This window comes from Carettochelys insculpta, chromosome 7 (genome assembly GCF_033958435.1).
Source record: "Carettochelys insculpta isolate YL-2023 chromosome 7, ASM3395843v1, whole genome shotgun sequence".
Taxonomy (NCBI): Eukaryota; Metazoa; Chordata; order Testudines; family Carettochelyidae; genus Carettochelys; species Carettochelys insculpta.
This window is the reverse complement of record NC_134143.1, coordinates 16929136-17186762: the sequence shown is the minus strand read 5'-3', so window position 1 is coordinate 17186762 and position 257627 is coordinate 16929136. Positions and strand designations below refer to the sequence as shown.

The 257627-nt window shown below is 42.3% G+C and overlaps 2 protein-coding genes across 8 annotated transcripts; both read right to left on the bottom strand.

Moving 5' to 3' along the window:
* Positions 1–19540: 19540 nt before the first annotated feature.
* On the bottom strand, positions 19541–65071 carry CSGALNACT2 (chondroitin sulfate N-acetylgalactosaminyltransferase 2). 7 transcript variants are annotated; one of them, XM_074999427.1, is made up of 10 exons: positions 64932–65071; positions 39134–39221; positions 38524–38647; positions 36681–37953; positions 30915–31131; positions 30265–30366; positions 28259–28437; positions 24844–24938; positions 22381–22462; positions 19541–21013 (listed from the first exon to the last, which is right to left on the bottom strand). In XM_074999427.1, exons 4-10 carry the CDS (start codon positions 37333–37335, stop codon positions 20721–20723), a joined length of 1623 nt encoding a protein of 540 aa, XP_074855528.1. In that variant the 5' UTR covers positions 37336–37953; positions 38524–38647; positions 39134–39221; positions 64932–65071; the 3' UTR covers positions 19541–20720. The 7 variants fall into 7 exon arrangements, with proteins under 7 accessions (XP_074855528.1, XP_074855529.1, XP_074855527.1 ...); XM_074999428.1 differs by lacking the exon at positions 64932–65071 and adding an exon at positions 43409–43520; XM_074999426.1 differs by lacking the exon at positions 64932–65071 and adding an exon at positions 41134–41177.
* Positions 65072–87807: 22736 nt separating this feature from the next.
* RET (ret proto-oncogene) lies at positions 87808–217133 on the bottom strand. The gene is made up of 20 exons (XM_075000075.1): positions 216859–217133; positions 144513–144764; positions 143169–143462; positions 142593–142834; positions 138403–138604; positions 136983–137182; positions 128111–128369; positions 124799–124924; positions 123719–123829; positions 118195–118308; positions 116476–116732; positions 113531–113678; positions 108613–108720; positions 101870–102084; positions 101625–101747; positions 98085–98155; positions 95561–95698; positions 92668–92767; positions 91513–91660; positions 87808–89612 (listed from the first exon to the last, which is right to left on the bottom strand). The coding sequence occupies exons 1-20, from the start codon at positions 216902–216904 to the stop codon at positions 89455–89457; spliced, it is 3312 nt and encodes a 1103-aa protein (XP_074856176.1). The 5' UTR covers positions 216905–217133; the 3' UTR covers positions 87808–89454.
* Positions 217134–257627: the final 40494 nt, after the last annotated feature.

The following is a 257627-nucleotide window of genomic DNA, read 5'->3' as shown; positions in this document are numbered from 1 at the left end:
GGAGTGAATCAGGAGCTGGCTGAAATTTCAGCCTGAGCCTATAGCTATATGATCATAGTTTATGCCCCACTGAAGAGGTCAACACACTCAAGGAAAAGCTACTGCAACACTAGACTTAGGGTATGCTTTTGCAGACACGTTGCACTGCACATTCATAGGGACATGCTGTACAAAAGGACACACTTCTGCTCCAACATAAGCAGGAAGATAGAACTGTATTTCACATAACTGGAATGTGAAGTTCCAAAATGCCTCCCCTCACTCATATTGTTTGTCTTATTCATATGGCAGCTGTGAAAGGTGCCCACTAGCTTTGGCAGGCTAAAAATTTCTCTCTGGAGAAATCCCTATCCCTCAGTCCTTCCTAGATATTGCTTTTGAGCAACAGAATAATAAAGCCCTAGAGGTGGAAGGGACCTCAAGAGGTGCTCTAGTCCAGTCTTCTGCACTTAAGGCAAGACTAAATATTAGCTAAACTATCCCTGACAGCAGTGTTCCCTCTAATTTTTTTTCCCAGCTATCTGCAAAATAGATTTTGTCACATGCACGGAGGCATATGCAGATGTACACCACCAGCACAAGAAAGACATTGCCAGCAGTGGGCACTATGCTAATCAGCTGGGTGGCATTTGAGTCTCTCTGCCCAAGTGCTCAGCATACAGGGAACACTGCTTGACAGTTGGTTGTCTAACCTGATCTTAAACATCTCTGATGACGGAGATTCCACTACCCCTCTAGCCAATTTATTCCAGTGCTTAACCACCCTGTCAGTTAGGAAGTTTGTCCCAACATCCATTCTAAACCTCCTATGCTACAATTTAAGCCCATTGCTTCTTGTCCAATCCGCAGAGGTTATACAGGATAATTTTTCTCCCCCCTCCTTATAAACTTTCAGCTATTTTAACTGTTATCCTGTCCACTCTCAGTCATCTCTTTACCCTATTTTTTTTTTTTGCAGTCTTCCCTCAGAGATCAGGTGTTCTTGCACCTTTAAATCGCTTTCCTCCAATTTGTCCACCTCTTTCCTGAAATGTGGTGCCCATAACTGGGCACAGTTGAGGCCTAATCAAAAAGGAAGAATTGCTTCTTGTGTCTTGCTTACAACACTGCTGTAATACATTCCAGAACAATGCTTGCCTTTTCTGGAGCAGCTGACTTATTTAACTTGTGGTACACTATGACTCCCAGATGTGTTCTGCAGTGGATGCCTTGGAAGGAGTTGTCTCCATGCTGTATGTGGCCAGTTGATTGTTCCTTTCTAAGCAGAATACTGTGCATTTGTCCATATCAGATTTCCTATTTACCTCTCCAGTTTGTGCAGATCTTTCTGATTTCTCTCTCTCCCAGTTTGGTTTCCACTACAAACGTAGTGCGTGTGCTTTGTCATTATGTGCATCATCGATGCAGATATTGAACCAAAACAGAACGGATCCTCGAGGAACGCTCCTTGACATACTCTTCCATCTTGTCTGTGAACCACTGATGATTACTCTAGAGGAATGCTTCCCCCTGCCCCCAACTAGTTATGTATAAGATGACTAGCGCCGTGTCTACACTTTCTCAAAACTTCAAAATGGCCATGCAAATGGCCATTTCGAAGTTTACTAATGAAGTGCTGAAATACATATTCAGTGCCTCATTAGAATGCCGGAGGCCACAGCACTTCAAAATTCCCACACCTCGTCACCGTGCAGTTCGTCCAGACGGGGGTCCTTTTCGAAAGGACCCCACCAACTTTGAAATCCCCTTATTCCTACCTGCTGGCCATTCTGAAGTTTTGCAACAGTGTAGACGTAGCCTAGATGTTCCATTTTTAAAAGGGACAGTCCCATACATAAGCCATCCTGCATCCTACTATTCCTTTAAAAAAAAAGGGAGGGGACAAATTGTAGCATATTTTCTGTCTCTTCCCTCCCATCAGTACTGGTGGGTCCCATTGCTGACCTGAACTCTGCTTGCCAGCTTCCCAAACACCAGCAGTGAGCGCGGGGGGATTCAGTGGCTGGTGATGAGGGCAAGTGTGCAAGGCTGGTGGTTGGAGGGAGCCACAGCCTAGGGTGTTGGCTACTCCCCCTGCTGGTCCCTGCTCTTCGCCAGCTCTTTTCCAGCAGGCTTCTCCCTTCCCTCCACCCTGTTTCCAGTCAGCAACGGCTGCTTGCTACAGTAGCTGCTGAGTGTGGGCAGGCAGCGTCCGGGTAGGTGTTCACTCTGCTGCCCACCCATCAGCCCTTTATATGCTTCCCCTCCCTTGTTCTCTCCCTGTTGCCCCGGTAATGTTCCTGCTGCCCCTCCATATCCCCTCAAGTGAGGGGCACCCGCCTCCCAGCACTGCGAGGAGACCCGGGCCCTGGTTGGATCAGTCAGCTCACCAACACCGTGGCTGGCAGGCCCCTTCCCTCCCTCTCTGCCTGGGCTGTCCCACACGGAAAGCTCAAGACCTTCTAGTCTGGGACACTGGCCAGGAGGAACCAAGCCCTGCATGTGCCAAAGTCCCACACAGCCCAGGCAGAGGGAAGCTTCTCTGCCCCTCAGCTAGGCTCTGCTGTGGCAGGGAGAAAGCTATTTCCAGCCTGTTTGTGACTGGACCCTGCAGGTCCCCAGGCAGGTACTCGAAGCACCCTCTTCATATGCTGCCTCCCTAACCCCCGCCCTAGGTCCTGCTCCCAGGGAATGCAGGGCTGCTGTCCCCTAGGCACACTCTACTAGTGTGCCTTCTCTCTGGCCAACTTCACGGAAGCTCCTACAGTTAGGTTCCTTGAGTCCTGATGATGAGTTCATCCTGCCCATGTTGTAGCCAGGGTACAGAAGGCAGCTGGGATATGCTGGTGACCAGCAGCAGTCCGTGAGCATTAGCTGCCTTTCTACACTGTACAGGTTGAAAGGAACAAACTGCTTCTAACTGCAGGTGAGCGGAGAATGGGAGAGAAGAGACTACTGGGGAAACATGAGCAAGGGCATCCCTACCACTATCCCCACCCCATTTTGGCTGGCAGCAATTCCCGTCCCTTCTCTCCTGCATAGTTCCAAAAGGCTCTTGCTTGCCAAATTCTGATGTGAACCCCAACAGAAGTCTGGGGGTGGGGAGCTTCCACCCTACATGACCGCCGCACGTTGCCTTGAGAGTATGCCACACCAGGTACCAGGAAATGTGGGTCTGTCACAGCGGCCAGGCATGGAGGGTGGAAAGCACTGGTCAGGAAAGGCTAGGCTAGGTCAGTCAGTCAATCATCCCCACCTGTGTGAGAGAGGTGCACAGGAATGTGTGTATCACCTTGTCCCATGCAAACCTTAAAGATAAGAAGGTAAGTAAAGACTTCCGCTACACAGTATTGCTTTTTAACAGCAGCTTAGCTCGATGTTAATTTGAACGTTTGTACTGCCTAGTTCTGATTGATTACCCTGGAACTCACTTGAACAAGAAGAATTTTACCAGGTGTCCCATATTCAACTTAAGGAAATATGCTCAACCTAGTCATGTATCCACTTTCTAGTAGTTCCACTGGGGTTACATTTCCCTAGATTGTTTAGGAGAAAGTCCAAGGAGATAGTTACAAAAACATTACTAACATCAAGTACTCACACATATTTTGGTCCCCCCATCCATAAGGCTTGTTACCCTGTCAAAGAAAGCTATCACATTGGTCTGAAATGATTTGTACTTGACAAATCCATGCTGTTACTGATCAACTTATTATCTTCTAGATGTTTGCGAACTGATTGCTTAATTATGTACTTACTTCATTATCTTTCCTGGCACAGAAGCTAAGTTGACTGGTCTGTAATTCCCTGGGTTGCCCTTATTCACCTTTTTATAGGCTGGCACTATATTTTCCCATTCCAGTCCTCTGGGATCAATCCCATCTTCCATAACTTTCCAAAGAAAACAGCTAAATGGGTCAGCCAGCACCCTGAGTATTCGAGGATGCATTTCATCAGGCTCTGGTGGCTTAAATACATCTGACTTTCCTAAATCATTTTTATACTTGCTCTTTCCCTATTTTCACCAGCATTTGCTATGGTAGGTGTCCAATGGCTACTAATGTTTTTGATGAAAACCAAAACAAAAAGTCATTTAGCATTTCTGACTTTTCTGCATTGTCTATTCTTTTTTTCCCCCTTCGTTGAGTAATGGACTGACTCTCAGGGTCAGTCCTAGAGGCGGCGGGATTTGGTGATCACAGGAATGACCTTGCCCATGTTTATCTCACACCATGAGGCAGCACAGGGGTGCCCACTGCTGATGTAGGTCCAGGCACGGCTCCCTGGGGAAGAGGAATGGGGTGCCCAGATTTCTCCCTGCTTCCCTCTGGCCGAGGAATAGATGTTGGGTGGGGTGGGGAGGGCAGCAGTGAGGCACAGCTACTGTTTAATGCCACCACTCCCCCACCCCAACAATATTTCTCTGCGCAACCCAGGGCCTGTGAGACCGGGATCAAGAAGCAGCATCAGGGTTGTCTGCAGCCAGGCCACTTTCCACCCCCACACCCGAGCTGCACTGGGAGACATCTGGACCTTCTGCTCTCCTGCCCTCCACTTATGCAGCCCTGGTAGGGAAAGTGACGTGGAGGCAGGGAGCTGTGACATCACTCCTCGTTCTCTCTCTCACAGCCCCCTGGGGGGTATGCAGCAAGGCCAGCTGCTTCGTGCATCTAGGTCAGTTCCCCATGTGGGTGCCAGGAAAGAGGCAGGAGAAGGGCAGTGTTAGAAGCACAGAGGGCACAGTGCAGGGGTTAGGGTGCAGGACAGAGGTGCAGAGGGGTTTGCAGGGGTTGGGGCAAAGGGAGTATGGTGCGTATTCTGGGGGGCACAAGAGAGGACTGGGAAGCCTATGGCACTGGGCAGGGCCACACCGTGTGGATTCAGAACAGTTCCTTGTTATCCAGAGTGCTTTGGCCATCGCTTCTCTCTTTACCATGTGCAAAATGACACAGAGATGCAACCTGCCCAAAGTCACACGACAAATCAAGCAATTTGAATCCAAGTCTCCTCATCCATCCAAGCCCCATTCACACTGCCTTGTTATGCAAGAGCACAAGCCAGTCACCAATCTTACCATCCCACAGTTCCACCCTGGAAGAAAGAGCTGGCTGACAGCTGGAACTGATCTGTGGCAACCTCAGACACGGGGAGTGGAGTGTATTGGCAGTGAAGCTTTCATAGTAGATTTACAGAGCAGAGCAATACAACTTTCAGAGATTAAGCATCACTACAGACAATTCTCATTATAGCTGGTTGGAGAAGATAATGTTTATGAGAAATAAGAGGAACCATCTAGCAAGTATTTTCCTGATGGTCAGTTCATCCTCAGATTATATATTGATTACACAGTTCCAGGTACGCCCCTTCGCGTCATTAACAGCAAATTATCTAGTTTATTTGACACAGGCATTGACAAACAATAGAACTACCTTCCAAGCCACTTACTCTCATTAAATGCAATGTGAATATGCCAACAAATAATACAAACGACAGGATGATGTTTTTGATCTATACAAGTAATCATCTCCCTGGAACAAAATTGCATAGCAAGCAACCCTCAAGCAGCAGAATAGCTAGTCAACTAGCCCATCTGATACTCATGTCCTCCTCATGAGAGGAAGCAACAATTGTTTAGACAAGACCAAGACAAAGACACTTCCTTTCAGCATTTGAAATGCAGCTGAGCTTCTCAGTTTTTCAAGACTGTCTGTTCTTGAGATCCTCAGATAAGCAGAAAAGCCTGTGCACAGAACAGAGAAACCTACTGGGCTCAAGGCAGCAGAGAGCCATATAACAGGACTGTGTGGACAGCAAGATAATCACCCCCATAAGATGAAAGTGCAGAAATAGTTCATCTAAAACCCCTAGTGCAGGCTAGCTAGGAAGAATTTCTAGCTCAGTGAGCAGCTGGACTTCCACAATGGTTGTTATTAAATTCTCCCTCCCACATGCATCACTGCAAAGGTAGAGATAACTGGCTATGTGGAAACCTCAAAAGCATATCTCAATAGACCTCCTATACTGTTACCCTGACAATGCATCACACTGGGAAAAAGCAATTCACAAAATTTTCCAAGTTGAAAGCCTCTTCTCTTGACACTGTATTCACATAACTGCTCAGAGATAGGCCTAGAGGCTCAGAACAGTTAGAAATAAAATTTCTAAATACCATTCTGCAAAGGTTTTGAAGGACACAGAGAGGTAGCTATGTCAGTCCGTATCTTCACAAAACCAAGCAAGCAGTCCTATAGCACCTTAAAGATTAACAATTTTATTCATTAGGGAATGAGTATACAAAGTGAGTCTTACCCATGAAAGCTCATTATCTAATAAATAAAATTGCTAGTCTTTGAGGGGCTACAGAACTGCTTGCTTTGTTCTGAGGACACAGTTTGAAACCTAATTATCTCAGGGGGAGTGCTTCAGGTCCATAAAAAGGAAGGAAACTTGTCCAATTTCGTATAAGCATTTCTAACATCAGCCATCACAGATTCAACTTCTGAACATGGGAAGGTCAACAAATAAATTTGACTATTTTCCTCAACATGGCTTAGTGCAATGCAGCATAGTCTACTCTCATATCTTTTCATAAGAGCAGGAAACATGCGAGTTAATTGTAACATACAAATTCTAGTTAGGAAGGAAGAAAGAAATTCACAAGGCTAGAGAAATGCTCTACATTTGACATGCATTGCTGATTTCCAAATGCTAAATCACTTGTCTGATCTGCCAGAATGTTCGTAAGGTGCTCACCAGATACTGATAAGAACCAGTTCCTTTACTTGTGTTACTAACATAAAAAAAAAAAAAAAAAAAAAAAAAAAAAAAATCAAAAGCACAACTCTATAGATCTAACATGTTGTAAAAAGTTGTTCACAAGACAAATACAGGAAGATTCAAAACCACTTCCTGGGGTCCATTTAACCTCAAATTTGTCAATACATAATGTCAAAACACCAAAAATAAATCCTGTCATGATTCTACAATCTTACTGATTTAGAAGGCAATATTCCAGCATAATAAATAGATTAAAAGCCAGACCAAAACTCTGATCCAAATGACTCTTACCTACATGTGCATCTGAGAGAGAATGAAGAGGTGAGATCTGAATTTAGCTATGGGCTGTACCAGTAAGAACCAATATTTCCAAACTGGCCATATTAACAGACTAAATCAAGATGCCCTAGGAAGTCAGAGTTGATATTCAGATATGAATCTATTTTTATTTAGGTTTAGAACTTTCATTAACTGTTAGATTTATCAGAAATTTCCTGTTACATATTATGATCTTCCTTCAAGTAACCATTTCAGTATGTGCCAGAAGTCAGTGGGACGTACATAGGTTCTGAAGTGGTTTTTCTGAATCTGTGCTTAGTCCTGGAGAGCAGTAGGAGTAAAAATAAACTCATACAAATCTGATCATCTCTTGGTTTTATATGACTGATAAGTATGTGTTTGTTTAGCACTGCCTGAGCATTTAAGAAACACCGTGCCTCATGAGAAGAATCCACTTGTTTCCTTAGTAATTGCTCAAGTATTCTCCCAAAAGCAAGAAAAAAAAAATCTTACAGCTAGCTTATCAGATTCCAGAAACATTTCTTCAGCAGCCACTGTGTCACAAGTGGGCAGGACTAGAAAACTGTGTGTTACAATGTACCAGCCATGAACTTCAGTAAGAACATTGAAACTTACATAGAATGTAGTTTAGCCCATAAGAACACAAGGAGACATGATTAACGCTTTACTAAGTAAAGTCACACACTATATAAAGCATCTATGCAGGAAACTGAACTTCCTCTACCATGGATGTTTTAATGAAAGGACAGCATTCTCTCTCAGGAGCTAATACACGGAATAGGAGCTGCACAGAAAGGGTCTACTCCCATTTAATTCTATTTTTATACCACGGTTTTCAAATAAAGCAATATGAATGACTAAAGAGAGACACCACTTTCTCTGTTTCAACAGCATTGTTGTCCCTAGCTCTTTCGATCCATTCTCGGCACAAACCCATGACTTACGCTAGGTAATATATTCACATCAGTCTGGGAAACCATGAATTGGATCTGAGTTTTCAGTGTGGGAGGGCAGCAAATTATGGCATTCCAGGGGTTTTCTATGAGTCTATAGATTATTTCTTATAGTGGAAAATGGAAGGAGCTTTTGTACTCAGATGAACCTTTTTCAGAGAAGGTTAAGACACGTACCTTGTCTACAGCTACTGCAGTTCCAGGCTTAGCCCTAAATTTCCCAGCTCCTATCAGCTTTTCTAGACATTTTTGCACATGTATTTCCAGCAATATTTCACTGCCATGTTTTTATTTGCATAGTTATCAGAGTTAATAGAGCAAGCATTTGGCCAAGCTTTAAACTGCATATTAGTTCTCCTAAAATATGCATCATTCCCTCACAGTATCCCATTAGGCATAATAAAAATCCATAATTGCCTGACAGATGGTAAAATTCCTTGGGCTTCACTCTCTTCTGTCCTGCCAATGCACTTACCCTACTCAGGTTGATCCAAACAATAAAAATCCTTACAAAGGAAGTGAGTTGGTTGTAACAGATGGGTGCCCACTGAACAATCATGGACATTACAAAGCCAGCCCCACACTTAGTACCTTGTTGTCAGCCAAGGAGCAAAGTGTGAAGCAGATTGTGGGACAGAGGTACAATTCATGCTTCTGGTTCTACACCCACTGAAGCTGGTAGATGCTGATTTCACTATCAGTCAGGTCCTAGAAGAGTTTTGTAGCTGTACCAGCAGCATTAGGTACCCACACACTCACTGGGCCACAGATTCTGAGGGAAAAGGAAGCTTATTCAGACATTCACGGCTAAGAGCTGGAAAGCTGTGAAGGAAGTAGGAGATGTCTGCACTAATCAGGGCACCACCAGGGGGCCTCCCCACCAGGCCCAACACATTCAGTAAAATTACATCCCTTTCATGGTAGTGCTGCTGCTGGTACAGCAAAGGAAGCGTGAGATGAAGCCAGTGAGGCTCTCCCTCCTGCCTATAGAGAATGGCAGCAGCTAACAAACTCCAGTGGCACTGCTGTCAACTGGCAGGGCTGGTGCAGTCTCTTCAGAGCTGCCCATGCTTACTCTGTAGGGCAAGAGGAATGCTGAGGAACTAGCTCTGGGGGTCCTAGTCTGGGGAGGGGGCAGTGGTGGCTTGGGGAACAGGACTGCACCCCCCAGGTCTTGTTTACTATGCAGGTCCTTTCCAGGAGCCCGAACTCCATCCCTGGAGCCAATATTATTTGGTACAATTTGGAAAATGTTCAGTACATTGGTTAGATTTCACCCACCATTCTCACTAGCAAGCCTAAGAGGCAGCCCTGTCTGTGACAGGAGACTCAAGTCCCAGCAGTTAAAACGGTTTCCATGAGCACCAGAGTCATTAAAGCTCTGTTGAAGTCACTGGGTGCTTCTCTTCCCTACACAAAAGACCATCAGGTTTATACCAAAAAGCCAAGCCAGGCCAGACTTCAACAGCTGGCAACATCATGGGAAAAACTGAAGCCATTTTTGAATTTCAAGATCGCAAAGAAAACCACATCTATCAGTATCTTTTTTTGCCCCCTTTATCACTGACACACACAGGCTGTGTCTAGATTGCCAAGAACTGTTGGCAAAAGACATGCAAATTGTGCAACACATTTGCTATCTCCTGTGGACAGTTCTGTTGGGAGAGGTTTTTCTGACATTTGGCCTGTCCACACAGGGCCCAATGTTGGGAAAACCTCCCTCTGCCGAGACATCCCCTCTTCCTCATGGAATAAGGATGACCAGGATGTTGGTAGACCACTCCCGAAGTGGCAGACTTCCGTCCGGAGACCTCCGGGCTCTTGTCAGAAGCTTTCAATTAAGATATAGCCACAGAGAGATACTGTGGTTAGATCATAGGGAAGTGAAAGGAAAACACATGTGGAAGATAATCTTTATGCCTGGAACATTGTGGTAGCATTTTGTTTGTCTGCTTTTCAATAGCTAGGCTGCAAAACTTCTGAAAAGGAGAGAGGCTATTTTTCATGTTTAGTAGAAGTGGATTTAGTGACAAATAACACTGGCTGAGGCAGACTGTACAATTTTCCCCAACAGTAGGAACATGATTCATTTCTGCCTGGTGCATATTAACTTAGTCAAGCAGGTTCTGACTACTGCAAGGTGCTTTTGGGATGAGAACAAGCTGAGAATAACATTGCTATTCATTGATAGCCTGAATTTTAATAGCCAGCACGTAACCTTTGGACCCCAGAGTTCCGAGGCTAGTTTGTGTGTTAGCTTACTGAATCAGTTCTTGCCCTACCACACTAAAAACCATGATAATGGAATAGGTGAAAGCCAATAGTATACTTGACTATTGTAGTCTATGGATGCCCTCATTCAGCTTTCAAGGATTTGTCTGGAACAATCAGAAAATGGTTCCTGAAGTTTTTCAGAACCCACAGACACCCAAACAAGAAGAGCTGTGTGATGTACCTGTTGTCTTCTGGCTTTATTCTTCCTGTAGGTTCCCAATATCCTCAATGTCACATTTATAGACTACTCCAGATGAGTGTCACAGGAATCCAACATCCATTACACCATCCTAGAATCATTAAACAGAATAACTCACTGCTATGGGCTACCACAATAATCAGAGGATTTATACATCAAGCTGTCTCCCCCAAAGACCCATGCCCTTTCTCATCCCCCAAGATTTTGAGGTATTGCCTAACTTGGCATTTTGCTGATGGTAGCTTAGGCTCTGATTTATTACCTGAGTATCTATGTGCCTATCTTCACAACTCCCCTGTGAGGTAAGACAAGACCATTATTCCCATTGCATATGTGGGCAAAACTGAGTCCCAGAGAGACTGGGTGATGTGCCCAGGATGACACATGGAGTCTGTGTCAAAGCAAATTGTTGAACCCAGCTCTTCCTATCCCCAGGCTACAGCCTGAACCACTGAATCTTGTGTCTACTGCTCTGTGGACCCTTCTGTTCTTGTTAATGACTTCAGCAAAGCTCCACATAAGTGTAGGTGTTCCCCTACATGCTGCACTTTGCAGGTTAGGGTCCTCAGTTTACTTCCTATGTTTAGAGTCCTGTGTGGATACAAAATTGTTATCTGCATCTTCAAAAGTGGCCCTCTAGATGCAGATACCCATGAGTATAATGCAGCTATTCGCACACTTGCAGGGTTCAAGACTCAAAATTTGTACCCCCATGTGCAAAAATGAGCCAGGGATATCTGCATACATATCTGTGGATGCAGATACCTGCAGATATCTGTGGACATGCAGGGCTCTACCTATGTTCTCCGCTTTCAGGTACAGAACCGTAATAAACAGAAGAACCCATTTCAGTTGAAGTCAGAATGACCTGGTTTCAGTGAGTGCAAGCAGGATTGCATACCTGATACCTCAGAATCATTGTATGGGAGTTAAGTTATTTCTCTCTCCCTATCCACATGTAACAAGAGGCATATATTACAAGCAAAAGCACAAGACATCCCATCAAGTAGGAAAGAACAAATATGCCACCATGTGGGGGTGTGGAATAGTAATACAACCAGAACAGCGATCAGCAGTTACAAAGAAGCCAGAATATTAAAATATCTGGTGTCCCTGCAACAACAAGCAAGAAGATTGTTTCTAAAGACAGGGTGAATTAACACCCCTCTTTTCAGACAAAGCCTTTGGATCTGACTGTAAAGGGAGACAGGTATTATAGGAGGATCCAAAAATATCTACAAAATATTTCTTCACAAGTTTTAAACAAGCTTGCTACACTGAGACCTTTCACAGGAATCAAAATAAAAGTTTAAAGGAAACTGATGGCCCTAGCATCACTTATATCAAAGAGCAGCATAGATATTTCTTGGGTTAAAAAAAAAACACCATTCACTTTGAAAACAGTTCCATATTTTCAGTCCATAGCTTTGTCTCCACATAAGTTTGTAAACTGGTTTAACTTGAAAGGCTTAAAAAACCTTACATAAACACATTTGAACCGAGAGCAGCTTATTTCAGTGTAGCATAAGCCTGTTCCTGAATGATTAAAGGTAAACTAACGTAGGTTTAAATAGGTCTGGAAATGTCCACACAGTCTTTTGCAGTAAAGCTAATTCAATTTAAAAATCACACCTTAAATTAAACTGGTGCACTTACGCTCACCCTAGACAAGCTAAACACAGGATTATGGTTTTTAAGTAAATAAAAGGCACCCCCTTACATTGCTTGAGACCAATGCCTCATAAAAAGCTTTCAAAAACACCTCCTTGTTTTACTTAAGTACTCCCCATGATATAAGTAAATATTTGTGCAGGGTATTTAACTTTACCTAAAAGGAACAGACCAGTCTTACCTGATGAAGACATGGCTTGTTTTTGCCAACTTCATCCAGAAGAGAAGCTGGATGTAGAAGCAATCAACAACTGCCACACAGCAGCTGTGCTCAGAAGCCAGCCAGCTCAAGCCTCATTAATGCAAATAGTTAACAGGTGTGGCCATAAGCAGTCAGCAGAAGTGGGCCAAAACCGGGGCCCATGAAATGCACCCTTGTCCCAGCCCTAGCCTCACACAAGCATGTCATTAGCAAGGCTTCTGCTTCCCAAAAGGGAGGTCCAACTACAAAGAAGTAGACCAACTTGCCATGAGGCACCCTTTTAATGCTGAGAGAAGAAGATCTAGGTTATGCCTGCACTCAAGAGACCAGATACTGAGCTGCTATAAATTAGTGCAAAACCACTAAGCTGCTTTATACTAGCTGAAGATCTACCTCAGCACCCTAGAAAGTTTAAATCTGTGCTTATTTTATTTCTTTTTATTGCTAAAAAAGGTTTTATTTAGGCTCCTGAAATCAATCTCTCTTCTCTATTTACCTTGCTTATTGGTGACAAGGGGCTTGGGACCTTAAGACAAAATTCTGTGTTATGGACCTCACCCCGTGGAAAACTGTGCAGCCTACTACAATACATACTGGTTTGTTCACAAAAAGAAGCTCTTTACCCTAATATCAAATGTAATATTTTAGCAACTTAATTAGATCAGATTCCTTAAATCATGACATATAATTTGGGAATGGTCAGGCCTGGCTATTTAGCAGTTTAAACTACTGAAGTGTGAGGTTATCAGCTTCGATTGAAGCTAGTTTGGGAGATTTTTTTCCCTAGTGTATCATATCATTTTCTTAAGAGATCATAATAAAGTATCCAGGGTTGTTTTTAATAGTTACCAGGATTCTGATGCTAAAATTGGGAGACTTCAGGCCAATTCTGGAGACCTGGTGGACCTAACATGGTTTCATGATTAATCTTTGCTGTGTTTTATCCCTGACTTTCTTCTCCAATGAGTGGAATTATTCTACTAGCTAATCTCTACTTAAAAGCTGAGAATTGATCCAGGAATACGATTTCCTTTTTACCAACACCACCTCAAGCAATGATCACTAAAATAGCATTTACTAGACATGGGCGTTTTCTCATCCTCAGAGAAGGTAGCATTGGATGAGTGGCTGCATTTATGCTAAATCATTCTATTTGAAGTGGTTCTCTTTTTTTTTCTGCCCTGCTCACAAAATACAAAGTTGTTTGCAGTGTTGCTGTAGTTGTGCTCGTCTCAGCATACTAGGGCGACAAGCTGAGTGAGATAATGTCTTTTCATTGGACCGACTTTGGTGAAAGAAAACAGCTTCGGAGGTACACAGAATTCTTTTCCAGGTCTCAGGAGGAAGAGTTCTGCGGTGCTCAAAAGATAGGCTCCTTCAATAAGCAAAGTTACTAAAAGGACACTGCCTTCTTAATTTTACTAACTTTGCTTATTGAAGGAGCCTATCTTTTGAGCACCGCAGAACTCTTCCTCCTGAGACCTGGAAAAGAATTCTGTGTACCTCCGAAGCTGTTTTCTTTCACCAAAGTCGGTCCAATGAAAAGACATTATCTCACTCAGCTTGTCGCCCTAGTATGCTGAGACGAGCACAACTACAGCAACACTGCAAACAACTTTGCATTTTGTGAGCAGGGCAGAAAAAAAAAAGAACCACTTCAGTTCAGTTTAATTGTCAGTGCAAATTAAATAATACAGTAAGGGGACTGAGGAATCAGAATTTAGATTTTTGTCAATGTAGGCAGGATCTCAGGATATTTTAATATATGTATTTGTTCAGGGCTTCTTCAACCTCCCTTTCTAAGTCCATGTTAATTTAAAAGCAACAACTCACATACCCCATTTGTTGAATACAGAGAAATAGAAATATTGGAGAGGAATATCCTTTTTAAGCAGGATAAACCTGGGGTGGAACAAACTGCACACATTAGCAATACCTGTTAGTGCTAGGTTCTCTCGTTATGATTATATTAGTCATAAGAGGCACAGAACTCTCATCAGGGCAATATAACATGACAATTATGTTAAAATGCTTCAGCAGGAATTGCATGTGTGAATAGCTACAGGATCATGTGGCAACTGCAGATAAGAAAAGATCAGAAGAGGAGAGTCTCTGCAAACTAGAGTTTAGCAAGCTATAAAAAGCATATGGAAACAAGTTGGAATTTGTAAATTAGTAAATTTGATGTGTTTACACTACTTGCATGTTTGTTTTCCATACAGTCGTCAGCAGTTTTAACATCAGCTCCCTCACAGACAAATTTCAAATTTTCATATTCAAATGCTCCCTGAAATCAATTTTGTAACTTGCTTCATGTTTGAAACGTGCTGAATAACGCTCTTCCCTTCAAGGAGCAGAAACAATATCATGTCCTTCATATGACCAGTTGCAACAAAATACCAGAGCTTTCTGGAGCGTTCCAGAGCCAGCCAGTCGAAATTTGCTTGTGGGCACTCTCAAAATGGAAAGAGCATAACATATTGAATTGTCACTTTTTTCATGCAGCTTTAATGTCATAGGAGTCTGAACAGTCTTGGAAGAAGAAGTTATGTTAGCTTATTAAATGTTAGTAAAACTTTATTCAGTAGTGATGAGTTTTACTACATAACTCGTACTGTATTTTAAAAGCATCAGAGAAACTGCTTTGCTGGACGCTGAAGAATACATGCTGTTCCTCTTCATGCTGCCTCTAGCCTCTGCGTGCAGTACACAACTAAGGCAAGACACATCACGAGGTAATTAGGCTGTTTTAGGTGAGTGGGACTGCTGATAGGCTTAACCACTTTCCTTCCTTCTATACTCTTCATGTAGATTTTACACTGCTGATCTGACTCCACTTGTCTCTTCTCAAGTGAAGGACTACCCAGTTAGGGAGAAAAGAGAATAAACTATGGTAAAAACAGGACTTTAATACACATCTGGAAAGCATTACTTTCATTTGCTAGCTACGACCTCTAATTTCCATAGATTAGTCAATGAGACATTATAGTGCTAGATCAGAGATGTACCGACATGCTATATTCTTTAAAGTCACTTGAAAATAAAAATGGGAAAACATTCCAACCCCTATTTTTAAAATCTTTGCCACAGACAAGAATATTTAAAATAAGTTGTATCTATTGATGCATTTGTGAGGACATATAACTGATGTTATTGACAAAACTGAAATTTCTGCTACCTGGATTCTCACACTACAAATCTTAATTGCCACCATAATTGAAAGTATATTTCTGTGAGGGTGTGTCTACACTTCTGGGAAGATCAACCTATCAGGACTGATCTTCCAGGTTCAATTTTGCATGTCTAGCAGAGACGTGGGAGATCAGAGTGTCTGGGATCAGCAATCAACCCCTGTACTCCTTGCTGTTGCTCAAGTTCCCTTCTAGCCCTACATCTTTATGATTCTATCAATGTATTCTGGTCATTTCCTGCTTTTCTTTTTGCCAGAAGTTGTGCAGTCAGTGTGAGGAAAGCCTTTCATTACAATCCAGCACTGTTAATTCTGCATCCCAAGCCTATGAGGTTTGCCAAGTGAGAGAAATTTGTTCTTATTTTCAAGGAGCTAGGCCCAGCTTTTTAAAGATATTTCAGAGGCAGTTAGATGCCTTAAATACTTTTAAAAAATTAGGTCCATATCTTTTTCAGTAGCCCTGAAAGCTCTGAGGAGTCAAGGTCAAAATGGCATCATTAGATCACAATAACCTGTGCTGAATTAAGTCTCAGATGTGCAGCCATGTTAGTCTAACTTCAAAAATAGCATGTAGTCCTGGGGTACTTCAGAGACTTACTCAGATGGGATTTGGAGTGGAAATACAGAATCCAGAGTTTGTATAGGAGGACTTCTAGTGGAAATATGGTATCCAGGGTTTATATAGCAGGAAGCCATGTGTGTGTGAGGGGAAGAGTTACCCATTGCTAATTGGAGTAGTTAATGAAGCAAATTAAGGTGAGGTTTCTCATTACAAAAGCAATATCCCTACTTGTGATATTTTCAGGAATGAGAAGCACCTAGTTTAATTTGCTTCATTAACAGATCCTACCAGTGTCAGGTAACACCTCCCCTCTCCATATCCCCGCTGCCTCCAAACTCCCTGCTATGTGAACTCTGGATACTCTATTTCCACTACAAATCCCATCCAATTAAGCAGGTTTTACCCAAAAGAGCTCATCACTTAATAAATGTTAGTCTCTAAAGTTCCACAGGATTGCTTGCTATTAATGCTGCTTTAATAAGCAGGTCATAAGAATGGCCCTACTGGATCAGACCAAGGTCCATCTAGTCCAGTAAATATCCTGTCTTCCAACAGTGGCCAATACCAGATGCCCCAGAGGGAGTGAACAGAATAATCGTCAGTGATCCCTCTTCTCTCATCCATTTTCCGGGGCTAGTGACTAGGTCAAACAAAAACATCAAGAGGATAGATGGTCACAGTTGTCAAGGCACTAGGCTGACACTGAAGAGATTTTGGTTCAATCCCTAGCTTTGCTGCAAACTTTCTAAGTGATCCTGGGCAAGTCACTTAGCCTCATTGTGCTTCATTGTCTCTAGGCCAGCTGTAAAATGGGACTAGTAGTACCTATCTTACCAGAATGTTGTCAGAGTAAATCCATTCATGCCTGTGAGGTACAACCACACAATGTACCAGCTTTTGCTATGCAGTCCTCTTAGTAGGACACAACATCCTACATAGTCTACAGGCCAACTCAAGGGGAGCATGTACAAGTAAGACCAGGAGCAGCCAAAGCAGAGATTGGATGGGAAGGGGATAAAAACAACAGATGATATCAGCCATTGCCTCTACTGCCTACTATCCCTTAGACAGAGCTGTGCACAGTAGATTCTCTGTGACACACACGTGTGCCTTCTCACCCCTACAATTTGTCTTTGAGGAGACCTGCAGAGAACAGCCCTCTAGAGGGGGAATCTCTAGACAGTCGTGTAAAAAAAAAAAAACTGTAGTCTGTAGCTTATTTCAAAATGACAGCTACACACAAAAATGGAGACAGCTATTTCAAAACACATAATGCCTGTTTTGAAATATTGCCATTGGATGCCATTATAGATATTTTGAAACAGTGCTGTCTTTAGTGCCTATTTCAAAATAGACATTGTTCCTCCTACAATAAGCTTTATCAATTACAAAACAACACACCAGCTATTTTGATTTTATTTCAAAACAGCATGTGCATAGTTTAGACACTCAGTTATTTTGAAATAACTGTGTAGTGTAGACATAGCCCAAGGTCACAGATTTCCTGACCTTGGGCAATATGCTGCCACCAGCCAAGTGCAAAAAACCCTTTGATAACCCAGGAAGACACACTTTGGATCTCTGCCCATGTGGGTAAAGCCCAAGCTCTGAATCCTCCCTCAGGAGAGAGCGTGAAAACAACTGCAATTTCTTAATAGATCTTTTTAGTCACTGGCACGTGGACGCAGAACCTCATGTCTTCTGGGATAGTGTTTCTCAATTTTTTTTTTTTAAATAAAGCACCCCTTTCTTTAAAAAATGTACAAGTACCCCAGACTTCTCTTGTGTACCCCTAAAGGTATGCATACCACCAGTTGAGAAACATGGTCCAAAGGTAATCTAAGGTCTTGAAAAAAATGCCCTTCAATCTTTCCACATTACAATATCATTTTCAGGAGTCAGATTTGTTTTGCATACCACCAAGTTACACCTCACTTAAAAACTACTTACAGAAATATGCAAAAATATCACAGAAAACTATGACTGAAAACTTGAAAACTGACTTTCTACCATCTCAGAATCAAATAAATGAACTGGAATAGAAATATTGAGTTCACATATTTCAGCATAAGGCATATGAAGCAGTAGAAACAAGTCACTGTCTGTATGACCTTTTAGAGTGTACTGACTTTACTAGTGGATTTTTTTATGTAACCAGTTGAAAAAATTCCTGAATATCTAGATGAGTTGATGTACCCCATAGAAGACTTCAGTGTACCCCCCCAAAGGTAGTTGTACCCTGAGGTGAGAAACTGTTCTAGGACACAGAATCAGATCATTGTTTTGTTGATAAAAATCACCTTTTTACAACTAAGACTAAACACTTGGTATCACATTGATAGGCCCTGACTGCTCAGCCTCAGTGCTCCAGCACCGATCCTCCACACACAGGGGACCAGAGCCATCATTTGAAGGCCTTGTGCTGCTTGAAACACCTCTGGCATTGAGGGCAATTCCAGTGCCTGAAGGCTCCTGCTCTGCACCAGCTTCAACATATGCACCTTCTGCTCTATGACAGTGTGAGCTAAGGCCTTGGATTTATCGCCGCCCCACTTGGACATCAGCGATCGATGTCTATCATGCCTCCTCTTCTTTTTCAGCATCGGACTGACTCCTGTGGTGCCAAGAAGGTGACAGTACTGTGGTAGACAGTGCTGGTTCACTTTGCACTGAGTCGTCTCCACTCTCCGCACCTGCTGGAGACTACTGAGGTTTAAGAGCTGCCTCCATTAGCAGAACTTTAAGGATCCTGTCTTTCAAAGTTCTGGGCTTACAGGCCTTACAAATTGAGTAGTGGTCATGCAAGTGTCCTTCCCCCAGGCAAATCAGACAAGCTGAATGGGGGTCACTCTTCGGCATACGTTTGCCACATTTGGCGTAAGTCCTAAAGCTTGGGGAGCCAGGCATTCCTCAGCACCAAGGGGGATAGACAGCCCCGCCTCAGCTATTAGTTAAGACACTAAGGACTAACTATCAAACATTAAAACTATTTACACTTCTTTGAAAACTATTTAGTCTACAATAGGCTACTAGCTAATAAATTCATTGGCTGCATGGCAAGAAGGAACTGAGCTGGGGGGATGTCAGGTGGTGCATATATTGGTTGCTGTATCGGTGCCACTCCGGGGGGCACCACACTGACCCTATGGCTGCTGGCTAGGGCCAAAAGTGTCCAATGACTGGGCGTGCACCAGTGCACACCCAACTTGGAATGCACATAAGCAATTACTCAAAGAACTACTTTCGGTTCTTATGTTGGTGGGATCAGCACTTGTCCAACATTAACATTAAGTTCAACTTTTTCTGAACAGATTATTTTGTAAATCTAGCATGTCAACATAAGTACCAATAAGACTACTACCCATCATGCCATACATTTCTTCCCTTTCATAACAACTTACTTTCAATAAAGTAGCTTGTAAAGGTTCTAAAATGCAGAAATATTCATTTATTCATCCATCACAGAGGGAATACCAACTGTAAGACATCTTGCATTACGTTCTCTCCCCTCTTTAAAACACAATACAGTACACTGTTTTCCACAATAAGTTACATAAAGGCAAATTTTATGTACATGTAAAAAAAGGATCAGTGAATAGAAATATTTTACACAGCACATTTTGCATCCAGAAGTCACATATTTTAAAATCTACTTGCCCTTAATTTTGAAACTAAAATGGATTTTAAAGAACAGATCCAGAATTAGCTGATTTAGAGACTGATTTTCAAATAATTTCTGAATTTATGGAGATTGCACATGCAAATCTCCCATCCTTCCCACTAAATAAATGACTCAACATTTATCTGAAAATAAAGGATATTAAAAATGATGTATCTAGTCAGACCATACGAAGCAACAGAAGACATGTGACCTGCTTTTATTTAAACGGCTTATCTTTGTACGTCCTGAAATATGCAGAAGGATTTTTTTTTGGCTCGTAGCTAGGATAAACAAATGGTACATGTCCAGCTTACTTTTGCATTGATATTAAACAATATTAACTCTTCTAGAATTTCCATTTAAGAGATTTCATATGTCCATTTTTCCTATAAATTATTCTCTAATGGGAATTACATGAATGGCTATTAATACAGTGAATTCCACTAGCAAATTATTGCCATGAAATCAACTTAATATACTAAGCTCTTGTGTACATTTTTCCGATGAGTTTTGTGGTCATGTGTGTGCAGCTATTATCCTGGAATGTGTAAGTACAATACCTTTCTAAAATTACACTGCAATGAGCAAAACAGTGTGTAACAATACTCAACCCACAAGACAGTATTGTCCACTTAATGCAATCCCTACTTACAATAATGCAAATATGAAAAAAAAATATTAAACAAGAGGTGAAGAAGTATTAGGACATACATTCTGCTGCTATATTTTCCATAATGTTCATACTGTAGAAACTTTATTGAAATAATTAATTTCAAAGCTCTTATCTCAGGTGCCTGAACCGGTGAGATATGTAGGTAACAGAATACCAAAGAAGTAAAATTCTTCACTGAAAGAGAGAGGCACTGAATTTGTACGCTGAATTAAGGCTGTAGAACAACGCTGGTTCATTTATGAGTTTAAAAAGTCTTCAGTCTTGCAATTAGATATCCTTTCAATCTATTGCTTCACTATTAGTCCTATAGGCCTGTTTACGCAGATGGGTCTCAATCTCCCCCCTGAAGACCAGCATTCCAAGGTGCGAGTGAGATGCTTCATTCATGGCTTTAGACTGGATGCACATGCGATATTGCTCTGGAGTCAGCTCATCAGCACAATGCTTCTCATGCCAGAGGTGAAACAGGCCTGGCACCGGGGTCCGGACCACAATAAGGTCTCCATGCAAGTACTTCCTGTATAGGTGAACATCCTCTCCACCCCAGCCTTTCACTTCCAAGTCAAACCCACCTGTAACAGCACAGACAGAGACATCTAAAAGTTTTATAGAATGAAACACAAGCATAACCCCCACTGTAGATATTTACCACATGAAATGTCACTTAATGACACGTCTACAGCCAATACCAATAGCACATTTCATATTTGTGGAGAAAAGCAAAGCAATTTTGCAGCAGAAACTGGCTTTCATCATGGAACACGGATTCCTGGCATCATGTAGGTTACAGCAATTACTTCACACTGACATAATGTGTTCCACTCACTTTGCATGTAACATATGTAATATCTGTGATACCTACCACCATTGTTCTCATGAAAATCAATAGGTAAGCCTTGCCTAATCTCAGCAACTGCAAATAAGGTGATCAAGCATTGTGTGACCAGCCAACTCAAGGGACCATAAACAAGTGGAAATAGCTCAGTGGTTAGGCACTGACCTTGTAACCCAGGACTGGAGTTCAATCACTAGGGGGGCTTTCAACGGTCTGGGGCAAGTTAGATTTAAAAAAAAAAAAATCTGTCAGGTATCTGATAGGTGAGGGTAGGGTACTAGATTTGATGACCTCTCAAGGTCCTTTCCAGTTCTATGACATATATTAGAATAAGTATCTCATGCATCACAGTTTGAGAAACTCTTGATTAAAAGAAGTCCTTTCAGCCAAAAGTGTACTACTATACTGATATGCAGATGCAAAAAGGTAAAATTATACATGTATAATTTAACATACCGTAAATATACAGCAATTGCATTGCTATTAGAAGTCAGTTTGGCACTTCTAACATTGAGCCACAAGAGGGTGCCAGAGTATATTTCAAACTAAGTAATCAGACAATTCATGTATTGGAGGGGTAGCCGTGTTAGTCTGGATCTGTAACAGCAACGAAGGGTCCTGTGGCACCTTATAGACTAACAGAAAAGTTTTGAGCATGAGCTTTCGTGAGCACAGACTCACTTCATCAGATGCTGGTCCACGGGACCCTTCGTTGCTGTTACAGACTATTCACGTCAACATTTAATACTTACAAAAGTGTAAAGAACCATTTTTAAACACATTAATATACACCACAAACTTCAAATGCTTGGTGATTGACTGTACGTGTATTAGTCTGACTAGAAAGATATTTTACTTTATGGTCTTCAATGCAATTAATGTAATGTTATTCATACGTAAATTGTTAAACGATTATATGAACAACAGTCCAAAACCAGTCAAACCAAAGCAGAACGTTTGATGGGGGAGTTCAGGAAATGCAAGAAGATAAACGAACATTTAACCTTCTTGAAAATCACAAAAGGAAGTAGAGAGTACTGGAGGAGCTTGGGAACTCCCCTCCGCAAAGTTAACAAAAAACCCACTGACGTAATGCCATCTTACCTACTGTCAGGAAATCTGTCCTATATTGACAAGTCATTCCAAAGCCAAAATCTCGCCAGAAGCCAGAATCCTTCTTGTGTACCTACAATTTTAAAATACGTATTTTAGTTGTTCCTCCATTGTGATATAAGACAAATTGAAGCAAATGTTGTGGGTATGCTTAATTTCAGGAGAATCTGTATTTATCTGATTATTTGCTTGACACTATATAACATTTGATATTTTTGTTTCACAGTGTACATGCATGCTGTTGTTCCAATTACTGGTCATCCTCCTCTAACATAAGGACCTCACAAAGAATGAGGGACCAATACTGTAATTTAGATTACTCAGAAAGCAGTCAGTCTCTTCATGCCTTCACCCTCAGACACATTCCTTTTGCAACCTCCAGCACGGCTTCCACCTGTTGATGCCAAGGTGTAACTGTCATATTCACCTATTCTGCAGCTAGCTCCCTCTGCTCTCCATATCTAATTCCAACATGGCCTTTCCTGACACACTGGCTTCCTCCTTCCCTGATCTTTTTCTGTTTCTCCAGAAATGCTGAAGTCTGACAGGCAGATTTGTCATAGTTTAAAGTTCATTCTTTACTCAACTAGAGCCAATTTTTTTTTTAAAAAAGAGAAAAGACAACCACATTCGTCACTCCCACCAAATCTTGTGGGCTCTCTTCACCAAGCTGTGTGGGTCCTGCTTCTTTCATGTCTCAAACCCCCAGCTCCTTTACTCCCAGTCCTCATTAGTCAATCTCGTCTGCACTCTAGTGTCCAGACATACTGTTTCCTGCTATTCCTCCCCTTCCCCAGCCGGGCTAGAGTACTGTTAGTAAGCACCCCTATTTCTAAGTCTCTCCACTGACTTCCAACCTCTGAGCACATCAGTTCGGGCTCTCTGTACTTTGCTCTGGGGCCTACATAAACCTGTCACCACCTACATTTTGGTCTCTCTTGCCATCAGTAACATCCCATTTTTGTTCTCTCTTTGGCTTTACTTCTGTGTTTCAAATATGCCAGCTCTTATTCTGAACACAGCTTCATTATCCATCTCCAACAGGATCCCTGGTCTTCCCTAGAACTGCAGCACCTGTCTTTCAAATGATTGCCCTACACTTGTTTTATTTAGAGTGCAAGCTCTTCAGAGAGGCAGTACTTCCTGTTTGCAAAGCACTATGTAACTTAATAAGTACTAAACATGCAGTTCTAATGGGATTCTTGCTACTGTTGGGTTAGGGGGCAGGGATAAGGCTGCCCTGCACAGAGGGCAGCCAGAATCCCAGTGCTCGTTTTCATGTGTTAGGTGGGGAGGCAGACAGCAAAGCTAGAGATGCAGTACATCTTCCTCTTCTCCTCTGCTGAACTGCGAGGGCAGACAGGATCACACACCTGATCACTCAGTAGCTAGCATGGCCAGGCCAGTGATGAACGATGCCAATGTGCCACTATCCCAAGAGGAGGGGAAGTAGCTGCTACTCCTTTTAATTGCACAAAAATAGCCAGAGCCATTCTGCATGCTGCATTACTCAAGGAGATTACATCCTGCAACTGCCGCTTAGTGTGGTAAGGTTCTGCTCTCATCACACTGTGGCAACAGCGTTAAAAAACACATTACAGCCCTGCAATTAAAACTGCTGTGCTAGTTTCACAATCCTTTGTGTTCTGTGTAGAAACTATATGTTTCCAGAATGAGTGGAGTTTGGGCACTTTACATTACAACATCCATCTCCCAAGCTCCAATTCTTTTATGTCTAATTATAGGAAGAGTTCTATTTTATCATCGTCAATGTCTCCGTTAAGTATCTAGGACACTGTTTCTCAACCAGAGGTACACGTACCCCTGGGGGTACAGCGAGAGTCTTCCAGGAGGTACATCAACTCATCCACATATTTGGCCAGTTTTACAACAGGCTACATTTAGAGAAAAAAAAAAAAAAAAGCACACTACTAAAAAGATACTACAAACTAAAAGTTCATTCAGACAAGGACTTGTTTCTACTGCTTCATATGCTTTACGCTGAAATATAAATACAATATTTCTATTCGAATTCATTTACTTGATGATAAGATGGTAGAGAGTCAGCAAGTTTTCACTAGTAGTCTTCTGTGATATTTTGGCATGTTTTTGTCAGTAAGTAGTTTTTAAGTGAGGTGTAACTAGGTGGTATGCAAAACAAATCTGACTCCTGAAAAGGGTACTGTAATCTGGACAGGTTGAATGGCACTTGTTTCAAGACCTCAAATTACCTTTGGACCATGTTTCTCAACCAGTGGTGTGTGTACCCTTAGGGGTATGCAAGAGAAGTCTGGGGGTACTCAGATATATATTTTTCTTTTAAAAGGGCGTACTTTCTTTTAAAAAAGAATTGAGAAACACTGATCTAGGTTATTTAGGATATCCTGCTGCACCAAGCTGATTCATTCAGATATAACACAAGGCTCTGAATGTCCTAAGAATCAGGCCACTTACCAATTGCTGCTCCACGGGAGGTGGTACATCTTGGTTGGCATAGACAATGGCAGGATTATAAAGGCTGAAAACCACAGGATAAAAGACTTTCTTGCCTACAAAGTTAGAAGAACATTGTTACTCACAGTAGGCCACCTGTCAGAGTGAAAAAGCAGCTTCTGAGTTTTACTTTTATGAAGAATATTCAATATTAATATATTTAATGGAAAAAAGCACAGACCTATGGCTTGCCTCCCATGATTTCCAGAGAGCCCCATACCATCTATCAAGAGAGATGTATACAAGAGCAACTGTTTACAGACTCCAACATGATGCAGTGCTAAGGTGGACATGAGTTTTTAGAGGAGCCCTAAAGTAAAGAGGCATGAATGCTAAGGAGGACAGGAAGACCATCAAGATCAGTCATCCAAGATAAAGTTTATGTAGACAGAGTATTAGAACCACTTCTTGGCTCTGTTAATTTGGGTGGTTAATTTCTACCTCAGCACTTGCAGTGACAGTTATACTTATTTCTGATATTTTGGCATACCAGTCTGCAGCTGACCAGTACTCCTCCTACTACAGACTGGCAGGTGAGGTAGTGAAGGCTGTCCAACATTCCACAGTGCAAGCCATGGAGTACTGGCTGGCAAAGAGGAAAGCCCTTGCATTATGCTGGGAGTTTGCATACATTGCTTCTCAAGAGCCCATGATCTACGTTGGGAGGACTTAAGTACTCCTCTCGTGCTGCTGCAGGGGCTCAGAGGCATGTATTCACCTAAGCTTTGTCTTCCCTGTAGGCTGAATTTGAGAGGGCATTAATAGCAGGATCCAAAGCCACAATGAAGGCACTTGTGACCCTCACTGCTGTTTGTCTCACCAATGTTCCACTTTCTTGAGCAGTACCCTTTCCTTCCCTCAGGAACAGAGCAAAGAAGCAGTGTGACTATATCCAGACTCAGGTGCCATACTCTCGGCAGCCATATGCAGAGTATCAGTTATTCCTACTCCAAGGAAATCTGACGTGTCACTTCCATTAAGTACAGAGATCAACTCCAAGGTTGACTTTATTGTGCGTCATTTCAACCATGCTAGTTCACAAAGAATTCCTGTGCTGTAACTGCTTTCAAGCGACTTAAATATTTAAACGGCCTTCCATCCACCTAGTATAAAAACATGGTGGCATAGAGGAATAAGAGACAGTGAGTTCAAGCCAAACGGGCTTGCAATTGTCTATCGCCTTTCTTAACAAAAGCCATCTTAGGACATACAAAAAAAAAGCAAAAATAAAAATAGCCTGCATACAACAAATTTGTAATGAGTAAAAGTTTTAAAAGTTCTGTTGGACCATCCACTAGGTAGCTTGCATATTAGCTCACAGAAGTCCTGAACTTTTCTACAAGATTTTATAACAAAGAGAGACATAAGCTTCATATGGTAGTGACAGCAGAGACTGGAACCCTGAGTTTAAGAAAAGACAGGAACTCCCAACTGCACTAAAATGGTGATAATGATTATGCTTTGTAAGATGTGGTGCTCAGTTTATAGGCTCAGTAATATACCAGTACAGTAAACGCTTGCTTTACGCAGTTTCATGTTGCACGAAACTGGCTTTAATGCAACTTTCACACTGTGAAGCTGTGGGCTCTCAGCCTGCCTAGCTTCCCTCAGCTGCAGGCAGCTAGGCAGACTAAGAGCCCCTTCCCCGGGGCAATGCTAGGCACCCCTCTGGGAAGGTGGGGAAGGCTTTTAGCCTGCCAAGCTGCCTACCCCTGCAGGCAGCCAGGTGGACTAAAACCCCTTCCCCCTGCTTCCCAGAGCAGCACCGCTTGACAGCCATGTTGATTCATGCCATTAAACCCACCCCCTCCCCCGCCAGCTCAACCCCTCCCAACTGCCCCACGGCACCAGCTCAACCCCTCCCCCCCAACCACCACACCTCAGCTCACTTCCCCCAGCAGGAGGCTCCAGGCACATGCCGGGGGGAAGGGGAGGCTCCCCTCCCACCCCTGGGACCCAACCCCCGTGCAGCCCTGACCCAGCCTGTGCATGTGAGGCTCCGCTCCCCTGCAAACGCCCTGCCGCAGTGCACCACTATTCAACCCCTCCCCCATCCGGCTGAACCCCCTTTCCCCAACTTGCAGCCCCAACTCACCCCCCCCAGCATGCTGTGCGGAGCTCACAGCCCCCCGCCCTGCTGCACCCCTGTTCAACCCCCACCCCTGCAGCCCCAGATCACCTCACATCCCCCCTGCCCCCACAAGGCTTCGCTGTCAGCCACCGCCAGCATGCACAGGGGCTCTAACCTCCCCTGTCAGCTCAACCCACCCCCACGTGCTGATTCGCTCCATTCAATCCCCCTTCCACCTGGCTCAACCCATTTCCCCCCCACCCCCAAGCACACTGGGGTGTCAGCTGCTGCAGACACGAGGCTTTACCCCCACCACCCAATTAACTCCCCCGCCCCCATTCAACACACCCCCGCCCCAGCATGCACATGTTTGGGGCTCCAGCTCCGGCCCCCCTACCCACCACCCCTGATTCCTGGGTCCAGTGCCCAGCATGCCCCAGCTCAACTGCACCCTCACACAACCCCTGCAGCCCTAACCTACCCCAGGCTTAACTCCCTGCCCCCACACAGGACCCCAACCCATCCCCCCAAGCCCAGCCTGATTTACACAGAATTCAAGATACCCACGCAACCCTTGCATACCTTGGTGGATTACTGTATATATGACCAACAAGGCTAAACTCCATTCCTTTTTAGCATTGCTCTTGGCTTTGTCAAACTAAGTCTTTTCAAGAAGAGTATTTCCCACACTTAGTCTCTGCTCTGAAGTGACTTTTTATTTTTAAACCAATGTACAACTATTAAAGCCACTGGAAGACTTTTTTTTGTTTTTTGTTTTTTTTTTTAAAGTGACTTTTTGTAGGATTCTCACCTATAAAAACTCTTTTGTATGAAATTATAGTATATATTTTAAAATCAACTGCTTGTTGTTTATAGTATATATTTTAAAATCAACTGCTTGTTGTTTATAGTGATATAAGACAAGACCTGTTGGAAGGTAAAAACAGAATTAGGATATGGGTCCAAACTCAGCTTCCTAGTTGAGTTCTACAATTTCTCAGAGTTCACAGAATCACAGAATGCTAGGACTGGAAGGGACCTTGAGAGGTCATTGAGTTCAGCCCCCTGCCCTCATGGCAGGACCAAGTACTGTCTAGACCATCCCTGATAGGCATTTATCTGATATTAATATTAGAGTTAATATTGCACTAGTTATATTGTGCACAGAGTTTATTTTTCCTTCCAACAGCTCTATACTATCACAATCACTATTATTTGCATTAATCCTCAGTGTTCTCATCAGGTTCTTGTACAGCCAAATTCAGAAGGCAAATCCCCCATTTCAGTTACTTAGCAGGAGCTCACCTGGTTCAGCATTCAAACGGCAACTGTTAAGGAACTCAGCTGTGAAATAGATATCAACATCACAGAAGAACATTAACACTTCGCCTTTCTCCCAGGCTCTGGCACCCATGTCTAGTCCTCGTCCCCGATTAAATTCCTCATTCAGAGAGACGAGGGTATAATTGTGAAAATTAGTTTCTCTATAATGGAAAAAATGAAAATGTAAATACAGATGTGTGGATAGAAGGGTGGCATTTCTGGTGCTCTAAATTAGCTCTGGATGGTTATTTAAAATATCTATTGGTACCAATCGTACTATTTTTCTAACTCATCTGTCGGGAAAATACACCTGGAGAATTAAGCACTCTTAATATTTAATAATCCAATCCCCAAGTTGCAGTGTCAGCTCGGAACCTTGCTACCACAATACATGCAGTAGCATTTCAAATAGGAAATCTGAGCTATTAATGCCACCATTTCCTGAAGCAGATGGGGATCGAAAGGCACTTCGCAATTGTCACAAATGGAGCATTCTGTGGGTGTGACTTGAAGTCAAGAGCAGAGTACCCTGGGAAATCAAAGCTACAGCACTGACTGCTGCAAGTGAGGCAATAAGCTGCAAGTTGTTCATCTCTTCATGTCATCACTTCCCACCAGCCTCACTCACACATTGAGCAGCAGGGAACATTGGAAAAGAGTCATGCAGAAGCACATAAACATATCCATAGGGAAAAGAGCAGAGCCCTCAAGTTCCGTCTGGAATCTCTCAGAAAGGGAATGAGGGAAACATCTGAAAACAGTACTAACCTAGCCTAATTAGGAACCCACTGAGCCAACAAAACCTAACCTGAAACAGTCATCCATAAAGAAAGCGGAAGGGCCTCAACAGGGGTGTGTGTGTGACAGTTTCCAAACACAGAAATCAGGTGAATAGTAACAGAGAGGAAGCCATGCTAGTTTATACACTATCAAAACAAAAAGCAGTCAAGTAGCACTTTAAAAGACTAGTAAAATAGTTTATCAGGTGAGCTTTCGTGGGACAGACCCACTTCTTCAGACCATAGCCAGACCAGAACAGACTCGATATTTAAGGCACAGAGAACCAAAAACAGTAAGCGAGGAGGACAAATCAGAAAAAGATAATCAAGGTGAGCAAATCAGAGAGTGGAGGGGTGGTGGGGGGGGGAAGGTCAAGAATTAGATTGAGCCAAGTACGCAGACGAGCCCCTATAGTGACTCAGGAAGTTCCCATCACGATTTAAACCATGTGTTAATGTGCCGAATTATTCAGTGTTCATGCTGACAGCCTCTTAATACAATTCTGCTGGGAAGCTTTGAAGATGAAGCAGTGGATAAAAACAAACTCTGATTAACCTATTGAGCATCGAGCAACTGAAACCCATATCTCGCTATCTGCACTATTACGTCCGCCCAGTATGTTTCGTTATTTGCAAACAAAGTGATCCACAGAAAGTTACGAGAAAGAAGGGGACATCTGGGGTCATATTGAAAGCTGAGAGCAACAGACGAATTGCTCAAGCTGAGAAAGATTCAGTGGCCCTCTGATAGCCAAGTGTCCAGCCATTTCTACTCACTATCACTAAAGGAAATCGCTGTTACTGTTATTTGGGACATCTAAGTAGCATATTGCATCCATAATTCTAGCTTCTGCATTTAGATTTCCAGTCAGCATCGATTCACTCCATACTTATGACAAAACATACCATTGTATTTCACAGTATCTAATGCCAAACATTAGCGAACCACTCCTAACCTCTCAGTTATGTGTTCTTTCAGAAGAGTCAAAGCATCACCTCATACAAATATTGACATTAGAGACTAACAGCCACATACCATGCTAAGAAGAATTAAAATGATGAACATACTGCAAGAAAGTAAAGTGAATTTTCTAGTTGGCTGCGATTGGCTCACTCACAAATTCCTCCTCACTCTTTGGGAGTTTTGTTTTCTTGATCAAAAAACAGCATGTGTATTCCTGAGCCTTCTATTCAGGCTCACTAACTTACCGAGCTACTGATTCTAGGATACTCCTCACTTCAGTTAGCCCATCTTGGCCAAAGTATACCACAGTGAGGTGAATCTGCTTGTCCTGATGAATACACACATCCCTATAATCAAGATGAGTTAGTATGAATTATTATATTCTAGCAAATGGCTCTCAAGCATTCCAAAGTTAACATATTAAATGTACATGCAAATTGTTTTGCAACAAAATTTTTCACTCTGACCACCCTACATAAAGCAATTTTGTGTCACACGCAGCTTAAGTATATGGCATATTGTTTTACAAATCACCTCTTGCTACTAAAAATTAATTCTGCGAAGTCATTCAACACTGTAATTCACTACAGTGCAATAGGTTACAAGCTGAAAAAAGTTTTCAAAGACTTCAAAGTATTCTGCATCTTCTAAAAAGACAGAAAAATAAATTTTTCTGACCTTTGCTTTTCTGATTCAAACAGGTCTTCCAAGCCTACAGCTTATTCCTGATAATGTAGAACTAAAGCGAAGACATTGACCAAAAAATCATATAATTAAGCACCAGATCTTCAGTGGATCAGCCATTCTTTTATTTATTCTGGAGTCCTAGCCTTTGGAGTATTTGGTTCATGTTTTAGTGTAAGGAAGAGTTACACAGTTTAGCTGATGTACTTACCTAAAGTTTTGCATAAATTGTGCAAATGCCTCAGTTCTTCCAGCAAGAGGGACAATAATGTTAATAACTGATCTGGAAATGTCAACTGTTTCACTCTTCACTTTCATGAGGGGTCCAAATGGTCGGAATAGCGTGACATGCCTGTACTCCATAACATCTGTCTTCTTATAATATAATTCATATTGAGTTCCCTTATCTCTCTCTGTGCGATAATAACCTGAAAACCACAGAAGGAATTTATCAAGTCAAGTTTCACTTCAACATTAGCTATTAATTTTAGAGGCACCACTTGATTTTACATCCAATATGAATCAGTACAGAAAAAATTAAGCTATTGGGGAAATGCTTTTTAAGTCACACAAAAAGAGATAAGCCTTTTGGGTTTTCAGCCAAAAGAAAAAAAAATCCAGGAAAAACTAAAAAAAAGATATGAAGAACAAATATTTCCCAAAGAAACATCTGTTTTGACAAAAATCATTTTCAATGGGAGAATGCAGATTTCAAACAGTAAAAGGCGATTAGTAAAAAAGCAGTCAAGTAGCACTTTAAAGACTTACAAAATAATTTATTAAGTGAGTTTTTTGTGGGACAGACCCACTTCTTCAGACCATTGCCATACCAGAACAGACTCAATATTTAAGGCACAGAGAACCAAAAACAGTAATCAAGGAGGACAAATCAGAAAAAAAAAAAACGATCAAGGTGAGCAAATCAGAGAGTAGAGGGGTACAAGTGGGGGGGGAGGTCAAGAATTAGATTAATCCAAGTGTGCAAACGAGCCCCTATAGTGACTAAGAAAATTCCCATCCCGATTCAAACCACGTGTTAATGTGCCAAATTTGAATATAAAAGACAGTTTGTCTGTCTCCCTTTCAAGAGTGGTGTGAAAATTTTTCTTCACTAACACGTAAACTCTTAAGTCATTAACAGAATAGCCCACTCCATTAAAATGTTGACTAACCAGTTTCTGGATCTGGAGTGTTTTTATGTCTGTTTTAGGCCCATTAACTCTTTGTCTAAGGGAGTTTGAAGTTTGTCCAACGTACAAAGCATCTGGGCATTGTTGGCACGTGATAGTATATATAATGTTAGCTGAGGAACGTGAGAATGTGCCCGTGATTCTGTGAATAACCTTGTTAGGTCCAGGGATGATAGTTCCAGAAAAGATACATGGACAAAGCTGGCAGTAGGCTTTGTTGCAAGGAAAGGTTCCAGGGCTGGTATTCCTGGTGGTCCTGGGATGGGAATTTTCTGCTTTTTTGTTTTGATAGTATATAGACTAACACGGCTCCCTCTCTGTTACTAGTAAAAAAAGCTGAGTGGTTTCTCTGACTCAGCTGTGAAAAGCAATTTGTAGCTTCCGGTTACAGGCAAATCAAATGAAGTTTTGGCATCACTGATGAAGCATACAGTGGCTCTGAGAAGAAATGAAACCATCATGGTTGAAAAGAATAGTTTGATTCAGTCACAAGAGACCAATGGACCACTGAAATTTTAGTCAGAGTAATGAGGGAGCTGAGACTAGTGGCAGGCTGACTAAACGGAAGGAGGATACTGAAAAAAAAAAAAAAACAAAAAACTTCATCTGAGAGGGAAGCCATACTTAATCAGATTAAATAAGAGCAAATCGGGTCACAGGGGAGGGGACAAATCTCCCATCAAGAACATTAAAGGAACTGGCACCTGAAATTGCAAGTCCTATAAGCAAGGGTTTTTAATTAATCTGTACACCTGGGAGTCATATATGATTGGAAGACTCCAAATTCAGTACTTAAATATAAGAAAAAGGAGCAAAAGGTAAAATATGGAATCTAAACACCTGGTACTTTGATCTCAATCATATGCAAATCTCACAAGATCTTACAACACATTTTGAAAGAGTAATTAAAAACCAGAGTTTAATAACCAGGCTAAGGTACAATTTAGCACAGGAGACTGAAAAAGTTAAGCTGTTCCAATCTCATTCCCATGCAGAGACAGGGCCCGCTCCTAAGGGTGGGGACAAAAAGGGGAAGCGACAATTTGAAAGGGCATGGGGCACCTACTAGAGCAGCCGGAGGGCTGGCCAGAGCCCTAGGCCCTTTAAATCGATGCTGGAAAGCGAGGCAGCTCTGAAGGGCTGGCTGGAGAGGTTAGCCCCATCTCCAGCCCTTCTGCCTGAGGTCCCGCCCCTTTGGTGGTCCAAAAAATGCTCTCCTCCCAGCAATTCTATTTGCAGTGCTATGCTCAGGAGCTGAGTGATCACCATGTTTGAGATTTGGAAGGCATTCTCCTCTCCACCCCAGACTCCCATCAGATTGGCACCCCATTTTTGTGGACCTCTCTCCCCAGAGTGGGGGCCTGGGAACACAGTTTGGACTAAAGTATATGGCAGATTCCCTGGAACTTAAGTGATCTTCATCAAAATTTGTGGACTTTGGTAACTCAGTCAGATAGTACTGACTTATTACAAGAGTAGGCAGGAAGGCTCTGGAGCCTGTAAAGTGCAGGTCAGACTATACGATATCAAAGGTCCATTCTTGCCTTCAAAAATTATGACTAAGTAGCATAAATTGTGCTGAAATATTTTGATACAAGCATTCTATGGTCTCAGAAATTCACTATTCCTGGGAATGGTCTCCATTAATGCTCCATCACTTGGTCTCCATTAATGATCCATACATGCTGCATTTGGGAGTATGTTGCATGCACTCTATATATATATATATATATATATATATATATATATATATATATATATATGCAGGACACAAAATATACTCTTCTAGATCAAGGAGGTCAATCTAAAGAGGATACTTCAAAACCACAGGTTTCCTTGAAACCAACATTGTCACATAGTGGTCTAAACAGTAGATCATCAGCTCCTGGTAGACCTTGTGACACTGCAGGGTGCCCAAGTTTGCAAAGACAACTCACAACCACTTGCCCTTAGCATGAGGAAGTCTCGCCTGTGCTCACTGTGGGGCAGCTTCCAGAAACTACCAGTCTCTGGCAACACAAGATATCAAAAAGTATTGGTGTCTACTATTTTCTGAAATGAGTCCCACACTGAGGAACAATCAAAGTAACTTTTGCTATTTTGTGTTAGTAGTTTTGACTTTGTACAATTCGTTTTAAGAGATTAATATTTTAAATAATTTTACTTACTTCCTAGAATTTGCTCTTATACCACAACAAGCCTAACAGTTTTGATTTAATTAGCCAGTTTCCAAATATTCATTCTGGAAAATTGTGTTCCTTTTTTAACTACTGAAAGAGCAAGTACTGGTATTGTTTGAAGGAGCTGACATTTTCACTATGTAGAACCTTCAGTGCATATCAACAACATTGGAATTCTTTGCAAAAAAGAACAATTAGTAATTTTGTTACTCTTGATTAACTGGATGAGAATAATGAAAGCTGATTAATTTAAAAGACACATGGTAAACCCATTTCTAAAATGAGTTCCAGTGGTCATGCTTGCACACCCATTATACAAGTTTAGAGAGGGACAGCTGCATGAAAGAGCGCTGTATGTGGAAGCATCAGAGGGTTTCTGGTCTGATTAATTCTCTTCCTAAAGTTATTTGGAGCATTCAACATGAAATTTTAGTTTCAATGTATATACATGATCTGCATTTTTCTCCTACCTTACTATTTTCTTGATCTGCCCAGGTCAATAACATATATGCCATAAACTATTGCTGAGCAAGCACAAGTGCACACTCACCAACATGACTTGATACCAGATTGGCTATCAGACCCCTAAAAGCTATTTACCTTGCTTCAGATTAGAAGATGGATTTCAAGCTAACTGCTCCATTGCACACAATGCTTGAATCTGACGTGGAAGGCATGGCAATAAGGAGAGCATGAAATGCTAGAACACACCAACAAAAGGGCACTAAAGAGTTGAATAAATAGTGAAATGCAGAAAACAGGAATTGGAAGAGGACCCAGGTCAGCCTGTGTCATATCTGGCAAGTAATAGGGTTTCTCAGAGAAAGCTTTTATGACCATACGGTCAGCTCCACTGAGAATCCACGCTACATACAAATTTCATTACTTACAATACGACATCATTACAAAGTGTATTTGAAAATGCCAGATTCTCTTTCACACATATGCATGTGTGCAAGAACACCCTAGTGAGGAGAAAAATATTTACATGGGACACTTGAGAAAGTTACACTGAACTAACTGAAGAGTTGAATTTAAAATGTATTTTTAAAGTGGACTACACTTGTATGGATGAGCTGATTCAGAAAATGTGGCCTTCGCTTAAATTCCCTCTGGAAGTTAATTAAACTTCACCTTACCTCAGAATGATAACAGTCACAAGACTTTAATTTGTGTTTAGCTAAAGCATTGTAAGCTAGTGGGAGAGGAAGATACGCTGGAGGTCCAGACTGACTTAGACAAATTGGAAGGCTGGGCTGCAAGAAATCTGATGAGGTTCAATAAGGGCACGTCCAGAGTCCTGCACTTGGGCCGGAAGAATCCCAAGCATCCTTACAGGCTGGGGTCTGTCTGGCTCGGTAGTAGTTTTACAGAAAAGGATCTGGGAGTTGTAGTGGATGAGAAGCTGGACATGAGTCAACAGTGTGCTGTTGTAGCCAAGAAAGCTAATGGCATATTAGGTTGCATCAAGAGGAGCGTTGCCAGTAGATCCAGAGAAGTGATTATTCCTCTTTATACAGCTTTGGTGAGGCTGCATCTGGAGTAGTGTGTCCAGTTCTTGGCCCCCATTTATAGCAAGGATGTGGATACACTGGAGAGGGTCCAGCGGAGGGCGACCAAAATAATTAGGTGGCTCGAGCATATGACCTATGAAGAAAGGTTGATGGAATTGGGACTATTTAGTATGCAAAAGAGAAGACTGAGGGGGGACTTGATAACAGCCTTCAACTTACTGAAGGGAGGCTGCAAAGAGGCTGGAGAGAGGCTGTTCACAGTGGTCACGGATGGCAGAACACGGAGCAATTGTCTCAAGTTGGAAAGGTCCAGGTTGAATGTTAGGAAAAATTTTTTCACTAGGAGGGTGGTGAAGTATTGGAATGGTCTACCCAGGGAAGTAGTGGAGTCTCTATCCCTGGAGGTGTTTAAGTCTCGCCTCGACAAAGTCCTGGCGGGGCTGATCTGATGGGTTTGGTCCTGCTTAGAGCAGGGGGCTGGACTCGATGGCATTTTTAGGTCTCTTCCAGCTCTATTGTTCTATGATTCTGTGATTAATATTACTGGTCTTGAATGTCCCCTTGTAGATATACCCCAAGGTACAATATCAAATTTCATGGTAGTGTGCAATATTGGGAGAGGGTTAGCACAGTGGTAGAGCATTGAGCTAATAAGTCCAAGGTTGTGAGTGCAGCCCTTGAGGGGGCCTTTCAAGGGCCTCAGGGTAAGTTAGATATAAAAAAAAAAAAAAAAAAAAAAAAAAAAAAATCAGGGATGGTAATAGGTCCTGCTGTGAGTGCAGGGGATTATTCTTGATGACCTCTTTAGGTTCCTTTCAGCTCTATGAGATGCATATATCTCCCTGTTTTAATATTCTGAAGCAACTGATTTTACAAGAGGCATATCAGGTCTAAGGTTTCTTTTTTTTGTTTTGTTTTGTTTTTTAAGTGGTGGAGAAATACTACATAGGAAAGTAGATATAAAAATTAAAGACATGAATAAGCGATCATCAATTTTGTTTTACAACCATGAACTCCTTTGCAATTCTTCATGGCGTATTATGACATGAGTTACAGCTCATCAAGAAATTCTGTTAATAAACTTTTACACTACCTTCTATGAAGTCATTTTCGCTATAGAGCTGTTTCTCTCCTATGCCATCATCATCATCTGATCTGTCGTCATCTGGATTATTGATTACCTCTAGACCAGCCTCAATAACTTCTACCAACTCATCTCGCTTGTCCTTTCTAACAGGTTTTTCTTCTGGGTGTCGAGTGAGCCCCATCTCCAACTGGAACACTTTCATGGAGGTAAAGCTTTCAAATGGAATGACACCATATTCACTAGGAAGCTTGGCTCCGATGCTCACTTCAGCCTTGTCTATTTGGGAATGAAGAAACTCTAGGAGATCATTGGATGTTTCTTCTTTGGTGCCCTGGTAGCCCACGCTATTAACTTTTGGATTCTTTTTTTCCTGCAGCACTTTTAACTTATCACTCATTTCTTGGAGCTCTTGCTTTAGCTGAGCAATCTGACGTTTCAAACTAGCAGCCCGGGTTTGATAGTGCTCCTCTTGTTCCTGTAGGAGAGCTTGGTAATATTCTTTACCCAAGTTCTCCCCTACAATGCCAGGCAGAGATCCATTGCCATCTGTTTGTGGAGCACACTCAAGCAGGTATGTGAACAACATCAAACTGAATAGTAAGGCAAGACCCACCAACAGCCAACGGGTCTTGGCTTGAAAGATTATACCTCTTCTGGGCATTCTTGTAAGATTTCAGGTTCCCCACCAAAAAGCTGATTTTCTTTTTCATACCTTTCCTGGAGCATCCACACAAAAAGACTTTTGGGGGAAAAAAAAAAAGCAGGGCCAGAGGGAGGAAATTAAGCCATAATTTTCTTAATAGTCACATTAAGATCTGTCATAGTCAAAAAGGGTAACTTTCAACTTGTGTCGTAATCATGTGATATTGGAGAAACAAAGTCTAAAGTTACTGTAACTTCCATGGCGAAAAGGAGCAAATGTAGCCTATGCCATCAGGGGCAAGTCTCATAATATTCTGGTGACTTGTCCAAAACAAACATCATGAATCCTTGATGACTTTTCCTGTTTTTTATTTCTTAAAAGCAATAGTTATTGTTTTCAGTCTGAAGTTCTTCACAGTGAAGAAACCTAGCAAACACTGGAATAACTAGACTTTTGGTGCACAACTGTTTTGCTTGTGCTCATTTATACACCACAGGACGAATCTACAGCTTAGTAACAGTAGTTTTCATTGAACAGTTTGACATTTTCCTCTGGCACTTGAGAATCGAGTGTTTTATTCCACTTTCTCCCTTCTTTGGGCTCCTATGGTTTAAATCAGCAATACCAAGGCAGAACCTAAAATTAAAGGAAAGGTGCACATTAGAACTACAAAGCAGTCAGGCAGCTGGAAAACACATGAAGGAAACAGTGTCCAAATATGTAGACATGATGGATTTTTTATTTTTTTTTTTTTTTAAGAGTTGTAAAATCTCATAGTTCTTTCCACTGTTACACATGAATGATTTTTTTCCTTACGGAATTGTCTGGGGCATGTTAATGAGAACAGCTAAATGAAATGTAATTTTTTCAATCAGATAATTTATATTATAATAATTCTCTTCCAACCTACTGGGGCATGTCTGAAGACCCTCTTCTAGTCACCATAACTGTTTTCTTCAAAATGTGTTGCTTATGTCCATCAAGACCCCTCCTACTCCTCTCCTCCCCTCCACCTAGTTGGAGTATCTGGGATCTATATACATTGCCATTAAGGTGCAAAGCCAGAGGGCTCTGGAGCTGATTCGATGAGTGCCACTAGGAGAAAAACCTTCCTACAAACAGGCACATGACACACACACCTAACTGAAATCAACATGAGCAACATCTCAAAGAACAAAGGTTACTAAAGATAGGTAACCAGTTTACCTTCAAGCTCTTCCTCATGTCAATTCCACGTAGGTGACTCCCAAAGAAGTCCCCCAGAGCAGAAATCAGTGTTCAAAGAGTTGCAGATTGAAGCACAGTTCTACGAGATGGCATCATTTCTAGCCTGTTGAGTAATGGCAAAATGCACTGTAAAAGTGTGAACAAATTGTCTCGCTGCTGCCCTGCAGATATGCAGAATGGGGGCTGGTGGCAGGAATGCTGCAGATGAAGCTTGCACTCCTGCAGAGTGCACTATCAATGGAGACACTGGTACTGTCAGCAGGTCATAACGTGTCCTGATACAGGCCATGATCCAAGAAAGAAATTCTTTGGGATGAAACTGGAAGAACTTTCAACTTCTCTCCAATGGCACCCAGACTTTCTAAATGGCTTTAATATAAAGAATTAGTGTGCACTTAACGTCCGGGGAATGAGCATGCACTCCTTATATTTATTTATATTTATTTATTCTCTCTCTCCATATATATTTATAAACATCTACAAAAAATAGTTTCAGATAATTAAACCCATTTAAGTTCTTAAGGGAAAATTAATGAACAGTGTCTAGAACATTTTACTATTAAAATATTACACAAATACAGTAACTTGCCTACAAAACTGATTAATCCCAGATGTGTCCTCAAACTATTGACCAGGCTCCAGATGTGGTCAGACTCAAAGTCAGAAAGTCAATCAGTCTGCAGCACAAAACCAGGACATGGAATGATGTAACACTCACATTCAACCTTTCTTAAGCAGAAAATTATATTAAATTTTATAAACGCTCTGTTTCCATTTCCTTCTGAATTTTGCAGGAAAGCAAGCATTGGAAGCATCATTTGCTAGCTGCTGAATGTTAGGTTTCCTTAAAACAGAAGTATTTAAAACAAAGCAGCTAAGTATTATACAGAGAAAGGCGTTAGTTCTGTGGAAGCTAAAAACACTAGACTCTGGGTTAGGCAAAACTGGTACTCACAGGCTTAATCTATTTACAACAAATAAAGATCGGACTGTAGCTGAGTCAAGACAGATTCAGCAATGTCTCCCCCTAAATCTACTTCACTATATTAGCTGGCTTTTCTGTCCAGTACAATTTATTAAGAGACCGTGACTATCACGCCAGTGGCAGCATTTCATATTTTTTTTTTTTTAGTTACAGGCAAAGCACTGTTAATTCACTCAACATACCAATCTATTTTTGAGGACTGAAAAGAGCCGCAGGGACAATTTTTTAAAAAGACTCAGTTCCATTGGGGCACAGAGGTTGTATTTGAACTTTTGTTTTCTGAGCCATTTAACTTTAGTGTGTATGTGAGGAAAGAAAATGATACTATGAACATTAAACACCATTTTCAATCTACAAGAAAACTTTAGTTATTAAAAGGAAAGCCATGAGTATGTCTAGGTTATGGTTATACCTACTGGAAAAAATGAGGCAGTTTTGTCAACAAATCTGGGCTCATCCACACTACAAAGGCATTCTGTTGACAGCACATCTCTTTTACATGTAGATGTGATCTGTTGAGAACAGTTTTGTAAGAATAGCTCAATGGTTTGAGCATTTGCCTGCTAAACTTAGGGTTGTGAGCTCAATGCTGGAGGGAGCCATTTGGGGATCCGGGCAAAACTGATTAAGGGGGAGAAGATGGTGTTTGGTGCTGCCAAGAGGGCAGGGGACTAGAGTTGACAAATCTCCCGAGGTCCCTTCCAGTTCTATGACGTGTATTTCCATATTTTCACATCTCTTCCGAGAGTAACTTCTGTACACAGGAGCTTTTAGTGTAGACATAGCCCTTGAGAACTCATTAAACTTTGGATTTAACAACATTTACTTTGTATATTTTCCCATGTGTTTTGACAAATGGTGTTTTAACAGTTAACTCAAAAGCATTAGCTTTCTGAAACTGAAAAAGTGTCAGTTTGTCAGATGCCCCTCTATAATTTCCTACAACTATGAAAATTATAAAGAGGACAACATGTTTCATAATAAACATCTCTAGGACCCATCAAATTATTTAAAAAAAAAAAAACACAAGAACTACTCTGCTAAGCTATCCTTAAGATAGATTCTAAACTCACAGTAGTGAACTCACTATTGCTAAGTATGAAAGGATGGCCCAGGAACTAGTGTCCTGTTCTGCCCCGACTCTGCCTGATCTTGGAGCAAGTCTCTCTGTGCTTCAGTTTGCCCATTTCTAAGTTGGGTAGCAATACTTCCCTAGCTAACAGAGAGGAAAAAAATACAGTAGAAAGACAGATGTACAGATAGGACAGTAACGGGTGCCACAAAAGTACAACTGATAGACTGAACGAGTAGTGAAGGAAACGCTTATCTATTATCGCCATATATATCAGACAATGGTCATCACTGTTAAGATCTTTATGTGAAGAGCTAACAAAGCAACATGCAGTGAACAAGTACAAATGCTGCATATCTCTGAGCCACATCAGCTAGCTTCTCGATGTAGTGTACATAACAGACATCTGTTTTATGAAGCACTCTGTTGAAAAGTACTGCTGCAGCTACAGTCATGCACCTCTTACCTACTGCTAATGCAATGCATTAAGATTCTATAAGACAACTATATTAGCCTACACAGGCCACCTCACCTGCATTTCTTTAGTCAGATGCCTCCACTCAATTCCTTTCCCTCTCATCTGTTTCCCATTCCCTCCTCAATGACACCTGACCAGAAGAAACAATATTGATTTGTACAGGCTTTTGCCAAGAGACAGGTCTTGCATCCATCACATTTTGCTGCCACGCAAATGCATCCTTACTCTATTTACAGGAGGCATGAAAAAAGTCACATTTAATTAAAAAGTCCCTATAAATGCCATCATTAACAGGCAACTTTTCTCTCACTATTGCCCCATCCTGAAAAAAGGGACACTACATGCAACATGTCAATATATCATTAAGGCTGCACAGTTAAAGTGAAAAAGCAGAAGATGTAAAGGTTTCAGTTTCTACAGCAGTGCCAACTCAATTGGACATTCAGTACCTTTTAAATGGCATACATTTAAACCTGCAGATGTAACAGATCCACAAATACCAGCTAGGTACCATGGCCAAACTAACATTAATTGAGAATCTCACCTTTGACACAGACTTTTTAAAGAAAGAAACATGTACCGGATAAAAGACTTGAAAGGTTTGCTAGATACCTATTAGGCAAAAAGCCAGAAATCCAGAGTTCCTGCATCACATCTTCTCACTCTACCGCTTCTTTAAGAAAAAACTGTCCTGCATCAGGGACTGAAAGAGGCTGGAGGTTTTTTTCCCCCCGTCACTTCCCTAAAGGGGGTAAAGATTGACTTTTTATCCCTCCTGCTTCTCACACTATTTCCCAGTAGCAACAGAAGAAGCAAGCTTATTAGCCACCTTGGTTCCCTCCCACCAAAAAGGAGAAAGGAGATCAATAAGTGGGAACCTTTGAGTCCTATACCACCCAAGTACAAAGATGTGAAGAATTCTCTCACCCAGGGAGATGGGAGAACAAAGTTACATATATCTGCTAGTCACACCAATATGCAATGCAAATTCCTCATACTGGATGCAGGACCAGCTAGTCTTTAAAGTGCTACTTGACTGCTTTTTGTTTTGATAGTGTATAGACTAGCATGGCTTCCTCTCTGTTACTATTCAGCATCCTGATGGATACTCAAATCCTGCTTCCCTGAGAAACTGGGGATGATGAGATGCTCAGGAAGGCACTGCTCCTGGATCCGGTTAGTGGTCAGAAATATTTCATATCAGCTTCAGACTTGAAGATAGTTTCCCCAAGCCCTGTTCTTTAAGATGGCTGAAGGTGCAGCGAGCATCACAACACTGGTAAATTAAGTTCCTGCCCTTGAAAATGGCATGCATTTGCACATGACTGAGAGATAACAAAGATTATCTGGAAAGCAGGGTATTTGTTTAAAGGCCAACTTTCTACATCCTAGAATTTTCCATGCTGAAAATTCACATAGGAAAATACTTTTATTCTGGTTGACAGAAAACCTGCTGACTTACAATGAGCATCATGCCTCTGAAAAGATGACATCTGAAGTACACACAAGGTTATCAAAATATGTAATGGTACAAAGAAAACTGGTTGTTCCTACAAAGAGCCCATTTATTCTCTAAGCACAAGAAAACAAACTCAAATGCTAATTCAAAACACTTATTTATGTTACATTAGCATTCCAGTTTGATCCCTTGTGAAGTATAAAAAAGTGTCTTTCCTGAAGAGGACACTTTTTATGCTTAGAATAATGACTTAACTCTTATATATTCTTGTTCTATTTTGAGTGGTGTCTACATAAGCGTATTTTTCACATGTTCCACTACAGAATTTTCCTTTTCTCTCAGCTATAGATGGTCCTGTGCTTTTGTGGTTCTCTGACTCAGTCTAAAGGCAAATTTGCAGTAATTTCACATCCAAGGATCTTAATAATTCTACCCAAAAAGAGACCACAACATTGACATTTCATTTTACAGCAATTTTCCTTGGCAATTCATATACAAAGGATACAAATCTTGGTAACATCCCTTGAACATGTTACCCTATTTCCCACCAACTTCAAACTGCTAGGAATGCTTGCTGAACACTGATTGAAATTTATAGTTTCTCTATAGTCATATCTTCCAGATGGTTTGTGACTCATTGAAATTGTTTTCTTAAGTGTGCTGATTTCTTCAGCTACAGATAAGCGACACACACACACACACACACACACAGGAGGGAAGGAAGACAGAGAGGGAAGCTACCTTATCTATAGATAAGGTTATAGCTTATTTCCCCCCATAGGGATTGCCAACACGCCAGACAGGTTGTATGTACAGGAATTTAAGAGCTGATCCAGAGCCTTTTAAAGTTAATAGAAAGGCTCCTGTTACCTTCAGTGTGTTTTGTATAAGTCCTTTAATTTGGGTCAAAGCTTCTGTTTGGCCAGCAAATTTAAGCAATCCACCCACAGAAGAGCACAACAGGAAAATAAGGAGGACTGCTTGCGACCTGTTATAGAACAGATAACAGTGAATTTTAGTTCTACTGTGAAGAGAAACATTCTTAGATAAAAATTGCAGTTATTAGTGTAGCTAAGGATACAGTTGCAACTACTGAAAATTATAGTGACTGTAGGACCACTACAAGGGTTAAAAACACAAACAAAAAAACAAAAACGAAAAACAAAACAACTGGCAGCCTAGTCCTGAAATCTATCTTTAGCTTGATTGATAAGCATAGAAATATGCTAACTCTCAGGCTTCATCTAGCTTGCCAAGAATTGTCGGTAAAAGAGAGACAAATTGCACAATGCATTTGCATATCTTTTGCCAACAGTTCTGTTGGGAGAGGCCAAATGCCAGAAAAACCCCTTCTGTGGAGACATCCCTTCTGTATCATGGAACAAGGCATACAGGGATGTCAACAGAACACTCCTGACCAGCAGATCTCTGCCGAAAGATCTGCAGTCCGGATGCACGCTCTGTGGACAAAAGCCTGCTGTCTAGACATAGCCTCAGAGAAGAGTGAGTCAGAGTAAGCTAGACTGATTTTGGTTTCATAAAGGTCCAGTCAATTTCCTTTTGAAATCAGTTGAAATGGACAGGGAAAGAATAGAAAAAGGACAGAAAAAGTGTAGAAAGTGGAGGCCACACGGCCAACTAAGGGGAGCCGGGGGTGTGGGGAGTGGAGATTTGGTAGCGGCCTTCAACTACCCAAAGAGGGGTTACAAAAAGGATGAAGAAAAGCTGTTTTCAGTAGCGACAGATGACCAAACAAGGAGCGCTGGTCTCAAGTTGCATGGCAACAAGAAGTCCCATGGTACCTTATAGATGAGCAGATTTTTTGGAACATGAGCTTTCGTGGGCAAAGACCCAGTTCCTCAGATGCCACATGACTTCTTGTTTTTGCAGATAAAGATGAACACCTCTCTGTTAAGTTGCAGTGTGGGAGGTCTAGGCTGGATAGCAGGATAAAGTTATTTCAGTAGATGGGTGGTGAAGTACTGGAGTAGGTTACGTAGAGAGGAGGTAGGATGTCCCGCCCCTTGAGGCTTTGACGTCCCGGCTTCACAAAGCTCTAACAGGGATGATATACTTCAGTTTGGTCTTGCTTTGAGCAGCAGGTGGTTGGACTTGATGAGCTGCTGAGGACTCTTCTAATTCCTAACTTCTAACACCTATCCCAAGATCCTATGTACTTAGGCCTGAAGTACCACAATTTCATTTTGTCACTGCATTACTGATCACTAACACTGGACAGTTTTAAACCTGTGTATCTTTCATCAGAAGCCAAATCACAGGTACAAAGATTCATTTTACTTGCACGCATAGTCCCACTTCTCACAAACTCATTGTCCTACAAATTCTTGAGCCAGGTGACCAGGGGAGTGTGGGGGGAAAAGGGGGCTCTTTGTTCAGGGAAGAAAATATGATAGTCACAGGAAGATTAAACAAAGTTACAGAGTCACAATTCTGGTAAAACAGGAAAGTCACAAGAAAGACTTTAATCAAGATATGCTTCTTGAAGCAGAAAAGGGTCACATGAATTGCATTTATAATGACAATCACAGCTAATTAAAAACAACAAATGAAAGCAGCAATTTAAAGGTCAAAGAAGTTTAAAAAAATTGGAATCATTACTATCCAATATACTATGTTTCTGCATTCCTAACTTACAAATGGAGATCTCAAATGCAACATGCCTGGTGTGAATTAGAAAGGGTTTTCTTCCAATATGTTGATAACTGTCAAAATAACAAACAAGGACAGTAGATCAACCTGCAGCCAGGAAGCGGTCCGATCAGCACATAGCTGAGGCTCATGTGACATACTCAGGGCTACACAGACAATATCCATATTAGGGTTACCATATCTGACCTCTCCAGAAACAGGACATCCCTGAGAGGCAGTGCATCTCTATCTGCATCAACCAACTTGCATTGTATTCATGTACTATATACTCAGGAGTGTCCTCTTTTTGCACACCCCTGAGTGTATGGGTGTGTATACTGCATGTGGGTAATGCCCACATAACACACAGAGGCCTTGTCTATACTATCTCCCTACTTCAAAGAGAGGATGGTAAGTAGGGTGTTGGGAGTTCGTTAATGAAGTGCTGCACTGTATATGCAGTGCTTCATTAAGCAAATTCCCCCCCAACAGCAACTTCGAAGTGCCAGCTCGCATTTAGCTGTGGCTCACCCGCCAGTACTTTGAAGTGCCCAGGGTACTTCAAAGTCCCTTTACTCTCTCAAAACAGCCAGAGAGTTGCACATGAAGCACACAAGGCTCAAATACCACTGCCTTAAGCCCTTTTTACAGTGACCCTTAGAACCACCATCCCAAATCTCCCATAGTAGCTGCTCATATCTACCACCATGTGGCTGGCACGACCAGGAATATCCACCTGGGATACATTTCAGAGAACAGAAAAAAAACCAAACAAAAACAAACAAAAAAACCACCACCACACACAGGCCAAATATGTTCATATTCTTCATAAATATAATAGGACAGTTACTACAAAGACTCCTCTCCGGGGGCACTGCAAAGATATGGAAGAGACAGCAACATGAAATCCGACAAAGAAGCAGCGACCTTGAAAACTGAGACTTCCAGGGAGGCTCAAGCTGCAGGGATAATCAGTTCCTTGCTATGCCAACATCTAGTGGAACGCTAACTGGGCTCCTTCTAACATCCTTCCCAGGCTCACCGAGTATGCACTCATGTCACATTTGCTAATATCCCTCAAGCATACTACTGACGCCCCTCCATCCCTTATTAAAGTACTGTAATAGTCATGGATTCCTTAACCATCTGCAGCAGCATGGCCAACAACAAAAGTTTTACCCATGATGATCTAACAGCCCAGGCTATAAAGAACTTCTGTCTCCAGGGCTGTCAGTCTGGCATCTTTCGTAAGTTCTAAACTGACTTAAAAAGACTTTGCTCATTTCCACCCTAGTCATATGCCCTATGAGAGAGCTGAGACTGACGCACTGATGGTCAGCAGGGGGAAAGCTGACATGAGGAGGTTAATATGTTTTCACACTATGACTATAGAAGACAAGTCACATTTCGTTTTTAACTGGAAACATGTTAAGAGCCACAAGACACAAGATGCGGAAGTCCAACTGTATTTCTCATGAAGAGTTCTGAATGCAATATGAAGTGCCCATGCATATCTGAAACACATAACTACTGAAAAAGTACTTACCAATGCTGGATATTAAATAGATCAGAAAAAAAAAAGCATTTGCTTGTAAAAATAAAGGCTAATAAATAATCCAATCATAAAAGTTAGTGGAAAGAATGCTACATTTTCATGAAACAGCTCAGCATTCTGTGGGTTTACCTCACTTTGTACAGCAGGCCAGACTCCAGACACAAAACAAAACCACAATAATTACCAAAAAATATTTCCCCAGTACATATTTTCTCATTGCAAACAGTGACAATTTTACAGGCGATTCATACTGTAAAATTCTACCATGTGCACAACAAAAAGCTGTATTTTTGCCAAAAATAAAACTGATATTTTACACAAGTATCAGGTTTCATCTTTAAACATTCAAACCAGCACTTCTACATAATGCTCCTGAAATCAGGGGGTTACGCTGACATTCTATTTTCTGACATAGCAAAAAGAATAGTTGTCACTTGTCCTATCTGTTTCATCTCCTGGAGGAAATCTGTACCAGGTTTCCTACAATGCCACACTACTTTTTTCACACCTTGCTGTTGATAGATTTTCTGCTGATAGTCTGTCACGTTTACAGGGTCATCTGCACTTCTTTCTCTCATCTGGACTGTGAATCCACCTCCTTATTGCTCCTGGGGTTGGGGGAAATATGTAGTTTTACCTTTCAAGCCAGACCCAAGGCTACAGCACTCTGTCAACTATGTTCACCAGCATGTCCCATGGAATTCAGCACTTGCTGTTTTGTTCAGAAGTATGGTCATTTACTGATCACAGACAGCCTTCTTAAAAATGAAAGCACTGTTTAACAGTAGAATCAACATAAACACAAGAAAAAAAAGGAAGTTTAAAGTGGAAGTGTGTAAACACGCATACACCCTTATCTTCCTAAAGTTCAATCATCCTATGCTGGCAGGCACCTCAGTACCACCATCTCTCCAACAAGTGCTATAGTCAGTTTGATCTTCCCATTCCCTCCATTGGATTTGTGGTGCAAACAAGTAAAGAGGACAGCAGCAAAGCAGAGAAAGCAGCAAATGCAAAGGAACAGAATGGTGCTTTAACCAAAGAGTATCCTTCCAACTGCCCCTGCGAAACTCAGCAGCAGTAATAGCTAATGGCAAAATCGCTGTAACTCCTGCATGTATCATATTCCCAGTAGAAGCAAAGTAATGTTAACTCCAGGCTTGTCTACACTACAGGTAATGTTGGCATATCTTCTCTTCTGTCACTCAGGAGAGTGAATATGTCACCCCATTAGCAACATAAGTGACCGCAACACCAGAGTGGACAATGCTATGTCAGCAGAAGAACTTCTCTCTTTTTATCCTCCCCGCCTCAGCACAGAGCATCTTCACCAGATGCACTAACGTGCCATCACTAGTGTAGAGCTTCTGGTGCACATGAGCCCTCAGAGGGCAGACAGGCGTTGCTCACACATATGGTGTAGCTCTTAGGGCTCTGCCCATCAGTCACATAGCAATGGGTAAATCATGCTTGTAACAAAGGCCTAGAATCAGAACGGGGCTCAGACACCGTGATGCTCTGTAGAGCCTAGGAAAACACAGAAACAACACCGATTCACAAAACCCGAGTTAGGTGCCCAGACTCCCTATAAAATGAATGGGGAGAGACAGGGGCTCAAAATGCAATTCACAGAAAGTCAGCATGTTTGGCAGGGAGCCACGTCAGCTAACTAATAAGGGATGTCAACAAGAATGGGGCACATTAAGCCCGCCCCAGCTTCACCCTCTCCTAGAAACAGCTACCTAAATCCAGAGTATGAGGTGCCTACCTCCATTATTAATTCATAGTCAGAATGCCACCATGGACTTTGGGCAGTTTTGGGAAGGTGTTTTTGTTAGAACGACTTGGATAGGCCCTTAACACCACCCAAAGAGCCCCCAAAACATTTAGTGCAGTAGTTAGAATGCTCACCTTGGTTTTGGGAGTTCCAGATTGAATTCCACCCCCTCCCCCAGCAGAGGTGGAGAAAGTATCTGAACAGGGGTCTCCCACTATTCAGGAAAGTGTGCTGACCACAGGGACTCACTCCCTCTCTCCTGGTGAAACTGTTCTATTGAGGATAAATATAGTTATTGGGCCAGAGAGAGAGAGTTACTCAGTAGATGGTGATTAGAGCACCTCTTTGGAAGGTGGAAGATTCAGGGTGCATCTACACTAGCCAGCTACTTCAAACTAGCCGGCACAACATCGAAATAGCATGCATTGTGTCTACACGCGCCGTGTGCTATTTCGACGCTGAAATCAACGTTAGGCAGCTAGACATTGAAATCGCTATTCCCATCCGAAGATGGGAATAGTGCCCTACTTCAACACTGAACGTCGAAGTAGGGCGTGTGTAGATTATCTGTGTCCCGCTACTTCAAAACAGCGGGGTCCTCCATGGTGGCCATCAGCTGAAGGGTTGAGAGACGCTCTGTCCAGCCCCTGCGGGGCTCTATGGTCACCGCACACAGCAGCCCTTAGCCCAGGGCTTCTGGCTGCTGCTGCAGCTGGGGGTCCATTCTGCGTGCACAGGGTCTGCAACTGGTTGTCGGCTCTGTGGATCTTGTGCTGTGCAAGTCAAGTGTGTCTGGGAGTGGCCCTTTAAGGAAGCAGCTTGGGGCTTTGCTGGCCCCTTATTTCGACAGGGAGCACTTGTGTGTGTGGATGCTCCGCATTGCCTTCCAGGGTGGCTCCTTTCGACGTTCTCCGTCGCTACTTCGACATTGAATGTCGACAGCACCAGCCCTGGAGCACATGGAGACAATACGTGTCTAAGTAGCCTATTTCGATATCCTTACGTCGAAATAGGCTACTTCAATGTAGTGTGCTAGTGTAGACATAGCCTCAGAGTCCAGTATTCTGCTCCAATGAGTTCTTATTTATCCACAATGGAATACCTTCAGCAGGAGAGACTGAAGGGATCTCACATCAGATTATCCCATAGCTCAGTAGTTAAGAGAGCCCACATGGGGGGACAGACCCCACTGAATTTCTTCCCTTCTGCCTGTGGTGACAATTGAGCCTGGTATCCCGCATCTCAGGTGAATGCACTAACTTCTGGTCTAAAACTTAAGGTAGATACTTCCACCACAACATCCAGTAGACTTATTTGGAATAAGACCCAACCAGTAGATAAATTCAGAGGCAGACTACTCCATCAGACCTCCCATGTGACTCTCAAGCCTGAGTGCCTCCTTCCAAGTTCATGAATTGCTTTTAGAGTTTGGCAGAAGATAAGTGTCCAGATGCCTAGAGTGGGGCAAGAGTGTGTGATCAAAGTCAAAAGCTTAGGCACTGAGTGAACTTCTACTGTGAAAATATAGGTACAGAGTGAGTTTAGGAACAAGTTTTGTGAATCATAGTGCAGCCTGAATATGGGACTTGAGTGCCTAAGCCTAATTCAACTCACATTGAAATCAATAGAACCCCTTCCACAGGACTTCAGTAGTGGTTGGATCAGACCTCAGGAGAAACTCAACCAACAAGTACACCAACACCTACAATTTTATAGTTACCCTCATTTCAAAGAAAGGTATAAAAAGCATAAAGGTCAAAAGTAGTATGTAAAATGTAGATTCCACTGCCATTTTTCTAAAGACAGACAACTGCCTATCATATTTTCCCATTATAAGAGGTCATGTAAAACAAGCTCTTCCTCAGCATGTTGTGTTAATGCTAATCCGTTTTCCACTGGGATTTACTACATTCTTTGCACTACTACAGAGCAGTTTTACTTGCTGTTTTTCATTGTACAGCAAAGTTACATGTTTATAAAAGTAAAAACCCATGAAACTTTCCAATATTTATTTGTTGAATCAGTATTCATTTAACTTAACGTAAAACAAAGCCAACTCAAAATTTGGAAGGGGCATTTTCTTAATCCTATTGTAAAAGCTGGTGATGGAAGAGCAGCACCATCTGGTTGCAATTATTCTGCCTACCAATACAGTCCATACAGTACAAAGAGTATAAACCACAAATGGGAACAATATACGTTTACTAGTCCTTGGAAGGAAGGGACATGAACTAAAAGGATTGTGTCAGTATATCGCATCTGACCTGAGGTCTTCGAAACAGATGCTTATGGATGAAAAGCCATCAATTTACTTGCAGGACACTTGGCAAAGTAAGTCAATCTAACAGTAAGACACTCAAGCTGTCTCCCCATTACCAAGTTTTATCTACAGAAGAGGCCTTCTGTTGACAAAACAAGGGAGCATTCACACTACAAATGTGTTCTGTCTAGTATCTGACTACAGAACACAGCTTTTCCCCAGCAGAGTTATGTCTTGAAAGTTTGAGGCATGGCACCTCTGTGGTCACTCGGGGGGGTGGGGGGGGGGAAATGATGACACGACACCATCGAGAGAGAGAGTGTGTGTCCGGCTAGCTGTTCTGGCAAAGGGCTGGGCAATCTGGCTACTGTCGACAGAGGGAGCCCCTATTAGGGGTGGACATATTCTGTAGACAAATGTTCTGTTGGCAAAACTCTGTCAACAGTGACTTCTTTAGGCAGAAAATTGTTGCGTAGACCCAGCTTCACTGAGAAAGGCTATGCAGACTATGCTACCTGTGACACACCATCACTATCAAAACAGTGCAGAGTTCTCATTTACTCCATACTCACAGGGATGCATACCTCTTATTCCTAACCTCGTAACCAACCTGAGCGCTCAGAGTCAGGCAAGAAGATTGCTGCTTTCTGAAAGAATCCTTCTTGTTCACTTCTTGAGCAGCTTTTTAGAAAACTATTTTCCTGACTTCATTCAAAACATTCAAGGAGATGAGTGAAATGAGGAACAAATATAACCACTGATCAGACTTACAGCCCCAAAGGTCATACGTACTACACCCTGACACACTCCATCCTTCAGTGTCCTTTCACAAATGTTAGTTATCAATTTATGCTATTTGCCTAAAATGTGCTCCATAAAGATTACACTAAACATTTTCCTCCTGACAGACACATATTTGACTTTATTCATATGATTAGTCACACTGAAGTAAGCAGGACTGCTTACATGCTTCAAAATCCTAGTTGCACATAATTAACTTGAAACTAGAGTGAATAATAAACACAAGGCATACTGTAAAACAAGCAGTAGGAGAAGGAAAAATTTAAACTGAAGAGTTATATTACAATCTCCTTACTACTACATTTCCCTGGGGCTTGTATATTACAATGTAAATAGAATGGGTAGTATGGGATGATCAAATTTTCCCGATATTCCTGGAATGCTGCTCAGCTATTGAGAAAGTAATCATCCTCCATAATCACCACAAAACAATCCAGTTAACCTGACACTGAGTTTCTTTTACATTCAATGGACACACACAGTCAGTGCTGTAACATGTCTGATAGTTTACTATAAATCAGGTAAAGTTATAGCTCTTCCAAAAACTGTCATTTATTCACATCATGCATGCAACATTGAATATATGCTGTAAGAGGTATGCACCAATACACATGTACAACATGGCAGATTTACAGCTGCTGTGGGATGCACAACTAAGTTTCCTGACTTGTCTGGTTAATATTTCAACCATACGTTTCCATATATTTAATATTTCAACCATAATACTACAATAATGGATTGTTTTTGTGCCGAATTTTCAAGGCATTCTTAAAAAGGTGAGCTGTATTTTTTGCTTTTCTCTGTTTATAATGAGGAAATTATATCAAACATAATGAAGTTAAAACATTCTACAGGTATGTTACAATACTTTGAAGATACAAGTAGTAAAGAAAAGCAATACATGAGACAGTAAATATTCCAAGACCATATGCAAAACATATATAACTAATTTTTATTATTCTCATTACTGTGTATCTAAAACCCAAACTTATGTGCCTCAAGATTTACTATGATCAAATCCATCCATTCTCCCACACGAGAGTAGATTTTTGTCTTTATTTCCACTGCCTCTTCTTGTTATGGAAAAACTAATTGCAGTCATGAGATGCACATTTGATTCTGGACTTTTTAAAATTTGTGAGACTGTGTACTGCTATAGCTAAAACAAATACTGTGGTACTACAAAAAAATGAGCATAACAGCACTGAAATTCAAAAAAATGCTATATAGAATGCAAAAGCCTATACTGGGGCGGGGGGGGAGATTCAGGCATGCGTCACCCATTTCCTGCCACAAAAGTAATTCAATGCACAAAATAAAGAAGGAAAACATTATTATTCATATGTAGCTGAATGTTTAGATCTGAAGCTCTTTTAAGGTCTAAAAGTCAGTTCTCAACTATACTTCTAAAGTAGCAGTAGCAACACTTGAAGCATCCCCCATCTTTCTAGCACTAAACATCCAACAATCCTACATTTGTCAAATTTTAGCAAACTAAACTCCACTTCAGCAAAGTGAAGCCAATCATATATCCCTCCTAAACCCCTATATGCACAACATCTAATTCTCTTTCCTTCACATGTTGGTGAAAGCCTACTTGGGGGGAAAAAAAAGTCTCACAGAGTAGAATGCATATATAGATCTCCTGATTATATTTCCTCAGGGCTTGTCTACATGAGAAAGTTACACCTTTGTAAGTTAAGGGATGCATTTAAACCAGTACTGGTCATTCTTGTATACCTCTTAGGACAAGTCTAGACTACAAAATTAAGTTGAAGTAATTTACACTGACATATAGCCTCTGCAGAAATTAAATCACTTTTTTTTTTTTTGGTACACACTGCATTCCTTGTGTCAGCAGTGTGCATCCTGCTCAGGAACGTTTGCACCAATTTACCTAAATGTGGGGCATTGAGGGATGACTTCTGAAAGGCAGCAACCGCCCATGTAAGCAAAAGTGTCTACATTGAGCTAATTAACAGAAGTATTGAGTCTCTTGCAAAGGGAGAAATAAGTCAGTGTACTGGATGAAATACAGCACTGCAAGACATATTTTAGTGTAGACACATATTGAGGTCATCAAAGCAGCTTATTTTATGCTATTTGTCTAACTCAGTACACAGACCAGGCCTTATTTTGACATAAGAATCTCTTTTTCCAGGTTAAGTTAAAACTTTTCCAAAGCCACATAAGTGTAAAAAAGCCACTCTTATTCTGGAATAACTGTGTCCACAAATAAGTATACCACTATAATTACAGTTGTTTAATTACACCAGCTTAGCTGTACAGGCATAACTAGCAAAACTTTCCACTGTAGACAAGATCTGAAGTGCTTTAAAGTTACTTTCAACATTTAAAGTACCATCATTGTTACAGCTGGCACCCACCGAGGTAAAAATGGAGTAGTTCAGACGCAAGAGCTATTGTTACAGACTCTCTGCAAATTCATATCACTACATATTATATTCTCATATTTTCAATATCTTCCATGCAACCAGCCCTCTTTTTTATATGAAGTTCAGACTCTCCTGCACAGTTATGATGCCCACTGATGTCTGTGACTACCACAAAAGGCCCTGAAATATGCAAGAATCTTCCTTATCTCACTAGTGGGGAAATGCACATTCATACTCAAAACATCTAGCATTAGAACTAACAAGTTTGAGTCCTAGTTCTTTGGGCTCATCCTTCTGCAGTATCTACCTAGGGTACAAGCAGACAAGAACCCAACACACACCAAAAATTCACAACAATGAAAGTACAGTTTTATGAAAAGATAAAGTTGCACCTAAGACTCTCTGTTAACCATCCTGGACGAAGTCTGTAATTTTATTACTTAAGGCATTCAAGCCACCTATTTAACTAAGTCTTACAAGCAACAATTTCAGCATTTCCACGAAATAAAACAATTCATATTACAAAAAAATTCCAGTATTCTAAACACAAATTTGAATGACAAACTACTAAAAATGATCATAGCAATATCCTCTTTGGTGTTGTAATTTAATACTAACATTTCACCAATTAATGTATTCAAATAGTTGTTTACAATAAGCGTGAGGAAGACTAAAACAGCCACATTTTCCATTTCCAATTTTCTCCTAATTATTTGTTCTTACTTAATCCATGTGGTAAGCTGTTTGGAAGGCTATGAAGAGCCTCAACCAGTTTGACAATGCAGCTAACATTTAATATGCAAATTCTAAAAAAAACAAAAAAAAACCACACTTATTTTAAACACAATACGATTATAAATCAAATAGCCACGATCAGTTCACGTATCCTACCTCCAAGAGATCCTCATCACTTGAGAATATTTAGTTAATATTTAATTAACCATTCCTCAGTTCACAGCTATGAATTTACAGCCTCCCCCCACCTTCCTTCTGCTCCATTATCTTCATAGTAATGTATAATTTTAGCAAACAGCTACAGGTTCATGCACCCGTCTAGTTGGCATAAGTTACTTGTGTCAATTCCAGTATGAAATGTACCTGAAAGTAGGATGCCAAAAATGATTTTAACATTGATATAATGCATTTCAGAACTATCATAAGGGTAGCATTTATCACAGCAAAAAAACCCTTCCATTTTATATTTGAAGAACTGCAGTACCATTCTCAGATCACATAACTAAGTGGAAAATGGCCCTGTTAAAGGCTCATTATCCTTCACCTACAGCTAAGATTATGGCCGCGTCTACACGTGCACGCTACTTCAAAGTAGCGGCGCCAACTTCAAAATAGCGCCCGTCACGGCTACATGTGTTGGGCGCTATTTCGAAGTTGAAATCGATGTTAGGCGGCGAGACGTCGAAGTCGCTAACGCCATGAAGGGATGGGAATAGCGCCCTACTTCGAAGTTGAACGTCGAAGTAGGGAACGTGTAGACGACCCACATCCTGCACCATCGAAATAGCAGGGTCCGCCATGGCGGCCATCAGCTGAGGGGTTGAGAGACGCTCTCTCTCCAGCCCCTGTGGGGCTCTATGGTCACCGTGTGCAGCAGCCCTTAGCCCAGGGCTTCTGGCTGCTGCTGCCGCAGCTGGGAATCCATGCTGCATGCACAGGGTCTGCAACCAGTTGTCGGCTCTGTGGATCTTGTGTTGTTTAGTGCAACTGTGTCTGGGAGGGGCCCTTTAAGGGAGCGACTTGCTGTTGAGTCCGCCCTGTGACCCTGTCTGCAGCTGTTCCTAGCACCCTTATTTCGATGTGTGCTACTTTGGCGTGTAGACGTTCCCTCGCCTCGCCTATTTTGATGTGGTGCTGCCCAACGTTGAAGTTGAGCGTCGACATTGCCAGCCCTGAAGGACGTGTAGACGTTATTCATCGAAATAAGCTATTTCGATGTAGCGTGCACGTGTAGACATAGCCTGTGTCTTCTACTGTACTTCTGTTGTTGCATTTGACCATCGGGAATGTGAAAAAAAAGCATCTCTCTGATCAACAAAAGTTTTAGCAAAAAGCACCAGTGTGCACAGTGTTTTGTCAGTGTAAGATCTCCTGGCAACAAAGCTACCACACCTTGTTGGGGGTGGTTTTATTGTGCTAACAGGAGAGTTTTCTTTCATCAGCAAAGACTGGCTTCATTGCATATCTTATAAAAGCAGGGTACACAACATACAAACAGAAAGAAGAGACCTGATCCTCTGAGAAAGTGTCTGCATTTGTACTCACCAGCTGAGAGCTGAATGATAGTTTTCCTCCCTTCCACCCTATGCAGAAGTTAAAACCTTAAAACACCTTTTTAATCAATGGCAACTGCAGGGGCTCAACACTTCTAAAGTGATACCACAATCTCCATATTATTTGATCAACGCCAAACTCCTTCCCTGCCCTCCTTTGACTGGGAACTGGGTTCTCTCACCATGGTAATTTTTTGGAACTCTTGGTGGAAGCATTCCCCCTCCTCCAGTTTTTGTGTGAGCTGTGAAAATCCAAGCCTTGCTAAATATTTTTACCACTTGTTAGCCGATGCAAGCTCCTGGGCCTTGTCCATAGCATAACCTCACTTGATGTTGCCGCTGTGATGAAAGAAGAAATAACCCATGAGAATCTTCCCTGCCATAGCACAGAAGGGGGAAGAACAAAACCTGAACAATATTAACACTGTGCAACTTAAGTGATTGCCATTCCCACCCGTTAAGCCAAAAAGAAATCTAACAGTATGCACCACCTGTCTGGAGGATCAGAGGGTCATGACTGCTCTGCTTTTTCCCCTCTTGCTAAATGGGGGGCGGGCACGCCTAAGAAAGATGGCATAAAGCTGGAGAACTACTGAGTTTGGTGATGATCAAATAATATGTAGATTGTGGCATAATTTTAGAAGTGTTGAGCTCCTGCAATTTCTTCTACTTTTTAAATTCCTCCCCACTTCTAAGTCCAGATCTCTCCTCTGTTTCCAAAGCACACAAGTGGCAAAAACTTATGCAAGCCAATTTCACTGCTGTCCACAGGATTCTAGATAGGATTAGTGAAACCAACAAGCAACATATTAGTCTAGTGCAGGGATCAACAATCCGCAGCATGAGTGCCAAGAGTGGCACACGAGCCTATTTTCATCAGTACAAGAGGCAGGAGCTCAATCCCACCCTTCCTATCCCTTGCAGCCCAGAGCTTGCTCCAAGCCATGCTGCCTGTGAGTTAACAAGAGATCAGCTAATGCTACCAACCTTCACCTAAACTGTAAGGCTTTCCATCTTAATGTATTTATTAATGAAGCTGTTGTAAAAAGTATCACTGGCATTTAGACCATACATAGAGGTCAAGAGTTGAAATTTCAGCACTCTGCCTCAGAAAGGTTGCTGAGCCCTGCTGTAGTGAAAAGCACAGAAGAATTCCAAACCTCTTTGTCGGACAACAGTGAATTTGAAGGTTCTCTTTTCAAAACAGCTTGAACTCTCTGATGGTTTATGTCTCCCTAGGAAATTTACCTGTCAACATGAAGAAGTAGGACAGTAGATTTTTAAAGTCCTAATATTTTTCACTGAGAACCTTGCATTTTCAGTTTACTCTGCCATTATGGATGAGATCTCACTCTTTAAGGTGAAGCACACAATTCAGGAAGCCCCTTTTCCTGACCACCACAAGTGAGAATACCGTACAGTTTAAAAAAAAAAAAAAAACACCTTGTGAAACCAAAATGTACTTGCAGAGCAGATATGCCAGTAATGAGTGAACACTAGAACAGAGTGGATCAGAAACAGAAAAATAGCCATTCGCTAAAGAGGGAAGACTCTCAGATTGTCTAGTTAGTTACATTGTTACCAACTGACAATACTGCTAATGGACGCCTTCTGTGGGCATGAATCAAACAGAAGAACTACTTGTCGCACTGGATACAACTCAGGAATTACTTGAATAATTTTGCATGATTTCACTGAAATTCAAGAGCAAGAGATTAGGAACAAGGCAGAATTCTAAACCACCAATACTAAAATGGGTTCCAGTGCATAAGAATGGCCATACTGGGTCAGATTAAGGTGCAGCTAAGCTCAGTATCCCCTCTTCTAACAGTGCACTATGTCAGGTGCCCCAGAAGAATACATGGTTTGTGTTATGGAGCAAGGATATCAATCAAATAATAATTTGGATACAATTTTGAATTTTTCTAAAAAAAATTACATTTATACAAATGTAATAAATTAGCTGCTAAAATTCTTGGCACACTGCATACTCTAACCATCTTTTTATAGCCTTCCGAACTTCATTGTCCCCTTTCCTGAAGGCCTTTCAGAACCAATGACTTAAAATGTGCCTATTCCTCCATTACGTTTTTGCTATTTCACCAGGCTGGTCCATTATATGCCTGTTCTGAAACTCACAGACCTCATCAAAATAAAGCTATTTTCTTCATTAGAAAATTGCAAAAAGCATCCATCAATTCATGGCTAGTTGATCGCTTTTTCATTCAGATCCAACCAACTTAGGTCAGATACAAAAGACAATTGAGAGGTGAGGCTTCACAATTGCGAAGACGTCTTTTAAAACATCTGGTCAATGCCTGAATGCATCTCTAGCCATATACAACATAACGTTTGAAGTTTCTCATTATACATTTTAACCAACGTGACAGAATGTAGAAGTGCCCCAACTTCTCAGCATGGAACCAAACATTTTTTTTTTTTTAAAAGAGTCAAGGGGCCACAAGCAATGTTCTGATCCCGTTGCACCAGAAGCCACAGGTCCACCTTCTACAACATTCAAGCTCTAACATGCTGCATGCGAAGTACAGTCATACACCGAGATATGCCCATTCAGGTTACGAGAATTTGACTTTACAAGGGGTTTCATTTAATACTCCTGCTTCGACTTATGCATTTACAAAGACTGATTTAGATTTCGCATGCCTCAGCGGGATGCAGCCACACTGCAGTGGGAGAAAGGCCACGGCTCCAGGCAACGGCTGCCCAAAGCTGCTGCCCACCTGGCGCATCTCTCCGCAGCGCCCGGCAGCAGTTTCCCAGAGCCCCCGGCCAGCCACAGCAGGCGCCCACCTCCAGAGCCAGGAGAGGAGGGGACAGCACCCATCCACAGAGCCGCCGCCCTGGGCACCTCAGCCCACCCCTGCCTTTACCTTGACACTGCTGTGGCTGGTCTGGGTCTCTGCCTCAGCGCTGCAGCAGCTGTGCACCCTGGCCCAGCCAGTGGCTGCAGGCTCCCTGCACTCCTGGCAAAGTGGGCCAGGGCCAGGTGGAGGCTGGCAGCTCTGGCAGACAAGCACTGAGGGGATGGAGTCGGCCGTGTCGGTCTTGAGGAAGAGGCCACGCAGGGGGTGGCAACGCGGTACGGGGCAGTAGACTTGTCTGAGTCCCAGCAGTAGATCACGACACACTGCGACATGTGGATGCTGGGCATGCAGCCCATCCTGGCCCCGCTGCTGCCCCTCGTCCCCCCAGCTGGCTAGGGGGCCGTCGCCACCCCCCCACGCAGCTGTGTCTTGGGTGCCGCTCACCACCTGCGACATTCCGTCCAATTTAGCACCTGGCTCACCTGCCGCTGCTGCCTCAGCCACCGCCAGCGGGGTCTCTCCGCCGCAGAGCTCCATACGAACGAGGTATCACCCCTCGCCAGCTAGGGGCCCCTTGTGCCTGCATAGCTCCCCACGTGGCCAGCTCCTGGCACTGCCCCCTCCCTGTTTAACCTAAGCTGTGCTCAGGCCGGGCTGTCTCCCTGTGCCCTGTTCTGCCCTGCCCACCCCCTTGCACCGGCCCCGCTTCTGCAGCTGTGGACAACTACCCAGCTTTGCGCCCCCCTCCCAGGCACTCTTCAATTTCCGTTCCCCTCACAGCCCTGTCTCTGCACCCGGGACAGCCCCCCAAAAGCAGGTAAACAGCCATATTAGAGAGAAATTAATGAGGGGAAAATGCCTTTTTAGGTTGTGTTATGATAACTAATGTTAACTATTGAAGTAATTGTGTTCATTTTAATGGGATTTGGTGTTGTTTTAGCATAAATGGGTGTAAATTTGGGGGCTCAGGAATGCATAAATTTTTTTCACATTGAAATTAATGGTAATTACTTTTTCAACTTACAAGAATTTGCCCTAAGAGGGGTTTTTCAGTAACGAATTACCCTCATAAGGCGAGGGAAGAATCTCCCAAAACCACCTCCCTTCCCCGACATACCCACTTTCACTTAAAAATAGGAGATCTGGAATTCAGAACTTGTAGGAAGTGAATTTTTATTGCCAAGCATCTTTCAGCAGCTATTCTAATTATAAAATAATTACAGTTAGCTGACTTGGTTACCAGTTTCTTCTGCATGTTTTCTTGTGGCGGGAAGACATGACTAGGATCAGGAGTAACAATTTAGCCTCTCTCTACTACAAACTACGTGACTCTGGAAAAATCACCTGACTTCAGTGCCTTTGTTTCTCCATCTGTGGAGTAGGGGTAATATTTCCCAACACTACAAATCATAGAAGCATGATGTAATGAGGTCTGTAAAGCACCCCAGAAATACCAGAATAAAAGGTATAAATAATGTAAGTGAAACATTCTTGGTGCCTACCCAAAAGAGAGCTTGGTGCATCTTGGTTGGGAGCCTGGGTCAACCTCACCTAGAGCAGCTTCATTTTTACAGCACTAGGAGCAGCAGCAAGGTTCACACCTTACCTTCTCACAGTTTTGCAGCTCAGAGCTTTTCCACTGAGGGTCTGGCAAAAGACATGTTAAGATGAAGCAGGTAAGTCAAACCTTCTTTCCCATTCAGCTAGGATCTAAGGGCAGCAGAGAGCAATTCAGAAGATACTGTTCCTCTATTACATCAAAATTTCAGTCACAGCATAATGATTCTCTGCCTGACAGCACAGAGTTTCAAGGGCAAGTGTAATTCTATGCAATCTCTACTATCGCCCAGCAAACTTAGTGACGTGAAATACTCTTTCTTCTCAAGGTATTGAAGCAAGCTCAGGAGAAAGGCATTCCCTCGAATTACAAATCATAAATGTTTAAGAGTTTCTGTTGCATTATTGGTTTCAGCTGTTTGTGGGCTGGAGGAGGGGAGCTTGGGATGCATGGGGTCATTATCTCTACTAAAGAAAAGACATCATTGAATGCTGCCCACGTTTGACCTAGAAATAGACAGCTTGCACAGTTTCTTTTTAGTGGATGATATCCCATACATCAAACACCTGAAGGCTACTACGTTCCTAACTCAGTCCTCCAGTTATTGACAGGCTGGCACAATGGTGCTGGACTGTCTCCCAAGAGAAATAAGGAAGATCTGCCCAATGGACCACCACCACCAGGATGATGAGTGATTTGGGACCTCAAGTAAGGGGAAGAGGCAAGTACTCTGTTGACAAGTGCTGGAATTTCTACCAGGTTGCTTTTCTTAAACAATGCTTGGGGGACGACATTTTTCATATTACTATCTGGCTAACAGATGTCTGGCAAAGAAAAAAAAAACCAAGAAGCCCTGTGGCCTTTGCCTACAAAAGTTTATGCTCCAAAAAAAAATCTGTTAGTCCATAAGGTGCCACAGGGCCTCTCATTTGCGCAGATACAGACTAACACAACTACCCCTCTGATAGATGTCCGACAAATAAGTTCTCTCACCCTGTGGCTTCTGGAAAAGAGGAAAAGCTAGTAGCTAATGGTGCTGTTTGGGGTGAAGAAGTTAATATGACTCCCAACCTTCAGCATTTGGAGTGTCTCCCCTCTACGCCTTTCATTTTTCAGAGACTCCTCTGACAGAAGCCGCAGGGCCTCACTGCAGTTTTCCAGGGCATTCTCAGGCAGCAACAGATTGAAATTTACGGGATTTTTATTATAATCACCGCAGACAACAGGGATTTTTAATAGCTACAAGGAAACTAACCAGAGTCTTGTAAATTTCACATAGCTGCTGGATAAATCTACTAACACATTTTTCCATATCCTAAAAAAACCCAAAAACAAATTACCCTAAACTGACACTGGAGTAAACATTTCAGGAAGGTAGTTTCTAGAAATTATTCTTTGAAAATAGAGATGCCAATCAGTTTCAGTGCACTTTAGTGCTTTTAATAAGTCTTATCTTGTAGGTTTGAGGTTTGTTTTTTTTTTGGCGCATGCTGCAGAACTGATCTGGACATATCATACATCAATTGAAACCACATGGTGAACAGATATTAGGAATAGGATTAAGTTAATTGGTGACAGACTGGTAGGTAAGGTTCCTACTTAAAAACCTTCATTTACCTGGCACAATTTACATGAGCATCAGTTTACTTAACAAAAAAAAAAAAACAAAACCCAGGGAGAACAGATACAGTTTGTATTTTCTTGCAATTCTTATGAACGAGAAGTAAATCTGATGCATGACTACAAGACGGAGTGGAATTAAAATGCAAATCAGCAGCACTGAAATGGAAAAATGTAATTGCAAATAATACCTTGCACGGTTTATTGATTATGGAGGCATGACCAACTAACGGTGCTGAGCTTTTTGCAGAGGCATTTAAACCCACATGACTCCAGTCCCCTATTGCAACGTGTTCAGTGATCATACAGAATCAAGCTACCAAAAGTGTGCTTTTTAACATATAAGATTAAGAAGTGAACTGGGAAGGGGCGTGTGATGAGGAAGAGAACTCATTTCTCCCCCCATCATGCCCCAGAAATAAAACTTAATTGTGAATACAAGGCGTCCACCTGGAATAAGAGGGCTTTTTCAAGGCTCTGCCTAAATGACAGATGGAAAAAAAGACTTTGTTCTAACATAGCTATTCTTTGACCCACTTACAACAAGGTTTCAACTGTAAAGAGAAAAGGACGGACGGACACACAGTTTTCCGATGGGAACACTCTGTCCCCCAAGCTACCAATTTTAATTGAGCTAAAGCCAGCTCCCCTGATTTGGTGACAACTGTACCAAAAATGGGATCTCAAAAAGAGGAACTGAAATGGAGTAGACTCAAATACAGTGGAGCTAAAGTCACAAGGAAGCTGCAGAGAGCCCTGAATTGGTTTAATACCATGCCAGTTACAATTCTGGATAGCATGAGGCTGCTCTTGTGGGTGGGAGAGGTGAAATCCTTACTGTAAATGAAGTTCTTAGTTGGATACAGTCTTCTGTAACTTGACATTAAAAATAACATGACAATCTCTTCCATTTAAACAGACACTCCTTAAATGTGGCGCAATATCTTGCACCATCCACATTGGTGACTCTTCTTTCTGCCGTCCTTCACCTCACTCTGCTCCTAAATACTTGGCAAACTTGGAAGTACAAGAAAAACAATCTACCTAATCAAGGCTTATTTCATTGCTGAAACAACAGTATATGAGCCACGAAGAGGCTGTCCCAGTTGAAACACAAACATTGCCAACATAGGCTAATGCTGTGGAGGGGGACCAACAGACTTGCCCGACTGCTGGGCAAGGCCGGGGAAGGAGGGACAGCTCCATGCTCCCAGAGGCCATCAGCACTGCCTGGAGCCCACCACACTGGGAGGCCTTTTAAAAATCACCTTTGCCTCCACTCCAACCACTAAGTATCACACAGAGTAGACATGAAGAGCCATCACTCACGTGACAGGCAAAGCTACAGTACCAAGGAGCCCGATCCCTGCCTTCATTTATGACTAATTCTAAGAAAACATCCTGAGGCACCTCAATCTTACAAAGCTATCCTAACATAGAACCATAGAGCACTAGAACTGGAAGGGACCTCAAGAGGTCATTGAGTCATTTCCTGCCCTCTTGGCAGGACCAAACACCATCTAGATCTACAAAAACAAGAAGTAGTCCTGTGGCACCTTACAGACTAACAGATATTTTGGAGCATAAGCTTTCGTAGACAAAGTGGGTCTTTGCCCACAAAAGTTTACTCTCCAAAATAACCATTAGTCTATAAAGTGCCACAGGACTTCTTGTTTTTGAAGATACAAACTAACACGGCTACCTCTCCGATACCGGCCATCTAGACCCAGGCATTTTTCATCTCAGGCTTCTTTGTTTCCCTTCACTTCCAACTCCTCAGTGCTCTCGCTGAAGTCTGCATCGGGCTGACACAGAACAGCTAAGGCTACAGCAGCTTTTCATAAAGGAAAAACACAGCTCACCTACAGGAAGACAGTGCAGAAACCCAGCTGTTGCAGAGAAGAGGGTGGTGGGAGAGAAGAGAAAGGGGACTAGGGATAGAGAATGAAAGTGACAGGCAGATGGCAATAGGGGGGGGAAAAAAGAAATAGAAGGGACGCACAGGAAGAGGGGAAAGGGGTAATAAACGGTATGAAGAGGAATCGGAGGGTGGGAATAAGTGCTGAGCGTGCTAACCCCCCTGCAGAAAAGCCAGGGATTGGATCCTCAAGTTAATTTCGGAGAGGGAGCTGGGAGGAGAGAAAATAAAAGTCTCCAAAGGACCAGGGAAGTGCGTTAGAAAAAACACAAAGCGCCACAGCGTTGAGAATTGGCAGGAAATGCAGAAGGGACGCGGGGTAAATAAACAGGAGGAGGAGGACGGGGAGGTAACTGCGGGCAGCCGGGAGACGAAGGGAGTTAAACGACAGAGCTCCCGGGGGAAAGGGGAGAGGAGGGGAAAAGAGATCTGCGGGGGCGGGATGGGGACTAACGGCACAAAGGGGGGCGCAGGGAGCCCCACGGGGGCATCACGCAGGGAGAGCTGGGCCGGGGCAGCTGCACAAGGGGCGCTACGGAGGAGTGGGGCAGCCGCGCCGGGGGCTATGGGGGGAGGAGAGTCACAGGGAGCCGCCGCACAAGCGGAGCGATGGAGAAAGGGGGAAGCCGCGGCGGGGGCTGCGGGGGAGACGAGGGGGGCTGCGGGGGCGAGGCGGGAGCAGGGCCCCGGAGCAGCGGCCCTACAGGCAGGGCCCGGCAAGGCCCGCGGGGCTCCGCGCTACTCACCGGCCTGTCCCGCCGCTTCCCGGCTCGGCTCGGCGCAGCGACCCCGCCTCCTGCGAGCCCGGAACCGGCCAGAGGCAGCGGCGGTAACCGCATCCCCTTAAAGGGGCAGGCCGCGGCCCCGCGAGACGGGCAGGGGGCGGGGCCGGCCGGCCGCCCCACCCCTTCAACCCGCCGCTCGCGGAGCGCCAGCGGTTGAGGGGGTTCCGCCCTCACCGTCACGTTCTGCGGCATCCAGGGGCTGTACCCGCCCCATTGTGTCCCCGGGGGGAACGGCTGTTGGCGCGCGCCGCGGGGGGCTGATGTGTCACAGTAGGAGAGTTTCCCCACAGGGCCAGCAAGGGCGGGGCTCAGGGCTGGGGGAGGAGGGGATCAGGGTGCAGGACTAGGGGTGCAGGGGAGGAGAGGGTCAGGGTGCAGGACTAGGGGTGCAGGGGAGGAGGGAATCAGGATGGAGGACTCGGGGTGCAGGGGAGGAGGGGATCAGGGTGCAGGACTGGAGGTGCAGGGGAGGAGGGGATCAGGGTGCAGGACTGGGGGTGCCAGGGATGCAGGGGAGGAGGGGTCAGGGTGCAGGACTGGGGGTGCAGGGGAGGAGGGGATCAGGGTGCAGGACTTGGGGTGCAGGGGAGGAGAGGGTCAGGGTGCAGAGCTGGGAGTGCCAGGGATGCAGGGGAGGAGGGGATCAGGGTGCAGGACTGGGGGTGCAGGGGAGGAGAGGGTCAGGGTGCAGAGCTGGGAGTGCCAGGGATGCGGGGGAGGAGGAGTCAGGGTGCAGGGCTGGGGATGAGGGTTTAGCTCAGGGCACCGGTTGTGGGTGGAGGATCTGGAGATGAGGAGTTCCGGGTACAGGAGGGAGGCTCAGGACTGGGACTGGGGGGCAGAACACAGGAGGGGAGCTCAGGGCAGGGGCACAAGGTTCAGGTGAGGGCTCTGGCTGTGGGTGCGGGATGTGGAGATGAAGGTTTAGTTAAGGGCTTTGGCTGGGGATGTAGGCTCTGTACTGGGGGTAGGAAAGAGGGGTTTGGTATGCAGGCTGCCCCACAGAGAGAGGACTGCCACAGCCCCCTCTCACCACAGTACTTTGGGGCCAGGTGAGAGTTGCCTCTCCATGGCTGCCACAGTGCCAGCAGGCATAGGTGGAAGAAGGGTGCCTGTCCCCCAGCCAGGGCAGAGCTGGGCTAGGCAAGGCAAGGCAAAGGCCAGGGAATGGATGCATACCTACCCAACACAGCACTGGTGCAGAGAAGCGATCCTCAGCATGGAGCTGCTATGGCTAGTGGAGAGGTGCCCTTCCCCACCAGCCCTAACATGGAGGCATCGCTCTGTGTTGTAGCTCTGAGCCTCTGTGCAGGGCTTGTTAGGCAGTTGCACAGCTGAGAGAGATCTTAGGTTCTCACTCCACACAAACGTAAGAATGTGGGGTGGTCTAGCACCTTCACTACCCCCTCCACACAGATCACTGAAGGTCCTAGCCCATGCACAACCCTGAACTAAACATGCCATTGATATCCTGGGGCAGGGCGGGGGTGGGGGCACCTCTCAGATGTATATGGCTGGCTGGCAATCCCATTGCACACACAGACAACCCCACACATACAGCCAACTCTCAGGGCTTTAACTCCATACACACCCTTGTGCACAAATCAGGCAAAGGTCCTGGTAGCCCACCTATAGAGCCCCTGTGAGGTCATCAGAAGTTTTCTACCCCAGTGCCCTAAAATAAACTTTATTTCTGAGGGGATTTCACAAAAGCTGTGCACTGTACCAGCCAGAGCAAGATAACCTTCAGAAACATGAACCTGAGAATGTTGCACCATAGTGAAATCCACCACACCGCAATGCTGGGCAGGAGTTTTGCTTGCACCATTGGACAAACTGAATACAGAATGACTACTCATTTCTTGGAGCTGCCAATCATATTGCAAGTGGTTGCTTGCCTACATGCCTTGGAGTTTTGTATGGCCACAGTAATAAGCCTTTCGACATACCGAGTAGTTTAAACTTTGTTCTGCCAATTTATTTTTAAATGTTTGTGGTGAATACAATAACAGAACTCTGAAATTTCAACCTGAACTGAAACCTAGAGAATAACAGATCTCTGCTAGAAAGGAGGACAACCACTATTAAGTATACTAGCTTATTCAAAGCCATTCATTTATGCCTTGTCTATCCAGGGCCTTTACTTACCAACTTAGTTGTGTCACAAGGTTTCAGACTATATACATAGTCCCTGTTCTCTGATCTACCAGACAAGAACCAAGAAGTTGAACTTTAATTAGCACATCCAGTCTAAGCACACCTGACATCCCTCCACCCAATGACAATGTATTTCTAATGCTCCTATTGGGATAACCAAAGGAGTGGGCAGGTGCAGCCCACGCACAACTAAAAGGTCCCCCAAAAGAAGGGGATCCATTAAAATAACAAGTTTCCCAAATGAATATGGGGGACAACTAAAGAGAGAATAGGAACAAGGGACTAAAATGAGGGAGCCAGAGGGGGATACTGAGCAGAGAGCCCTGCACACTGCCCACTGCTCCTCGAAGGTGTCGAGGGAGCCAGTGGATGCTGCTCAGAAGATCTTTGCCCAGATTCATGGGCAGATGGCAGAACTGAAGCAGGCACCACAATCTCAGTCCTCTCCCTCGGCCAGCCTGCTCTCCCTGGCCTTATAGATGACCACCTTGGCCGTGGCCAGGAAGAGACTGACAAGGAGGTCCCGCAACTTCGTGGGGCCACAGATGGGGTGTGCCAGGATCAGAAGGTGTGGGGAGAAGTGCAGCCAGAACCTCAGCAGGAGGTTCTGGAGGAGCCGGAAGAGGGGCTGCAACCTGGCACACTCGAGGAAGATGTGTGCCAGGATCTCTGTCATGCCACAGAAGGGGCAGGTGTCTGGGATAGGGGTGAACCACGCCAAGTACTTGGCAGGAGATGTTTGAGTCCCAGTGGCTGGGCTTGAACAGCTCACTAGTGAATGGGACCAGCAGCAGCTGTCAGAAGGCCTTTCCCTCCGGTCAGTCACTCTACCGCCCGACAATATATTTCTAATGCTTGGAGGAAGCAAGCCAAGCTTCCTGGCAATTATAGCTGTAGACCCAAACCCCCTGGAAAAGGTTGTATTAGTAATGGTTCTGTAGCACTTCATTCCGTACGGTACTCTTGTAGTGGCTTTACCTTCTGGATTGTAAATACTCATTCAAGGAAGAGATTTATTATTCTTTGGCATAACACACCTGTTCTGTGTATTCTGTAAAGAATAGCAATAACAGCCAATATATAAGAAGCCTAACGTCATCCAAACAAAAGTATGGTCTTCTGTTAAACATTACATTCTAACTTACCTTTTATTATCAGCTAAGTGTTATTTGCCTTTCTGGAAAAGCATTTATTTGTTGTTTCTAGTCTTTTCTACATGGAGGGTTTGACCTAGGAAGGTGCTGAGGCCTCTCAGCTCTGAAATTTCTTTGCTGTAGACATCAGAAATGGTAATATACAAAAACCCGCAGGAGAGCACTTCAATCTCCCAGGCCACACAGTAGCAGACTTAAAAGTAGCTATCCTACAGCAAAGAAATTTCAGGACCAGACTCCAAAGAGAAATTTCTGAGCTACAATTCATCTGCAAATTTGACGCCCTCAGCTCTGGCTTAAAAAAAGACTGCGAATGGCTGGCTAAATACAGAAGCAGCTTCCCCTCCCTTGGTGTTCACACCTCCAGATCAACTACTGGTAGTAAGCCTCACCCTTGCTGACTGAGCTAACCTTGTTATCCCCACCCTTGCTCTAGTTTATTTATACCTGGCCCTGCAGATTTCCAAGACCAGCATCTGATGAAGTGAGTCTGTGCTCACGAAAGCTCATGCTCAAAACTTTTCTGTTAGTCTATAATGTGCCACAGGACCCTTCGTTGCTTGAAAGGTCAATACCACTACACATTAACCGTTAAATCTCCCCTCCCAGCACCTCTGTCTGATGCCATTTGGTGGATGTAGACATTATTGTATCGTGCTGGTTTTTTACATGGCTGACAATTTACACTTTCAATTACTTTCGATGAACAGATTCAGAAATGACAAAAATAACTAAGACCCCGATCCTGCATATACGCACATCTGCTAACACATCAGTAGTGTGGTATCACTGATATCAACACTTAATCAATGTTGAAGCAGGGATATTGTTTTACTTTTCACGCAGCAGAGTTGTCCTACTGCAGTAAGCAAAGAATTATGTGTACCCTTATACATATATACCACACAGTTTTGTGGACAAAAGTCAGCTTTCATTAATGAAGCAGTGTAGGTGTACAACCTAAAAAGCTGGTTTGGAACACATAAGTCCATTGCTATATCAACATAATCAACCCATCACAACTAGAGGCAGAGGCCCTATGTCCATGTATTTAGGGTAATGCAGTAACTGTAAAAGCTGAATTCCTTACATCAGCTGTTGAATGTCACTCTTGTCAATTTCTGAGTTCTTCTATCTTAGAGCAAGCTAGCTCTTGAGCACCACCACACAACAGAAGATTGCTCTACAAGCAGCTTAGCCCATTTTGTACTCTCTCTTGAAATAAATCTGACACAGCAACTTTTCATCCTCCCCCCTCCTCCCCAGCTCTCCTAAATCTGTCCATTTTGCTCCTGAACACATCACTCATAGGCATTTTTTCATGCCCCAAGTTCCAGGTTTCTTTACTGAAACCTTCTCACACCCAGTAGCTTTCATATTCCATATTCTTTTTGGAGTGACCCACTGCTGTTCATAGGAGAATCAGTGAAGCCTTGCCCAGATGGGTCACCTTAATATTTAGACTGGTCTCAGGCCTCTAGCTGAGAAAGGGACAATTTGCAATATTAGGATCTCCATGTGGGGTGATAGCATGTTTGCTCCTAGTTGTCTGTTTTAATCTGCCTAATTAGAAAGAATAAATGAAAAACACATCAAAATCCTATATAAGACATAAGGATATACACTTGTAGCAGCTTTACCTTCTAGATTGTAAATACTCATTAAATAAATAATCTTCTATTCCCCTGCTTTGTTCCACTCACAGTTGGTTAGCTAAAGACAAGAGCATATAGGGAAAATCTACCTGAAGTTGTCTGTCTTCAGGAGGAAAGTTCAGCAGATAGGTAACTAAGATGGGTGCCCCCCTGATTTACAAATGCTTTTTCCTTATGATGAGACTTAAGAAAATTTCATTCATTCCCTGCCTATCATTACACTGTACTAAGCCTAAACAAGTACAGGTTCAACCGCTCTAGTCAGCACTCTCTGGTCCAGCAACATCCATGGTCTGGCTTGATTTTAGTCAGCTGGATTCCACTTATCATGGGTGTGGCTGAGTTTCCTGGGGCCCAATGAAGTGTGTTTACAGCCACCAGTCCTGGCTCTCAGTGTTCTGTGCTGTTATTTAGCTTTAATTTATCTTTAAATGTCTTGTAAGCACCCAGTGTCTTGTGACTGGATTTTTATATTGGATATGGAAGCCATTTTATGTGTCCATTGTATCTATTGGCATCAAATATTGTGTCGGGTGTGGGGGGGCAGCGGCTGAGGGATGCATGAGGTAGCTAATGAAAGCTGAGGATGTCCTGGATCTATGTATGCTACTTATATGTCTGTGCCATGTTTGTATGTAAAGTTATAGATTTTAGCTGTGTAGTTGTATTAGGAATGTTTTAATGCTAAGAATACCCAATGGGAGGCGGGGTGGCCTATCGGAACAGGATAATGGACTGTAAACAAAGGCTCAGACAGCCAGTACACATATCAGGAATGTGGGACTTCTCTTGCATCCAATGGCAATGGGCCACAATAGCCCACCCGGATCAGGTGGCTTTGGGGTAAGCAATGGGATGGAAATCAGATGCCCAGACATCCATTCCACACATTATCTGTATGGACTGGGGTGTGCTCACAAACTCAACAACCAATGGCAATGAACCATAACAGCCTGCCCAAGTCAGGTAATTCTGACTTTCCAGTGCCTGATGGGAAGGAAAAAGGGTTTTTTTCCCCTCCACAGGAGAAAACTATAAAATGGGTCCAGCAGCATCCATCTTGGTCTCTTGTCTTTGTTCTTTTCCCTTTTCCAAGGATCCATGTTCCAGGATGCTGGCTCCAGCTTGCCAAATCTCCAATTTCTCCAGTAACTAAGACTATGTAACCTAGAATCATACCCCTTTTGGGGTGAACTTTCAGATACATTCCAGAATCAACATAGAACATTGCTGGCCTGTTATCATAACTGTGATTGATGTATGTAAAGTATCAGTTTACTATTTTTCTCTCTAGCCTTGTTTTTCTATCTTTGTTAATAAACATTTAGATTCTTAGACCAGAACAATTGGAAAGCATGTTGTTTTGGGTAAGATCCAAGAATATATTGACTGGGGACTGTGACTGGACCCTTTGGGGCCCAGAAGAATCTGTGTGGTGTTGGTGAAATAGGTTTTAAGGAACTGCTTTCCTGAGTTGGGGGTTGTTGATCTGGGCTGGTGTAGCAGCTGGGGTGTGGCTTCTGGCTGGCCAGTGGGACTGGCAGAGGTGCTTTTGTGGCTGGTTGGATTTGCCTTAGTGAGAAAGAAATCCCATCCTGGGGCTGTAAGTACCCCCGTGTTAAGCAAACATACCCTGGATTGATCTCCTTCGCTGTGCCAAGAAACCCTGTTGTATTACACCAAGTAAACAGTAGAAGTGTTGAGTATACTGCTAGAAAATACTGACCTCCTGTGGTTCTGCAAATTCTCTGGTTTGCACCAGGCAGGGTCTGAGGGTGCCAGATGAAAGAGGTTCGTCCTGTTCATGCAGGAAAGAGCCATCTGTTTTCAGAGAATGTGGTTTTGGTTTAGATTAAAGACAGGTTTCTGCATGTTTTCTTTGTAAGACTCACCTGAGATCAGTAAGGTGTAGGCTGTATTTCCCTTGAAAATAATATATGATTTTCCTATTGTATCGGGTCAGACCAGCCAAATGCCTCTTCTTCCCCCACATGCTGTGTGCTAGCTCTCTGTTTCTCTCTCTCCCCTTCAGCAGAGTACTTTGTATGTCTGTTCCCGGTATTAAAGAATAGGAGTCACTATTGACCCACATGTTTGTTTTGTGTCAGACCTTTATAAATCCTTTAGATATCGCACAATATATAACCGCCAGGAGGCCTGGCAGTGGTAGGTGCTGCTGCACCAAAGCCGGTGCCCATAACCAGTGTAATGATGGAGTGCAGCAGTTCTCAACATTCCACGCTGGTGGGAATATAGAGAGACAGCTAGTCACATTGCACGGTCTCATTAGGTTCCGTTCCACATGCTACTTTTATATTTAAGCTGTAGCTGCCACAGGGATGTGACAACCTAGGCAGTGTCTTTACTTCCTCATAACACTCCAAGTAAAATTTTACATTAAGATGTGAACTGCCCTAAATAAAATATGGAGAGCCCCTACAATAAAAATATCATTATGGCTTGTATAGGATTTTGATTTGTTTTTCATCTATCCTTCTTTATTAGGCAGCCAAGCCACATCACTCTTTCTGTGTCTATTTCCTCTGTTTCTAGAGAATACTCCCTCTCTCAAAGGAGCTTTTCTTTCCAAACTGGGAGATGAAAAAATGTTACAGGTTTCTAACTCTTAAAAAAATAAGAGTTTACATATCTTAGTCTTTCCAGCTGAGTGAAGAGCTGGTGTTTTGTTTGTAAAGGCACAATGGAGCAACATTCAGAAAACTTACTGATATTGAAGTATAATTCATTTCAGCCTCAGAATTTTATGTATAGAAGTTGTTGCAGTCCTTCCAACATCTGAAAGCCATAAATTTGGTGAAGAAATATGGATACACCTTTAAATTCTATTGAAAAATTGGTGTAGAAGAGCTATTTTAGAGGCAGACAGGAAGACTGGAAAACTAAAATATTTTGCTAAAAATACAGGCATTGCTCCTCCTAAATCAGTACAGTTGTGGGACAGGATGTGGTGGTGATGTCTGGAATCTAAAGAAAAGAGGAATTCCCCAGGAAAGCATTAGCTTGGGGTGTTTGTCTCTATTGTTTTTGTTTGTTTCTTTGTTCATCACTGGTGTGGGATGGTGTGAGTGAAGTGGTAACTCAAAGGGAGAAAATAGAACTGATATAAAAGCAGGACCCAGACCTGATAAAGTAAAATGAATTAGATCACAGAACGGAGAGAGAGGAAAAAAGCAACCTTGCAGAACCCAAATATTTTTGTTCTAGTCTCTCAAGCCAGGCTAAAATAAATGTCTGTGAAATACAAACACGAAGTCTGATTAGGTTTAATTTTTTCTTAGCATTCAAAAATAAACTCACAAATAATCATCAGTTTGTCTAGCTATGGGACTTTTGGTGAAGTACTACAGCTGTCTAATGGTTACCTAATTCCAATGAGTCCAGTTGTTCCCCTCCACCACTACCTCCATTATTATGGCTATAAATTATTTATAGCAGTCATATTGAACCAGGCAGTTGAAGAGACAGACAATTTTCAACAACCTAAAGGAAAACTTCCCACAACATTTTAGGTTTCCTGACATTTTTTCTTTAAGTCCCCGACTTCGGCTTTTTATTTCATATTATATTGTATAACCTCTTGGCTACTACTCCTTTTCAGAGGTCTTGCTGGCATGGGCTTTTAAATATTCCATAGCAATCTCCCTATGAGGTCACAGAAGCAGTAGTATGTTATGGTAGAATCAGCATATATGGCCTATGGCAATGCCTGAATCCTAGTTCTGTGTAACCTTTGTCAAAGTCATGGAAATTTTTACTTGCTCTCCACATCCTGGTTTCCCCATTTGAAAACAGTGGTTAACATTACTTACCTTCCTCCGGGACAATTGTGAAGATTATTCATGTTTTGAAGCATTATGAAGCACTGAAAACTTTATCTTAGCTCCAGGGAGACTGAAATTCTTTAACCACAGAACGGATACAGCACAGACAGTGCTTGTGTAAGATTGGCTATGCTGAGCCACTGCTGGACCTATTACAGATTGTTTTAGGATTCCTACACTATAAGGTAGATCAAAAACCTTTTTTAAGACAAAAACCTCAAAAACCTTTTTAAAGACAAGCAATTGTGAAGCATCACAGCATGTTAGGAAAGAAGGTGAAATGAATATCAAAGAAGAGTAACTTTTAGATGCCTGATTTCTTTTTATTTCTTTCATTAAATCTATCTTTACGGTAACAGCACATAATAAATTAAATTCATCCCTGATGAAATGTCATTAGAGTTAATGCCTTTGATCTTTTGACTTGACTGCTTGGACTACCTCCACTAACATTTGATGGAGTGACTCTCCATTTCCACTGACCTAACAGAAGCAAATCATTTCCCATGGTACTGAAGGTATAGTCTATACTGCAGTTCCCATGGTATTAAAGGTATGTATGGTCTATACTACAGATCTCTATCGGTATAACCTCATTGCTCCTGGGTGAGAAAATCTTCCCCTTTGAGTGACAAAATTATACTGATTTATCCCTCCCCCCCGAGGGTAGAGAGAGCTTTCCTGTTGACATAGCTACCACTTCTTGGGGAGGTGGTTTAATTATGCTGATGGGAGCACGCTATCATGGTGGTTTAGACCATTTTCATTAAAGCGCTATGGCAACACAGCTGTGCAGATGCAGCAGTTTAAGAATGGCTGTGTCCTTTAAGTAAAATAGCAACTTTTTCTGTGTGGCCATCATTCAAGTTATATACTTTTTCACCAGTTAAATTTTATGGAGGGGCAGGAATTTTAGAAGTCTGAGTCCATCAGCACAATTCTCTCTGATTATGAGATACGCCTACTATTTTATAGAACTGGAAGGGACCTTCAGAGATCATAGAGTCCAGTCCCCTGCCCTCTCAGCAGGACTTATCATCATCATCATCACTGATCATTTTTTTTTAAATGTGTTTGCCTTAAATCCCACCCCCACCAAGGACTGACCTAACAGCCCTGGGTCTAGCAGGCCAATGCTGTCTTTGAGAGGTGTGTGGTGTTACTCTCATGCTTTTCTGACAGCTTTATGTACCCCCATCCTTGGCATGCAGAACATTGGTAGACATCTTTTTGTAAGTCAACATTATAAGTACTGAATTCACTGGGATTTTCCAATCGCTGATTTCATACAAACTGCTGCTTAGCCTGCATACACCATTGCAGGAAGTGACTGAGCACACTACTTTTCCTTTCTTTTAAAATACACTTTCTTATGCAGCAATACCAGACACTTTTAAAGTGAAGCAGCAAACAGCACCAAATGGATTTGTTGCTTTCATCTACTACACTGGATTCTAAATATGTCTCAAAATTATCTTTAAAAAGAGAAATTCAAGTACCAAACCTAAAGTATTAGTTACAAAAATTATGGTTCCATAGTACACACATGCAGCAGCTCTAGCACAACATTGCTCCCTTTCCTGTACAATATGGATTTATTTATGAAAGGCAGGCATAAACACAAAAAAAGTCCTTGCTTAAACAGTTCACTAAAACGGAATGGAAAGGCCACACAATGACTCGGCATCATTCAACTGCTGAAACTACACATGCAATCCATGACAATATTGTTGGAACTCAGGGGTTTAAATCGCCCACAAAACTTCTGCAGTTTGACTTCAAAGTTCAGTTAATTCACTGATAAACTAAGCATCATGCTTGAGGAATGTAAATAATAAAAAAAAAATGTGACATAACTTTTAAAAAAAATTGGCCTATGATAAATACATATAGTTTCAATATTCTTAAGCTAACATTTCCATGAACTAACATTGTAGTCTTGTTTTTATTACTAAGGATATTTGTATTTTAAAAGTGAGCCACTATTGGAACACCAGAGCCAAATATCCCTGAACTTTGGATCTGGATATCTGCAGCAGGGGGCATTCTCTAGTCAGTGGTTTGTAGTCATTAAAGGCTTTACTCATTAAGGGACAAAGAACAAAATATGGTCTATGCTCTGAGGCCACACATTCCTTGAATGGCTACTTGAATGGTAAAAAACAAATTTCCCAGTCAGATTATTCTAAAGGAAGACTAGGTTTTACAAATTTGGGATGAATCAGAAGACACTGGGACAGGAAGTATAAGAGAGATTCAGCTCTGAGGGACCCTCAGTTTCCTACCAACCACCTTCTATCTTTGTAGCCAGATTTGCAGAGAGGCCAACCTGTCACACTGCTAAGTACGTAAAGTCAGGCCTTCTTGACTTCTCAAATTCTCTGCTAAGAAGCTTTGGATGATTTTTAAATGGCAATTTCTTGGTTCATGGCTGTGAAAAATCATCTTTCTTTCCTCAGCATAGACTTCAAGGTCGATGCTGGTCTATGCATAGACTCCAAGGTCAGTCCAATAAACAAAAGGCTGCTTGTTTAAGTAATTAAAGTGCTAAGGGCATATTTGTACTGGTAGTGAAAAAGTCAAATTTATGATGATGTGTCTAGCAAGTTTTTCATTAAAGGACGATTGAAAATGGATTTATAATCTTCAACGTACATTTTCTAAAAATAGCACTGTGAGCTTTAGGGGGTTGGGATAAAAAGGCTTACAGATATGCAAAATACAGAACTTCATAATAAGTACTTCTGCTTTAGGATGTACATTAACCTGTTGCCCTGTTTATAGCCAGGAGATATTTGTCCCTATAGTGAAATCAGCACAATGCACTATGGGATATTTCCCCCCTCTTTTCTTTTCTCTTGAAGCATAAATTATTGGGTACTGCAGAGGCAGGGTACTGGCTTACACAAACCATGATCTGATCTTGAATGGCAATAATTACATGCCTACAGTACTTTAAAAACATACTACAGTAATAAGGCTTTTCTATAGCTATTCTTTGTAGTAGCACTTCAGTCAAAAGGCAGCAACAGTGATATTTTTAATGTTCATTTGTAATGTTAAAAATTGTAATTGTAAGAAACTGTAGAAATCACTGTCCTAGTAATGCATTTAAAACAGGCAAATTTTTAGAATTTTCAGAGGCAACTGTTTTTTGTAAAACAAAGCAAAGTCAGCTAATCAAAACAATTTAATACATTTTATTCCAGTCAAGCCTACCCACAGCTATAAGACCTCTCTATAGGAGGGTCCACTGAGCTCAGGAACCCAAATAATTTTGGGGAACAACTGAAAAGAAAAACAACGATGGCTGTGGAGGTCATAGGGTGAAAATGAGGTAGCTAGAAGAGGGTGCCGAGCAGCGAGCTCAGGACAGGTCCCCAAAGGCATTGAGGGAGCCAGAGGAACTCTGCCCAAATGTGTGAACAGACTGAAAAGGGAAAATAGGGCCCCAAAATCACAGTCTCCCCACCTCAGCCAACCTCCTCCCCTGGTCTTACAAATGGCTAACTTGGCCATAGCCAGGAGGAGGTCCCTGAACTTTGTGGGGCTATGGCCGGAGTGTGCAAGGATCAGTAGGTGTGAGAAGTGCTGCCAGGACATCAACAAGAGGTTCTGGACGAGACAGAGAAGAGGCTATATCCTGGTGAAGTCAAGAAAAATGTGTGCCAGGGTGCCCTCATGCCACAAAAGGAAGAAGCGTCAGGGACCGGGTTGAACCATGCCAAGTACATGCCGATGCTCACATCGCCATGGAGGATCCTTGAGCTGATATCCCCCCTGGGCTGCAGGACCAAGGTGAAATACAGACTAGCCCACCAGGGCTGAGAAATATTACTGGGAAGGCAGGTGTCTATTTTTCATAGTAGCTTTGTATGAGACTGTTAGGTCTCATTCTTGTTAAAAAATGTGTTTAAATGGATTGCAGTTATCTTTATCATCCCTGAATCTGGCCCCAAAATCTCTATTCAGGGAAACATTTATACAAGTGCTTAAGTGATTTTTCTGACTCAAGATCCAAATCCCATAGAATTACAGAGCAGAGCAGAACCTCTTCTTTGTGCCATTATCATTGGGCTGTTACTGAAAGGTCCCCCAAGACAGCACTGAAATATTCACCTGTATCTTTTTGTTTGATTCTCTGGATACTTAAAATCTATTTCATTTTAAAACAAAGCCGTTCTCTCCCTTTTTAGATATATTTCTACTGTGTTTAAACTGCTCAGTTCTTACTTGTCTCTCTCAGGGATTGCTAGAAAGCCCATTGAAGCCACTGGGAATCTGTCCATTGACTTCAATGGACTTGAAAGTTTCCTTTTCCTGACCTCTTTGAAGGTTCACTATAATTTCCTCTATCTTCAGTAGAGTCAGAATCCTTACTGATGGCAAACAGTCTGCCACCAATATACACCAAATCGTTTTATACCTCTTTGCAATGACATCAGAGGGAACCTTTCCTCTGAACTTTGATGGACCCTAAGGCCTTTCGGGAGAGCGCTTCAAATCCCTTCCCCTTTTACTTTTCACCCTTCTGTATTCCTACTGTATATATAGCCTCTGCATATTGTTATCGGCAGTGAATTGCTGAGCACCACACTGATATGAGTAGTGTCACTATTTTCAATGAATCCACAAAAACAATGCAAAGTCCTGTGGCACCTTATAGACTAACAGATTTATTGGAGCATAAGCTTTCATGGGCAAAGACCCGCTTCGTCAGCTGCGTGACACAGGCATTTGAGGATTTCACAATCAGTCTTACAGTTTAGCTTTAAAAAGATGAGGGGCACAATTTTTCTCTCCCCTCTCCCCAGAAAGCATTTTAAAAAAGTATTCCGAAGTTCAGGTAGAGCATCAAGCTCTTTGGCAAAGCAAACAATTGTATGCAATTGTTCAATCAGTTCTGTGAATCAGTTAAAATATTTCCAATATAGCAAACTGTAGGCAGTGAATTGGTCGAGAACTGTGAGAGTGACACATTAAATATGACTGTAAGGGGGGAAAAAAAAACCACAGCAGAGCTAACCTCATCTTCTTTCGGAAGACATGTAATTTCAAGGGGAATGCCCCTTTTTTTCTATTTTTACATTACAAGTGCTATTGCGGCACAATTACAACACTGCCGCTATGGTGCTGTAGCACAGACATGCTCTACAGTAACTTTTTCTGTCAATGTCATTAATCCACCTCTCAAAGAGGCAATAGCTAGACTGATGGAACACTACCTTTGTCTAATGAAGGGTCCTGTGGCACCTTATAGACTAACAGAGAAGTTTAGAGCATGAGCATCTGAAGAAGTGAGTTAACTCACGAAAGCTCATGCTCTAAACTTTTCTGTTAGTCTATAAGGTGCCACAGGACCCTTCATTGCTACTACAGATCCAGACTAACATGGCTACCCCTCTGATATTTGTCTAATGAGTGAGGGCTGGCAACCTAGTTCTGTCACAGGAGGCATGAAGTTTATCACAGCCCTGAGTGATGCTGTGAGGACAACCAAGTTTTAGGTGTAAACCAGGCTTGAAGAAATAGCTTATTCATAATGGCCTGTAACAGAGCATGACTCACTGTTGTGGTGCCTCCTGGTGGTGACTCACAGAAATAGCTCAATCCAGCCTTTGGAGAACACCCTTCAGGGAGATGTCTTGCTCGCTATTACTTATTGTTCATTCTCCACCACCTTACATCAGGAGTATATTCCATTACACTATATTTCATCCTTTATAGACTGCATAGCCCTTCCTGCAGGGGCTACAGTGCCTCCCACTCTCTGTGGACCTCACCCACAGGGACCCACACCCCCATCCCTATGCTCATCATGTCAGTGATCCTACTGTCAGTCATCATGATAGCCAAGCGGGTGGGGGGGGGGGGCAGCGGTACGGGCCTCATGCATTCCCCTGCCTGACTGCCTCCCTGATTCAGGTCTCCCTCACCCTCACCAGTTGCTGGGCCTCAGCCTGAGATTAGTCGGGTCAGAGCTCCCCTGACTTACCCAGCACAGCTCACTACAAGGTTTCCCTGCTAGGAGGTAGCTAAGGTCCTCTTGCTCCAGAGCACGGGCAAGAGAAAGTTCAACCTGATCAGCCATCTCTTTTCATACAGCCCTCCTGGGCTTTGATTGGCTGCCACAAGCTCTCTCCCAAGTGGCTTCTGACACAGCCTTCTCCCAGAGCTGTCTTTAACCCTTTCTAAACCTGTAGAGGGGCAAAAGCCCCATCACATGGTCCCAGAAAACACAGGTACAATATAAAATCATGTCAGAGAGTGCAAAGAGGAATGGGCCAAAGAAGTGGTGTTTGGATCTATAGTAGGTTTAAACTGGGATTAAATTTCATCACTTAATCTGGGCTAATATAATGAGTTTGAGTATGATAGACGTTGTTCGAATGAGCTCTCTCCTAATGGGAGCTAGACTCTTTAAGAATACATAGTCATTGCTTCCAAACACAAAACCAGGCCTCTTCTAGTTGTGGATCCAAGTCAAAATTACAATCACAAATTCAGATCTGGGGAAGCTCACCTCAGATTCAGGGGGTTTGTTTTGGCCATCAAGAATATTGAACAGGGGCATTTCTTGACCCAAGACAACTGTGACGTTACAAAGGTGTATTAATACTGATAAGCAGCGAGGCCCCCATCCTATGATTAGCTATGTCTTCTGACTCCAGCTGAAACCAATGATCTGCCACTTCACAGGAGCAGGGCCTTGGTGTGCACAGTAAGTCAGCTGTTTATTTTATAGGAACACTTTCAGGATGCATAGACCTGCTGATCATATACTGGTATTATGGGCTGCTGTATCTGTGTCAGTGCACACCTAGTGGCCCCTCCCCCTGGGGTTCCCTTCCACTATGCCTATTTAAGGCTCAGACAACATTACACCTCCCCTTCCTCTCCCCCCACTCCCAGTAGTACATTAGTGAAATCAGGGCCTCAAAACTAAAGCAGTGCCTAGGCCTGGTATGTGCCCTTTGCATAGGAGTGAATTGTGCCACACTGTAGAGATCTCCCTTTTCAGCTGATGTGACTGCATTCACCCATGTGGCCTAAAGGGTACAGAAGGCCTTGTGTAGGCCCTCCATAAGTAGGTATATTTATCCATAAAAACTCACTGAAGTGCTATTGCAGTAGGAATATATTTCACTGCTTTGCCCTAAAGATGTACTCCTAGTGTGGGCAGCTAGTGGCAATATGAGCATTCCTCTAGGTATGTTAATACATGCTGCCAGAAATATCTTACTTAACCTATACCCTCATCTAATAACAGAGAGGTAGCTGTGTTAGTCTGTATTCTAACAAAACAAACCAGCAGTCATGTACCTGGTTTATATGCTTATATGTACATCTTGGGAAGGATGCTGAGCACACAGGATTGGCCTCTCTCTCTCTCTCTGCATTGAAGTCAGTGATCATGTTTACAGATTTCAATGGAAGCAGCGTTAGACCAACACTAGGGCTTTTGAAAATGACATCCTTACTTTGGTCTTCTATATTTTGGAAGCCAAAAAAACATCAGTGTAAACATCATTACTTGTTTTCATGATACAGGCATCAGTATCGCTCAGCGTTTGTTTAAGCTTCTACACATTTCCCCGTACATCAGAGTACTTTTGAAGACATTTTTCTGCCATATGGTATGAAGAAATTATTTAAAAATATTTTTTGAGCCTTCTCTTAACGTGATGTATGTTGCAACAATTATTTTGGAAAAATAAACTATTAGTTGTGTATCCATTTCAGCATGGATAGGATCAAGCATAAGTTTGCTACAACAGTGATTAGGTGATATGTGCTGAAGGCTTTTATGACTACTTGTGACACATAGTTGATGGAAAATCCTTGAAAATTATTTCTCCACCAGCAAACATACACCAAAAGAATATTTTAAAATGCTCTTATAATTTGTGATTAGCACGTCTTTCAAACAAGACAGCTGATAAATCATACAAGCAGGCTGGAGGTTTTCTTTTTTTTGTTTAAAAAAAGTGCTCTTAGCCACGCTGAATGAGCTAATTACTTCACGTAAATTTCAGGCAAAGCTTAATTATCTTAACTCAACTGATGAATGTAACGCTGTTTAATTGCAGATGGTCAATAAATGGAAATTACATGCTACAGTGGAGGTACATGCATATATACACAAAGCTCTTAATATGAAAAGGTGTTAAATTAGAACAATCAGGTCATTTTGCACAGGAATCCTGGCCACCATTAGAAAAATATTCTTCCAAAAAAACAAACAAACAAACAAACAAAAAAAAAGCAGATTTAGCATTACTGAAAGTCAAAGTCTGAGTCTTCCCTACAAAAAAAGAAATATTTATTAGAAAATTTATGTGTGTGTGAATGATCCAGCTTTACTCAAACAGTTCTTAATAAACATTCCTTTCATGTTTGTACCTGTTAAGTATGTTTTTATCTGTACTGTCTGTGTATGTCCCCCCCGATAAGTATTTATTTTGGGGCAATAGCAACAGATTTTTAGGGCTAGAGATACCTAGATCAAAGCTACTATTTCATAAGTTACTTTTCCAAGCTATATTTTTCATACCTTTTGCCAGGAGGAAGGGGACGGGGGTGGGCAAGAATCATTATTTAGGGCCCAGTCCTGGAAACACTTGTGTATGTATATTTACTCCTATGCATAATGCCACTGAGTTCAGTGAGCCTGCCTGCAAAGCTATTCATGCTGCATTGGCAGAATTGGCCACTTAGGTTTATTTGGTTAAAAGCACAGAAAAATGCTAAACTAATTGAAAGTGATGTCAAGGGGCATTTTCTGACAGGGAAGTTTTTGATGTTGGATGCATCCAATGTACACAGCATGCTTTGCTCTGTGGCATCTTGCCTACTTTTTGAAGTACAGCTAAGCTTAATCCAGTAATAATTAATTGTGAAAATGTAGAAAATTATTTTTATCACATACACAGATATATATGCAGGCCTTGTGACACTAGCCTTTGATTTTATGGATGAAAATATGTAGGAATGGTAAGACACCTAATATTTGGTCAGTGTAAATAATGAGCCTTTGGCTAAATTCATTTGAAGCTTGAAAACGTGCTAATATGGTAACTATGTGAGTGAGCTTAATAATTAGCAAAATACCATCTAATTCAGAACGCATAAGAACGACCATTCTGGATCAGATCAATGGTCCTTCTAGCCCAGTCTGCCAATCATGGCCAGTACCAGATGCTTTAGTTTCGAGGGATCCATTTCTTTGCTCTGCCCCACCTTCTGACAATCAGCGGTTTAAGGATTCCCAGAACGTGAGGTTGCATCCCTGAACACCTTGGCAAACAGCCCTTGACGGACTTGTCCTCTGAGAACTTATTTAGTTCATCTTTGAACCTGTTTATACTTTTGGCCTTTATACCATCACCTGGCAACAAGTTCCAAAGGCTGACTATGCATTATGTGAAAAAGTACTTCCTTATTTTTGTTGCAGCTGATTATTAATCGCATTGGGTGGTCCCTGGTTCATGTGCTTTGCAAAGGGGTAAAGAGGACTTCTTCATTCACCTTCTCTACACCATTCACAATTTCATGAGTCACTTCCCATTCTCATTCTTCTCTTTTCCAAGAGACCAGTCCCAGGAGTCTTTTAAATCTCTCCTCATATGGAAGCACTTCCATACCCCTAATCATTTTTGTTGCCCTTCTCTGTGCTTTTTCCAATTCTAATGTATTTTGCTGAGATGGGGGGGGGGGGTAACCAGAATTACACCCAACATTCAAGGTATGGGCATACCATGAATTTAATATAGTGTCTTGATATTTACTATATTATCTATCCCTTCCTAATGGTTTCTAACATTGTTAGGTTTTCTGACTGCCACTGCATGTTTTCAGAGAACCACTCCCAAAAGCTCTTTCTTGAGTGGACACAGGTCATTTAGACCCCATTGTTTTGTATGTCTGACTAGGATTATGTTTCCCAGTAGGCATCACTGTGCATTTAGCAACACTGAATTTCGTCTGCCATTTTATTGCCCCATTGCCTTGTTGTATGAGACCCCCTTTGTAACTGTATAAAATGTTTTTGACTTATCTTGAGTAATTTTTAATCACCTGCAAATTTATCACCTCACATTTTACCCCTTTTTCCTGATCATTTCTGAATACAATAGCCCTGCCCCCCAAGTTTTATGAAGGTTGCTAGGTAGGCAACCTCCCGTAACTCAAATTTCATAGCAGTTAGGAGAAGCTGGGAACCAGGCAGCAGCCTGGCTCCTAGCAACCCTGCCCTTGGGGGAGCGGGGAAACTGACCAGCACCAGTGTGCTGGTCAGTTTCCTGGCTCCCAGAGTGGAGAGGAGCTGGGAACCAGGCAGCAGCCTGGATCCTGGCTCCCTTCTGCTGGTGGGAGCTGAGAAACTGACCAGAACATTGCCAGTCAGTTTTCTGACTCCTGTCAGGGGCAGCAGCCAAAAGTCAGGCTCTTGGTGCTGCCCCGACACGAACCAGGAAACTGACCAGCACAGCAGCTGGCCAGTTTCTCCACCACTCAAAGTTGCATTAACCCAAGATACTCGCAAATTGAGTTCTACTGCAGGTTGAAAAACACTGGTCCCCCTACAGATTCTTGAGGGTTAATTAATTTACCAGTTCTCTTTTCTCAAATAAGTATCAATTTTAAAATGGAGTCTATGAACATTTTTGCACATAGAAAATGTCCTTACACATAAAAACAATTGTGCATTACTAACATGTTTGCAGCATTTCTAATCTTACTGATACATTTCAGCCTAGCACAATGATTCTCATTAAAACAGAAGCATCAGTATTTGCAAATGAATAACTTTACAGAGTGTGTGGTTTTTTTGGTTTGTTTTTGCAATATGCCTATCTTTGCATAGTGGACTATCACAAATTCTGTTGTACTTGCTAAGGCTTTTAACAGCAGGGCCAACAGCCACTGTGGGACTCGGGACAAGGGTGTGCCAGCTTTGCAACCTTGTAAGGGGTGGAACAAAGAGCAGAAGGGGCAGGGTCCTTGGTAGTTAGCCTTAGGGCTGCCTGGACTGTGGTGAGCCTTTACAGCCTCACAGAGCAGCAGTGGTAGTGGCTGGAGCTCTGGGCCCCTTTGTAACACCACCCCTTCCCTCCCCACTTGGCCTGGGTTTTAATGACTACAGTACTGCAGTGTTGACTGTATTAATCATACAGACACAACCTTGATTGAATTCAGTAAGAGTTTGGCATAACAACAGACTCAACTTTTGTGGACCACAAGAGCTCTGCCTATCACAGTAGTTGTATGCGTGTGTGTCTGTGTTGATAGTAACTGTACACCAGGGTGCCGACAGACATCCAAACTCCCTAGACAAGGTGTGTGAGCAGGCAACCCATGCCCCTGTACTCAGAGCTGTCTGGAAAGTGTAGTATGATGCACAGCCGCAATTTAAAGGACCGAGAGGCTTATAGAAAGAATATGATGTGGCTTCATACATACACACACTTTTCTTCACACTTATGTGTCTGGTAGTACGGGAAATATAAGTTAGGGTGGATTCAGGTCATTTAGATTAGATTCAGAACCACATAAGGCATATGCAGTGGAATTTGGAAAAGCATTTTAGTCAAGTACACTCCTTTTTACAGATCAAAGCTAGCTTTATGTGAGTGGTTATGCCACCAGGAAGATGGTGATACTATATCAGAACCTGCTTACTATTGTACAATTAGGAGTTTCATAGTTTTTTTTCATTATAATCCCTATAATAGATTTAGGAAGTGTGTGTATTGAAATGCTGCACACAAGATTTTAAACTATGCTGGTGTTCCTCAAAGAAAAAACAGCCAATTAGCTTGGACACTTCAAAATCCTGTACTTTTTTATAAAGAAAACAATTGTCTGTTTTGGAATATTTTAATGCTTGGATAATTCAAATGTGATTGATTTAAAAAGCAGTTAACACTAAATAGTCTTATTATGCATTTGAGTAATTTTAAAAAGACAGACCCTCATATGTACACACTTTATATCTTGCATGTAATATTATTTTAACACATACAGTGCATAAAACAGTATGAATAACCTGGACACTTCATGATTTATGCATTTTTAAGGTTGTCTAAAATATGACCAGCTGAAGTCTCTTGTATCAGCTGCCGTGTGTTTACAGGAAGGATGCTGAGGATCATGACCAAGAAAAATATTTCCACATCAAAAAGTAAATGTACATTAAAATAACTTTCCGGTGTATTTATAAAAAGAAACACACTTTTGCGTTCACACATTTCTAACAGCTGGCCATAAGCGACTGAGCCCCAAGTATACAATGTTTATGTGGTGCAGTTTTTGTTGACATACTGGCAGGGCTGGAACAAATATTCCATGACTACTCCCTTAACTATAGAAATGAGTTTACCTTGGTCCTTTTATGTTCTCTGAGAGCAAGTAAGGATATACAAGTTGTTGGGTTTAATACAGGGGGAACTAGGTGAAATTTTGTGGTTTGCTATAAGGAGGTGAGATTACACGATTAAGACCCCTTTTGGCATAAAAAATTGTGAAGTAATTGAGTTTATATACTTCCTTAATAGTGGTGGGAAATGAAACTAGAATTGTCATGTGTGAGTATTCATTGCAGAAGTGCTTTCACTTGCTTCCAATCAAGACATTGAAATACCTTGTGACTTTAATCACAGCTAAGCATACAGTACAAATATCAAATGCTCCATGTGTACCATTTGCAATGAATGTGTAGTGTGAAAATAAATATTGTCAAATATTCAATGTATCCAAGGAAGTCACAATCTGCTTCTTGCAGACATTCTGGAACAATGAAGAAGGCTAAATTAGTTGGATTATAAATTGTTCATGGTGATTCAGTCAGTCATTCTGCTGTGCTTGAGAAAGTGGGCAGGGAGGTAATGATCTCTAGTACAAGTGCCATTACTTGTTGCTGTTTTTTGTTGTACACAAGACCCACTTTAGATGTGAGCATAAGGAAATGAATAATAAATAAAAGTGGGAACTCCAGTTTTCATGGGGTAAACTGAACTAACCTTGGGATACTGCTCAGAGTTTGAAATACCCACACTCCTCAATTCTTTCCATCTTAGTTGGTTATTTCAATATTGCTTGTCATCTCACTCACCTGCAGTACAATGACACAGGCTCTGTCCAATTAGAAATTGGAGTTAAATCTCCTCTGCCTGGGGTGACTTTTGTTGTAGTTTAGGAATGGCTGTCACATGTTGTCACTGCTGAAAAATTTCCCTGATGCTTCCAGATTGCTCATGACACATGAATTCAGATTTCTTACTGGGGAACCGAATTAATGAGAACACAGTGTAGAGCCAGACTGACACTGAAAGCTAACAGAGCAGCCGTCACTGACTGTAGACCTCCCTTATGTTCTTATAGAATTTGTACCTCATTTCTCTTCAGTGGCAGTGGGGGGGGAAAAGCCCATTTTAAATGAGGGTGGGTGGGGGTGGTGGTAATTTTCCACGGCATTTATTTTATACTTATTTGATGTACATTTTATAGTGTATTCAGGGCTGTGCCACTTGTCCAGAATTATCTGAAAGACTACTGTTGTGTCTCAACTAAACTCGTTATGTCTTCTTTTCGGCTGGCTCTACACATGCCCCTTCCTTTCAAAAGGGGCATGTTAATGAGCAGGTTCGAAAGATGTTAATGAGGCGCTGCAATGAATATGCAGCGCCTCATTAGCATAATGGCGGCTGCGGCGATTCGAAAGTGCGGCTTTTCGAATTGCGCGCCGCCTGTGGAGAGGGGACCTTCCGAAAGGACCCCCCCAGTTTTCGAAAGCCCTTCTTCCTATCTGTGATCGGAAGAAGGGCTTTCGAAGACTGGGGGGGGTCCCTTTCGGAAGGTCCCCTCTCCACGGGCGGCGCGCGATTCTAAAAGCCATACTTTTGAATTGCCATAGCCACCATTATGCTACTGAGGTGCTGCATATTCATTGCAGTGCCTCATTAGCATCTTTTGAACCTGCTCATTAACATGCCCCTTTCGAAAGGAAGGGGCACGTGTAGACCCAGCCTTCTTGTGCCTGCATCTTTATTCTGTGCACAGACTACCTGCAGTAGTAATTAGCCTACACAAAGAAAAATCTACATTACTACTGCTCTTCTGAAAACAAGTTTAATAAAATACAATATTCTTTGTAAAACAATGTTGAAATTCTAACAGTGCTTTACACCTGTACTTCTGTTGCTTGCATGAAGACCCATGTTAAGTTTTTAACTATCTGACTCATTTACTTCTGAAATCACAGACTTTAATAGAAACACAACAGGCTGACACACAAAGCAAATACATGAAGACAGCTGAACTGGAATTTCAGAGACAAGAGCAAGCTTTGATAGAACTGGATTATTGAAGAATAATCATCACACAGGTAAACAACTTGTCACTCTGAGTTTATGGTCCAGCATTTTTAGAACACAAAATATTTTCTTCAGCAATATTAAATTACAAAAAAGAAAAGACAGAAAAGTCCTGCCAACCTATTTTCTTCCTTCCTTATAAGCTCTGTAAGAGTCATCATTCTCCTAAATATCATGTCAATGCCACTGCACATTACTTGAGTTAAATATGGTCTTTGCAAAACAGGTGACTTTTTTCCTGCTTGCAGGGAATAATAAACCAACTAATCACTTTATCTATGCTAGGTAAAAATTGCCTACTTGTGACTTGCAAGACAGAAGTTTTATTTGGAATGGTGTCAATGTGATATCCTGTGCTAGCAGTGTATTGGACTGTAGAAAGTTTTTGAGCATAGAGGAAGACTCCAACTCATTAAACATGACTGAAAATGAAATCTCTTTCCTTTAATTTAGTTCAAAATATCCTGTACAGTCTACACTCAACTCAGACAGAATTATGATTGTACAATGGACATTATAACATTAATAAAAATGGACATAATGGAAAATGAGCTGTCAGGTGAGCACTCTTGATTGACATCAGTCTATATAGCATATCTGGTATCAAATTTATCTCCATTGTGCTAAAGGTAAGAATAGTTTAAACGTAATAAAACAAACTCTTTGCACATTAAGACAAGACAATACATTTTTACAGCTTTTCAAGACTTCAGATGTTGAATTGCAAGTTTCCTACTGAGTTTCTGAATGTTTGCTTTGAAACCAAAATACAGGCTTCATTAATGTCAACATCATGGTAACACTTTGGATTCTAGAGCAAGCTCAGTTATTTTGAGCCAAATACTTCCCACCTGCCTATGCCCCCAGGTATACTGTTTGTGCTTCATGCTTAGATCAAGTGGCCTTTTTGTTAGTAACCAGAAAAGTAGCAGTTCGAGTACAACATAATATTTTCCAGCACAACAAAACTATAATGCAGGACAGCTGACCTAAAACAATTGTAAGCATGAAATGCAGAGCAATTTCCAGTAACAGTTTCCAAATTGTACTATGTGCTGAATGGTGGACTAAGTAGTAAGTACTGGAACCACAACTTTTATCCAGTTTGATATGTTTCTTGAAAGGGGAAATAATCAATTCTAGTCTTGATCATATTTAGAACCACTTGAGAAACTACCAAAAGAGAGTTTGCCATTTGAAAAATTAATGTCGGTTGAACCAGTTTTAATCGTTCAAAGAATGAACCAATGGACTTTCCATTCTTTGCTCCCCTCATGGGTCCATTACCTTTCACAAAGAAATTTTTAACTATCAAACTTGTCCATAAATTTTGCCGCTGAGGGTGAAACCATCCAGTTAGCATATACACTATCATTTGCATATCTTGAAAACACAGAGTTAGTGCCATCGAATCTTGTGAGTGGAACGGGGCTCTCCTCAGGCCAGTTCGGGTATGACATGCCTAAAAATGAAAACAGATAATTTTTTCTGCACTGAAGAACCATAACTTCATGTGCAGACAGTAAGATTCTTGGCAAAACTCCGTTCAATACTTTAAGTCAGATCTCTGTTGTTTTTGTCCCCAATCAAATGATATAAACTGTGCTTCAAAAGCCCCAAGCACAAATTCTACTGAAGGCAAACACCCTAAAAATAAAGTGCAGTTTTGATAAAAAAAAAAAAAAAAAAAAGGTGTGTATATCATATAACCCCATAAAATTGTTAATTTTTCTACTGATAGCATCCAACTTTTCACAATTTTATAGTTTCATGACAACATAATAGCAAATTACTTTGCCAGAGGATTGATTGCAAGTGGAAGTTCTTGCTATACATACAATGTTCCAAGCAGTAATAAACCTGTTTAAGGCAGGATCCAGTGTGCATTACAGTCAAAGTATTTCCATTGACATTAATAGGTGTTTTTCCATTGGCTTCAACACAGTTAGGATGGCACATGATCTCTCAGTAGTACAATGAGCTGGATCCTTCAAGGTTCTGGGCACTCTGGCTCTGATCCATCCATCCACTTAAACACAGGTTGAATGTTAAGCATATAAATAGTCCCATAACATCAGTGTGCTACTCATGAATGTAAACTTGTGGATATGCTTAAGTATTTTACTGGACTGGGCCCAGAGTGTCAGCACTTTGCAGATCCAGCACAATATGGAAAAACATACCGAGGCCAAACTTTTTAAAAATAGAAGCTTAATTTTATTGCCTATTTTGTCACTTAAATAAGTGCTGAGATTTTCAAAAGCACTCAGCAGTTTACCCAATCTTCAGTGGGAGCTGTCAGATCCTTAAGACCTTTTGAAAATCTGATCACTTACTCAAAATTTCAGCCATGGCCACTCATTTTTGAAAATCATGTCTGGGGAGCGAAAAAAAAAAAGACCCCAAGATATTCACTAATTACAAATAACTAGAATAAAGTTTAAAAAAGTTTTACTGCTTGAAGAATAAAGAAAAAAATCTTTGAATTTAGTAAATAGCCAAAAATATCAAATATTTAATCAGAAAACAAAATAGAGGAGTTTTGGCAAGAACCATTTTTACTGTCCATCCCACCATCACAATATGAAAGCACATGTTCCTTTTTAAACCACTTGCTCCATCATTCAATCAGGGCTTAGTGCTGACATTGTCATGATAAACTGAAGGATGTGAAAACAGTTGGAAGTATTTTTTTTAAGTGGCGATCACCAATTGAATTTCCAAAAGGTTGTACTGATGCACTCAATCTCCCCTGCCTTCTGTAAATTGTAACCCGAATCTGTCTCACATCACGTTAAGCAGAAATTTCTGCCTAAGGATGTAAAATGCATCATCAGCAGCGAAGATTCAAGAATCTATCTGGATAAACAAATTTTCAATAAATTGGATGACACTATTCAACGGAGCCAAAAAATGTTTAGTGAATGTTTTTGTTAAAATGATTGAAATCAGCGTGTAGAATCCAACACATTTCCCATTCCCACCCCTCCCCCAACACAAAGACTATATTAATAGGATATTCATTCTTAGCCTTTTAAAATTTCCCCTGAGAGTACTTCCCTGATCTATTTATTTCTCATTATCATATGATATATATATATAATATATATATATGGTGATTTTAAGTATTTTCACATCCTTTTAAATCTTTTTAAACATACCTGCAAGACGCCTAAAGTATGATTCTGATGCAAAGTTTGACATTTACAAATAAAAAAAAGGCTTTCCAAGCAAATTTTGATTGGTTTCATTCACACAAGAAACGCTCTAATAGGGTTACAGAGTCTGAAGATAGTGCAGAAGAAAAAAAAATCACTTTTGTGTTTGTTGCTAGAATCTAGTAAAGGCATGTGAAATTCTACCATAGAGTTTGTTTTCAATCCATGTGGAAGGAAGGGTTCGAGGGAGGGGAGCATTATTACAGTCCACGAGGGGTGTCTCCTCTTCTGAGAGGCCGTCATCGTAAAGTAAGGAGTCAGAGGGTGTGGAAGCTGCAAGATCTAAGTAGTCCTACCAAATAAATAAATAAATAGCTGGGTTACAACAGGCAACAAATTCATTCATCAGCTATAGTTGCTAACAAATTTCTGGGTTCTTTTTACTGAGGAACCGCAAAGTCAACATGGGCCTTCATACCGAGAATAACAGCTGCAAAAGTTGTATCCTTGGCAAGGGACTTATTTGCACAAAAACTAAACATGCTTCGACAGAAACCATGCTCAGTTAATGCTTCTCCTACCAAACACTGCGCACTAACAAGTTAACACAGTCCTCCAAATTCTCTTCTAAGCCTTTCATTTGCACTGACAGAATTTCCATGCCTAACCCATATAAAATAAGTGCAAAAGGATTAATAATGAAAAGTGTCCGTTTAGGTGAATGCATACTTGCACTGTGTATTAGAGAATCCAGCCTGAAAGACAGTGATGAGGATACTCATGGGCTTTAAATAAAGTGCATGCATAGGTGTTTTTTCTGGATCAGATCACAGAGCTCAGCAGAGTGCAGGATCAAGTCCTAGATGAGAAGCTCTAAGTTGACAATGAGGCCCTCAATTCCCAAGAAAAACTCTTGTCAGTTTATGCATTTTAAAGTAGACTGATTTGGAACCAAATTGCTTTGATATGTTATATTTTTAAGATATCCCAAGTCAGAAATGACACAATACTTGCTTTGCAATATTTTATTCATTTAGTTTGTGGCTTCCTATTGCTTGAGTATTCAGTAATACAAATTCATATTAACTCTGCAATAATAAATTTGTTCATAAGGAAACAGCATGGTAAAACACTCAACCACACAACATTTCTAGATCTGAAATCTTCAAAAATCAACATAGAAAAAAAAAAAAAAGATGGAACTGGTTTTGGAAAGCTATCAGCCATCTGGAGAAAATAAGGTTTACAGACGATGAATGGCTTTAATCCTTAAACTTATTTCTCTATGCCACAGCCAAGCTCCTTGTATGGCAAACGTTGTCAGCTAGTTTTAATTAACTGTGCCAAACTCAGACTTACCCTACTCTTCACCATCATCTTCTCCAGTTCTTTGCTGATGTCAGCAAATGTTGGCCTCTTATCAGGTTCCTGTTTCCAGCATCGCAGCATCAAGTTATACCTATGAACCAAAACATTAAAAGGAGTAAGATCCTGCATTTGTAAATGGTTTTGTTTTCCTTTCTGCTTAAATAAATCTACAGTACAGCGATTTGGCCACTCTTGTGAATGCCAATCATACAAACAGCTCATTCTTTCCTTTTTATGTAGCTAAACAATTCCTCCATGAGCCTAGGTCCTAATACGGCACCGATAGTCACAGGAGTGTACTTGTACTCCCCAGAGATTCCACCTACAATCAGAGATCCAGGCATATGGATCTCACTGGGTCAAAGGGTATGTCTACACTAGGATTAGCTGGGAGGTGGGGTTCCCAGCGTGAGGAGACACTTGCTCTTGCTCAGCTTGAGCTCATGTGCAATGTTGTGGCACTGTGCGACGGAGTGGAGCCTCCCCTCATCTCCAAGCCTGCCTGACCCCAGTGCCGCAACAGCCACATTGCTATTTTTAGCACTCCTACTCCAGCTGAGCTGTGACAGGTGTCTACTTACACTGGGGATCACACCTCCCAGCTGACACCCTTACACTTCTGCTCTGTGTTTTGTGTTCTCAGCTGGTCACCTAAAACAACAGCAAAACCCCCATTATGGGGCGAGTATGTAGTGACACCTATTTTAGCTGCCTAATGCTTTCCATCTATAGCCTTTCTTTGACTAAGCTTTCACATCTCCATTGTTCTCCTCAGGCCTTGGGCAGGGCAAAACCCCTCTGTCTACAGAAATGTTTTCTCTTTATTGTATGCAATCCCATTCAGCTTTGGCTGTTCAAAATCCTTCCGCTTCTCTTGCTCTCCTTGCTCAGGAAAACGTTGGCAACCTGCTAAAATAAACACTGAACCACATGAATATTCCAAGGCTAGTTCTCCAGTGCCATCAAATCAGAATTACCACCACATTGTTCTGGGAATAGATGGGACCAGCCATAGTAGCAGGAAGGAAAAATACCCAGGTGGGGCTTCCCTCCTCTGGATCCAGCACCTGGACCTGCTAACACATTCCTCCCTCTGGAGGCACCAAATAGGGAAGGAGCTCCTCTCCACCCCAATGCCCACGAGGGAAGGAAAGAGAGCGAACTGGGCCAGACTGGGTCCTGACCTTAGCAGCCCACCCAGATAATACAGTTATAGCTACAGCCTGAATGGAAGAACACCTGTGTTGCAGGGCTGAAAGTTCAGAACTCAAACACTGCTGGTGCTCAGTGGTACATAAAACAATTTTACCTTTTTTCCTTAAAAACAAACAAGAACAAAGTATACTACAGAACCCTACGCTATAAGAATGCTATTCAGGCTGCAAATTCAAGCACTTAAAAGTTTAAAATATGCCAGATTTGTGATTGGCCGTATAACCTTAAGTTGCACCCTTCCCTTGGTCCTTGTGATATTATGTGGTCATGTCATTAAAGACATTCTCAAAAACACATGTGCAGATGGAGGGGAGGAGGGGCTGAAATATGGCACTGGCAGCACAAATCTGGCATTTCTTAACTGTTCAGCTCTTGACTTTACAACTACATACATATTCTTCTAAACTCACATTTTTGGCTTTATTATATTAAAGATGGAGTGAACTGGTTCAGAGAAGTTGGCATGCAAGTTTCCTAGCCTGGATAATTTGGAGCATTCATAGAAACGTGGGGCTTAAGCAGTTCATCTTTATGCTGCTTTTAATGATCTAAGAGAAACATCCACCCAGGTTGTCTACATAAGAGAGAGAACAAAACCATCACCCCCCCTCAAAACTTACACAACCTTGGTAACAAAAAGAACAAACAATGCAACATATGAGGAAGTGTGGAAAGGGATACCTGAAGTGAAGGGGTCTTGCTTCCTTGAGGAAGAGAATAAAAGGTAAAAACAACTTAAAAATTTAATTTGTTAGGGGAAGTCTGGATTTGAGATCTTTACATGTCTGACTAGATCAAAGTTCAATAGCATCTCAATGTTATCTGTGTACATATGGTGCCAAAAAAGCTGTACTGTTTGTGCTGATTTGTGGGCAAGATCATTCCAGTCACCTGAAGAGATCTAGACCTTGTTCTTGTTTTCCAAACTCAAATGAGACACTGGAGACTGTGTAGCGAATATGGCTTCCCAGAGCCTGATGAACATATTTCAAGCTCCAGGTGTCTCATTTTCAGACACAGTGGAATATCTGGGAGATGAGATATTTCTCTCTCTGAGATTTTCCTGGTTAATTGCCTTTTGTAAATAAGTCAGTCACCAGATAGATGAACTGCCTCACAGTCACCAATAAACTGAAATGACTCACCAACCCACGAAGTGTGTGTGTGTGTCATACCTCAATTCAAAAATCGATACCTGTATCTTCTCTTCATGATTCACTACCAGGAAAGTCAGCCAACTGACAGACCATTTGAATGGAGTTGATGGAGCATAGCTATTAAAATAACCACCCTCTTTGCATGAAAATGGAATCCCAGTATTTGGATGTACTCCAACACATCTTGAAGAGGTCAGTCATCACTGTGTTAGATGCATCTCTCCCTACCCTGATGTTCCAGATATTCAACCTAGAATTTTTCATTAGCCTGATGAGTGCTTTACTCAATCTGCAGCAAGCATTTTGGCACAAGCTGCAGGTGCTTGGCCTGTATTTCTTTTCATGCACATTTAACACAGATCCTCACCCCGCGTTTCTTCCAGTTCATGATGTCAGAGTCCTTTGCTTTTACTAGCTTGTTCTGACTTCTCCAGCGTGATTCTTGGAGATGTGTTATTTTCACTTCCCCCCACCTTTGTTTCATGATATTTCTACCTGCAAGGACTACTTACATTTCTTCACTGCAGTTTTCAGGTCTCTCCATTCTATAACCAGTTTTTAGGAGATTAAAGAGTCTCTCTGGAGCGATTCCAGGATATGGGTTACCTCCCAGAGTTACAATCTCCCATAACAGAACTCCAAATGACCAGCTGAAAAGGAAGGATGGAAACATTCACTTGGATTGCTCTCCTGCCTCCGCTACAAAAGATTCCCCTTCTTGAGTGGAAGCTGCATTTCCAAGAAATGTGCTTAAGCAACCAACATTTAATCAGGACCCCCACTTCCACCACCCCCAGATTTCAGTGTTCATAATGAGGGATGGTGGAAAGCAGGCAACGGCACACTCTTCCAGTTGAGCTTGATGGGGAGCCTCTGAGAACAAAGTTATGTACAAACTGCAATAAACCTTCACTTTTGCCATCTGACTTTTATGCACATGCTCCACCTTTAAAAAGAGATCTAAAGATGTTAGGCCCCTGAAGCCCACTGAAAGTCAATGAGAATTATATGCCTAATTCCCTGAGGCTCCCTTGAAATTCCCACCTCAGAATTTCAGCAAGAGAAGCTGCTCTCCTCCTGACTGTGCTTTACTTGTCTCCATGGAATCTGTTAAGTGACATTTATTTATTCTTTTTTTACTATTATTATTTTTATTTAATTTATTATTATTTTATGTATTTATTATAATTTGACATTTATTTAAATGGCATTCCCAGTCCAGAACCAATTAAGCAGAGCCCTGCAAATCCAGAGATATCCACTTTATATCTGCGGGTATCCACATCCATGGCTGTCGATGCAGATATCCATGGCTCAGTTTTGTGGATAGGGATGTGGATGCAAATTTTGTATCTAGAACCTCACAGATTTGTTGATATTTGCTTTATGTCTGTCAGTACCCACAACCATGGGTGTCAGCATTGATATCCATGGCTCACTTTTACAGATGTGGATGGAGATACAAATTTTGTATCCACGCAGGGCTCTACTATTAACTTCCAAAATGGCTGTGCACAGGAAAAAAAAAAAAGGAGGAGAACGAACTGCAAGTCCCATATAGCCTTAAACATTCAAGCAGACTTTTCCTGCTGATAATATTCTGTAAGTACATTTTAACCAGTCTGTATCTTCCTCAAGGCTACTGCATGCTTATGACATTCTATTGCACTTTCTGTTTTAACTCATGCCCTTTATTGAGCCAATCATTCCATGCACCCCAGAAGGTTATACTGACCTACAAGTAATCCAGAAAGGGTGTGTGGCATTGTGGGGTTTTATTTTTAAGAGTCGTCTTTGTCTGAGTGAATTTTTTGGATACTGTGTAAGAGGGTGTAACATGCTGGTCATTTCCCAATTAACTCCAGCTGTTTTTCACATTTGTATGTTAGGATATTGTACCTTCGTTTTGTGAGCATTATGAAAATTAACTAAGTGGGGAGAAATATTTTCCATTATACAGTGTTGACGGATGAATAAAAACTCAACGAGAGAGAGGAGGAGAGGAAGATTGTGGGCTGGCACCGACACAATATGTGTCTAGGTTCCCGCATAAAAAGCAAGGGGGCTTTTACAGCGGAGTTTGGGAAAAATCATAGAAGTTGGCAACTTATACGACATCAATGTTAATGACTAACTATATACAAGTGTCTTGAAAGGAAGCAGCTGGAAAAAAAGAGGGAGAGAGAATGTGTGAGGAAACTCCAGCATTCAGAATATATTTATAGCCTGTCACTAAAAACATAATTGCGTCACCCTAACCAGCTTTGAGTACTTGTAGGTTATGTTTATTAACAAACGCAAATACTTAAAAATCTATTTCCCTATAGCCTGAAGCACAGGCAATGCATTTTAAGGTATGTCTTCACAACCCAGAAGACTGACCTGGTCAGAGGGCGATTAAATATTTTACCATAATTTTTTGTTAAACTCTATCCAACAGACATAAAAACTGTAAGACACATGAAAATGTAGCTTTAGACATCACTTTGTGTTGTATAGATACAATGCATGGGGGATGCAATCTTAGGGTATGTCTTCACAACCTGAAAAATCAACCCTGTGCAACCATTCTCTACCAACAGGCACTGGTACTTGCATCGTGTGGCTGCAACCTGGTTGCTCATTAAGAGTCTAATCCTGCTCCCACTGAAGTCATTTGGAGTTTTGTCATTGGTTCCAATGGGAAGCAGCTCAGGCTGTAAATTCTTAGGCTTTCTGCAGAGTCTGCCAACAAAAATGGGTACTGTGGTGTGCACACTGAGATCATCAAATCTCATTCCAACAGGCCAATGAAGGGCAATCAGCCTGAAACACCCTACACTCACTCACGATTTAGGTTTTAATTTAGTGGGTAACCTACAATTGAAAAGTTCCATATTTATCCCAAAAGTACTAAGAGAGTTTGAGTCATCCGGTCTCAAATTTTTATCATCTTCCAACTCATAGCTGGGGCTATTAAATATGTTACCATAGTTTTTTGTTAAACATTCTTCAACAGACATAAAAACTGTAAGACACATGAAAATATAGACTTACACATCACTTTGTGTTGTATAGATATGATCAAATAGGGATTCTATTGCCATCCACTTAACAGGTATTCGACCCTAAGGGCAAAAAACAGCAACAAAATTACAAATCTAGGAGGTTAAATTTAATAATGGTGCATTTGCTTTCATAACAATATAATTATTTACTGCACATGGAACCATATTTTGCATACGCCACAATTAAATACAGAGGTCCTGATGTGCTTCAGTGGAGTGACTGAAGTGACATTTTATCAAATAAACAGGGAGTAATATGGTTTAAGGGGCAAAGCTATAACCTCTTTGTAATCACCACTAAACTTTCCCACTTGTTGAAAGCTAACCTGCTTAGGAGACCCAGTTTTGAAGGGACATATCCTCAGTTAACAGGTGATTTTCAGACATATTACATGGCAAGCTCAGACCGCTGAACCCTCCTATCATACTAACCCTATACTTATCAACAAATCGCTTGCCATCCCATGAGCCTAAGGGGGTTGTACAAGCAGAAATAAGGTTATAACAGTATGATCCATCCTGAAGGAAATATTAATGCTAACTGACATCTGAAACACTCTGGTTTTAAGACAGCTTTGGCTTCTGAACACAAGCTTTACTCAGACAATTTTACTTGCTCAATGGATGCTTAACAAGCTGCGCAAACCACTGCCTTTCCGATGCTGGGATTCACATGCAAAAATCTCAGAGCTATATGAGCTGTTCGTAAACATCATGGCTATGCAATATGCCAAAGTGATTTCCAGCATGCTTCACAACATGATTCTGGAGTTGTATTTTTACCACATGTACTGATATCAGGCAATGCAAGGGTATTCGGAAAAAAAAATTCTGGATATATTTGAAAGAGAGTCCTTTCTCTCTCCCACTCTAGCCAAGCTCTTTTTTAATAGAGAACAATTGTGTGTGTTGGAAAATTGGATCTACGCTCAAAGATACTATGGCAAGGAGGGCTATGTCAGTATCTGTTAACCTTATGGGAGAAAAATCTGTGTGAGAGACTACATTCTTCTCAAATAATTTTTTCAGAGTAATAGTAAAATAGTATTCCTTCACTGTGAAGCACACATAACTGACTTGAGTGAATCTCTCACAGGCTTTCCTAATATATTATCTAGTCATAGTTTTAAATTGTCTTTGCCCATGGTCAGTTTTGTAACTGCCTTCCGCAAACATAATGGGAATGCTCTCTTCAAAGTTCTTTTCAACTTTCCCTTACGGTACTTGTTGACTATCGGTCTCGTGCCAGTATTTAGCCTTAGATGGAGTTTACCACCCGCTTTGGGCTGCATTCCCAAGCAACCCGACTCCAAGACGACCCGGTCCCGGTGCGCCGGGGGCCGCTACCGGCCTCACACCGTCCACAGGCCGCGGACCCCACCCGTTCAAGAGGGCGTGAAACCATTAAGAGGTAAATGGGTGGGGTCCGCAGCCCGTGGACGGTGTGAGGCCGGTAACGGCCCCCGGCGCGCCGGGACCGGGTCTTCTTGGAGTCGGGTTGCTTGGGAATGCAGCCCAAAGCGGGTGGTAAACTCCATCTAAGGCTAAATAATGTGAATGAGCATTATTGGCTGGACTTGTAATGAAAAACAAACATCAAAAAGTCATAGGATTTATAGAAGCCAAAAATTCTCATGTTTGAGAATTCGTGCATGTAGCATTTTACACTAACCTACCCAGGGACCTGAAAAAGGAGCACAAAACATTGAACGATCAACATAAAATAGTATTACTGATTTTCACAAACTGAGCTAGTATACTGGCCTCATTTACATGCAGTGTAGAAGGTCCCCAGATTTTAATAAGAGTTAGAATCATAGAATTATTGAATGCTAGGGCTGGAAGGGACCTTTGGAGGTCATCGAGTTCAGCCCCCTGCCTAAAGCAGGATCAACCCCAACTAAATCATCCCAGCCAGGACTTTGTCAAGCCAGGACTGAAAAACCTGTAGGGATGAAGATTCCACCACCTCTCTAGATAACGCATTCCAGTGCTTCACACTCTCCAGGTGAAATAGCTTTTTCCTAATATCTAACCTAGATCTCCCCCACTGCAACTTGAGATCACTGTTCCTTGTTCTGTCATCTGTCACTAATGAGAACAGTCTTTCTTCATCCTCTTTAGAGCCCCACTTTAGGAAGCTGAAGGTAGCAATCAAATCGCCCCTCATTCTTCTCCTGTTCTAACTAAGCAAGCCCGGATACTTCAGCCTCTACTCATAGGTCATGCGCTCCAGCCCCTTCATCATTTTCGGTGCCCTCTGCTGAATCCACATGCAGGCTTGTGGGAGGCTTCAGCTCACTGTGTTATGACAATATCTGCTAGAATAATAAATAATGACAAGCCCAAACTTGTTTCATAATTTTGAGGGTATCATAAAAGTGATTCTTAAAACCATGATATGATTCACCAATGAAAGGAACTCTCCTAATACCACAGAAAAAGCTTTCCATCAAATTTCCTTTGCAGAATCCTCCAGTTGAAATGTTACCATATGCTGAGTTCTGCCACGAGCACTGTGAGAAGTCAGGGCTATTTCTAGACAGCTGATAATAATTTACTGTGACAGGAAAAAACATAATTGCTTTAAAGAATCTGAGGCATTCCAAACTGGCAGATAACCTTCTCTCTCCTCTATCAAGGGCAGAGATAGACCCCAGCTTTGGCATTTAGCCCCAGATTTTGAACCTCGTCTGTTTCAGAACTCTTTGGCTCAGGGTTCTGGTTCAGAATATCATAGCTCTAGTACAGTGATTCCTAAAACTTGGATCTGGATTTAAATTCCAAGTATGGAGTTTTCAGACAGAGCTAGTTCTGATTTCAATGGCTGCCAATTCTTTCTGCTACATTTTCTTCAATCCCTTGTTTTGCGAGCTTGGCAGTTATAAAAAGAGAGGGAGACTAATTGCTTTTAATTTGTTACATGAAGCAGCAAGAGGAGGCCCTAGATTTTGTACCTGAAGTAACTTACAAACTAACAGCTATAAAAAATTACTACCTGAAAAACAACAAAGGAAATCAGGTTATATCTGAATATATTTGTCTTTATTATTGACAGATCACACATTATTTTAAGGCTTCTGTCTATACTACAGCTACAGTCCAAAGACAGGAGAAATTGTGCTTACAAGATGCAGGGATACAAGGCTTCCAGATACAGCCCAGGATTTTAATACATTTATGAGAACACTGGTGGTCCTACTACCTCTATAGTGTGACCATGTCCCATGACTGGCTTGCTGACATGGCACTGAGGCGACATTAGAGTAAACCACAAAGATGATTGCACATGGGCAGAAGAAAGAGGGTACAGGAATAAATATTTCCTTTGATGACATAAATAGGATAGTTTAGTTACTTATGATGGCCCCAATGATCAAGCTCGTTGTTTTGTTTAATCTTAGTTTTTTGTTCCACTTCCTTATCAGAATTAGCTGTTGTCTTTATTTTCTGTGTTCAAGTGCTTCAGGATAAACTCATGCTTTTGGTTAAGCAAGGCTTCCAGCCCTGGTTTTAACATGCACTGTACCTTGCTTCTCTTGACATAGGAATCCTCTTCATAAACATCTCGGGACAAGCCAAAATCAGAAATCTTCATTTTGCGGCCTTCTGCCACCAGTACATTTCTGGCTGCTAAATCACGATGAACAAGCTTTTAAAAAGACACAAGCAATCATGATTATTATTGTTATAGGGTAAAATGCCCGGAGAAGTCTCTGGCTATATGTATGCCATTCATAGATATATGCTCAATACATTGCTGAAGCACTTTACCTTCATGTCTGCCAGATACTGCATGCCCCGAGATATCTGCCACGCAAATGAGATCAAATCTCCCATCGTTAAGGCTCTCTCATCTGGGTTCTCCAAGTAGCTTGAATTTCTATTGGCATCACTGCCCACGTAGCTAGGTCCTACCTTCCGACTTTCCCTGAGAAAGCTGCGCAAGGAACCATACTTTGCATATTCCACAATTAAATATAGAGGTCCTGAGGAAAAGAAAGTAAATTACTAAACAGTCAGCTTGTTCTGCTCTACTTTTCTAACACTTTTATAGCTAACATCCCCAAATTGGTTTGTAACAATTACAAACCACAATCCTGCAAACATCCTTTCCCGGACACTGCAACTTGATGTAGAATACAGTGTGTGTTCAAATAAGAGTTATGCTAATAGGAGCTTTTTATATATATTTTACTGTTTACTATTATATATTTTACTGTTTCAGTTTTAACTTTATATATATTTAAATAACTAAGGAGTTTAAAGGATGTGGATGCATCAGAGCAGGTCCAATGGAGGGCAACAAAAATGATTAGGGGGATGGAGCACATGACCTACGAGGAGAAGCTGAGAGATTTGGGCTTATTTAGTTTGCAGATGAGAAGAGTGAGGGGCAATTTGATAGCAGCCTTCATCTTCCTGAAAGGGGGCTCTAAAGAGAATGGAGAGATGCTGTTCTCAGTAGTGACAGATGGCAGAACTAGGAACAGTGGTCTCAAGTTACAGAGGGAGAGGTGTACGTTGGATATGAGAAAAAATATGTCACTAGGAGGGCAGTGAAACACTGGAATGCGTTACCTAGTGAGGTGGTGGAATCTCCATCCCTAAAAGTTTTTAAGTCCTGGCTTAACAAAGTCCTGGCTGGGATGATTTAGTTGGGGTTGACCCTGCTTTAGGCAAGGAGCTGGACTCGATGACCTCCTGAGATCCTTTCCAGCCCTAGGATTCTATGAACTCCCAATAACATCATCAAAGCTAGGCAGGGCTCAGATGAAAAGGACTCCACTGGTCCCTTAGTTTAAGGTTTGCGAGAAGGACCAACAACTCTCCTTTAAAAATATTAAATGACAGAAAAATAGTAAGTAGCCATTCTGGCAAACAGCACAATAGGCAGGACTGGCAGAACCTTGTTCATTCCCTTGGCAACATCAGATGGCATAGGAAGGACTCAGATTTAGAACTGTGCAAACATGTACTTGAGTGGACATCCTATGGGAATTCTCTCATGCTAAGCCCAAATACTACATAACTACTCAGAGGTACAGAGTGCACCTAGCAACACATACCAAAGCTGAAGTTGTGAAACCGTTTCTATTCTAGCCTTGTGTTTTCGCTTCAGAACTCTAGTGTAAGTATCCTATATGGCTCACCACTCACCAAGCAGTGCCTGTTTTTAAGGAAACAATGAGACAGTACTGTTCAGTATCATAGCCAGTAGCCTCACCCCATCAGCTGCCTATTTGCTACAGTGGTCCTGGCCAGTTGGGGTACCCCACATTGACCCACCCCCCACCAACCCGGCACTCCTGCCAGGAAGTGGGGGAAGCCCCTGTGTTCCAACCACACTCCTCTCCAGGAGCACTGGGCTGACAGAGCAGGGCAAGCCCCCAAACCCCAACTCTGCTCCCTGGCAGGCAGAGCAAGCCTGACAGTATAGGTAAACTAGGCAGTCACCTAGGGTGCTAGCCTTTAAGAGGTGCCAAATTAGGTGGAAGCAATTTTTTTCCTTATTTAAAACTATATGTTAGTATGTTATCACTTACAAATTTTAGTATCGGATACAGTATTGTACTTGTAAAACAGTGCCTCATTGCTATGTCAGGAGCTGAGTTACATTACTTATTTCACATTGTGGAACAGAACTGTGCATGGAAATACAGCAGACCCTAATTATCCAACCCCTAGTTATAGAGCATTTTGTTTTATGTGACACCACCCCACTCCCCCAGGCCAGCAGGCAGGTTGCTGCTGGGCTGGGGGAGCAGGGTGATGTCAGATGAAATGGAATGTTGGATAACTGAAAGTTGAATAATCACTCCATCAGTCCCACTGCAGCCAGCCCTGCTCTGCCAGCCAGCCCTGAGCAGCTGTCCCTGTGACAGCCAGCAGCCTTCTCCAGGGAGCCCAGCCTGCAGCAGCCAGCAGCCCACCCTGTGGCAGCTGGCAGTGCTCCCTGACACCCCGGGCAGACAGCAGCTGGCTCGCCCATTAGCCGACGTTTCCGGTTATCCAAATATCCAACCATCTGTTTTTCCCGTCGACCTCCCTTACTCCTTGCAATAGCAGGCGTTGACTGCTGACCCCAGACAGATCGATTTTGTGTGCCTTTACCAGATGCACAAAATCAAACTCCAGAAGACCGACCCTTATCGATCTTTGCAGAAGTGTAGACAACTTCAGACAACGTATTGTCCAATTTGCAAGAGTAAAAGGATGAAAAGCAAAGTTCTAAATGTTACACAAATTGATGGCAAAACGGTTACAATGTAAAACACGACTTCCTTGAGTATCAAGGAGTAAAGATTTTCACAGCTTCCCTAAAATCAGTTCCTTCAGAATGAAGACACTTGCAACTTGAAATGCAGCTGTTTGTATCACTGAGCAGAAACACTGTGTACAACTCAAAATGGTTAAAACTTTGAACTACTGGTCAGTTTACCCCATAATTGTATTGGGATTAATGAAAAGTAGAACAAAATCAATACATTGATTTTTATTTTTACATTGTTCAGTTTGAATGCCAAGCAAATAAAGGTTAAAATTTTATTCTGGACTTCTAATTTTTCTCTATACCGATTGAGAAGGTGTCATGCAGGTTTCCAAAAACACATGGGCCAGCCCTGATCATGCAAGAGTCCGTGGGGGGGAAGAATACAGATGAAAGGGGTAAGAAGGGAACCCCATTTGTTCTAGCTCAGGGCCTCACAAATCCCTAATCTGCCTCTGATCTGATGTTGAGTTATTTTGTAGGCCTCATAGCACAGTCTCAAATATTGTCATTGTTTGGCTATGGGGAGCATGTTTGCAAAGAATAAAAACGGTCACGGAAGGAAAAATGTGTGTGTGATCTATATAGAAAATTAGAGTGAACTAGGTTTTATCCTGTCCAGACATGGATTAAATTTTGATGCACTAGCAGTAATTATTAAATTCTACATTGGCTCACGTAAAAAATTAATCCAGTGAAGGACACGTGTCATGCTAAATATTTGGAATGAAATCCTGCTCCCACTGAAGTCAGTTGCAAAACATATTCTCCATGATTTCCCATGCGACATGCCTCATTTTGTGTATGTGTTGGCGTGCATCTAACATATTTTATCATTAGCTGGGAATTCACTTATCTGGTTAGTGACATGCTTATTTTATGCTTTTTTGGTTCTACTGATGGAGCCACACATATGTGCATATGTGCAGTGTTGCAGCTAATTGTAGGTCAAATCCTGCTTGTGTGAGACAGGTGAATAGTCACATTCACTAGAATATAATGTCACATTCACAATAGTCACATTCATTAGAAGATAATGTCTTCTAAAAGGTCAGGAGGACTCAAGAAAACAAGTAGAAAGACTGTTTTAAAAAAACATGCATGTGACGTGAACATCTCAATAATGCAGTTCATTTGTGCAAAAAATAGTTGCACAGATTTTGGGGCAAAGAGATGTTGGGTCACAATATGTTCTTTTCATTCATCTGAGTATAAATCCAGAAGTCCACTAAAGTCAGTGGAAAGACTCAAGATTCACACTGAAGTAACAGAGAAGAAATAGTAGCCTGATGAGTAGAATGCCTTAGCTTTGATCTTTTAATTTTCTTTCACAAGTAGTTAAAAATCAAGTCAGTATAAGACATTATTTAAGAAACGATGTAAAAAGAAAGCAAAATTACTTTCTGGAGCCTGTGCTATTTAGCTCACAAAGCATGTTCTCCTTCCAGCATGCTAATTAAGGCGCCTTTCTAAGCACTCAAGTGTAGGTTCTCAACACAAACCCTGACATTTCAATCCATTAGCAAGCTTCTCCTCCCCACCACCCACAGGAGTAATATCAACTCAGTGCTCTAATGCTGAATATATTTGTCAGCTGTATCACAGCCTTCCCACTCCGGTGCATTAATGAATTACCTTCATATTTATGGGAAGTGTTCGACTCAAACAACTCACAGTGCACTAGTTTTATTCCATCCACAAGGTTAGTTAAGATCAACCCTGCTTTTAAAATCTAAGTCTCCCAGCTGTAGAATCCTAAATTTCACATGCCTCCAAAACTAACAGTGACATCTTAAGAATTTGTGGTCCTGTAAATGACTCATGCTCCATGACAACTGAAAGATCAACATAGAGCATATACTTTATGCCAAAAGGATATTGCCATGCAATTCAATTTAAAATTAATGGGAATTTTTAGCTAGATCTCCATGATCTGCACTGAAAGTTTGCTTCTTAGGCTGTTTATATTTTCTGAAAATTCTTTCCACCACATATTTGCAGCAAGGTACTGTACACACTAGAGAAACAAGCCTTTGACAAATATGAGCGTTCAGGTAAGCACAACAGGACAGAATCATGCTAGTGCAGAAAGTGAAACTGACCAGCAAGCAAGCTAGTCTGGTGTTAGATGGCAGGATGTCTCTTGTCTGCTTGCTTACACGACACACAGCAATACCGTGCTCCAATCCCTGCCTTGAGCCTTCTGGTGCTATTGGGGTATGTCTACACAGCAGCCTTATATCAAAATAAGCTATTCCGAAAGAGCTATTCTGGATTAGCTTATTTCAAAATAATGCTGCTACACACAAAATAGCACTTAGCTATTTTGAAATACATAGTCTAAACACATAGGCCGTTTCTACACAGGCCACTTCCTTTGGAAGTGGCATGCTAATACAGGAAGGAAAAGATGCTAATGAAGTGTGGATGCAAATTCCCTGCATCTCATTTGCATAAAGTCTTGTGATTTGGAGTCCAGAAGACCGTTCTTCTGGACTCCAAAACGCCATGTAGAAGTGCGGCCCCGGGGGGGTGTCTTCCGGAAGGAAATCCTCCTTCCAGAGGCCCCTTCTTCCCAAAAATTTTCAGGAAGAAGGGGCCTCTGGAAGAAGGGCTTCCTTCTGGAAATGCCCACCTGGGGCCGCACTTCTACATGGCATTTTGGAGTCCGGAAGAACGGTCTTCTGGACTCCAAATCACATGAAATCATGCTAATGAGGCACGGGGAATTTGCATCTGCACCTCATTAGCATCTTTCACTCCCTGTATTAGCATTAGCTCCCTATGTAGAAACGGCCATAGGCTCTATCTACATTACATTCCCCTTTCAGAGGAGGAATGCAAATGAGGGAGATTGAAAATGTAAATGAAGTGCTGATTTACAAATCTCATGCTTCATTTGCATAATCTCACGTGATCATGTTTCCTGACGAGACTTTTACAAAAGCAAAAACAGACATGTAGATGGGATTCCTTCAGAGAAAACTCCCATTTCCGAAAGAACCCTTCTTCCTATTTTGCTGTTTTTGCTCTCGGAAAAGTCTCTTCCAGAAATGTGATCGTGTGAGATTATGCAAATGAACTGCAAGATTTGTAAATCAGCGCTTCATTTGCATTTTCAATCACCCTCATTTGCATTTCTCCTCCAAAAGGGGAATGTAGTGCAGGACACACTGGCTACGTCTACACGTGCACGCTACATCAAAATAGTCTATTTTGATGAATAACGTCTACACATCCTCCAGGGCTTGCAACGTCGACGTTCAACTTCGACGTTGGGCAGCACCACATCGAAATAGGCGCTGCGAGGGAACGTCTACACGCCAAAGTAGCACACATCAAAATAAGGGTGCCAGGAACAGCTGCAAACAGGGTCACAGGGCAGACTCAACAACAAGCCACTCCCTTAAAGGGCCCCCTCCCAGACACAGCTGCACTAAACAACACAAGATCCACAGAGCCGACAACTGGTTGCAGACCCTGTGCATGCAGCATGGATCCCCAGCTGCGGCAGCAGCAGCCAGAAGCCCTGGGCTAAGGGCTGCTGCACACGATGACCATAGAGCCCCGCAGGGGCTGGAGAGAGAGCGTCTCTCAACCCCTCAGCTGATGGCCACCATGGCGGACCCCGCTATTTCGATGGTGCGGGACGCAGATCGTCTACACGTGCCCTACTTCGACATTCAACTTTGAAGTAGGGCGCTATTCCCATCCCCTCATGGGGTTAGCGACTTCGACGTCTCGCCACCTAACGTCTATTTCAACTTCGAAATAGCGCCCAACACATGTAGCCGTGACGGGAGCTATTTCGAAGTTGGCGCCGCTACTTCAAAGTAGCGTGCATGTGTAGACACGGCCACTATGATTTATTTCGAAATAGTCTCTATTCCCTGTTTTAACAGCCCCTAATTTGAAATAGGCACTATTCCCCATAGAATGAGGTTTACCAATTTAGAAATAAGCCAACCACTATTTTAAAATTAATAGAATGGTTATTTCAAAATAACTTTACTGTGTAGACATACCTTAGGATACAGAGTCTGGCCATGAAATATTTTAAAATAGCTTTAGAATCACAACCAGTTTCTCTCTGTTTAAATACGTGGCATCCACAAAATCTATGGGCAGTTTTCCTGAAATTAGGATTCGTCATTCAAACTCACTTATTCTCACTCACCACCACTAGTAGATTTTTAAAGGTGTTGAGACTTTGTTTCTCCCTTGAAAATTAGAGGCTGCCACTCACCATCCTGACTGCATGCTCCATATAGTTTGATGACATGCGGGTGGTTAACCTGTTTCAAGAGGTTGAACTCAGACAGCAGGTCTCGCAGCTCACTTTGGGAAGCATTTTCTATGGAAAGTGTCAAAAAACAGAAACCTAGTTAGTAAAACACTGAAAAAAAGAATGTGCCATTTACAGCCTGAACTATAGATTAGCCTCCTACTACCTGTGCTATGGAGTGACTGAGGTGCTCAATCACAATCCCAGAGTTCATGGGTTCACGTTTTGCAGGATTTCATACTGAAAGCTAGTTCTCCCAGCAGCAAAATGGACACCTGATCCCTAGTATGAGGGCCGTGTAAGGCAGTCACCATGACTGGTCAGATCTCTCCCTTATGTACTGTAAGGTGTCACTTTGTAATGGTTTTCAGAAAAGAGACAGGGCCTGACTCTTCATTCATATCTTTGACAAGAAGAGTTGAGTGAAATATTTCAGTTTATGGCCAATTTGCTGGGAAATGCATTTTCAGATGACCCAAAACTATTCATGAATTTGACACAAATCCGCCTAATTTTGGCCAAAATAGATATGTACTAGAAGACTTACCCTGCATTGCTCAGGTCCTTAACTCGATTGTGTTTTTTCTCTTCTTTTAAATCATTGCTCTGGGGTGGGAGTGGGTATGAGGGGTCTGGGATGCAGGCTACCCCAGGGAAAGAGGACTGCCCCAGCCCCCTCTTACCGCAACAGCTTGGAGACCAGGTAAGAAGCATCTCTCCATGGCTGCTGCAGCTCCAGTGGAGGGGTGCATGTCCCCAGCCAGTCCCTTTCCCCTGCCTGTTGATTGTGCCTCTTTTCTGTAGTTTTATGACAAGACAATCCCATTCCAGGCACATCCCATTTTCTTGGCTCAACTAAACCCTTACCTGGCTTCCCCTTGTAGTCATTATACAGTACAATTTTCTGTCCCACATCCACCTGCTTCCCCCATTTAAGGCACATCTCATTTTTCTGGCGCAGCCAAACCCTAACCTTGCTTTAAGTTAGAAGAGGAAGCTACACACTCAATTTGGGAGTGCTAGTGCAACCGCCCTCAGGCAGACTTGTACCTGGGACCTCAGTGCAGATGCCTCTACAGCTTGAGCTAAAGGCCAACTGGCTCTTAGCTAGGCTGTGGAGGACACATTCTCTCTCTATGAAGTGGTCTAGGTACTATTACATGGGAAAGCTAGCCTCACATAGGTGTGTGAGTTGCACTAACTCTTACCATTTAGGAGGCATTCTTGAACAGATTAACTCTCTCAAATATATAGCATATTTTTGGGAATTAAAGGTCATTCACAAAACAGCAGGCGCAGCTGGAGGTGGCCATGGGCCCCCTTTATAACTCTTAGCCCAGTAGTTGGTACACTCATCTGCGATGTGGGAGACAAAAGTTAAAATCTCATTCTGCACATCAGGCAGAGGGAGATTTGAATTCTGGACTCCCACCTCTCAGTCCAACCGTCAGACTAAAGAGTGGAGGGAGGGAGGAGTAAACTTTTTGGCCTGAAGGCCACATTAGGATACGGAAATTTCATTCGGGGCTATAAATGCTCTTGAGATGGTGATTGGGGATGCTGGCTCCATCTATGCGTACAGGCCCTGGTACAGGGCCAGAAATTAGGTGCTTAGTATATGGGAGGAGATTCTGGGCTGAGGCAGGGGTATGAATGTGGAGATGGAGCCAGGACTCTAGCTGGGGGTGCAGGCTCTCAGCTGGGGATGAAGGATTAGGGGTGTAGGAGTGACCTCTGGGTTGGGAACAAGGGATTTGGAGACAGGAAGAGGATCTGGGCTAGGGCAGCATGTTGGGGCATTGTGGGAGGGCTCAGGGTTTGTGGCTTTGGCCTGAACTGAACTCCTCAGGCAGCTCCCAGAAGCAGTGGCATGTTCCCCTTTCAGCCGACTCCTACGTAGAGGCACAACTGAGCAGCTCTGTGCACTGCCCTGACATCCACATGCACCACCCCTGAAGTTCCCACTGGCCACAGTTCACAGCCAATGGGAGCTGTGCAGGGGCATCACATGGAGCCCTCTGGCTGACCCTATGTATAGAAGCTGTCCAGAAGCAGGACACGCTGCGGCTTCCAGGAGCTGCACAGAGCAGGACAAACCTCCAACCCCACTGCCTGATGGAAGCTTGAGGACCTGATTAAAATGGCTGATGGGTTGGATGTTGCCAGCAGGCTGTTTGCCTATTCCTGCTTACTCATCTGCCTGGCTATGTCCATCTTAGATTGTATGCTATGGGGGTCTGGTGTTCTACACCATGACAGGTGCTTCTAAGCATGAGCAGGAAGCTTCTCAACACACTTTCTCTGACAGTGTCACATCTCAGAGATTAAAAGGCATGAAGGGCCTTGTTCTGTGTAGGAGGATGAATTTCATCTTGAATGTGTACTCATTTATACTGTGCCTGATCCAATAGCCATTCAAGTCAACAGACACCTTTCTACTGACTTCAAAAAGCAGAGGATAGGTACTGTGGACCTGACTGAGTTACACTATCCCTTGGGTATCTGCCAACATAGAACATTTTAGAGAACATTCCAGGGTAGTGGTTTTTCGTTATTGTTTTATTTTTATTGTCTTTGTTCAAAACAAAGTAAAAGTAATAGCACAACACCAAAGTTGACCAACGTGATGGCCACCCAGCTCTCATGGCACATTTGAAAAAGCTACCTGGGAAAGAAATATGCATTGAAAAGGGATTCATTAGAGCTTGTGCTATTACTCGAAACACCTTGTGAATTTATTAGAGGAGGGTGCTGAAATAAAGGCTTAGCCCTGGCTGCTATGAATACTGCTCCAATTAATAGATTGGGAAAGTCAAGTGTTAAGGTAACTGAAATTAAGAATGTCATTTTTAACAGCATATTTAGCATTTTTAGCTCAGTTACATATTACTGATGTAAATCCTGCTAAAAACAGTCACCAGTACGTGTAAATGTCTACATAAATTTGGCATGTTGTAAAGATTATGGATTTTCTATTCATATTGTCATGTAAAAGATTATTTTAGTGTGCATGTGGAGCTGTATTAGTCTTTGCCTCTGCAAGACTAAGTTCCAAGGCTCCATCTGCATGCTCTGTCTTTGATTTCATCTCTACTGAATCCTCATTATAAAGAAGACTTATTATAAATTTAGACATGCATTTCATAACACATTTATTCCATTGGTAAATTAATATAACATGCACTTTCCATACACTCAGAGAGAGAGAATGAACTTTTTTTAAGCTTGCACATAATAAAAATGCTAATTCTCCTATTATAATTGCATTTTTTTATTCACAGAAGCAATTAGGAATTGAGGTCATTCACCCAGTGCTTACCCCCCAACAAAAATAAGAACTCTTCAAGACTTTTATTGCTTCTCTCCTATTCTTAGAGTGCTTATCTACTGGGTATACAGAGACTACATACCATTATGAAATAGTATCAGATTCTATCACAAAACAGGGTTATATTCTCTTTGTACTTTCCACTTCTATCTTATTCTTCAGGACAATTCAGTAGCAATTACCTCCCTGTCAAAACAGCTAGGCCAGTCCTAGGTTTTGTGGGGCCTTATGTAATCTGAAGGCCTCCATCTGCCTTTTGTGACCTGTAACTCTCACTGAAATGGTGCAGATGATATAGCTAATAGGTGTGAAATGTGGCATAAACCACAGCTGACCACTTGTTCTGTCTGGGGAATATGATGATACTTGTTCTGGTCTACAGAGAATGACAACTCATTATTTCATTAGCTTGCTCTCCTTTTTAATGTGACACACGAGAGAAAGGTGAGTATGAATGGGGTTTGAAAAGAAGGACATATGGGTCAGTTTCCTTCATGTAAGGAGCTGCAATAGGGAGAGATAGACACACGGAGAAACTTCTTCACGTCAACCAGCAGTTGTCTACTAGAGGTCTTCTTCCAACTCTGTAGCCTCAGATTCTGTGCATTTAAAACTCAAGTGGACCAAACAATAGTCTTAAATCTTTAATTCTTAACTCTTATGTAAGAGTTTTTCAGATGAGGTTTTCAAAAGCACTCAGCATTGGCTTCAAATAGAAGTTTTTACATAGTTAGAGCAACACTGAGTGCTTTACAAAAATCCTACCATCCACAGGTGACTCAGGGTAGCACTCAGCAAATGCACAGCACCCCTATGCCCCCACCAAAATTTTATTTGTTTAATGGGATGGCCCACATACCCGCATCTCCCCACAAGCAGCAGTTGCCCCTGCTACCCTGTGTATACAAAGTGCTTTACAAACTGCCTAATTGCGAGTTTCTATAGCTGTGTTAGGTGGGTAATTATTTTATTACTTACCATTACACAGATCAGAAGATTTAAGGAGAGATAACAAGAATTGACCATGGCCAGCCTGGAATTAGAGCTCAGGACTGCCTGATTTCCAGCCCCCAGTTCAAAACCAGCAAGCCACACCTCCAAGGAGTAAATATATCAGATCAATTCTGACAGCCCAGGAAGTAGAAGGACAATTTAATAGGTCTGTTCTGTCTCTAAAAACACTACGCACCTCACACAAATGATCTTAAGATATTTGAAGAAGAATTGAGACAGAGTAATACAAAGAAACGTGCAGAGTTTTAAAAAGCCCTTATGATGCTTCAATCAATAACTTAAATGAGAGGCATTGCCACAGGAAGTCACATTGTCCTTGCACAGCAGAAACTAGGGCCTTTGGAAATTATTGTTTGCATCAATGCAACACTCTCTTTTCCATGGGAATATATCAGTATATAAATAGAATGCTGCAGGAAAACGCAGCCAGAACACTGGCAAGCCTGCCCCCGGATTCATATAGACAAATGCCAAATACATTTAAAGGTTATCAAATAGCTTTCAAATCATTTCAAGCCGGTTGGGGGGGAAATGTACCTTTGAGCATTTTCACTGCCACTGTGGTGTAGCCGGCTTTCCCCTTGAGTCTGAATGCTGTTGCCTTGACGACCTTTCCAAATTCTCCTTCTCCTAGCGTCTTGCCTAGAACCAGATTCTTCCGAGGGAATTCCCATTTTGGGTCTTCCTGTAGGATTAAAAAAAACCTCTATCAGATAAAATGAGATGTAAAAGAGTTGGCATATAGGACAGTAGGGGGTAGAACCTGATGGATAGCTCAAACCACAAAAGATTTGATACAGCATTACATTTCAGGGAAGATATTATGCCCAATTATCTGTTTTTTTTTCCCCTGCTGCCAGCCTGTGACTTCACTCTTTTGCAATGCCCACTACAAGCTCTCTGCCAGAATTTTAGAATTAGCTAGAAGTTTCCTCTAGATAAAAAAGGCTAGAGGTTGAGCCTATCATAATGTATGATGTTTACAGGCGTACTTGAGGTTTTTTTTGTTTGTACACCCAAAACATTGACTGAACAGAATAAATGCTCTGCTTCAAAATCAAGTATGCGTATCGGATCTTGAATTTCTGTTCAGCTTATGCAGGGGGAGGTTTTCCTTACAGAATTCATTGAAAACAACAATCCATCTGTTGTGAAATGCTATTGACAGTGACAAAATGTACAAACAGACCAAGAAATGAAAGCAAATAGAATACAAGCTACTATGAAGGCCTCAGTATCTAACATTCAAATATTTCAGATGCTGTTACAAGAGTCAGACAAGAGGACAGTGTCTCACTGCACAGGACTTTTCCAGGTGTCATCCTATTTTCACCAGGTAAAAAAATAAACAAAAATGCAAAACTGGCAGCCATCCTACACACAGTATAATCAAACAACAGAAATAGCACTGAAGGGGCTGGTAAGGTTGGAGGAGGGGTGCATTCCTAAGTAAGCAAACAAACACTAAACTAAGCTTGGAAACCCTATCACTAAATTTCACTTACAGTGTGGTGCTGCAAGTTAACAACCAAGGAAAATGCTGTACTGGAAATTAGAGTTTACTGAGCTGTCAACCTTGGTTAATGTAATTTTTGTTGGATGAATTCTCTTAGGGATTTTTTTTTTACCCATTGATTGTTTGAATTTTTGCACTATAAATTTATCTCATGGAATAAAACACTGTCAGGATGTTCACATTTCCCCCACTTAAACTAGAATCCTCCCATGTAAATTAAACTTCAGTCCTTGCACCAAAATAAGGTCCACTGATAAGTGCCATAGTTCAGCATTTACAATTCACCTGAATGCTGGAAGATACTTCTAAACTAATGACAACAATCGCACAATTTTAACAATGATAGTGCGAATAGTGCGCCTGCAGATGGGAGTAGCTAATAATGACAGTAATAGGGAACAAAAGTAATTAGCCACAGACTTTCCAGGGAAGTAGTTTACTTGAATCCAATTGTTCATTCCAGCAGAACCATTATTTAGTTCCATACCACAGGGCAGTTAGCTCCCAATCAAACTATTGCACTAGAATCAGTATCATATCAACAAATGGTATAGCATTAGCCCATGTGATTCTGATTATCAGGCTTCTGCTCCGTATTAGGTAAACAATTTACTGTGCAGCAGATGACAATTTTCATCAAGAATTTGACATCCTTCTGAAAGTTACCCCTTTCTCTCAGATGGCAAAACTCATGGGGAGTGATGTGACTTGACCAAGAAAATGCTTCAAGTGAGTAGGAGAGGCAAGAACAGAACTCAGGTCTTCTCACTGCCAGTTCTGTGCTTAAACCATTGGAAAGCGTTACCTTACATTAAAGAGAGGGCCTTCTAGCACTCAGCACTGGACTGAGACCTCGGAGACCTGAATTCTATTCATTCTGCCAATGACATGCTGGGGCACCTTAGGCAAGTAGCTTTGCCTCTGAGCTTCGGTTTTGTTGCCTGCAAAATTAGGATAATGCTACTGGCCTCCGTTGTAAAATTGCTTTAAAATCTGCAAAGAACATTTTAAAAACGCGATCTTAATTATTGTTTTCATTAAGCCTCATTATAGAGATACTGGTCAGCAAACGGCAAACACTGACATTAATCTCAGTACATTAGCCTAATGCTGTATTAAAGTCCTAGCACTGTACTGAAGTCCTTGGCAAAAGGAACAAGAATTTAGACTGTATCCAGAGCATTACACTTCTTTAGATACCAAGGCTGTGGCCACAACTTTGAAATGGCCATGCTAAAGAATACTGGCGCTGAATCGAATTGAATTCGCATGCTGCCAGCTGTGGCGCTTTGAAAGCACTGCTTTCTAATGTGCGCAGCTCAGCGCGGCTACATGGGGGTCCTTTTCAAAAGGACACCACACATTTCGAAATCCAGAGGAATAAGGGGATTTCGAAATGTGCAGGGTCCTTTCAAAAAGGACCCCCGTGTAGCCACATTGAGCCATGTACTTTCGAAAGCAGCACTTTCGAAGTGCCACAGCCAGCACCGTGCGAATGCTAATGAGACACTGAATATTGAGTTCAGTGCCTCATGAGTATTTCTTCCATTTGGCCATCAGCATGGCCATTTCAGAGTTTTGGTCAAGTGTGGCCACAGCCCAAGAGTAAAAGACAATGCCCTGGGCCTGTGCAATAAGTTACAATCTGTTTGATTACCCTGTATTCATTAGATATGTGTGAGGTTTTTATTTTCTCGCTTGAATCATAAATGGCAAACTCTTTGGGGAAAGGGCTCTTTCTTACAAAGGGTGAAATTGTAGGCTTGCCACAGTCAGTGGGGACAGAATTTCACCTTAAAGATTTGTCTAGCCCAATGCATCCTCAAATCAAAATGGGAGTTTGAGGGACGACCATAACATATTCTGTAGATAACACACACCTATCCTTAGAAAGCCCAATTTGAGGCAAAAGAAGAAAACCAAGCCAAATCAGAATGCAATTTTAAAGAGTAACAGAAAAGCTTACAGGAATTTTAAAGGTGTCAACAGGCACCTGGTTCTCCATAGAGTCCAAAGAGGGCCGACGGACATTTGTAGAAGAGTAACTGATGGGGTAAGACTGGGCTGGGCGCCGAAAGGTCATCTCTGCCGAGGCAATGGGTGGCTTTGGAGAATTCTTATGATAACGGTGGATGAAGTAAGACGACAGTAGCACAGAGATAATGAAGGAGAGTAGAACTGCTCCTGCAATCACAGTCTTGCACACGTCATCACACAGCGGTTCTGTGGGCAGAGGGGAAATTGATTACAGTCTGCTTGCTTCATTTTCAGTTTTTTCCTCATTCTATACCCACTTTCGGTAGCTAGTGACCAGAAGTGGAAAAAGTACACAAAAGTTACTTGAAAAAAAGTCCATCTGCTTTTTTTTTTTTGGGAGGGGAGGAATAGGGGGTGTACTTAAGTACAAGTCAGCAGTGCCCCTCTGGGCAAACTACTTGAGTAAAAGTACACACACAGCACATCTTTATTGTACGCAACTACCCAGAAGTGAAAGTGGCTGCATGTTTACTCAAGTAACTTTCTGGGTATTTTTGCCACCTCTGCTAGGGACCATTCACAGCATCTATTGAGATGTTTTGGTGTTACAGAAATTTAATTGAAAGTCATTTCCTAAGCTGCGCTAAAACCCTGGATCTAATTTTCAGAAAAAGGTAGAAGTGGCACAGTTGCAAATAGACCACTGTGGCTGCAGAATCCTAGGTTTTGCTCCAAACTGCGTTGATAATTGCATGCCTAAATACTTCTTAAAACTCTAACTAGATTACAAAGTACTGGCTTCATCTGAGACCTCTTGCTTCAGATTCATCCTATCATGTATTCACTTTCTGACACCACTGCAGATATCAGGAATGAATTTTCCTTGATATCCATGCCGGATCCACTTTTCCTCAGGAGCGTGTATCATCATAGAGCTGGAGGGGACAACAAGAAGCTATCTTGGATATATGTCCTTTTGCATTCAGAGGGGATGTTACAAGTATTAAGTCTCACTTTCCCCTTTTTTCTTCATGGGAAGCTCTCTCTGTTTTCAGAAAGTTGGGGGAGGAGAGGCTTTGTTGTATTTTTGTTTTCATTTCATTTTTTACTTTTTGCTTTACAATTTATTGTCCAGTCCCACAAGTCCTTCACAGGGAAGGCTCATTAGAAAAAAATCACTGGTTCCCTTGGCGCCTTCCAGTGAAAACAAGGCTAGAAGTGCAGTAAAGGAGCAATCCTAGTCACAGAAGACTGTATCAGGTAACCCCAGCACCTTCCACAGCAGGCTGAGTTATGATTTTGAAAGCTATCTAGAGGATGCAAAACTCAAGTCCCATGGAGAGTAAGCCCCTAATCATCTTTGAAAATTTCAGCCTATGAGTCCATGCTATGTTTCCATGGAAACGCAACCCCCTCTTGGGATTGTGGGGCAGCCAACCAGTTGATTGTGCAACACTGGATGGGAGGGGTGGATAGTTTGCCAAGAACACAGGGACAAGATCCATGGGGGCTCCTCAATGTCCAAATCCAGAAGCTCTCTTCTTCATGCTTCGTACATTGGCAGGCTCTGACTGTGAGCATTACCCATCAACAGGTGAATGAGTTTAGATTGTTTTCTGCGACAACAGTATTGTATACAGTAGGAAGAGTTAGTGGGGAAAAAAGAGCAAGATGATGGTAAAACCAATCAAATAATCTTCTGACTTACCCTTAATATCATCTTTCTCACAGTAACAGTTATCTCTTGGGAAGCAGTAACAAATCCCATGTCCTGACTTAATTCCATGAAGTCCTCTCTCATGACCGCCAATGATGTTTCCAGCTAGTCAAATACAGACACAAGCTCAGATTTGCACACTGTAGTTGAAAGTCTCGTTTAAGTTAAGATTCTCGTTTATAGATGTACATATGCTAGACAAAGAAGGTGTAGGACATATAAGCTACATCTACACTACAGTGATCTGTTGACAGAAGTTTCTGCTGGAAAAGATCTCTGACAAAACTTCTGTCAGAGTGCATCTGCACACAAAAGCAGATGGAAAAAGCAATCTGTTCTGTCGACAGAGTGTGGCCGGACTGCCTGGCTCTCTCTTGACAGAACGGCTGACTGGAAGCACAGCAGACAAAGCTGCCTGGGACCTGGAAGCCTTGCCTGTCAACTGAGGGCCCCCCAGAGTGTCCACATGGCTTTTCTGCCTGCATGTTCTGTTGAGAAAGACGTTCTGCCTTATGGTGGAGAGGCGAAAATCTGTCCACAAAAGAGCCGAGTTCTGTCAACAGTATATCGACAGAATGCATTTTTAGGGTGGAAACTTCCCATGTGTTGTTGACAAAACGCCTGTTCTGTTGAAAGAAACCCTCTAGTGTAGATGTAGCTGTAGAGTTTACTTTGTCGGACTACAATGGATGGACTTCTCCTTTATACAAAATGGCCTTTAAATGTTGCATGTATATCCATTATTTAATGTGGATTCCCACTCTCAGCTCATCACCTGATGTTTCTCTGCCTCCTTAGCACTCCAAAAGACCTCCTGAAAATCTCTTGTTTATTTAATTTCATTTTTCCCTCCTGCTGCTGCTCTGTGACTGTTTTGTGGCTTATATATGCAGAAGACAGCCATCTAGTGGTTAGAGCAAGGTGTTGGTGATCCACTTGGGTTCTAGTCCTAGTTCTGACAACCACTTGCTCTCACCTTGGACAAATCAGTTAACCTCACCACGCCGCAGTTTCTCCATCTTGAAATTAAGATGATTATACTTAGCACTTTCACAAAGTGTTCTGCAATACTCTGAGAGACACTATATCAGTGATGTGCAAACTAGGCTAGTGAGTGGGCCACAAGAGTAGCCCTCCTCCATCTCAGTGAGCTGCAAGATTGTCAGAAGCAAGCTGGTCTCCTGGGTAGTTTTACTAACTGCACAAGTGTACTTAGAATTTGCAGAGTGCTGACTGGACCATAGCAGTGGTTTGATTGGATGCAGATTGGATGCCTGGCTCTCATGGTGTCATGTGTAATCAATACGCACCTCACTTCATGTGCCTTTGCTTTAAGTGAATGTCACTTTTGTAATACTGCTAGGAAAAGAAAAAACTATGTGGACAAAAACCAGCAGAACGTGGCAACTTATGTATAGGCAAAGGAAAACAAAATGTCATGTTGGCCACACACAGAACCCCATTGGGCCACAGGTTGCCTACCAGTACACTATATGAAAGCACTAGAAACCTCTGTAAAATGAATGTTTTCTTATCTAGGCTAATCTTTTATTTAGCATAAGGACACACTGTATAGAATTACCCTCTGTGCAGAGCTGGACTGATCTCCAATGGGCAAAGTCCCTGAAGAATCAGGCTCTTTTGAAACTATCATATGAAAAACTGCAAAACACACATCTGCAGAGAGATGTCCATAGCAATAACTTTTTTGATCAGAGTGCCATCATATTCGTAAAATGTAATAGGATTAAACCAATTGTGTTCTACAGACGTTTAACCAGGTTCTACCAAGTCATCTAAAATCCATAGGAATTAAAATGGAGAATGAGGGATATAAACTTTTTATTAAATTTTGTAGAAGGATAAAAAATCCTCGAGAAAGATGGTAATTTATTTTTACTAAATCCTACATGGATTCTTTTTTCATAAGGGAATACAGCTGTCTCTGGCTACGTCTACACTAGCCAAAAACTTTGAAATGGCCATATACATATTCAGTGCCTCATTAGCATGTGGGCCGCCGCGGCACTTTGAAATTGATGTGGCTCGCAGCCCCGCGGCTCGTCCAGATGGGAATCCTTTTCGAAAGGACCCCGGCTACTTTGAAGTCCCCTTATTCCCATCTGCTCATAGGAATAAGGGGACTTCAAAGTAGGTGGGGTCCTTTGGAAAACGAGCCCCGTCTGGATGAGCCATGCGGCTGCGAGCCGCATCAATTTCCAAGTGCCCGGCCGCCTGCTTGCTAATGAGGCGCTGAATACGTGTTTCAGTGCTTCATTAGTAAACTTTGAAATGGCCATTTGCATGGCAATTTCGAAGTTTTTGGCTAGTGTAGACACGGCCTCTGCGATGGGGCATGGCTGGGTAAAGCAACGTGCTCCAAGACTGAGGAATAGGAAGTTTTGGCCAATGATATTAAGCCATCTTATTTGTATGGGGAGAAAAGTGTAACACGAATTCAACTTCCTTGCACAGTATATAACATCTTAGTCTTAAGCTATGTCTACACAGCAGCATTATTTCAAAATAAGATATTGCGAAAGAGATTTTTCAAAATAGCTTATTTTGAAATAATGCTATTGCACACAAAATGCATTTCAAACTAGTGCTATACTGTTCCTCGTATAATGAGGTTTACCCATTTTGAAATAAGGCAACCACTATTTGTAAATTATTTCAAAACAGCAGTTTCATTGTGTATAAGTTCACAAAAGTTATTTTGGAATAGCTGCTGTTACTGCAAAATAACTCTGCTGTGTAGACCTACCATTAGAGAAATTTCCTGAACAGTCCCTATGTGCTAAATTACGTGTGACTCAAGGAGACAATGCTAAGTCAATCCCATCAGAGTAAGTGCCTGTTCCAGAAAGCACAGGTGTATCTAAACCTGTTGCTTGGCAACCTTTTCTGACTTGGAAAGGTGAGCAATGATTAATCCCTGATCCTGCAAGCTCGGGGAGACGGTCGGAAATAATGACAGAGAAGTTCAACTGCTGTTACTCCAAAAGTTTTGGTTTGGTTTGGTTTGGTTTTGGTTGTTTGTGAGAGTGGAGGAAGTGGCTCCTAGAATAGCACAGCAAGAGAAAAAGAAACATGTCCATGCTGGATATTAATGGGTCTTCCCCCATTGGGTCAATGGAGCTTAATCTAGCAAAAGCACAGTTATTAGATAGGGAAACTCTGACAGTTCTGCAGATTGACAATGGTGCTACAGATTACATGGTGCCTCTAAGAGCTTCCTTTCATTTGATCAGCACCAGTTTTTCATTGTTGGAAGGAGGGCAGGGACATTTTTCCACCCTGCCTTCAGAGCCTACAAACAGCGACAAAGTAGCAGCCTTTACCCAATATCCCTCCCCTCAACTGAAAGACGTGGGCATGACCATCTGGTACCTCCAGAAGATCAGAAAGCCAACATTGCAGTTGAGATGGGAGCAGAGAATGCTGCATGGTCATATTACCACTGGTGACAAAGGTAAGTAAACAAGATTGAACCCCAGCACCCAGATTTTCTTTGAAGTTCAGGTTCTGTAGTATCTCATCTCACAGCTGATCTTGCAATGGTTGGTCCAGTGAAAAGCCTTCAAGGTCTCTTAGCAGGGTTCACGTGGCACAGCCAGCTGTGACCAAAAAACCCACTATTATCACTACTCTATTTCATACTATGGTAGGGCATCTTCTTTAGCACCTAAATAGGTTGTCTGTGTTTGCCAGTCACAGCAATGGACCCAGTAGTTGTAGCTTGTTTGAAAGATCCCATTGTAAGTGGCATATGAGTGCGCAGGCATGTACAATTTTGGGGATTTAAGAGCCAAGTGTCTACTCAGCAAAATGATAGATGAATCATAAAAATAAATACTGCAGCAGCTGTCTTTATATACACAATGTACTTGGCATTACAACATCCAAGATTTTATTATATGTTGTTTGCTGCTGCAGAAGAAATGCCTTCTGCTGGCAAAAGCTGAGATAATGATACTTGTTAGCACATCTGAACTCCTCCAATGCACTCATTTCTTCATCTGTAAATATATTGGCTGGGAGCACCAACCCCACGTCCAGAAGGACACAAACACAACAATGCTCAACTCATGTGTTAACAAATTGCATACATAACATCCTAAAAGCTTGTGTTACTTGCCTGTTTCTTTTGCCTAATAAGATTCCATTTCTTTCAGCCTTCTGTCAAGCAAACCATCTGACACTGCATATGTTCAACATTACAGATTTTAGTGAGGCGGCCTCTGGCCAATTATTTGCTGCTTGTAAAATGACAGCTGATTTCACTTATCACCAGTGAAGGTGTTTTCAGATTATAGTAAAATATCTCTGATCACTTTAAGCATCTCTCACTTGAAAGGTTTACGTGCAGGGCACAAACAGAATAAATTTGATTGAGGTCTTATCTATACCGTGCCTGAGATTGTATCAGCTTGGGTGTAAAACCTAATATGCACCAGTATGCTGCACTCTAACTGGCCCATATGGATCCTGCTGGTGTGTGCTAAAAGTTCCCTCCTGAAGGGCCCGCTCGGGCTAATTAGCATGTAACATTCTGGTGCACATGAAAGGCACAATCTTGCTCTGAATTAATTAAATAAGAAGTTGGCTACCAGTTCTAAAGGGCACAAGTCTGGGCCCAAAAGCTCTGAATTCACACAATTCAAACATCAGCTGTAACACTTGTGGCAGACTGCTGCCTGTAGGCTGAAGGGACCTGAGAGAAGGCAGATATTCTGGATCCTATTGGGATAGCCGAGAGAGATATTCCGGATGGTGGGCTAATGTTTTTCTGTCCCCTGAGTAAGCCAATTAGGGCGGACAGCTGGGGCCTCATTAGGAGTCAACCACAGCTGAGTCTAATCAACACCCATGGTCAGCTGAGGCCCCTGGACTTCCTATAAAAAGCTCCCCCTCCACACCTGGCCAGGCAGCAGGGGGGAAAGAATTGGAAGGTTCATGAGGGGAGAAGGTTGAAGCGGAGCAGCGCAGCGCAGCACCAAAAGGTACCACGGGGAAGTGGTCAGCAAAGTGGCTCAGAGTGAGAGAGTGAGGTCACTACATTGGGGCAGGGGCAAGAGCCCCTGCCAGCTGCCTCTTGTCCTCTTAGGGACCCTAGTCCAGAGTCCAGGGCGGCTCTGGACTCCCCCCACCCTTCCCCAGAGGGCTACCTTGCTGGAGCAGGCAAAGGCCTGAAAGGAGACCTGCTTCACCCCCATACCAGACTTGCCTATGAGAATGGCTCACTAGGCGGAGACCCTTGTGTCTGGAAAGACCTGGGCAGTTAAGGGGCCACCGTGAGTCTCTGAGGCACAACAAGCGCAGGGACCCCCAGGGGGCTGACAGGGGAAACCGTTACACACGGTAATATAGATATTTGTGTTTAATGCATGTATTGTTTTAAAAAGGACTTGGCAACAAGAAAGCAGAACCTGGACCAATACTGCCCAGCTGTTATATACAATTTAATATTTTGTATGTATAATATTTTACATTATGGTAAGATAGTCCATACTTGTGCAATCTTGGGGGCACACCGATGGATCTCTGCTCTCTATAACATCACAGGTGCCATCTGGACAAGTCTTGATGCTTGGGGTGCAGGTAGAATAATTTGCAGTGATTCCTACGAACACACAAACACACAACAGTCCAAATACCTTACAGCTTTGAAGAGAGTTTCATTGTGCTCTCTTGCTGCATGCTCACACAATGAGGACAGAGTTTTAGAAAGCTGTGAGAATTAAAAATACGCACACTTCCAGCCACAAATTCTTTACTGGCTATTTTAAAAACTAACGTGCAAGATGATGATAACTGAAAGCGAACAACAGGAATGCGTGTTTCACTACATTCTCAGTTTATCTACTTTGGGGATTTGAGTGCTTTTTGTGCACCATCAGTTTCAGTTATAATCTTACATGTTGTTTCCAACAAAGGCAGGTCAAATACTCTCAGCAAGAAGCGTGGCTTTCAGAACTGACAATCTTCTTTAAACATGTTTTTACAACCTGCGATTGCATGTAAGTGTTACAAGTAGTTGGAGAGAAACTCTGATATTGATGGAAGGACCCAAGTAAATCACCAGGTTTGCTATGGAATACTTAAGAATATCATCTGTTGTCACATAAGCAATGTGTACTAAGTGTTACAGAGCACGCATTCTCATTTGGACAATCATTTCAAACTGAGACCTCGATTCTGAGTCAGTAGCTGCTGGTCACACGTAATGGCGGGACTGTGTGGAACTTGAGCTGTTCCAAATTCAGTTCAGGATTGCGAGGGGTTACAGTGCTTCCCACAGGCCATATTCTCCTTTGCACGCCCAGTGACTGCTAATTTAGTACCTGCAGGTGCTGTGATGGGTAGGCCCCAGACACTGAGTTCATGATGAGGACTCTCCCCCATAACTCTGCTGTCCTCCATTCAACAGGTTTCATTTGTGCACTATTTATACCATCAGTTCTGGGTGCTTTAATACAGTGGGATAGCTCCTTAACTGGAGCAGATCAGCACAGTTCCTCAGGAGTCAATGGAACTGTGCCAATTCAACATCAGCTAGCAACCTGGCTAACTACGCAGCACAAGAAGGTACCTTTTCCACTTCCCTGTCGCCACTGGCATTTTCCCGTCAGCACTCCTGGACCACCGCACTCTTCGCATTCAGCACGGTGCTTATTGGTGGCACAAGATTCATGGCAGTCCTCTTCTTTCTCTAGAACTGCACGGAGCAGAAGCAAGGGTGGGTGAGGCATTGGTAGAAGTGAATATACAGGCGAGACAGCTGGGCTAACAGAAGGAGGAATTCCTCTTCTTCAGATTACAAATGAGAGAACACAGTTAACTTTGAGGACTCATCCTTCAATGTATTTACAATAAAGACCGAAGGACCCAGGGTACGTACATTCCTCCCATACAGTACCAAAGGGGAGGTGGTGGCAGCATCGCCTTTTCTCATTGCCAAGGCCACTGTCAGAGGTGAGGAGAGCACAATGGGGACGGTAGGGTAACAGCCATAGGGCCTGGGGCTCCCAGTCGCCACTGCTACCACAGCTGCAGCAGTGCCCGGAAGCTCTGGACCCTTTCAAATGGCAGAGAGAAGCCCTGGCTGTGCAGCCCAGGCACTGCAAAAGAGCTTATGGGGGAGGCTAGTTCCCAACCTGCCCCTTCTGCCCAAGGCTCCGCCCTTTTTAGGTGGGATCAGGGCTGCTGCTCCCCACCTTTCCTGGGGCCCAACATTGCTGCCCTCAGCCCTGCTAATTGTCAAGCATCGTGCTTGAAATTACAGAGGGGCAACATGGTGCACTAATGTACTTATTATTATACAAACAATGGATTCAGAATAAAGCAGCTAATGAGGGCATGACCCTTAGTATTTGGACTGGTGTGCCAGCAAACAGCAGGTGGCAACTAGGGTTCTGACTGCAACTAACACAGAGCTCTGATGGGAGGAATGGCCCTCCTGATCCTTTGTGTTTGCTTCCTCACCCTGCTCCCAAACCTGACTTCTGAGGTCAGGTTATTCTACAACCCAAAGGAACAGGGGAAATCAGCTACTGGGAGTTAACTCCTCTGTGCAGACAATTCTCTTAAAGAGCACTTACTGGGGCTTGATGAGTTGTGGCAGAGTCCTAACAAATCTTCTGCAAACCGAGGAAGTGTTATATGGTTTTACTTACACAGACCCTCCCTTTTCTGTGAAATGTATGCAGAGTCCTTTGAATTCATTCTGTGAAGTTTGAAGCTGGATGCTTGTGCTACTGTGAACCAAGTATGGTAAGGACTAGACAAAGGCTGAGTAAAATAACTAAGCCAACAAAGATGGATACAACAGAAATGATTTGTGGTGGCAATCAAGCCCATTTGAATTCACACTGACATCTTTGTGCGGCAGAGTCGTAAGTTACATATTTTGAGGCTCTCATAAAGACGTAAAAATTAAATAAGTGGAAAATACAGAAAAAAAAAATGGAATAGAAACTTAACCCTAATATAGACCACATGCTGCCTATGCCTTCTGTTTCTGTGGTGTTCCCTTGCCCGTTCTAAGCAACATGACTATGATTACAGTACAAATAACCAAATTAGAAAGCACTTAGCATAATTTCACTGCCCTTACTGCAGATTTTCCAACATTTTGTTGTTTTAAACTTCAGTCCAGGAGACTGACGGACTACAGTGGCTGTTGCTACATATGCACTGCAGTGAATATTGAATACAATAAACTCTTCCACATCTGGCAGTCTACTATTATCCAGAACTTTCAAATGACCAGAATTTTAACTATAGGTAAATTTTATTTTTGTTTTCCATAAGTACAGTACAGTGAAAGTAAATACAAATACATTCAGTATAAGTTTACAGCATACAATACTATTGTTGTTTCTAAATAAAGTACTCTGCATACATTTTTGTTTGTTTCTTAATATCTATTCTTGTTTTTCTTTAGTGTTATGCCTTGCTAGGCGTACTTCTCTATTATCCAGAATAACCTTCTAGTCCCTGGGCTGCTGGATATGAAAGAAAGAGTTTACTGTATGAGGCAGCTGAACAGCTACTTTACTGTCCCTTGCTAGAGCATGTGTTCAGCACAAGCCTAAATCTTCATAACTCATGTTCTGCATGAGCAGTTAGAGGAGGAACAAGGAGAAAAATGCACGTGACAAGAAAGTGCCTTGAGATGACAAAACTGGAGAGGGCTCTATGTAGATGAAATACACTGTATGGACACACACAAAAAGTGGCTTCTTACAGAGCTAATCACAGTTTATAACAAAGAATTGCATTTGATAAACTTCTTTTATACTAAACACAATATTGATCCTCACATATCGTCTAGAAATGCTATTTAAAAAAGAGTCTAAAACTAATCCCACTGATCAGATCCCAAAGTTTGGGTGTCTGCTTCTGAACGCAGCAGTTCAGGCTCATTTCTGTTGTTAATTTCACCAGTGGCTGAAGTGTTTTAACACTGGGCTTGTCTGAAAACTAACACTGAACGAGACAAAACCAGCTATAACAAGTTGTGACGCTCTGTTCTGGAAGCCCCAAACTCTAACCTGTTGTGTTACCTCTGCCTCAGCAAGACAGAGCTTTGCTGGTGCTACAACTGCATGACAGCTCCCTTGCCACACCAGTAAACTCCTTGTACTCTGCCAGTCTAAACCTTCTCTTGCTGGTAACAAGCAATGACCCTCAAGTCCCAAATTCCAGCATCCAGTTGCTGTTACTGGGCACCCACAAAAATTACCCAGTATTCTATCTCCAAAGAGACAGAACACACCAGCCTCTCAGGTCACCTGCAGATGCGCAGCTTTACTGTAGTATGGTTTATAAGACAAGTAAATATAAGTGTTTAGTTTTCATGATTCTAAGCAAAAGAAACAAAGACAAGTCTGATAATAAACCAAACACAAAGCACACGCTCTTTCTATGACCAAAACTTTATAAAACTACATAGTTTTGGCTAAGCAGCTTCATTTATGTTGAGCTATCAGCATCCCCAGTTCCTTGGGTCCACCATGCAGAGAACCAGAGGAGTACTTGCTCCTTCCCCAGTGATGGATACCAAAAGTAGCTTTTTGCTCCTCTTTATGTTTTCTAAAACTCATTGTTTTGTCCCAAAGTCAGGACAACCTTCAACTATTCTTGCCATCCTTTGTCTTCCCTGTTCTTCTGTTGACTTGTATGTCATTGGGGCTTTCATTGTGTTGGTTCCATCATCCTTAATTAAACATTAGAGATAGACAGATGGCCACCTTCCCTCTTGTCTAGAAGAAAACCTGTTTCTTCCCATGTTTGGTCACAGGCTTCAAAGCATCATATTAGTGGGCATCCATAATGCCTCATACCGTGTTAATAAAGTCTTTTCATGATGCCCCCCCCCCCCCGAATCACAGGTACTTACTTGTTCCTTCCAGTGTAATTGTGAGCTGGGTTCTGGCATGCTTCTTACTCTGCTTCTCTAAGGCCACAACAACATATTGTATTTCTTTGCATTCAGGTCTGCGTAGCACAGAGGAGTCATTCACATAGAGGCTTCCATACTTGTCCTCCCGGCCCTGAAGTATCCCTACAGCATAGCAGCTGGCATTGGGGGACAGCAGCTTATAGGTGATGTTTACTCCACAGAACTTCATGCAGTTTTCAATGCAGATTTTACCTACCTAGGCTCAAACGACAACATAGACATCACAAAACAAGAACAGAGTGATGCAACTAACAACATGCTGTGCTCCCCACAACTCTCGTTTGGTGATTAAAGTTGTTAAACACCATTTGGCATGCAACATTCTACATCTCTCTGTCTGCTGTTCTTAAATGACCTCTATTTCAATAGCATCTGAGCACCTCAAGTTAAGTAGGAAAGTAGTAGTATCCCAGCTTTACAGACATGAAACTCAGACACTTGCTGACCTTTCCAAGGTCACACGGAATGAATGTCCTTGGCTGAGCAGGGATTTGACCTGAATCTCGAACTAGTGCACCATCCTCCAGACCATTATTCTTCATCTTACCCTGCTCCATGCAATCAAAATATGTTTGTTTCAAAAGACCCTCTACAAGGATTTCACTAGAAAATATGGGGATATTTTTATAATGACTCTATAATAGAATCATAGGACCCTGGAACTGGAAGGGACTTTGAGAGGTCATCAAATCCAGTCCCCGGCCCTCAAGGCAGGAGCAAGCACCAGCTGTATCATCTGTTAAGTATTTATATAACCTGTTCTTAAATATCTCCAATTAATCTATTCACACGTAGAAGCATAAATGCCACCAGTTTCATCTACACACAACTCCCGCTGATAACAATATAGCTTATGAGTGGAAAACAGTGGCAGCCTCAGGCCCCAGAATGTATTTCTCTTTTTGAGAAGCAAGAAAACCAAGTAAATCCAATCAAAGCAGGCACATTAATTCTATGGATGAACAGAAGCATGCCACATGCACTGGACTTTCTGCACTGGAACCTGCTCTCAGTTTTGCTGATGAAGTCAAAGGACACACCTAACAGTGAACAAGAGGAGAATCAGGACCCTCTCTCTGTCAGAAGCAAGACATGGAAACTAGACTAGATTGATGTTTTTCTAATCTTGAAATGTGAAAAGTTTTCCCCCTCTGCCACCCCCTTACTCTGTGTGTGCGTGTGCATGTGTGTGTGCATGTGCATGCACGCACATGGGTATATGCACAAGTTATAGAGCTGGTAAAAATACGTTTCAGGTTCCAAAATTCTCCAATTTTTTATTTTCTGAACTTTGAAATAAACAAACAACCCCCCTCAAACAAAACTGTTTCTAAAACTATCACAAATTTCTCCTCACCCCTCTCTTTATTGTTCAGTCCTAATGGAAACTGCATGGAGACTATTTTTCATCATTTTACTAAATTGTGATGATTTATGGATGATCTGAGAACTGAAAATATGGCACGATGTTCATACACACACATACTAAAAATGAAGCAGAATCAGCATAATTATTATATTTTCCAGATGACGTAGCTTTGGTTAAAATATTGCCATGTGGCCAAAAAGCAATTTTTTAGTCCTTTTCTATTGGACTTTTTAGAAGGGAGAAAAATAAATCAGCACTTGCAATCAGAGCTCCCAGAAGATACAATGAAGTTGCTCTTTGAAAGACAAACTTGAAAGCATCTCTGCAGCGTATACGAGCGAATAGGTATATGTGAAAACCCAACACTCATGAGGTGACTGGGTAATTAGGTTCAGCGTGCACAAAATGGAGATCCTCTGAAACAGGCCTGTGTAGTCCACTAGATAGAGCAATTGGAAGCAAAAGATCTGGATTATTCTCAACTCTAAATTAACTCGCTGCATGACTAGAATCAAGTAATTTCATTGTTGTTTGCCCACCCTCCTTTGATCTGCCTATTTAGTTTGCAAGCTTTTTGTCTCATGGGCTGTGTTTGTAAAGCTGCCTTAGAACAATGAAGTTCTGATCTCGGTGGGCATTTCTCAAAACAACTATAAATCAAATAATAAATACTGTAATAATAATTAAGTTAAGGAAGATCTAAAAAGCCACATTTTCTACCACTCAGGAGAAAGCTTCTAATGGAAATAAGTTATCTGACCTCAAACCAAAATATTCATGGACAGGCATTTGTTTTTAATTCTAAGAAAACTCAAAAGTTTCAGAAACTTGTATAACCTCAAGCTACTTTCTCAAGAGTTTGAAACTTCAAATCAGAGGAAAACATTTTTATTTAACAAAACACAATTCAGTAATTAGCCCAAAACTGAAGAGATGACATTCTTAACGACAGAAGACTGAAACTTAATGGAAAGCAAGTATACAAGCATTATTCCAATGTTCTAAATATTCACAGCTTAGATATGAGTGGCATAATATTAGTGGTCAGATATTTCTGGCCAACAGAAGCATCTGAAAGTCTTTAAATAGAGGTACGTTATTCCATTTTCTGGTGGCAGTTAAGCATTGTGTTTTTAAAATGAAAAACGGGGAGAGTTATTGAGTTTTTGCTTTGAGCAGTATATACACAGGAGAACACTACATTCTGGAACTATTTATCGAAGCAGCACAGGAATTTAAACTCCTATATTCTGTCCAATTCATAGAGTGCTCGATCTAAAACCCATCCAAGTCTTTCCATTGATTTCAAAGAGATTGGAATCAGGTCCAATGCAACATTTGCTTTGTTTATAGGGAGAACGGCAATTGGAGATTTGTGGCAGGTCAAACTCTTCAGGTGTTTGAAAGTTTATGCCAATTGTGCCTCAAGCAGACAGACTGATGCTATTCTAGTTTTTTTTAAATAAATAAATAAATCTAAATAAGTCAATTTCCTGGGGCAAAACTTTATCCCGAGGTTCAGATTACAGAGAAAGCCCTGGCAGTTCTAGGAGTATTCAGAAGGTGCAATTGTACTGCTCTCACATCTTTATTTCCATGCACGTCCCTGGCTGATCACTTAGAGCCACGTGTTTCTTTTGGCAGAAGAATGCACGGAGAGGAATAAGACATTTCAAACGCTAGGCTGCTGCGGGCCACCTCCTCTACCCAGCGCCGTGAAAGTGATAAGCACACGGGCAAAGGGTGGGGGTTAAAAGAGTTAAGGCTGTGATTGCTCTTAAATCTCTGGCAGGACAGCAGGTCCCACCAGCCCCCTTCAGGGACCAGTCTCACAGTGATGACTACACAGCAGATGCCTGGTTGTACTGGCACTGCCTCAGCTCTGTAATCCCTGCCACCGCAGTTCCAAAGTGCAACAGGGGAAAATTAAAACCACCGCAAGCTGCATTAACCACAGTTCTTACAAGGAGGAGGGGATTCTGGGTGTTCCCCATCTACTAGTCATTCTCACCCTCTCCACACAGCCTGTTGGCCACAGAGATTTCCTGTGAAGGGAATGGAAAAGGCTGTGCAACTCATGAGGGGATGGTGAAGCATCCGTCACAGCCAAGTTTCTTTCCATGTATCCCCACAGCAGCTTTGCTCTCCGTTGTACCATGCAGAAGGGAAGCAACAGAGAGGCCCCTGAGGTACTTTGTGAAAGAAAAAAAAAAGCTGCTGCCCCAAGATTACACCACTATAAAATATTAGTCTAATGGAAATATTGGTGACCATAAACACACTCCATGTAGCCTCACTGGAGTTAGGCAGAAACAGACAGCACTTCCTGCTGACTAAGGGGAATGCTGCTACCGACTCAGAAAGTCCTGAATCAGCAGTAATGTGACCAAATGTCAGAGAAGGACTCAGGCAAGGAGCAGGATGGGTATTAAAAGAGAGCCATAAATTAACACATGAATAACTTGGCTTTCAGATAGGACGGGGCAGGGAGAAATTAATCCAGAGAGATACAAAACAGGTCATCTGAGGAATGTTTGGGGAATGGATTATGGTGTTCCCCGCCACTGAATTTCAGTTGGATTTGAGGATTCCACTCCCATAGGCTCCTTTGAAAATCTCAGTCTGTAGTTTTCATCATTGGTCTGAGTAAATGTGGACAGGGCTCTAAGTCCTTTGAAGAGTAAAATGTGGTGCGCAAATTCTGTCAGACCACATTCCTGTTTCTCCTTTCATTTGGCTGCTCAAATGGACAAATGGCCTCAGTCTGAAGGTTAACATGCTTTCGTGTTTTCCTTAGAGTGGAAGTTCAGCTTTTATATTCATTTGGCTCTGTACTTTTCCTCACCTCTCAGGCTAATTATAGTTAGTTATACATAATGCTTCAATGACGTGGACCATTCACTAGGACTGAAATTACTAGCATCAGCATGGGCTGACTTTAGACCACACTGGACCTTCAAGTCCACCTCCCAGAAGTGACAGAATACCTCACTGACAGAATACTAATCCCATTCTGGCCTTGATGGTCCCTCCTCACCCACACCCCCTCTGCTACCACTGGCACCAATGAAACCTCATAACAATCTCTTTGGAAAAGAGCATTCAGAAAGACACAGCTCCCACAGACACAGAGCTCTTCATCTCAGAAACATTTCCCTCTTACTACTGCCATCCAGTGAAACTAGGCTGCTACATGTCTGAAAATGAAGCTTTTCAGATTAGAAATGGTATTCCACATGCAGCGTTCAATGGCCCCAACAAAATGAAAAGCCTGCAGCTTTCACACATTGCCTTTCTGTGCTTATCTCCTATTTATTAGGCTTGGGAAACAGTGAGTTTTATCAGTGATAAGCCAAAGCTAGAAACACAGAAAACACCACCTATGGGTTCATCTACACTAGAGGCATCTGTCTACAGAAGCTACTGTCAGAAGAGCTGTTCCAACAAAACTTCTGTTGACAGATCCCATCTACATATAAAAGTGGATCGATCTTTTGATCCACTCTGTCGACAAAAAGGCCCCCCAGAGTTTCTATGCAGCTTTTTTTGTCAATAGCGTCTTTCAACATAACACATTTTCAAATTCGGCACATTAACACATGGTTTAAATCGTGATGGGAACTTTCTGAGTCACTATAGGGGCTTGTCTGCATACTTGGCTCAATCTCATTCTTGACCTTCCCCCCACCCCTCCACTCTCTGATTTGCTCACCTTGATTATCTTTTTCTGATTTGTCCTCCTTGCTTACTGTTTTTGGTTCTCTGTGTCTTAAATATTGAGTCTGTTCTGGTCTGGCTATGGTCTGAAGAAGTGGGTCTGTCCCACGAAAGCTCACCTAATAAACTATTTGGCTAGTCTTTAAAGTGCTACTTGACTGCTTTTTGTTTTGATAGTGTATAGACTAGCATGGCTTACTCTGTTACTATTTTGCATGTAGATGCTCTGCGAGTTTTGTCTACAAAACCTTCTAGTGCAGACATAGGCTATATATGGGTTGAGGGGTAGTTTGAACCAATATTCAGATGCATATGTGGCTCAGGTTCACACATAGCCATTCAGGGCCGGACTGGGAACACATTCACATGACTAAGCAGTTACTCCCCTGAATAGCCCCACTGGTTTCAACAGATCTGCCACTACCTGCACAGCTCTAAGAGCAAGAGGCTCACAAGCTGGCAGCACAAAAGCTAAACAACACTAAAAAGGTCATGCTTCTTCACAAAGCACACCTGATGACCAACAGCATTTGCAGCCTAATTCCTCATGGAGCAGAGTCTGCTGATCTAGATGGGAAAACCCCAAGCTCCAAACCAAAAGGCACAATCACTGCAAATAAAGCCAACCGCCACAATCAGCACCTTTGTTGGTACCCTTTGTACAGAGCCCAGTGACTGGACAGGCCTGGAATTGTACCCTCTGCTTGTTAGCAATGGTCACTGCAGTCTCTGGCTGGTGGTCATTGACTGGGAAACTGGCATTATCATCATCAGCAGGGCCGACAGCCACCGTGGGTCCCAGCGCATAGTGTGTGTGTACAGGAGCCGGGGGGTGAGGGGGTGCAGCTCCATGCCTTGGAAGGGGTGGGACCAAAGGTGAAAGGGGAGGGGCCAAGGGCCGTCAGCCCCTTTAGCACCGCCCAGACTGCAGTGCTGGGTACCACCCAGCTGCAGTGCAGCACTGCAGTGGCACTTCAAACGGGCCCAGAGCTCTGGCTGCTGCTGCTGCTGATTGAGCAGTGGTGGTGGCCAGAGCTCCAGGCCTCTGGGCATCTGCCCCCTTCACCCCCCTGCTTCTGTGAGCCTAACTGTTATCTACATGGCACCTCAAAGGCTGCAACATCCAGCAGCCCATTCCACAAGCATTAAATTCACACCAAAATTAAAGGTAAAGCCAGATAATATACCTCACTTTCCCATTCTATTCTTCCCCTTGATTAACCAGAGGCTTCCATACAAGTAAGGCATCTGATTATTAAGTTTCATTCCCAACAAAAAAACACCAGGTCAACACGACCCAGGATTTCTGACATCTCTATTTGTTATAAGGTTTTAGAACGTGGAAACATTTAATCTTTCCAAAACATTCAATATAATGAGCTAGTTTAGCATTAATGTGCATGTTCCAAAGGAATTTCATTGCAATTTGCCACTGATTAATGTCAGTATGTTGGAAATGTTACTGGAAGGCATCATTAATGGTGATGATGGTGATTAAGCCAAAATGTGGGTTAAATTAGGAAGCACATTAATTACTGACTAGCCATCACCTAGGGGAAATCCACTAATATATTGCAGAAGGTATTATGAGTATCATTCTTGCTTGATTTTTTTTTACCTTTTTCCATTGTCATTCTTTCCTACAATGCACTCTAAACAGTGTCCAGTGAACAGCCCAGGGAAGTATTTATTTGGGCTATTTATCTGAACATGGAGCCTTAACAGAAGCAGAATTGCCACATAATAATCTGCAATAATAAGCGGTGCTCACAGACACCATGAGCCCCAGGATGGGGCTGGGGGCGGGGGGGGTGCAGCTCTGCAACCTGGAAGGGGAGGAGAGGGAAAGAACAGAATGGGCGGGGTCAAGAGCGGTCAGCTCTCAGCACTGCCTGAACCGTGGCACTGCCCACCTCGCTCCTTCATAGCTGTATGCAGCTAGAACATCTCTGCCACAGCACTTCAAAGGAACCTGGAGTTCCAGGCCTCTTTGAAATGCTGGGTCCAGGGGAAATTCCCCCTTTCGCCCACCCCCTCATTGACGGGTCTGGTAAAAATGTCCTGAACACCCACATGTAACAATTTTATGAACGCTGCATGTGATGTTCCTGCACTGATGCAGCTTAACAGGGAACTAAGGGAACAACAAAATGGCCTCTTGGATGAAAACGTATAGGCATAATTGAGAAAGACAAACACTTCAAGCACCTTCTCTCCTGCTGTAAATTTTGTTTTGCTACAGGTAGGAGCTGCCAGCTTGAAGGGTTATGAACAGTTTTAAAGTCCACTGATTCCTGTGAAGGGGGGTGAGTTGCAAGGGGGGTTGTTCCCCCCTTGCAGAGTGAACTCTGACAGGCTAGGAAAGAGAGCAGCTCTGTGGACGAGAGTCTGTAGGAAGCAGTGCACCTAGAATGCCTAGAGGAAGGCAGCTAAACACTGTTTAGCCCCCACGTGCACTGAGAGGTGTTCAGACATTTTCTCTTACATACTCTTTGTCTAAATACAAAATTCTCAGTCTGAAGCTGTTTGGTCACTTGTTACTATTTTCATTGCTCTGGAGGATATGAGCTTAAGTTAGCCCTGCTAAGTAATCATGATTAACACCTGGGACCACACACGCGCACCCCCGCATGTGAGAACTACAGGATCCCACCATGAGACAGAGGCTGAGACCTGGAATGCTGGGGCCATGGGAGGTGGAGGGGAGGGCACAAGACTAGGGAGCATCAGAGGTACATTTTACCTAGTAACTGTTACAGCATCATATTTAGTTTACACATTACAATACATCACTTCTATTCAATGGGCAACAAGGCTTTCATTGGAACAATGTGCATATTGGAAAATCATGTCCTCCTATGACATGACTTCTCAAGCCTCCCCTATGCCTAGTGCTAGGCCCATTCACCATGGACAGGTGCTTGGTCTGTCAGCTAGAAATTCCATCATTTCATAGCTAACCAGGCCAGGAGAAGCCCACCCTAGCAGAGGCAGCAATGGCCACCTGGCAGGCAGACTCCATCTTGACGCTTCCATGGAAACAAGGAGGAGTGCTGACACTATCTATGTCGGACTTTTGGAAGGGACAGATGAAGTGAGGATGAAGCCAAATGAGGAAAAAGCCAAGCTTGGGAGCATTTTTTTAAGACAGGGCACATTTCACTTCCAACTCTCAGATGGGATGATGATTTCAGAATACAAACAGCTAAAAATTCGTTACTTCCATATTACCTAGTGCTGGTTTCTAAAGCCATACAGATTGGATGTTAGCAAACACCAGAAACTCTTCTATGCAGTGATCACTTATAAGTGACAGTGACCCAGAGGGTCACAAGGCTTTGTGAGTTAGTTCTTAAACTCTTCGGGGCAAGGACTGCCTTTTACTATGTGTTTGTATAGTATCTCCCAAAAATAGAGCTTGGGAATTCACACACAAGGGTAAGTATCTCTTTATCTCTGTTTTACACATGCAGGAAATGCGGTACAAACAAGTGAAATGACTTGCAGGCCAGGAGCAGAATTAATAGGACAACCTACATTTCCTAAATCCCAGTTCAGGGATCTATCCACTCAATTACACTGTCCCAGAGTCAGAACAGATTTGCAATGTCATCTGGTATTCCTGTACAATCCTGGAGGATACATCACCCTCCTGGATGCATCACTTTTAAAAGGCTTATCTTCAACAATGCCAAAATCAAAAGCAATTAAGATAGTCCTTACTTGTGCAAAACGTTCAGCGTTTCTGTTCACTGTGAATTGGTAAGTCACATTAGGGAACTGAATGCTCACAGGAAGAATAGAGACATTGAAGTGGAGCATCACAGATCTTTCAGGGCCAGGAAACTCTGTGTCATTCACCAGAACATCCAACTGAAAGGAACGGTTCTCTGTGACTGAAATATTTTTATTCAGCATCAGTCCTGCAAAAGAGAAGATTGGATTTTCATACGGGGACATTCATTTTTAGGCAGCAGAAAATCCCAAACTATAAATATCAAACCTATTCTTCAATCACAGGCTCCTGGTAGGCTACTGGGTATTGAGGGGGTTGAGTTAAAAGTAGACATAGAGAGACTCTCCCATTCTATACAATGAAAAGCATCTAAAAAGTATGTCACAACTAGAGCTGGTTGGGAATTTTTTGCTGAAACAGTGCTTCGTAGGAAAATGTGGATTCATCCCAGGAGAGTTTCACATGTCTTCTGGTCAAAATGAGAGACCCCTGCCACAGAACAACCGATGGGCTAGGGCTTAGAGCTCCAACCTGAGACATGGCGATGCAGCTACACAGCAAAAAAAAAAACAAAAAAAAAACCACACAGCAGCAATGACTTGCTGAGCCCCGGTCAATGGGCTCCTTTGAAATGCCATGGAGCACTGTGCCCCCGCCACTGTGGAGCATGGGGGGGGAGAGGGGGAAGGGCCAACTGCCCTAAGCCACACCCCTTCTGCCTTTGGTCTCACCTTTTCTGATGGGCAAGGAGCAGGACCCCCACTCGCACTTCACCCCTGGGCCTGTGGTGCCTGTCAGCACCACTGTGTAGGCCTTCAGGCTGAGGCAAGAAGTTGGGCTCTGAGTTTCTGCAACCTTGCTGGGTGAGTGCAACTATGCTTGAGGCTGAGCCAGAACATATACACTGATATTTTTAGCCCAGCAGCGTGAACCCAAGTTTGCTATTGTGGGTTTTCTTTTGTTCCCCCCCCCGTAGATGTATATTCAGTGACCCAGGTGCATGCCTCACCCATCCACCTGTTGGCTAAACTGATTTTCCACGCAATTTCTCCAAGTGTCCGTGCTTCTTTCCAAGGTGAAACTGGAAAATTTTAAATATCTCTAAAACGTGTGAGGTTGAGGTAAAATGTCTGCCATCACGCTGTAGCCATGAGCTTACAGCTACGTTTTGGACTGCAATCCAATCAGAATCCCTTTCTACACTAGTCAACATCCAACTGTCACATACCTATGCAGTTATTGTTATAGAGGAAAGGACATAGTATTACAGTCCCAAATTTCTGTTCTGACACAGGGATTTTATTCCATCTGCCTCGTATTTTTCAAGTGCACAGAAAAGTCAAATTACAATATCAGTCAATGATAAGCAAAGCCATTTAACTCCTTGTTAGAAGGAAGAGACCTTACTGTATTCATGCAGCGTTCCCCTCACTTGACTGCCATTGGGGCTGAAATAGATCTCGTGGAAGATGTGATTCACCCAAAAAGTCTCACTAATCCATGGATCTGTTGTGCTGATGGTGCCTGTGTACTTCTTTCTGCTGCTTTCAATGGGGAAAATAGGCGTGGTGTCTGCATCACACACAGTCAGTGTGGCAAGGACAGTTCCCTGGAGGAAAATCATAGAAAAATAGGGAGAAAAATTAATGACTGCCACACTAGAATGTTTTCTCCCCCGATTCATTTTCTTGTTTACTGTCTGGACAAGAAACTTAGAGACCAAAGTCCTGTCCATATAAAGCTCCCTGATACTCTATAAAAAATCTACTTCCATTCCAAGTCTTTGTAGGTCTTTGACAGAAAAAGCAAAGGTTGAGCATACTTCTTCTTACTACCTATTTGGAGATAGAGGAGCACTGTAACAGCATTTCATGAGGTCAGTAAGTTACAAAATTACTGTAGCAACAGTCAGATTTGAGACCTGTGTAAGGACAGAATATTAGACTCCAGTGATCTCCAACTTGCAGTACCACTGATTCCAGACACTTTGTGGACAGGATGATCTTTGGCACATTTTGCAACCAGGGTGTATCACTGAAGAAAGAGGAGGTGATGCACAGAATTACAAGCTAAGTAAATTATTTTATATTATATATAAAGAACCCCATGCGTGGTGAAACTTCACAAGATATTTCTGGTGTGTCACCATCAGCTCGGGTCAGAAAAGTGAGGAGAGGCAGAGGGTTTACTCAGGGAGCCAGTTAGCGGTCCTCATGTTCTGGCTGGCTCTGCACCAGCCCCCAACCTCATGAAATTTAAAATAGCTTGAAATCTCAGGTGACCAGATGTGGCTATAGCAATGGCAAGGAGGACTGGAACACACAAGAGGATGGGATGCAAAACCTACACTCCTTGGCTGTGTCTACACTACCTCCCGATTTCGAAGGGAACATGGTAAGCAGGGTGCTGGGAGTTTATTAATGAAGTGCTGCAGTGCAGCTCCAGCACTTCATTAAGCAAATTTCCCCCTGTGGCAACTTCGAAGTTTTAAACTTCGAAGTGCCAGCTCGCATCTAGTCATGGCTCACCCGCCGGTACTTCGAAGTCCCTTTACTCCTCAAGAGAGCCTCGGCTAGATGCTTAATGAAGTGCTGCAGATACAGCGCAACACTTCATTAATAAACTCCCAACACCCTGCTTACCATCCTCCCTTCAAGTAGGGAGGTAGTGTAGACAAGCCCCTTGAGACTTACAGATCATTCTCTATTCCATGCTGTTTCTGGGGGGAGGGTAGTTTAAAATTCTTAATCCCTAATTTATAGACAATAGCCAGGGGAGCTGAAAGATTTTTCTCCCTTTGCTCCTGAGAGAAACTAAGTGGCTGTGATCAAACATCACATTGAACTTTTGGAGGTGGTAAGTTACAGGACTTCATACCAGGTTTTCAATCATCAAAATAAAAAAAAAAAAATCCTCGGTATTCTTGTGAGGCAGAGGAGCAACAAATCCACATTTAATAGTCAGGGAAGAAGAAATGGGGTCCATGTAATGTAACGAAGGCCTGAGAGAGTTAAAGACAGACAGAAGGTCTCAGATACCAGACTTGTGCTCATTCCGCTAAACTGCTCTTTATTGGCTCTGCATTGGATTTGTCCTGATCTTGCAGTAGTTCTCAAGCTCACTTTATACAGTTATTATTCCATTAGCCATAGGATTGGCATGATAATCTTATTCTTCTTCCAGTTTAAATATACTAATTATTAGAGGTGTCTGGAAGTTTTCCACCAGAAAGTTTTTCTTCTGGAAAATGCTAAATTCTCTGGATCAAAAGGTTTCATGTGAATACATTGCTTCTCTTCCTATTTTCAAAAGGAAAATATCCAACCATTTGTTTTAACTATACTGTACATTATACTAGAGGTGAAAGACTTTCTGAATATTTCATTGCATGAAAAATACAGACACTTTTCATCCTGATTTGAGCAAACAACCTGAAATTTCAGAGTCTCAAAATTTCCTATGCATGGGAGGGGAATTTAATTTTACAAGTGGCTCTGTGTGATTGATATGTCAAGCCTGTAGGTGGCAGCAAATACCCAAAACTAGATGCTTTTGCTCCAGCGTAGACATATAGAACTACAGGACGTAGTATACTAGAACTGGAAGGGATCTCGAGAGGTCATCAAGTCCAGTCTCCTGCCTTCACGGCAGGACTAAGAACCATTTATCATCTTTGTTAGATATTTATCTAACCTGCTCTTAAATATCTCCATTGATGGAGATGCTACAACTAACCTAGGCAATTTATTCCAGTGCTTAATCACCCTGACAGTTAGGAAATTTTTCCCTAATGTCCAACCTAAACCTCTTCACCATCATCAATAACCGTGGGCTCAGCGCCCATTGGTGTCCGATACCTCTCTCACTAAACCTCCCTTGCTGCAATTTAAGCCCATTGCTTCTTGTACTATGATCAGAGACTAAATGGAATAATTCTTCTCCCTTGTCCTTGTAAAACTCTTTTAGCTGCTTGATAGCTGTGATCATGTTCCCTCACAGCCTTCTCTCTTTCTAGCTAAGCAAACCCACTTCTTTCAATCTTCTCCTCGCATAGGTCATATTTTCTAGACCTTTAATTACTTTAGTTGCTGTTCTCTGGATCCTCTCCAATTTCTCTACACGTTTCCTGAAATGTGGTACCCAGACGTGGACCCAATACTCCAATTGAGGCCTAATCAATGCAGAGTAGAGTGGAAGAATTACTTCTCTTGTCTTGCTCACAACACTCCTGTTAATGCATCCCAGAATCACGTTTGGAGGGTTTTTTTTTGCAAGTGTCACACTGTTGACTCAGTTAGCTTGTGGTCCACTATGACCCCTAGAGCCCTTTCTGCAGTACTATGCAAAATCTGGTTTACTTCCAAGGGAAACAAATACAGCTATTGAAGAAATATTAGTCAGAAATCCCTGAGTACTTGCTGGAATTTTACACACAGTTTATGGTGAATACACACCAGAATGGCTCAGACAGAATAACCATCTAGTGAAGATTTTGTGAGTGCTTTTACCCCCAGAGAAAGCCTCAGGTGAATGCTGCTCTACTTGTTTTAGACACACATATATTGATTTTCACCTATAAAGCCACACTAGAAATGGATGCTACCAGCTTTCAAATTGGATTCTATTCATTGCAGTAGGAGGGGCAGCATGAAGTAGAGAGGTGGGTGAAGGCTGTAAAGGATTGTCAGTGGCCAGAGTTTAGTCACAGAACAAAATCCTACTATTGGTCATAAGTATGCTAGCTTTGTTGACCTTCAGTGAAGGATGCAAGAATTATCAGTTTGCCAGCGTATCTATGGAAGGATGGAGCCTAATAAGGACAATTGTTTGTGTTGGTGGGCAAAGCTGGTTAGTGCATGGGGTGGAGTTTTCCAGGAAGTTGCTGCTCGTTTTGTTCCATTTTGTATTTATTTCTTTAGGTCAATGCCAACTGTGTCAAAGGCAACAGACAGGCATCTCTTTAAATCCCATTACAAATCAAAAGAAAGAAAAATACTATCAATTTATATTCATAAATACACGTTATAGGAGGAGCTGGCCACAACCCCCATATGAATCTTCTCTAAGACCTTCCCTTACGAAAGATTCCTGAAACTTTGAGTAGTTCTCACCTCTCCTTTATTTGCAACAGGCCTCTCTCGTGGTGCCTTCTTAGGTGTATGCATTATGGTTCAGTTTTTAATTACATGCGCCATTGTTTTCCTCAGTAGCCAGGCCTCAGTCAGTGCAGTTGCCCAAAGGGGGAAGACTCATCGATACATAGATACTTGTGAATCTTGACTTTTTTAACTTCTCAGTGATTGACTTTGCCACCTAAATTACATTTTAATGTAGCTTTTTGTTTGTGCTATATACACAGAGATATACATAGCAAAATCTGTTTTGAATGACCTCTCATAATTAGCAGCTCGATGGAGGTGGTCATCACATTCTACAGGTGGTGATGATGATGCAGTAAGAGATCACTGGACTGTATAGTAAACTAGACCATATGATGCTGGGAGCTAACATACAAAGGCTTAAGTTTCCACATAAGCATGCCTAATACACTGCATTCCCACTGAGCATCTCCGAGTACAAGCAGAAAAGATCTCTACCTCTTTTCTGTTGAACTCCACAACAGCATCCGTCGTACTAGTGCCATTGGGAAGGAAGGGGGCAGAGTCATCTTCGTCTAACACATTCACCAGGAAGGGCACCTCGACCTGATTCTCCCTTGAGTGCTCTCTCACGGTACACTTGGCAATCAGCTCATACCGCTCTCTTTCTTCCCGATCCAAATGCTGCACAACACTCACCCCAGTGGTGTTCTCATTGTAGCGGAAAGGAAGGCCTTCGACTGAAATAACACAGAGAGCATAAAATGGGATACTCCTTTCCATTTAGTGGTGTTTGATTGTTCTACTTTTTGACACACTGGTGTGATCCCCATGGATCGACTTTGGGTTGTATCAGTGTAACAAAAGGGAAGAAGTTCACTCGGTATTATGAAAGTCAGTCTAAGAAGAGTTACGGCAGAAGGTTGAGGAACTATACTGGGGCAGAGGACACATGAGGGAGTCTAAAGAACTTATGTGGAACCAAACTAGAATAACCAACATAAGAGAGATTTGTTCTACCAAAAAAATCTCATTAATATGGCCGTTGTCTGGACCGTTTACTTCCAGTTTTACCTGCTAGTAATTTGTAGGAAATGCTGATATTCTGACACAGGTAATGTTTTGGGGGTAACTGAAGCTGATGAAACGTGCCAGGTGGTTTATTCTCCTTGATGTGAAAGGAGAGATCCATTTCAGAGAAACAAAGCTGCCTGGGCATCAGGGCATTGCATGCTGGGGCAGTTGCATTGATGATGAAGAGATGCACCAAGGCAGAAGTTGGGGTCTTGCATTCCTTTCCTCGGAAGGGCTGGGATGAAAGGTAGACAGGAAATGTCACCTTTGGTACTGACATCCAATTTCTTCCAACTACAAGAACAGAACCAAAGAAACAAGCAAACATTACTCTTAATAATTTCCTTCCATCAACCATCATACTACAGCAAGGAATCCTGTGACTGCACCTGATGCTTGCCACCTCTAAAAATAAAGCCCCAGGAATTTAAAGTTGAACAGGGCTACCCAAAATTACACGATAGTGTGGAAAATATGGCTCTTACAAGTTCTCCTTTTGCTTCCAACTACCCTACAGTGGAAACCCACCAATCTTTGAAGTTGATCCAGCACTAACGGTTGTTTTAGCAGTGCCCTGACATTAAATTCCTTACACCCTCATCTAGTGCTACCTAATTTCCTCATGGAGCAAACCCAATCGAGATATGAGTTCTATCTATAGTTCAATGATACATGGTTCTTCCAACAAATAAATAAATAAATTAAATTAAATAAAAACACCCTCACTTCAATCCCAAGCAACATATAAAGGCATCACTTAACCCCTTCATCAGAGAATTTATTATTATTATTAATAATTTATTACCTCTTACAAAAATACTGTAGGTATCTGGGTCTTTGTAACGAAAGGTTTTGCTGGTATTAGAAAAGATGTATCAGTTCAACAAAAACAGTCTATCTGAACTGATGCAGAAATAATAAATTAGTTTACCCAAAACAAAAATGGGTACAACTTGTTGGTAAATTATTCAATTTGGGTAAGCTTGCAAACATTAAAGATGGTTCAAGTGTATCTTCTTTTGGGATCCAGTCAAGCTTAATTATGTTGATACAATGATTGATTTAAACTGGTGAAACTTTTCCAATGAAACACCACCATTTGACAACTAACCCAATTTCTTCTTGGCCTTGGTGTCCATTTGCCATATGGCTTTAATACCATTGTGTTGACCTGAGAGTTCTTGTTGATCCCAAAATTCACTTAAAGAAAGTCAACAGCTCTTCCAATCTGATGCCTAAGTATTGGTTTGCTACTTATATGCTGCTGGATAAATCCAATTAGATGTATGTGCTTAGCTCAATTTTGGACTTTACCACAACTGGAATTATGCCTACCAGACTTACACAGGATATCAAAGTCTCCTCTGTCCAGACTTTTATTGAGGTAGAGAAGCCCTGTTTTTTCTCTGATTTGAAACCAATGATTTTCATAGGATCCAACGTGATAGATATAGAGATTTTGGCACAGTTGAAAATGGGCCATCTCCCCATGTGAATCCCTTAAGGCACGGATGTGCAGGAGTGGTGTGCCTGCTGGCTGATCAATGTAGACAGTCTCAGAATAGTCTTTCCTAGGGAAATAGAGACCAAAGGAAGCTGCAAAAGGAACACAACAAATGAAAAATCATTAAAACCGAATGAACGCCACTGCAGACATTGTTATAAGAAGTGCATTTCTAAAGAATTGGAAGCTCCATTTTGTAAGTACACAGAAATATATGACAGCAGAGCCAGATCCTGCCCTGAGGTAAATTAGCACAGCTAATTTCAATTGGCATAGCTCTACTGAGTTCAGTGATGCTGCCTCAGTTTATATCACTTGAGGATTTAACCTATAATTTATGTACAAGCTGTAAGAGCTCCCCCTGGAAACAAAATTGCTGAGTTGTAAACAAGACCATAGCCACAGAAGAGAGCTTAATGGAGTATTTCTTGTCAAGCTTCATATAAATTCACATCAGTAATTCCCAACTGCTTTTTCATTCTCACACACACTGTTTTCTTCTCTGCATATCATCATTTATGGTGAAACTTTATTGAGGAAACATACACAGTTTAATGAAAAATGCTAGGGGGTGCTGCCCCCAAATGAATCTCATTTTCAACTCACACAGTCCAAACGGTGAATTTTTATCCAGAGAAAAATGTGTGTATGTGCAGCAGTGTCTTTCACACTTTTCTCTAGAGTAAACATCATTTTAAGAGGTGACTTTGCTTGTGGACATCTCCCCTGCAGTGTTCCCTGTAAGATGAGTGCTTGGGCAGCCAGCCAGGAATGATTCAAATGCTACCGTAACTTCTCCAGTAGCAACAGCCACACCAGAAGTCACAGGAAGTCTGAGAATCAGAAACGTCTGTACCTATTCATAATTACTGTCAGCATCTTTGCATGGATTAGTCTCATTTTGCTGTTGTCTGTTATTTAACTACATGTAATTTGCACTAAATTAATAAACTGATGAATAAAGCAAGTATACTTACCAAAATAATGTTGATTTAAGAAGGCAGCCAAATGGAATCTTTTTAAAGGAGTGTACAATAGATTGGGTGGGGTGGAAGGAAAAGCAGTGTGTGCAGCTAAACAGTAATGACTCCTTAATTACCTCCCACCTTCTTTCCTTTTAAAGGAAAAGGATTTTCCATCTGCCATATTTCCTATCAGCATGTATTTATTTCATAAACTGGATTAATGAGCATTCTTCCTAAATGGTTCATTTCTCTCTTTCAGTCTCTTAAGCACATTTTTGTCATTATAAAACCCCTTTTCTAAACATTTTTCCCCCCAAAGAAAATTTTCTGCAAAACAATTTGTATTTGCTATTATGCACTGAGATTTTTTCATCAACATGCTCTGTTCAATAAAAGGCGTCTCTAAAGATTTACTTTAAATTACATTGAAGCTACTCCTGCTTCTAACTGACATCTAAGCAAACATCATCCCCACAGAACAATATTTTCAGGGATACAAGAGTTAAATATGTATATCATAGCTAAGGGAGATCCATGCTTGCACGAGAAAGATGCAATGAGGACTTAAATTATTTCAAGTGGTACACGGAGTATAACAAAATAGAGGTAAATTAAGGAAGGTAACACTGTATAAATGAAAGAGACAACCAGGTCCCTGCTACCTTTGTTCTAAATTTAAGCTGAAAATTTGGGGAAAATTCCTTTTGGCGGGATCCAAATAAATTATCCAGAAGATAATGTACCTGTGCAATAGCAGGGGAAAAGACTAAATGAGCTAATTGAACATTTCCATCACTAATTCATATGATTCAACTCAAACATAGGCTTGCTCTATGTACCTTTTAATACTGTGTTGAACAGATCATTGATGAAAAATTAAAATATTAACACACCCCACTGGGTGCTTTCAATAAAGGCACTGTTCATATTTAGTTGGGCCAGCAAAGTTTGTAATGAACACCTCAGCCAAATCTCATTCACCTTTCTAAGAGTGGCCCTATCACAGAAGAAAGTACTCTAAACCACTGTCCCGCTTATTGTAATTAACAGGAAAAGCAAATAAGACGATGGGAATTTAAAGGAAAAACTGTGAGCAATTACAACTTCTCTGATTCAGTAAGAGTTTTTTACTTCATTGGAACCCTGAGGTCTACCAGACTGAGTGTTTGTCTTGAATCCCCCCATTTCATTTAAGCACTTGAGGACCCTTTGCAAAAACTAATGAACATGTTTAACTTTATGCAAGAGTAGTTTCTCTTCAAAGTCGCATGCTTGAATTTCATCATCAGCCAGACTTTCAAAACAGCTTTGAGTCTTAGGTGCTGAGTGCTTTTGAGGACTAGGCCCTGAACTCTACTCCTAAGTGGTTACAGGATCTAGGTTTTAAATTGCTCCGGGACCAGTAATTCCTTGGTCATGAAAATGGAAAACAAAACTTAGAATTTTGAAAAGGGTGCTTAGGGGTCCTATACAGAGCAGTACAATCAACTCTTGTGAAATGTGTTAAATGTAAAAAATCACTTGCAGGTGAAACCTGATACTTTCATCCCCTCTTGAAAATTAAAACCCCTTGGAATAGTTTGTTGGCAGTGTAATTTGCAGCTTTATTGGGCCTTGGCTTCAGATGTGATTCAGAAAACACATCCCTGCACAGGACAGCACTCAAAAACATGCTGAAGTTGACATGTATGCTGACCTCTCATTGGAAATTAAACATATGCATAAGTGCTTTCCTCATTTGGGGACATGTTTACATCACCTAGGCCGTGACAAAGCTAGCTCCCATTTAAAACAATAAAACTTTTCAGCACATTAAGGTCTCATGGAGATTAGAATGTTTGGAACATGGAAGTACTTTATTTTGCTATTTTTTAAAGACCGGTATTTCTGAATCATTGACCTGATTCAAAGACTTTGAGGCTTGTTAATAATACACTTTCAGAAAATTATGCTGTGCTTTTGCCATCAGTGACTGGGATTGTAAGCTGCCACTTTGCATTGCTTTTGCTTAATTTAACCCACTACAAGAGTTGTTACTGCAACTGATAGTTCAGGTCACAACTACAGCACAATAATCACACATACGCACACCCCTACCTCACTCTATCTTTATATGCAGAGTCTGTTACAGAGAAGGAAATCTTTGTTTTCAATTCTTCTGATAGATTACATTCACTCCTTACATTTTGATGAGTTAAAACTCAATTCAATAAACTAGCTATTTAGCATCTATGCTGTAGGAGAGAGGTCTCTTACCCTGGCTAGGACACTTCATCAAGAGTTCCCCTCCCCCACCCCAATCCTGTGTTCCAATTGCAGCACCTTTAGAGCTGGCTATAAAGAGCAAGACCAGAATTTGTCAACTCAGCTTGGGCTCAGAAAGTCAATGTGCCAAAAGAAACATTTTTTTCCATTTATATAGTGAGCAGATTTGATAGGAAGTCACAAACACATAAACAAGAAATTCTGTTAACATTCACAGTCATCTTTCAGGGTGTAACTGCTATTCTTTGAAAAAACAGTTAATTAGAAGAGATCTGCTTGAAGATTAATTAATGAAGACAATAGATACCTAAGCACGTCCAAAAATATTTGGCAAAATCATCACCATCACTGAAAATTCAGTTATACTGAACTTCCACTCCTCTTTGTCAACAGCTTTCTGTGCCGCAGGTAGGGTTGGGAGAACCAAAGTAAGAAACCGTCTTAAAACTTCAAGTTTATTACTAAAAATTAATAAAATGAATAAAACTTGTCTAAGGTCTAACTATTTTGCTAAACACCTCTAGTTTCTGGACAGGAGCATAAGTGAGAATGTCATACATTACTACTCATTATTTTTTTTTCCTTCGAGTCCTGACCTGAACAAAAAGCAGTTCAAACATCAAAAGAAAAAGTCAATCTCCAAGGAACTGGATTTTTAAAAAGATGGGTTTTACAGATTCAAAATGTTCAGGTCACATTCAGCTAATTGTTCAAATAATCACTGGCATATCTGAACAAAAGCCGAATTCCAACATCTTCCTGCCCAGATCATAGTGTGTGCTTCATACAGCTAGGTATATAATGTGTATTGAATAGACTTGGTTTCTCATTTTGGATGAAAAACTCTCAACTTGGAAACAATTACCCAGTTCTATTTTCTCAGGTTTTGTCATAGCTGGGAACACTGGGTATTTATTGTTTTCTACTATAATTTGAGCTAGCCCAAAATATTGGCCATTTCAAATCTTTTTAAAAACATACTTTTGAAAAAAAATTGAATTATCCAAAAAAAATTTTAAAAGCAACTGAGGAGTTTATGCCCTGTTTTTGGAAGGCACTTACAAAATTAAGTGTCATGGAAAGTTAAACTCTTAGGCAATGTGTAGATTGTAGTTTCTTTTCTGGGGTACTAATGTATCCCAAAATAGCAAACTCACAGCCCTTCTCCTTGCTTGAAATAGTGCATCTATTCTGAGCGCAGTATTCTGTTTCCACTACTCCTCCTCATGAGGAGGTGCAGAAACCTCAAAATAAGCGTTTATTTCAAACACTGGTCCCATTTCAACAGCTCCAAGTTCACAATCAGGTAACTCAGAACAATTTTCGTAAACTATTTCAAATTAGGGAGACAGTCTAGATGTCGCCTCAGTGCCCAAGTCACTTTTTTGAAAACGGGACTTAGGTGCTTTTGACAATGTAAAAGCAATTCAAATTAGATTTAATACCACCTTACACTTACAACAGGGATTTCGATCCGAGAAATGCCAATGATTACCCAATTAACATTCAAAATCTCTCTTGGAGGTATGGAAGGAAAAACTGAGGTACAGACTACATGAACAGACCCACATTACAAAAACAAATCACTGGTAGAGCTATGAATAGAACCTATATCCCCCAAGTCATGTACCTGTGCATTGTCCAAAAGATCACACCAATCAGAAGGACAAGTCTGCTTTTCTCCAGTGCCTTTACTTGACATTTGCATGTACTTGTGATACAGTACTTAAACAGTTTCATACCGTTAGTTACATATCAACTCTAATCTTCATTTTATTCTACACTCAGGCTGTAATACGAGAGATGGGCAAATAGCAAAGTAACTAACCAATGGAGCTTCCAAGAATCCAAAAGGCTTCATTTGAAGAAATCGAGAGTCTCTCATCTCCCTGTTCAATGGCTATAAACATCCAGGGGCATTTAAAGAAATTATACCTACCTATCTCCAGTACAAAGAAATATGACATTAGGTAAAATATGGAGCAGAGTCAGAACTTTGTAAAACATTAATTGCACGGAACTCTTGACTGTGGAAGCGAGAAAACATCACAGAATTTAATATTTATTTGAAATACTATTTTCACTGGTGGGTGGGTGTGTTTTAATCCATTAACTGCCATATGCCAATCAAAGTGCACGATACCCAGGAACCAAAGCACACACGGTCATCTTTTTAAGGTTCTCAATTCATGGATTTTTTTTTTAAGCCTGAGGGAATCATCATGTCTGATCCTACATAACACAGAAGAATAAATTTATATCAACCAATAATTTCTGCTTCATGCCCATAACTGCTCTTTGAGCTAAATCATATATTTTAGAAAGACATCCATCCTATATTTAGAGACATCAAGTGATGGAGAATCCCCACGTCCCTGGGTAAGTTGATCCAATGATGAATTACCTTTGCTGTTAAAAATGTGTGCCTTATTTCTTGTCTGAATTCATCTATCTTCAGCTTGTAATCACCGGCACTGGTAAACCTTTTTCTGCTAGATGAATGGGTAATTTTACTCACTGTATTTTACGGACTGCAATATGAACTGTGTTAACAGAGGATTAATTAGTAGGGGAAAATGATTCTTAGCAACAATATGGAAACTGGAATAAGAGTTGATTTTCCTTCAACTAGTAACATATACATATGTGGCACAACCAATTTTCCCCAGAAAAAAATTACTCAGGCCTTCTCCATATTTTTGGAGGATATTGTTACAGATCATGAGAAAATGAACCTTTTCCCAAAGTGGAACAAAATTCATACAGAAGAATTTACAGTATCCCTTACTGACATAGGTATATGGTTACATTAAAAACATACCCCTATCAGTCCTGACTCCAAAGAAATGTTCCCCCTAAATTTTTCTATGTGCAGAATAAATTTTGTTATGTTCACTGAGGCATATGCAAACATTCACCATCAATAGAAACACATGCTGCCAGCTGTGAGTGCTTTACTAATCATCCAGGTGGCACCTGAATCTCTCCAAGCGCTCAGCTTACAGGGAGCACAAACACTAAAGCCAGGACAGTTGCATAGTAGAAAAGAAAATCATATTTGCTGACAAACATGGGAGTCTGCTGTTTATATTGCACCATTTGTGGACCAGCATCAGGTTTCAATAATCATTTAAACTCAGTTGGGCATTATGAATATGCATCTACCTGATGTTTGACTCCGAGCATGCAGCAGGGATATACTGTTAATATCAATCCAGTGGCACAATTTAAAATAAGGGGTTCTTGAGAGATGCCTTAATTACCTCACTAATGTTCTGGGGGCGGGGAGTGAAGGGGAGGCAGCAACAGAAACCATCACAGAAATAGCCCTTGCTGAAAATTATTGGGCATTATGGAGTAAGAAGGCAGGATGTTAATAGTGATCAAGAGCCTGTGTGCTGTTACGCAGACTGCACTATAAACACATTTTCAAGAAGCTACTCGATGATGTGTGAATGCATCTAATATATAAAGTTTGGTTAAATCATGAGATAGCTGATTCTGACAGTACATATCCTACAGAAATGAATATTCTCCTTTTTCATTACAGCACTGGGGGAAAGGAAGTTTGTTCCTTATCTTTATAAATATTTGAAAGCAAAGAAATTCTGAGCTAAAACTTGACCTGCTGTAAGGAATTGCAGGGAATCTTTGAATATTGGGTACTTTAGTTTGCTGAGAGTGTGATTCACCCTTTCATTACTCCGCAATAAAACCAGGGCATATAACCCACAGCAGAAGAAACACTACCCAAGAGAGGCTACAGCAAAACACCTCCACTCCACCTGGACTCCCACAGCTGCAACTCTAGTGAGAAAGGGGCATGTCCAGCAAAGTTTAGGGAGTCCAGTAATCCCGGAGTCAATTAAAGCTGTCCGCCCGCTGAACTACCATGAGGGAGTCAGTTCCCTGCTTAGGCAGAGTAACTCCTCTTGGTGCATGTGAATCAAGGCCTGTACGTGCTTATGTCTTGAGCCCAAACAGTATCTTATCAAGCCAATACTCTTTGCTTTCTGAAGACTGATGTGGAACAAAATCCATACTGACAAATTTACTCTATGCCTTACTGACATAGGGGTATAATTATATAAATGACATACTCCTTTATGTGCTGAAATATGAACTGTGTTAACAGAGCTTTAATTGGTTTGTGAGTTAAAATAACAAGGAAAAATGATTCTTAGCAACAATATGGAAATTGGCGTAAAAGTTGATTTTCCTTCAACTAATAATACCTACATATGTGACACAACCAATTTCTCTTTGCTTTCGGAGGACTGAAATCAGATTTGGCCCTTACTTCACAGAGTGAAGTTTGGCTCATTCTTGCATTCACACCACATTTTCCCAATGGCAGGATGGGCTCATGCTGCCATGGCTGCATTCTATTTTTAGCACACAAATTTGGTAAGAGCTAGCCCAAGTATGTCTCCTCCAGAGGGGACACACCCCACAGCTTCAAGTATGGACATAGCCTAAGGGTTAAGTAGGCACAATTATTGGACAAAGACTTTTTTCGCAGACTGTTAAAACATTTGAAATCAAGAGGAGAAAGGCAACCTACGTTTCTGTGCCTAATGTAAAAAAACAAAAACAAAACACACACACACACACACACACACACACACACAAACAAAACCCACAGTGAACTCCCCTGCACTGAATCATCTAAAGGAGTATAATTTCAGTATCTGTAAAACAGCAATAGAAATCCTTGCTCACAAATCTATAGGTCAGGCCATTTTTTCTGGTATTACCTGCTCAGGAATTATTACAGTATCTATATTAGCCATTAGTTGCTACTGAAGCCATAAAAACTAGCATTAATGATTGTGTTAAATTGTATCCTCATGCATAAACCATGAGGACTCTTCTAACATTCATCTGTAGCATGAAACCCAGCAGCTCATGGACAACTTCAAGTATTGATCTTTTATTTTTGCATTCAATAATGCAAATAACTATTCTATAACTGAATTGTGCCTATTTTTTGGCACTGCAAAGGATTTTAACTATTTTCAAGATCTTTTGAAAATAGTTTTACTCATGTAAGACCAATTAAGAAGCCAAAGGGAATGTCTTTGGAGACATGACCCCAGTGATCTACACTCACCTTGAATATTGACAGCTGCTATGCAATTTTAGCTATGGCAATTGTGTACCAAACATTTTTTTAGCACCCATCGATATTTGTCCCTGCCCTCATTGCAGAATGCCGATGGGACCGCTCCTCCTGTTGGCATTCCTTAATCCTTGCTGGCTTGCAAGGAGTTCCGGGGTTGACACTGATCCCAGAACACGCTGTTTCGCGAAATGGCACCCCGGAAGATCAAACCTAAGTGTTCGATCTCCAAGGCGAGTGTAGACCCAGCCTATGATTAAGTTTCAGAAGCCGAGTGATTTGCTTTGACAATGACCCCAAAGCTGTCTTTGGTATTTTGACTGCCATGTTTGTCTGCATAGGGGACAGAGAGAGAGAAAAGTTTACCCTTTTTCATATTTAGTGTAGGCAGAAACTTTTATTTAGTTTTGATTCAGTGTCTGGCTGACTTTTGATGGGAGGGATGGGACAGGAAGATTGAACTAAAACAATGGAAGGAGTCATCTTAGGCCAGGCTAAACTAGATCTTAAACTCGGGTCATAGATACACAATTCCAGCTACAGCAATTTCTGTCGCTGGTATTGACATGTACAACTGACTTATCTGACCGTCTTCACTGAGGGAGGTCGATGGGAGAAACTCTCCTGTCAACCTTCCTTAATCCTCACAAGAATGAGGAGTATAGGGGTTGACTGTCAACCCCAATAGTTCAATTTTGCACATCACCACTAGGCATGCAAAATCTAACCTGGGAAGATCGTGACCAGGTAAAATCTCCCAGGTAGTGTAGGTGTTCCCTCATTATGAATGCACAACTCAAGTCCTCGTATCCCACCCTTATATTTGTCTAGCTCAAGAGTAAGGTGTACCTCTTGTAAATCTCTGACTGGAGAATATTCACAGTGCCCAGAGCCCTCTGTAAAAAATGTAATGTAGAGACCAAAATGTTCATATCTGGATTTAGGAGTTTAATTTTAGGCTCTCACATATAAATAGAATTTACTTGATTTTCAGAGATGTTGAACAACTTTAACTGCCAATGAGACCAAGCAATATTGCATTAGAACACTTATGTTTGAGATACAGCAGGGATATAGGTGCCTGACGGCAGATATTCAAGTTTGAAAGCTTTGGCCAGCCATGCTATAGACACTTCTTAAAAATAATTCTGTCACAGCTGCATTCGATGTGGCACCTTGTAGATGAGGAATTCAAAGCTCCACTGACTCTTACAACACTCCATGAGACAGGTAAGTATGCTATAAGTCAAGATAACAAACAATTCTTAGCCAGTCAGAAGCAGAGGTTGCCATTCTCCACGTATCTAGTTATCACTAGGTTGCAGTTTTCTGAACGCAACACGGAAAAAAGTAATCTTGAGGAGTGATTTGGGAGAGGCTTAACTGATGAATAAGGATTTTGACTGGAGTGGGGAGTCCCAGATGAAAGGGGCAGAGTGAAACAAAGCATAAATGTCCTTGAGATTACAACTTAACAAAAAAAAAAAAAAAATGTATGAGCATCAATGCAGAGGATCATCTAATGATATACACAAGCAATCAACCAAAACCCAGCACTAGGGCATTTCAGCCAGAGTCACTGGTCTTTAAGGACCTTACATAAAGGATGGTTTTAAAAGCGTTCACCTAATGAAGGAAAATATCCACAGCAGCAGTTTATGTGGGAGTGAGAAGGGATGTTGGCCAAGACAGCAGATAGACTTGAGTGGGCCCTATTTCCCCAAATGCCTCTTGGAGCACTTCAGAAACCGTTAAGTTGTCTGGTGGAGCAGGAGCAGATATATTTTTCTCTTCCTCCCTTTATCAAAAAAAACAAACAAAAAAAAAACTGAAGCAGCTTTCTATTACAGTCCTAATTACCAGTGTTGTCAGAAGGAACGAACACTACTGTATGATTTCATCTGAAAGATTTCTTGACTCAATATGCAGCATCTCAGCCATGCTGGTACCAGAATAGTTCAGTTAAAAGGTAGCTGAGGTCATATTTTACCAGACAAATCTCTGTAAGAGATAGAGACAAGCTTTCAAAACATACACAATGCTGAAGAAGAGCTCTGTCAGCTAAAATATCTGCCTCTTTGATCAACAGAAAGTGGTCCAATAAAAGTTATTACCTCACCCATCTAGTCTCTTCAAAGGAGGACTGGCCAGAAGAAAACATTTCACTTTATCAGACAAATTGGCAATAAATCTAGTCACTTTTCATCTGTTCTTCAATATATTTCATGGTATGTTCAGTAATTCTCATAGCTGCTGGGGCTTAAACAAGGTATGTTTCCTTGCTTGAATGTGCAGTTCTGGACAAATACAAAGCCACATGAGCCTAAATCGTTTGTGGTCAAGCCAAAGCGAGACAGAGCAAGCAGGAAGCTCTCTCTAGACATGAATGTTTAACAACAGGAATTAGATAGGAGACAGAAAAGTGATTTAAAGTGGGGTCCCACATTCCCTGCAAAAACTTCAGGGACCATCTCCAAGTTGTCAATGACTTCCCAACATCAGTGTAACACCCACAGTGAAGACAGAAGATACAATTTTCAAAATCATGGTTTGAACTTATTTCACTGAAGTTAAAAAACAGTGTTCTGTTTATTCCAAAGTCCATGCCACATAATACACTTAAAACTTTTCCTCTTCCAATAGCACTCTTCTTAGTAACAAGTCCTATGACCAACAGTAAATTCTGCAATACCCAAACTCACTAGTAGTCCTGTTAATTTGATTTTAAAGTTAAATTAAAAATGCAATTTAGCCAAGGCAGTAACCTACACTAAAATTAAGTCAAACAAGTTATAGGAGTCAGCCCTGCCAAGCCATGTTATCATTTGGTTTGATCACCAACTATACAGAACAGATTGCTAAATAGAGTCATAAGTCACCTGTAAGCTAAACAATAAGACACAAGGATAAAGATCCAATTTCCTATGAGAAGCCTTACTAAACCTAAAATGTCTTGAGCACTATGAAACGCAACCAACCCTTGCAAATCAGAGAGAAGAGAAAGCAGTCAAATTTCTCACTGTTTACTGGACATCTTGAATTATTTTTTCAGATCAATCTCATAGCAAAATCTTTTGTTCTGAACTACATCCACTACATATTGTGAAATCCAGAATGTGAACAGTAGTCAAGTTCTTGACTGAAAAAGTTAGGCTTTGTGTAGAACAACTCCATACCTGCATAGAACACTGTGGGCCAAAAGTCCATGAGTTGTACCCAAACAGCACTGATGAAACCCTAACACTGCTATCACCAAATGGAAGCATACTGTGCATAGGGTTGTCCGCTAGACACAAACCAAAGCTACTTACAGCATACATGTTATTTCTAGAAAAGACATTGGTTGCATCCTAGTGGCCAAACAAAGCCTCCACAGTCCCAGTTTTGGAAGCCACAGGATCTCACTGTTTGAAGGGAGAGCTATAACTGCTCTACCACTGCTGTATAAAGCAACTGAAACACTGTCTAATAAAAAATGTACCTGCCACTCTTTAATATTGATGACAGCTTTATCAGACAATATTAGCTTGAATAGAAGATCACAAAACAGTACTTATTGGGCCAACCCTATCCATGAAATTGGGGCAGTGGAAGGACAGGGTTTACTTATGTTTATATTTTAACAATTCTTCTCTCTTCTACTTTATATAGGTTTATAGGCAGCATGAGTAATATAATTATCCACAATAAAGGTACTTCTGATGCTTGCAATTAAATACTGCAGTCATAATTTCTACTAAAATGTATCCCGATCCGTTTTTGAAAGTTTGGTTTTACAAGAATCAAGGAATGTTTCCCATCTTTTTTAAAAAAAAATTCTCATGAACTTTGAGCTCAGACTAATTAAACAAAGGGTGTACGCTATTTTTGTTTAATTCAGGGGACTCCTAGTTGTACCAACTAGATTATTCTAAAAGGCATGAGAACAGAACATATTCCCAAATATGTGTGTGCATGCATGTGTGCATGTTATGATTTGGCAAATAAAGATTAATTGCAAGCAAAAGTAACATCTGAGTCCATCCTACCTCTGTGTGCATGATGTCTCAAGTAACACAGCTGCGAGGCAACTTTTAGTGCAGAAGTAAGTTTTCAGCTTCTCTTTGTAGCGTAGCTTTCTTACAAAAACTCTTCTGGTACTTCCAGATTCAGAGGACATCTCAGAATGTATTTCATCCAGCAGTATCACTGCAGTGGCACTGAGAACCAGGGGGACTTACACAGTATTGTGACAACTTCCATTAAGTGTTAAAGTAGCCAGACTAGATTCAAATAATCAAAAACAGTGAAAACACGTTTCACATCACTCACAGCCTACATAGTTGATGCACAATAGAACAGCATGATAACCTCAGTTTAAATTAATTTTGACAGTTCACTAATAAAACATTTGGGTGTCTATGAAGAGTAAAGGATCTGTAGAGCTGACATTTTGGAAGAATGATGACATCCTGGGTAAAACTTTCACAACACACCTAAACATGTCAACACAAAGTTATTTTTGAATAACGGATGTTATTTCAAAATAATTTTGTGAGCGTCCACACAATGCAATTGCTATTTTGAAATAATTTCAAAATAGCAGGCAGCTTATTTCAAAATTGGTAAATCTCATTCGCCAAGGAATAACACCTGTTCCAAAATAGGTATTTCAGAATAGGGGCTGTGAAGACAGGGAATAAGGGTTATTTTGAAATAAGTTATTTCCTTCTTCATTATACTTAACAAAACACTTTTATTTATTATCAGGTCTCATGCAAATAATTGTTACCTGGAGGGTTGACCTGACATTTCTCCATCTAAAACCTTTATACTGAATAAGATGGATTTATCTGAGGTTTTGGTACCCTTTGTGGCAATGTTCCTGGGTTCCATCAGAGGCCTTTTAGCTAAGTCCTCCCACAACTGAGCTGGTTCAGCCTCTGCGTTGCTCTGCTGGGGGGACCAGTCACCGCAGCTTAGTGCCTTGGCTGGGGAAGACCAGCGCTTCTGTCAACAAAGCAGGCCGGTGTGGTACTCCAGAGGGCTGGTTGGCAAGCTCAGTGGCATTACCAGCACACTGGGTGACCGTCTGAAGGGGACCCCTGTGATCAAACCCATTAGTCTCTGGTTCAAATGATCTTAACCACTTCATACTAAATTCCTGTTTCTCCATCAAGCCCAAGGAAATGTAATCTTAAACTTAATATAACAGTATTTGTCATAGGTTTCTAAGTCTTAGAGCCGTTTGCAACTCTACAGCAAAATGGTAACATTCTACTTTCCTAATTACAATACAATGGTCAAGATTTTCAAAAGCAACTAGCAATTTTGGGTCCCTGACTTGAGGCAGCTTACCAAGGCCCTGACTCTGCAGTTTCAGAGGGCGGGTCAGCACTTTTTGAAAACTACACTACTGTTGGTAGTCTCGGATTGAGCACCCAAAAACCAATAACCCTCTTTGAAAACCTTAGCTTATAGACTTAGTGCTTATGCACAGACGCCAGGATCCTGAATTTTTAGGCAGTGATAAGGGAAAGACTCCAGTCATGCTATATTTTATTCCCACCTAGTCTCCCTCGCTTGTTCTGTTTTCTCTGGTTTGCATAGTTCACGGAAGGCAGAGACAGCAGTGTTGTTACCTTCTTACAACAGGAGACAATGAAAACTGTCTCTGTTGATGGTTGAGAATTTGCCAGGCAAACGATAATGACATGAATGTGCACCACTGGTAGGAAAGTACTTTACTATTAGGAGATGCTATTCTCCTTCCAAACACTCAAGGGAGCTGCGAGACCACAGTTCATTTTTCAATGCAGGAAGTGGACATCATTATAACAGTTTTCCTTCTCTCTTTCTCTCCCAACATTCTGTGATTGTAAATCAAGAAAATGTCCCACTTCATGTTATTAAATACGAAGTGATCTATCGAGTGAAGCACTGAGGAGAAGGTTTTGTAGAATTTATTTGAATGAGTATTATTCCTATTTTAACAATGCTGATACAGGCTTTAAATAAAAAGATTTAAGATTACCTGAAAGAAAATTTCTATAAGTTTGCATTTGCATCTGTAATATCACAAACAGTGGTTGAAAAACGTGCCTAAAAAGTTACTTAAGTAAAAGAACAGCTGTTTTGGGGGCATACTTAAGTACAAATCTGTGGTGTGCCTCTAGAAAACTACTTCAGTAAAAGTACATACACACACACACACGTACGTTACATCTTGATTGTATTCAAGTATCCGGAAGTGAGAGCAGCTGCACTTCTACTTAAGTAACTTTTTGGGTACTTTTCCCGGCTCTGATCACAAGACAATGTGAAAGTCATACACTCTTAAGTGCACTGAAAACAACAGCTCTGTTACCATACAGTGGAGAATCATTATAGTGTGGTAAGCTCAAACTGCAAATACTAAAAGTGAAGAAAGAGGAATATGTACTAACAAAGTCTCAAAGTAGTGACATAATACGAGCTGAGTAATAGTGTTGAGGCTCCAGGCTTTCCTTTCCAGTAAAGAACATGTTTTTTCCCCTTCCTTTCCACCTGCTTGGTGGAACTAGCAGGAGCTGATGCCTAGTTAAAAATCAAACAAGCGAACTGTAAAAATAAAATAAAATAAAATAAAATAAAAACAACACAGAAGTTCTGTACCACCTGTCATAGCAACAAAGACACTTAGCATCTGCCCCTGCTGCTGCAGATACACTGCATTGTTAACACACTAGCCCAATCCACACTCACAAGGCAACGTTTCCTCATGCTGGGATTAACCTTCCAGTTCAAAGTGTAGATATCACCTAACACACATGGAGACAAACTTTTCAGAAGTGTCATGATCCCGTGGTTGATTCAGGCTTCCCTCTCTGTGTGTAAGCTCAATCACCTCACACAACATCTGTAAACACAAGAACTCATCAAGTCTTATTGCAGCTCAGTTCCCTGATACACCCTGTAGTGGAATATTTTCTTTTCCAAACCCCTTCACACTGGTACTTCCTCAGCCATTTCATCTAGTGGGCATGTCTTGTCTTAGTTCACGGGTGAACAAGCTTTTTATACCGTCCCCCCTTTCGGCCCTGCAATTAGCCAGACCCCACCCCGCTCCCTCTTGCCCCCCCCAACCTGTGGGAAGACCACAGGAAGGGATGTGGGTGGGGGTACGTGCTGAACAGGGGCTCAGACACTGGGCGAGTGGTGACTCCTCCTGGCGGAGAGGGAAGCACTATGGAGCTGGGCCGGCTGCAATGCCACAGGGGGAGCACAAGTGTCATATCAGGACACTGCCCAGCCAGGCCGGCCCCTGCCACTAGAAGGCTGGCGACTCAGTGGAAGCTGGGGGGGGGGTTGATTGCACTGGGACCCCCCCTTACAAAGTTTCATGCACCCTGCTCCCCCAGTTTGCGCACCCCTCTCTTAATCTAAAGTTCTAAGGAACCACTTACATCCCCTGCCCCCCACCACACCATCATCATCATCATCATCAATAGGGCAAACTGAGCAGAACCTATTGTAAAAGTTAGTGCCATTGGAACAAGGGGAAACAAAATGTAAACCCACCAACGTACCTTTAACCCCTCCAAGTCACAGACAGACAAATGCTGTATTGACACGAACATGCTGGAACAAACACAATGTGTGATGGGATTTATGCCATAGCTGAGACTCAAGTGCAATGACTTTTTGATCAGTGTTTTCTCAAGAAATACAGCTCCCTTGAGGTAGGAGTGAATAACTGATTTGGCTGGTGCTTATTTCCATGATTAAACATGCAGTCATTGACTCCTGACATAGCTTGCTTCAGATGTGGTTAAATTAACACTGACTCTGTTATTAATGGGGATGCGCAAAAAGAAATATCACTGACTCGGCGTACAAACACACATGCCTCTCAACTATCTTCCTGCACTATGGTTTCAGATAGAATGTGTGTGTTAAAATGTACCCTCCCTTTCATATATATCCTCTCTGGCAAAGGAGGACAGGATTTAAGATTAGAGCTGTAGTTTCCCTAGATCCCTTAAACTGGTATGAGGGTGAGGAGGAAGATTTAAGCCAGACTGATTAACTGATCTCCTGAGACTTACATATTACACTGGGTTAAAGACTGAGGCTATGGTTACACTAGCAAGTTTTGCCAACAAAACCCAGGTTTTTGTTGACAAAACTGGTGAAACGTCCACACATAAAATGTGTTTTGGCAACACTTTGTCGACAAAGCTTAGCACTTCAGCTGGCAGCCCTCTGCCTCTCAGCCATGAGGCAAAACACTGCTCTCCACAGATTCTGTCGACAAAAAAACCTATTTGGACACTCAGAGGGTGGCGGGGGGCATTCTCTCAACAGACAGGACATCCAGCACTTCCTGTCAGGGTGGTTAAACATTGGAACAAATTGCCTAGGGAAGTTGTGGAATCTCTATCACTAGAAACATTTAAGGGCAGGTTAGAAAGTCATCTATCAAGGACAGTTTATAGTGCTTGGTCCTGCCATGAGGGCAGGGGACTGGACTCAACTTGATGACCTCTTGAGGACCCTTCCAGTTATAATATTCTATGAAACATATGCTGGACGAGAAGTTTGAGGCAGAGGTTGAAACAAAAAACAAAACAAAACAAAACAAAACAATAAAAATAGAAATCATTTTTGGGCCTTTCATTGTCACCCCAAACAAATCATCTCCCCATTGAAGTTTGAGCTCTGCAAAGTGTTCAAAACGAGCTTTCGCTTGGGTGGCTTTTCCTGTGATGTATTTGAAACTCAGCAGATTCTTCAAAAGAATTGATAAGATGTTCCATTTCAGCGCACCGAAACTGATTTATGGTTTAATTCTCAAACCGTGATGGAAATCACGCTCCCAGTGTTTAACCGGATTTTGAACTATTAAATTTTGATATGACAGCAGGCTAGACCAGATGACTCTGCATTCTGGAGCGAATGAGTTTCATGTTGCAAAACAAAGGATGTAGTAGATAAAGGAATCCATATGGGTCAGCACTGGACGAAGCACTGAGCTCACACTCAAACAACTCTGTGAGCATCAGTGATGTTGCAGATGGCTTTAGCTTACCACAATTTTCACCATATCAATATGCTTTCAGTAGGCTACCACAAGAATATACCTGAAATAAGGCCTGAAATGAATTGCAGAAGACATATGCGCACCTTTCTAAGGTGTTTACAGCTTGGTGATCGATAGAACAGGCATGATGGTTAGTAAAATTGGATACAGAATTTTGTGATGGTAAATACATTTCCATTCCAGCTTTTACACTGATCTGGAGTAAACATTATCTGAGAGGTTCCAACAGTCTCTGAGAGGGCCCAGAAACTGGTTTAGAGGAATGAAGAAAGGCAAGACTGAGTGTCGAGAAGAAAAAACAAAAATCAGATAATCCATTTTCACCCCCTCTTTAAAAGCACTATCCATCTAGTACATGTTGATTTCAAAGTTACATGACTGCATCCTGAATTCAAGTTCAAGAGTCTCTTCAGTGGAAATTCTCAGGATTTACACTAACATAACAGAAATTCTGATCCCTCAACTTTTACAATTGCTGGAAAGAACACTACTTAGCTGGCCCAGTCTGATGATGTGTCACACATTGAAAAGACTAGAGAGCACTTTACTTTGGGTCTTGATTTTCACATTTTTAGATAACATTTTAAGTTCTCATGGCCACAGCTGACTTGGGGGCAGATACTCAGTGTCAGTTGTCACACCACCACTGAAATCAGTGGAGCTATGGCAATTCAAGCCAGCTAAGCATCTGCCCGGAAGTCTTAAAGCACCTCTTTGCACACAGCCTTTTAAAGCTGAAAGTAAGTAATATTTGATTGTACAAACCTGGAGCATTCCACTCTGAGATTATGGCTACAGTGAGGTAGATTAGATAAACAAGTTTCATCTGACACATCAAAAAGTTATGATCTCTTTTCCTTCATGCATGACATTTTATAAAAAAGCAGCAAGGTACTCTGTGACATGTGTTACTACTGTACTAAAGGTGCCAAGAGGACAGGAGGCATTCAGCCTTTGATCTCACACCTCATTAATGTGCCCACAGCATGCCTTTGTGGTTGCATGGCCTTTCATCTATTATTACTTCCATACCCAACTCAGTGCTTTAGAGAAAGCAACTGCAAACAGACATAAAATGGACATATTACTGTTAAGTGGTTTCTAGTTAAAGATGCATCAGCTACAGAAATCTGAGTATCTCCACACATAGCCGTAAGCATCTGAACAGGCCAGACTCTTTTCCAAGCAAAACTATCATGCATTTTCCAGTGGAAGAAAAGAACTTTCATAATTACATTTCTATCAAATGACCCAGTTTCAACTTTATAGGGCCTGATCCAAATCTATGGAAGTCAAGAATCCCATTGATTGCAATGCGTTCGAAACTTGGGCCACAGACACATGTAAAAGCAGTACTTTGCAAATATGTATAACGTGATCTACATATACATATTAGCATTTCTGCTGCAAAATATTGTGGGATGGGAGCAGGAACTGCTGGGCACTTTTGGCTGTAAAAATGTTGAAGTGTCATAGGCAAAAGTTGCAAAGTTTGAAGTTGTACTGGGAAAGGAAACGTATACATACGCATCTCAAAGAGCTGGAAGGACCTCAAGAGGTCATTGAGTCCAGTCCTCTGCCCTCCCAGAAGGAGCAAGCCATACCCGACTTTTTTTTTAAAATCCATTTGCCCCACCCCCCTAAACAGCCTACCTCAAGGATTGAGCTCACAATCCTGAGTTTACAAGACCAATATTCAAACCACTGAGCTATCCCTCCCCTCCAGATGCCATTTTGTCAACTTTTTTGTTTATTTATTTTAAATATTTTAACTCCCTCTCTATTTAAAACATTTGAGGCAGCTTACAAAATTTTATTAAAGCATATATAAAAAGATTTAAAAATGCATGACTTCAAAAGGACATAAAACCTACTAAAACATCTCAAAAGATGGAGCACACACTCGAACTCAAACACCAATAAAAGCCGAAGTAAAAAGGGTGGCTTTAGTCTGGCGCCAAAAAAAATGTTAATGTTGGCGCCATGCAAATATCCTGGAGAAGAGAATTCCTGAGAAGGCCCTGCTCTATGTTGATGTTAATCTTATCTACCTAAATGGGGGGGAACAATGAGCAAAACCTCCCCAGCTGACCTGAGTCCCCAGGCAGGTTCATATGTGAAAAGATGTTCCTTTAAATACCAAGGACCCAACCCATTTAGGGCTTTATAAGTCATGACCAATACCTTACAATTGTTCCCAGAAACATATTGGAAGCCAGTGCAGCTGCCAGAGTACTGGAATCATGTGCTGAGTAACGAGTGTTAGTTAGAACTGAGGCAGCCACATCTGGACCAACTGAAGTTTCAGAAGACTCTTAAAAGGCAGTCCCATATAGAGTGCATCACAATAATCCAGTCAAGATGTGACAAGAGCGTGTATCACTGTGGCCAAGTCACACTTGTTCAGGAAGGGTCGCAGCTGGCGGATCAGATGAAGCTGCCCAAAAGAACTCCTAGTCACTGAAGAAATTTAATTTTCCAATGTTAGAAAAGGGTCTAAGAGAACTCCCAAGTCATGTACCTGTTCTTCCAGGGGAAGGAGTAACCCCATCTAAAACAGGCACCATGCCACATTCTTGAACGTATGGTCATCTGATCCATAAAATCTCAGTCTTATTTGGATACAACTTCAGCTTATTAATTAGACTCCATCCAGTCCACAGCCGCCTCCAGACACAGGTTTAGATCAGTCACCACCATACCTGCTTCTGGTGTCCCAGAAAAATAAATTTGGGTATCACCTGCATATTGGTGGCAGTGTCCTCCAAAACTCCTTACGACCTCTTCCAGCAGTTTCTTATAGACATTAAACAGCATAAGGGACAAGATAGAACATTGCAGGACCCTGTAGCACAATTGCCATGGGGGTCGAATAACAACTCCCTAGTTCCACCTTCTGAAAATGCCCCGACAGGTAAGACTGCACCACTGAAAACCAGTGCCCCGATACACAACTCCCCCAGGCATTCCAGAAGGGTATGGTACGAAAAGCCAATGGGAGGTCCAGGAGAAGTAACAGGGATGCACTCCTATGTCTATCTCCTGGCATATGTCATCGACCAAAGGCAACCAAGGTGGTTTCAGTTCTAAAACTTGGCCTAAAGCCAGACTGAAATGGATCTAAATAGTATGTTTCCTCCAAGAATGCCTGAAGTTGCAATTCCACTACTCGCTCAAGCACCTTGCCCAAGAATGGAATATTGGTAACTAGGTGATGATTATTCAGGTCATGTGGGTCCAGAGAAGGCTTTTTAAGTAGTGGTTTTATCACTGCCTTTTTCAAGACAGCTGGAACTATACCAGATCTAAAAGAAGTATTAATAACCCCCTGGACCCAGTCAGTAACCCTTTTTTAATTCCCTTCCCCAGATATTGAAGTTTAACACCACTGGCTACTCTTGGCACAAAATGGTGTTTCAAATCATATTACTAGCTAATGCACAAAGTAAACACCTGAACATACCTCATTTCCTCATCTAAGATTCCTCCTAAAAATGAAATGAAACTTCACCATAAATAAACTGAGTGAAACTCCACTATTAGTAGAGTGAAAAAGCAACAGAAATGCACTGATACACTCTGGGACTTTCACTCTATAATAAGAAGAGCTATATTATAATTAGCTTCTACTACATATAACTGGCAGCATCTTGACCTTAATGGAAATTAATACTTTCATGAATAACGTGTTTAAGAAGCAAAGAACTTCATCAAGTGTGTCAGACCACAGGCAGCACGCTACAAGAGCCTGGTGGAATGCAAATATACTGGAAACTGGGTAAGTGCCTCCCCACTCCCTTACCCCCACCCCACCCGGCTCATAGAGTGCAGCCCAGCAGCTGATGCATGCAGATGGGGCTTGTTAAGAATCAGTCTGCTGCAAAAATGCTAATCAGACACCTGCTGACATGTAAGGCCTTCTGGCTCACTATAAAATGTTTCCCACCCCACAGGCAGAAGGGGGAAGGAGATAAGGAGCAGACCAGGAAGAGGCTGGAGGACTGAGGTATGGGAGAGAGAAGTGGCTCAGCCAGGTCAAGGGAAGGTGCTAGAGGGAAGCAGTGAGAGAAGTGGCCCAGGGAAAGGCTGCTGTGTTTGGGTCAGGAACAAGCCCAATCAGCTGCCACCCACATCGGGTCATTGGTCTGGAGCCCAGAGTAGCAGGTGGGCCTGGGCTCCCCCCCCCCCACCCCACCATTCCCCTTTAGAGCTGCCCTAGTGGAAGGACGGTGCATCAGAACCTTCTGAAGGGGTCTCGTCCCCTGCCCCTCAGCTTTGTGACTTGCCTTGATGAGAATGGCTCGGTAAATGGAGACCCTTACCTCTGCAAATACTCAAGGCAGTGGAAGGTCTACCATGAGCCTCTGATACACATGCTAAAATCTGCTAAGAACAGCAGAACCCACTTGGCCTTCATGGTTCTAAACAGGCTACTGTTACTTTTCTCTCTATAAATGTTTAAACAAAAGGCACATGAGCGAATCAATGTCTGGTTATGAAATTGTTATGCATTGGTGTGGCTAGCATCACCTGGTGGAGCTGCAGCACACAAATTCAATGTCTTCTTTCTCAGCATGCAGACATCATTCAGTTCTTGGAGAAATGCCTGCACTGTTTGTTTGCTGAAGCAGATGGTTCTGGGAAGTTGTGGCAAACAGAAAATGAGTTTGCTCTCTGTCTGAATCACTCTAAACAGATTCAACTCTTGAGGCAAAGTTTCTCCATATGGCTGGGAAACTGGTAGGTGAGCTGGGAGTCTTGAAACAGATTATTGCTGCCTTACTGTTTGTGGGCAACTCTGTTCAAGGACTAGTACACACAGTATAAAATAAACTCTTTACAAATATCTCCAGACTCCACGCCACTGATTTCCTCCTTTAAAAGGACATGACTTGGCACTAGAATTAACTACTACATCACCAACAATAAATTAAGCAATTTTAGAGCAAAAACAAATTGCATATGTATTTACAAGAAACACTAAAAAGACTCCTGTACAAGAGCTCTAGATGCCTTAACATTTCTTAATCCTGCACCAGCATAATGTACCCAGCAGGATTAAATAAACATTCCAAAGGAACCAGTTGACAATAGCTGCTTTCCATTCTCACTGTCTCTGGGATGAGGCCTCAGTCTTCCTCCAGATCACTCTGGAGTTAGTGGCATTTGCAGAATACCAGAATGATGACCAAAATTGCTTTATTTTAGAACAACAGAGGATGTTCAAGTTCCCGAGAAAGTTTGAGATTAGCATATAGGATTGTAATATCATTGGGGACAACACTATTTTTCTTAAACTGTGTTATGTGTTTCTCTGTAGTTAAGGTTAATAATCATAATAAAAGTAATCAAGCACACACAGTCATGTAATTTGAACCATTTATCATATTAATGATCCTGATCTGCATTAGAATTGTCAAAAAATTCCAATTCTTTATTTTTGCCTTTTTATAGCTGAAAGTCCAAAAAAAACAGCCAAATGTACACACATCATCTAAAATGCCATTGTTTATAACATGCTATAACGCTAAGCAGTTTTTGAAGGCATGCTGTTGGATTTCTAAATCTCAAACTCAGGGATAAGTTTTCATACACCACTTCCTTTCAGACAGGCCACATTGCTTGGGATCCTGACACCACTCTCAAACATCTGCCTGACAGGACTGAATAGTTACATATGCTCTTCATGACCTAGACTGGAAAACTTTAGGTAGGAATGATCATGCAACACAATGGGGATCAGCAATTTTAAAATTAAAGTTATTCATGATAGGGTTCATTCACTTTTCCTGAACAAATCTGAATTTGTGGCCAAAATATAGGCCCCCTAACCACAGGATTGGAAATTACACCACATAGCAAACTGCTCCCGTCATTATTCTAGTCTGCAGTGTGGAATAAAGTGGCAAGCACCTGTACTCTATTTTTGCAAGGCATTAGGGCTCAACCTAAACATGGATGTTTTAGTCCATTCTCCCAGTAACACACTTCCTGCCTGAGTACTGGCAGGAAGAACCAGATAAAGTATCTGCAATGAACATGTCCACCATGGCATTTTATAGTTAAAATACTATTAAAATAACTGAATTGCTAAATAAAATTTACACACACACCCTGCACATGCACACACGCGCGTGCGCACACATGCACAATTAAGATTACGTAGAAGAAAAATGCTGATGAACTCATCACATATATTTAAAAGAGTTCTTGAGGCCCTTTAATGTTTGTATATTTATTGTTATTACGCTGCTTTTAAGGTGCACTGATTGGTTATTTAGGTTCTGGCACAATGCCCATGAAACTCAGGTACAAGTCATCCATTGATTTCAATTGGCTTTTGGATCTGTACTAATCTTTAAATCTCCCTGGTGACACTTACTATCAGCCAAGAAAAATGTTAAGATTTGTTTGGGAGCAAGATTCCTATGATGCTCTGCTGTTAAGACATCTTAACCTTCATGACATTTGTTTAAAAGTTCTGTTACAGAAGTGTTTTATAATTTTAAGAGCAAAATCTGATGACAATAGTTACATTTTACTGCATTAACTGCAAAATGCACTAGGAAATAACCTCAAGATAAGCAGAAATAAAGGCAGGAAACTGTTAAGGGTTAGAATGATCAATAAGGAGAACAACAAAGGGTACAATTACACTGCAAGATCATAAGGAAATGAGATCATCTGCAGGCTGGACACAGATTGACAGAGAACTGCAGGAAAGATCTCCCACAGCTGTTGGTAACTGTAAGTGTCTGAGTATGTGCTGTCAGTGCTAACTGATCATCAGTAAATCAAATCACACTAATCTGAGGTTAATTATTAAACTCATCGGGACTTGAGATAATCCCTTGTGGTAAATATATCACTGCCCTTAACATTTCTATTAATGGTCAATTATAATTAATTGGTTGATTAACAAATTATTTCTTATTAATTATCAAAACATGATTAAACCCTAAATTTCTAAATGTGAGTTAACTTTGTAATGGTAAACACATTTAACATTCAGCACTTGCAATCATTTGAGCCTTACGTTTGGAGATATTTTTCCGAGGTTGACAAGATTAGTGAACACTTACAATTTCAGACTTTTATTTTTCAAATACCATCTTAAATGCCAGCAGCAGAGGATACTTTTAGGAAAAATCTCCTATTTATCACAGATATTTCAATTCTGGCTTTTATTAAATAGGTAGATCTCTCAGGTGATGTCTAGATTACAGTGATTTGTCAACAGAAGTTTTTGTAGGAAGATATCACTTGACAAAACTTCTGTTGACAGATCATGGCCAAATTGCCCAGCAGCTCACAAGAGCACTCATTCTGTCAACAGAGAGCAGACGGACCGATCAGCTGCTCTCCTTGACGAAATGGACAACGGGAAGCACAGCAGACAAGGCTGCCTGGTGTCCAGGAAGCCCTGTCTATCAACAGATGGTCCCTCAGAACATCAGAGCATCCAGACTGACTTTCTGTTGACAGACCTCTGATTTCTGTCAATGGAGGTATTATGACTTGCAGGGAATGGGATAAGACTGTTGATGAGAAGTGCTACATTCTGTTGATTTACCGCCTTGGGGATCTAGAAGCTCCTCAGGTTTTGTCGACAAAACCGTCTAAGTATAGACGAAATGTTGAAACCAAAATCTTGCCACAGTTTAGCTCACTGGGCTGTACATTTGATTCCAGGATGTTTTAACAGTACTAAAACCAGTTATATAGCTGTTTAATTTAAACAGCTGCTGCACAGAAACTTTAAAAACAAATTTATCTTCAAGATTTTGCCTTTTGTTCAATAAATGTTATCCTGGGAAAAAAAAAACCTCAGTAGAAATATTCCACTATATGTAGTCACCCCTTTCTCAAAGATTTAGCATCATACTGAAAAAGTTAAACGCATAATTTCTTTCATAAAGCTAAGTTTCTCTAAAGTGGGTTGGATAATATCTACATCTTTTAAAATGTGTAGGACAGATTGTTTTTAGAAAATAATTAATTTACCCTTCACAGTTGTTAAATGCAATTGTCAACTGCTTAATAGTTGATCAATCCATACCCGATGTCATGCCTGGTATACTGAGAAGCAAAGGGTAAGACTAAAAATGTATATTTCTACTACCAAAATTCAGTTTTAAACAATTTTCATTACTATACTAAAATATCATGTGTTCATTATGCACACTATTTTTCAAGAATATTAATTCATCTAAGAATTTCTATCCAAAGAAGTACGCTAGGAATATCAACAGATTTTGATCTTTAATCTCTGTTAGATACGATTAAGAAACATTTAATTAAAGTGTTAATATCTTGCAATGTGTGACACTATATATAGCATAAAACTTTATATTATACATTATCACGTGTGTGCACTTATTAGTATTGATTTTCAGTATATATCTGAAATACATAAATATAATACAAAAATACAGCTGTTTAAAAATTATGCATGAATCATATACACCTGACAAACATTCTCTACACTAAAGCCAATAAATGCCCCCCTCAAAACAACAAAAGTCCAAAACCATGAAAATAATGCAGATCTTTCCCAGGGCTGTTTTCAACCCCTTTTATACTGGGAGGTCACCCTACTCCAGACACAAAAGGGGTTAAGAACAGCCCTGGGAGAGGGCTGTTCCAGGAGCCAGTCAGAGGTGGGGGCCTAGAGTCAACCACTCAGGGTTTGGCAAGGCCCTATAAGAAGGGCTTCTGGAGGAGAGGAGCACTCTTGCTCCGGCTCTGGAGAGAGAGGGACCTAGCTGTGTGCTAGCAAGGGTATCTTTGACAGAGCAGTGCTGTGGGAAGGCAGGGTGCGTCAAGGGGAGATTGGGCCTGAATAAACCCAAGGCTGAAGCCCAGCTACAGGGGCCCAGGCAGTTGCTAGAGCTGCAGAGGAGCAGCCAGGTCAGGCGAAGGCAGCAAATCTATACCTGATGCCAATGATGATTGGCCATCTCACACTGCTGCTTGCCTTGGAGGCAGGGGATAGATGATTATTGGCAGTGCGCCAATGAGGCAAGGTGGGTATACGGGGTTCAGGGTTCCCTGGAAGAGGAGGACCCTGGAGTGTGGGGGCATTTCTATGGAACAGTACCTGGAGAGAAGGCCTCAGATTGCAGGGGCACTGTTAACAGGGCAGTACCCTGACGGAGGAAGCCGGCGTCTGGAACAGACATGGGCCTGTTCAAGTGTGCTGTGTCTACAATTGCTTTCCTCTTACAAAAGAGGCGAGCAAATGAGAGAAATTGAAAATGCAAATGAGGTGCAGATTTACATATCTGGCACCAACTGCATATTCTTCTTTCGAAAGACGAAAAGTAGCGTAGACACAGCTCTTTGGAAAGTAATCCCCATCTTCAAAAGAACCCTTCTTCCTATTTTTTTTCCTTAGGTTCAAAGTAAATGCACACTCCAAACAAACACTAAGAGGACCCCCCCTCCCCCAGCAACAGCTACCATGGCTAAACAGAGTTAACGAGGCTGTCATGAACAAACACATATTTTATAAGTTGGAGGTCAAATCCCACTGAGGAATAAAAAAAAACAAGCATAAACTCTGCAAGTCAATTGTAAAAGTATAATTAGGCAGGCCAAAAAAGAATCTGAAGAGCAACTGACAAAAACTAACAGCAAATTTGATATGCACCCTAGAAACAGGAAGCCTGCCAAACAATGACGAGATTCACTGGACAACGGAGGTGATAAAAGAGCATTCGAGGAAGACAAGGCTGTACAGAGAAGTCAGATTAATTCTTTGCATTCGTCTTTACTTCAGAGAATGCAAGAGAGAAGTCTATACCTGATCAGTTGTTTTCAGGTGGCAGATCTGAGGAACTGTTCCAGATGAAGGCATCGAGAGAGGAGATTTTGGAACAAGCAGATCAACTGAATAATAATAAGTCACCAGGACCAGATGATATTCATCTAAGAGAGCTGAAGGAACTCAAATATAATATTGCAGAACTACTAACTGACTTCTTGCTATTATCATTATTGTTATTATCATTATCACCATCACTTAATCAACCTGTGATACACCCAGACGTTGAACATGGCATGCAGTTCTGGTTACCCCATCTCAGACAAGCTGTATTAGATTTGGAAAATGTACGGAGAAAGTCAGGAAAAATAACCACGGTATGGAACAACTTCCATACAAGGAGAGAATCGAAGGACTGGGACTATTCATCGCAGAGAAGAGTGATGCAAATAGACACTTCCTACTTAATGAACTGTAAATACCTTAGTGTAATTTTGGTAGCAATTACTTCGTTACTCGTAACCCGTACAGCACACTTTAAAAAATAAACATGAATCAATATGAAACTGAGATACTTTTTCTGAGTTTTGGAACATTCTCTTGTTACCAGCTGTGGAATACTGTATTAGGCCAGGTCAGGCTGCCTCCTTCTCATGGACCATCTATAGACTCTGCCTAGTGCAATGGCCATATGAGTCTCTGGCAGCTTGGAACATGGGATAGGTCAGTCCGCTCTTGGACATCCCAAAACAGGCTGTGCTTTTTGCTTGGTTCATATTTGGTGGACCTGAGCAAATGTTTAAGGCAGAGCCTGAAGACAGCAGGACCTCCCAGTTTCTACAAAAAAAAAATCGATATGTCCAAGGTGTCCAAAGACAAGTCCCTCAAAAATACCCCTAACTTTCAGGCAAATGGAAAAGGAGGACCCACCCAAAGAGGGGCTTAGAAAGCTCTCCCTCCATTTTCACACAAGAGTCTGAATGAAGGAGTAAGCTAAAGGCCTAGGACATTTAGGACGACTCCAGTGAGCTCTGGTTCCCCCTGTGAGGGCATGAAGTGTTCTCAGGAATTAGCTGTTACAGAGATGCTGCAAGGCAGGAAGTTAATTTGCATCACAGCTTTCTCCTCTCTAGAGGCAAAACAGCTTCGCTCTTTTCTGAGTTTGCTTTGGATTGGAGTGGGATCAACATCCGCAGCCTTCCAAGGGTGACGTTGAACAGCACACCTCATATTTCCCTCTGTAACATCAACAGGCAATAGCGAATGAATGAATGAATGAAAATGGGTTATTTCCTAGCATAATTAATGGTAGTGAAGACCCAATCCTGCACATGTCTATTCAGACTGTTTAAGCAAACAAGTACAATGACGTCCAGGGGACTGCTCATATGCTCCAAATTAAGTCTGCACCAATTTTTTTTTTTTTTTTAAAACATGAAGCAGCAATAGAAAAGCTTCAGCTGGCAAACTCATCAAGACGCGCTGTGGCACCTTATAGACTATAGATTTATTGGAGAACAAGCTTTCATGGGCAAAACCCACTTTGTCAGTGTGTCTCTGACCATGAAAGCTTATGTTCCAACATCTGTTAGTCTATAAGGTGCCACAGGACTTCTTGTTTTTGCATACACAGACTAACACTGCTACACTTCTGAGAGTCGGCAAACTGAAAGTGCATATAACTCCTGGCTGTCATAGACATTTAACAAAAAAGAAATAGTATTATAATTTCACCACCATTTATCATTCAAATAGAGGTTATTTGCCCACAGATATGGAGAAAAATCAATTGGAACTTTCCAATAAGAACTGTATAGGTAAACTCTGCACCTAGTACTTTACCACTTCTTGCATTCTCTGGGCAAAGCCAGGAAGCTACAGACTGACAAACACAAAACATGTCACTTTAAATATTCCTTTCAACTGTGGTAAATGACACACAGCAAAAGTCCAGTGTAAGAAGCAATATATTCTGTTTTCTGAGATTGCTTAAGAATGGGTTTATAATGATTAACTTTCTCACAAATTTGATTTATGTAATTTGCTAACGGATTAATCATGTTAACTTCTAGCAGTTCCTTCCTGCTTTTTTCCAAAAACTAGTCAATTAGGGCTCTAATTAATTCTCTCTCTCATGACAGAAAAATGTGGAAGGTTACGACCTGCATGTACATAGATGGTTGGTTTATAGCCCTCAGTCTGGTGCTCCTCATGCACAAAAGTAATGCAAAACAAACCAAAAACACTCATCTATGTTGCTAGGGTACACCAAAAAAAGTAATTCATGGAGGAGAAACAATGCTTTACACAGGCAGCAACACTACAAAAGCCTCTGCTGTTCTCCAATCTCAGTGAGAAAGTGAAGGAGTGTTTGATAAGTCTGCAGAAAGACGCACCTCCTAAAACCCTCACTTTCTGGTTCAGCAACATTCCTGGTTCAGCAGGACCACGGATGCTCCTGGACCAGAGAGCTGGGACAGAAGGGCAAGTTGAGTCAGCCTCCCAGCAGCCGCACAGGGGTCAGTGTCCCTCAGCAGCCACATAGAGCCAGGGCACTGGTGTCCCTCCACAGTCACGTGGGGCCAGGGCCAGAGTGCTGGCATCCCCCAGCAGCCAAGTGGGGCCAGCACTGGAGTACAAGCATCTGGTGGTGCCCAGCCACCATGCAGGGCTAGGACTCGGGAGACAGCTGCAGCAGCAAGCCACAACTGAGGACCAGCAGCGGCAACAACCACCGGGGGTCCAGAGTATTCCTGACCAGGAAGGAGCAACCTGTACCTCTGTGGAACAGAGATTTGCTAATAGCAGTTTGTCAATCTAGCACACAAAGATAAAAATAAGAAGCTGGAAAAATTCAGGCGAGAAACGAGGTGCTTTTCTTTTCTTTTCTTTTTTTTTTAAACCAGTGCACTGGTAATGCATTAGAACAATTTACTGAGAATTTTGGTGGATTCTCCATCACTGTAAAATTATAAATCAAGACTGGATGTATTTGTAGAAATTATACTCTTATTCAACCAGTTATCGGATGTGATGGGGAATCCTATGACCTGTGTTATGGAAGAGGTCATATTAGATGACCATAATAAGGTCCCTTCTGGGCTTAAAATGGATGAATGTTCAGCTACGTACTAACATGCATGTTGAATTTCCACTTGAGTGTACTACAGTTCTATCTCATCAGCATCTTTTAGACCAAAGTACATATAAAAACCATATGAAGATTTCCCCATTATCAACTACTCCATAAGGTCCAGAGACCTGGTCCTCTAGGGTTGGATGTTGTACCATTAGAGATGTTTTCACACTCACTGACTGAAAGGGGCAACTGCCCTAGGATCCAGTGACTCAAATGATCCAGGACTCCCAGCCACTGCCACCTGGCCCTTTAAATCGCTGCTGGAGTGCCATGTGGTTTGTCCAGGGCCAGAGATGATGCATGGGGGCTGCATGGGGGGGCAGGTGCTCATATGTACTCCCAGCATTAGCCCACCCCTGCACTCACCATCAGAGCTGTGCTGCTTCTGGGGAGTACAGGGGCAGTGCTGCCCCTTCCCTGGAGTGGTGCAGTCCAAGAGCCACATGAGCTTCTTGGCTCACGCTGCTCTCAGGCCACACCACTCTGAGGGAGATGGGGACCTCCAGAGCACTCCCTGGAAACAGTGCACCGCTTTCACAGCAGGCAGCGGGAAGCAGCGGAGTAAGGGGGTGGGGGAGATGCAGGGGTGGAGTGTGGACAGGGCATGGGCACATGACTAGTGCCCCCACTGGAATCCCCACACTAGCTGCCTCTGCTCTAGGCCACTCTGAGTGCTTCCTGGGGAGGATGGATAGGAGTGTGGCATGGCACACTCCAGGCAGCACTGAGGGCTGGCTGCCCTCCAGCCCTGCCCCTTCCGTCGAAGGCTCCTCCCCTTCTGGAAGCATGAAGGCGCAACCCCCTTCCCCCCAAGTTTCCTCAGAGGCTTGGCAAGACTGTCAGCCCTCCTGGGTGCTTTAGGTATTACTAGCAAATATGTTCTGAAAAAATCATACAAGTTAGCTAAAAGTTGTGCTGGCTGCTCAAACCGTATGAGATATATCATGCTGCAAGTGAAATAACACAACCTTCCTTGTAACACTCAGTAAGTAAGCCATTTAACAAACAGGTTTTAAAAGAGCAAGAGGAGAGGAGCTGGGCATTATCTAACTCGTGAGCATACGCTACTGGAATTAGGAAGGGCAAAAGATTTTTGAGTATTAAAACTGGATGTGGGGAGAGAAGAAAAGAGCAAAGAAAGAAGAGAAGAGAAGATTTCTACAGTCAAACTTGTCCTCTTAGTACTACACCAAATCAAAATTGGAAGACGCTGTTTCCTGTTCAGATAATCAGACTGCTTGATTTCACTAGACTGCCACTATTCAAAGTGGAGGATGTCATAAAGGTTATATCTAGATTGAAGGCCTCTGTCAGGAGCCTGGAGGTCTCCCAATAGAAGCCTGCCTCTCCCAGAGACTTCTGCTGACATCCCAATCATCCTTGCTCCACGAGGAAGAAGGGATGTGTTGGCACGGGAGCTTCTTCCCAACATTTGGCCCCATGTGGACAGGCTAAATGTCAGGAAAGCCTCACCCAACAGAACGGTGGGCAGGAGATAAGCAAATGCATTGTACCATTTGCATATCTTTTGCCAACAATTCTCGGTAATCTAGACATAGCGAAACATCTGAACTCTATCCTGATCCAGCCTGAAAGCCAACTTTCAATTGTTAGCCTAAAATCAACTTTTCGTTCTAACTTGGATCTAAACATGACTTTGTCAGACTGTCCTTGAACTGAATTACAATACCACGATAATAAAAATCAACAAGATGTTCAGCACTTTGTTGTTGTTGCATCTCAATGAAAAGAGAAAATCTGGTAATTAAATGGTTGGTGTTACTACAAACAAGTTCCATAAATGCACACAACTATTTACATAAACAAATGTGCATTTAAAATTGGTTAACATTCAGTTTAAGATGTGAGTGGCAATGTTAGAAAGGCAGCACTATTAAGTTACACACAAACTCTGGGTGATGCATTCTTAGTCGCAAGCTGAACAATGAAAAGTAATCTTAAAAAAATTGCTTTCAGACATTACACAGTAAGGCTGAGATTCATCGCTGTGATTCTCTAATCATTTTCTAATCCTGGTATAACATAGGAATAGTGCAGTGAGGTGAATGACTTATACTATGCATTGTAGCATTTGATATATTTTCAATTATAAACCAAAAATGTTAATTTCCAATCTGCTTATTGATAGATCTTCAAAATAACCATTTTAGAGAACACTAAAGTTAATTTCCAACTTTTTTTTTCTTTCAAATAACCAAGCAGATCCCCCACTGAAATTTATGATTATTCTTTCCAGGAGGAGAAAAGCCTTGCTTTTTCCAATAACTTTAACAGAGTTTGCTCTCAGTCCTCCTTTTCCAGACAACATTTTTGGAAAATATGGGAAATTGCTTCCTAGACCTAACTCTGCAGGGGAAAAACAGTATTAAATCCATGTTCTTGATACTGGTATAATAAACCAACTAGCCACCTCCACAATTTAGTAGTATATATTCTAGTCTTTGTTAATCTTAAAACATTCTGTTATTATAGATGTATACGATGGATAAATAGGTACTTATAACAACTAGGAGTCCTATGGCACCTTGAAGACTAAAAAGTTTATTTGAGCATAAGCTTTTTTTGGAATGTAATCCCTGTTGGCAGATGCATGCAATACCTGGTATAAACAAACAGACTAACATGGCTACCCCTCTGGAACTATATACAGGTTGAAAGTCCAATCTGGCACCATCTGTAATCCATCATGATTTTAGTTAGCCAGATCACCAGTTACCATGGGTGCGGCAAAGTTTCCTCAGAACGTGTTCTCAGAGCCTAGTAAGCAGTGGAAGTGTTGGTAACGCTGCTAAACAATATTGACCTCCCTTAGTCCAGCAAAATCTCACCTCCAGCACTGGTCAGATCTCAAGGCTACCAGGATTAGGGGGTTAAATCTATACTTATTGTCAAACCACCTATGTTAGCTGCCAAAATGAGCACCTAAACTGTTAATTGCTATGCAATACAAAACCACAATGTTCTAACATTTAAGAAAAAAATATGTTCATCTACACTAGTCCTGTATATCTTCAGAAAAATTATAGTGTAAATAATGCTAAGCCTTTCCCAATAGCTTTTAAGTTTGATCTCCGAGTTAAAGTTCCAGTGAATGTAAATGCAATGTTGGGTAGTCTTCCAGATTGGTGTAACCTCGATGCTTTTTGAGCAAAAAAATTTTTCCAGCAGTGCTCAGATGTTAAGACATTTTGTTGTTGTTGTTGTTGTTGTAGTAAGGATATGCTTCGGGTTACAGTATCTTTCAGTTGAATTGTTTGCTTGGATTTTATCAAGAAAGTACTGTGTACAGCGACAAATGTTCTTCAAACAACATGAAAGACCTTAAAAATAAACCATCCTAGGAAAATCTCACATGTACACAGGATGGGAGCACACCAATGGGCTCCTGATTTTAATCAGCACTTATTTCAATTAGGGAAGTCTACCTCCAATCAGGAAAGCATTTAAATAAATTGCCCACTGTATTGATCACTGTTCCACTCACTGATCAAACCAACAATGCTTCAATAGCTAGGGAAGTACAACCTGGGAAAATACAATCTGACAACCACTGCAAAAATGAACCTTCTGGGGGTGTTTTCGTCTTTTGGATAATATAACACTCAACTTTGCAACTAAACAAACCTGGGAATAAAAGAGATTATGAAGTAACTGGAAATAGGACAAAAATTGAACCTCACAAATGGTCTGAAGAAGTGGGTCTATCCCACAAAAGCTCACCATTTAATAAATTTTGTTAGTCTTTGAAGTGCTCCTGGACTGCTCTTTTGTTTTAATCTGGAGACTCAACGTGGAAATATTACGTTATTTCCTTCTGCAGAAGAAAGAGTATTTAAAAACTTATAACAGATCTTACAACTTAGAGGCAATCTTGCTGTATATGGCATTGTTATAAATCATTAGCACAACCTTGTTCTCCTATATTGTTATGTAAGGAACACAGATACTGCTCAAAGAACATACCACAGTCCTACAATACATACAAGCATCATGGAGGTCAGATGATCAATGTTTTAGGATGTGGTCATAACAGGTGTATGGCTCCTTTAGCACCAAACTGCCCATGAAATGCCATCATATGATGTTTTTGGTTCAACCCTGCTTCCAGACTTTGACATCTGCATGACTCGCTTGCGTCAGTAACAGCTAGGACAGTGCCAGCACCTGAACCATAGTCACCAGTGGGGAAGTGGTTCTTCTCGGCAGCAAGAAGGGTGCCATGATTTGGAGGAGGCTTTCCACCAATGTGAAGGTCTCCAGCATTGAAGGTGACTTCAGGCAACAGGGACTGGACCTCTGGACCAGTGTCGACATTTTGCCCTCCAAGGTGTGCCTACGGCATGGCTAACCCGCCAGCACCTGGGAGCTCTCCCTGTGCTCAGACGCAGGTGAATGGTCCCCAGTGTGCCTGTTCTTTCTTTGAGGCACTGGGGATTAAACCTTCTGTCTCCAGGTAGTTAAGATGCCAGCCCTTCACCATGGTACCATGCTCCCTTCTCCTTCAGCAACACGGTGGCTGAACTCAGCGCTGACGCACTTTGCACCAAAGATGATGTGCTCAGCCCAGCAGATAGGGACTTCTCGGGCGGAAGAGCTGCCTCTGTAAACAAGCCCTTGAGGCACTGAGTCCTGTCCTTCAAGGTTCTGCACTTGAAGGTCTTACAAACTGCACAGCAGTCCAGCTGGTGGCTCTCACCCAGACACTTTAAGAAGGTGGAATGCGGGTCACTCTTTGGCATGTGCTTTCCACAGAATTAAGTGCTACCAGATAACTGATAAGATTGCTTGCGTGAGCAAAGGGGAGTTCCAGCAACCAACACCTCGGCAAGAAGGAACTGAGTGGGGTGGGTGCGGTCGGCAGTGCCAATGTTGGGCACTATATCGGAGCGAGTCTAGGGGGTGCCACACCAACATGATGGCTACAGATGGGAGAAAAAAAAACAACTTTCCAGCAGCTGGGCATGCACTTGTACACACCCCTACATTGGAATGCACATGAGCAATCACTTGAATAAGAAGTGGACATCCAGCTAACTAAAATCATACTGAACCATGGATGTGGCTAGACCAGAGAGGGCCAGATTAGAGAGATTCAACCTGCATCGATCCATCAAAATAAGAAGCTAATAGAAAGATGCATATGTTAACTAATGGAAACATCAGACATTATCTGCACACAAATTACTGGTATGACATTTTTGTAGGAGACAGCTCCATACATAGCTCTGCTATCACTTCCATCATTAACATTGTGCATAACATGCTGCAACCGCCTTGTCATAATGCCTCATTTGATCAGCCAAGGCCACTCTCAAAAAGGCAGAAGGAAGCTCTCTAAAAATATGTCTATATATCTCCTGTCAACTTCTACTGCTAGGAAGAGAACAGCTTGTGCTAAAAACTTCTAAAGTCTGTAAGATGCAAACTCTGCCAAAGAAGCTTCTATAGGAGCTCCCATCTCTGACATTTTGCATTAAGGGTATAGAAAAGAGTTGTAAAAAAAGTCTGTACAGCCAATTACTTTAGCTCTCCCCCACAAACTTGAAAAAGAGAAAAGACTGAAAAAAATGTGCCCCAGATCTTCTGGGAGAACTCAACTGTTCAAGCAGGAGAGCTGGCAGCGATGATGAAACCAAAATTAATATTCAGAAAGAGAAACCACAGATTCTTTTGTGCAGAGAGGCTTTACCTATCAGTAACATCTGACACCATCAAAAACGTGATAGAAGAATCAAGAGGTCTCCCAAACATAGATTATCTGCCCACAGAGATGTAGAAAACTCCTAGAATAAAGGGTTTCCTTCTGTCTGGAAGAACCAGTACCCAGAGATAGCAATTCTACTTCACCTTAGTCATATCACAGGTAAGCAGGACTGACGGAATGCGCTCTCCTGTTTAGGGAAATATAGTGGCACCCCATCTCCAACAGATAAAGACACTGCCAAGCCAATAAGATCCAACAAATATGGAGTTTGGAAAGTCCTCTGCTACTACGGTGGTTCGAGTATAAGGTCATAAAGGGACCCAAGCAGCTCCGGTCAGCACCAATGACTGAGCCATTAAAAATCTACTTGGCATGGGGTTTGCAGGCTTGCTACCTGGCTCCACTAGTCTCCCAGAAGTGGCTACATGCCCCTTGTGAAGCATGGCCAATCGGAGCTGTGGGGGTAGTGTCCATGGGCAGAGGCAGCACATGGAACCACTTGGCCACACCTCATAGGAGCGGAGGGATATGTTGCCACTGGCAGGGTGCTGCCTAAGGCAAGCACTACCTGGAACCCACACCCTGACTCCCCAACTCCAGCCCTGAGCCTCTCCTGCAGCCCATACCACCTCCTGCCCCAAACTTCCTCCCACAGCCCATACCCTGAACCTTCTTCACTTCAACCCCCAACCCCAGTTCGGTATTCCTTCCCATGCTCTAAACTCCATGGCCCCAGGTTCAAGTCCTTTCCTGTACCCTAAAACCCTTACCCCTGGCTTCACCCCAGGGCCCACACCTCCAGCTGAAGCCCTCACCCTCCACACACACATCCTGCCTCAGCCTGATGAAAACGAATGACCGAGGTTGAGGGGGATGGAGCGAGTGGGGTGGAACCCCAGAGAAGGGGCAGGGCCTCAGGGAAGTGGAGTGGGGCAAGGCTGTTTGGTTTTGTTGGCAACCCTATATTAAAAACCTTGGAGGACGAGACTGAGCTGGAGCTTAAATGAAATCACATGTAAAAACTGTTTACAAAGGCCTGAGCTTAAGGTACATGTCTTTAGACAGGGAGCTGCCGCGGACACACTCCTGGAACCCCTACATGAGCTACTGTGCCTGTGCTGGAAAAAGGGTGAGGTTCCACAGGATATGCACGATGCTAACATTGTAACGTTGTATAAGAACAAAGGAGACAGAAGCGACTGCAACAACTACCGTGGAATCACCCTCCTAAGCGTCACTGGTAAACTGTTCGTTCGCGTCATCCTTGGCAGACTCCAGAAGATTGCTGAGAGGGCGTATCCCGAATCGCAGTGCAGATTCCGCGCAGAGAGGTCTACCGTTGACATGGTCTTCTCTCTAAGGCAGCTGCAGGAGAAGTGCAGGGAGCAGAGGAACCCACTCTACATAGCCTTCAGCGACCTGACCAAGGCCTTTGACTTGGTCAGCAGGGATGGTCTGTTCAAACTGCTCCACATGATAGGCTGTCCTCCACGGTTACTCAAGATGATCCAGTCATTCCACGAAGACATGAGAGGAACCATCCAATATGACGGCGCATTTTCGGATGCTTTCAGAATCAGGAGCGGCGTCAAACAAGGATGCATGCTTGCTCTGACATTGGTTGGGATCTTCTTCGCACTCCTCCTGAAGCATGCCTTTGGATCTTCAACAGAGGGCATCTTGCTGCACACAAGATCTGATGGGAAACTGTTTAATCTTGCAAGGCTGAAAGCCAAGTCTAAGGTGCGGGAAGTCCTCATCAGAGACACGCTGTTCACAGACGACACTGCTGTAGTGTCTCACACAGAAGACCAGCTTCAAAAACTGCTGGATCAGTTCTCCAAAGCGTGCAAGGACTTTGGGCTTACCATCAGCCTAAAGAAGATAAACATACTCGGTCAGGATGTTGCTGAATCCCCATCAATCAGCATTGACAACTATACGTTAGAGGTCATCCAAGAGTTCGTTTACCTCGGGTCCACCATCACTGACACCCTGTCGTTGGACACTGAGCTAAATAGGAGGATCAGAAAAGCGGCCACAACTCTGTCCAGACTCAGCAAGAGAGTGTGGAATAACAACAAGCTGTACACTCACACCAAAATGCAAGTCTTCAGAGCCTGCAAACTCAGCACCCTCCTTTATGGCAGCGAGACTTGGACCCTGTATGCCCGCCAGGAAAAGAGGCTGAACGTCTTCCACTTGCGCTGCCTCAGGCGCATCCTTGGAATATCATGGAAGGACAGAGTGACCAACACCACCGTCCTCGAGCAAGCTGGAATCCCAACCATGCACACCCTCCTCAGGCAGCATCGGCTCCCCTGGCTTGGCCACGTCCACAGGATGAATGATGGAAGGATTCCAAAAGATATCCTGTATGGTGAGCTAGCCTCTGGCAAAAGACCTCCCAGATGCCCCCAGTTGCGCTACAAAGATGTCTGCAAGAGAGACCTCAGAGAGGTAGACATTGAGCTGGACAACTGGGAAGAACTAGCAGACAACCGCAGCAGATGGAGGCAGGAGTTACACAAGGGCCTTCAGAAGGGCGAGATGAAGATCAGACAGCTAGCAGAGGAGAAGCGAGCACACAGAAAGCACACTAAGGACTTGCTAGACACCCACCACATCTGCAAGTGATGCAGCAAGGACTGTCACTCTCATGTGGGCCTTCATAGTCACAGTAGACGCTGTAAATGAAGCCCTCAATTGAAACTATAAAGGGCGTGATTCATAGTCTATGCAGACTGAAGGATGCCTACTGACTACTACTGAATCCAAAGCAAAATTCCACTTCAACCCAGGACTGGAAATTCACAAACCGTTGCTGGTGAACCTCAGATATGGACCAGAGCACAATGGCAGCTGCTAATCTTAACATATGAGAAGAGTGTACTTGCTACAGGTGAAAATTATACAAAATGGACCCTGGAGCATGCTTTAAAATACTCCATCAGCGAACCAAACCACCAATATGCAACGTCAATTACTTAACTGTATTCAACAGCACAAACTATGAAGCATCAATGCCATGACCCATCTACTGGGAGTGAAAACAAAGTCTGATATGAACTTTTTATATAATTGTGATAATCAGACCTCAATGGTTCAGGAACCAAATTAGTTCTTGATACTATCCACAAGAGCCACAGGTGGGTGAATTCACTGTCTTACAACTATTTTATATATACACATTATTCTCACAGAAAATTGACAAACTATTATTATTTTATCAACTACAGTTAGTTAACAACATAGTAAAAACATCCTGGCTGGTTAACAACTATATCGCACAAAGTTTTCATATCCTGTGCTGCAAAGTGCCACTGGGAGACCTGTGCAAGAGCCACTTGCAGTTTGCAAGCCATAGTTTGAGTAGCACTCTGTTACAAAATGAAACAATCTTGGGGGTGGATGTGGATTCCTGCAATTCCTCTACCGATCAGATGACACCAAGAAAACTGCGATGTTATGGTAATTCCAGCCTCAATCCCGAAATGTTATCAGCATATCCTAATCAATTCAAAAAAACAAGCAGCGAAAAGGCTGAAGCGCACACCAGCTACAGAATCCAATGACAGGTGTTTGAAGGCTGTAAAACAACAGGAAGGGAGATGAACTGTTTCAAAGGCTACAGAGGGACAAGCAACCAGATGCAAAAGCATGGAAGAAAGCATAGGAAAATAGGGTTTTTCAAATATTCCTTTTGGTGCTGTTTATTAGACTGTGGAGTAGCAACTCAAGGGAAGCAAGAGAAGCTCTCATTGCCTGGAACACTGAAAACCAAATTGGCCAGAACACTGGAAACGCACACTATGGAGCAAATTTTGCAATCCAATAGCTCAAATGACCTAACTTGTATGCTTCTATAAATAATCATGCTGGGCTGTTACTCAATTAGATGAAACTCCAAAACATTAAAGACAAATGGAATCTTTGATTATTGCAAAGCTATTTGTAATGGGTGAGCCACCGCAGTGCAAAGAAATAAGATAAAGCAGTCTTATGTCCAAGCTCTCTATCTGAGTGCTTTGATCTGAGCAATCAGCCCAACAACATGAAGATGGTTATTCTGGCTACAGGAGGACTTCAAATGGCTCTGTCTACTAAAATTACTTTCAGGGAATATTACACATGACATCATCCAACTGTGACTACATTAAGTTAGGGCAATTACTGCTAATCAACCTAGATTGTATCTATGTAGTTATTTTTAGAGGTTTTACTGAGGTTTATCCACCGAGCATCTTGTAGCACTCCTTTTGGCAGAGATAAGGATGACGTTCAACTGTTTCCAAATAGAGTAACTTCTTCCTCACGTCTTTTCATTCATGCTTGGATTTCCTCAATCAATCAGTTTTCATCCTCTCTTCCACTTCCAAAAGTTGGTTTCTTCTGCAGACAGCTACCTATCCATGCACAATGAAAATGCATTAGGTATCAGAGGCATTTAATTAAATATTGGAGTACCAGTCACCGGCTTCAACCATCCTTTTGGTATGAGGTTCCCTCTACTTATCTCTCTAATCATTGCATTCTTGAGGAAAGTATTCATAAAATTATGACTGTATACAAACTAATAATACCTGTATTTTCAAGATCGGCAGCTGTATGCCAGTATAAACTACAGTATATTCACCAGTTACAAGATATATGTAGTCTTACCATCTGAACACCAAGCAGTGAAGTCTGGCAAAAATTTACAGATTCTGCACTGCACAGGTGTATCAGAGATGGCAAATCTCCTCCTGTTAGGGTCCCAGTGCCTGACTTGCAGTTGTAATCCCAAGCAACATGTGGTGCAGGACCATGGTATACTCCAACTGACAGGAACCCCAAGAAGGTGGTTGCTTTCTCTGTGGTTAGGGCTGACCCAGCATGCCATATAATTAATTTTAGCTTCTTCCAACCACTCTGTTTCAATTAATTTTAAATTACATTATATTTTAAATGTTCGAAGCTAACTCCGATGAGATGATTCCAGCCATCGAAAAAAAGCGCACTGCGCTCCTAGGTACAAATGTTTAACGAGCTAGAATACCCTGCAAGCACTTAGAGCAGCCAGAAAAACAGTACAGCAAATGGCCAGGCGCTGTGCCAACAACTACTGGCTCAAGCTATGCAGCAGCATCCAGACCAGTGCCGACTTTGGTAACCTCAGGCGAATGTACGAAAGTATCAGGAAGGCATTAGGACCCACCCAGAACAAGATGGCACCTCTGAAATCCAAATCTGGTGAAGTCATCACTGACAAAGCCAAACAGAGCGCTGGGTCGAGCACTACTCCAAGCTGTACTCACATGAGAACATTGTGGTCGACTCAGCCCTCGATGCCGTCGAACTCCTACCAGTAATGGATGAACTGGACTAGGAACCAACTGTGGATGAACTGAAGAAAGCCATTGACAACATTGCAGTAGGAAAGGCCCCGGGCCAGGATGGTATACCACCAGAGGTAATCAAGTGTGCCACAGACACTCTCCTGGAACCCCTACATGAGCTACTGTGCCTGTGCTGGAGAGAGGGAGAGGTTCCACAGGACATGCGTGACGCTAACATCATAACCTTGTATAAGAACAAAGGAGACAGAAGCGACTGCAACAATTACCGTGGAATCTCCCTCCTAAGCATCACTGGTAAGCTGTTCACTCACGTCATCCTCGGCAGACTCCAGAAGATTGCTGAGAGGGTGTATCCTGAATCACAGTGCGGATTCCGCTCAGAGAGATCTACCGTTGACATGGTCTTCTCTCTGAGGCAGCTGCAGGAGAAATGCAGGGAGCAGAGGAAGCCACTCTATATTGCCTCCATTAACCTAACCAAGGCCTTCGACTTGGTCAGCAAGGATGGACTGTTCAAACTGCTCCTCAAGATAGGCTGTCCGCCACGGTTACTCAAGATGATCCAGTCTTTCCACAAAGACATGAGAGGAACCATCCAACACGATGGCACATTATCAGATGCTTTCAGCATCAGGAGCGGCGTCAAACAAGGATGCATCCTTGCTCCGACACTGTTCGGGATCTTCTTCGCACTCCTCCTTAAACATGCCTTTGGATCTTCAACAGAGGGCATCTTGCTGCACACAAGATATGATGGGAAACTGTTTAATCTTGCAAGGCTGAAAGCTAAATCTAAGGTGTGGGAAGTCCTCATCAGAGATATGCTGTTCGCAGATGACGCTGCTGTCGTGTCACACACAGAAGACCAGCTTCAGAAGCTGCTGGATCGGTTCTCCAAAGCATGCAAGGACTTTGGGCTCTCCATCAGCCTAAAGACGACAAAATGTACTTGCTCAGGACGTTGCTGATTCTCCATCAATCAGCATTGACAACTATTCGTTAGAGGTCGTCCAAGAGTTCGTTTACCTCGGGTCCACCATCACTGACACCCTGTGCTTGGAGACTGAGCTAAATAGGAGGATCGGTAAAGCAGCCACAACTCTGTCCAGACTCAGCAAGAGAGTGTGGAATAACAAGCTGTACACTCACACCAAAATGCAAGTCTTCAGAGCCTGCATCCTCAGCACCCTGCTTTACGGCAGTGAGACTTGGACCCTGTATGCCCGCCAGGGAAAGAGGCTGAACGTCTTCCACTTGCTCTGCCTCAGGTGCATCCTTGGAATATCGTGGAAGGACAGAGTGTCCAACACTACCGTCCTTGAGCATGCTGCAATCCCAACTATGCACACCCTCCTCAGGCAGCGGCAGCTCTGCTGGCTTGGCCACATCCACAGGATGAACGATGGAAGGATCCCAAAAGACATCCTGTATGGCGAGCTAGCCTCTGGCAAAAGACCTCCCAGACGCCCCCAGCTGCGCTACAAAGATGTTTGCAAGAAAGGCCTCAGGGAAGTAGACATCAAGCCAGACAGCTGGGAGGAGCTGGCAGACGATCGCAGCAGATGGAGGCAGGAACTATACAAGGGCCTTCAGAAGGGTGAGTTCAGGATCAGACAGCTAGCAAAGGAGAAGCGAGCCCACAGAAAGCACAGCAAGGACCTGCCAGACACCCATTACATATGCAACAGATGCAGCAAGGACTGTCACTCTCGTGTGGGTCTTCACAGTCACAGCCGACGCTGCAAATGAGTATGCCAAACGAAACTACGAAGGGTGCATTCCATAGTCTATGTAGACTGAAGGATGCTACTACTATATTTTAAAGTTGGGATTTTCAAAGAGGCATGAAGGAGATATATGCCTGTCTTGTACTGAATGTCACAGATGAACAGAAGATGGGCACCCAACTTCCTTAGGTGCATTTGACAGTCTCATCCTAAATCCTTTAGGCCAAATGAGGTTTTTGCATGCAACATGGTTGACTTTATTGATGCAGCAAGCACATGAAAATGGAGAACCTGACTCGTGAACTTGTATCTAGAAACCATCTCCACTGAGGTACAACAAGTGAGAGGATGTTCTCAATTAAAAGGCATCAAAGGTGGTGGGTGTTTGGATGTTTAGCCATCTCAGGCCAGGCATCTCAGGCTTAGGCATTGAAGTCGATTATGATATGCAAATCTAGCTACAGCAATTGCACAGCTAGAATTGACTTATCTATAATTGAGTTAGCCTCCTTCTGTGAGGACAGCCAGGTAACGGGAGAAACTCCTTGCAATATTGGTGTAAAAGGGTCGAATTCCAACCCAGAGTTCAATTTTGTGCATCCATCTAGGTGCACATAATCTACCCCTGGAAGATCAGCCCTGGCTGGGTCAATCTTTCACATAATGAAAACATACCCACAGAATCTCCTCCCTGACTAGGTTGAATATCTCACAAGTGCAGGCTTTTCTGAAAGATTTCCATCCCTCCAGGATTTCCAGCCCCTCCAACCAAGGACTTCAGGTTCTGTCTGCAGCTAGAATGCTCTGATGCGCACAGTATGTCACTCAAAGAGTTAATATGAAAAATGTATGTTTTGGTTCACATTCAGTTTTCATTCAGGATGGAACTTAAATTCATCCAGACCAGTTCTCTCACCCCTAAACAATGCAGACCGTCTGCTAATAAGCAGGGGTTGAACGTAACAAATTTCTTACATGTATTGTTGTATTCCCCCCTCCCTGGGGAAGGCCCCTCAGGGCTGAAGGTTGTGGGGTGGGGTTGCAATATGATAACACCTGTAAGAAATTGAAGTGTGGGGTGGAGTGCAAGTGGTTCAGAGCAAGAGATGGGGATGCAGGAGTCAGGCAAAGGACTGAGGACGTAGGTGGCTATGGGGTCAGGGCATGGGGTGTGAGGTGAGGTGGGGTTCAGGACGGAGGGTAGTGCAGGAAGCATAGGGGGTGGAAGTTTGGGGGGGATCGGGCAGCGGATTGGTGTGTACAGGGAGAGGTGCATGATGTAAGGGCACATAGGAGGGCTTCGGGCTGGGGCAGTCACAGACTGGTGTGGGGCATGCCCCCAACCATCCCTTTCCCCTGCCTGCTGCTTAACCCAACATCCTGTAGAAGAGCCCTGGGAGTGTGCCACATCTCCTCTCGCAGCAGGGCACCTCAGCTGGCTTTTACTGGACCGCCACCAGCTCACTGTCACATTGTGAGCAGTGTTCCCTGTAAGCCGAGTGCCTGGGCAGACAACCAGGAGAAATTCAAGTGCAGCCCAGCCAATTAAAAGAGCGCTTACAGCCATCTGCAGCTGGCAGCGTACATTTGTATTGGTGGTGCACATAAAATTTATTCCATGCATGGATGGAAAAAAATAGAGGGAAAACAGATTGTGAGCAATAACAACTACACACAAAATTATGTTAATAACAGCAATACTGCTGTACCACTCTGTGCTTATAATTGGTGTCACTACTGCGCTATGTATGTACCTTCCTTTAGTGTTTCACTACAATGAAAAAAGGCTTTTGTTGGCTTTTTTTTTTTTGGGGGGGGGGTGTCTCTCTCTCTCTCTCCCCCCCCTGCCCCCGGCTTATTTTAAAAACATCTTCTCTTCAGCTATTCCACATGGAGCCTGATTTTCTTCTCACATCAGACTAAGCCAGGAGTAACTCTGTCATTGAAAGTGAACTTAATCCAGCATTTGTGAGATGAGAATAAGACCACAGACATTAGACTAGAGAGACGTTAAAAGTCTCATTCTCTAGTTTCCAGAAATAACTCCATAGACTAGCTCAGTGTTTCTCTACCCAGGCACATCAACTCATCTAGATATTTAGCTAGTTTTACAACAGGCTACATAAAAAAATCACTAGTAAAGGCAGTACAATGTCAAAGTTCATTCAGGCAATGACTTGTTTCTATTGCTTCATGTGCCTTATGCTGAAATGTAAGTAGTGTACAAAGTTTCCATTCCAATTCATTTATTTAATAATACGATGGTGGAGAGTCAGCAATGAAAGCTTACGCTCCAAAAATATCTGTTAGTCTATAAGGTGCCACAAGACGACTTCTTGTTCTCAAAGATACAGACTAACATGGCTACCTCTCTGGTACTTGTCAAGTTTCCAGCAGCAGTCTTCTGTGATATTTTGGCATGGTTTTCTAAGTAAGTAGTTTTTAAGTGAGGTGTAACTTGGTGGTATGTAAAACAAATCTGACTCCTGAAAAGGGTACTTTAATCTGAACAGGTTGAATGGCACTTGTTTCAAGACCTTGGATTACTTTAGGACCATTTTTTCTCAACCGGTGGCACATGTACCCTAGGGGTACACGAGACAAGTTGGGGGGTATTTTTTTTTAAACAAAGGAGTACTTTAGGAAAAAGAGTGAGAACACTGGACTAGCTTTTATTATTTGAGCTGTACTTATTCAGGAGTCTCTCTTTCTATCTGCATGCACATGTAACTCCCATTACTGCCAGTGGAAATGATGCACATCCATCAGTAGCAGACCAGACCCCAGCACATTTAAATCTCGAGGGTGTCTTTTTTTAAGGGGACAAGCCAATGAATGTAGTGTATTTTTTTCCTTTAAACAAATATACTGTAACAGATACAGGTACTGGCTGATTCTCCAGACCAAGAATAATACCCAAGAGACCCCTAATCTAATGTATTTAGAACAGTAAAAGAAAAAACTAAACAACAGAGATACCCTTTTCATTTCCAGCTCCCACAGACCCACCTGGTTATGGATCTAGTGTATGGCTACATAGCAATGCAAGCCCAAGGTTTGCGGGACTCCAGTTACATGACCTGTGTTAGGGAACCCTGGACTTGAGGGCCTATCATATATTTTAATCCTAGGTTATGAATTTTCTGACTCATACTCAAACTTAGGGTTCTGACATCCACACTGCTGTGTGCAGAGGTGAGTCCAAGTAACTGTATCCCAGATTCCTAGCACTCCTGCCCTCTGAAATGTGGCTGTTTTAGCCTTTCATCCAGGGCTTGTCTTCACCTACCTGGAGATTGACACTCCAGAGACTGATCTCCCAGGGTTCAGTTTAATAGGTCTAGAAAAGACCTGCTAAATCAACCACTGATGGGACCCCACTGACTCTTGTACTCCACGAGGTTGTGAGGAGTAAGGGAAGTTGATAGGAGAGTTTCTCCTGTCAACTCCTGCAGTGGGAATGCTGCAGAAATTGACCTAAGGTACATCAACTCTCGCTACATTAGTCTTGTAGCTGTAGTTGAGTATCTTAAGTTGACTTTCTCTAGTAGTGTAGACATGACCATGTTGTGCACCATGGGAAAAACCTTACTGCCTGCCTTGCATGTTACCAGGATGCAGCTCACTTTACAAAAGAATTATAATATATGGAGATGCACACCTCACAGAGCTGGAAGGGACCTCAGAAGGTCATCGAGTCCAGTCCCCTGCCCTCTTGGCAAGACAAAGCTGCACCATCCTTTTTTTTTAATTAATCTATTTCCCTCAGATCCCTAAATGGACCCTTCAAGGATTGAACTCACAACCCTGGATTTAGCAGGCCAACGTTCAAACCACGAATTGACAGGTTTGGTCTCCCTTGCAAACCTACGAGGTGCTCCGATAGCCATCTTACGAATCAGTGATTGGAACACAATGGGTTAAACACGATCTGAGCTGCTGCTGTTTGCCAAGGGAAGTGGGGGCACTTCCATTTTCAATATGGTGCATTACAGATTGTTGGCACAGAGAGTTCTAATAAAATTGCACCATAGATTTGTGGGATGCTTCCAGATGACTTCTGTGACCTGGGTTTACTTGGGGTGCTGGTAGGTTGCAAAACTATGGGGCTCAGACCTTGGGTCCTGGCTTGACTTCAGCATGGCCTCTCCAGCCCTGCAGGAATCCTGCATTAGTACAATTGCAGTGTAGACACAAGGGTGCTTAGCCTTGAGGCTGGGCTCAAACATGGGATCACCCTACAGCGTAGGCATACCTTAAGGGCTGGTAAACAAAAAGGAACCTAAAACAACTAATGGTGACATTTACCACCAGATAAGCTATTTTCACAGTCCAAAGTCCACACCTACACTTGAAGCTGATATTCCAACCATTTTTAAAAATCAACCAGAAGAAGAGCATGTACTTACAGGTGCTTTTTCCAAGTACAGAGCTCAAAGTGCTCTACAAAAATGGCTATGGTACAGATAAGGAAACCAAGATGCAGAAAAGTGATGTGACTTGGTCCAGGTCACACATGGCAGAGTTGGGAAAAAAAGCCAGTTCTCCCAATTCTCAGTACAATACCTGGTCTATCAGAGCTCAACGTGTACAATCTATTAACTAGCCAGTTTAATGTGCCATCGCCGTAACATGAATCCTGTGACAACAAATGAGATTCATTTCTTTAGAGGGAACACAAGCAAGTGGATGTTTGAAGCACTTAGCATCATTGTCAGCCATTAAAAAGCTATCGACATATACACTATATGTGCTTAGAACACTTGCAGTCTTAGATAATGGGAGCATGCCTTGTGTTATCTCCTTACAGTACTCTTTATCATTTTTCCCTCTTAAGCCTTTTTCCAACGTGCAGTTCTCACCTGCTTCAATACTTCTATAGCTGCCAGTTATATCTAATCATGAGGCAAATACATCAGAGGCAACTCAACAAACATTGCACCTCCAATAGCCACTGCAGTGAATTTTAGTGGCAATCAAGTATTGATCTGTCTTTCCTCAAATACCACAGTTCTTTGAACCTTGGTCCTCTGGGCTTTAGGAGTTAAAAACTTCCAACCTGCTATGCAGTGACCTGCTAAGACTTGCTAGGGCAGAAGCTGAACCCTGACAGAGTACTCCTGTCCTGGAACCTGATTGGTCAACAGCTTTTATATAAAAGTTCAGAACAGGAAGAAGTTGTCCACAGAGCTGGGATCCCTGCTCTAGAATGGGTGCTCTTGCTGCTGACTTGACTTCTGGTGTCTGACCTGTGGTTTTGGTCTCAGGTTTGTCTCTTGAGTCTGAGACCTTGTTATCCTGATCTGGCCTAACTCTGACTCCTGGTCTATGGTCCTGGTAGCCACAGTCTCCTGCCTTTGATCACCCGGTAATCAGACCTGGCCTGACTCTGGTTACTGATTCATGGTTCTGCTCTCAAATTTGCCTCCTGCTTCTGATGTCCGAGTGTACTGACACAGTTTACCCTTGACTCCCACTAATTTGATTATGGACCCTGGCTCTGACTACTAGGTCAAATTTTACCACTCTTTTTAACTGTTAAGTCTAAATGCTGATACAGAACATAAAAAGCACCAATGTATCTTCCAGCCATGTTCACAGGTACCATTTGAAGACAAACCTGTTGTGGTTTCTAAAACTCTGTATTTAAGTCACATATGTGTAAAATGTGAATCTGGTGACTCACAAAATCAACACAAAGGGTGAAATCCTATCCTTCTGGAACTAATGGAAGTTTTGCCATTGACTTCAACTGAGCAAGAATTTAGCCAAATTTATCTATCTTCTCTCTCTTTGTAGCTATGACCATGCGAAAATTCATAACGTTAAACAAATGTGAAGCTCCCATTTACTACTTGTTTGTAATGGCAGCCTAGTATTAGTCAGGAGCAAAGTCACCGCCTCTACAATATCTGTGTGTCACATACATCTGAACACACTAAGCCGGCTGGGTTATCTGTTTACCCATACAATTTTCCATAGCATCTTGGATACTTCCCCACCTATGTATCTCAGGCCTCAAAACTATTCTCTGACTATCCAGTCCCTCCATTTAACTATCCAGTCCCTCCATAGTCCAGTGATTTATTGTGGACTCAAAGCAGTTACTGCCTCAGACAGGAAACAAACTACCATTCAAAAGACCACAGGAAAGTGACGTGTGATGGTACCAGTATTTTGAACAATACAATGTGTTCTAAGTAGGCAAAAAAAAAACAATATAGAAAAGAAAATTCATTTTTCCTTACAGGATAACAAAATCAGTTGTTTTATTTAATAGCTAGATGCTAAACAAGTGGCTGTTGCTTTTTTTATTTCTTGAAACGTTCTATGCAATTGTAGCAGATTCTTGAGTCTTCTTAAAATATGCAATATATTAACATGAAAAAGAACAAAAAATATCCCATGCAGAGCCAACTGAAGTCAACATAAGCTGAACCTCTAAAATCCTGCTGGACCACAGATGTTCCTGGGCCAGAGAGTCCCAACGGTTGAGAGTCAGGCCTAGGAGCCCTATAGGTCTGGCAACAAGAGGCTGACTGGCCGGGACTCCAGCCAAGACCAGTGGCAGCAGGGCTGGCCAGCAGGGAGTCTGGGCAGGGCCAGGAGCCCAACCAGGAGTAGCAACATCAGGGCTAGCAAAGCAGGAATCTGGCTGGTGGCAGACTTGGCAGCACAGATGGGAGGCTGGCCAGCAGCAGCAGGTCAAGCAGCCCATTTGGGAGGTCAGCCGTTGGTGGGACCCAGCAGCCTAGCTGGGCCTCAACAGCAGGCTGTGCAGCCCAAGCAGAGCAGTGGCTCTGAGCCTAGCTAGGACTCAGAATACTTGGACTGGAAGGGACCTCAAGAGGTCATCAAGTCCTGCCCCCTGTCCTCCTGGCAGAACAAAGTACTGTCTAGACCATCCCTGATAGACATTTATCTAACCTGTTCTGAAATATCTCCAGAGATGGAGATTCCACAACCTCCCTAGGCAACTTGTTCCAGTGTTTGACCATCCTGACAGTTAGGAACTTTTTCCTAATGTCCAACCTAAGCCTCCCTTGCTGCAGTTTAAGCCAAGTGCTTCTTATTCTATCCTCAGAGGCCAAGAAGAACAAGTTTTCTCCCTCTTCCTTATGACACCCTTTGAGATACCTGAAAACTGCTATCATGACCCCCGCCCCCCAATCTACTCTTTTCTGACCTTAACAAGCCCAATTCTTTCAGCCTTCCTTCATAGGCCATGTTCTCTGGACCTTAGATCATTCTTGTTGCTCTTTTTGGACCCTCTCCAATTTCTCCACATCTTTCTTGAAAAGTGGTGCCCAGAACTGGACACAATGCTCTAACTGAGGTCTAACCAGCGCAGAGTAGGGCGGAAGAATGACTTCTCGTGTCTTGCTCACAACACACCTGTTACTGCATCCCAGAATCATATTTGCTTCTTCTGCAACAACATCACACTGTTGACTCATATTTAGCTTGTGGTCCACTATAACCCCCTAGATCCCTTTCTGCCATTCTTCTTGCTAGACAGTCACTTCCCATTCTGTATGTGTGAAACTGATTATTCCTTCCTAAGTGGAGCACTTTGCATTTGTCTTTATTAAGCTTCATCCTGTTTCCCTCAGACCATTTCTCCAATTTGTCCAGATCATTTTGAATTATGACCCCTACCCTCCAAAGTAGTTGCAACCCCTCCCAACTTCGTATCATCTGCAAACTTAATAAGCGTACTTTCTATGCCAATATTTAAATCATCGATGAAGATATTGAACAGAACTGGTCCCAAAACAGACCGCCTCAGAACCCCACTTGTTATATCTTCCCAGCAGGGTTGAGAACCAGAGAGCAGTTATTAATGAGTACAGATCTCCAGCCAGTTTTGTACCCACCTGTGGAAGAAGCCTCTTTAAGCCTAAAAGACTGGCCAAGGCCATTTAGTTTAGCTTCGCATAGGCTACGTCATAAGCGAAGATATTAGCAGATTTAGCTGAATGTGTATAAAAAAAAACGCAAGTCTGGCAGTTAGACTCTTATCAACCCTTGTCCTGTTGGTTCCCCTGTGCTATCTCTCAGTTCTTCTTATCAGCTGCATACCTTATATGGAACAACTGTGCCTTATTGAGTTTTCCTGTCTATATGCCTTCTGTCAGCATTTTACTATACGATCACACAGGTCATTTTTCTATATAAGCCTTCGTATTTAGGGCAGGAGCGGGATTCACACTGACAGAGGACCAAACCTCTGTCACCCTGTGTTCTCACCTATAGCTATAGTAATAAACGCTTCTGTCTGACCTGAACTTCCAAAATCTGACTGTGTGTTTATTCCACGACACACCTTATAGTGGCCCCATCTAAGTTGTATTTGCCTAGTTTATTGATAAGAATATCATGTGAGACCATATCAAATGCCTTACTGAAGTGTAGGTATACCACACCCACTACTTATCCCTCATCCACAAGGCTCATTATCCTATCAAAGAAAGCTATCGGATTGGTTTGACATGAATTGTTCTTTACAAATCCAGGAGCTTCTGTGGGGCGACAGGAGACGAGCCACTGGGACCTGGTGCAGACCTGGGCAGGGGGGCTGACAAGCAGGGCCAGCAAGGGGGCAGCGGCAACTGTGTCTGGGAGTGGAATCAGGTGGAGGCAGAGGCAAAATTGCCCTCCCCTTGTCCAACAAAACTCCCTCATTCGGAACGAGTGAGGTCCAAAGGATGATGGGGAGGGAAGGTCCAAACTGTATGAGTGTTTTCTTAGGCATCGATAGATTTTGTATCAGGCCCTAAACGCTAATTACTATGTTATTTATTTCCTGTATCACCCCAGCACTACTGCGCCTCAGAATTCCTCAATTTCCAAGTAATATTTTTGTTTCACAAGGGCAGTAAACACGGGTAAATTCAGTCAGTAAGCATATTTGTAATATTTATATTTGTCATAAAATTGCATCAAGCCAAGTCTCTGTCCCCTGGGTTTTCCTGTCTTCAACATAAAATGAATGTCAGCTTGGAAAACAACATACTACTACTACTACTACTACTACAGCAGCCTTACTGGAACATCATACTGTTGGCTATACAGTCTTCTCCTGACACTGTATCTTTGTTGTGGTGAGATGTTCACGTCAGATTTTTCTATCTCATTAGCATTTGCTAACCCACATTCAATAAAGCTCTCTTGATTGTGCAATAAAAAGTAGAAATGCTTTAATTAAAAGGCTGCTCTATGCTTTGTTTCTACAGGTTTTTTTTCTTGTAATGTTTGCTTATCTGCCTGATAGAAGTGGGCTGAGGATGTAGCCAGCATGTTAAAATGTTTACACATACACACACATTAACACGTTAAGTACAGCTGTCCTCAAACACAATGATCATTAACAGAGAGTTTTAAGATATAAATCTAGCAGTTTGCTAACAAATCAGATGACACGATAAAGAAAAATGTCACAAGGTGCATTGTCCTCAGGAAATTAAAAAAAAAAAAAACAAGAGTAGACTACATTATGTATATCTGCAGTTGTGAATAATTATAATTACTGCCTAGCAGAAACAATCTTTTTCTCTAGCCCTGTCATATCTAAATGCTGCATAAGTAAATTAGTTCTGCATAGCAAGCTTCATACTGGACTTCACAAAAGAGACCGTTCTTTGTACCTCCCCAATTCTAGGAAGCTAAGTGCTGTTAACTTTAAGTTTTAGAAAATTCCTGTTATGGAGAGAAAGATGTATTAAAAAGAAGAGTTCTACAATTTGCTGTAAATACTTTTAATCTTTGGCTTAGCCTAGTCTCCTCACAAAGATCATTTCACTGTTAAGCTTTCTTAACAAAAAAAAAAAAAAAATTCCTCATGTTAACTTGCAAGACATATCCTAGAAAAATCGCAGCTCTCTTTGGAAGTCAAGAGCTACAAGGGCTGATACAGCTGAAGTCTGCCTCATTGATAGCACTGAAAAACGAGAGAAGAACTGCTGATATCTTTTGTTTGAACAAATGCATTGGAAAGTAGCCTTATTTTCCCCCCAAACCCAAAATTTTGTTGTAGAAATGTTTTGGGTTTTTTCCCCCCCAACAAAGCCACATCACAAACCAATCCCTGATGGTTCCAATTCTGATGAGAATGCCACACGAATGGTTCCGATTCTGATCCCTCACTAAAAGAAAATCACCTCTGTGAAATGACCCAGCACTACAGATTTTTACATCTATTTCTATTACTTGTTATTGTTATTAGATTTGCCTTGTTCTTTTCCAGCAGCTGTTTTCAGGAAAAAAAAGCAAACAAGGGTGTTTACTCAAGGCTCAATTCACCTGCTGTTCCACCTGGTCCTCCTGCCTCAGGAGCTGGGTCCAACCTCAGATCAGAGATAACTGCTCTTGCGGTGAGTGCACTTTCAAAACAGATGTGCTTTGGAGTCTGGGTTGCTGGAGGCATGGAAACTAGTTCCATGGCAATACCATAAGGACCTTTTGTATCACCCTAATCAGATACCAACCCAGTATCTTCACCAAAGCACACACTGCTTTTTTGGATAAGTCTCCTAAATCCTTCAGCCTTCTGAATGCCATGCTGGATGATATGTGATTTGCTCCCTCATAATGAGTGTCACCCCAGTTCAAGGACACTTGCATCATCCTCTCACAGACAGAATTTATTGCGGAAGAAGCAGCAGGAGAGAGCTTTGAGAGTCAGTCGTGAAATACTGAATCATAAGTTTCAGTGGGGCTGATGGATTTCCAGAGGCGGAATGGAGCAATCTGCTTTGAATTAGCCATTATCCTTTACGCTCCCCTATGTTTCCTGTCAGCACATAAGATGATGAGTTACCATTTAACTCACTATAGAATAATCTCCACAACCAGGGAAAGGGCAGTTAAAAAAAATCCACAAACTATTGGCAAGGATAGCTCAAAAAGCACACGCTACCCCAGTTTCCTGTTAAAAAAAATTTAAAATAGAAGAATCATAAAAGTGGGAACAGTCCATTTTGTTAACAAAACTTGCAGAGCACCTACACATAAAATGCATTCTGTTCACAGACACTGTTGAGAGAAAAAGCCAGGTAAATGCTCCGGGGGCCCTTTTGTCTGCTTTTATGCCTAGATGTGGATCTGTTGACAGAAGTTTTGTCAGAACATCTCTTCTGACAGTAACTTCTGTAGACAGATGCTTCAAGTGCAGATGTAGCCAAAGTGTATATCAGAGACAGTATTAGTCCATGATCATTACTGTTGCATGATTTGTATTGCAGTGCCAGTTTCTCAGTCAAACCAGGGATCAGAGCAGTCCTTGATAGCCTGGAGTTGGAGCTCAGGATTAGAACCAGCAGCAAAGGCCAGAACAAAGGGTCAGAACCAGATTCCCTGGAGTGAGGCCAGGCAGGAACAGGGCTGGGTCCCAAACAGGAACAAAGGAAATGCAGAGCTGGAAGGAACAAAGTGTAACAAAGAAGCCTATCGCTCTCAGATGGCAAAGGTTCACTGTTCTGTAACGGTGATTCCCCACGAGTCTGACCAATTCACTACACACAGCATGCTGCTTTCATCACATTTATCCATAAAGAATACCACATGAGGTCTCAAATAAAAGCCAGGATCATGCTGATCAATTGTGAAATGTAGGCATAAACACTAAGCGAAAAATGTCTGATGAAAATACGCTCCTGAAGGCCAACTCAAGGCAGAGTTGGCAAAGATGTTTCTGCCAAAGGGTGGATTCAGCATTTACCTCTCTGCTTCCAGTCTACCCGTCAATTAAGCATTGTAAGCCAGCACAATGGATGTTCTCTTTGCAAACAAAGTCACCAGGAAGTCAATATGCCCAGGAATAAATCAGATCCTGTGTCTACATCTACACTGAAAACACTATAGTGGAACAAGTATGGCAGCTGAGCTCCTTGGCTTAGAATCTCTCTACAGTGACAAGAGGGTTTCTCTCAGCATTGAAGGTAATAACCCACTCTCCATTCTTCTATCAACCTAGCATTGTCTCTGCTGGAGACTAGTTCACCTTAACCACATCTCTTTATGTGGGTTTATTGCGCACTCTTCGAGATATAGCTCTGTTAATGTAACTTCTCAGGATAGATCAGCCATGAATCTTAGAACCAATAAGTACATTTGGGGGTATTCAAAAAGAAGGGAAAAGACACCACTTTATCCTTCACCGAGGAAGCAAAGAACAGGGCTTTTGCATTAAACAGGGATCCCCGCCAAATGATAAGGGCATGCCTTAAAGAAGAATTTAGCCTGTAACATCTGGACTTGAAGAAGCAAGTGACAGTTTTGTTTTATAGGTAACCTTTCTGTTTTCATAACCCTTGCCATCTCAAACCTAATCATTAATAATACACTTATGATGGTTTCCACTATAAATACATCTCATTTCTATTATCTTACACAGGATCTGATTCAGTTAAATGCAATAAGCCCTGTGTCTACGCTCTCCCATTGGGGATAGCGCACCTGACATTTCTGGGAGCTGCCAGTGACAGGGACTGGATATCTCAGGGGAGCATTTCAACAGAGGTTTGGGGATCAGGCCTCTATTGTTAACTCACAAAGCAAAGAGTAGGCTAGCATTGTGCAGAGGACGTTGTTTGGGTAGTTTAGACACTGGTGGTGGTAGGGAGCTGACACCCAGCTAAGCACAAAGAAATCTTTCCTACACTGGAGATAGGGGAGGGGATAACAAAGTGATTCACAGTTCCGGATGCCATGGAAAGTGTCATGAAAGACTGGGAACAAGCAGGTGTAGGGAATATATTTTAAGGTACCACTGAACCACAACTGGGCTTAAGAGCCAGTCTGCTCAGCCTTCCAGCAAAATCAGATACCATAGGTAATTAGGCAGCCTGCAACAGGCAGGTGCATTCATTTGGTTGCTTGGAGACTGGCTCTGCTGAAGGACCAGCTCCCTGGCCGTATCTAGGAGCACCAGTTACAGATCAGGAGCCCATTGTGCTAGGAGCTGTACCAAGAGAACAAAAACACAGTCCTTGCCTTACAGAGCATTTAATTCAGTAAATCGACAGCTATCAGGCAACATGAAAGCTAACAAGCTTTACCTCTTGGGAGGAGACTCGATTGTCAATTCTAAAGCCATTAGAAAATACTGTAATGAAGGATTTCTCATTGAGATATGCCATTGCACCTTACAGACTAACAGATATACTGGAACATAACCTTTGTTAGGTGTTTTGTCTTTGCACACTGTGCCCACAAAAGTTCATGCTCCAGTATATGTTAGTCTAAAAAGGTGCCACAGGACGACTTCTTGTTTTTCTAGATACAGACTGAGAGAGCTACCCCTCTGATCACTGAGATATTTATTGTGTGTGGTTATTTTTTGCTGTTTTGCCCTTAAAAAAAAGGATGCGATAGACAAGTACAATGACGTCATTCTGCAATCTGGCCCTTTCCAATCATTTTTTTGGGGTGGGTTGGGAGGGTGAAGGGGGTAGGCAAAGAGAGAACAGGTAAAATGTTTTGTTTTGGGAATTGTATTTTTAAAGAGATCTATATTTCAGGCTCTCTTTTTGGACAGGTAAAAAAAAACCTGAAGTTTTGACGAGAATGAAGAACTACTATTAAGTTGAAAAAGTGAGGTCAGTCTTATAGCAGCAGCAAACCAACATTCGTAATGTCAGCAGCTTGGCCAATGCTGGGGAAAGAAGCTGTAAACAAAGATAAAAACACATGGTCCAATGCAATTCCCAGCATCTTTGTTTTGACCACAGAGGGCATGATCTAAACTCCATTCAAGTCAATGGAATAGCTCCCACTGACTTCTATGAGGGCAGAATCCAAAGCAGATTACATTACTGACTGCTGGCTTTTGCATCATGCACTGAGACACTTCAGCAGCAGCAGGAGCTTTTGAACAAGGTGCCCTCTTGGCAGTGATGACAGGTTTGGAAACTTAAGCACATAGCCTGTGGACTCCATGTTTTGGCCCTCAGGTTCCAGCTGTTGTGCAGCAAGCTGAATATGCTGCAGAAGTTGAGTAAAATAATAACGGGGGTTTGATTTAATTAGACATGAAAAATTATATGACCAGAGTAGTCTTTGCGGTAGAGTTTAATTTTTACTACATTTGCTTTATTTCAGGTTACTCTCCACTTTGCCAATTAGCAACAGACAAATATTGCCAATTGCAAGGGTGGAAATTTTGGAGGTTATGATAGCTGGGCAGGGAAAATGTGGTATTGTGTTACCCAGAAATCAACTGAGGTTTCTGGGACCAGAGATATGGCTACATGTCCATCTTCCCTTCACCTTGCAGGAAGAATTGGAAGTACAGGAGACCCAATTTACGTGACGGCTGCATTCCTAACCAACCTTGGAACTCAAATTTCATGCAAGTTGGAAGAAGCTGGGAACCAGGCAGCAGCCTGGCTCCCACCGGGGTCTGAGAAACTGACCAGTACAGCAGTGCTGGTCAGTTTCCTGTCTCCTATCAGTGGAGAGCCTGGCTCTGGGCTGCCTGCTGCTCACAGGAGAGGGGAAACTGACTGGGTGCTGCTGTGCTGGTCAATTTCCCCACTCCTGTCAGGGATGGCAGCTGAGTGCCTGACAGGAGCCAGGAAACTGACCAGTGCAGCAGCTGGTCAGTTTTCCCACTCCTCTGAGTGGTGGAGAGCTGGCGCCTGGCAGCCCAGAAGCAAACATCAGCTCCTTGCCGCTCAAAGTCACGCTAACCTGAGATACAAGCAAGTTGAGTGCACACATCTCGGGGTTCTACTGTAACTGGCTTTTGGTGATGGGGCCGGGGTTGGCGGGGGAGCTTGAATTTATTCCACATCCCACTAATCTTGGGTAGCAAGCAGCTGCCCCACCCCTTCATTTTCCCATGGTCTCCTTCATAGTCTAAGAGGTAGGTGCTATATCTGGATGACGTTGCTAAAATGATCCACAGTGAAACAGGTTGCAATGATAACATTAAAACAACCTTTAGACTTCTGAATTATACCTCGCTGAGATAAATGGAAGAGTCCATCTGATTCACAGCTGTTCTTCAGCTCAAAATTGCATTGGTTTATGCTGGAAAGATTTTTGTGGCTGAAGAAAGCTGTTACAACACGTTTGCTTTCCAGCAAGCACAGCAGCATATGTAATATCATTTAAGAAAGAGACCACTGTTTAAAAAAGAAAGGAAAGAAAAGAAATTACACATCTACTATTGTTACAGGTGATCTAAAATCCGGAAGGGATTAGAGTTTTCATTTATTTACCTTGGAACAGACCATAACCATCTTAAACACATCAGCAAACACTTACATGGAAATCTGGCCCTTAGAACATGGCCAGTTTCACTATTTCCTCAGCATAGGCAGTGACTTTTCTCCTGTTCGTGTAGATCTGAAAGCTATGAGAGCTAAACACACAGACATGCAGTTTGAGAATAAAAAGGTAATTACAACCTCCCTCCCTGAAACTGCCAGGGTGGACTCCAATTGGTTTGCTATTGGAACTAATTTTTTTCCAACTCATTCTTTTTTTTCTATTCACTAGGATTTACAATCTGTTAGCTTTTAAAACTGTGTTAGTGGAAAGGAGAAATCTGTGGGCTTTGGGTCAACCTAAATTCGGAGTCCATGTTTAAAAAACCAGGTTGTGCATGCACCCAACATGATAGGTTTAAAAAAAACCATTGTTCAGGTTATTCTTCCCCATTTGTGTGTGTGTTTTTAGGAGGGTTACATTTTTAGGCAGGGGAAATTGCTATTCTACAGTTTTCCAAGTAATGTATGCATGAATAACCCTAAAACCCATAACCTATTTAATTAAGGCCCGTGATAGGAACAGTTTTGTTAAGGCTAGTGATACACACGAGATATGCCAGTGTTTCTCAACTAGGTGTACATACACCCTTGGGGATACACCGAGGTCTTCCAGGGGGTACATCAACTCATCTAGATATCACCTAGTTTTACAACAGGCTACATAAAAATAACCCAATAGTAAAGTCAGTACAATCTAAACATTCATTCCAACAATGATTTGTTTCTACTGCTTCATATGCCTATGCTGAAATGTAAGTACAGTATTTCTATTCCAATTCATTTATTTGATAAGATGATAGAAAGTGAGCAAGTTTTCAGTAGTAATCTTCTGTGATTTTTGGCATGTTTGTGTAAGTCAGTAGTTTTTAAGTGAGGGGTAACTTGGTGATATGCAAAACTAATCAGATTCCTGAAAAAGGTACAGTAACCTGGACAGGTTGAATGGCACTTGTTACAAGACCTCAGATTACCTTAGGACCATGTTTCTCAACTGGTAATATGTGTAACTTTATGGGTACGTGAAAGACATCGGGGGTACTTATTTTTTTTAAAAAAGGTGTATCATATAAAAATGGTTGAGAAACAGATATGCAGTGGTTAAATTTTCAAAAGCCGTTTGTCAGACAATAAGCATGTGTCTAAAAATCAGCTATTCTGGCATGTCATGGCACAGTAGTGTCATGTAATAGGAGCATCTACACTCAGAAGCTGAAGTAGGGAATTTAATCACACTGCACAACCCATGTGCTTACAGACTTTCATATTCAATGGCAGTTCCACATGTTTGTGGGTTTCTTGTTGTCCTGCTATAGGAAAAGGTGAGGCAACATCAGCTCAGCTTTAAATCAAAATAAAGTAGGATTCCAGTAAGTCCATGGGAAGGAAAAACAAGTGCCTCTGTTACTTTCTCAGTGGATTTATTAAATCTGTAACATTTCCCATATGCTGCCCTGGTTCCCCACAACTCATAATTAGGAAGCGGCTGATGCTCAAACACTCGTTATACAGAGCACAGTGCATGTGAAATGAAATGCTTCCTTCTGGCATGTCCTGGAATTAGAGGGGAAACTGTGAAATGATTAAGTGTATTAGCCTGTGAAACAGACTTCCCAAAGGAGCTGGAGAAGCCACATTGTAAGAGAAGTTTTCAACCAGCTCAGCGCTGAAAAAAAAAAAAAAAAAAAGAAGATACACAGGAACATCCTGCATTGGTAAAGAACAATCATGACATAGTAAGAGGATAAATTACATCAGGTTTCTCAAAACAGGGGGTCACGGAGAGGTAAGGTGAGGATGCAATATAGAAAGGATTGCGAGCCACTGACTAAGACATCCGAAAAAGGCTCTCTTATCCTTGATTTTTTATGATCACAGGAAATTATCCAATATGCATCCAAAGGACTGATCTCAGGATGTAAATCTAAATCCTAGTTCTCTTGAGAAATCCATTCCCCAAATCTCTACCCATATGTGCACAGAAATGGGATAGCAAGTGAAGGAGGGTGTCACCAGCTAACGATATTGCATCTTCTCTGTTTGCTGAAAGCAGCACTCCATGCAATGTTCTGGGACAAAGACAAGAAAATACTTGGGGACTCTGGCCCATTTACCAGGCAAAACATAACATCTGGACGGTAAAGCCCTTCAGTGTTCCCTGTCCTAATGAGAAAGGCCCCCGGAAAAAAGTGTTGTGCTCCACGCCTCCCTTAAAAATGCCTTCTCTGGGTCCCAGGGGAACCACCTGTAGGCAGACTTGAACCTAGAACTTCTGAAGCTTAGTGAAGGAGCCTGTATCGTTTGAGCTAAAAGCCACCTGCTGCTCAGCTAAGGCCGTAGAGAAGACTCATTCTCGCTCTGTAAGTGGTTTAAATGCCACTACATGGGAGAGGGAACCACAGCCTGTAGGTGTGTGGCCTAAAGCAGCAGGAATTCAGCCCTCCAACAGCCTGCTGCAAGAGAAACTTTGCAATGTGCCCTGAGGTTCACAGATTTAGGCTCTTTGAGATCAAGGTAGCAATAGGACTTCAAAAGTTCAAAGCCCTGCACAGAAAATGACCTACCAGTGGCTCTCTCAGATATAAATGACAAGGCTCCCAGGTCAGAAGACTTCAGTGGTCACCATTTGGTATGAATGCAAGAAAAAGGGATGCTCTGTTAATTAGCAAACTATAATAATAACTTGTGTCAAAGAATCTCATACTAACAAGCCATTTTATGAACAAATAAGAAAGCCTCATCTCTAATAGCTATTATCCGCTGGGTGAACTGCAGCATTGCCAACCCTAAGTATTCAAACTTCACCAATCAGGCCCAACAATCAGTCATGAGTCTGGTTAAAAATAATAAATTTTCACATCAGGCATCCATAGAGTTTGTATGAGGCAGGGAAAACTTATTAGCTTTACTTTTTCAGCCTTTCGGATATACTTGCACTATCTGTTCTCCACACTCAAAAAGGCCAGAAACTAGGAGTTCAATATGAAGGAAGCTGAGATTCTCACAATCACATGACTCCAGGAGCTAAGGCATTATGGGGAAAAAGCCACCAGGTATTGGGAGAGTTGTTAGTACTGGAAGAGAAGGACTGAGAGCCCATTGTGACAGAGCAGGGTTGTGACCATCAAGGAGTCCTGACACTCAGTTACTGTCTTATGATCCAGATGTAGAACCCCTCCAGGAGGCCTGCTGACCGGAGAATAGGGAAGGGAACAGTTGTCCCCAGGCCCAGCATTTCAAAGGGGCCCAGAGCTCTAGATGCCACCATTGCTGAAGTATAAGTGATGGCAGCCAGAGCTCCAGACCCCTCTGAAATGCCACAAACGCTGTGCAGCCACTCCATGTGCAGCTCTGAAGGAGCATGGGGGTGGGGTGCCCAGGGAGGACTGCCCTAAGCCCTGCCCCTTCTGACCTTAGTTCTGCCCCTTTTGGGGCAGGGAACAGCACCCCTCCTTGCCCCAGGGCCTGCAGCAGCTGTTTGCACTGCTGCACACCTCAAAACCAACTAGATCGATATCCTGTTCTCCCCCAAGATTAAAACTCAATCATTAAAAAGTGGATTTTTGTTCCTGTTGGGATTTTAAGCAGCTCTAGCTTGATTCTCTTGAGGTCACCTCCTTTCCTGTTGAGTTGGCCTTCACGTATATTTTGCAGACTACATATTTAATCAAAGGAGCGTTTCAAAATTCTCTGGATGCCTGAAATACACTTATAACCAAGCAGCTTACAGCTAGTCCTGCCAGCTTCACAAAGGGATAAGTTTAGCCAGGCAATACAAACTGGTTATGCTTTAAATGGTTTATGTTCCACCCAGAGTACCAGGGTTTAAGTCAAGTCAGTCATGGTACTTTCTGGTTCAGAATGAATGATGTTAGCTTAAAATCTGAAAAAAATAGTCCACACTAAAATCATGTTGACCTTTTCCATTACTTGAAAACCCACACATAGAAATGCAAAAGTCAAGTATCTTCTCCCACTATATTCATTTTTTCCAAACCAGATTGGCTGGCTAGGTGTGCAGAAAATAAGCAGTAAGGGCTCTTTGTACTGTAACAGCAATCTAGAGGCTGTCTAACTATCAGCTATCCTTGCCTAAAATAAGCCACAATCAATAGGATACAATATCACATTTGCAGAGAGATTCTGGGACTAGAACACAGAATGTTATCTGCAGTATATAACTCATACACCTAAGCACCAGCACAAATTAAGTTGAATAATACTTTCACTTTGCACCATAAATAAAATAGGTCTAGTTTTAAACACACACACACACACACACACACAGGAGGCTAAAAGATCTGCAGCCAAACCCCGCCATATGCTTCCTAGAGTGACCAACTGGACTTGAGTGAAAATTACGAATTGGAATAGAAGCAGGGAACAAGCAGCCCACAGGCCAGATGCGGTTCACCAGAGTTAGCTTCTCCTGGGTCGCCAGATGATTTATTTACCTGTGCTTCTGAAGGTACTGCTTCTTGCAGCTCCCGTTTGTCATGGTTCACCATTCCCAGCCAATGGGAACTGAAGGAAGTGACGGCCCAGCTTGCGTCACTTCCCACAACTATCAGTGGCTGGGAATGGTGAATCACAGCCAACAGGGGCTGCAAGCAGCCATACTTGTGGACACACTGACAAACACCACATCTGGAGGCCCACCAGGAGCTAACCCTGGAGAATCACGTACAGCACTTGGGCCATTTTATTGCCCTGCCTCCCTTAGAAAAGAAGATGCAAATATTAGGCTTATAAGTTGGAGTAGATATCTTTGCTTAAGCCTGGGAAATAACCAGCTATGATTTTAAAGTTGGTTAAATAAGGTCCAGTTTAAAAAGAGGCTACATTTTCAAAACTGAGAGCTCAGCCCTTTTAAGATGCCTTGGATTGTGCTCCAAAGAATCACTAGTCCTACTTTTGAAGACCTTGTCTAATGACATTATTTACATGCTTGTTTTGTTGTTTAACTATATTTAAGCCAATCTTCCCCCACACTCCAGGCCCCCATGGAGTAAAAGATGGAAGCAAGTTTTTAAAATTCTATGTTTCCCCAGTTCTTACCATGCTCGGAGCATGAAAATTGTGTGCCATCTGCCATCCTGTGCCATTGCACTGTCAGACTGGTCCCAGAGAGAGAGAGAGATGAAAAGTGTTGTTTCTAGAACTATTGAATCTTGTGAGCCGTGGGCATAGCAACTTCAGTAAGGGCAGTCCGAGTTATTAAATCTCACCGTTTTTCCAAGCACGGTCTTGCACACCTTATGACGTATCATTTTACCCTTAGAATGTCAAATGGTCTGATTCAGTCAAATGCTCCTGTGCACCAAAACACTTAAGGTTGCACTTACGTGCTCTGCTGACTAGGAATAAACGAAGCATGTCCTTTAATGCCTTTCTGAAATATGTTGTAAGAGCACTGGCTGCACAAAAATGTGAGGGGGGTTAATTAATTAAAATACCTCACAAACACTGACATTCAGATACAAGGGGCACAACAGAAGCGCTGTCTATTAGTATGATCAGTGAAGTTAGAAATTCCTTCTAAAAAGATTCTTTTTCCCTTTAGGTGTCACTATGCAATCGTGCGTGTGTGCATCAAACAGGGCACAGAGAGAATTCCCTATTCCAGTCTGTTCCTTTAACTAAAAGTTCTCCTTTTCTCCTGCTACTAGTGACATTAAAACATGAATATCACCTAAGCCAGGGGTCAGCAATTCCCCCGGACGGGTGCCAAGAGTGACACGCACACCAATTTTCATCAGCACATGATGCAGTTCAGCTCCATCCTCCTCCCCCATGCAGCCGGGAGCTCTCTCAATACCATGCTGCCTGAGGATTAACCAACCACCATCAAAACAGCAAAGCTCTGCTTCTTAATTTATTTATTAATGAAGCTGTTGTAAGTAGGACTATTAGTGACTTTAAGTAGTATTACTGGCTCTCGGACCATAGAGGGCAAAAGGTCAAACATCAGCACTCCACCTCGGAAAGGTTGCTGACCCTGACCTATGCAATTTTGTGTCAACCAAGAAAGATGACTTTTCTTTACACAGTATTTTTTCCAGCCTCAATATTTAGACTTCAGGAACTGTGGCCTACTGTCTTACAATGCTGTAGCCCACATGGTGATAGAAATTTAAATTATAAAATAGTTTCAACCAATTTGCCGGTGTCTGTTTTTCTTCTTTGTAAAAGAAGCCTTGATTACAGCCCTAGAGCATGCATATTTCTAACCCACTTCTCCTTTGAAATTACTGACTCTCATAATGTGCATATTAATCACTCTGTACCGGATACTGCCTATCCAAACATGTACAACTTGTTTCAAATGAAGCCTGTTAGGTAAGGGCACATATGGATGAGATGGACTACATTTGAGTATACTGTCAGCCAGAGTTATGGAATACAATTGAAGGTCATGTTATGTTCTAGACATAGGAAGCCAAACTCTGCTCTCAGTTACTTCTGGGTAAATCCACATCAGCTCCGCTAACGTGGAGGCCTTGGTCCTGGATTTACATCAACAGAATAAAGGTGTAATTTGGCCCAATGGCTGGCACTGCAAAGATCCATAAGATTGTGTTAAAGCAATTTTCAATTCCAGTTTTTGCAGAAGGATCACTTCTGTGATTCTCCTGGAAGTGCCAACCACTCTACCAACAGAGGCTGGGGAAGGGAACCAGTGTATAAGATATAGAATATTATGGAAGTAGAGGGCTGATCTCTCTTTAATATTCAAACACAGCTCCATGAAGGGAAAAATTGCCCAGAAGAGCAGTACTCCCAAAACTTATTGTTGGGGTACATTTATCTCTGCTCTGGCACCAAACATAGGGACACAGTGGTGTCATATTTAGGACTCTGAACAGCACTTGGGTGGGAGGTAGAAGGAAGGTGCTCAGCAGAAACGATGGGTTTAGTCCAAGAAGATTACCGTGAACTACTGAATATGACAGGTAAAAAACCTGCCCTATTGAAGGCCAATGTGAGTTTTGCCATTGACTTCATATGGTCAGGATTTCACACATCCGTATGGCCTGATCCCACTTCTCTTGAAGTAAATGGAAAAAATCCTATTAGCTTTATTGAGAGCAGAATAGGAGGGGATCCATATTCATAGCAGATAACTTTCTGTTATAACCCATGCAAATAAACCTCCAATTCAGTTTCAATGGACTTGGAACAAAACCACCCAAGCTACTTTAATACTATTACCTCCTGACAATGGGATTTTTCTCTTCTAGAAGCTATCCATTATGGGCTTTAAAAACACACATTAGAGCAACACAGGCACCTTTGTTATACCAGCTACATATAATGTTTAATTAGTTTTCTAAATGCACAAATAGAAAAGCCATTAGATAACCATTAGGAGTACTGTATCCATTTGCTTTGCACAATCAGAGACAAAGCTGATTTAGTTACTCGGATTCCTAAGGTAATTTAGTTGGACATTATTCCAAAGATTAACTCAGTAAACTTTTTAATTTCCTTTCTCTGTGTGACAACTGTAATTTTCCCTTAAGATCTCTCAGTAAATTGACCCTTTTTGTGTCCCATTGCAAACATTCTACTCAGAGCCTCTTCCAGATTAAAAGGTTTTCAGCCCTTGTTTTACACATATATTTAAAAAAGAAACTTTCTTCCTCTGAGGAAAACAACATACAAGCACTACTCTGGAACAACTGTTTTCATTCCAGTAGAACCTACTGTTCCCAACTAAGACTCCAAGATGCCAAGTGCCACACAGTCCCCGTGTTTTCCTTCTAAACAGACGTGATGGATAAATCAAATATTATAGTTCCTGTTTTATAGAAGTGAATCCAACTCACAATACTCACTGCAAGCTGCACACAGCAAATCTGTGGCACAGCTGGTTAGCTGAAATCTCTCCAGCCTCAGTACTGCACAAGAATCATAAGACCATCTTTCCTCTATTGCAAGTGCTGTAATTTATTCTGATAGGTGCTGACAGCTGGAGTTTGTGGGTACTACTGCACTGCTCCACCCACCCCACAACTTGAAAGAGTTTGCATTATATACATGGTTTATAACTTCATTAGTGGTTCTTAGAACTGCCTCACTCCCCCACCCCCGCCCCTACACACACTGTAGTTCCAGAACTGCTGCTTATTTATGCCATTCTTTGGGTGTTTGCTTTCAAAAATGGAGAGTTCAGGAAGAACTTGGTTTGAAGAAAAGAGCTAGACAATAAGTTGGTGCTCAGAAGCTGCTAAATCAAAGGATTGCTAAAAGCAAGCACCAAGAGAAAAAGAAAATTCCCCCAGTCAGCATTACTGACACATCTCCTTCTGAACGTGCAACCCTTGGTAACCCACATCTTGGTTACTTCAGAGCTCATCCACATTAACACAACTCTGCTGTGACGCACTATTAACACAAATCTGTGGACCATTTAAAAACAAATAGCATCAGGCAGAGTAACAGTCACCTTTAAAACCACCATTGAATTATTCAAGCCAGTCCCCATTAGTGTTTCCATATAAAAAAAGAGGACACCCCTGAGAGCGAGTGTATCTACGAACTCACATTGTATGAATGTGTTAAAGTATATATAGTACATTAATACAACATGAGTTGGTAGATATTGATACATATACTCACTCTCAGGGGTGTCCTCTTTTTCAAAAGGTCAAATATAGTATCCCCACTCATCAGAAAATGTCACTGTTAGCTCTAATGTTGGGAGACCTGAAGGTCAGGGTTTGACAACAGAAAGCCTACATTACGCATGCATGCAGAAATAGGTGCCAAGTGAACTTTACACAGAAAAGCTCCATCAGGAACACTGACCTCTTATTTTATTGATTTGTTCTAAACCAGGAGATACTTTATTTACTGTTTAATATGTGAAGAAGAGCAGCCAAGAACAAAGGCTTGGGGAGGGGAAGAGAGGAAGTATGAACTCATACCTTTTGATTATTTTTCACATACTACCATTGCATATATCATGGGCAAATTTCAATGATTATTAAGGTTATGGGGGAAAAAAGTCAAATACTCAAGAAATTTAATTGCTCACCCCTCAGCTATTTGTTGATATTTGTGGGCCAATCTGAGCCCTTTCAATAGCTTTCAGTCATAAATGCAACCTGCCCTGTTGCAAATCATCAGCGTTCCTTCTAAGCTGAGTGCTTGGGCAGCCAACCAGGAAGATTCAGGGGCTGCACAGCTGATTAGCAGAGCACCCACAGCACCCATAGTGGGCAGCACGTGTTTATATTGGTGGTGCACATCCATACAAGCCTTAGTGCACATCACAAAATTTATTCTGCCCATGGATTGAAAAAAACAGGAGGGAGCAATGGTGGAGGTGCTAAGGATGTAGAGCACATGGAAAATGAACTACTCTTCCTAACTCCTTCAGAAAAAGAGCAACATGAGGGGTATACTTACACCATTGCTACCAGAGAAGTGCCTATTCTTTGCGAGAGAGATCTCCAGACTAGAACTTCTAAAAAAAAGTACATTCACTTGGAGGGGAAAAAAAAAAAATTGTTTCCCACTGTAATATTACAACCCGATAGAAAATCAGATGCTGACACCAACCACCAATCTAGTATGCAGATACAAGATCGACACCGTCTTCTGAACAGACTGTTTATGTTAAGCAGCCTTTCCAGCAATCAAAATGCATTCAATGCAGTACTAAAACATAAAGCTGCTGGCTTTTTTAAATCTTCCCATTGATCCTCTTCATAGGAACTCTGCAGTCATGACAAAACCCATCAACACAATGTCACTGCACTGTCAAGCGGGCTCCTAACAGAGAAATTGACAGTGCTAGGCAGACAGACAGGAGGATAATGTCCCTGTCCTGCAGAGTATCACACTGAGTAGCCACTGTTTGGGGCAGAAAGCTATAAAAGAATGGATAGTAATACATATGAATTATGAAATTTAAAGTGCAATAAACTATGCAAAACAGACCTCTAATATAAATAGGGCTCCATCTGGAAACAAATATGTGCAGGGGCAAAGCGATAGGGCATAACTGGAAATAACACTGGAGGTCGGAAGGACAGTAGTCATATGGTTTGGGAAGAAGCCATGAAAGAGAGAGAATGAGGAAAGCAGCAGAGAGGAAGGCAGAAGCTAATCTGGGCCATTAGTGTGATTATTCCTAGTAATTAGGACCAAAGACATTCTGAACTTCCCTTTTAAAGAGTGAATGAATCAGATTTCTTGAAATGACTCACTTTTGGGGGGCAAGTTCCCTTTATAACCTAGACCACAGGACAGGAGAAATCTAAACAAATTATAATGGAAATCACATAATGCCTAAACATCCCACTGCCAAGAAAGGGAGCAAGAGAGAGAAATACACGCAGCCAAATATATGTGAAGGTCCTTGACGCACTGGAGACCCTGCTCTATAGTTTGATCTCACAAGTACTTCCTTGAACTGAGGATGTTAATGGACACAGTGCCTCTTTAGAGGGAATTTACAGATGTTCTTTTACAGGGAAAACCCATTTTCCCTCACCAAAAAATACGACCCAAACTATCTGAACTTGTCAAAACAAATGTCACTTTGAGCTGTTGGCTTATGCGGGTCTGCCCTTACTCAGTAAATATATGCTGAGCAGAATCTACTGTAAATTGCAGCACATCAAAATAAAACATTACCAATAAATCTAAGAGCATAAAACTGCATGGTAGGAATCGATTAAGCAGAGTTCAGCTCTTAGCTGAATATCAAACTCACTAAATTCCACTGTAGTTTTATGTCATAGTCATCTAAAAACAAAAAACAGTTTGTATGCATGAGAACTTTCATTGTTTCCACCTGTAGTATTCCCATGTTGCAGCATTTTTCCTTGTATCATTATGAGGCATGTTTAATATTTAATACTTGAACAATTTAATTTGTCTATTGGCAAGACATATCCAGATGTCCATTTTCTTCTAGAAATAAAAACTACATTCAAGACAAACACAGAATCCAGAGTAAATAACGACAGCCCTAGCAGCTTCCCACCCCACAGAGTTGCCTTAGTTGAACAAGGTCCAGTTTTCCCCATTCACCACTGGGAGAGGAACTTTTAGAAACCAGTCCAAAAAAGCCCAGAGCCACCTGACCATGCAGCATGCGACCACCTCAGAACAGCCGTGGACTTTTAGAACTTTCCAAAAATATCTACAATAGACAACATAAACCTAAGCCAATGAAAACAGGCAATTTTTATCTCACATTGAAGAAAGACAAGCCCAAATGGGTGGAGAAACATCAACCCATTGCTATTTAATTCTGGGCCATTAAATGCCAATATTGATGCCTGCAAGAGATTCACACATTGTCAGTTGTTTACCATAACATAATTAACAGCAGCTAAGCTATCCTAGCTTTTCTGCTTCAGCACTGCTTTGAACTAGGGGTTTCCCATGCACGTCAAGCCTTGCAACACAGGGAAATCAATCCTCACCTTTTCTGCTAATAGGATATACACCAGACTACTTAACCCAAGTCAACTGGCAAAAACACTCTTATTCAAGTTAGGGAAATCTAGGTTGACGACTCCAGTAGGCACCCGTGTTCACTGAACAGCCATAAATTTAAGCTTTCAGACACTCACAGCTACGGATAGATCAAACATACATTAACAAGATGTGAGTATAAGCTTATTTCTTTGTGTTGCTAAATTTTAGCAGGGGATTATGCATGTCAGAAGTTTTTATCCAGGTGACAAGACAGGAGCTGGGGTTTCTTCACAATCTATGGCAAAAATACAACATTTTGCACTGTAGAAGAGTGTCTTTGCTTCTCATCTGCAACAGAATCAGACAAATGATCTAGCTTCCTTCCCGTGACCCCCAACACATGATTACACAGCATTATGACAGGGGCATTTCGGCTTCTAAATGAGCTGGGGCTCCTTGTGTTACCTATGGGAAATTTGTTTATACATCCAAGACCTGACTGTTTACCGCTATGAACTCAGCTTCAAGCGACATAAATAGGAGTTGGTATCACACTATGTACAATGTGAAACTGCTTCTCTCCAGTCAGACACCCATCTCACACCGCTAATATGCTAGACTTCTTGAACTCACAATGAATATAATTACCCTAAATTGCATTGACTGCTTTTTCTGAGCAAGAGTCTTCAAAATACATCAGTAACCCAAACTTTCTTGTGGAATTTATGAAGCAGCAAAGAATACCAGTCAAAACAGAAGGCAAAAAACAGTGTTTGCATTAAAAGGTGACTAACAGAAAGATTAGCATATAGGTGGTAACAAACAGCATTCAAATACGCCAATATAAAAAAAACCTGATCACTTACTTCAATACTACAGGATGAATCCCAAAATTAGTTATTTATGGATTTACTTTAAAAAAAGCTCATGGGAGATTTGAAATTTAAAGAACAAATGGTTTAACATCCATACTTATAAAAAAAGAGAGGAGAACACTGAAGGCAAAAGTAAAATAAATGAAGCCACAGAAATGGAAGTCAAATTGAGTAACAATCTTATTGTCCCCCAGAAAAAAAACAAACAAACAAAAACAAATCTTAAATTTAAAACTTCACATACATTTGCTATATATCATCATAGCTGAGTCCACCACCACATTAACAGCAGCAAGTTCATTCATTCAACTTGGAAAGGGATAATTTTTTAAAAAATGAATACCAGAACAATACAATCTATCATCCAAAGCATGTACATGGGAAATATCTTCAAGAGAAACACAACAAGTTATTATCTTTACAAGTGTAAAGAAAATGAACTAGGCAGAACTAAAACTGTTGAAAGATGTAATAAAAGATAAAATACATTTACAATATGGCTGTATCTAATTTTCTTTGCATAGTAACAAGAACTGTGTTGTGCAAACTGTTGTATCTTTCTAAAACAAATAAAATGTACATGAGGTTTAGCACTCTCCACGAATACCCATTTTCTTCTCAGAGATCTGTTTTTAAGTACTAGCAAAACTACAAGAAAAATCTAAAGACATGTGGGCATTTGCAATAATGTAGGAACATCTAAAGGGCAGGGACTAGTGTTAAAGATGCTGTCTTTAAGTCTCTCTGCGAACAATTTTAGATGCTAAGAATTAACTTATCATAAATATTACATTGGCCTAACAGGAATAATGAGAAGGAACAAGTGATACATCTGATGGAAATCACAAGCACCAAAACATAACTCTCACTTTCTTCTCCCTTAAATCAGCCAGGGACTGGTTTTTAATGGTGTGTTGTGGGTTTTGTTTTTTTTTTTTTCTTTTTTTGGTGAATGTGTTCCTTTGTGCCTTTGCCTCCTGAGAGCACTAGAGGAGTTCTTTACAAAACAACAACTTTGATTTATTCATGTAAACACCCGAAACACTTTGGCAAACACAACCATATGGAATGGAAAGAGATATAATGGATTTTCTGTTTGCCTTACAAACTTAACAGCTGTGAAAGCATCAGTTAGGTTATGAGCCAATAACAACTTCTTTCAATCCTTTTCATTTATCAACCCAACTCCAATTTAATTTGATGATGCAAAAAGCTTGGGGAGGGGGACGTGACACAATGCATACTCTTTAGGAACCTTGAGAAACACACTTTTATATTTCTCTCTCTCAAATCACAAAAGTAGACAACAAAGAAACACACACCGCCTGTAACTTAGTTTTGGAGCTTAAAACGTGGAGCAAAGGCATGAGGATTATTTCTATCTCGTTTATATTTGGGGAGGGGGAGTTTTTTGAGCCTCATCAGCAACCAGCAACCAGCACTGATGGCCCCCAACAAACTCCCTGGAGGGATTAATTCAAAACCACTTACCTTCGCACAGGAGAAGAAAACCTACTGTCCACCCCGGGAAAGGCATCTTTGCTCCCTTCAGTACTCCTACTCCCCCCCCTAAAATCTAGGTGCTCAAAGTACGCCTGGCTGCCCCTGGCCAGGCTCTGTTCAAATGGTTGCAATCAGCTGTGCGGGAAAAGGAGCGAGGCTTATTAACACGTAATTCCTCAATCGGGATGAGCCATGGTGCTCGGCTCTGCGCGCACGCCCCGTTCCGTGCGGTGATACAGGGATGCTCGGGAGCGACCGCAGGGAACCTGCTCGGACGGCGCTCGGGTTAACCAGAGGATGCTGACAGGGAGCGGCGCGGCGCTTTTAAGTTGCCCCTTCTCCCCTGCCTCCCTCCCGCGGTGTCCCGGCTCGCAAGGCAGCCCTGGCGCTGCTGCTCAGCCGACAGGGGGCCGGAGCCGGGCTCTGCCAAGTTTCCACGGCTTCAGGCTCCCGATCCTCCGGGGAGCCGCTCAACTTTCCGCGGGCGGGCGAGCTGGTCCTGCAGCCGCTCTCCCCCGGAGGCAAGCGGCTGCTGTTCTGCCGGCCGGCCCGGCGTGCCCAGCGGCCGCGTGGCGGCGAGGCGGGGGCGGCCGCCTGGGCTGAGCGAGCCGCGAGGTGGCAGCTCGCGTGGTCCTGGGAGCCTCGCTGCAGCGGCGCGGCCTTAATGAGCCGCCGGCTGGTGCACGCCGGGGCGCTGCCCCTGGCGGCCGAGCGGGGAATCGCGCAGCCCCCAGCAGCAAATGGGCAGCCGGCGCGGTGAATAAATGGCAGCCGGCGGGGAGGAGGGTGACAGCCGCGCGATCTCGGGGAGCGGCCCCCCACATCCTCCGGGGAGGGCTCTGCCTTGCAGAGGTGGGGGTAGTGCAGCGTGAGGGGCAGGTGCGAGGCCCGAAGGGGGATCGGGGCTCCCTAGGGCGGCGCAGGGGTCAGGGAGAAGGGGACCTGCGGGGAAGGAGATAAAAAGCACGAGACGCACCAAGCGGGGACAAGGACCGCGCTGCTCGGAGCTCGTGCAAAGGAAGGGGCCGGACCGCCCGCCCGCCGGCCCATTACTGGCGTTGAAGAACTAATCCCGGGGCGAGGCTGCGGCTGGCAGGAGCCTGCTCGAGATCCGAGCTCGCCTGGGAAGCTACCTGCTCGCCGCCAGCCCCAGGGCCCCCCCCAGCCCCACTGCCGGGGCTTTGCGCTCAGGCCACCAGCAAGGACGGATTGACGCGCCTTCGCCGGGGGAGCGGGAGTCCCCGCCCTTGGCTCGGCACCGCCCATTGTAAGTGGCGGTGCTGGGGTAGAGCGACCCGCAGCCAGTCGGTCCGGTCCCGCCGGGACCCCCCCGGGAGCGTTTGCCAACGTCGCTGGCTTTCAAAATGTGCAGCTCGGCCAGCCCGGCCCAGCCCTCGCTCCTGGGGCTGGCGGAAAGCCGGGGAGGGCTAGCAGCGGGATTGTAACCAACCAGCCGCTCGCAGAGCCCGCCCCTCCCGGGAAACTTCCCTAACCGGGGTGTTGTCCTGCACCGCTTGCCCCTTGCCAAGAACAACGGCTGCTGACTCAGGGGTGACCCATACCACTCTCCCCCCACACACCCCAAGCTAGCCCCCATTTGCGCCAGGGAGGCTTCTGCTACAGTTGCCGGTTTCTCATACCTAGAAATTAGATAAAAGATCTGGTAAATCACAGTCTTGCAGAAATGGGTTTTTTATAGCACTGGAAAGACGGGAGTCCCTCTTCAGTGGGACCACACACAGAGGGGGTTAATACAGATCCCACTATTTTTATGTCTAGCAAAACTACTGTAGGTCACTTTAGGGATGGTATCAACTAGGTTCCCTTAAACTCATGGAGACCACAGAACACCAAACAATTTAATATTTTTATGCAGAACACCTAAGAAAATTTTCTTCAAAAAATGGTTGTCAGACCAAAACAACCTACAGCGCAAACCCAAAATTAAATGATTTAGTCAGGACAATTTACGTAACATTGTATCTGGTTTTAATAACAGAAAATATATACCATCAGTGCATTTTTCCAAAGGCTCACAGCACACCTGTGAGCATATCGACAGAGCACAGCTTAAGAAACACTGGTCTAAACTGATGAATATATCTTCTTCTGATCCTTGTATATATGGACTCAGTAACTGAGGATCCTGACCTTACAGGGGAGCTGTACATAAAAAGAGTCCAATATAATTAGTAGAAGTACTTCTCTTTGTTCTTTTAAATAGGTGATAGGTATAGAACACATGACTTCTGGATTGGGATCTACATGAGCAATGGGAGAAAAACCAACACAAACCCAGACTCAGCACTGAACCAGTGGAGATCAGCAGTAGCCAGCTTCATAAATGAACTGAGTTTGAAATACAGAGAGGGGGCTCTTAGGCTACATCTACATTACAAAGTTATTTTGAGATAACAGCTATTATTTTGAAACAACTGCTGACATCTATGCATGCACTATTTCAAAATAAATTACAAATAGCAGGTGCATTATTTCAAAATCAGTAACCCTCATTGCAGGAGGAATAAAGCCTATCTTGAAACTGGCTCTATTAAGACATGGAATAACACTATTATGAAATAAGACATTTTGGTGCCTAATGGCACTATTTCAAAATAGAGCTGTGTGTCTAGAAATGCTATTTCGAAATAATTGGGTGCTATTTCAAAATGCATTTTGTGTGTAACTGTGTTATTTTAAAATATTTCTTTAGCGTAGCCGTAGTCCCAATGGACAGTATAAGGCAGTTAGAAATGGATGAGTCAGTCTTGCAAAATTTAAGCCCTTGAGTAACTTTACTCACAGACCTAAATCTCTGTACAATAGTACTTAAAAGAGCCTGACAGAAGGTAGGAAACAGAGTGAAGGAAAGATACTCATGATATATAGAAAACAAATGGTTAGTATTAAATCAATGCTTCAAGGAAAAATATTTTACTTTATAGCTGAGCTTTATCTAAATCACATTTCTGAAAGCTCACACTAACACAAATCAATACTGAGATCATCTAAAATAAGGTCATATCATCTGCACTGAAAAATACCAATTCCCATCCAGGACACAAAGTGACTTCCTGGAAGAATTTCAATGACTTACAATTTCTCTTGGCATCTCAACAACAGGAAACAAACATGCATTCCTGTGCCTATACAGGCTCCATTTCAGAGCAAGTTGTGTTACAACTGGCTGTAGAAACACTCATATCATTCATCCAAGAGAGCAGAGTTAAGGTTGCCATGGCTTCACAGATTTTTTAATGATTATAAACTCCTCCTGAAGATTCAGCCCTGTCTTAATAGGAAAATGGGCTAAATTACTTAACAAGTCTTTCCCACCTCTAATTTCTGGTTTCCCGCCCCCCCCTCCAAACCTTGCCATCTAATATAGAAATACCATCACGTCCTTTGAGTAGGTTAAATCATGTCTCGCACTGCCAGAATAAAAACAGAAGGCTGACTCATTTTTTCTGTGAATCAGATACAACATATCCCTTAAAATGGTATGTTGCTATGAATATTTTTCAAATGTTTTGTACATGTAATTTTCATGAGTTTTTACTCTAAAGTAGTTTTGCACTATTGTGTGATGAGACTTTCTGCAAAAGCCACATAGATGGTTTATTATTTTCAGCCTCCAGCTCTAGCATACATCAACCAAAAAAGTTATCCAAAAAGAAGGATTAAGCTCACCTGGGAATGGCTATGAAATCATCACATATTACACTTTTCTGAAGGTACAACTGTGAGCAGGAAAAGTGTGAGATGTTTGTCTTTCAGAAACCAGTTGAGACCTGACCTCATATCTGAATGTTCATCATCTAATTTTGTGTTACTGGAAGGCAAGGCCCTTTTCTTACTTTCACGTGGATCCCTTTTTCTCACAGAACTACTCCGGGTGCTAAATTTTGCTCTCAAGTACCATAGAATAAGGCACTGAGACAATTCCTATTAAAATAAATTGGTGTCTTTCTATTGATTTCGATAGGCATAGAATTGGGCCAAAAGGTTAGATTCAGCACAGCACTTAGACACACGCATAAGTCCTCTATTCAGTAAGCCAATGGGTCTTAAGTAGATGCATGCCAATGGGCCGTACGTGATCTGTGGAGTTCCTCTACACGTTTACTGGTCAGAGAAATATTTACAGTTCACATTTAGGTGATTATGTATAACACACACATTCCTCGCTCCCATGGGCGATGGAGACTGACCTATTGATGAGGAAATACTACCAAATTCCATCTAAAGAAAACATTTCATTGCTGTAGTTCATTTTATGATAAACAATACCTGGGTAGGGGAAAATATCCAACTGAAGGTTCACATCCTAAATTGAATTGAATTTGCAAAGCTGCCTGTTGGAACATCTTTTTTTTAAACTAATCTCACAAGTAATAGTAAGATATGATAACATGAAGGCTTTGGATATCACTTTTACAGTCACTTTTCAGAATACATCTCTCCCCTATTTTCTAACTGTATAAAAGTATTTTGTTAGTCATAAAAGCACGTACATCAAAATTAGCAAGGGTGGAAGGGAGTATCCTGTCTTTGGTTTAATTCTACTATTTCCTTATGAATATCCACCTCTTCAATACACTTACCAGGTTTAGAGCAGTACTCATGGCAGTCAGTCTCAAGGCAGTACTTGTCGTAACAGGGTATGGCCAACAATGGCTGAATTTACGTTGAAGGTGGTTTCTGCACAACAGCAGAACCTTTGCTCCTTTTGCCTATTTGTCTTTTCTTGGCAAAACCAGAGATTGGTGGGAGGAATGGATGGATGGGGAGTCAAATGCCTGAAAACAAAAGAGGAGTCTGGTAATAAAACCAAAACCGTTGAAAGTAATTCTTAGCAGCCATTATTCAGATAGTTATTTAATTACATACTGGAAAAAAAGCTACAATGAACAAAGTAACCAGTATAATTTTTGTCATCCTCAGAGGCGGAACCCTCAACCTTCAGATATATTTTAAAAACCCCTCTGCCGCAAAGGCCTGATGGTACAAAGACTTGTGTATCTGCCTTACTTTATGTACCGTGAGTAATTCCATTGAAGTCAGTGGGACTATTCACAACGTGTAAGTCATTGCATGACTCGCATGGCTAAGTCTGTCAGCAGATGCATCAAACAGAAGATGGGTGAGGTAATATCTTTTATTGGACTATCTTCTGTGGGGGAAGAGAGACTACCTTTAAAGATATACAGAGCTCTTAAGACCAATGTTTTACCCTACAATCTCTCTAATATTTGGTGCTCTGTGAATTTGCTTTCTCAGCCTTTTTCATTTGTAAGGTTAGTAAGTGATCTTAAAAGTACAAACACTTTCTAAGTTAGTATCACAAACATTTCTGACGATGTCATCAGAAAATTATGCCCTTCAATTACTATTTGGGTCACAGCAGTGTCCAAGAAACTGCCAAAGATATTAACACAAGATAGCTACTAATAAATACATGAAGCCAAAACAAATGGGTCTGTGTGTATAACTTCCTCTGAATCCCAGTGCAGGTGCTGCATTTAAGACCCACAGAATTAACCATAAAGGACCCTGGAGGCACACCTGTACTTGTAATGTTCTTTTGGCAAAATGTTGTAATACAAATATTTCATTAGGATAGAGACAAAACCGAAGATAAGTGTGTAATCTTAAAACTATCGCTGATGTTCCAAAACTTCATGTTACAAGCAGCACTTAGTATTCTAAGTAACACAGCTCGTCAGCAGTGTCACATAAATGCATTCAGAGTATTTCACTTCCTGAATTGTGGCCATTATTTGTTAATTTCAGTATCACTGGTATAAAAAAATGTTACTAACCTTTCTGGAAATGGTGTTCTTTGAGATGTGCGGCACGTGTCAATTGCAACATAGGCATGCGTGCACCCAAAGCACAGCTGCTAGAAATGTTCCTCTTGATGGCAACCATTGTGTCAGCTCTAGTGCCTTCTGGTGTTATGCATCATTTTAGAGGGTACTGTCCACATCCGCACACTTTCAGTTCCTACTTCCAGCCAATTCTGAGAATACAAGTAGGAAGGCAGATCTTAGAAAGGACATGTAACACATCTTGAAAAACAACAGTTAGGGAGAGGTTAGTGACAATTTTTGATTCAAATGATTGTCCATTCCATTGTAGGGGACAGTTATACAGGTGGAGGGCTTGGAGTTACTGACATGCTGAATGCAACACAGCTTGGCTAAATCTGACATCACCCCTACTATGTGGAGCAATAGCATAATGAGAAGCAAAAGCACACTGGCAACTAAGTTGCAGCTCTAAAAACATTCTAAGTATGTACTCATGCTAGAAACACAGCTGAGGATGCTTGGGTCCTTGTGGAATACGCAGGTAGAACAGATGAAGCAAGAACACCTGCCAGCTTGTAACATGTGCAGGTACATGATGGGGTCCATGATGGAATTCTCTGACCTGAGAGGAGAGAGATTTCATTCCACCTGCAACCACTCCCAACAGGTGGTTATATTTCCAAAATGGTTTGGTCCTATGTAAGCTTAACATCTAATGAGCGAAGCCTCTGTTTCTTCTCTGTTTGCATGTGGCTTTGGATTGAAAACTGGAAGCTTGATTGCTATGGAAAGGGAAGATCACCTTTGATAGGAAAATAGTGTGACTATGCAACTGTACTTTGAAGAACACCATTCACAGAAGGTCTGAAGGGAAGGTATTGATCTCCTAAACATTTCTGGCTGAAGTAATGGCTAGTAAGGTGATCACCTTCCAAGAGCAGTGAGCAAGTTGCCAACAGCTCAAATCTGGCAGTCCTGTAAGATTTGATAAGACAAGATTGAGGTCCCGAGGTGAAATCAGCTGTCACACCTGGGGGTACAGTCTCTCAAGGCCTTTACGGAAATGTAAGAGGCCTGAGGATTGGAGCCAGCATCTTGCCTGAACATAATTACTGCAGAGGCCCTGGACCTGGCCAACCAATCTGCAGTATCTAGGACTGCTTATTGGGATGCCCTCGCTACTGACTTTCCTGCCTCTCTCCAGGACCATCCTGGGATATGGAGAATATCTTCTCTTGGCCAAATTCTGTTTTTTCCCAAGTACCAAAGATGGTGAACAACGCCAAAGTTCAGTGCTGAGTCTGAATGACCTAGCTCCAAGGGAGGTCTGAGCACCGCTTCCATTAAGATGGACTTCAGCCTAGCATATGTCTCCTTTTTGATATGAGACTTGACATGCCTGCAAATGTGAGCATCCACAAAGCAGTTAAAACAGATGGAGTGTGGGTCGCTCAGTGGCATAAACTTGCTTGAGGCGGCAATTCTTCTAAATGTGGAGAAAACTAACAAGTAGCAAAAGAACTTTTAACCAACTGTGGACCAAACTATGTACAGAGAGAATAAAGACCAGCGAGGCAATCTTGCAAAAGCACTGATAGAGCATTTCAGCATCCATCGTGAGCAGGGAGAAGGAACTGAAAGGTTGTGGGGTTAGCAGGTGCCTGGCATAACATCCAGCCTGACTGATACTATACTAAGGTAATTTCCAGTGACTATGCTCAGGGTACAGACACAACCCTACACAAAAATGCACATGTGTAATCAAAGAATTATCCATACCTGAAAATATTCAGAACAACAGTCCAGGGCATACGTCTGTTATGAGTAGTTCATCTGGTTTTGTTTTTTTTTGTTTGTTTTTTTTAAAGAAAGAAATCTTAAGAGAGGAGAAAGGAATTATCTTAATCCAGATTATGCATCTGGCTCCTGCCAATGTGAACCAAAGCCCTGGTTCCTATTAATCTACTTCTCTTCTTAGATATTCTAGGGTTTCTCAAATTTTCTCATGCTGTGGTCATTTTAATAGAGCATTTCAGAGCTATCTGATTTCTACTCTGTGTGGCAAAGGCAGCAGTTTCCAAACAATAAAGTCTTTAGGGAAATATTTAAGATGCTTTTTCATGCAGGTTTATAGCTGGAAATCAGGAGAGAAACCAGTATTAGAAATCACTAGTTAGGGTGACCATATCTCCCTGTCCCAAATACAGGACAGGGAGATATGTGGGGAGGGACAGCTTCTCCTGGCTCCACCAAGCCCCAGGGAGTTGAGAAGCAGGAGGCAGCTGCCAGCCATCCCTGAGGCCTGGGGAACCAGCGGCCGCCGGTGCTCTCTGGGAGTCCCAAGGGAGCAGCAGTCACCCAGGCTTCCCCCGCATCTCTGAGGCTCAGGGGAGTGACCTAATACTTTCTGGACAGCAGCTGCTGGCAGAAAAGTTCCGTAGGGGAGCGCCCAAATACAGGACAATTAGTCCCTTTTAAAAAATAAGTAGGGATGACTTTTTGGCATCCCAAATATAGGGGGGATGGTCACCATATCTCTAGGTCTCTTTATGACAATCTTAGACTTATTCTGCATTCCAACACTGATCTAAATCCCTTATGAGATTAACTAGAGAACCAAAAAAAAACCAAACCAAAAATACCAAACCAAAATGAAAAAAAACCAACCAGATAATCCCATGCTTTCGTCAGAAGCATTTGTCAGCTGTGCATTTAAAGAACAATTGAGAATAAAAAGTGAAGATGCATAATGTAACTAGTTGGAATTACCCTCCTGACACCTTAGTCTGTCTACCATTCTTCCTGTAAGATATATGAGGTAATAGCTTTTATTGGATCAACGTCAGTTCGTGGACAGGACAAGCTTTTGAACTTTGTAGATCTTTTCCTCAGAAGATATCCAGATTATTTCAGATAACTACAAGATCGTGAAGAGACTCACACATGCTGTAGGAAACTACTTAAAATAAAGTGGGCTGTTAAGAATTAGCAGGCAGTAGTGTGTATTACAAATTGATGTATTGAGCCATAAAACTAGTGTCTCTATTAAGTCCATAGTTTTAATGTCCACAAGAGTTATGTATTTAAATTCTTAGGCTTGTCTTTTGACAGTGTTATACAGGTTTCCTTTGAGGAGGAAGACGGAGATCAAATATGTAGCAATCTCTGTGAAAATTGTCCACTTTATTTTACAGCAGGTTAATGCCATATATGTAATCTAGCTTACCTTATAATTAACTTGGACACTCTGGTTACCTGCCCCAGACCTGAACAGAAAAGCTGTCCAAGCTCAAAATGGTGTATCTGTCTTTCACCACACAGAAGCTGGCATCATAAAGGTAGTACAGCACTCACTCTCTTTCATATCCTGGGGCCAAAATAAGTACATCAACACTGCATACTACAGGCATAGTAGTCATGTGGAATAAACTCTGTGGAACAGGTGGCATAGGTGCCATCTTGAAGGATACCAATGTTGCACAAGTCACTCCAACACTAAAAATAATAGTCCCCAAAACATTACCTACAAAGCCAGATTCTGAGACCCATAAAACTGGAATAAATTATGCATATCTGTAGATCAGGCAAAGAGGGAGACATGACACATGGCTCAGCAGGTTACATACTTGTTTCCAGGCTGCCTGATGAACCAGTTTCACAGCACAAAAGTTGGGTGTAATATGGCTGTACCCTAAGAACATGACAACAGTCCAGTGCAGTGAGTGGTGTCTGTTTCAAAATAAAGTGTTGACCTAAATCTGAATGTTGTGACTTTGGCCTATTTACATATCAGTAATACATAGCTCTCCTCTTGACTAAGGTTTCTAGCCACTGGTGTAGTCATACCAATATAGCTACAACATTGCAAAGCCCTAGTGCACACAAGACTGAAAGCAGTGTAAGTTGCACAGGGATAAGCCGTAGTAACAGATACAGTCTACACTGGAGTTGAGAAATAACAGTACAGCTGCTAATAGAAACATACTGAAGCAAGCAGGTGATAAATTAAAACCAGTTAAAAAACATAAGGCAACTTCAGGGGATTTTTCTCTTTTCCATTTCCAGTAGGTAACACAGTAGTGCCAAACACTGCTGATGAACAAGTTTTACTTTCTCTTTTCCTCAGATTTTGACAGCCCTGGAGGTCAGATAGGCACCATGAGTGGACCAGGCTAACTCTCCTCTTCCCTCACTGCTTCAACCAGCATGCCTCAATGCTAAGGGAGAGGAACCATCTCAGGGTGCGGGCGTAGTGAAAGGCAGAGGAAAAATCAATTTAATCAACAATCCAATCTGCCCAGACAATCCACTTTTGGAAACATTGTGTACAGCATGTGGAACTCGTCAGAACCCTGATGTCTGAGTTCACTTGACAAAGGAAGTATAAAGCAGCATTGCAGTTTAGTAACAAGTTCAGCCATATTTGGGGTTTTGCTTAAATCCCGTGCTGCTGAAGTTGAAAAATGACATGGGAATTTCATCCTTCATTTAAGGAGAGAGAAAGGTGTTTTGGCAAAGACATGAAAGTGTAACCAAAGCTGTACCCTGCCTCAGAAACCAGAATAAACACAAAATCTGATCAGCTTTGTTCTCATGCTGCCGTACCTGGGTGACCAAGGGTCACCAAGGGGTGACCTTGGGCTCTGCTTGGAGCAGCCCTTACTGTATAGGAGGGGAAGGGGATAGAAAAGTTTAAATGGATTGGGAAACCTACAGACATAGGCAGGGCCTAACACCTGCCCAGGCATACTGCTGCTGTCTGGTAGTCTGGCACCAACATGAGGCCTTTCCCAGAATCCTCTGCATCCTCTTATTAGCAGCTATGCTTAGGACTCTGCAAGAGACTGAGGCAGCATTAATTCTTGGTGTAATATCCCTGTGGAGGCACACAATTGTTGGCCTTCTCCAAGTCCTCAAACCTATGCACACTGCTGTCATGAAGGAGCATCCATGGAAGTGGGAAACTAAGGGCAGCTATGCTATGGCTGGAGCGGACTCTCCCTTCCACTCCCTCCCCTTACCCTTAGTCAATCAGCTTTTCATGGTTTCCACCTGGAGAGGCAAAAGGAGGAACCATCTGTCCCTTTCTGACTCATTTAGCCTCTTGTTCAATACCTTATCATGACTTCTCTAGTCCACTCAAAACTGGGTTTCAACCCACAAAGCATTTTATGCCATGCAACAGCAGCCAGCTCTTTTTATTAAGGGGCCTGATGACCAGTCTGATCAAATACCGGTATCTGTTGGTTGTTTTAATGCAGTGAGAGGGGGCAGATTCTTAGCTGGTATAAACTGGGATGGGTCCGAAATGGAGTAATGACAATTTACACTAGCTGTGGACTTGCCATAGTAGCTCTGGAGGTGGGATGGTAAGGTGGAATGGCCTGACCATTTCCTGTGTAATAATTCTTGAGTGAAATCTGAATGAGAAGACCAGACAAACTAATAAGCATTACTCAGTCATGGCATTACGGTAGGGAGACATATGAAAGTTAATAAAGGAAAGATCACATTCAGTAAAATAAAAATTAATTTGGTCACTATAGGAATTAGCATAAAAATATCAGACTCAGAACTTACAGGGGACTTCACCTCCAAGTTAACCCTCTCTGGATTAAGTGATCTGTGCCACCTGATTTACATTCAGCGCCGTACATTTGAAAATCCTAATCAATAGATTAGGAAATATGATCCTGGCCTTGCTTAAGAGATCTGCATCTAGACTAAAAATGTGCCTTTGAATATACAGAGTCCTGATCGTAAAAGCAAATACTTCCACAGTCTGATCACACTTCTTTTACATGTTATATATGGACAACAGAACTCTGGCTTCTGCTGGTATAAGAGGTCTATATGTATAACTGTGGGTTGGGCAGAACATCATTCAAGCTTGAAGGGTGGCAACTACCCCCTCCATTAGTCTAGCAGTAATAAAAAAGCCATCTAAGCTCTTTTATAGCTCCTGGGAAAGGGCACAGGGATTGGAACTAGGCAGGTGGAAGGCTTCACTCTGTATTGTTTCGGTGAGAGCATGAGTGCACACGATATGTCAGGCGCTAGGGCCTGCAGCAGATGGTTTCCAGGCAACTAGATGAGCACAGCTGGCTTGCAGCAGGCTGGCTGATTGGCCATGCCATCGGAGCAGATGGCAGTGCCAGTAGATAGGCTCTTACTCCAGCAGCAGCTCACTGCTACTCGCTGCTCATGCCCACTGTAATTACTCCAACATTGACTAGTATGTGATGTATGTGCCCTGGCCTCAGCTCTGACCCTGCCTAGGACTCACCCTGGCCTGTTACCCTGCTTCCCTGTTGTGAATCTGACTCTGACCCTTGATCCACATTCCTGCCTCTGGCCTGTAGTTTGGTACCCAATTTCTGACCTCCTTGGTGCTGGCTCCTGATGCTGCCACTGCCTCTGACCCTGCTTCCTACTGCTCACTCTGACCACCAGGCTAGACCACCCACAGCCCAGTCACCTCATAGGGTTGAGGAATGGGAACGCACACAAGCAGACACAACGAGAGGAGCAGGCAGACACAGGGCATGGACAAGCACACTGTGACCCTGAGAGTAGTGGAGCAAGAAAGCGAGCGTTTGGGGTAAGTGCTAGCTAAAAGACGTGGGTGGGTGACAGCAAACCTGTCTTGCCTTGGTCTGATTCCTCTTGTGTTCAGGGGAACAGGACGTTTTCATTCTAAATAAATAAGATTGCAACTAATTGACCTGTGAACACTTTCTCTTCTCATTTGGCACATCCTGAGAATTCCCCAATTTTTTGGTTCTCTCTGTGGGCCATATCCGCATAAAATACCAGCATCTAAAGACCATCCCATCCATTACTAGGCTGGGGTCCTCTGCCAATGACTGCTCTGGCACTGTGGAGGTTTCTTTGCCTAGTAACACACCCATGACTCAGCCCTCTGGCCAGGTCACAGTTTTGAGTCCCCTACTTCCACGGTCACAGTTATCTAAACAAGAAGTCCAAAACCATCTACCAGAAACAAAACTCCTTCCCCCCTCTCTGGGGTTATTCCTCAGATCACTCTGCTGTTCTAATGCTGGCTTGGCCAATACTGTGTACCCACTTCTTGAGGCTGGTAGGGGAATAGTCCCATCTTCTGTTCTGGGATCTACATCACAACTCTATACCGCACTGCTAAGTCAGCTCCTTTACTCCTACTGACATTTTTCCTGGACCCTATTTGCTCCCCCTGTGGCTCTCTCACTTTCTTCCTGTTGGATCAGGGTGCCTTCTTGTATAAGATTACCTTATACTTCCTCTTCTCTGAAGCTTCTTTTCCTCCTCATAGCTTTAACTTGTAGTCTCTGAGGACACAATTACAGTTTCTTTTTAGGCAGGAATCACCTGAATCCTCTCAGCTAGGGCTCATCCAATATTTACTGTGGCCTTATTCCCAGTTAATTCAGCCAGCTGGGCAAGATACCCTATTACAAGACTCCAACTCTCACTGAGTTCCAGTACAGTGACTTATGCACATGATAACATCTTTATTCTTCTTACGCATCTCCACTATCCATGCTGTGCACTGAAGGCAGGAGTCCTGTAAAACATAGCATGTGGTCTGTAATTAAAGACGATACCAGGATGCAAATGCAACAGGGCTCACATTAGGATTAAGCAGGTAAGCTTTTTTGTCATTTTTAAACTTCCGAATGCTTGACTTTGCAACCTTTGTTACTTCATTGTAGAGTTTTAGCACTTTTTAATGAATCCTGTAAACAAAAATCCTTAATGTGGAATCCTATTGATCCCTGAATGAGTTAGCAGCTGTAGATCCACAGTACAGACCTCTACTTGTGCTGGGGGTGGGGATAATCAATTGCAATCATTAGCTGTTATTGTATATGGCTATGTCTGTGCTAGAGAGTTCTGTAGACAAAACTGGGGTTTTGTTGACAAAACTTGTGGAAGATCTGCATACACACAATGCATTTTGTTGACAGAAACATGTAGCCACTCCAAGGGGCCTTTTAGCAACAGAGCAGGTCGAAAGATTGATGCACTTTTATGGGTAGATGCACTCTGTCAACAGAAGTTTTGTTGGAACATCTCTTTCTGACAGTCACTTCTGTAGACAAATGCTTCTAGTGTAGACATAGCCTATTTGGAATGGGGAGAGAGGGCAGGGCAGCTGGTAGAGTAACTGCCCAGGGTTTTACACCATGTCACATAAATGCACACTAATTCACTAACAAATGGCACATGAAGTCTCCAGAGAAAGCTAGCAGTCTACCAGTCATCATCATGAAACCTAAGTATACATATTATGCAGGGGGCGGGACTACCACGCCACACATCTGCTAAGCTTCAGGTCCCTGCTCTGAAGTCCAGAGTCATGGCCATGTTTTAAACAAATGGCTAGGGCAAAAATTAACAGCAGCAGAACTACCTATTCACAATCCACTTGTATTTCTTGTGGGGAAAGGACTTACTCATGCTATATTTCTATAATGTCTAGCAAGTAGGCACTCTGATGTATGCCTGCAGCTTCTAAGTGCAACCTTAATAGACTCTGCCTACAATGTTACATACATTAAAACAAAGTAATATAGAGTATTAATCATTTTGCTTTAGATTAACAAAACAAATTACATGGTTACTAGTTTAAAACTGACTGGTCTTGATTTTAAATATATACATTATTTTGCGGGGAGATCTATTCATCTGTCTCCCCTTTCACCTGACCCTGAAATAGAAAAATGTTGGAGTTCACTGCCTGCATTCCTTCATGTAGTGACTTTCATGAACTTGAAGAATAGAGCTAGGGCCCAAGAGAGAAAGACAAGGGGAACATTAAGCGCCTATAGCAGATAATACAAAAGTAGGTTACTGCTGTATACTGCGTCTTCATAGAGTTGAACATTCATAGATTCTAACATATGGTCTTCACCTTCCACCACTAATGGCTGACGGAAATATTTATAAAGTTTAATGTATCATGCTGTTAAACTAACTATTGTCACTGAGCTTCCTGTATTGCAGTGAGACAAACTGCCCTCGCTTGGATTTTTATTTAATATAGATACAGATGAAGCAATTTTGTCTCTCTCAGTGGTGACTGTGCAACAGATCACCATATAACTCAGGGCAATTCACTGCTTCACTTTCTGTAGCATGAACAGTGAGGTTTAATTAAAACAAAAAAAAATCAATAAACACTTGAACAAACATGTCCATCCAGTGCACCATGGGACAGTTTTCAGAAAGGGAACCGTGCTGGTTCAGCTCATTTGCAGAACTCAGATCTTGACTACTGATTCTTCTTTATAAAGACATTGTGCTGTATGATTTATTAGGTAACTGGGTCTTCACCATCACAGACAATGAGATATGACCTGAAATAATTTTTCTGCTTTATGCTAACTTTTGGAATGTGACTCCACTGGGACCCTGAAGAAACTAGTTTGGCTGTCCCTGGTAAGCAAGCTGTAAGTAAATCTGTCAGCATAAAATCAGCACTTTTAGAGCCCTAATATTTCTAAGTTAACCATGTCTTTTCAGACCTCCTGTAATACCACCTATGTAAACGAGGCACAGCTGGTCTCTGCACTAACCAATCAGCCACTGACAGAGTAATAAGATATGCACAGCAAAGTTAGGGGAATAAAAAGTTGTGATGGAAAAGGAAAATGTGCAGTGAACCCTAGAAGTCTATTTAGAGACTCTTGACAAGTTTTATCAACATTTATATACAAAGTGCTCCTGAGGGAAAGAAGCTTTTGTCTTCATTTTTAATTCTGGCTTGTGAGCTGATGACTTGCATAAGGAATCAGTGAACCAGAGATGTATGTGGTTAATAAAAGCCAGTGGTCTCTTAAAATGAGCACACGGACTGAAAAAGGACTGCAACTTTAGGATTATAAGAGATCTTATCCATAGAAGATCTTAATACTCTATTGCAGCCACTGGCATGAAAGAAAACCAGCCTGTTTGGCCTCACCCTTATCTTAGGATGGTGGTGGGTTCTTGCTGGGGCTGCCTACATAAGACCACACAATGTTAAAGGCAGGTAGGCAACTTAGTCAGGAGAGGTGATGGTGTTTGGTGGATTATGTAGGAAGGGGGAACAGGCTCCATCTTCTCATTTCCAGTGTTTTTTGTAAAGGTGTAGAGTTCTTAAACAAATCATTGTGTTATTTTGGGGGATTAGCTTCATTCTGTTGAACACAACCTTTAACCTCAGCTCTTTTAGGCAAGGATTTTTTTGTTTGTTTTGGAATCTCTGGGTAGGGGTGGGAGGTAGAGCAAGTATCAAACATTTACCTCGGGTACCTGTTTCAGGTCCACTGTAGAGAGATCTTACTGAGACAGATCTTATGAAAGCCCTGAGAACAGAGCTTTTCCATGCAGTAAGTACAACTCGTCAAATAAGAGCACATGGTCATGGCAGTTCTGCATAGGAGGGAAAAAGCTAGTTTTTCACATGGATAAGTCATGCTCTCCTAACAAAACTCCGCATTAACCATCTCTTGAGATAACTATTTCTTCTTCCCATTTCTCATTTTCAGGGTTCTCCTAAGTTTAGGCCCAGCATGTCCTCACTGCTCTGCTTCTTGCCAGCATTGAGCTGTCCATGGTGCTGTAGTCCCTTCAAACAGACAGTAGCACCACCTGCCCTCCTGCGACACCCACAAGAAACTCACTGTTTCTGACTCCACAGTTCCTTTTATGTAGCCCTCCTGGGCCTTGACTGGCTGTTCATTGCAGCCTTTCTTATTGGCTGCTTCCCAAACAGTCTTTTCTAGCCCACTCAGAGGGCTTTTTTAGGGCTCCTTTCCTGGAACGGTTGTGGCAGGATCCTGCGGCTTCCTGCAAAAAGCTTTGGTCCTAGTCTACCCCATAGCACACCCCTTTCTGTATCTGATACCAGCTGCAGAATGACCTAGATGGTGCCATAGGACCTCATTATCTCCCTTTCTTGGGACATAATGACTCATCATATCTGCCTTTGAAGCTCAAATCCTTCAAATGGAATATTGAAATATGACAAATATGTCTGTTTTGAGGACATGAATGAGAAATAGATGACACCCATACACTTGTAAGTAGCATGACTGATATCAAGAGAATTGCTTGCATACAAGTTTGTAGGGTCAGGATCTACTGGGAGAACATGGTATTCAGGGCTATGATGGGCTTCACCTTATATTGTTCAGTCAAAGGAATCCCCCATTAATTTCAATGGTTATGATTAACAGTACCAGGCCCAATCTTTACTGAGCTGAATACAATATTCATAAACAACCAGGAGAAAGTCAGAAACACAGAACTGAAAGGGACCCTGAGACATCCTCTATTCTGTGGTGAGGAATCTACAGCCTGTAGGCTGGATCTACCCAACAGCTTCCCTAGATCTGGCCCACAAGGCTCAAGGCTTGCCTCCACTCAAGGTGCTGTGGGTGAAGGGATCCCTGAGCCTCACAAGCCCAATCAAAGAAAGCCATGGCCAGCTCTGCCAGGAAGTGGGTGCGCTCCACTCAGGCACCACCCCATCAATCCCAGTGGCCAAATCATGGCCGATGGGAACAATGGTGAATGGTGTCAGTGGGGGGCACTTCCCTTCAGTATGCAGAGGTGCATGGAGCCCCATCCCTGCACCCCCCTTTCCAGACCCCACTCCACCACCCCTTGCCAGCTACTGCACCCCACTTCCAGAATCTACACTCCCATCCCAGCTCTCTCTTGCACCCTCTCCCCTGTCATACATATACATATCATTCATATATATCATAGAACTGGAAGGGATCTCCAGAGATGATTAAGTCCAGTCCCCTGCACTCGCAGCAGGACCTATCACTATCCCTAACATTTTTTTTTTTAATTTAACCTGCTTCCAGCCTTTGAAAGCACCCCCCCGCATCGAGGATTGAAATCACAATCCTGCATTTACAAGGCCAATGCTCTAACCACTGAGCTATCCTTCCACACCCCAGGTCCCACACCTTCATTCTGCTCCTGCCCCTGACTAAAGAGGTTAAAAGTGTACATCTATAGGCAAGCAAGCAAGCTAGCTTTATACTACAGGCCGGACCAAGCATATCCAGACCATTCCTCAGAGGTTGTCCAACCTGTTCTTAAAAATCTTTGATGATGGGGATTTTCTGGAAGCCTGTTCCAGTGCTTAACTATCCACATAGTTAGAAAAAACTTTGATACCTAACTAATTTCCTTTCCTGCAGCTTAAAACCTATTACTTCTTGTCCTACCCTCAATGCATATGAAGAAAAATTGATCACGATCCTCCTTATAACATATTTGGAAACTTCTCAATTTTCCCTTCAGTCATCTCTTCTCAAGACTGATCACAAGACATTTTTTTAAAGACAGTCCTCAGAAGGTCAGCTTTTCAAAATATTTCCTTTGTCTCCCACTCCATTCTCCCCAGTCTGTCCACATCTTGCCTAGAAGTATGGTGCACAGAACTAGGTGCACATACTCCAGATAAAGCCACACCATGGAAGAATATATTTTAATATGGTCTAAAGCAGAAGAGATTTCCTACTTACTTTTCCCACTGGATGATCTTCAATCAAAAGAAACCTAGATTCCAAGAGCAGAACAAAAGGAAGGCAAAATGTACTTGTAGCAGCAAGACAAAGCCTTTTTTGGGAACATGGAACTTTTTCTCATGCAATAATGAAGATGCCAACTTGTCTCATCTCACCAGAAAGTCTCCTCCTTCTCTCTAAAATAAACACACGATGTAAATAAAATGGTTCTCACTCATTTCCAAATTCCTGCCAATATTTTAAGCAAGGCTAACAATAAAAAGCAAGCCTAGTGCAAGAAATTGTATGTAGGGAAAAAATGGGCCATCTCCTCAGGGGCTGTAAATCAGTGCACTGTTAAGTTACACTGGTTTCCATCACCTGCAGATGTAGCCAATATTTAAATTACAGTCAGTTAACTGGCTTTTTGTTGGGAGTGGGGAAAAGCCATTATAAAAAAAACCACACACATAGCCTAAGAAAGCTGCTTTCTTACATAGATGCTATCATAAATTTGAAGTGTGTTATCAGCTGAACAGAAACCAGGGAAATGTGGGATTTGTCATTCAATATGTTGACTCCAGAATATGAACTAAAGCACCATTGGGGATGTGATTCACAATTTTAAAATGTCAACTTAATTTTGAACAAAATTCTGTTTTTTGCTCTGCCTAGTGGATTGCAAAGCCAATATTCTGCTCTTTCGGCATGAATCACCTATTATCATTGTGTTTGGGCCAGGAATGTGATCATCCCATATCACACATTTCATATTTACTACTGGTGACACAGAAAATCTCCTATTGCTAATTCACTCCTCAGGACATAACTGGAAAACAGAAGGATAAAGTAAAAGAGCTTCTAGTAGAAACACAGAATTACTTGATAACCATGACTGAAAGGCTCAGAAGCCACTTACATCCAGGGTGCAAAGTCCAGTGCAAAGATAATTTGTAAATGGCTTCTCCATGGTCAATATGTGCAGTGCACTGAAATTCACTTTTTTGACTTTATTCCCATTTGAATTTGCATCCCTCTCCCAGAACTTTCTGAAGTGTTCTCATCTGATTGCCTGTCCCTTCTTTCTCCAGGTAATTTTCCTCTTCATTTAGCAGCCATCCAATCTCCTTTGCCACACTTCGGTGAGTCAAGGGTACTATTGACTTGATTCTAGATCGCAGTTCAATTGACCAAAGTCAGAAAAAGTAAGTAGAATTTTAAAGAGGACTAAGCATCAGCCTTCTGCAGACAAGTCTCCAGTGTATAGGGGATTCTTACTCATGTATATGATTGTTCCACTATTGGTGAGAATCAAGGCATCTATTATTATTAATTTTGAGAACAGGAACAACTAGAGGCCCCAGCTGAGACTGGTGGGGTCATTGCACTAGATACTGTTTTACCATACTCTGTACAATTCCTGTCCTCAAAAGCTCACAGTCCAAACAGACAAAACTACAGGTACAGAGGGGAATTTGCTTGCCATAGGTGACACAGCAAGCCCATTTCTGAGTCCTAACACTACCTACTAGACCACACTGCCTGCCTAGCAGTAAAAGCCTAGAGCTGGGCATTAAGTGAAGCACTGTAGGTAGAGTGTTCAGGGGAGGCTAGTGATGAAAGCATAAGCACCAGACAGGGAGTCTAGAGATTTCTTCCACAGACAATATGCAACCTTGTACTAATCACTTAAACTCTCAGTTTCCCCTTCCTCATACACCCACCTCACAGTGGTTGGGGAAGGCTAACCTACCGCATAGTAAATATTTTAGGTGAAGGAAGCTGCAAGTGCAAGTGTTAAGACATTGACTGAAAGCTGTTCATTTCTCACCAGTGAGGCAGACGTCTTCCACACCTACAACCAACAATACCGGCTAGAACAAATGAGATTAAAGCCCAAGCGCCAGATTTAGAAGAGTAGCTTGGGGGCTTGAACAGTAATGAAATCCTTTTTGATTACGCTGCATATGGAGCAGAAAGGGGCAGTTCCTCTTCCTATCAAGAGGCTAAGAATGAAGATAAAAAATCTGAAGATGTCAAAGTAATCTTTTTGATTTTGCTACCACACCAAATGCTAATGTATCATTCATCTTACTCAACTGTTGCTGTGATTTTGTTCACTAATAATCCACATGGGCACTGAATGGCATTGGTGCATACATTAAGTATTATCACGAGGCCCTGCACGTGGATTATTGAGCTGTAAGGCTACAGCCACACTAGCTCAGAAGACTGACCTGCTCAGGTTTCATCTGGATTTTGATTTTGCGCATCTTGTAGTGATGTGCAAAATTGACATCTCAGGGGTTACAGTTGACCCCTGTACCCCTCATAAGATGTTAGGAGTAAGGGAAGTCAATGGGCAAAATTCTCCCATTGACCTTGTTCAGTATGGCCAGCCAAGTAAGCTGAGTGCAGATAGGGTGATTCTAGCTACGCAGTTACCATAGCTAGAATTGCATATCTGCAGTTGACTTACTTTGCCCAGTGTAGACATAGCCTAATACAATTTGCACTTACCATTTGTACAGTATATTTCATCCCTAAATCACAAACGCTGCAGATACATATGCTGCTTCTTCCAGAAGTGGCATGGTAATGAGCGGCCAGAAGATGCTAATGAGGCAAGGATGTAAATTTCCCATACTTCATTAACATATGGCCACATGATTTGGAGTCCAGAAGAAGCTCTTCTGGACTCCAAAATGCATATGCAGATGCATGGCCCATGGGGATTTTCCAGAAGGAAACCCTCCTTCTGGAAACCCCTCTTCCAGAAGATCCCCATGGGCAGTGCTTCTGCACATGTATTTTGGAGTCTGGAAGAACGACTTCCAGACTCTGAATCACGTGGCCATATGCTAATGAGGCATGGGAAATTTACATCTGTGCCTCATTAGCATCTTCCAAGCTGCTCATTACCATGCTGCTTCCAGAAGAAGTGGCATGTGTAGACGCAGCCAAAGGGTTTTACAAGATAGGTAACACTCAGTTACCCAAACTAGAGCTGGGAAGACAATGACAATGAGGTAACTTGACTCAATGGCAATAGAATGCAGCCTGCAGGATATTTATTGCCCTGTTCACTGGACCACTATTCACAAGCATTGCTAGGGGAAAAGGAGGAGGGTTCTCTCTTCATGAAATGATATCCTACTCAGGCTTCAGGGGAAGTAACACACATAATGTGATCAAGAGCTGATCACATTATGTGATCCAAAGGCTGATACTACACTATGGCTTTCCTCGTGCATTTGGCCAATCCACTGGGCTTCTCAGGAAGAAGACTGACACAGAAGGAAATAACCTGGATCATTGCCTGCTCTTCTTCAGCAGCAAATGTAGTTACTAATTGTCACATGATCACCATCAAAGCCCAACCCCAGTGCAAATGGTGTGCCATCCACTGAGATTAAGGAAAACAAATATAAACCTGGTTCCTTGCTTGAGAGAGGAAACAGAGGAATGCATTTTATCCCAGGAAGACTTAGTACACTTAGATTCTTTTCAAATGTAATTGTTGGTGACCTCTTTTACCAAACCTACCTTGAGCTGTTTCTGAACTCTATTAATCTCCAAAGACTTTGGACTTCAGTAAAGAAATATGTGAATTGTAAGATATTTAATTCCTATTTCCTAACCAGCACAGCAGGACACCTCATTTCAGCACTGGCAGCTTGGCTAGTCTCTGTTCCTCTTTCATTGTCCTCATGAAGTATGTGAATCCTTCCTTCCTGGCAGGGATAGGGGAATATTACAGATGGACAAACAGATTTTGCAGCACGTTGGCAATTCCAGAAAAAAAGATCATTCAGATTTAACCAAAACAATAAGCTTTATGTTTGCTTGAATTGAAAAGTTTTAAAAATCATTTAGGTAGAACAAAATATTTTGTTTGATAATACAGAAAAAGTTTCATTTAATTGTGATTGTTTTAAAAAATAGAAATCAAATTGAAATCAAAGTTCTTTTGAAGTAAAAAAAAATCAGTATTTTGTTTCAAAAATGTCAAAAGATGTTTAGATTGGGGACTGATCTCATCCCCCAAAAAGTCCCCAAAAGTCCTAAAAATTTGGTAAAATTGATGCTAACTGGCAAAATATTCCAGTGTCACCAAATCTGCATTATTTATTTATTTATTTCCCCAGACAAGGTTTTGCTCAAAACATTTTGCCAAGTTCAAATGTTACCTCCTAGCAGATGTGTGCGGCTAGACAAGATTCTGGTCATGTCTATACTTATGGCAGGGGTGGGGGGCAGAGGATGGAAGGTTGATATGCTGTGATTGATCTTCTGGGGAACAATTTTCCTGCATGTGTGAAGACATGGCAAAATCAATCACTCTGGCTCAGCTGTTGACCCTGGTACTGGGAAATCAGCACAAGCCTGAAAAGCCCCCATCTACGTCAGGGAAGAAAGTCGATTCTGATACATCGATTCTAGTTACGCTGATGGCTTAGCTAGAATTGTGTATCTGGGATTGACTTTGTTCTCTAGTGTAGGCCAAGCCTCCGATAAAATGACATGTTGAGAATCAAGAACATATGGGACTAGTCACTGCCATTGCTGCTTTATTTTCATAGGGACCAAGTCAAATACCACTTGAGTTCAGTGGAAATTGACTCAGGTCCATGATTAGTAAGTTTTCATAAAACAAGAACCATGGAAATGCCATTATTCAAAAGAGGAGAGATTAGATATAGAGGGATAGCTGTAATTGTATCTGCTCATCAAGGTGTTAAATAACTAAACAAACTGTCATGTAAATGACTCTTTCCAATTCAATAATCTCTTTAAAGCTCAGTTTTCTTACCAGTTATCCTGTGGCACATATAGAATCATACAATCACAGAACACTAGAACTGGAAGGGACCTCAACAGGTCACTGAGTCCAGTTCCCTGCCCTCTTGACAGGACCAAACACCATCTAGACCATCTGGAAGAAGTGTACCTGATCACAGTGGATTTGGATTTATTATTGAATGCATAACAGGCACAATCAAAACCACAGAAGCCTAACTGCTAGTTTTGGATGAACAAGCCACTGAGAACACAAACTGCTAAGAGAAGCGTGTGTAATACCCCCACATATAAAGAAAATCATTAAGTATTGGCGGATGCCAATGGTATTTCAAAATCAATACCTTTGTGCTTGCACATTATTTCACTGAGCCTCTAACATTTTTATCATAGAGTTTATGCTGGTGAGGTCTCTTAAATGGGCTGGAATCAGGGCCTTTAATATCTTTCTTCTTGACAGCAGAACTTTTTTTTTTTTTTTTTTTTTTTTTTTTTTGAGTCCTACACTCTTCTCCACCTTTACCTTTGCTGTTATGCATGTGCTCTCTCTCTTTCTCCATATAAACCAGCATTTTGGTAATAAAATATTCTGTTTAAATGAAAAATTGCCTTAGAATAAAGCAGGCATTAGCCACATCAAAAAAATCAATCAGTCACTGGGGATTTTTATTAGTCAATCATGTATGTAATTAAAACCATTGATTGATAGCAGACAACACTACCACAATGTTCTTTCACTTATGTCCTAGCAAAATAGTCTGCCTACACCTTTGTGTTGGATAAACAGCAGGGGATAAACTGAAGAAAAGCTGTTCAGGACCAGCTTTTTATTCAGTAAATAGTGGCTTTTCCCCAACACAGCAGTCTTCAGAGATCACTGCTTTGGGTCTGATGTGTTTATGAACCCTCCATATTGGTCACACAAGAAAATCTATATTTTTCCCCTTACTTCCCTCCCCCACACCACTGTTGGCTTTGCTGTAGGTCCAATGTAGCCTGAGTGCTCCTGGCTTACCACCATTAACCTGTAAGAAATTCCAGTGAATGAATGCTGGGTAATAGAAAATGACCTCAAAAATTAATATTTTTGAAGTGGCTTTATCTGATTTTAGGCCAAGGCACATAAATCATCATCCCAACTTCCTTCTTCCTGGCAGTGCACTTAGACATGCTGAGTCTAAATGACAATATTACCATTCTGTGAGCTTTTTTTTTTTTTTTTTTTTTTTAAAGTAAAGTGAAGTAATAATGGGCCTCAATGCATGCAGTGACACTCCAACAGACTTGCTTGTAAGCATACTCAGGGATACTGCCTCAGGTGAAATCAAGAGAAAAGAGGACGCAATGGATTTTGGCTCACCATTGGTATCTCATGTGAATGTATTGCTTTTGAAAAGATACTGAATGTTGACATGCATGCAGACTGCACTCTCTGCTAATCCATATGACAGACCCTGCCAATGTACAGTACCTGCATCCTGCCAAGACAGGAGAAAGAGGAAGGTTCAGTCTCTCTGCCTGTTTTCACGTAAGCTCTTCTTCTGAGAAAACCAGTAAGGGTGTCAATCAGTGAGAGCTGTGATTTTGCAACGTGAATAAATGCACACTGGGAACTGGACTCAGACTCCCACATGACATATTCTACAATGACAATGAAACCATCAGAGGAGTGGTTTGATTCACTGTCAGAACTGACCTTGATCTGAATCAGTAATCTAGACAGCATATCCCAAAGCACAGCTGACCTGATATAGTGCAGTTAAAACATTCCTTTGTTAATGTCATATTATTTTAGCAATATCATCCATTAAAACAATAGATGTTAATCTTCTAAACACATTATCTTTTCCCTGCTCAGTAAAATATCATAATACATAATAAGGCAGTGAGACAAGCAGGGTTCATTTGCTGTTGATGCAATCTGTACCTAGGGCACTGCACCTTGCTCATATTATTTTACCTCTATCCTATTTCTGTAAACTGCAGAGCCCTGGGGAGTCCCAGTGGGAGCTGTGGGGACAAGTAAGATCACGGTTTTTTTTTCTCTTTGCTGCAGCCTTGTTTACATTCGCGTTTGTGTTGAAATCTCTCAGTGCTACACAACCTGTGGCGCAGCTCTGTTAGAGGTAGTGATGATGAGTTTGCTAGTGAAGATAAAACTCAGATGTCTGGTGGCTTTTTACGCACGTTATTTAGACCAGATCTGAACAGGGTTAGGTGACAGTAGCAAGAATGCCAACATCCATGGAAGCCCTGTCTACACTAGCACACCACACCAGACAGTTCTCCCCCACCCCCAGTAGCCCACAAGTTGTGTCAGTGAGACATTGTCAGGATAAAAATCATCCGTTCAAAAAATTGCTCCTTGCCTGATATTGTAGCTTCAGAAGAATCAGGCAATTTCAACATCTGGTGGAAATATTTGTATCTAATTAATACATCCGAAATTTAATGGGTACAACTGGATTCTCAGTCTGAGAAACATCCCTGTGGGTCAGATCATCAGCTGCCATGTATCAGAATGGAGTCATGCACTTTATTGGCTGTGTTGATTTATTCTATTTGTGGAACTGGCCCAGTATGTTTTCTTGTCTGTCTTGCCTGCTTCCTCCTGCCTCTGCTCTACCCAAGTCTGTAAAATGGCACTACTCCAAACCGGCGTCATTAAACACTTAAGTACGTTTTCCTGAAAAGAGTGAGAAACTGTAACTTACCATTCACCAACAAGGGAGGATGCTGACTTAAATTCACCCTCAGGCCCTTTGGACAACGCAAGTAGAGGCCAATCATAGGGGAGAGGCAGAATATAAAGACTGGACCAATGTTTTTGGATGCACATTCAATCTCAAAGGTTCATTGAATTGACTTAAACCGCTGTACTCCAGGTGGAGCATAGGTCATCTTCAAGTCTCCTCCACTTCACTCTGTCTCTGGACTAAACTTCTAGCTGACCCCAGGAGTACCCCAGTTGTTGTCCTACAAGTAGCCAGCCCCAGATTTCAGTTTTTTCTCGTCCTTAGTCTAAACTTTTAAATAATAATTTAGAGATCCTTAAAAACAAACAAACAAACAAACCAAATAAAAAACAGGCCTCCAATCCCGCCGCTCCCAAAAACTGATGATGTTCCACCTGATGAAATGCGAGTAAGTCCACACTGATGCTTTTTGTTCACACAGTCTTTGTGGGCTGATAATAGTCCCTCCATCCTTATTTGTTTTGAAAAGGTATAAAGCAGGATTTGTGGCTAAAGTATTTTAAGAGCATAAAATATTTAAGTGGTATACAAGTACTGAATAGTAGATATTTCCAGATAGGAGTATTATCCTATGAACAATATTTATCCATCAGAATAAAGGCTCATTTGGGATTAAAATGATCATAATGAGAATTCTTAATGGCAGGTATTAATTACTAAATGCTTTTCATTGTTGATATCTAATGCCTGCCTGGAAAACAGAGTATTTTCTTGCATGGTTCTATTTCCTGAATAATTTGCTGAAAAAGTTCTTCTATTGCTAGCAAATAAAAAGATCCCATTATTTATCTTGTCCACATTATGCTTACAAAACAAAAGAACACCTTTCCCTACATTTGCAATACTTCTGAATTAATTATTTTCCTTTGCTGTCATGATCTGATTCTTGAATTTATCTAATCTACCCACCCAGTAACACACATTATACATGAAGCCTAATTTTGGACCGTCACGTGAGCTTTAGCTTGAGATCATGTCTGTAGGAAGAACACGTATAAGCAATATGCAATATATATTTTCCCATTCCATTTTCAGTATTGTGAAGTACATTAATAAAAAGGTGGGTTAATATTTCTTTGCTTGAACGTTCAGTGTCAGATCTAGTTTATTTGTTCAGACTCACTGACATTTCCGTGGTCTAAAGACCTGATTAACCTGCAGAGAGAGCATGATGTTTGTACAAAGCTTATGTGCTCCAAGCCCACTGTACACCCACATATTGCCTTCTGCTCAGGGAACATTAGTAATGTCAGCATTCCATATCATGTAACAATGCCTTCAGAGGATCGGCCCTTGTCTGTAAACAGTTTAATCGGCAAAGTCAAGAAAACTGGATGTGACTAAAATCAGGAAAATACTCCTATGAGGCTTCAGTTAATGTTAGTTTCCTGGGTGTGTTCTGGGTCTCTCTGTGTTACCAGAATTAGTAAGACTATGGAGCTATCCTGACTATGACTTTCCACTACTAGTATCATGCACCAACAACTCTGTTTGACTGGTCATGACGTTCAGATGTCAGATCAGCACCTCCCAAAACAGACTGTTTTCTGAGTTGGAAGAAGGACAGAGGAGTGTTGGGGACCAGCGGAAGTGAAATAAGGACATGCTGAAGGTACACATGAAAAAGTGCAGCATTGATGTTGACACTCGGGAGTACCTTGCCCGCAACTGTCCCCAGTGGAGAGCAGAAAGCCAAGAGGGGATAGTGCAACTTGAGAGGTCCTGCTGTAGTGCAGACGAGGAGAGCCAGAGAAGAAGAGTGGCAAAGACTATCCCACGCCCTTCCACAGCTATTAGCACCTGCCCCTTCTGTGATAAGACCTGCAGCTCCAGAATCAAGCTGATGAGCCATCAACAGGCTAACAAATAGGAGGGATGACATAAGATGCCCTACTTGTTATCCAGTGACCACTGAGAGAGTGAGAGTTCTGCCAGAGGCACAAGTTTAAAGCACTGCTGTGGTGCTTGGGTGGTGTAATAGCCACCGGCCCTATAAACAGTAAGATCAAAAGTCCAGTTTTGCATCCTGCACATATGGTACATTTTGCTTTTCATTTCCCTGAAATTTTCAACAAATCCACAACATGCCACTTTCTAAAAATCTCCCTGCTGCATCCATCACCCGTTTCCTCAGGTTTACCGCCTCATTGGCCTATGTATGGTTTCATTGTACCTCATGTGACTGCTGTACTGGTTTCTACAACAATGTAAATTACAGTTGTGTAATAACTAAATGGGACCTTACACCAGAGCAAAGTCCTGTCTGAATTTCTGCCTGCAACCCTTAATGAAATTAAATTTGTTAGCCACATCTCAGTCCTCAAACTCATCTCAATGAAACCATGACACAATCAAGGTGATAAGCAGCAACTTCTGCTCCAGTAAAAGCTGGGAGTGAAAGAGCAAGGAGTTCTTAGTTTGAGGTGGAAGTATTATTTACCATGTACCCAAGTTTAAAAGGTACCTTACAACGCAGCTAAAACAACATGACTCCTCCCCAAAGTGTAATAAATCCATTTTAGCCCCAACACAATGAGGGGCCAGAGAGGAATGCAAAAAGAAAAAAAAGGTAGAGGGTTGTTGTGTTCCCTCCATCAGGGAAAGGGTTAAAGCAGGCTACAAGAAGTGTCTACAAACCTAGTCAATCAGGGTGAAGGGGAGAGTCAACTAGTCAGGGCCAATCTGGGTCCTATAAAAGGTTGTAGAAGTGAAAGTAGCTCATTTACGCCCTACCCAGGAAGGGTGAAGCCCCTTGGACAGAGAAGCCAGAATGGAGCCCTGATACAGGGGTGGAGAAGGAGCAAAATCTATGGGGAAATAGCCCAGGGAAAGTAGATAGTACAGGGCAGTGACGGAGGGCAATAGGTTGTGTCCCCTAGAGAGTCCCTGGGTTGGGACCAAGAGTAGTGATGTGGGGGAAGCAGCGTTCCCTCTTGCACCACACTTAACCACGCTCCTCTGGGGTGAGACTGATTGTGGCTTGCCCCAAGGCAAGGGGGCTAGACTTAGAGGCTGCAGCTGGCCACAGATGTCAGTGCAGGGACTGCAGATTCCTACTTGAAAAGGGACAGAATGCAGTTGGAGGCACAGTCAGAGGCTAAGGCCCCTAAGCGAATGCCTCAATCCACAGAGTGACATGGCTCCAGCTACAGATTTTGGATAGCACAGTGGACAACAGGCAGGACACCAGCCACATGCAGCACACCCAGCAACCGGACTGAGCTAATTCCAGAGTTGAACAGCAGGAGGTGCCAGGGGCTGAGTCTGTGCACCATTACAAAGGGGTTAAAATAGGGCATCCTGCAAATAAAATTATACAGTTACTCTGCTAAAACTGGACTGATGATTCTGTCTGTGATCCTTTCCTACATTTTTGTATGGCTTGAACCATCACTAATGCACAGTACAATGTTCTTGGGGTACGTATCACTGTGCGCAAAAACATCTAAAACTCACCTTTTTATATCATTTCCCACGCTCTTAAATTTTCTTTCCGAGGTGCTTTTACAGAAGTGGAAGTTGCAACTCCTCGCTTTGACTACATCTTGCTTTGTTGTGGTTACCTAGAGATGAAATGTGGCTAAAAATCAGCCCCTGATAAAGTTCACATTGGCAAATACACAGAACACAAACGAGTTTTACACATTTGTATCCCTCTTTACAGCTCCATATTAACAGGGTTAAATACTCACAGTTTTAGTCAGGCATTAAAAGCAGGCTTTGGATTTGCATGTGTGCAAATATGCACTTAAGTAGAGACTGGAATTTAGATCCTGTATCTGTGTCTTGTGCAAAGCTTTTTTAGTAAGTTAAAGAATCTGATTTGGCTGATCAATAATACATGGATGGATAATGAATAAAGGCAGCTTTTGTAGTAATTAAGAAGCATAACAAAGATTCCACAGGACAGAAACATGAAGTACAAAAAATATATCATGCCATTATTCCTGTGGTTCCCAGGTGCATAACTGGAACATTTGAAACTAGTTTGTATTGCCGCTATGTATATTTCTGTATAATCGGCTCTCCCTCTGTTTTACTCTGTGACCCAGCACCTCAGTTCATCCTCCATCTGAATGAAGTGCTAACTGAGCCACAGAATGCAAAAGGAGACAGCATTTTACAAAGGCCAAGATATATACCGACAACAGGAATGTTACAAGCAAGAAGTTTATACATATGGAAAATACAAGGGTAGATGGAACATGGGTCATTGGACTAACACCCTTTCTTATCCCCCAACTGTTTGGGGATTGGTGAGTACAGGAAGGCTTAGACGAACAGTATATATTTCCACAGATGCTAGAGAGGGAAATGATATATTAGCTGTTTCAGTTGTGTCCCCCTCCAAATGCAGGGCTGAGGAGGTATCAGATATTAAACTGATGCTCAACTTGATATTAGCCAAAAGGGCATTTTCCTACACAGTACTAAGTACTGTATAATATCTGCATCAGATTTATACTCAGAGCCCACACAATGACCTTTTTGGAATTCATTGTTAACATTCTGGTTTAAAGTAAGCAGGGGAAAGGCTGCATCCTTCCAAGGAGCGCTTCGACATTGTGCCCAAGGAAGCACCTGGGGCAGCATTCATGCACTTTCAGCCAAAGCTATTACCCAGGTTAAAATGGGGGGAGATTAATCTTTACTTTAATCAAACAAACATGACACAGTGCAAATCTGTCCTTCTCGTATATATTTACAATCAGGACGAAGATTGGAGATGTCTTGGGGCTTCACGGTACGCTGTACTTTCGAGTGTCCAAAAAGTGAGCTGATACACAGGTTAGTCAGAGCTGACTTGTTCAGTTAAACCCCAAACCCCACTCTGTTACTCGTAGAACCAGCATTAAGACTGTTGTATTGGCTGCTGCTGGCCAGACCTTGCAGTAACAGGAGTTTTTTTCTAAAATGGGATAGGACACAGTTCAGGGCATTGTGGATATTGTGTATTGTCCTTCAAGGATTTTAGTCACCACAAATCCAGAAGAACTTCAGCATGTTGGCAAAGAACAAGAATCAAATCAATTTTTTTAATGATCCCTTCTATTTCCAAGTACAGTATCCTTTGCTGGTTCAGGGAAACGGATGTTATGGTCTAACCCTATCTAAATCCTGTGAAACATAGCTACATATCTGTAAAGTGTTTTTACCAGCTCAATAAGCAAATGAGACTGGAAGATGCACATCACCAGCTCCTCAGATGGTAAATATTAAAGCTACACTTACCATATTTGTTGGATGCACTTGTTAGGGGGTTGTACAGGGGGACTACAGTAAATCATCCAATGGAATGGAAAAGTTCTGCTGATCATGCCCTCAGCAGTAGCTCCAGGGTACAGCAAACAAAAAAAAGCTGCAGGTTTGTTATTCACTCATCTTTTTTTAGGAATATGCGCTACTAGGACTAGCCCAGGTTAGAATTTTAAAAAAAAAAAAAAAAAGCTTATTTTTAAGTACTCATAACAGCAAGGTAAGTTTCCCCAACTCACTGCAATGTCTTTACAGAATGGCTACAACACATCTTGAAAAGATGTCTCAGCAAGGGACCACTCAGCTGAGCTAATGTGTATGCTGCTGCAGAATCACATGTTGCTAAAGTCCAATTCAACTGTCCTTGCCCCTGCAGGCATAAAACACAGGGACAGAAGGTGAAGCAGGTGTACAACAAATGCTTGAGGTCTGCTGGACCAGCGTATTGCTGAAATGCCTTTTTCTAACAGTTATCATTTACACGGAAGACTACTGATTTATTTGTTTTTAGCTTTCATTAAATAACATAGATCACCTTGCAACAATTAATTTAATAATTTCCAGTTGCACAGTCCAAAAGTTCCAAACCTTAGTCCAGGGAGGACTGGAAAAAAATATCTACAAAAGAAGCTTGCCACCTCCCCCACCCCATTAAATAAAGAGTGGAATTTTTCTATTAATTGGCAGCAAGTCTATGTCTAGTCTGACTGCTGACACTGTTAGCCACAACAATAAAAAACACCTTTGCAGGAAGTGGAAAGGCAGTTTGAATTTTAATAACTGCCTTCATTTTCTGTCCCCTGATTGATTAACCTGAACAAGATTCACAGCAGTGATGTCCCTTTATCAGCTATTGGTCAGTCAGGAAAACTGCAGGCATTGAGTAATGCCAGAATCATTAATACACCAAGGCTGGGTCCACATGGCACGGCTCTCACGGCAGATCCATGCTAATGAGCAGCCTCGAAATTGCAAATGGCTGCTCGTTAGCGTGGTCCCACGGCTCATTAGAATAGCTGCACGAGAGCTTGGTCTAGGCAGACATGCCCCTGCTGACGTGGACATTCTCCTGCTGGCAAAAAGACCCTCTGCTGTCAGACCCTTGTGCCTCTTTACTGCCAGCACCCCCTCTGCCAAGAGCGAGCTCTCACACGGCTATCCTAATGATCCATGACCATGCTAGTGAGCTGCCATGTGCAATTTTGAGGCTGTCATTAGCATGAATCTGCTTGGAAAGCTGACTGTGTAGACCCAGCCCAACAGTTTCACAGACAAGATCATTTTGGAACAACTTAATGGTGACTTGGGTGGAAACTCACTAGAGAAACACTTTCAAATTATGAACTATATAATCATTCCATTTCATTCCATTAGGCCTTCCTTCCATTTATCTCCAAATGCCCCATAACACTTCATGGGGGGGACCTAATATCCCCACTTTAGAAATGGAGAAACCGAGGCAGAGACAGAAAGTTGTTTGGACAAATATACACAACTTCCAAAGAATGCAGAAGCATTGAGTTTTACTTGTTTTTCCACGTTACCATAAACCAACCCACAGTCTCCCAAGATTTTGCCAACACTTGCCAAAAAGTTCATGAACCAACGGTGGTGAACAAAACCTGAGCTTTGGGTTTCTATTGCTTACATTCTTTGATATGTAATTTTTGTGCTCCTCCTATAATACTTACCAGTTATTTAGACTGAGCTTTTCAATCCAGTCTAAAGGTTTTGGACATACCTCTTGTTTTTAAATGTTTCTAAATCTCCTACGTGCTTTTGAAAAACACAACCTGAGTCTTTACTACACAACGGTTATGTCTACAGGAGAAGCATTTGTCGATAGAAGCGACTGTCAGAAGGGATTTCCCAGAAAAAAAACTTCTGTCAACAGATTGCATCTACACATAAAAGCGAATCAAAAGAGAAAGCCGCTCTGTCAGACAGTAGCTCGATTGCCCAGCCCTCTCTCCACAGAACAGCTGACAGGAAGCTCTGCAAACAGGGCTGCCCAGTGAAATTGAAACCCAGTCTGTTGACAAAAGGGCTGCCTGGGGTGTCTACATTGCTGTTTTCTTGGCAAAACACTGTCAAGAGAGGTGTTATACCTGAACAGGGAAATGTATAACGGTGCCAGCAGATGGGCCAGTTTTTGTTAACTCAATGTCGACAAAGCGCATTTTGTGTGTAGATGTTACATGGGTTTTTCCAACAAAGGCCCAGTTTTGCCAAGAAAACCCTTTTGTGTAGACATAGCCATTGTGAAATATATGGCTCTGAAATGTAGAGTTAATTTTTGTCTCATGCATTTATTGAACACCATTAAGTCTCAGAGTTCTTGTTATTGTGGACTAAGGGAGCTGGATAATCTCACAGGTCCATAACTCTCCCTGTTTCACAAAGCCAACTGAATCCTTCTTCCAAAATAAACAGAATCTTTTCATATATCATTGCCAGCACAGCCTAAAAGACAGAAACATCATTGTTCTTTTCATAGAGGAAGTGTGCAATAAAGACCTCAAGAAATATGCCCATCAGGTCCTGGAAGAAATGGTCAGCGTGCCAATTCAGCAGCTTTATTTCCCATTTGAAAAAGGGAGTGGCTGCTCAGGAGTGAATGCTTGATACCGACAAAGATAGAGTTCAAACCTGAATAAAGCCATGAAATGAAACCATTTCCAACTCCCCAGGGATGAACTGACATGTATTTGTTTGTTTAGACTGAAAAGGCAGCAAGGTGAGTGGGAGTCTAGAAGCATGACAAGGAGTGCTGGCTGTGGATATTTTTTGACAAGAAATGTTTTCATCAGAAAATGCCACTTCATTCAAAGGGAAAGTTTTCCCAGGACAGGGGGAGTTTTGACAAAACTTTTATCAGGAAGGCGTTCAAATCCAGAATGAACATTTTTGCTCAAAACTAGAAACAGAAAGAGAACCAGCTGAGGAAACATAAGAACAGAAGCCACATCTTCTCCAGACAATTTCATTGCAGACTTGGTAAGATCCTACAGGGTAAGGTAAGGGCAAGTGAAGACACAGCACGGCAGCCAGTAAACCGCATGCTGGACATAGCGGTATCCAGAAGCAGGGTCCACACAACCTGGCAGTCGCATGCTGGGTGGGAGCAGGCAAGCCTGTCTGCCACGTGGGAGGTTGTTGGGGGCAGTCCTGCAAAACGTAAAACACAGAAAAAAAATTCTTGGCCTCTCCTCCTAAATCCTGTGCAGCTGCATGGTGGTGAGTGGGAGAATATGGCGAGCCTGCCAGCAGCATGGTAAGAGGGGAAGAGGCCAGAAGAGCCCACCAGCCATACAGTGGAAGGGGAAAAGACAGAGAGTTCACCAGCCATGTAGTGTAGCAGGGCAGTCCTGGGAAATTTAAATGGACAGGAAACATTGTGATAATGTTAAAGGGACAAAAACACTGAGAAGTCCTGTGGCACCTTATAGACTAACAGATTTTTTTGGAGTTTAAGTTTTTGTGGGCAAAGACCCACTTTGTCAGACCCACTTCAGCCATAAGGTGCCACAGGACTTTTTGTTTTTGTAGATACAGACTAACATGGCTACCCCTTTGATTCTTGTAGAAGAGATAAATTTTCACAAAAGTTTCCCTGCTTCTTCTAGGTTGGAAAAAGCAGCATCAGCCTGCTAAGAATAACAAAATGAAGAAGAAAATATGCTCATACATTGTGGGCACAGGGCTGGGAAATTTGCAAGAATGCTGTGTGCCATTACTCCAGATTACTTACTGGTGCTGTGGTGCGGCAAGGTGTGATATTGTAGAAGCTGCAATAATTCAGGCCTCCCCTAAAACCTCGTGAGAAAAATATGCGTACCTGTCTGAGACCTTTAGGGAGCTCTCCAAAAATGATAAGTGCTCCATCCCCCGAAATATTAACAAGCTGTTCCAGGGGCCCCAGGTTGCAAATGCATAGATCCATCCCAGCCCAGCGGCAACCAACTTGCAGCAGTTTAAAAAATTATGCTTAACAGAAGTAACACTCTGCCCCAACCCAGCCACATTCCACTTGAAGTAGTTTTAAAAATACACTCACTAGAAGAGCCCTCTCCAGCATTGCTTGCCTCTGGACCATCCTGTGATGAGGGGACTGTCTCCAGGATGATGAAGAGGGCCGGGCTGCTGGCAGGATAAGCTTCTTTGGTCACCTGCTGACTTGCTAGGTCAGCATCTTCCTTCTCTTCATCAACCTCTGTCTCTTTTATCCTTGCTGCTTTCAGAGGACAGCCGAGCAGTGTCTCCTGAGGAGTCCAGGCAGTTTTTCATGACCATGGTTGAGGCCTTCCCCAGAATTGCACTAAGCTGCTCATAAAATCAGCCTGTTTTGGGAGATGACCCAGGCTGCCCATTGACTTCTCTCACCTTCTGATATGCTTGCCTGAACTCCTTGATTTTCACCCAGTACTGCTGAGTGTCTCTGGTGTAAACATTCTCCAACTTGCCCTGGGAAATCGTCCCATAAATGTCTGCATTTCTTTTGTTGATTCACAGTTTACTCAGCACAGATTCATTCACCCAAAGCCCCCAAACTGAGATCCTGGATTTCCTGATGGCTCCATGCTGGGGCTCTTTTATGACTCTGAGAACTCTGAGAATTCATGGCCAGATGCAATGGCTCCTAAGGTCTGCTAGCCATGCTAGCCAGAAAGAAAATGAATTCAAATCCCCCAGCTTCCTGTTGCCTACTTCCTGCCCACCTGGAGAGCAGCAGAGGTGAAAGTGTCCAGAAAAGAGACATTGGGGGCATTGTGGTGTACTTCTGGAGGCCAATAAAATCAGTTTAAAATAATGCTGTTTCCATGGTAGCATTAATCTGACCTTTTAAATTTGAACTAGGCATTACTCCTCATGAAAAGTGCAGGACAGAAAGCCAACTTTAGTGCCCCTTAAAATCAACATAATGATATTTGCAGTGAAAACAGGTACATTATAAAATCAAGCTAAGTCCCCTTAAAACCTGTTCTATGCTCTAGTGTAAACATGGCCTAGGTGAGACCAAAGATCCTTCTAGCTCAGTATTCTGTCTTCTGACAGTGACCAATGTCAGTGCTCCAGAGGGACTGAGCAAAAAGGTAATCATCAAGTGATCTGTGCTCCATCACTCATTCCCAGCCTTAACAAACAGAAGCTAGGAACACATCCCTGCCCATCACAGCTAATAGCCACTGATGGACCATCCTCCATAGCTATGAAAAAATCAGGCATAAGAGGCTGTCAAAAAAGGGGGGGGTTTGCCTGCAGAACCATGTTTACACAGTTTTTTTGTGCCAGCAGCAGCATCTCCTAGTGAGCAAATATGCAAATGAGCGTCCATTTGCATTTTCCAAACCGCCCATTTGCCTACTGCTGCCAGCAGTTTGGGTCAGTGTAACCATAGCCTATGAATTTATCTAGCTCTATTCTGAACCCTTTTATAGTCTTGGTCTTTACAACAACCTCTGGCAGGGAGTTCCACAGGTTGATTGTAGAGTGTGTAAAAAATATATTTCCTTGTGTTTATCTTAAAACTGATGCCTATTAATTTCATTTGGTGACCAACAAGTCCTTGTGTTATGAGAGTGAGTACTGTCGCTATTGGCTATTCTGGGTTTTTTTTTCTCTCTTTCCCAATTGACCTCCTACCAAAATAGTAAAGGTCTAAGGTTTACTCTGATGTGGAATGGAAATATTTTAAATCTCTGATTTTTGTGAGCCAGGAAAAACATTTCCCCAGTGTGAAGACAAGCCATCACAGAGAAAACAGGGAATTAGAAGGAGCCTAAAGGAGAACAAGAACCACTGGGTTATGTCACTTTCCTTGCCAATATCATCTAGGACATCAGACACTCAATTTTATTCTGGGGACTGGATGATGGTAGCGTAAGGCTATAGTCTCAGAGACCTGAGTTATGACCTATTATAGACATAGCCCATTTGGCATTACAGCTTCATAAATTATAAACCAATATCCCTGAACAAACACATAATTAAGTAGAGTTTTTTTTCCAAGTGGCTCCAGAGGAGACTTAAGATTAAGCAAAAAGTTGAGTGATTTATCCCTGACTTCCACTGGATTTAGTTGCTACAGTTTCAAAGTGGTATCAGTTGCTCATTTTAATAAGCACTTAAATGCATCACAGGACAGCCTTTCTGTTTAGTTGGAATGGAGCTCAGGGAAGTTTCAGACAAGCAATAGATGGTTTACCCTCTGTGCAGTTACTTGTTGGTAACTCACACTGAGACTGATCACAGACTCAAATATATCATCACCAAACCCATCTTGCTGGAGTTTCCCCTGCCACAGGATAGCACTGGCTTAGTTCCAATTTCCTACCTGGAAAAATAGAGGGCTGGGAACCAGGGTTCCCTCTAATTTTCTCCATCCATGGGCAGAATAAATTTTGTTATGTGACTGAAGACTACGCAGATGGGCACCAACAATAGAAATACATGTTGCTAGCTGTGGGCGCTCTGTTAATCAGCTGGGCTGCCCCGAGGTGTCTCCTGGGTGGCTGCCCACGCCATCAACTTACAGATGACACTGCTGGAAACGACCCATTTTTCTTGATCAGTAACATAGGACATTAGTCCCAGCAGGATGAAGGAGAAAGAGGTCAGCATAATAACAAAAAAGAGAGATCTGGCAAACACAAAAAACTGTCACACTGATCACCTAGAAAGTTAGCTGTAAATGTTGAGAGCCTGGCTAAGGCTGCTGTACATCTTTTTTTCCCCATAGGGCATGGCAAAAGTAATTACAGTGAACATAGTAACACAGCTATCAATAATCAATGCAGATAAAATATTAGGGGTTAGAACGTCAACTGGTATAACCCTGTAAGGTAAAATTGATTAGAAATGACAGTCTTTTATCCTTTATATAAAGTTTATTTAATGAAATTGCTTTAATGTAAGTTCATACATTAATATTTTATACTGATTTAGTAATATTAGAAATTGCTTTGTTTTGGTCTACCTTGATAGACTCGTTCCCTTTTGTTAGATGCTTACATTACAAACTGGTAGATTGTTGTGTGTGTGAATGTAGGTATGTGGAATGCAAATAACTAAGAGGGGAAAATGCCCGCAAAACACAAAAAGGGAGTAAAACAAACAGAAGAGAGCGTCATCATCCTGTCATCAACATGACAATTAATGACCCTAAAGTGTGAAAGGCATCCTCTCTAAGTCAAAAATATAAAAATGAAACAAACCATAACATCGCCCTCCTACTAAAAAGCTTACAAAAACAACTAGCTTATAATAAACAATCCAAGCATGACACAGCAGAGTGCACAGGCTTACACAAAGATTTGTTCCTATAAAAGATGGGCAAAAGGTGAGGGGCTTTGGGTCATTCTCCAACAACAATTGAGCTTAAAATGCATCCAGTTTAGCCCCAGATCCCCTATCATTTTCTGTTAAGCTGACCACTAGACTGACGCGAGCAATCGTAAGGACTGGTAACTATACACACCACCATATAGAACCTTAGTGGTATGAATGTACGCATATGCTGATACGTCTCATGGTCTTTAACAAATGCAACATGTTGCCTTCTTCCCTGAAAATGATTCCATGTGCTTCTTTAGAAGCTGACCAGCATAGTTCCATTCCAGCAAAGAGCTACATTTATTGTTATATGCTGGGGTTCTTCTGTCCCCAAGTCTGAACACATCCCATCTTTAGGTGAATCCAGATAAAGACCAGGCCACTGCTGCTTTCTAAGCTGTTCTACCAGAAAAGATTAATGTGGTTCTATCCCAAGTATCAGTAGCCGTGTCTACACATGCACGCTACTTCGAAGTAGCGGCACTAACTTCAAAATAGCGCCCGTCACGGCTACACGTGTTGGGCGCTATTTCGATGTTAACATCGATGTTAGGCGGCGAGACGTCGAAGCCGCTAACCCCATGAGGGGATGGGAATAGCGCCCTACTTCGAAGTTGAACGTCGAAGTAGGGCACGTGTAGACGATCCGCGTCCCACAACATCGAAATAGCGGGGTCCGCCATGGCGGCCATCAGCTGAGGGGTTGAGAGACGCTCTCTCTCCAGCCCCTGCGGGGCTCTATGGTCACCGTGTGCAGCAGCCCTTAGCCCAGGGCTTCTGGCTGCTGCTGCGGCAGCTGGGGATCCATGCTGCATGCACAGGGTCTGCAACCAGTTGTGGGCTCTGTGGACCTTGTGTTGTTTAGTGCAACTGTGTCTGGGAGGGGCCCTTTAAGGGAGCGGCTTGCTGTTGAGGCCACCCTGTGACCCTGTCTGCAGCTATGCCTGGCACCCTTATTTCGATGTGTGCTACTTTGGCATGTAGACGTTCCCTCGCAGCGCCTATTTCGATGTGGTGCTGCGCAACGTCGATGTTGAATGTCGACGTTGCCAGCCCTGGAGGAAGTGTAGACGTTATTCATCGAAATACCCTATTTCGATGTCGCTACATCGAAATAAGCTACTTCGATGTAGGCTTCACGTGTAGACGTAGCCAGTGTGAGGTAAACCCCAGTGTCAGAAAGCATCCATTGAGATGCCAAGTGAGCACTAGTGGCTACCCTGGACGAAGGTGGAAGGGGAAGCCAGCTCCATGCCCATGAAGGGGCAGAGCCAAACCAAGGGGAGAAGGGGCAGAGCCTAGGACATTCATCCCTCAGTGCTGCTCGGATCTCAGCACTGTTGTCCCCCCTCAGTCCCTCACAGCCACATGCAGATGGAATAGCAACGAAGGGTCCTGTGGCACCTTATAGACAAACAGAAAAGTTTAGAGCACGAGCTTTAGAGCCAAGAGGCCACACAGAGTCTTGACTCAGGTTACATCTATACTCCCCAGAAGATCGCCTGGTCAGGGTAAATCTTCCAGGGTTTGATTTAGCATGCCTAGTGGAGATGCACTCAAACCATCAGGGCTCAGTAGTCAACCCTGGTGGTACTCTTTCTCATGAGGAGTAAGGGAGATCAAAGGGAAAGTTTCTCCTGTCAACCACCCTTTGTGAGGGTGACCTGATAAGTCAATCTTAGATACGTCAGTATCAGCTATGCATTTGACAGTGTGCTTGGCCTCTGTCTCTCAGTCTTTCTGGATTTTCAGCTAGAGAAACTTTTTTTTTGGAGGGTTATAAAATGCAGGGGTTGCCAAACGCTGAAGGATTTGATTAGACACCAAAAAGTAGGAATGCTTCTGTATGAGATGCTAAACTCTATGGCAACATTACTGATCCATAACGTTTGCAGAGAAAAATTGTTCAGTGGTCAGAGTGTTGGCCTGGGCTCTGACATGTGGGTTCAATTCCTGCTCTGCAATACACATCCTAAGTACTCCGTCATCTTCTGCTTTAGTTCTCCATCTGTAAAAGGAGTATAATAGACCTTCCATACATCACAAAGGTGTGAAGGATAAATGCACTGAAGATTGTGCAGTTGTACCACGAGGGAAGCCAGGTAAGAACATAAGATAGATGACAAGCACAATTCCTATTGTCTTCTGTGCTCAGCAGGCCCACTGAAGGGGGCAAAGTGTGCAGTTGCACCTGACTCTTCTGAATTGCCGTGGCAGTGCTATTCCATCTGCATCAGAGGGGCAGCCGTGTTAGTCTGGATCTGTAGCAGCAATGAAGGGTCCTGTGG

Excerpts from the sequence above, each read along its gene's own strand:
- RET (XM_075000075.1), bottom strand. The coding sequence starts at position 216,904 with ATGCCTTTCCCGGGGTGGACAGTAGGTTTTCTTCTCCTGTGCGAAG. Across the intron at positions 137,183-138,402 it reads GGGAACGCTGCATGAATACA|GACTGATGCTGAATAAAAAT; the intron begins GTAAGGTCTCTT and ends TCTCTTTTGCAG. Across the intron at positions 118,309-123,718 it reads GTGCCCCCAAGATTGCACAA|CTGGAAACATCATTGGCGGT; the intron begins GTATGGACTATC and ends GTATTTGACTAG.
- CSGALNACT2 (XM_074999427.1), bottom strand. The coding sequence starts at position 37,335 with ATGCCCAGAAGAGGTATAATCTTTCAAGCCAAGACCCGTTGGCTGTTG. Across the intron at positions 30,367-30,914 it reads CAATTTATGCAAAACTTTAG|GGATGTGTGTATTCATCAGG; the intron begins GTAAGTACATCA and ends TCTTGATTATAG. Across the intron at positions 28,438-30,264 it reads ATCCTAGAATCAGTAGCTCG|AGAAACTAATTTTCACAATT; the intron begins GTAAGTTAGTGA and ends TTTCCATTATAG.